At 38.6% G+C, this 288,358-nt stretch overlaps 1 protein-coding gene and 1 pseudogene across 1 annotated transcript; one reads left to right on the top strand and one right to left on the bottom strand.

Annotated features, from left to right (window-relative positions):
* The first annotated feature begins 149,728 nt into the window (after positions 1–149,728).
* On the top strand, positions 149,729–149,882 carry LOC124968878 (uncharacterized; annotated as a pseudogene).
* Positions 149,883–169,874: 19,992 nt separating this feature from the next.
* On the bottom strand, positions 169,875–278,979 carry Tbx15 (T-box transcription factor 15). Its single transcript, XM_047560269.1, has 8 exons — positions 278,632–278,979; positions 219,809–220,022; positions 215,254–215,355; positions 213,268–213,439; positions 212,036–212,203; positions 200,792–200,856; positions 184,501–184,598; positions 169,875–172,365 (listed from the first exon to the last, which is right to left on the bottom strand). Exons 1-8 carry the CDS (start codon positions 278,834–278,836, stop codon positions 171,581–171,583), a joined length of 1,809 nt encoding a protein of 602 aa, XP_047416225.1. The 5' UTR covers positions 278,837–278,979; the 3' UTR covers positions 169,875–171,580.
* Between the last annotated feature and the right edge of the window lie 9,379 nt (positions 278,980–288,358).

The raw sequence follows: 288,358 nt of genomic DNA, 5'->3' as shown, positions 1-288,358 counted from the left end.
AAACTTGAAGCAATAAAAGCAAATAATCCAATTAGTAAATGGGCAAATGAACTAAACAGATATTTCTTAAAAGAAGAAATACAACTGTCAACAAATATATGAAAAGTGTTCTGCATTGTTGGTAATTAGGGAAATGCAAATCAAAACTATCTCACTCCATGACAACCATCAAGAATACAAACAGTAATAAATGCTGAAAAGGATGTGGAGGAAAAGGAACACTTTTACACTGCTGATGGATTTGGAAATTAGTATAACCATTATGATAATTAGTATGGAGTTTCCTCAAAAGATAAGAACTAGAACCACCATATGATGAAGAACTAAAGTTATCCTGTAGTGGTATATGCATACCCATGTTTATGGCAACAAAATTCATAAATTATGGAATCAACATAGGTATACCTCAATGGATGAATGGATAAAGAAAATGTGGTATATGTACACAATGGAGGTTTATTCACCTATAAAGAATGAAATTGTGTCATTTGGAGGAAAATGGATAGAACTTGAGAATAGAATGCCAAGTGAAATAAGCCAAACTCAGAAAATGATCATATGTTTTCTCTCATTTTGGAAGAGAGGAGAAAGGGAAAGAAAGGTGTGTGCACTGGGAAGAGTTTCATGAACACTGAAGATCAGTAGAGTAGAGGAAAGGGATGAGGTAGCAGGAGGAGAAGAGGGAAAGGGGGAAGTTCTGGGGAGTGATATTGGCCAAATTATATTGTTATATTGTATGCATATACACATATGTAACAATAAATCCATTATGTACAATGTAATGCACCAATAAAGAAATATGGAAAAAATAACATTGCTAGCGTCAAAGAGGTGATCAGCAAGGAAGCTGTGAAAAAGAGCTAATTAGCAGAATTTTGTCCTGTTTATCTCCAGCTCTGGAGTCTGGACAAAGGTCTTTAGATAGACTGGACAAAGGACCAAAATATCCCCTTTGGTAGGTCTTCCCATATAGTCCATATGTTGATGACACCAGACATTAAGATTTTCCAAAGAATTCACTTTTTAAATTTGCTCTAGTCTGTTTTACATGACAGTAAAAAGCATTCATACATTTTGAGAGATCATACGTAAATGAAGTATAATCTCTCATTTTTCTGATACATATCATAGGATCATATTGGTCATGCAGTCATATATGTACATGAGGTAATAATGTCTGTTTTACTCTATCATTCCTTCTCCCCTACCCCTTCCCCTCCCTTCACTCCCCTCTACCAAATATAAAGTAACCCTATTCTTCCCTATTCCCACCTCTTATTGTGAATTAGTTTTTGTATACCAGAGAAAACGTTCGGCCTTTGGTGTTTTGGGTTTGGCTTATTTCATTAGCATGTTATTCCCTAATTCAATTCATTTACCAGCAAATGCCTAATTTCATTGTTCTTTAAAGCTGAGTAATATTCCATCATATGTGTATATACCACATTTTCTTTACCCATTCATCCGTTGAAGAGCATCTACGTTGGTTCCATAGTTTAGCTATTGTGAATTGAGCTGTTATAAACATTGATGTGGCTGTGTCACTGTAATATGTTGATTTTAAGTCCTTTGGGTATAAACCAAGGAGTGGAATAGTTGTGTCAAATGGTGGTTCCATTCCAAGTTTTCTGAGGAATCTCCACACTGCTTTTCATAACAGTTACAGCAATTTGCATTCCCACCAGCAATGTATGAGTGTGCATTTTTCCCCCAAATCCTCCCCAACATTTATTGTTGTTTGTATTCTTTATAATTGCCATTCTGATTGGAGTGGGATGAAACCTTAGAGTGGTTTTGATTTGCATTTCTCTAATTGCTAGAGAAGTTGAACATTTTTTTCATATATTTATTGATCAATTGTATATCTTCTTCTGTGAAGTATCTGTTCCTCAGCCACTTATTAATTGGGTTATTTGGTTTTTTGGTGTTAAGATTTTCAGTTCTTTATATATCCTAGAGATTAATGCTTTATCTGATGTGCATGTGGTAAAGATTTTCTCCCAATCTGTAGTCTCTCTCTTCACATTGTTTCTTTTGCTGAAAAGCTTTTTAGTTTGAGCCCATCCCATTTATTGATTCTTGATTTAACTTCTTGCGCTTTAGGGGGTCTTGTTAAGGAAGTCAGATACTAGGCTGACATGGTGAAGGTTTGGTCCTATTTTTCCTCCTAGTAGTCACAGGGTCTGTGTTCTAGTGCCTAACTAAGTCCTTGATCCACAGTGAGTTGAGTTTCATGCAGGGTGAGAAATAAAGGTTTAATTCCATTTTGTTACATGTGGCTTTTCATTTTTCCCTGTACCATTTGTTGAATAAGCTATCTTTTCTCCAGTGAATTTTTTTGGCACCTTTGTCTAGTATGAGATACCTGTATTTATGTGGGTTTGTCTCTGTGTCTTCTATTATGTACCATTGGTCTACATGTCTGTTTTGATGCCAGTACCATGCTGTTTTTATGACTATAGCTCTGTTTCTAATTTTTAGAGACAGTACCTCCACATACTTACAATGTGGCACAAGGAACATCAAGGAGTACTATCATAGTAGCTATTCCACTCCAATATGAATGAAAGGATCCCGAGAGGCAAAGTGGAAAGAAAGCAGAGTCCTCATTCCTATGACTTTCTCTTGAGGTACAGATCATAGAAGACCTCTTGTGCGGAAATGTGAGAGGTAGGAAGACATACCCTTCCTTTGCATTTTGGAAAGTTACAATTATATTTCAGAGGAGAAATAATAACTGGCAATCTAGATGCTTGTCTAAGAATACTGAGTTATGTCTAAGCAGGGAGTTATAAAATATCTAATAAATCCTGGACTATTCACAATGAACTTTTAAAAAAAAACTTACTAACATGAAAAGATGGAGTGAACTCAACCAGATTTGTAAGTACCATAAAAAAAATATTTAAGATTGATTCACTCACATGTTTTCACAAATCATCAGAAAATACATTTCTAGTAAAATATTTATTTTAGAAAATGAGAAACTTGGGTAAAATAACAAATATTTCATCTTTATAAGATGTGAATATACTAGTTTAGATATTACACAGTAAAAAGCATCCTTGGGCATAAAAGGATAAAATGTGATTGGACACAAACCACTTTTCTACGAAATGCCAGGCTACTAATAATCATCAAGTAAATCATTACTTGTTTTCCAGTTAACCATATAAAAATAATCCTACTGATAAATAAGTTTTTCCTTAGGCAAGATTATTTATGAGTTATCACTGAAACATCTCTACCCTTCTTCATGACTTATACATTTATAAAGCTAAGTTAAAAAAGGAATGCAGTCTAGAGTATTCAAACATTTTATGCTGCATAAGGAAAACTGTGCCCAATAAAGGACACGATCTGGACTGTATGAGGACCAGATGTTAATGCCATATTTTAATCCTGTAAAATAAATGATCTTTTAAATATATATTTAAGGACTGGGCCTTTTTATGAGAATTCATGCAAAAGCTTGGTCAACAATGAGATGATTTTCCTCTAAATTCTATTCTATGCCTGCATTTATGGTTAATGAAATTGCTCCAATATTTTAGTCACATCCTGTTCACCTTAAGCATGGTCATTTCTCAGTGATCTAATCCCATCTCATTCATTTAAGAATTATTCATGTGATGTCAACTTCCAAACATACCTCTCCAACCCTATTTTCTCTCCTGAGCTCTAGAATCAAATATATAAGAACCTACTCAGTATCCCTATTTTGGGTGGCTAATAGTCATTTCAAATTCATTATCTCTTCTCAAACTTGTTCTACCTTTGGCCATTCTCAAATCTGTTGGCAAAAACAGGACTCACCCTCGTTTATTCTTTTTTTTTTTTTACATCCCACTTTCAATTAGGAAATCCTCCACTTTCTGAATACAACCAGGATCTGACCAGTTCTTATCACCATCATTGTTTCCACTTAGATCCAAGCTACCATGATCTCTTGAATGAATTATTGCAATAGCTTTTTATTTGGTTTTCCTTTGTGTTACAATGTATTATCTCCTCATTTCCCTCAGAAGAAAAGCCAACCTCCTTAAAATAAGCTAAAAGATTTTGGACTCTCTGGCTGTTTATCACTCCTCTGGGATACTCTCAAACTCTTCTTCCCTTAACTTGATCCAGTCTGAGGACATTGACTTCATTGCTATACTTCTAGTACATTTGGCCATGTTCTTAGCTAAAGACTTTTGGGTGGCTCTTTTCTTTGCTTGTAATATCCCCCACTTCATCCCAGATATCCTTTTTTAGCCAACTATCTCATTTGTTCAAAATGTCATCTTTTCAATGATCATCCTATTAAAAACCTTGCCACCTAATCTTCCCCTTCTAGCACTAGCAGTCCCCCTTACCTGTTCTATTTTTCATTTGTCCTTTTCTTTTTGGGTAGTACTAATCACCTGATAATACACCATATTGTTTAGTTTTGTTGCTTATTTTCTGTCCCTTTCTCTCCATAACACTGTAAATTCCAGAAGAGCAAGGATGTTTCTTTGGGTTCAGTAATATGTCCCAAGTATCACACAGTTCTTGGCACAAAGGAAGTACTAAATAAATACTTGCAGAATTGGCCACAAGGCTTAACACTGATTGTAAATGTATCATTGCTTGATTGAGAAGAAGGCCAATTTACTTTTTTCCAGTAACTAAATTACTGTCATTTTCATGTTTTCTACCTGACCAAGGTCTCAGTTCCTTCTTATTGTAGCTGTTTGTTCATTTTAATAAACATCATCAAAATAAACAAAAGGAGATGAGCAAAAAGGAAGCCTGTCTCCCTATTTCCAGGAGTCTCCATGAGGCATTTTGTGGAAGTCTCTTTCATTTAATTAATGCACCATATGGGAACTTTGTGTATCACTTTCACCAATGTGGCTGTTCCTGAAGGTAAGATTCTATTTTATTCATTGTTTTTATCTCCCATACCTGACACATTCTGTAATAGTAGTCATATTCAATAAAAGCTTGCTAAGTAAAGGATGAATAAATTATTAAATTCAGGCATAATTACAGGGAGGAAAATCAAAACATTAAGCTAGAATAAGTCCTTTTATGTTCACAACAAACTGCAAAATTGTTTAAGTCTTGGTTTCTTCATCTGTAAAGGAAAGATAATTTCTACCTTGGAGGATTAAAGGAGATAATATGTGCAATGTACTTGGTAGAGTACTTAGAATTTAACAAGCATTCAATAAATGGGATATAGATATTATTTATACTGTATATAAACTTATAAACATATGTACTGTATGTGCATGCATGTGTGTGTATAGGGGTGGGTGTGGCAGTTTCTCACTCAAGAGTCAATACTTTGATGGGTCCATGATTGCTACTGGGCATGTTCACTGTGAGTTCAATTTTCTTCTGTCTTCCTTTCTAATGTGTTGAATTCGATACACTGTCATTCCTTTGGTTTCCTCTACCTCACTGATGAACAGAAGGAGGTAGGAGCACACGTTTTGATTCTATTAGAATGTAAGATCCATGAGAGTAAGACTTTGTTACTTTTAAAAATATGCCTAGAACAAAGTTCCATAAATATGTCAAAAGTTGAATGAATGTGCTTCCAGGCTTAAGTTAGGTAGAGGTCCTACTGAAGAATGGGTTAAGGTCACACGTCTTCCCAGCTTTAGCACAGCTCCTGCAAGAGGAATGCCCAGTATTGGCCACATCAAGACATGACAGTTATCTTGATTTTTATTTGTTCTAACTCATGTGATGTATTTTCCTTGCAAACTTTTAGAGAGAAGGAATGATAAATACAGAAGCATTTGGCAACCTTGACTTTTAGTTTATACCAGGAGCTGCATCCTTACAATAAACTACAAAACATAGTTGATACATATAAAGAAGACCTGAATAAATGGAGATATACCATGTTTTGGGATGAAAAAAATCACCATTGTCTAAAGGTGTTACTTCTCTCTCAAATAAATCTATGAAGTCAATACATTCTAATAAAGATCTCAATGCAATTTTATTTGTAGAGATATAAAGGTAAGCCTTAATGAATGTGATAAACTAGATAAACTAAAAGTTACTGAAACAAATTTGTAAAGATATGTATAAAAAAATCAAAGTTCATTACATTAGCAGGAACTTGTGATCTCAGGCATTAAAATGTACTTTAAATTATAAAAGTTAAAACTGTGACAGTATTGAGATTATAAAGTATAGAAAAAGATAAAAATACATAGAAAGTAATGATAAAAATGGTATTTATTGGGAAAATTTTGTTCCAAATTCATTTGCAGAAAAACAAATGACTATATTCTTTGTGCTGTAGACAAAAATAAATCCAGATTGAATAATATAAATATAAAACAAAATTATGAAAATATTAGAAATTAAGAATATACTTTACTAAACTGGAAGTGAAGATGTCTTCCTAGCACTATACCACATAATTCCATCTCTCATCCAGAAGATTAAACTGCCTCCCAGCAGGTGAACCCATGTCCATTTTTGCTTTCTTTCAATTTGCTTTCACTGAAATGATTATCTGAAATATAAATATGATGTCCCCCAACCTCCCACCTCAATTACAGTATTTTTATCATCTCTGCATTACTCTGGAGATAAAGACCATAGAGGTATGTAGAAGGTTGAAGAAAGGTGAAGAAATGGAGCATTAAATTCAATTCACCGGTTTCATCTTCATGGTTTTGCTGAATCTGGGCCCTGCAGTTCAATTGTATTTATCCTTTTTAATCACATTAGCACAGCATGAGACTCCAAACACAGGGATTCAAACACCAATATGATAAAAATAAATAAATAAAAGTCTTCAAGGTAGTATATGATGACTCTTCAACATTCTGAAAGAAAAAAAAAATAAAATAAAAACTTAGATGGCAGAGAGACAGCTGTGAGATCCTGGGTTGCAAGGTCTAATTTCCAACTTACTATATGATCAATGAAAAATTCTCTTTGCAATAACCAAATCTAATCATTTCCATCGCCTGTGTGCTATTTTTCTATTGCATCATCTGTGTGGGAACATAGTGACCCACAGGAAAGTTCCCAACACATTCTGACTTTCCCAGGTGATGAAGCTAAAGTGTAAGAAAAATAAATAATGAGAGCTTTAAATAATACTCTTCTTAACAATTTCTTGATTTCTGGCAGAATCTAAAGAGAAGCATTCAAAAAATTATTCCGATAACTAATGCTCTACTGCTACCTCCACTCTACCTAAGAGCCTCTATAATGGTCTCTGAATACATACTTTGATTTTTATATTTTAAAATATAATTTTCTAAATAGTTTTTTAAGAGGCTCAATACTTGTCAAATGTGCAAGACTTTGAGTTTGATCCCCAGTACCACAAAATAATAGTAATAATAATAATAATAATCAGGAAATAAACATATACTGCCATCTGGCACAGCAACACTATGGGATACTGAAACTAAGGAAAGGTAAATGCCATGCCCCAAGATCCTGCAGTTAGAGGCAGAGCTGAGATACAAATCTGGATAGCTCGATTCAGAACCAGAGCTCTACCTCTGTACTTTGGCTTAGATAATTGTGTATACTTAAATAAACTTAATAACAACATTGGTGTGAGACTCAATTTTTTTCTAACCAGTATAAGAAATGAAATTGTACTTGTAACTATTTAACATGTGGTGACTTTGAAACACTTTCTTAAATGATTATGTAACATATCTATCATTGGTATTTAACAATTCCCTTTTAAGAATTTTCTAAAAAATAAAAACTGACTTCAGGATAATGCACATGTACTTTTCTTGTATTTGGTTCATTTCCATTGCCATCTTTTAAATCTAGGACTTCATTATTCATACTAAGACTATTCTAATAGTCTACTTTTAAATTCTCACTGTTGCTCATTACCCTCAGCTTACTCTCCTACAAACATGCTGTAATTGACATCCCTCTGCTTAAAATTCCACATAGTGGCTTTTACTAGCACAGCTTTTTGATTCATCCTATCAATAGTCTTCAATTTCCCTATCAGTTCAATACCTTACTGAGGTAGGAAACTTAGCAGCCTCTCTGCTTCTCAGTCTAGGAGGTCTTAAGTTTCAGTCACCCATTCTGATCAACAGTCCTGTCACAACCCTAGACTCTTCTCTGAACTTAAGGCCCCATTGATGATCCCAAGTTTTTGTGTCACCATAAATGCCATCCATCACCCTGCTTCCTCCCTTACTCTGTATTCCTATCCCCTTTGTCAGGCAGTAGGATTGGGTTTTGCCTTTGTCCTATCTGTTTCTCCCTCTAATTCACCAACATTTCTAGAGTTGGAATTTTCTCTTTCATTAAGTTCAAGTCAGAGACTATATTTGGGAAAAAAATCTTTTCCAACTGCTCTTCTGACAGGGAATTAATATTGAGAATATATAAATAACTCAAAAAACTTAACATAAAAAAATCCCAATTAATAAATGGGCAAAGGAACTAAACAGACATTTATCAAAGAAGAACCAAATGGTCAAGAAATAAATTTTTAAATGTTTCAACATCTCTAGGAATTAGGGAAGTACAAATATCAAAACCACACTAAGATTTCATCTCTTCCAGTCAGAGTGGCAATTATCAAGAAACAAATAATAATCAATTCTGGTAAGGATGTGGGAAAAGGTACACTCTTACATGGTTGGTAGGACTGCAAATTAGTACAACAATTCTCAAAAGCAGTATGGGTAATCCTCAAAAAACTAGGAATGGAAACACCATATGGCCCAGTTAGTCCACTCCTTAGTGTTATCCAAAAGAAATAAAATCAATATACTGACACATCAATGTTTACAGCAGTACAATTCACTATAGCACAATCTACAGTAACCACAAAGTTATGGTACAAGCCCAAATGCCCATTAGTAGATGAATAGATGAAGAAAATGTGGTATGTATACACAATGGAGTTTTACTCAGCTATAAAAAATAGTGAAATTATGGCATTTGCCTGTAAACTGATAGAAATGGAGAACATAATGCTAAGTGAAATAGGTCAGATTCAGAAAATGAAGGGTTGAATGCTTTCTCTCATATGGGGAAACTAGGGAAAATAAGGAAAATGGGGGGGTGAATATCAAAGATATAAAGTAGATCAGTGGAGAAGAAGGAGATCAAGGAGGAACTGAAAAGGGGTAGAAATTGAGAATGAATTTGACAAAATTATGCTATGTGCTTATAAAAATATGTCACAGTGAATTCCATCTTCATATATATATATGAAGCAACAATCAAAAATAAATAAAGAAATGAGTGAAAGGAAGACCAGTAGAAGGAGAATATGGGGAGGGAAAAAGAAGCGGAGGGGAAAAAGGAGGGGAGGAAAAGAGGGGGCACCCAGGACTAAAATTAAATTTCATGTATTTATGATTTTGTCAAAATGCTCCCATAATATAATTTATGATGCTATTATATAAAAGTAATGCCAGTTTGACCTAACACAATCTTACACTGGAAAAATTATAAATAATTCAAAGTTTAGTTTAGTTAACCTCAGATCATGATTCATGCCAATTTAACTAAGTTTGCACTTAAAATCTTGTTTTAATATGGACAGAGTGAATTTAGTATTCAAATTAGCTACCTTTTGAAATTATATATATCCAATGAAATACCATCAATGATATAATTGTTTGTTTATTTGTGTGCCCCTACTTGATTGAAGCCCTTGAAGGCAGAGACCATGCTTAACTCTCCAGGAAGCCACAGCATCTAGTACATGTAAGGATTCATTTAATAATGTAAGGAACAAATGAATAAGTGGATTAATTGAAACATTACTGTGTGCCATGTGACCATAAAATTTCAACCCAAATAATCAGTAATTTCATAAACTATCTTAATAATAAACTAGTACCACATACCATCCCTTTCTTAATCAGAATTCAAAGAATTGTCTCTCAGTTAATGGTATGCTTCATACCCTAATTTTAGGAGAAAGATATTTTCAGGACAGTTTCCTGTACCTGCTGTATCAGCAACCACAGTGTGTGAAGTTAAAAAACAGTGAACCTAAGATACCAAAAGAATCTTAGCAATGCTTAATAATTATTAGTGTTTTCAATATATAAATTTCTAAGTATACATCAATTTGTTTGAGCTACAATCATGAAAGATAATAGTTACTAAAGTTATCACTTACAAATGAAGAAAGCTAAATATCATATGAAGTTATAATATATTTAGAATCAAATGGTTATGAACTGTTTATAGAATTTCTTTGAACATTATTTTATTACAATTTTGGAAAAAGAAAACACATTGATACTTTAGAAACATTTACCATATCAAGTTACAAATTAAGAGAAATTCTGCTAACCAGAAAATCATATTCCTCAAAAAACAGCATACTTTTTTAAAACCCTATACATGAATCCCCATTCTGTTTGTATAATTTTCCACGACGTAAGTTTTAGTGGCAGCCACAGTGCTTCCCACTATAGAGACTGAAAAAGCCAAATAGTTGATGTTCCAGACTCTGCTTTGGGATGCAGACACTTAAATAGTACTGAATGACCAGATCCCTCACCTTGGACTTTGGATATGGGTACTGGTGCCACAGAGAAGCAAGGACAGTCATGATTCCACCTGTCAACCCAGGTGAGTGAAGGCTCTGCAGAGATAATCGACATTTGAGTTGCGAACCCTAGCCTTTGGTGTTCCCCAGAGGCCTGTGAAGACCCTACAAGCAGTTCTATTCCATGGCTTTTGCTTTCTGACTTCCCTCCTTCTTGCTCATTTGCCAGGTCCAGTTATCTGGCTTCTAGGGATTCTATAGAAACCAAATCATTTTCAACAAATAATCTTTTCTATTTAAATTAGCTGGAGTATATTTATATGCTTGCAGTTATGAACTCCAACTGACATGTATGATGTGCCTCCCTAATAACTATGTAGTACAGGCCTGGTTTTGTCTGTCAGGAAACATTGTTTTTTGTTTGTTTTCCCCCACACTAAGTTGAGCTACCGTCAACTTAGAAAAGGACACACACACAAAAAAAGTTCACTCACTGTCAAAGATGGGAAAACTTAGGAAGCAATGCATAGATTAACTAATTTATTTATTGCTATCATGATTACAGTATTTTGCAAATAACTTTATATTTTGCCTATAGCCTAAAAATTACATTTGCTGCTTCCTCTCACATTTTTTTCATTTCTCACCCAATGTACACGATATTCAACATAGATCATAGGTTCCCAAATGAGGATGACCATCAAAGTTCCTAAATAACTTTTGCAAGAATGTAAAGTTCCTTTTCCATCTGTACATCTTTTAAATTAAAATGTCCAGAGGTGGGAACACACACACACACACACACACACACACACACACACACACGTGCACACCAATGATTCTAACTTATTCTAAATAATTCTTTTATTCATTATTTCTACTTGAAATTTTTACTCACAAGGTTTTTGAGAGATCATTAACTGAGAATATAGGAATGATTATGACAAAGTTCATATGTTCAAAATGTCAGTCTTCAACATAAGGAGCCTCTTTAGAATGTAAGCAGATTTAACTGAAAATGTTTTCAAAGTCTCAAAAAAAAAAAAAAAAAAACTCTAAGCATAAATCCCTTAAATACAAATATACTGTTTAAAAACTTTACATCTGGATGTGATTAAAAATAAATTGGTTTGTAATACTTTTTACTTTCTGAGTTTTCAATTGGATGTTATTTTTGATGTCATATTTTGGAAACAATAATAATCACTTCTTAAGATGTATTCTCCCATAGTTTCCTTTTTATAAATATTATAAATTCAAAAATTATTCTGATAATGATTCTTAACTCCTCTTACATATTCCAAAGCAGTTGTTTTCTCTTTTTATATGTGTACATCTATAGATATGCATTTTCAAAAAATATCACAAATTAGTACTCAATTACATATTTTATATTGAAATCACAGGTTGACTTATAACTCCTTAATAGATCCAAGTCTCTCATTCATTCTCTCTCTCTTGTGTGTGTGTGTGTGTGAGTGATGTTGGGGATTGAACCCAGCTACATGCCAGGCAAGCACTCTACCTCTCAGCTACATCTCAGCCCTTCATATTTATTTTTATGTGTTCTCTTTTTTATTTATTCTTTTAGATATACATGATAGTAGAGTGTATTTTAACATTTTACATACATGACTGATGTACAACTTATTCTAATTAGGATCCCATTCTTTTGTTTGTACATGATGTGGAATTTCACTGGTGGTATATTCATATATGAATATAGGAAAGTTGTTTTATTTTTTTGCTTATGCATATTAATTATACCCAACACTGGGTTTCATTGTGGAATATCTGTACATGCCCATAATTTGCTTAATTATACTCTTGAAAATTCCCCCTTATCCTCTTCTTCTCCCTCCCCCAATCCCTTCCTCTACAGTAATGATCTCTTTTTCGTTTTCACGACCCCCCCCCCCCCGCTTTTGCCCCTCTGTCTTCTACAGATGAGAGCATACAAATGATAATTGTCTTTCTAGTCTGGCTTACTTCAGTTAACATGATGCTCTTCACTTTCATCCACTTTCTTGAAAAATGACATAATTTTATTCTTCTTTATGGCTGAATAATACCCCAGTAGGTATATATACCACATTTTCTTTATCAATTCATCTGTTGGTGGAAATGTAGGCTGAATCCACACTTGCCTATCATGAAGCATGCCATGATAAACATAGTTATGCATGTATCTCTAAGGTATACTGACTTGAATTCTTTCTAATAAATAGTATGGATTTATATCATATGGTAGTTTTATTTTTAGTTTTTTGAGGAATCTCCATACTGATTTCCGTAGTGGCTGGCTGTACTAATTTGCATTTCCATCAACAGCATATAAAAATTCCAGTTTCTCCACATCTTCACCAGTGTTTATTGTTATTTGTATTCTTAATGATTGTCATTCTAACTGGGTTGAGATGGAATCTCAATGTAGCTTTGATTTTTCAAGTCCCCGATTGTTAACACTGTTGAACATTTTTCTTCTTTAGAAAAATGTTTCATTTGCCCATTTATTGAATGGGTTGTTTCATGATATTATATTTTTTTACACATTCTGGATATTAATCCTCTGTTGAAAGAGTAGCTGGCAAAATTTTTCTCCCACTTTGTAGGCTGTCTCTTCAAGTTTTGTTGTACGAGCTTTTTGACTTGATGTCAATCTATAGTTGACATAGTTGAGGTTGCTGGGATTCTCTCATTCAGGAGAGGTGCTTCCCCTCCCAGGAGAGTCACTGGTGCTGGTGTGGTCTACTTCTTTTATTAATCATCTTATTATTCTAAAAAGCATATCTCTGGGTTCTGCCTGGTCCCTGCCTCTCTGCAGTTGCACTTTCCCACCTCTGCCTACCTCATCATAAAGTCCTCTCCAGGTGATTTGATTCAATCTCGGGCCGTTCTATGTAAGCACTGAATACTTCTAGATTGCCATTTTACTTTTCTCTTTCTACCTGAATTTTTTTTTAGTAGGAAAAGACCTTAGATTTTATTAAATTACATAATGTAAAAAATACATTTAATACCTAGCAAATGTTCAGCAACTGGTGGCTGTATAATATTTTATCTCCCTTGAACTATAGAATATTCTGCCATACATATTTGTTGTGCTTTTGATACTCATTTCTATGTGCTCTCAGTCTCTGACACAAAACTTAGTATTATTGAATTCTCTTCATGAATTCAGGAACCATGTAACTCTGACTGTATCCCCAGCACAATCACTGACACACTGTAAGAGCTCAGTGAATAAACTAATACAAAGACATGTGAAGAACAGGGAACTTTTCTTCATCTCTGGATCTTCATTTTGCACTGAAACCCATAGTAGGAGTGTGATGGACATGTTATATAAATGCTGTAAATGTGTGAAAACATCCATATTTCAAAGTCTGGCTTTAGTACATGTCTTCATATTTTCCATGTATTGCCATAAACACAAGCCATTCCTTGTCTACCTGAATTTTTGTTTCTTTTAGAAGAATAACTCTCCCATGGTCTCAATACAGATCATATTTAAGGAGAAAGTATTGAGTTTAATTTTACTTACCAACACTACCATTTTCTTCCTGGTTTCTTCAGAAAACTTTCTAAAGTATTAATGTATTGAATTGTGTAGTCTTCTTAAAACTTACCTGTTCCCTCTGACTTTATATCAAGGTTCTTCATCTTCAGAGTAGTGAAAAAACATTCTCTGTAGACCTTTTGAATAGTGTGGAAATTTGAGGAAGTAAAAACTTTTTTTCAGACAAAGTGATTGAACTCTATTATATTATCATCACAAAGAATGGAAATGAAAGCAGAGGGATGATGTCATCAGCACTGTGTGAGGTCAGGAAATTAATCACTACTTTCAATTCAAATAATCATCAAGCAGTGTCCAAGACTTCAACACCTTCTACTTGCTAAATTTAAACATCTGATACATGCTCAGTGATTTTTTTTTCAGATGCTCACTTGATGAATTTTCACGTTCCTTTTTATATTACATCCCAGAATTCTGGTCAGGCTGAAGTCTTTCACCCAAGAAAGGCAACTTGAATCATCAGGGGAGTAAACTCCATGAATGAAATCAAGACTGAGAGATGCCACTGCATTCCACACTATGATGCAAACCAATGTGCATACCTCTCTCCTTACTTTTACACTTTCTTCAGGTTTTATACTGTCTTCATCATCTCAGGGAAACAAATTTTTCTTATAGTAGTTGGAACCTGATGATCTGGTGTTTGTTTTTTGTGACTTCCTCTGAGTGTGAAGTGCTTTGCTTCCTCTCAACCATGTGCCAAGTGCTGTAAAAGATAATGTGATAAATATTTTCATCTTCCTGGTGCTAGTTGTACCTTGGGATATTATATCATATAATAACACTTATTTTTAATGGGATAATAATGGATTGCTTTAAGGTAAATAAAATGTCACCAGAGGATGGATGGAGGGAACTTCTAATATGAATTTCCAATATGAACAGAATATTCAACACATGCTATTCTGCTCAAACCTTTTTTAGTGCAATAGTTAAAATCAAGAGCCCTAATTTCAAATAGACTGGTTGCAGCATACATGAGGAGAAGCAAAGCAGAACCCAGCAAACAACATCTGTGAAGAGCTCAGAAAGAAAACAGAAAGGTCAAATTGAAATGAGGTAAGCCAGGAGAATGTGGTATCCCAGTATCCACTGAGGAGAAGATTTCAAGAAAGGAATGACCATCAGAGTCATGAGCTATGGAGAGGTTCAGTAGAATGACAACTGAAAAATGCCCACAGAAGCCACAACCAAGAGGCGATAGTGACTTCAGATCAAATACTATAAGGAAAGTTTGAAGTCACTGTGTAACTCAAGGAGGGAGTCCACGGGTTTCCCTTAACCAGGAAACTTGGATGAGGAGAACGGCTAGACATTAGTGAAAGAGGGGGGTGAAAGTTGAAGAGATATTTGGAGGAAGAGGTGAAATAAGCCCCAACTTATTTACAGGCTGAATGGAAGAAAATCATAGACAAGTTCCCAGAAAGGGTCTGGGAGGATCACAGAACAGCAAGCAGGAGGTCAGTCATTTCACAAACACTCAGCGAAGATGTTATCTCCTGCTGCATAGAGATGATAGGGAACACCAGGTTAGAAGCCCACCTCGGAGACCCCACACAAACATGATAAATGTGTGTTTTTCTATACCCTCTTCCTCTTTCCCTTCCTTCTGCATAGACGATGTGTCTCACCTGGAGAACTTGGTCAATATCTGTAAATAGGTAAATAAAAATGTGATACACATTTGTGACATACATAATTATATATTCTTAATATATTGTTTTCAAGACATGTATTGATAGTAAATGTATTTAATAAGAATATATTTTATTACTACACTAATAAAGCAATTATAATGTGACACATTTAAAATGCATCATTTTCATTGAAATGCAATTTTAACATTGATTAATATAACCATTGGAAAGATGATTTAGGATATCTAAATCAGACACAGACAATTGATCTGTATTGACTGCATAACACATCTATTTGGGTAATTATTCAAATAATCTAAACTATCTTTTCATGTAATGTAAAATCTTTATCTTTTTATTAATTTTTTTATTTTTACAGACTACATTTTGATTTATTGTACACAAATGGGGTACAACTTTTCATTTCTATAGTTGTACACAATGTAGATTCACATCATTCATGTAATCATACATATACATAGGGTAATACTGTCTGTTTTATTCTACTATCTTTCCATTCCCCACCCCATTTTCCACTACACCATCCAAAGTTCCTTCATTCTTCTCTTCCCCCGCCACCCACCTTGTTATATATTGTCATTCACTTAGCAGAGAAAACATTTGGCCTCTGGTTTTTTGGGTTTGGCCTATTTTACTTAGCATGATATTTTCCAACTTCATCTATTTACCAGCAAATGCCATAATTTTATTCTTCTTTATGGCCATGTAATATTCTATTGTGTATATATACCACAGTTTCTTTATCCATTGATCCGTTGAACGGCATCTCAGTTGGTTCCACAATCTAGCTATTGTGAATTGAGCTGCTATGAATATTGATGTGGCTGCTTCACTGTAGTATGCTGATTTTAAGTCCTTTGGGTATAAACCGAGGAGTGGGATAGCTGGGTCATGTAGTGGGTCCATTCCAAGCTTTCTGAGGAATCTCCACACTGCTTTCCAGAGTGGCTGCACCAATTTGCAACTCCACCATCAATGTATGTGTACCATTTTTCCCCACATCCACACCAACTCTTATTACTGCTTGTGTTCTTGATAATAGTCATTCTAATTGATGGTTTTAATTTGCATTTCTCTAATTACTAGGGATGATGAGCACTTGTTTTATATATTTGTTAATCACCTGTATATCTTCTTCTGTGAAGTGTTTTCCCACATAAGTACAGTTTTCTCATACTAGACAAAGGTGCCAAAAACTTACAATGGAAAAAAGATAGCCTCTTCAACAAATGGTGCTGGGAAAACTGGAAATCCATATGCAACAGAATGAAATTAAACCCCTATCTCTCACCCTGCACAAAACTCAACTCAAAATGGATCAAGGTCCTAGGAATTAGACCTGAGACCCTGCACCAAATAGAAGAAAAAGTAGGCCTAAATCTCCATCATGTTAACTCAGAACCAGACTTCCTTAACAAGACCCCTATAGCACAAGAAATAAAAGCAAGAATCAACAAATGGGACGAATTCAAACTGAAAAGCTTTTTCTCAGCAAAGGAAACAATTAATAATGAGAAAAGAGAACCTACAGAGTGGGAGAAAATCTTTTCCACAAACATCTCAGTCAGAGCACTAACCTCCAAAGTTTATAAAGAACTACAAAACTTTACAACAAAAATAAAAAGAACCCAATCAATAAAATCTCTTTATATTACATTCATATAGAGACAATGTTTAGCTTTATATACATAAAAGATGATACAGCCAAAATTCAGGTCAGAACCATGTTAACAATGGGGAAAAATAGTATCATCCATAATTTTAAATATACTCTTATTTATTCCCTAAATGTTTGATAGTCCAGCATTAGCCTCAAGCTAATGCCTATTTGGGACTGAAAATAAGACATAAACCATCCTAAACTTTTAGGGATAAAATTTGCCATTATCCATGCTAAAATCATGAGAGTAACTAAAACATAGCTTCAATATAACAATCCACAACCACTCCTTCATTCTGAAAATGTTGTTTAGTACCTTTTATATGAAAGATACTGTGCTAGGAAGTAGAGACATAAAAATAAAATACTGATTCTGCTTTTCAGGAACTTACAAAATCAGGAGGAATACATGTTCATAATTAGTTATTATATAAATATAAAAAGTGTGATATAAAAACTAAGTATGTACTACAGCATTTTATCCTTTGATCAAAAATTCTTTTACTTTTTCTTCTATAAGATGCAGGGTCTCTGATCTGATTCCAAGGTCCTTGATCCATTTTGAGTTGAGTTTTGTGCAGGGTGAGAGATAGGGGTTTAGTTTCATTCTGCTGCATATGAATTTCCAGTTTTCCCAGCACCATTTGTTGAAGAGGCTATCTTTTCACCATTGCATGTTTTTGGCACCTTTGTCTAGTATAAGAAAACTGTATTTATTTGGGTTTGTTTCTGTATCCTCTATTCTGAACCATTGATCCACCTGTAGGTCCAAATCTTCAACATGTCAGCTTAGGATCAGACTTCCTTAACAGGACTCCCATAGCACAAGAAATAAAAGCATGAATCAATAACTGGGATAGATTCAAACTAAAAAGCCTTCTCTCAGCAAAGAAAACTAACAGCAATGTGAAGAGACAGCCTACAGAGTGGAATAAAATCTTGTCACTCATACTTCAGATACAGCACTAATTTCCAGAATATATAAAGAACTCAAAACATTCTATACCAATAATATAAATAACCCAATCAACAAATGGGCTAAGGAAATGAACAGACTCTTCACAGAAGAAGATCTACAAACAATCAACAGATATATGAAAAAACGTTCAACATCTCTAGTAATAAGAGAAATGCAAATCAAAACTAACCTAGGATTCCATCTTACCCCAATTAGAATGGTGATTATCAAGAATACTAGCAACAATAGGTATTGGCGAGGATGTGGGGAAAAAGGTACACTCATACATTGCTGGTGGGACTGCAAATTAGTGCAGCCACTCTGGAAAGCAGTATGGAGATTCCTTAGAAAACTTGGAATGGAACCACCATATGACCTAGCTATTCCACTCCTTGGCCTATACCCAAAGGACTTAAAATCAACATACTACAGTGATGCGGCCACATCAATGTTCATAGCTGTTCAATTCACAATAGCCAGATTGTGGAACCAACCTAGATGCCCTTCAATTGATGAATATATGAAGAAACTGTGGTGTATGTATACAATGGAATATTACTCATCATAAAGAATAATAAAATTATGGCATTTGCAGGCAAAAGGATGAAATTGGAGAATATCATGCTAAGTGAGATAAGCCAATCTCAAAAAACCAAAGTAGGAATGATCTTGCTGTTAAGCGGATGATGATACTTAATGGAGGGTGGGAGGAAGGCAAGAATGGAGGAAGGAGGGACTGTAGAGCAGGAAAGAGGGGTGGGGGGGGAATTAACAGAATGAATCAAACACCATTACCCTATGTAAATGTATGATTACACAAATGGTATGTCTCTACTTCACTACAATCAGAGAAACAAGTTGTACCCCATTTGTTTATAATAATAATAATTTCTGGAAACCCATCTAAGGTGAATAATTTGAAAACAGAAGAGGAAGAACCTTCACACAAAATTATAATTAATAATAGCAAATAAAGTATTGAAAGCATTTACTAAAAATAACCATATACATATTAGTCAGAATATGCTAAGCCATGCCATAACAACAAATATATCAGTGGCTTAACAACCAATGGCACAATTCAAGTGAGTTGTCAGCTTTTCTCCAAGCAGTGACTCAGGAATCCAGACCCTTTCTATCAGGAATTAATAGCTCTGGTTTTTAGTACATGTGGCACTTTTAAATTTTTTAATAGTTATTTGAGTCAGGGTCTTGCTATGTTACCCAGTCTGGTCTTGTGCTTGGCTCAAACTTGCAGTCCTCCTGCCTCACTGGGATTGCAAGTGTGTGCCACCATGCTGGGCTTGGTTTTTGTGGCTTTTAAGGGAAAAGAAAAGAAGGCCAAAGGATCTTGCAGAGCACTGCTAAGGAAGAGTCCTTAAAAGAGACTTACATCACTTTGCTCACATTCCATTGACTGTAACTCAGTCTCATAGGCCCAACCTAACTGTATGGGGGCTGTAAATTATATTACGTATCAGGAAGACCAAACAGCATAGTGAACACACAGCCTATCTCTGTAACAGAGTGAATAAACTGGGCAATATATGTATGCTTTTATCAAGAGTTCATAAAAATACAAAAAAGGTTTTCATTATAATGTTTAATAAAGATTTAGTGTACAGACTTATGATTGGAAAAAAATGTGTATATAAAAAGACTGGCAGGAAATATACCAAAATATTAACAGTTATATGAGATGAAAGAACAATTTTTAAATTTCTCTATTTAAATTTTCATACTTTCTATAAAAATGTGTTATTTTATGATGGAAAAATACATGGCTTTTTAAATTTAAGAGAATATTACAGCAATTACTACACTATTAGGAATGACTATAAATCAGATGTTATGGAGAGGTTGCAAAGGGGGAAGAGGAAAGGAGATGCACAGTAATATACAATTAGGTTGCTTTTGGAGATGGAAGCCACAGACAGTGAGCATTAGCCTAAGAACCACATGTGAACATCAAGATTTATTTATTTAAGGGGGCTGGGACCCTGGAAGGACTAAAGTCTTGCATTTATGCCAGAGCAGAAGGGGACTGCATGAGGTCAGGATGGATGGAGCTAAAGGTTTTTAATCTACAATGTGAAGGAAGATGTTGGGATCATTTCCTCTATGAAAGCAGTATGGAGCAAAGGAATGAAAGGTGTCCTTCTGGAAAAATATCCAAGTCACACCACCCCTCCAGAGCCATAGCAGACATTCTCGAGTACATTCGTATATTTGATTTCAGGTTTACTGCAATGTGAGTTATTTTTATCCTCTGTACTGACTACATAAAGCCTGTGTAATTAAAGTCCTCCACAAAGAACTGTGGAGTCCTATGTACTTGCACTCTAAAATCAACATAAACCTCCAATGATACTGTAGGATCACTTTGGGTTCATGAATGTGAAAAATTCTTGCATTGAAACTGAAATACACTGCAGTTCACTGTGAATTTTCCCCTCATTTTTCTACTTTCTTGTTCAGGAATTACAGTATACTATTTGTTTTCTTAGTCTTATTCTTTCAATACCAATGTAGCTCTTTTTTCTGCTCTGAAAGTTATTTAGAAAAGTTTCCTATTTCAGATGTCTTCAATCATCCCCCAGAATCCCTCAAAGAGTCTTCAAATGTTGCCTACAGAAACCTCATTCTTTCATTTATTCAACATTACTGAGGGTCTGACTGTTAAGCAAGGACAAAGTTCAGTGACATCAAGATAAATAAGACCCAGTTACTCAAGAGTTTATAGGCTAATGAAGGTGATAGACAAAATTAAAAAGCAACTAAAAAGTAGAAAACAAAACAAAAACAAAAATCAAAGAAAAACCTCCTCAGCATGGTATGGTAAGAGTATGTGAAGGTATGGGATGCTTTGGGAACCTAGAAGTAAGAAATCTAATTAGAAGTACATAGGGTAATGATGTCTGTCTCATTCCACCATCTTTCATACCCTCACGCCCTCCTCCCTCTCATTTCCCTCTATGTAATCTAAAGTTCCTCTGTTACAAAAAGTTGTACCCCATTTGTGTACAATGAATCAAAATGCAGTCTATAAATATAAATAAATTAATTTAAAAAAAAAAGAAGTACAAGAGTTAAAGTCAGCACCTACACAGGCACAGTGGTACATGACTATAACCCCAGAAGCTCAGAAAACTGAGGCTAGAGGACCGAGAGTTCAAAGCCAGCCTCGGCAACTTAGCAAGGCCCTACGTGACTCAGTGAGACTGTTTTAAAATAAAGTTAAAAAAAAAAAAAAGGTTGGGAATGTGGCTCAGTGGTTAAGCACCCTGGGTTTAATCCCCAGTACCAAAAAAAAAAAGCAACCCCCTAAAAACTGGAACAAGGCAGGGATGCCCTCTTTCACCACTTCTTTTCAATATCATCCTTGAAACTCTAGCCAGAGCAATTAGACAGACCAAAGAAATTAAAGGGATACAAATAGGAAAAGAAGAACTTAAACTATCCCTATTTGCTGATGATATGATTATATACTTAGAGGAACCAGGAAATTCCACCAGAAAACTTTTAGATCTCATAAGTGAATTCAGTAAAGTAGCGAGATATAAGATCAATGCACATAAATCTAAGGCATTTTTATATATAAGTGATGAATCTTCATAAAGAGAATTTAGGAAAACTACCCCATTCACAATAGCATCGAAAAAAATAAAATACTTGGGAATCAATCTCACAAAGGAGGTGAAAGACCTCTACAATGAGAACTACAGAACACTAAAGAAAGAAATGAAAGAAAACCTTAGAAGATGGAAAGATCTCCCATGTTCTTGGATAGGCAGAATTAATATTGTCAAAATGGCCATACTACCAAAAGTGCTATACAAATTCAATGCAATTCCAATTAAAATCCCAATGATGTACCTTACAGAAATAGAGCAAGCAATTATGAAATTCATCTGGAAGAATAAAAAACCCAGAATAGCTAAAGCAATCCTTGGCAGAAAGAGTGAAGCAGGGGGTATCGCAATACCAGATCTTCAACTCTACTACAAAGCAATAGTAACAAAAACGGCATGGTATTTGTACCAAAATAGAAAGGTGGATCAATGGTACAGAATAGAGGACACGGACACAAACCCAAATAAATACAATTTTCTCATACTAGACAAAGGTTCTAAAAACATGCAATGGAGAAAAGATAGCCTCTTCAACAAATGGTGCTGGGAGAATTGGAAATCCATATGCAACAGAATGAAACTAAACCCATATCTCTCACCATGCACGAAACTAAACTCAAAATGGATTAAGGACCTCGGAATCAGACCAGAGGCCTTGCATCTTATAGAAGAAAAAGTAGGTCCAGAGCTTCAACATGTTGGCTTAGGACCAGACTTCCTCAACAGGACTCCCATAGCACAAGAAATAAAAGCAAGAATCAACAACTGGGATAGATTCAAACTAAAAAGCTTTCTCTCAGCAAAGGAAACTATCAGCAATGCGAAGAAAGAGCCTACAGAGTGGGAGAAAATCTTTGCCAATCATACTTCAGATAGAGCACTAATCTCCAGAATCTATAAAGAACACAAAAAAATTCTACACCAAGAATGTAAATAATCCAATCAACAAATGGCCTAAGGAAATGAATAGACACTTCACAGAAGAAGATCTACAAGCAATCAACAAACATATGGAAAAATGTTCAACATCTCTAGTAATAAGAGAAATGCAAATGAAAACCACCCTAAGATTCCATCTCACCCCAATTAGAATGGCGATTATCAACAATACAAGCAACAACAGGTGTTGGCGAGGATGTGGGGAGAAAGGTACACTCATACATTGCTGGTGGGACTGCAAATTAGTGCAGCCACTCTGGAAAGCAGTGTGGAGACTCCTTAGAAAACTCAGAATGGAACCACCATTTGACCCAGCTATCCCATTCCTTGGCCTATACCCAAAGGACTTAAAATCAGCATATTACAGAGATACAGCCACATCAATGTTCACAGCTGCTCAGTTTTCAATAGCCAGATTGTGGAACCAACCTAGATGTCCTTCAATTGATGAATGGATAAAGAAACTGTGGTATATATATACAATGGAATATTACTCAGCCATAAAGAATGATAAAATTATGGCATTTGCAGGCAAATGGATGAAATTGGAGAATATCATGCTAAATGAGATAAGCCAATCTCAAAAAACCAAAGGAAGAATGATATCACTAATAAGTGGATGATGACACATAATGGGGGGTGGGAGGGGTTAGTGTTAGGGTTAGAGTTAGGGTTAGGGAGGGGGGCACGAATGGAGGAAGGAAGGACTGTATAGAGGGAAAAGAGGGGTGGGAGGGGTGGGGGGGAAGGGAAAAAATAACAGTATGAATCAAACAGCATTACCCTATGTAAATTTATGATTACACAAATGGTATGCCTTTACGCCATGTACAGAGAAACAACATGTATCCCATTTGTTTACAATAAAAGAAAAAAAAATCTTTTAAGTAAAAAAAAAAAAAAAGAAAGCACCTTTGAAGTGACAACTTGATAGATACTGGAAGTCTAAAAAGGACATATCCAGATGTGTGAGAGATGGGGGAAAAAAAAGAAAAATAAACATGTTGTTGAGAGCAAGGAACTAACAGTGCAATGTGAAAGATGATAGTTTATTTCTAACAATGCAAATAGTACCACCTGACTGAAATTCAAAATAAGAGGAAGTGACAGGCCATGAGACTAGAAAGGTACAAACCAGGTCATGACAGATTCTTTATGCCAGGCTGGGTGCTAGACTTTTAACCTGAAGGTCATGGGAGGAGACTGAAGAATCTAAAGGAAGGGGCTCATCATGAAGATGAAGCAAGGAGACACCAGTGAAAATAAGGACACCATGATGAAGACCTAGAGATACCGTTGCCCAGATGTTGACATTAAAGTCTAAGGTGGTAAAGGGGAATGCCAGGGTCAGGGAGAGCAGATGCAGAAAGAAAAAAATGTTTCTTAGAAGCTGGTGTTCAGGGAAGCAGCACAAGTCTCCTGCCAGGTTCTAACATCATGATAAATCCTTTTTTATCTAGAAAATATGGGAAACCATTCTTATTCTATTTTCACTCCATATATACCTCTAGTAAAAATAAATAAATAAAATAAAATAAACACATACGAACACAAAATGCCAGAAAATTAAGCAATCATTAAACATTATCCTTTATATTTGTGCAACACAGGAACAGGCTATTAAACTACACTTTACTCTTCAAAAAGACAATTTTTAATTTGAAATAGACCATGACTGCATTCCTCTACATTAGAGTTTCCAGTCTGGAAGGAATCTCCTCCCAGCACTGTTGGAAGTACCCAACCATTGCTGAGCCTCAGAAGATAAGAGTGGAGACTTGAGCTCTCATCCCGTCTATTAAATTTCAACCAGGCCATGTCATATCTTATTACCATCTTTCCCAGAGCCTGACACAGTGCATAATACCTAGTATGTTTAAAACAATTTCCTGTTGAATGAATGATTCCTTACAGCTCCCTTTCACTATGGTTTGAATGTGGCCCATTCCCTCCAAAACTCATGTTGAAATTTAATTGTTAATGTAATGGTATTGAGAGGTGATTGTAACTTAAAGATGAAATTAGGTCATTACAAGGGATTAATGTGATTAATTACCATGAGAGCAGTCTGTTATAATGTAAGGCTATGGTTTGCCTCTTTTACCTGTGACTGCTTGCCCTCTCACTTTTTCACCATCCTAGGAAACAACACAAGACCCTCACCAGAAGCCAAGCAGTACTGGTGTCATGCTGAGACTTCCCAGCTTCTGGAACCATGAGGTATCATAACCTTTCTTCTTTATAATACCCAGTCTCAGGTATTCTGTCATAGAAATAGAAAAAAGACTAGGCAACATTCTAGATCCAATTTTTACTTTGAAACAAATTTATTGAATATCACCTCTGATGACTTTTTTCCCCAAAGAAAATTGCCTGAATCTTTGCATCTTTATTCAAATTATGGGTCAGCTTGTGTAACAGTCCCATAGGAGCTTGTGGTGTGCCATCTAGTGACCACTGTGGTCACTGGGATTTTTTATTATTATTATTTCAAGTATATGCATTAAAGTTCTATTAGTATTTGAGAGAAAAGGCATTTTCTCCAAATAATGATGTGTGTGTTAATATACCTGAAGATTCCACTCAAAACAGAAAAATAAAAAAGTCGGTTGACATTGTTTCTTGGCTATAAAGTGTAGAAAATTACTAATCACTGTACTGATCTTTGCTAGCGCACACAAGAGTTACTCATGACATGCCTGTGCTGTGCAAGGTACTACAAAAAATTAAAAATCACTGATGCGCTGGCTTCTCTGAAGGCATGGTGCATGCACACACACACTCCCTTAAGACATCACTAAAATCAAGGTGGCTCATAGCAAGTGATACATATTTTATATATATTACTATAAACAGTGATGAAGAGCTGAAGTGTGAAGGCTTGAAAGGGTGGGAAAGGAAAAGAATGGAAAAAAGTTTCCTAAAAAGTAAACGGTAGTAGCAATATTAGTAAAGAGATAAAGAGCCTTGGTAATATGCTAAGAAATTCAAACTTTACATTGTATTCTGCAAATTATGAAGAACACTGAAGGATTCTAGAGAGCAACTTGATTTAAATGGCTTATAAGGAGGCCAGTGTCATTACATGATAAGCACAAGCCACCTCTTATAAAAGAGAAAATAGGGCATGATTAGAATGATTTAATCCTAGCTAAACACAACAGCTTGTTCAGTGCAATTGCAATATAACACTTATTATATAAGTGATCAGGAATTAATCCTGGTAATATCATCTTTTTAAATTTTTCAAAAATATTCTTACAGACCTATTGCCCTTGCTGGATAAGTAGGATAGGGAATGGACTTGGATTTCTATAGTTTGTATGCCTGGGATGTGAACTCTCAGATCCAGAGGAGAGTTGAAGATGTTCACTGGATTTCAATCCTGAAGCAGAGGCTGAAAGGTCTTGCCTGATGATTAAAGAGTTCATGCGGGGCAACCCTCTAGTAGCAACACAACATGGTTGCTAGGTAAACACAAGCAGAGGGATCCCACATCAGTGTTTTGCAGCAGTGATGGGTGGCAAAGTATTTTTGATTTTCCTGTCACTGAATAGGACACATCAAAGGACTTTGCAAGATGGAGAAAAAGGATTAGATTCAAATGACAAATAATTGCCTAACACCAGCTATGTTTCTGCTGGAAGGATTATTATGAGACTGCAAATAAATAACCAGAATGCCTGCAACTTTAATGTTTACAATGTATTAAGAAAAGTAGGAGACAGTAGAAAGAACCAGACACAACTTTCCTATGTTCATATACACAACCAGTGTAACTCCAGATCATGTGCAGCCACAAGAATGGGAAATTATTCTCCATATATGCATAATATGTCAAAATATATTCTACTGTCATCTATAACTAAAAAGAACAAATGAGAAATGTTAAAAAGAAAAAAAAAAAGAAAAGTAGGAAGAAAGTGGCAACCTGTAGGTTGGTATTCAGAACTGAAGGATTCGCCATCCCATAACATGCTGCCAATGTTTTCTTTTAGCTTCTCCAATAACACCGGAAAACACATGTAAGATTTCTACCTAAAATTTATTTTATATCTTCCTAAATAAGGGAATATTTGATGTCTTGTTTTTAATTTGTGTCTGCCTAAACGCAATTGAATCCACACAAAGGAAACCCAAAAGATTTGTGTGTTCTGAATTCATACATGAAAATTTTGTCTTGTATTTTGTCTGGGCTCATAAAAACATTGTTTTAGAATCATATTTGAAGTCTAAGGTTAAATGAGGATTTAGGTTTCATGTTTTATAATCCATTTAGCTTTTCTATCTCTTTCAAAATGAAGAGGAGAAGGAGGGGGAAGGGGAGGGAGAGGAGGAGAATATTCTCGGTTGTAACAGAAAAAAATAAGAAAGAAGTCAAAGGAGTAAAGACAGCAAATGAGATATTTCAGTCTTCTGAAAGAGTCAAAACAATTGTTTATTTGGATCGGATATCAGGATCAAGATGCTTCTCTGTTTTCAGTTCCTCTAATGTGCCCTCTTCTTTAAACCTCTGAGCCTTTGCCCCTGTGGTGCCCCTTGCCTTGAGATTTCCACTCGAGCCTCTCCAGCTCTCTGGCTATTTCTAATTCCTACACACCTTTCAGAGCTCAGCTCAAGCATTATATCCTCAGGACTGCCACCCCATGTACCACCTAGATCTTTCCTCGTCATGTTAAAAATCCCTGCTGTACATGATTTAACCATCCCATGAGACTTCTTGATTATAATAAACAAATGATTTTATTAATCGTTTTTAATTTTTTTGATCTTCATGAAGGTATGAACTCTGACAGGTGGGCCTAGACTTTCTTCTCAGCTGTAACTTCAGGGAAGGAATGGTACTGACATTTGGTAATGCTCCTGAGGGAGTATGGCTCGAGGCCCTGTCCAGAAGACAACTCTGCCCACTAAAGGAGTGAGCCTGCAGACCCTGTGCTGCTGCCCACCCTAGCAGCTCTAGCTGCTGGGACTTTGCTTCTATTGTCCCAGAAAGCCGAGCTACTATGAGGATATGTCAAGGTGGATGGGACCTGGGAGGGCAGAAAATACTTGCAGTTCTACACACACACACACACACACACATTTTCATCTACATTTGTGGAACCTTGGTGGACAACCCTTACACTGCCCCAGACTGCACAGATCACTACTGTTGAGGTTTTACAGCAGAAATTTTGAAGTCTGTGGATGCTTCAAGAATGTGCTCTGAGGGCCTCTCAGTCTCTGGTATCTTTTATTTCGTAGGCTAAGAAGGAGCCCAAAATAAACAAGGCTGGCTGAACTAATGAGGATATGGACAGGTGTATTTGAAATATGTTTGAATGAGAAGACTGAAGATATGCATCATGATTTTAAGAACATGAACATTCTAAAATGTATGAGAAGCTGAGGAGAATGGCAGATAGTTAAGTGCAAACACTAATTACATTATATCAGAGTGCTGAGAGAAACACTGGTTATAATTAACTGTTTTTTAATTCATTTTTATTGTAAATAAATGGGATACATCTTGTTTCACTGTTTGTACATGAAGTAGAGGCATACCATTTGTGTAATCATACATTTACATAGGGTAATACTTTTTGATTCATTCTGTTATTTTTTTTCTCACCCCCACCCCTCCCACCCCTCTTATCCCTCTATACAGTCCCTCCTTCCTCCGTTCTTGCCCCCCTTCCACCCCCCATTATGTGTCATTATCCGCTTATCAGTGAGATCATTTGTCCTTTGTTTTTTGAGATTGACTTATCTCACTTAGCATGAAATTTTCCAATTTCATCCATTTGCCTGCAAATGCCATAATTTTATTATTCTTTATGACTGAGTAATATTCCATTGTGTATATATATATATATATATATATATACACACACATAATGTATATATTGTGTATATATATATATATATACACAGTGTATATATATATATACAGTTTCTTTATCCATTCATCCATTCAAGAGGATCTAGGTTGGCTCCACAATCTGGCTATTGTGAATTGAGCAGCTATGAATATTGTTGTGGCTGTATCTCTGTAGTATGCTGATTTTAAGTCCTTTGAGTATAGGCCAAGGAGTGGAATAGCTGGGTCAAATGGTTCCATTCCAAGTTTTCTAAGGAAACTCCACACTGCTTTCCAGAGCGGCTGCACTAATTTGCAATCCCACCAGCAATGTGTGAGTGTACCTTTTTCCCCACATCCTCGCCAACACCTATTATTGCTAGTATTCTTGATAATCGCCATTCTAATTGGGGTGAGACGGAATCCTGGGGTAGTTTTGATTTGCATTTCACTTATTACTAGAGATGTTGAACATTTTTTTCATATATCTGTTGATTACTTGTACATCTTCTTCTGTGAAGTGTCTGTTCATTTCCTTAGCCCATTTGTTAATTGGGTTATTTGTATTCTTGGTGTAGAGTTTTTTGAGTTCTTTATATATTCTGGAAATTACTGCTCATTACTGCAGTATGAGTGGCAAAGATTTTCTCCCACTCTGTAGGTTTTTTCTTCGCATTGCTGATAGTTTCCTTTGCTGAGAGAAGGCTTTTTAGTTTGGATCTATCCCAGTTATTGATTCTTGCTTTTATTTCTTGTGTTATGTGAGTCCTGTTAAGGAAGTCTGATCCTAAGACGACACAATGAAGATTTGGACCTACTTTTTCTTCTACAAGATAAAGGGTCTCTGGTTGGATTCCAAGGTGCTTGATCCATTTTGAGTGTAGGATCCATGTACTGCTGAGAAGAAAGTGTATTCTTTCTTTGTTGGATGGTATATTCTATAAATGTCCGTAACGTCTAAATTATTGATTGTGTCATTGAGATCTATGATTTCTTTGTTCAATTTTTGTTTGGAGGATCTGTCCAGTGGTGAGAGAGGTATGTTAAAATCACCTAGTATTATTGTGTTGTGGTCTATTTGATTTCTGGAATTGAGAAGGATTTGTTTGACGTATATGGATGAGCCACTCTTTGGGGCATAGATATTTATGGTTGTTCTGTCTTGCTGATTTATGCTTCCCTTAAGCAGTATGAAATGTCTTTCTTTATCCCTTCTGACTAACTTTGGCTTGAATTCCACATTATGATATGAGGATGGATATTCCAGTTTTTTTGCTGGGTCCATGTGCATGGTATATTTTTTCCCATCCTTTCACCTTTCGTCCGTGGGTATCTCTTTCTATGAGATGAGTCTCTTGAAGGCACCAAATTGATGGATTTTTCTTTTTAATCCAATCTGCCAGTCTATGTCTTTTGATTGATGAGTTCAGGCCATTAACATTCAGGGTTATTATTGAGATATGATTTGTATTCCTGGTCATTTGACTCATTTTTGTTTTTTTGACATGACTTGGTTTTTCCTTTATTTGACTGTTCCTTTAGGGTAGTTTCTCCCTTTGCCGATTTACATCATTGTTTTTCATCTGTTCCTCATGGAATATTTTGCTGAGAATATTCTGTAATGCCAACTTTCTTTTTGTAAATTCTTTTAGCTTTTGTTTATCATGGAAGGATCTTATTTTGTCATCAAATCTGAAAGTAAGTTTTGCTGGGTATAAGATTCTTGGTTGGCATCTGTTTTCTTTCAGGGCTTGAAAAATTTTGTTCCAGGCCCTTCTAGCTTTTAGGCTCTGGATTGAAAAATCTGTTGATATCTGTATTGGTTTCCCCCTGAATGTACTTTGATTTTTTTTCTCTAGCAGTCTTTAAAATTTTGTCTTTATATTTTATGTCAGTTATTTTCATTATAATGTGCCTTTGTGTGGGTCTGTTGTAATTTTTTGTATTTGGAGTCCTATAAGCCTCTTGTACTTGATTTTCCATTTCATTCTTCAGACGTGGGAAATTTTCTGATATTATTTCATTGAATAGGTTGTTCATTCCTTTGGTTTGTATCTCTGTGCCTTCCTCAATCCCAATAATTCTTAAATTTGGCCTTTTCATGATATCCCATAATTCTTGTTGATTCTGTACATGATTTCTTACCATCTTCCCTATTTGGTCAATTTTGTTTTCAAGATTAAATATTTTGTCTTCAGTATCTGAGGTTCGGTCTTCCATGTGTTCTATCCTATTGGTTATGCTTTCTATGGAGCTTTTAATTTGGTTTATTGTTTTCTTCATTTCAAGGATTTCTGTTTGTTTGTTTTTTTTCAATATCTCTAACTCTTTATTGAAATGATCTTTTGCTTCCTGTATTTGTTCTTTTAACTGTTCATTGGTGTGATCATTCAAAGCCTGCATTTGCTCTTTCATTTCCTGGTTTGTTTCCCTGATCATTTTAATTATGTACATTCTGAACTCCCTTTCTGATATTTCTTCTGCCATGCTGTCATTGGATTTTATTGCTATACCATCTAGGATTGTTTGGGACATTTTCTTTTATTCTTTTCTCATATTGCTCAGGTATCTATCCCTCCAGTAGTGAAACTCTGGGATATTGCAGGTTTCCTCTATTGACTAATATTGTCTCTGTAGATTTCCAATAACTCACCTCTTAGCCTTCAGTAGCCTCAAGTCTTGGAGGAACCTGATAATGCGGTGCTCCACTAGGAAACTGCCCCTCCAGGGGTGGTGGCCTTCAGGTGGGGTATATTCCCTCTCAGTGGGCAGAGGCACCTCCACTTGTTGACTGATGGTCAGTCAAAGGGGGGACTAGACTGCAGAATGGTGCACGTCTGGTCTGGGCCTGTGTCTCTGGTTCTACTGCCCTGGTGGGAAAGACTCGCCCAGCGGGGCAGACTCACCCAGTGGGGAAGTTTTGCTGGACAGCTCTCCTCTGAGAAGTTCCTTTTGGTCCAGAACTACCACCTGCACTGGGAAGCCCTCCTCTGTGATGTTCCCAGGGGTCCTGACCTACGGCCTGGGCTGGGGAGCCTGACCCTGTGAGGGACTCCCTCTCTGAGCAACCCTCCTCTGCTACATTCCCTGGGGACTAGAGCTACAACCTGGGCCTGGGACCCTCACTCACTCTGCATGGAAGCCTCTCGCTATGCAACTATCCTCTGCAATGCTCCTGGTTGACTGGGTTCTCGGCTCTAGCAGGGGAGTCTCACTGGCCACTCTACTCCACGAAGTTCCCTGTGTTTTGGGACTACTGCCCCATCCTGGGAGCCTGCCCAGTGGTAGAAACTCACCTGGTGGCTCTGAGTTGGTCCCGAGTGTCTCAATACCTCCTCTTCTTGACTCCTAGGTCTTGTCAAAGGTCTTCTAGCCTCCTGTAGGTGTCTCAGGAAGGGAGCTGCCCTTCCAATGATGATGGCCACACCCTCGGGAATAATTCAAAATGCCTGCCCCAGCCTATAAAGAAGCCTCTGGCTAGCTCCGCAATGCAGGTGGTCTGGCTCGTCTGCTGGCTTGCTTGGCATGGTGGCCAGGCAGGGTCACTCAGTGATGGCATCTGTCTTCTCCTGGTGGTTGGGCGGGTTGGCTGCCCGCCTGGTACCTCCACAATGCAGGCCGCCTGACTCACCCGCCAGCTCACTGCACTACTGCGACCCACCAGTGATGGCGCCATCCTCAGTCTATAATTAACTTTTGATATCTTTAATGACACAGATGTTGTTTCATTAATTACTATGGAAACATAGAAGCAAATCCAATAAAGGTGAACACAGAAGATTTAAGGTGTGTTCACAGAGCATTCCAAGACTAGCGAATAAAACACTGGTTTCTTAAGTCTCATTATAACCTTGCACTCTTTTGTATATAATGAGTATAATAATTTGGGGGGTCAGCCAGTAAGAACTCTATACAAGAGTTTTTTAAGCAACTGAAGTCTCACAGGGAGCACTGAATTTGGTTATGGAGGCAATTTTTTGCTTGTCATGAAATAGGTCATCCCCCTAGAATGAAGGATTATAAGCAACAAAGACAGTATATGTGATCCAGAGAAGCATATCATAAGTAGATTAAACTCATCTAATAATTGTGATGACTATTTTAATTGGGTAGGTAATATTTCCAAATAATACAATAATATAGCCATGGCCAATCCTATACAATGACCTTGGGGTAACAAATTATTAGAAAAAGAGATGTGTAACTGTGACGGCTAAAGAATGTGAAAAGGATGCTTGTCAACAGAGCTTTCATGAAGCCCGATGGAAAGTTTACTTTGTGACTGTGCTACAAGGTATGCAGTTTTCTCCCTGCTAGATACATTTGAATAAAGGGTTAAAATGAATGTGACCTGGAAGGGTTTTATACAATGGTCTCATAAAAGGCCCTATGATGTACAGGTAAAAGATGGGATCCATGCATTATGATTTCCACTGAATGTTATTTGAAATTCTCACCTCTGCACTGCAGAAACATTTTGGGTTATAATGAAAACTATAGAATACTATTATTAATCTTAAAAGAAAGTAATAGATGAGCTTGAGTAAGCATATAACTGGAGTCATTGTGATACTGTCAGCTGATCAATTCCCCTTAGCCAATAACCCTCTGCAAAATTTACAGTTTTCCATAAAAATTGTAGAGCTAGAAGTATACAAACAATACCTTGATAAGGAGTGACACCATTAGGTGGTGGAATAGGAAGTCCTTGTCCTCATTCCTCTATAGAAACACCATTATGAGAAATCTAGATGAAAACTTGAAGCATCCCAGAAGCTGAGAAAATTTGCACCAATAAATTCACCTTTCCCAGTTCAGCTTCTCCTCTAAGACAGCTTAACTAAGAACCCTTGACAAAAGGAAATTGCCTTATCCCAAGGCTTCACTCCATGGATGCTGAAGAGAGCCCTGTTGGCCTTTTGGTGCACTCCTTAAGAGACTGATTTCTATATTATCTCATATTAGGATTAAAGGAAAAGGGACTGGTACCCTTCCATGACTGACACTACTCTGCAAGATCAACATAAGGCAACAAACTAAAGTTTTGCTTCCAAGAGGGAAAAAGAGAAGTAAAGTGGGCCTTACTCTTAGCACTGCAGAGCATTCCTCATGGAGTCAATCTCTATCTCACCTCATACAGAACACTGACATTCTTGCATTTTGGACATCTGTAACAGCTAGGAACAAGAAAAGGGGGCAGGTTTCCTTCTCCAGCTCACATTGCTCTATGAAATATGGAAAAGGCAAAATTTTTCAAGTGAGTGCAGACTCCAATGCATGAAGAATCAAGAAAGCATAACACAATCAAAGAAGAAAAATACCTAGTAACCAACCCAACAGAAATGAAGATTTATGGATTTCTTGGAAAAGAATTTAAAGTAGTCATATTAAAGCATCACAGCAAGTTTCTTTTTGTTCCCTGCAGACTTGGAAAAAGGGATAAGAAATAGAGAATGTGGAGTTATCGGCACAAAGTGTCCACTCAATACTTAATAATTCATATCATAGCTATTATTATTCAGTCACTAAAATTTCTGTTTGTGCTTTCAGCTGCTCATATACCTGCTTGATTTTTTAATGAGGCTTACACTATGATAAAACTGTTAATGGTCAAGTGTGATAGCAAAAGAGACTAAAATTTCACTGTGTTATAAACATTTAACCTGTCCTGCAGTCTCTCATTGGAAAACTTGGAATTTGAATTTGATTTTAGAATTTTATATCAATATGTATCGCTATATTTGGTGTATACTTCAAATTTCACTGTAACATTTCATGTAAAATTGAACCTTGACAGATTCTTGCTAGAATTTGCAAGTTGCAACAAAAGCAACATTTAGCACACTTACCAAAATGCACATAAACTAAAACAGTCATTACCAGGCATCTTTTAAGAACAGAGACCACAGAACCTCTGGATTTCTAAATCACACTTAGGCTTTGGTATACTGGAAAAGAAAAGTATATGTGTCTTAATTTATAAAAATAATTATGGTTTTGGTATTTTGCAGTTCAGACTTTGGTAACATTCCAATATTACTCATGTGGGAAAAATAAAGTTTACCTCACTGCTTAAGCAGTGGCACTAAAATACAAACTCATACCAACACTAGAAATATGTAAAGATCTTTTCCTAAATGAACAAATATGTAAATATACTTCTTTTGGTTGCATCCTAGTCAAATCTGATGGAAGGTGTCAGGTCCATTTCCTCAAAAATCTAGCAGTTATAGTTGGAGTAAAGGAATTTAAAAGATGATATATCTAAGAAAAATAGAACATGAAGAGGAGGCAGTATTGATATACTTTTAATTTTTTTAAATGGTAGAAGTTTCATTTCCAACAACATGGGGAATAAGATACATTGAGGAAGTACATGGGAAGGGCATCAAATTAATAAAGCTTCTGCAGAGCTAAAGAAGTGAGGAAACAACTGACAGAATAGCAGAAAAATCTTTGTTAGTTACTCCTCTCACATTAGTCTAATTAGTCTAGACTAATATTAAGAATACTGCCGGGGTCAGTAGTACATGCCTGTTATCACAGCAGCTCAGGAAGCTGAGACAGAAGGATCCATAGTTCAAAGCCAGCCTCAACAATGACGAGGTGGTAAGCAACTCTGTGAGCCTTGTCTCTAAATAAAATTAAAAATAGGACTGGGGACGTGGCTCAGTGTTCAAGTACCCCTGAGTTCAATCCCCAGTACCAAAAACTAATAATAATAAAATTTTTTTAAAAGAATACATAAAAAGCTCAAAAAACATAACAATAAAAAACCCAATAAATATACATGTGAATGAATTGAAAAGACATTTCTCAAAAGAAGCACAAACAGCTAAAAAATTTCTATCAAAGAAATTGAAACCAAAATTACACAGATTTCATCTCACTCTGGTCAGAATGGCAATCATCTAAAATACACATACTGAATGCTGATGAGAGTATGGAGGAAAAATAACTCATACACTGTTGGTAGAAATTTAAATTAGTGCAGCCATTATCAAAGTCTGTACAGAGGTTTCTCGAAAGTCTCCAAAAAAGAACAACCATATGATCCATGTATATCACTCATTATTTATCCAAAAGAATTAAAGTCAGCACATTTTAGATATACATGAATATTCAGGTTTATTACAGCACAATTCACAATAACCAAGTTATAGAATCAGCCTAGGTATCAACAGAATAATGGAAAAAGTGTGATACACACACACACACACACACACACACAAACTACTCAGTCATAAAGAAGGAAAATGGATGGAATTGGAGACCAAAATTTTGACTAACTGATACAGAGAGAAAAGTACTATATGTTTTCTCTCATATGTGGAAGCTAGATGGAAAAACAGAAAAAAAAAAATCCATGGAGTTATAAGGGAGACAAGTAGGGTTAGACCTAAGGGATGGAGAAGAGAACAGTGTGGGGAAAGTATGGGGAGTGAAATTAATCAAAGTGTGTTTTTAAGTACGCACAAATATGCCACAATGAAACCCACCACTCTGTATAAAAAATATGTATCAATAAAAAAAGAAATACTATATGCCTCCTAACATCTACAAAGGTAGAATAAAACATGCCAAATGTTATAGCTGAACTCACAAGAAAGTATAACCAGGGACCCCCAAACAAAGAGGAAACTAAAAATTATCAGTTTGGATTATAGCAGCCATACATGAACAGCAATAAGGCTTTGAGCCAAAACAGGGAAAAGAGAACTAAATAGCACACATAAATTTTGAGGTCTTAAAAGATACTACCTCTGTGAAAGGATAGACTCAAAGAAAAATCTACCCAACAGTAAAGAAGGCAAAAATAAGAATGTATGCATCAGCCTAGGTGCTGTTCCCGTTATGACCAACTTACTCTCAGGCAGATTTGTATTTTAACTTACTTTACCTCGACTGAAGAAAAATATAAAATGGAATGGTTGGAAAAATCCAAATGTAAAAACCATCACTATGAACGTAAATGTACTAAGCAAATCTAAAGAAAATTTTGGTTGGAATATAAAAACAAAATCTACAAGAAAAAATCATAGGGAAGTGAAAAAGAATGAAAATTTAAAAACGGATAATATATAGCACAGAATGTTAAGTAAAATAAAGCTGAAGTAGTCACATTAACATTAGATTAAAATGTATCTTGAAGAATTTTGACTTTGACTGATCCAAGATGGTGGACTAGAGGGTGACTGCATCTCCCGTTGCTCCAGAACTCAGGATTCAAGAAGGGGAGGTATTGAGAGACTCGGACCAACATAAAGCCTTAGGGTGACTCTCTCCCATCGGGTGAAGCTTGGCCTGGGCGGCAGGCACAGATAGGGGCGGCTTCTCGGAGCAGGGCAGCGAGAGTCTTCCCCAAGCAGCCCTGCTCTCTCCAGCATCAGGCGCGATCCACAGCCAGCTTCTAGGAGCAGGCCCGCCCAGTGAGAGCTTTTCCCCACAGAGCCAACGCCAAGCCCCAGACCCAGCAGCAGGCCCCAGCCCGCAGGTGGCTTCTGGGACCAGGGCTGGGCAGCCAGAGACTTCCTCAAGCAGCCCTACTCCCTCCCATGGAAGGCCAGGTCCACAGTCAGGTTCTCAGAGCATGCCCACCCAGTGAGAGCTTTTCTGCACAGAGCCTACCCCAAGCCCTGAACCCAGCAGCAGGCCCCGGCCAGCAGGCGGCTTCGGGGACCAAGGCAGGACAGGGAGAGGCTTTCCCCAAGCAGCCTGGCTCCCTCAGGTGGGGACAGGCCCTGTCTATAGCCAGCTTCTAGGAGCATGAACGCCAGTGAGAGAATTTCCACGCAGAACCAGCCCCCAGCCCTGGACCCAGTAGCGGACTAGGGGCAGCTTTCTTCGGAAGCATTCCATTATCAAGTTCCTCCAACACTTCAGGCTACTGCAGGCTGGGAGGTGATATACTGGAAATCTACAGGGACACTATAAGCCAATAGAGGAAATCTGCAATATCTCAGAGTCCCACTGATATCTGACCAAAATGAGAAAACAAGGGAAGAAAATGTCCCAAACAAACCTAGATACTATATCAATAAAACCCAATGACAACACAGCAGAAGAAATGTCAGAAAGGGAGTTCAGAATGTACATAATTTAAACAATCAGCGAAGCAAACAAGGAGATGAAAGAGCAAATGCAGGCATTGAAGGAGGAGATGAAAGAGCAAATGCAGGCATTAAATGATCGCACCAATCAACAGTTAAAAGAGCAAATACGATAAGCAAGAGATCATTTCAATAAAGAATTAGAGAAATTGAAAAAAAAAAACAAATCCTTGAAATGAACGAAACAATAACCAAATTAAAAGCTCCGTAGAAAACATAACCAATAGGATAGAACACATGGAAGACAGAACCTCAGACATTGAAGACAAAATATTTAATCTTGAAAACAAAATTGACCAAACAGAAAAGATGGTAAGAAATCATGAACAGAATCTACAAGAATTATGGGATATCATGAAAAGGCCAAATTTAAGAATTATTGGGATGGACGAAGGCTTAGAGAAACAAACCAAAGGAATGAACAATCTATTCAATGAAATAATAACAGAAAATTTCCCACATCTCAAGAATGAAATGGAAAATCAAGTACAAGAGGCTTATAAGACTCCAAATATACAAAATTACAACAGACCCACACCAAGGCACATTATTATGAAAATACCTAACATACAAAATAAAGACGGAATTATAAAGGCTGCGAGAGAAAAGAATTAAAGTACATTCAGGGGGAAACCAATACAGATATCAGCAGATTTTTCAACCCAGACCCTAAAAGCTAGAAGGGCCTGAAGCAACATTTACCAACCCTGAAAGAAAATGGATGCCAACCAAGAATCTTATACTATGCAAAACTTACTTTCAGATTTGACAACGAAATAAAATCCTTCCATGACAAACAAAAGCTAAAAGAATTTACAAAAAGAAAGCCGGCGCTACAGAACATTCTCAGCAAAATATTCCATGAGGAAGAGATGAAAAACAATGATGCAAATCAGCAACGGGAGGAACTAGCCTAAAGGAATAGCCAAATAAAGGAGAAACCAAATCATGTCAAAAAACAAAAATGAGGCAAATGTCTGGGAATACAAATCATATCACAATAATAACCCTGAATGTTAATGGCCTGAACTCATCAATCAAAAGACAGACTGGCAGATTGGATTAAAAAGAAAGATCCAACAATTTGGTGCCTGCAGGAGACTCATCTCATAGAAAGAGATACCCATAGACTAAAGGTGAAAGGATGGGAAAAAACATACCATGCACATGGACACAGCAAAAAAGCTGGAGTATCCATCCTCATTTCAGATAATGTGGACTTCAAGTCAAAACTAGTCAGAAGGGATAAAGAAGGATATTTCATAATGCTTAAGGGAAGCATAAATCAGCAACGCATAACAATCATAAATATCTATGCCCCGAACATTGGCTCATCCATGTATGTCAAACAAATCCTTCTCAATTCCAGAAATCAAATAGACCACAATACAATAATACTAGGTGATTTTAACACACCTCTGTCACCACTAGATAGATCTTCCAAACAAAAATTGAATAAAGAAACCATAGATCTCAATAACACAATCAACAATTTAGACTTAACAGACATATATAGAATATACCATCCAACAAAGAACGAATACACTTTCTTCTCAGCAGCACATGGATCCTTCTCTAAAATAGACCATATTTTATGCCACAAAGCGAATGTTAGCAAATAGAAGAAGATAGAGATACTACCTTGTATTCTATCAGATCATAATGGATTGAAATTAGAAATAAATGACAGAATAAAAAACAGAAACTTCTCCAATACCTGGAGATTAAATAATATGCTATTATATGATGAATGGATAACAGAAGACATCAAGAGGGAAATTTAAAAATTCTTAGAAGTAAACAAGAACAAAGACACATCATATCAAAATCTCTGGGACACTATGAAAGCAGTACTTAGAGGAAGATTTATTTCATGGAGCACATTCAACAAAAGAAGTAAAAATCAACACATAAACAACTTAACACTACAGCTCAAATCCCTAGAAAAAGAAGAGCAGACCAAAACCAAAAGTAGTAGAAGACAGGAAATAGTTAAAATCAGAGCTGAATCAATGAAATTGAAACAAAAGAAACAATCAAAAAAATTAACAAAATAAAGAGTTGGTTATTTGAAAAAATAAAGAAAATTGATAAACCCTTAGCCACACTAACTTAGAGAAAGAGAAAGAAAACTCAAATTACTAAAATTCAGAATGAACAAGGAAATATCACTACAGACAGGAGTGAAATACAAAACATAATTAGAAGCTTTTTTGAAAATCTATACTCCAACAAAACAGAAAACCTCGAAGACATCAACAAGTTTCTAGAGACATATGAATTATCTAAACTGAACCAGGAGGACAAAACTTAAATAAATCAATTTCAAGCAATGAAATAGAAGAGGTCATCAAAAGCCTACCAACAAAGAAAAGTCTGGGATCAGATGGGTTCTCAGCAGAGTTCTACAAAACCTTTAAAGAAGAGTTCATTCCAATATTCCTCAAAGTATTCCATGAAATAGAAGAGGAAGGAACCCTCCCAAACTCATTCTATGAAGCCAATATCACCCTGATACCTAAACCACACAGAGACACATCCAGGAAAGAAATTCTCAGACCAATATCCTTAATGAACATTCATGCAAGAATTCTCAACAAAATTTTAGCAAATCGCATACAAAAATATATTAAAAAGATAGTGTACCATGATCTGGTGGGTTTTATCCCAGGGATGCAAGGTTGGTTCAACATCAGGAAATCAATAAATGTCATTCACCATATCAACAGACTTAAAGTTAAGAATCACATGATTATTTCAATAGATGCAGAAAAAGCATTCAACAAAATACACCATCCCTTCATGCTCAAAGCACTAGAAAAAATACGAATAGTGGGAACATTCCTTAACATTGGCCATCTATGCTAAGCCCATGGCCAATATCATTCTAAATGGTGAAAAACTGAAAGCATTCTCCCTAAAAACTGGAACAAGGCAGGAATGCCCTCTTTTCACCACTTCTATTCTACATTGTCCTTAAACTCTAGCCAGAACAATTAGACAAACCAAGGAAATTAAAGGGATACGAATAGGAAAAGAAGAACTCAAACTATCCCTGTTCGGCAATGACATGGTTATATATTTAGAGGAACCCAGAAATTCCACCAGAAAACTTTTAGAACTCATAAGTGAATTCAGTAAAGTAGCAGGTTAAAAGATCAATGCTCATAAATCCAATGCATTTTTATACATAAGTGATGAATCTTCAGAAAGAGAAGTTAGGTAAACTATCCCAATCACAATAGCATCGAAAAAAATAAAATACTTGGGAATCAATCTCACAAAAGAGGTGAAAGACCTCTACAATGAGAACTACAGAACACTAAAGAAAGAAATTAAAGAAAACCTTAGAAGATGGAAAGATCCCCCATGTTCTTGGATAGGCAGAATTAATATTGTCAAAATGACCATACTACCAAAAGTGCTATACAGACTCAATGCAATTCCAATTAAAATCTCAATGACATACCTTACAGAAATAGAGCAAGCAATTATGAAATTCATCTGGAAGAATAAGAAACCCAGAATAGCTAAAGCAATCCTTAGCAGAAAGAGTAAAGCAGGGGGCATCGCAATACCAGATCTTCAACTCTACTACAAAGCAATAGTAACAAAAACGGCATGGTATTGGCACCAAAATAGACAGGTAGATCAATACAGAATAGAAGACACGGACACAAACTCAAATAAATACAATTTTCTCATATTAGACAAAGGGGCCAAAAATATGCAATAGAGAAAAGATAGCCACTTCAACAAATGGTGCTGGGAAAACCGGAAATCCATATGCAACAGAATGAAATGAAACCTCTATCTCTCAGCCTGCACAAAACTCAACTCAAAATGGATCAAGGACCTTGGAAATAAGACCAGAGACCCTGCATCTTATAGAAGAAAAAGTAGGTCCAAATCTTCATCATGTCAGCTTAGGTTCAGACTTCCTTAACAGGACTCCCATAGCACAAGAAATTAAAGCAAGAATCAATAACTGGGAAAAATCAAACTACAAAGCTTTCTCTCAACAAAGGAAACTATCAGCAGTGTGAAGAGAGAGCCTACAGAGTGGGAGAAAATCTTTGCCACTCATACTTTAGATAGAGCACTAATTTCCAGAATATATAAAGAACTCAAAAAACTCTACACCAAGAATGCAAATAATCCAATTGACAAATGGGCTAAGGAAATGAATAGACACTTCACAGAAGAAGATCTACAAGCAATCAACAAACATATGGAAAAATGTTCAACATCTCTAGTAATAAGAGAAATGCAAATCAAAACTACCCTAAGATTCCATCTCACCCCAAGTAGAATGGTGATTATCAAGAACACAAGCAACAATAGGTGCTGGCGAGGATGTCGTTAAAAAGGTACACTCCTGCATTGCTGGTAGGGTTGCAAATTAGTGCAGCTACTCTGGAAAGCAGTATGGAGATTCCTCAGAAAGCTTGGAATGGAACCACTATTTGACCCAGCTATCCCACTCCTTGGCCTATACCCAAAGGACTTAAAATCAGCATACTACAGAAATACAGCCACATCAATGTTCATAACTGCTCAATTCACAATAGTCAGATTGTGGAACCAACCTAGGTGTCCTTCAATTGATGAATGGATAAAGAAACTGTGGTATATATACACAATGGAATATTACTCTGCCATAAAGAAAGATAAAATTATGGCATTTGCAGGCAAATGGATGAAATTGTAGAATATCATTCTAAGTGAGATAAGCCAATCTCAAAAACCAAGGGACAAATGATCTTGCTGATAAGTGGATGATGACACATAATGGGGGGTGGGAGGGGTTAGTGTTAGGGTTTGGGTTAGTGTTAGGGTTAGGGTTAGGGAAGGGGGCAAGAATGGAGGAAGCAAGAAGTGTATAGAGGGAAAAGAGGGGTGGGAAGGATGGGTGGAAGGGAAAAAAATAACAGAATGAATCAAACAACATTACCCTATGTAAATTTATGATTACACAAATGGTAGGCCTTTACTCCATGTACAAACAGAGAAACAACATGTGTCCCATTTGTTTATAATAAAAAATTAATTAATTAATTAATTTTAAAAAATGTATCTTTAGTCAAGGTATATTATCAGAGGTAAAGAGATCATGCCTAGTACCAAGGATCTAGAAGAATCTCAAATTTATATTCAATTTATAACACAACCTCAAAATAAATTTTGAAAATTTACAATTACAATGAGAAAAAGCACAAATCCAGACTCATGATGAGTTACTTAAATATACCTCTATCAGAAATGATAGATCAAACAGATAAGACATGATTCGGGATGCAGAATATTTGAAGAACATAATTAGCAATGTCAAATAAATGCACAAACTTAAAACACCAAACTTAGCAGATCAAAGAAGCCATATGGAAATTATAAAATACTCAGCAATGGATGGCAATGAAACTTTTACAAATGGAAATTCATGAGAGGCAGCTAAAATAGGAAATATAAGGCTAACTACTTACATAGGAGAAAAATGAAAATTAATTGGTTGAATATTGACTTAGGAATTTAAAACTGTGATAAATAAAACCAAAGTAAATAGACTCAGCAGATACAATGAAGGTAGGGCAGACACTTGGACAATAAAAATAAGTATCACAAATAGCAACTACAAAACTCTCTAGTCTGAAAAAGCCAATATGCAAAACTCTGGTAAAATCAATCATGGAAGAAATCAAACATGGAAGAAGTTACAACAAGGGGAAGAGGACATAATTGAAATATAACAGAGATGTAATACAAAATAAGAGATTGGTATGAAAATCTTTATTTCACTAAATTTGAAAACTTGCATGAAAATTTGCTGGAAAAATAAGTATTTGCAAATATACACCAATAAGAAATAAACTAAAACTTTTTGATATTTAAATAAATTATATCAGTAATATAGTAGATTGCGTTATTTGTTCAAAGTGCTTGCATCTTTTTACCAAACTCCATAGGAGGAGTGAATTCCCCAGCCCACTGATTTCCGTCCCCATGATTAACACACAACTTGCTTTGGCCAATGTTATGTGAGTGGAAGTGATATACACTATGTCAAAGAAGCAATTTTGACCTTTATTTGCTTCATGTTTCATTTCTTCACCTTCAACTTAAATAATTTAAGTATTTCCAGTCTTCAGAAAGTAGTAAAATTCTGATTTTTCTACCCAAATATACATAGTAAGATCCTCTTAGTCAAAGTGTCTCAAATCTAAAACTTCCTTTTTCAGAATCCTCTAGTTTCCCTATCTCACCAGAAACTATTGTCATAACCACTAAAATCATCACTGGCTGAGTATTTCCATGGTGAAAAATACCTAGGTATCAAAGAAAGCCACTGATTCTGAGACAAATGCTTAAATACTTCTCTTCACTGATGTTACCAGCTCAAATCCACTATTACTATGCTTCTCCTCTTACAACAGTTAATTCCCCAGCAATTCACAATGTAGCTTTCTTCTCATCAGTTGGGCAGCTGTGTGCCACACCCTGCCATTAATTTTTATGAGTCGTGGATGTTGGTTTTCCATTTGCTCTTACACATGGTTTTCTAATGCTGACACTGGTTTTCTCATGCTGGTTAGTTTATTTTCCCATTTGTTCGAAGCAGGTCAAAAAATCATTCAAGGGGAAAACGATAGAAAGCTGTAATTTCAGTTTTAGTCATATACAAGTAAAAGAGAAAAGTTAGAAATCAAAGGCACTGGCTCTGTTTTTTTTTTTTTTTTTTCCTTGAAATTTACTTCCCAAATCAAAACCAGAATTCAAGTCACTAGGATTCTGCTCATCTCTAATGAAGAAGGAAAAGTTCCACGATGAAGCCGGAACAATGCCAGAAAACATCTTATGGTTTTGAGTAGAAAGAAACTTATGGTGGCAAACATCAGCTGGTGCCAAGCATCTGCTATTGCTGTAAAAAGCCAAGGGAGAGCTGCTTCCAGAGCTGCAGCAAGCCAGAGACCCTGGCAGCCTGGACTCCGTGAAGAATACCCTTAGAGGGTCTCTGGAAATGTCCTTATGGCAGTTGCTACAACTAACACACATAAACTGATTGAGCAGCTTCTAGTATAATTACCTCTTTGGTTAATATTTTGTCAAATCAGAGATGGAAAAATTGTATTTTAATAACCTTGTGAATATACATTCTTAGTCTTGAAATGGAAAGAAAAGTAGAAATTCCCCCAAAGATTCCACATACTTTAAACAAAGCTAATTTCTGAAACAGCCTCTGCTTCAAGAAAGTTATGAAACCTGTACCTTTCCATTACTTCTGTAAAGATTTATTTCATAGCTTTATTCCTTAAATGCTAGCCTTTCCATTGCCATGAACCGATCGGAAATATGCAGCATGCAGACACTGGTAGTTCTGTTCAGCCTAGAAAAGAACTAAAACCAAGATCTAAAATGGAAATTGTCTCATGCTCACAGACTAAAGGGAAGAATTGAGACACACACGGTCGAGAAAACAAACAAACAAAATACTAAACCATGTTTGACCCCTAAACTCCAAAGTTCAGAGGAAGCACAGGACTTAATAACCTCCTAGACCCTTCAGTTCATAAATTAGCAACATGATACTGCAGTGGGGATCCACTGTGCTCACTGGACCAACATCCATTTTCTCTTCTGGGACAGACACCACTTTCCCTCATCCTAAGGGGAACTGCAGACTTTGAATCATGGTGCCCCTCACCCTCATCCTGCCTTCAACGTGGAATGGATACATGAAGCCAACTAAGCTGATCAAGTGCTTTTCCTCTGGAATTTAAGTTGAGTCAAGTCTCTAGGGCAGTGTCCCAGAGGGATAGTTTATCAGATCCTGACTCAAAGATCACTGGAACTACTTACTTCTTCAGGCTGGTTGTTCAGCTTTCCCTTTGATTTCCTGAGCCGTCACATGGCTTTCCAAGAAATGGCCCCTCCTCACCCTCGACTTCGTCACTTCTTCTCAAATTAGCCAGTTGTTTTTGGTTCTTGCAACCAAGGAAACTGATACAGAGACCTTGTCAAAGGTGGGGGAGAAAACCTCACTTGTTCACCTCTGACCGTGCTGTATGTAGTACAAGGCTGGTTTTATAAGCAGGCAGAGCAGGTGTCCAGCTATGAAATGTAAATGACACCCTTACACAGCCAAAAAAATATGCTTTTTAACTAAAGGCTCTACCCAAAAGGTCTTCAGTTTAGAGTTAAGGGTGGTCCTCTAAAAATGAGCCTGTGATTTATTTATTCATTATTCTATGTTAAACTGATTACTTAATCCAATATCTAATGCAGATAGGCTTTGCTAGACAGAAACATGAGGAGACAGGGAGAGAGATGGTCAGAATTGGATGATGGGCACTGAAGTAGAAGTCTGGGACAACTAGAAGCTGTCATGAGGACAAATAAAAAGGAGCACCACTCTGTGTCCCTGTGGCCTGGTGAGTACCTCCACCTCACCTTAGGATCCTATCAGATCTTGCTGAGATGCTTGCAGCCCCACTGATGGGGCCTTCTGTTTCCACCAGTCCTCCTTCTCATATGTCCCTTCCTACAGGGGCACATGATCTGTTCTGAATACAAATTTGGTCATTGTTCACCTACTTTATTAATGCTTTGCCACCTCAACTACAGGATAACTACAATTCTTTGGCATAACTTAGAATGCCTTTCATTATCCTACTTTTAAACCTGTTTCTTGATGCTGCCCCATTTCCCCTCACATTCCAGTTGTACATAACCACTCATTTTTTTCCCAGAAGACCCACCTTTATGCCTTTGTAAACATTTCCCCTCCATCCAGAGTATTCTTTCTTGACATCTCATAGGACTCACAATATTTCCATTAAAAACTTAGTATCACCATTGCCAGCAGAGACCCAGGATCCCTTAGTTAAAACCAGGTGTCTTTTTTCTTTTCCTTTATAACATCCTAAAGTTTGCACCTTAACTAAAGCATACACAATATGCTTTAATTGCCCACATAGAGCTCTAGACTTAGTGTCCTCAGGGCTAGAACTGTGTCATTTATCTCTGTATTCCCGGGGCCCAGAATATAGTGAGCCCTCAGTAAATGTTGTTAGTAAGTGAAACACAATATTCAAAATTGAATTTAATTTCTCTTAGGAAAAAAAATGAAGCATATTTTCATCATTCCTCTTTATAAATATATTATTATTCATTTCATTAGCCATGCTGAAAATTCAATCATATTTGATTCTTCTCTATCTATCTTACCTTTAAGCATTCAGCATGCCTAGTGGGCCAAATACCAAACCAAAGAATTATGCATGTTGCCGAATGCAGTAGTACACACCTCTAAGTCCAGGGACTTGGGAGGCTGAGGCAGGAGGATCACAAGTTCCAGGCCTGCCTCAGCAATGTAGCAAGACCCTGTCTCAAAATAAAAAATAAAAACAGCTAGAAGTGTAGCACAGGAGTAGAGTGATCCTGGATTCAATCTCTAGTACCAGAAAAAAAGAAAAAAAGAATTATTTATATCCCATCAAAAGACACCATTCACCTCTTCACCGTTTCTACATAAATTCACCAGCAACCGTGAGCAACCATGAGTCTCTGCCCTTGTCACTGGAGTTTTCTGATTTGAACTTTGGTTTATTAAAAATAGAAGTCAGTTATTATGGTGTCCATTTGTTAAGAGAACCATGAGACCCTGGGTTTAATGATAAAAGCTTTAAGTGGCTTCACATACCTCAAAGATGGGAACATCCGCTGCAATAAAATTATCACCTCAGCCAAGGAAGAAGGGGGAAGGCCTAAATTAGAGCTGGTGGGGATTACCATGGGGGAGGCAGGAGCAGCTGGGGGACACTCTACCTCAAGCACACAGTACTGGAGTTTAAGATTAGCATGTCAGAGACCTTCCTTAAAACCACAAGCTCCTTTCACTCTTTTCAACAGCTGAGGCTTCCAGCTGGGAGACAGAATACTTGCCTCTCTCAGACTATTTCCCTGCTTGGTGATTGATATGTTCTCCACTTCTGTTGGGATGTAGGGGAAAATGAGTGCTCATACATCACTAGAAAAAATGTCAATTGCTACAGTCTCTTTGGACAGCACTATGTCAATTTCTTTTAAAATTAGAAATACACATACCCTTTGACCCAGCAATCCTACTCTGAGGAATCTATCCCACAGAAATAAAGGCATGAGTATGTGGGGAAATAACAGGGCTGATATTCAGTGAGCACACTCCTGACCATGTACCAGCCAGCATCGCTCTGATTGGTTTGTACCTGTGCCACGCTGGTTGTTAAATATTTTTAATGCCACCTCTGGATATATAAATAAGATTTTACATAAGTGAGATTTTTTTTTATTATGACCACTTTTTTCCTTACAAACTGTGTACGCACACACGCCTCACTTCTTTCCACCCTTCTGCATCGCCTTCCCTCTAAGTAATCAATACTCTATAGTTTTTGTGCTCATATAATTTATACATAACTATCTACATTGGTGAACATAAGCTCATTGCTAATAAAAATAGATCATACTAAAAATATTCCTCTAAACCTTGCTTTTCTCTGTATGTCTAGAAATCCATCCAGTAAAACCAGGAAACTCAAACTCCTTTTTTTAATCCACCTTAACGGTCTAAATCTAGCAAAAGATGTTCAACCATTCTGAGACCGAGAAGCATTTACTACTCTGTGCTATGGTTTGCATGTGGTTGCATATGGTTTGCTTGGTCCTCAGTGTGGTGACATTGTGGGAAGAAGGTTTTACAAAGTGATCAGGTCACTGAGATGCTCCTTTCAGAAGAGATTGATGTAGTTTTCACCAGACCCTAGTTAGTCCTGTGAGTTTGGGTTATTAAAAAAGGAGTGAGACTTGCCCCTGAACACCTCTGCCTTCCTGTCTTGCCATGTGAACAATCTCTTCTGTTTGCATCTGGGCCATTGCAGTGCCGCCCACCATGAAGTCCTTACCCTAGGGTGAACAGATGGGACCTTTCTATCTGTGATTTTCAACTTCCAAAATTATGAGCTCAAGAAACCTCTTTTCTTTATAAAATACCCAGCCTGACTTTTTTTATAACAACATAAGATACCCTGTTTGTTTTTCCCTTCACAAAAAGTGCTTCAATGAACATTCTTGTTCTGGCAAACTGATGGGAAATATTCCTACTATTGTTCATATTTTCTTAGCCCTTTGAACTTTCATTTCTCTGAATTACCTTGATCACTTTTTATTGGTGTTTTATCTTTCTAATATCAATAAGTAGTGTTTACTTACATATCGTTTCTCTTTCATATGCACTGCAGATAACTTGTTCTTGGTATATTATTTACCTTTTGATCTTGCTTTTATTATTTCTTAACATGTAAACATTCTTACTTTTTATTTAATTAAAAAAAAAATCTTTCCTTTTATCCTTCTTTGACCTCCAGGGTTTCTATCTTGGTTTAAAATGTCTTCCTCCTGAGCAATCAAGAGTGTGGGAGTGAGTAGGAACTAAGTTACTTTTCAACTTCTTTGTAGTTGCAAATGGAATGAACTAGCCCACCATGCAACAAGATGGGCTTCTGAAGAAAAACACTGAAGATCAATATTAAGGAGAGACTCTGAAATTTTGGTTACTGGAACAGAGAAAGGGTTAATGAGTTACAAAGTGGCACAGGCTTACCTGAGACAGACAAGGAGACAGACCTACAACAGCAAAGACATTACAAAGAGAGGCAAACTGACAAGATTTTGTAAACAGCAGCAGAAGAGAATATTAGACTGAACTTAGCTGACAGAAGCTACACAGTGGGATGGTAAGGGAGAAGTGTTTCACTTTTCTCAATTTTTAAGTGGACTACCTAGGCAAGAAGACTTTTTGTGGAGGTTGTGCCTTAGCTGGCTGTGCTAGGAAAGTACCTTCTCACTCCTGGAGACTGCAGCAAATTTTGGCATGGGAGAATGACTTTGAATTATACAGTGAGAGTGAGGCAAGCCTGTGGCTTCCAAGAGCTGCTGCCCACCAGGGAAGGAGCGGAGGTGCAGTGAAGTGTAGCCAAGATGAGGTGCACTCTTTTGCCCCAGTTCACAGGGTTTTGCCACAGCAGAGCATGGAGATCCCTGGCACATACCTGCCCACCGAGTGCAAGTCACACCACTGGCATCGCCCTGAGCCAGCAGGAGGCTGTTCAGTAACAGAAACCACAGGGAGGGTTTCAGAGCTACCTGAATGGTGGGAGAAGGGCATGCTGAGAACTGTGTTAAGAGACCTAGCTAAGATTTTTTGATTTTTTTTTCCTAACAGCATATAGAGCTATCACCTGAATCAGGGTCAGTTTTGGTCTCCAGGTTGCACACACCCTAAGACATTCAAATTTGTGCCACCAGAAAAATCTCTGGCATCTGGGCTTGAGATGGAGCTACTAAACTGACAAGGGTACAGTCCTAGAGGTGGAAACAATTAAAGGTGCTGTGCTTGGTCCCATCATGGAGCCTGTTGATTAGGTTGCCTCCACACCCAGTGACCTTCAGGAGTCACTGGAGGTTTGAGCTTTTGTGACATCCCCAGTGCCTCATGTGTTCCTAATACAGAAGTTCCTGGAGCAAGTCACTTCACCTTACACACCCATGCAATGAAAAAGTTGGTCTTTCCAATCGTAGATTCTGATTTTGCTTGTATGGTTTTCTGTGATGATTTGTTTTAATTCCCCTCATTGTAACTGCATGCATTTATACACATTTGTGCTTTTTTGATTTTTTGTTTTAATTCACTAATCATATTAACTTTCTTTTTCCCTCTTCATTTCTCTACTCTCCTATTTTGTCTTTGGTTTTCTTCTCATTTTTTCTTCCTTGTCCCTCTTCTTCTTCCCACCCTTTTCTTTATGGGATTGGTAGGTTGTTTTCATTTTGTTACACTTTGTTCTGCTTTAGGTATTTCTTATTTGCCTTGTCTTTCCATTTCTATATAGTTTTAAATGAATTTTAGGTTTTTCTTGGGGGGAGATGATACTGGGAATTGAGCCCCAGGTCTCCGGTGGTGAGCTGCATTTCTAACCCTTTCTATTTTTATTTTTACTTTTGAAGTGGGGGTCTCACCAAGAGGCACAGGCTGGTTTTGGATTTGCTGTCATTCTGCTTCAGCCTCCCAAGCAGCTGGGATTGCAGGAATACAACACAGAGCCCAGCTAGTTTTACATTCTCTATTGCCTAATTTCTTCAGCATTTTCTGTACTATCACTCCCTTTTCTTCTTGTTGGTGAGCTGAGTTTAAGAAAACATTTTCAATCAATTTGTCGTATATTATATGGTTTTCTCTTAAGCAGTTGCTCTTACTGGTTGTTATTCTCTCTTCCTATAGCAGTGCTGGGAACTGAACCTATATCACTTTAGACACTTTGTGTGAGTAATTTGATGCTGAGATCAACTCCCAGCATGAGGAACACCATAAAGAGAAATAAGCACACTAAAAAGACTCTGAAACAATAGTGGAAGAGGCAGCCACCCAAACAGAAATAAAATCATAACAAAAATATAGGAAACAAGAAAAAATAAGGTAATAAGGTACCTCCGAAAGTACATAAATCTGCAGTAAATGAATCCATGGATACTGAAGTAGATGAAATGCTGGACAAAGAATTCAAAAAGTGTATTATTAAAATGATCAAAGACTCGGCGGGCTCTCTTCACGGGGCGATCCAAGATGGCGGCCTAGAGGGAGACTACACCCCCAGTCACTCCAGAACCCAGGAGTTAAGAAGGGGAGGCATTGAGAGACTCGGACTGAAGTGGAGCCACGGGTGAGTCTGCCCACTGGGTAAAGCTCAGCCCGGGTGGCAGGCCCAGATAGAGGTGGCTTATCGGAGCCGGGCAGGGCAGCTAGAGTCATCCACAGGCAGCCCTGCGCACTCCGGCGGCGGGCCCCGCCCACACAGCCAGCTTCTCCAGGTTCTCGGAACGGAACTGGCCCGCTAGTGAGAGCCTTTCTGACCAGAGCAGGCTCCGAGTCCCGGAGCCGCTGCAGCGCAGTGTACTCCGGCAACGAACCAGCGGAGAGCCTCAATCTGCAAGCAGCCTCAGGGATCAGGGCAGGGCAGCCGGAGACCTCTTCAGGCGGCTCTGCCCACTCCAGCTGCGGGCTCTCTTCACGGGGCAATCCAAGATGGCGGCCTAGAGGGAGACTGCATCCCCAGTCACTCCAGAACCCAGGAGTTAAGAGGGGGAGGCATTGAGAGACTCGGACTAAAATAGAGCCACGGGTGAGTCTGCCCACTGGGTAAAGCTCAGCCCGGGTGGCAGGCCCAGATAGAGGTGGCTTATTGGAGCCGGGCAGGGCAGCTAGAGTCTTCCCAAGGTAGCCTTCCACACTCCGGCAGTGGGCTCTTCCCACACGGCCAGCTGCACGGTGCAGGCCCACAGTGAGAACATTTCCGCACAGAGCCAGTTCCAAAACGTGGAACCAGTAGGGGGCTAGGGGCAGTTTTCTTCGGATGAGCTGCTTTATCAGATTCCTCCAAGACATCAGGCTACTGAAGGCTGGGAGGTGATACACTGGAAATCTACTGGGACACTATAAGCCAATAGTGGAAAACTGCAATATCTCAGGGTCCCACTGACAACTGACCAATATGAGAAAACAGGGGAAGAAAATGTCCCAAACAAACCTAGATACTACATCAATAAAACCCAATGACAGCACAGCAGAAGAAATGTCAGAAAGGGAGTTCAGAATGTACGTAATTAAAACGATCAGGGAAGCTAAGGAGGAGATGAAAGAGCAAATGCAGGCATTGAAGGAGGAGATGAAAGAGCAAATGCAGGCATTAAATGATCGCACCAATCAACAGTTAAAAGACCAAATACGGGAAGCAAGAGATCATTTCAAAAAAGAGTTAGAGATACTGAAAAAAAACCAAACTGAAATACTTGAAATGAAGGAAACAATAAACCAAGTTAAAAACTCCATAGAAAGCATAACCAATAGGATAGAACACATGGAAGACAGAACCTCAGACATTGAAGACAAATTATTTAATCTTGAAAGCAAAGTTGGCCAAACAGAAAAGATGGTAAGAAATCATGAGCAGAATCTACAAGAAATATGGGATATCATGAAAAGGCCAAATTTAAGAATTATTGGGATTGAGGAAGGCTTAGAGAAACAAACCAAAGGAATGAACAATCTATTCAATGAAATAATAACAGAAAATTTCCCAAATCTGAAGAATGAAATGGAAAACCAAGTATGAGAGGCTTATAGAACTCCAAACATACAAAATTACAACAGACCCACACCAAGGCACATTATTATGAAAATACCTAACATACAAAATAAAGACAGAATTTTAAAGGCCGCGAGAGAAAAGAATCGAATTACATTCAGGGGGAAACCAATAAGAATATCAGCAGATTTTTCAATCCAGACCCTAAAAGCTAGAAGGGCCTGGAGCAACATATACCAAGCCCTGAAAGAAAACGGATGCCAACCAAGAATCTTATACCCAGCAAAACTTACCTTCAAATTTGACGATGAAATAAGATCCTTCCATGATAAACAAAAGCTAAAAGAATTTACAAAAAGAAAGCCAGCATTACAGAACATTCTCAGCAAAATATTCCATGAGGAAGAGATGAAAAACAACGATGCAAATCAGCAACAGGAGGCGCTAGCCTAAAGGAATAGCCAAATAAAGGAGGAACCAAATCATGTCAAAAACAAATATGAGTCAATTGACTGGGAATACAAATCATATCACAATAATAACCCTGAATGTTAATGGCCTGAATTCATCAATCAAAAGACACACACTGGCAGATTGGATTAAAAAGAAAAATCCAACAATATGCTGCCTGCAAGAGACTCATCTCATAGAAAGAGACACCCACAGATTAAAGGTGAAAGGATGGGGAAAAACATACCATGCACACGGACACAGCAAAAAAGCTGGAGTATCCATCCTCATCTCAGATAATGTGGACTTCAAACCAAAACTAGTCAGAAGGGATAAAGAAGGACATTACATGCTGCTTAAGGGAAGCATAAATCAGCAAGACATAACAATCATAAATATCTATGCCCCGAACATTGGCTCATCCACGTACGTCAAACAAATCCTTCTCAATTCCAGAAATCAAATAGACCACAACACAATAATACTAGGCGATTTTAACACACCTCTCTCACCACTGGATAGATCGTCCAAACAAAAATTGAATAAAGAAACTATAGATCTCAACAACACAATCAGCAATTTAGACTTAACGGACATATATAGAATATACCATCCAACAAAGAACGAATACACTTTCTTCTCAGCAGCACATGGATCCTTCTCTAAAATAGACCATATTTTATGCCACAAAGCTACTGTTAGCAAATACAAGAAGATAGAGATACTACTTGTACTCTATCAGATCATAATGGATTGAAATTAGAAATAAATGACAGAATAAAAAACAGAAACTTCTCCAATACCTGGAGACTAAATAATACACTATTATATGATGAATGGATAACAGAAGACATCAGGAGGGAAATAAAAAAATTCTTAGAAGTAAACGAGAACAAAGACACATCATATCAAAATCTCTGGGACACTATGAAAGCAGTACTTAGAGGAAGATTTATTTCATGGGGTGCATTCAAAAAAAGAAGTAAAAATCAACAAATAAACGACTTAACACTACAGCTCAAAGCACTAGAAAAAGAAGAGCAGACCAATACCAAAAGTAGTAGAAGACAGGAAATAGTTAAAATCAGAGCCGAAATCAACGAAATCGAAACAAAAGAAACAATCGGAAAAATTAACAAAATAAATAGTTGGTTCTTTGAAAAAATAAATAAAATTGATAAACCCTTAGCCACACTAACAAAGAGAAAGAGGGAGAAAACTCAAATTACTAAAATTCGGAATGAACAAGGAAACATCACAACAGACACGAGTGAAATACAAAACATAATTAGAAGCTATTTCGAAAATCTATACTCCAACAAAACAGAAAACCTCGAAGACATCAACAAATTTCTAGAGACATATGAACTACCTAAACTGAACGAGGAGGACATACACAACTTAAATAAACCAATTTCAAGCAATGAAATAGAAGAGGTCATCAAAAGCCTACCAACAAAGAAAAGTCCAGGACCAGATGGGTTCTCAGCCGAGTTCTACAAAACCTTTAAAGAAGAGCTCATTCCAATATTCCTCAAACTATTCCATGAAATAGAAGAGGAGGGAACCCCACCAAACTCGTTCTATGAAGCCAATATCACCCTGATACCTAAACCAGACAGAGACACATGGAGGAAAGAAAATTTCAGACCAATATCCTCAATGAACATCGATGCAAAAATTCTCAACAAAATTTTAGCAAATCGCATACAAATATATATTAAAAAGATAGTGCACCACGATCAAGTGGGTTTTATCCCAGGGATGCAAGGTTGGTTCAACATTCGGAAATCAATAAATGTCATTCACCATATCAACAGACTTAAAGTTAAGAATCACATGATTATTTCAATAGATGCAGAAAAAGCATTTGATAAAATACAGCATCCCTTCATGCTCAAAACACTAGAAAAAATTGGGGTAGTGGGAATATTCCTAAACATTATAAAGGCCATCTACGCTAAGCCCATGGCTAATATCATTCTAAATGGTGAAAAACTGAAAGCGTTTCCCCTAAAAACTGGAACAAGGCAGGGATGCCCTCTTTCACCGCTTCTATTCAACATCGTCCTTGAGACTCTAGCCAGAGCAATCAGACAAACCAAAGAAATTAAAGGGATACGAATAGGAAAAGAAGAACTCAAACTATCCCTGTTCACTGATGACATGATTATATATTTAGAGGAACCTGGAAATTCCACCAGAAAACTTTTAGAACTCATAAGTGAATTCAGTAAAGTAGCAGGTTACAAGATCAATGCTCATAAATCCAATGCATTTTTATACATAAGTGATGAATCTTCAGAAAGAGAAATTAGGAAAACTACCCCATTCACAATAGCATCGAAAAAAATAAAATACTTGGGAATCAATCTCACAAAAGAGGTGAAAGACCTCTACAATGAGAACTACAGAACACTAAAGAAAGAAATTCAAGAAAACCTTAGAAGATGGAAAGATCTCCCATGTTCCTGGATAGGCAGAATTAATATCGTCAAAATGGCTATACTACCTAAAGTGCTATACAGATTCAATGCAATTCCAATTAAAATCCCAATGATGTACCTTGCAGAAATAGAGCAAGCAATTATGAAATTCATCTGGAAGAATAAAAAACCTAGAATAGCTAAAGCAATCCTCAGTAGCAAGAGCGAAGCAGGGGGTATTGCAATACCAGATCTTCAACTCTACTACAAAGCAATAGTAACAAAAACGGCATGGTATTGGTACCAAAATAGACAGGTAGATCAATGGTACAGAATAGAGGACATGGACACAATACATACAATTTTCTCATACTAGACAAAGGTTCCAACAATATGCAATGGAGAAAAGATAGCCTCTTCAACAAATGGTGCTGGGAAAACTGGAAAACTATATGCAATAGAATGAAATTAAACCCCTATCTCTCACCCTACACGAAACTCAACTCAAAATGGATCAAGGACCTCGGAATCAGATCAGAGACCCTGCATCTTATAGAAGAAAAGGTAGGTCCAAATCTTCAACTTGTTGGCTTAGGATCAGACTTCCTTAACAGGACTCCCATAGCACAAGAAATAAAAGCAAGAATCAACAACTGGGATAGATTCAAACTAAAAAGCTTTCTCTCAGCAAAGGAAACTATCAGAAATGTGAAGAGAGAGCCTACAGAGTGGGAGAATATCTTTGCCAACCATACCTCAGATAGAGCGCTAATTTCCAGAATCTATAAAGAACTCAAAAAACTCTACACGAAGAATACAAATAATCCAATCAACAAATGGGCTAAGGAAATGAACAGACACTTCACAGAAGAAGATGTACAAGTAATCACCAGATATATGAAAAAATGTTCAACATCCCTAGTAATAAGGGAAATGCAAATCAAAACTACCCTAAGATTTCATCTCACCCCAATTAGAATGGCGATTATCAAGAATACAAGCAACAATAGGTGTTGGCGAGGATGTGGTGAAAAAGGAACACTCATACATTGCTGGTGGGGTTGCAAATTAGTGCAGCCACTCTGGAAAGCAGTGTGGAGATTCCTCAGAAAGCTTGGAATGGAAACACCATTTGACCCAGCTATCCCACTCCTTGGCCTATACCCAAAGGACTTAAAATCAGCATACTACAGAGATACAGCCACATCAATGTTCATTGCTGCTCAATTCACCATAGCCAGATTGTGGAACCAACCTAGATGCCCTTCAGTTGATGAATGGATAAAGAAACTGTGGCATATTTATACAATGGAATATTACTCCGCAATGAAGAATGATAAAATGATGGCATTTGTAGGCAAATGGTCGAAATTGGAGAATATCATGCTAAGTGAGATAAGCCAATCTCAAAAACTAAAGGTCGAATGATCTCGCTGATAAGCGGATGAGGACATATAATGGGGGGTGGGAGGGGCTAGCATTAGGTTTAGGGTTAGGTTTAGAGTTAGGCTAAGGACAGCGGTAAGAATGAAGGAAAGAAGGACTGTGTAGAGGGAAAAGAGGGGTGGGAGGGGTGGGGGGAGGGGAAAAATAAAATAAACATCATTACCCTATGTAAATATAAAAAAAAAAAAAAAAGAGATTCAATAAGGAGATTGGTTGGGATACATGTGATGCTCTGAATGACTAAAGGTTACTTGTTGTAGATGAATTCTAGGGAATCCCTATGAAGAAGTGATAAATGTGGTGAAGCAGGAGATAGAAGATGTACTCTTCTGTCTTTGTCTGAGTGAGTGAATATGTGGTCATGGAGCAGCCACTCCAGTACCACATGGGCTCCCCAGAAGCAAATGACCTGAGAATGGTACAAGTGACCTATTATGATAGTGTTCCTTAGAAAAGGTCAGCAAGGAGTAAGGGGAGCAGTAGAAGCTAAGTGAGGTACAGTTTCAGGAGAAGACCCCATCTCAGCTGGGTCCCCAAAAGTTCAGGGAGTTAACAATTAATCTAAGAGTTTGCTTTGTGACCAAACCCCTGAATTTTGTACTCTTACCTTAGGCAGGTCTTTGATGTACTAGGATAGGTGGGGGCAAGGTGGCAGGGGATTCTTTTCTGATCTTGTGCATTTGGGGTTTCAAATGCCCGTAGTGTCTGAAAGTCCATTTCATTCCAAAGGTTTGGGAAATTTTCTGCTATTTTGCTGAATAGGTTTTCAGACATTCGCCTGTATCTTGGCTTCTTCCTCAATACCTATGAAATTTGAGTTAGGTCTCCTAATGTCCCAGAGTTCTTGTATATTCAGATCATGGTCTTCTTTTCTTTCCTTCTATCTGAATTTTCAAGTTTGTACACCTTGTCTCCAAGTCCTAAAATTGTCTTCTACTTGAGCTAATATATTGGAAAGACTTTAAACTGAGTTTTTATTTGGTTTATTGCACCTTTCATTTCCAAGATTTGTGTTTGGTTCTTTTTCAGATTTGCCATATCTTTATTGAAAGGTTCTTTTATATTTGTATTGTCTCTATTAGTTCTTTATTTCTTTTGAGTCCTTGATCATTTTTTTTTTATTTTTTTTTATTTTTTTATTTTTTTTAAGTTTACATAGGGTAATGATGTTTATTTTATTTTTCCCCTCCCCCCCACCCCTCCCACCCCTCTTTTCCCTCTACACAGTCCTTCTTTCCTTCATTCTTACCGCTCTCCTTAGCCTAACTCTAAACCTAACCCTAAACCTAATGCTAGCCCCTCCCACCCCCCATTATATGTCCTCATCCGCTTATCAGCGAGATCATTCGACCTTTAGTTTTTTGAGATTGGCTTATCTCACTTAGCATGATATTCTCCAATTTCGACCATTTGCCTACAAATGCCATCATTTTATCATTCTTCATTGCGGAGTAATATTCCATTGTATAAATATGCCACAGTTTCTTTATCCATTCATCAACTGAAGGGCATCTAGGTTGGTTCCACAATCTGGCTATGGTGAATTGAGCAGCAATGAACATTGATGTGGCTGTATCTCTGTAGTATGCTGATTTTAAGTCCTTTGGGTATAGGCCAAGGAGTGGGATAGCTGGGTCAAATGGTGTTTCCATTCCAAGCTTTCTGAGGAATCTCCACACTGCTTTCCAGAGTGGCTGCACTAATTTGCAACCCCACCAGCAATGTATGAGTGTTCCTTTTTCACCACATCCTCGCCAACACCTATTGTTGCTTGTATTCTTGATAATCGCCATTCTAATTGGGGTGAGATGAAATCTTAGGGTAGTTTTGATTTGCATTTCCCTTATTACTAGGGATGTTGAACATTTTTTCATATATCTGGTGATTACTTGTACATCTTCTTCTGTGAAGTGTCTGTTCATTTCCTTAGCCCATTTGTTGATTGGATTATTTGTATTCTTCGTGTAGAGTTTTTTGAGTTCTTTATAGATTCTGGAAATTAGCGCTCTATCTGAGGTATGGTTGGCAAAGATATTCTCCCACTCTGTAGGCTCTCTCTTCACATTTCTGATAGTTTCCTTTGCTGAGAGAAAGCTTTTTAGTTTGAATCTATCCCAGTTGTTGATTCTTGCTTTTATTTCTTGTGCTATGGGAGTCCTGTTAAGGAAGTCTGATCCTAAGCCAACAAGTTGAAGATTTGGACCTACTTTTTCTTCTATAAGATGCAGGGTCTCTGGTCTGATTCTGAGGTCCTTGATCCATTTTGAGTTGAGTTTTGTGTAGGGTGAGAGATAGGGGTTTAATTTCATTCTATTGCATATGGTTTTCCAGTTTTCCCAGCACCATTTGTTGAAGAGGCTATCTTTTCTCCATTGCATATTGTTGGAACCTTTGTCTAGTATGAGAAAATTGTATTTATTTGGGTTTGTGTCCATGTCCTCTATTCTGTACCATTGATCTACCTGTCTATTTTGGTACCAATACCATGCCGTTTTTGTTACTATTGCTTTGTAGTAGAGTTGAAGATCTGGTATTGCAATACCCCCTGCTTCGCTCTTGCTACTGAGGATTGCTTTAGCTATTCTAGGTTTTTTATTCTTCCAGATGAATTTCATAATTGCTTGCTCTATTTCTGCAAGGTACATCATTGGGATTTTAATTGGAATTGCATTGAATCTGTATAGCACTTTAGGTAGTATAGCCATTTTGACGATATTAATTCTGCCTATCCAGGAACATGGGAGATCTTTCCATCTTCTAAGGTTTTCTTGAATTTCTTTCTTTAGTGTTCTGTAGTTCTCATTGTAGAGGTCTTTCACCTCTTTTGTGAGATTGATTCCCAAGTATTTTATTTTTTTCGATGCTATTGTGAATGGGGTAGTTTTCCTAATTTCTCTTTCTGAAGATTCATCACTTATGTATAAAAATGCATTGGATTTATGAGCATTGATCTTGTAACCTGCTACTTTACTGAATTCACTTATGAGTTCTAAAAGTTTTCTGGTGGAATTTCCAGGTTCCTCTAAATATATAATCATGTCATCAGTGAACAGGGATAGTTTGAGTTCTTCTTTTCCTATTCGTATCCCTTTAATTTCTTTGGTTTGTCTGATTGCTCTGGCTAGAGTCTCAAGGACGATGTTGAATAGAAGCGGTGAAAGAGGGCATCCCTGCCTTGTTCCAGTTTTTAGGGGAAACGCTTTACCCTTAGCCACACTAACAAAGAGAAAGAGGGAGAAAACTCAAATTACTAAAATTCGGAATGAACAAGGAAACATCACAACAGACACGAGTGAAATACAAAACATAATTAGAAGCTATTTCGAAAATCTATACTCCAACAAAACAGAAAACCTCGAAGACATCAACAAATTTCTAGAGACATATGAACTACCTAAACTGAACGAGGAAGACATACACAACTTAAATAAACCAATTTCAAGCAATGAAATAGAAGAGGTCATCAAAAGCCTACCAACAAAGAAAAGTCCAGGACCAGATGGGTTCTCAGCCGAGTTCTACAAAACCTTTGAAGGAGAGCTCATTCCAATACTTCTCAAACTATTCCATGAAATAGAAGAGGAGGGAACCCTACCAAACTCGTTCTATGAAGCCAATATCACCCTGATACCTAAACCAGACAGAGACACATCGAGGAAGGAAAATTTCAGACCAATATCCTTAATGAACATCGATGCAAAAATTCTCAACAAAATTTTAGCAAATCGCATACAAATATATATTAAAAAGATAGTGCACCACGATCAAGTGGGTTTTATCCCAGGGATGCAAGGTTGGTTCAACATTCGGAAATCAATAAATGTCATTCACCATATCAACAGACTTAAAGTTAAGAATCACATGATTATTTCAATAGATGCAGAAAAAGCATTTGATAAAATACAGCATCCCTTCATGCTCAAAACACTAGAAAAAATTGGGGTAGTGGGAACATTCCTAAACATTATAAAGGCAATCTACGCTAAGCCCATGGCTAATATCATTCTAAATGGTGAATCTCTTATAGAGTTGCTTTTACTAATGTTAGTTGCTCTTCTGCTACTGGCCTTTCCCAGGGACACAAGAAAGAAACTTATAATACTTACTATTGTGCTTATGGTTGCTAGGGAACCCAAAACAATGTCCACCACCTTATCCAGTATCCCTTTTGTGAAAACACACTGGAGAAATTTTTCTTAGATCTTAGTGCCAAGAACCTCTTTGCTTCTCTTAAGAAACTCAGCTGTCTATTATATGGTCAGAAAGAATCTTGTAGTTCACATGTTCTCCTTTTGTTCCGAACATTTGGAACCACAAAGACATTTTGCAGGCTACACCCACTCACTATATACCTTCAGGCATACCTATTACTGACTTCCTCTGCCTTCACTTAGCATTATATACAATATGTCTCTGTTTTTAAAATATTCATTTTTTCCATCTTATGATATATGGCTTCTCAGTTCTCTCAAAACCAAGGTGAAATAAAGTATTAAGGAGACTAAGAAGGTAACAATCTACTCTGAAGCAACAGCACCAAGTGCAACTTAAGGAAAACTGTTGAGCAAACACTAATTTAAAGGTGTTGTATACAGTCTCTTCCTCATATGTAGTAAGTTTTTTTTTTTTTTACAAAGTTCCCACTGATTATTAAATAATTTACACTAATAACTAGATTTTTCCAAAAAAGCTCCATAGTGCTACTATACGTGCTATGACTCAACAAAATGATTTGTGTTTAAATCATTGCAATATAATTTTCACATGGTTTATTTTTAAGATTATTTCCTCAATCATGAAAGTGCTATGCTTTCAACTTCAATTGCATTTACTGAAATTGCTACTAACTAGGCAAAAATTCCTAGTAAATATTCCCAACATTTCTGCAATACTGGCTATAATAAGAAAAAGGGACTTTCATCATAAACCACTAATAAATTTGCATTTTCTTTAGAGAAGCATAACTAATTATAATTCAATTGACAGGTGCCTCTATTCAAAGGTTAAAAAACATTTATGACCACTAGAGATATTTCTTTGGTTACTATTATAATACCTCATCCAAAGAGATACAGCCAATAATAGTAATAAAATAATGCCTACTTATTTCTCACTTAAATATATTGACTCATCCAAGCAGTTTGCATTTATTAACTCAGTTTTACAATGACCTTATGCTATAGGTGTTATCTTGATTTAACTGAGGTCCAAATAGACTAAAGAACTTGCCCCATATTTTCCTTTATTACATGGTAAGACAGGAAGAGAAGTCGAGTCACAGACAATTTCATTTGTTTTGAGCAGTGATCATAAAAGAAAACATGAAAATTGCCATGATGTAATTCATGGTTTCTGATTCACTAATCCCAATTTGGAATCTCTGTTCTCTCTTTATACACTTACAAGGTCAGAAGTGCCTCCATATGTCTTCTCTGTGTTTTCCTGAGGGACCTCACAAGACGACAACAATGGCCAAAGGGAGGATTCAGAGTTTCTAAGTCTCTTGGCAGTGTTTGTTGAATAAATTATATTTGCAAAATGTTTACAGAAATTAGGAACAGAAGATGATAGCCAGTGACCACCAACACTAAACTCAATAATGGAAGATCATTCGAATAACAATTTCAACAAAACACTATCTATTTCAGGGTCATTATCTATGACCCTAAGTTAGGAAATAATCACAATTCTTGTCTTCTCAGAGTTTACAGAATAAAATACATGAGCATCACACAAAAGTGAAACAAACAATAGATGCAGAAAGAAAATAATATGTATTTTATTTCTCTTAGGCCTGCACTTTGTTTTCAATGGAATGAGGGAGTGATTTTCTTACTAGATGTTCAGATGTAAACCAGGGTGGTTGTTGGCATACTGTCATTCTTAATGTTTTGCTACATATTTTGAAAATACCCTCACCCCTGAACAGTGTCTAAAAATGGTTGCTTGTTATTGAGGGGGTGACACTTTTAGGAGTCATAAAAGCTTCTTGTGCATGGTTTATAGGATATCCTCTGGAAGTGAGAAAAGAAAAATAGTTCAGACAGTGGACAAAGTTAAAGGATTAAAGCATTAAAAGGAGTATTAGGATGGTGAATGGGGTATTGAACAGATTTGCTTAAATTAACTGAGAAAAATGCAGAATAGATTACAAAAGAAAATTGGGTGCATTCAAATATTAAACTTTGGAAGACAGCATGAAATATTACATTTTGATTCCTGGTATAACTTCAAGTCAATGAAGAGACCTAAATACTGGGCTTAGGACAGTGTTCTATAAACAATAGGCATGCAATAAATATCTGTTGCTATAACATGTTACAGCATAATTAATGTAACAATGACAATGATTTTAAAGAGATACAGGGTGATGTTGTGCTCTGGTGTCAGAGTAGCACTGATAATAATGTGTTGCTTTTTAATATGTTTGGAGTCCATTAGGGAAATTCACAAAGCATTTGTTTAAGAAAAAAAAATCACATACATGAGTTTTTAAAAATGCAAAGGATTGCTAGATCAGTTTTGTTAAGAACAGAAGTTGGACAATGAGAGAGAGCTCTATGGGTGACAAGGGTGCACTTAAAACGCTCTTGCCTGAGCATCAGATCTCTTAAGATAGTCCCTCCTGCTTTCCTTTTTCAAGTAACTCCTGCTGAACCCTCTGACTTTCATCACCTGCTATGAAGCCTAATTCCCTCCTCTTCACACAAAGAAGCAATAGCACCCAAACTCCTCTCAGTGTCTCTGCTTATCTTCCAACTCATCTGGGTTTTACCAGTATAATGTGATTGATGGTTTCCCTGTTGTTAAAGCTCTAATGCTCTCAGAAGAAGAGCACAGTATAAATTTGGTAAAAGGTCTTTTATACACAGCATTGTTTAAAATGAAGGCAATAGATTCATAGGGAAGATAAAAATCAAGGCATTATGTTTTTACCTGGCTGCTACTGCATATAATAAAACCTTAGATTTTAAATAATGAATAACAAAAAATAACTTTGCATCACAGATATGTATTTTCAGAAATTTTTATAACTTCAGCATGTGTAGATATTTGGGAAGATGGCAGGAAAGTAGATGGTATAACGAATACCAAAAAGAAATTGCCATTTTACTCTGGAGTTATAGACTACCAAGAAAAATTGAGGGTTGTTCACATTTTAACTAGACTCCCGATTCAAAGATTTAATGTATTAAGAGGCTCATGTGGGAGCCAGGAAGAGGACTAGTTAAAGAAGAGGAGAGAAATCCAGGCTGAGGAGAAAGTCATTGACTCGCAGCACATTCAGGGGATATGGAGAGCTGTGAAACATCAAAAGAAATGACCAGGAAATGATGGGATAATTACAAACACATTTATCTGAAATTACTGGTGGGATTTGGAATTGTGGGTTTTATCAGGTGGTCATTTGTGCTGGAACAAATATCAATAAACTAGCCTATTCCAAAACCAGGATTTATTCTCCTATGATATCTTCTCCTATTTATTATTATTCTATGGTATTTTGCTAAAGTATCATAGGAGAACAATTATTAAGACAGTTACAACTTCCTCAAATAAATGGAATATTTACAGAATGAGTCATTCCATTTTAAAGGCAATAACTGGTAAAGTGAAAATTAACCATAAAACCCTTCTAATTCTCATGTGTATTTGGAAATGATTTCCTGACATTTTCCAAACTCATGATGAACATAATGAAGGTTTTCTTTTGTTTTGTTTTACTGTCAGGAAATGTTGTGGTATCACAGAACCTTGATTGTCACTATCCAAGAATACAGGTGGCAGGTGGAGAGAACAGGCTGACTGTGTCTGTTCTCACTCATTCCCCAAAGGTTCAGCATTGCCCAAGTTCAGAGCACACACTATTCAGACTGAAGTCTTATTGCCTGGCACCATTCATGCTGCAAATAGGGTCCCTGCTTAATAACAACAGTATCAGAAATATTGCTATTATTATTTTAAACAAATACCTGATGTTTGTTTCTTTTTTTCTGTTATTTCTTTTTTAATTTCTTCTAATTAGTTACATATGACAGTAGAATGCATTTTGACACATTATACATAAATGGATATTTCTCTTGTCATTTACTTTTTCTCTCCAGAAGCAGAGAGCTAGAGAGATAAAAGGAAATGAAAGTGATGAAGCACATGGGTTTAAAGCAGTGGTTCCCAGCTAGGCAATGCCTGGAAATATTTTGAGATGTGAAAACTAAAAGAGTGCTATTACCATCTACTGAGTAGAAGCCCAGGATTCTGCTAAACATCTTACAATGCATAAGACAACCAACTACAACTATCCATCCCAAAATGTTAACAGTGCTGAGGTAAAGAAAACTTGTTTTAAGGTTTTACTCTTCTTTCTGATAGATTGTTTACATAACTTGGCAATCAAATAGTATGTTCATTTCACATAAGAACTCTATTTATTTGATTTATATTATGGTTTGAAGAACTATTTTAAAAAGAAAGGAATTATCTTGTGAAATGGAGAAAAGATAAGAGTGGAAGGGTAGGAAAAAATTATTTCTGTGCCAATAATTCACTACCTGTTATATTACAAGAACTGTGCCTAGCACCTTGCTTACTTTGAGCACATTCAGTAATCCTTATAAATCTATGAGATAAATATTCCTTCTCCAGTCTTCATGAGCAGATTATCTCAATAGTTAACACACATGAAGCAGCACTGTAGAGAAATTGAATTCAAGAGATGAGGGTAAAATATTTATTAAGGTTGCAAACAAATTTGTGAATAAGTCTACACAGTTAAAGTTAAAAAGTACCTAAGGCATGAGCTCTCACTTGTAGCCTTTAGTCATGGAGTTGCCTCTTTATTTTGCTGTGTAAGAGAGAGTTCCTTTAATTGCCCAATCCCAAAAAACAGTTGGCTTCCCCAAGTGCAGTATTCCTTTAAGCCAGTTGCACACACATTCTGAATCCTGTGTTGATTTCTGACCTGTGGTCTGAGCTTGTGGTCTCGAGAAGTTGTTAGAAGAGAATGAAAAACACATTCGTTAATACACATGACATTAGCCTTGACCACCCTGCAAGGGGACAAATACTGTCAGTTCCAGGCATCTGCAAACCCACAAATACCAGGATGCCAGGATGTTTTTTCTGGTACTAGCAATGGTTGGAGGATTGTTATCTCACAATCATTTACTGGCTATTTTTGCAAAGCAAACCTAAATGTGTATTGCCTGCCTCTTGTTCATTTATTATTCCACAAATTTATAGTTGTCATAAAAGGAAGTTTCTCCATTAGTGGGAGTCCAGGTGCAACATTGCAGCAATGTGTGGCCCAGAGAAGGAGAAAACCCAAAGTACAACTAATAATGTTACTTTCATAAAATTACTATTATTCAAATAATTTTAAAAGATACATAAAAATCCATGAGGAAAAAAACAACCTAGTTGTGTTCATGTATGCTACTCTCAGTTGCTTATCATTAACTTTATTCTCAATTGCTTATCATCTCTGGTCCTCACCTTCTCTCAGGAAAACAGTTTCTTCTGTTCTTGACATTGCTCATCTCCAGTTTGTTTTGTTTGTTTGCTTTTTATATTTCTGGGCTTCAGAATGAAAACGGAGTGAAGTTATGAAAATTCTACATTTTCAGTTTCCATCAAAACATGTAATGTCTTGCTTCCTTTGCTTCCTTGTTAGGACTTTTTCTTCTTGTGTCCTAGGCTTTCCTCACCTCTTTCTGTACCTTGAGATTTCCTTTCACAGTCAGAAGAGCACACAGCTCCCTCTTCCCCTCCCCACCCTCCCCACTCCTTTCCTTTCTCCCTCCCTCCCCTTCCCCTCTCCCTCCCCTCTCCCTCCCTTCTCTTTGGTAATGGGAATTGAACCAAGGGGTGCTTTACTACTGAGCTACATCAGCCCTTTTCCTATTGGGACAGGGTCTCACTAAATAGTTGAGACTGGTTTTGAACCCTGCCTCAGCCTCCCAAGTGGCAGGGATTACAGGCATGAGCCACTGGGCACAGCTCCTCCATTCTTATTCTTCACAGCTCCAGCTGAGCAACACAAGAGACATCATGGGATGTCTGTAGACCTGCACACGCATTTCTGCCGGACTTTGTCCTACAGGCTCATTGCTGTCCAGGAAGCTCCCACTCTCATCCTCATAGATGACCCTTGACCTCAGTCTTCATGTAGCTAGCCTACATTTTCTATCTAAACTTATAACCAATTTTTGAGCAGAGCATATTAGTCTTAAAAAAAATCTATCTAAAATCCCATCAATACTTCAGCATGACCTTCATCAGTAACTCTTCTGATTTAGGAAATGCATATGAAATTTAATGAAAATCTAAAGAAGCAATCACCTGCACATCAATAAATATATCCCAAATGTGAAAAATAATAAAAAAGAATTCTCAGTTCTTGAAGTCTAAACTGCAAACTTTTTTCCTTTTCAGCAACCTGCTAAATGAAAGTGTGAAAGGGAAATTAGGTAATTTAAGCAGTTGCAAGTTTCTTTTAAATTGAATCCGTGGGAGGAAAAAAGTAAATGAGTAGTGAATAGGGTTAATTCTACCTCAGAACAAAATAGGTGACTGCCAACAGAAGTGTGATTTGAAGGATTCCAGAAATACATACTTACCTAAAAAACAAATCTCCCTCTCTAATCTGCTAGAATACTTTTAATGCCATCATTAGAGGCTTGGGGTTTTTTAAAAGGCAAATATTGTCATGGGTGAGATGACTATTAGTTTGTAAGTGGTCCATTTGATGGTTTTTTATCATTTATATATAAATGAGAGTAGGGAACAAGTTGTAACCCAGAAGAATTGCATTGGAGAAATGAGATGTTTGGTATGTGTAAGTGCAGCTAGAAGATCCAAGTACAACTTAAAAAAAAATTATGCTGGCTGGTTCTGGGAAGCATAATCTGGGAGAATATGAAGGGTCTAGAGAAATAGGAAAAGATGTGAAGGAAGAGGTATCAAGAAAGAGAAATAAGTAAAAAACAGGGAGATAAAAAAAACCTAATTCACAATTTTCCATAGTCTGGAAAAGTATTATTCTACACAGCTTTCCCCCTCTGTCTAACATTGAGCCTCAGAGTGCTTCTAAAAAAAGAACACTTTTCTTTCAATTCCTCTTAATACTCTGCTTAAACCCAGCTTAGCACAGTGCCTTACACGTAGTAAGCACTCAATAAATATTTGATTGATTGATACTCACTCTCCTGTCAGCTTCTATGTCCTGCAACTAACACCACACCTCAAGGGGCTCTGAAAACGTAAGTAGGAAAATGCTCATGTTAAATGTGATGGAGACAGATATAGTCCCAGAGTTAATGCACAGAGCCACACAACAACTAGGTGAATCTAGTGGGGCTGCATGCCACAACTGGCATTTATATTGTTTATTAAAATGGATGAGAAGCAAATGCCATCTTATCTCTCCTGAGAACAAATATCAAGAAAGAATTAATATCAAGAGTCACCTTGCCAGCTCTGTCACAGATGTAAGACACCAACTAATAGACAATTATAGTGTTCATAAGTGTCTAAGTGAATAGCAATGAGCAGCAAAGGTTTGGCTCTTGCAATTATCCACCCAATCTATGACCCAGTCTCAATGAAATGAACCAGGAATCTTTAAATCCTAGATGGTCACAAATAGAAGGCTCTGAAAGGAATGTTGCAGTCCTTTCACATGCTATATAGCATTATACTGCTTGGGAAGTTCCATACATTTTTCTCTAATGGTACAAATGAAACTGTAAGCTGCTGTTAGTGAATAAAACCAGATTGCTCTGGGCACAGAGCCACACCAATCCAGGCCTAATGTGTCAACCAGAACTGAGCATGGTAGGTAGCCTCTGCAGAGCAAGAAAGTTATATTAAAGACATGAGAAGCCTGCAGCCACATTCTATGTGGGCAAATCACTCTGCCTACTAAGTTGAAAAAGACTGCCCGGGGTGCAGGGCAAAAGCACGGAGAGCAGTTAGAGACAGCACTGCAGTAAGTCAGGCAAAACACAAGGATGGCTTAAACTAAAATGCAGCAATGGAAATGGTCAGAATTCTGTACAGAGCCCAAAGGTAGAAAGAGTCTGCCAATGAATTTAAAGTGAGGTGTAGAGGAAACAAGGACAAAAAACAACATTTTTGTTCTGGCCCAATAGTTGAACAAAGATTCTGTTTGTTGTGTGGAAATGTAAGGTTCAAAAATAGAAATAAAACAGCTGAACTTGTCACATTTGAAAGTTGTTTTACACATCCAAATGGACATGTCAGGTAAACAAATAGATTCATAGCTCTGGATTTCTGAGGCGAGGTTTAGATTCGTGATATAAATCTTGGAGCCATTACCATGTGGAGAGTATTTAAAATCATATGAGATGAGATAACTTAGGAAGCGAATGTAGGTAGGAAAGATACAAGATCCAAGTACTGACCTTAGGACACATCAGATGCAAATCTCAGTCATGTTAATGAAGTTTGCTGGAGGATAGTTGTGAGAGACATTATGAGACCATGACCCATAAAGGACCATGTCACCATTATGGGACGTGACTATTTGCACAGATGGAAAGTCAGATAAAGAGCTCTTCTAACTCTAAACAAGCATTTTTTAATTTAATGTCTACACAGTGAAAATTTAATAAAAATAATTTGACTAACTTTAGTCAGTCTACAATTTCCACCACTGCCAAAATTGTTTTAAAATCCTTTTCCTTTAAAAAGAGACTTTAGAAATTGACTTAATTTTGCTTGATGTAAACCTCAATTCTAAGCCAAAACCCAAAAGTTGATCTGTTCTTTATTTGGTTAATTTGACTAGTTCAAGCCAGGAAAACTTTCAACCAGGCACTTGATTTTTGCCTTCAAGATTGATCATATGAACCAGGTACTATTTTTCTATGTACACGAATTTCTTGAACTCATATATCCATTTTATAGATTTTAGAAATTGGGGTAGATAGAATGGATTGGATACCCAGAAAAATATTAATTTCCTTGAGATAATAATATTTGGATGAATGGATGTTTAGGTGCATGTATGACTATGTGGAGAAAGGAAGAAATAAATATACCCTGCACAAATTATCCCTAATGATTTGTAGGTACTAAGAGTAATAAAAGAATATCTAAGACCTTATCTTGATGAAGAGAAGGGAAATTACTGGTCCACATAGCTACATGTAGATCATTCACATCAATTCTCATGTTAGCAACTACCATCACATTCATGTTTGGTAAATACTAAGAAATCATCTCTTTTACTATGCCAATACCTTATTTTAAAAACTCCATTTAGAGTTACATAGGTAAAATGGAGGAATAAGAAGTCTTGGGCTCTCCTTTGGAGGTAGACATTCTGGCTCAATAGCAATTATATAACACCCTCTGTGAGAAATCTAGAAACAGCTGAGAGGCTCCTGAACCTGCATGAGTGGGGAAAAAAAGTTACAAGGAAGCTGGAAAACTGAAGACCCTTCTCATTGTAATACCCATTTCCTGGCACAAAAATACATGATTAGGAAGGAAAATTCCAGATCCCAGCTTCTCACTAAAGAGGGAAAGAATTGGAACACATATTCAACTTTGCTTTTTTTCCAGGTGCTGCCAAGGGACCTACTTCTGTCTTGCCTATCATGAATCACTGACATGAACTGGCATATTGTAGATACATAAGGACCACTGAGAACAAAGATGACTTAAACTAGGACACAAGCACTTGCCACAGTCTCTCCTCCTAGCAAATGAAGAGTTGAGTGACCACAACAATCAAGCTCCCGTTTTCTCCCCGAAAAGGGAGAGTGTTAGACTACATATTTGTTGCTCCAATTTTATCAAAGGGATTAATCTGTGATCCCTGTTATGTGCTAATAGGATCCAGCATACTTTAGACATCATGGGGTCATTAAGAACAAATATGGCAATTTAGAGCAGCACAGAGTTTAGAGGGGCAAAGATACTCTGGTCAGATCAATTTGTGAAGGTCTTCTCCTGAATTAGGCTGATATATGAAGACTGCAAGTGACACGTTTCCCTAATGTATGCATACCAACATGAAGAGTCAAGGAAAATGAAGAAACCATATAACATAAGTAAAGGAACAAGATAATGCTTCACAAACCAATCTTAATGAAATGAAGACACATGAATTACTGAGAGAAAATACAAAATAACCCTCTCAGAAATACTCAGCGAGCTCAGGAAAACATTCCTAAGCAAAGTATGAACTTCAACAAAGAAGAAAAAACTTTTAAGGGAGAAAAACAGAAATCTTAGGGCTGAAGAATACACTAATAGAATAGATAAACCTCAAAGGATTCAACAATAGACTAGAGCAAGTAGAAGAATCAGAAAATGTGAAGACAGATCATTTAAAATCATCTAGGCAGGGGAACAAAAAGGACAAAGAAGAGTAAAAAAAAGTGAGCAAAGCTTAAGATACTTATGCCATACCATAATGCAGGCCAATATATGCATTTTGAAGTTCAGGAAGGAGAAGAAAGAGAAATGAAGAAAAAGTTTATTCAAATATGTTATGCCTCAAAACTATCTAAATTGGAAAAGAAAATGGACAGTCAGGCACAGGAAGTTTAAACAACTCCAAATAGGATAAACCTAATAATTAACACCGAGACACATCTAACCAAATTTTCAAAAGCTATAAACAAAAAGAATTTTTAAAGCAAGAGAAATGTAATTTTTCATGTACAAAGGAACCTCTATTATACTATGAGCAAATTTTTTAGCAGGAACTTTTCAGGACAGAAAAAAAGAATAATATATTCAAAGTACTCAAAAAATATTGTGAACCTAAAATATAAAACCTGGAAAAAGTATTTTTCAAAAATGAAAGACAGATGAAGTCTTTTCCATACAAACAAAATCTGAGGGAAAGATTTCTATGAAGATGGTGGAGTAGGAGGCACCAGGAATTTGCACTGGAAGAACACGTCTGATATAACTATTTTAAACACCACAGTCTATTTAAGGCTCAGAACTGCCATGGAAAGGCTTGGATAGTTAATTGTAGTTTATTTCAGTAAATTTCAGCTCTCGTTGCAATAATAGAACCCACTCTTCACTACCAACTCCACAACAGCTTACACGTGTTCCCAGAACAGCTTACAAACAGCTTGCAGAAAACAGGGAACAAGGAAGACATTGTCCTCCAGTCATTGGAGATCTGTCACCTGATTTCAGAATGCTATTTCTGATTGCTTTCTGAGAAAGAGGTACTAACAAATAGGTGAGCAGTCATTGTTTCCTATAACTTCCATTGCTTCAAGTCCCTCTCTCTCCAGCTGAAGTAACATCCAGTGAGTCTAAAGGAATGGCACCTTTTATCGCTCCCTTTAGTCTCTGTTTTCTCTTTTGGGAGAAAAACATTAAAGAGCAGAACAGTCAATCTCATACACAGAAAATTATGAAATGACTATGAATATTCAGGGAAAGGCTCAAAAAGACCTAAGCAGACTTTGAATTTGTACCTTTAACTGAATCTTGGCACAGGGACAACTTAAAACAGCAACTGTAGTAATAATAACAATAAAACAGGAAACCTTGGAAGAGGGGGAGGATCTGTTTTCCAGAGTTACCACATACATAATTCAATTCAAATGTCTTCTTTTCAACAAAAAAAAGAAAACAAAAAGAAAAAGCAAACAAAGAAACATGAAAGTATGGCCTATTCGAAGTAAAAACATAATTCAGCAGAAACTTCCCCTGAAAAAGAAGTGATGGCAGATAAACAAGATGAAGACTTTGAAACCATAATCTTTCAGATGATTAAAGAACTAAAGGAAGATGAAGAAAGGGTCAAGAAAATGTTATAATATGTAAATATCAATAAAAACTAAAAGGAAACCTCTCCAAAAAAAAAAAAAAAAACAAATTCTACAGATGAAAAATGCAATAAGTTAATCGAAAATTTTACTAGAAAGATTCTAAGGAAGATTTGAACAGGCAATAGAACTAGTGAAATTGAAGATTAAAAAATAGAAATTTGTGAGTCTAAAGAACAGAAAGAGTTTCTTTATCCATTAATCTGTTGAAGGGCATCTAAGTTGGTTCCACAATCTAGCTTCTATAAACATTGATGTGGCTGTGTTACTGTAGTTTGCTGATTTTAGGTCCTTTGGGTATAAACCGAGGAGTGGGATAACTGGTTCAAAAGGTGGGTCCATTCCAAGTTTTCTTAGGATTCTCCATACTGCTTTCCAGAGTGGCTGCACCAATTTGCAACTCCACCAGCAATGTATGAGTGTACCTTTTTCCCCACATCCATGCCAACATCTATTATTGTTTGTGTTCTTGATAAAAGCCATTCTAGTTGGAGTAAGATGAAATCTTAGAGTTGTTTTAATTTGCATTTCTCTAACTACTAGAGATGTTGAACACTTTCTCATATATTTATTAATTGCCTGTGTGTCTTCTTCTGTAAAGTGTCTGTCCAGGTCCTTGGCCCATTTATTGATTGGGTTCTTTGTGAGACAGACATCACTGCCCTATGTACATGTATGATTACACAAATGGTATGAATCTGCATTGTGTACAACCATAGAAACAAAATTATGTACCCCATTTGTGTACAATGAATCAAACTGCAGTCTGTAAAAATATCAAAAGCTAAATAAAAATAATAAAAAAAAAGAATAGAAAGAGAAAACATTCAAGAGAAGTGAATAGAACCTAAAGAAGATGTGTGACACCATTCAGCAGGTCAACATTCACATTGTGGAAGTCTTGAAGTGGGAGAGAGAAAAAGAAAGGGAGAATATTTGAAGAAATAACAACCAAAAGCTTTCCAAATTTGATGAAAGACTTGACTATAAACATCCAAGAATCTCGACAAAATCCAAGTAAGATGAACTCAAAGTGACTCACTCCAAAACACAATATAATCAAACTTTTGAAAGACAGAGACAAAGAAAGTATCCTGAACCAGCAAGAGAGAATCAACTTGTCACATACAAAGAATACTCGATGAAATCATAAACAGATTTTGCATCATGAAGTTTGTAGGACAGAAGACAGTGGGCCAATATAGTCAAAATTCTAAAAGAAAAAAACTGTCAGTCAAGAATCCTATATCCAGCAAAGTTGTCCTTAAAAAGTAAGAAAGAAATTTAGACATTCCTAAACAAAGCTGAAATAGTTCATAAGCACTAGATCTACCTTGCAAGAAATGTTTAAGGGAATAATACAGGTAAAATAAGAGGAACTCAAGGTTGCATAAAGAAATAGATATCTCATTGTAAAAGCTAGTATAACAATACATGTAACTCCACATTTGACTAATACATGTTTAAAATTAAAATTTATATTTTAGGCACATAATGTATAAAGATGTAATTTTATGATATCAAAAACCAAGAAGGATAAGGACAGAGCTATAAAAGAATATAATTATTGTATGTTGTTGATATTAAGCTGCTATAAATTCAGTGTTAGAACTCTAAGATGTTAAATGTAACCCTATGATAACTATAAAAAATTGTTGTAGAATATGTGCAAAAATATTAGAAAAGAATTTAGACATTTTATTACCAAAGACTCAACTAAACACACATACAAAGGTAATAACTCAGGAAATGAGAGCACAAAAAACTTATAAGGCAAAGAATAAAGCAGATAGCAAAGTGGCATAATTAAGTCCTTTATCAGTAACCACTAAATGTAGATAAAACTTCCCAATCAAAACACAGATAAAGATGCTAATCAGGGCTGTAAGGTTTAAGATACACAAGGTTAATAAGCTCTAGAGATGCATTGTACAAAGGGCGTCTGCAAGTAAATACTATTTTGTACACTGAAAATTCATTGAGGTTAAATCTCATGTCAGATGTCCTTGTTCCAGTGAAATAAAAATAAATTTTTGTATGTGTTTATACACATGTCACACATACATACCATAACTTTTTCCTACTTACTTGAACACAAAATTCACAAAGTTTAAATTCTTTGAACTAGTGCTCTAGGCCTTCAACAGTCTGCAGATACTGTTCTTCACCATGGTAACATCCTTCACAAATTTCTCATTCTTCTCTGGGAGGCTGCTCCTATGAAGTCATTGTTCACTCCTTGTCTTAGTTTCACCCCTTCCTTTCCTGGGTCTTTGCCTTACTTATACCAGTCTACACTGTACTGAAATGACCTTCCTTCTCAGCTCTGATCAATACCCACTTAGGTGACTTCAAGGACAAAAAAAGTCTTTCTTTCTCCGTACTCTCTTCTGAGAGTGAAGAAGAGAAGTCTTCTCTCACCTGACATCTGTGTGCAGTAACTACAGTCTTTTCAAGGTACTAGTCACTCTGTCTTGTCCTACACATATCTCCCTATTAGACACAATCTCCTTGAAAACAAAATCCATTTCCCATTTGTTTTCTTTTTTTATTTATTCTAATTAGTTATACATGACAGTAGAATGCATTTTGACACATAATACATAAATAAAGTATAAGTTCTCATTCTTCTGATCAATTCCCATTCTTATTTGCAGCATCTTAAGTGGTAAACATAGTGCTTAAACATAGTAGGTACTGAAGATTTTTTTAAATAAATAAAGCCATCCTAGAGAACTCGACATAAGGAATACATTCAGCAAAATAATTGCTCATAGAAAATAATTAATGTTTGGCCTTGGTGAGCACAGATAGGCATAAAGTCATGTTTGTGAGCAATAATGTTTTTCCTCAGAAACTAACTCTTGATGATATTCAGTTGAAAAAAAAAATAAAACAAAAAATAATCATCTGTGTAGTTTCTATATTTAGCAGTTATAGCAGCAGGAGATAAAACATTTTAGAATCTACATTTGCTTTCCTATGGACACAACCTGTGTATCGCAAACAAAAAAAGTTCAAGGTCACAGCCACCTCTTCCTCTGGGCACCTCCCACCACCACTTCATACCTCTTGAGGGCTGCCTCAAACATGGAAGGTAGGCCTCAGTAAACAATCAGTCTTCAAGTAAAGAACAATTAACCATTGTGCATTCCAGCACTCAGCCATCACACAAAGATGTCAACCATTGTGGCCATTAGCTCCTCCCCTATGCATCCTGCACTCCCTCTACCTTTTCACTGCCCTGCCCTAGCACCTTTTCCTGCCAAGGAGATTTGCAGAAGGATTTCCTTACTTCTATTGTATTTGTGATTTTCCATCTTCTCATTTGGAACAAAGGCTTGCTATGGTCTTTTTTAAATTTTGTGTTGGACCAAGGTGGCCATTGCTTGAAGTGGAACAAAGTGAAATCCAGTCTGGAAAAGGATAATACTGCTTTCCAAGTTCTCATCACTGCATATTCTGCCCGCCTTGGCTCCAGAAAATTCTGCAGTTATTTCCTTTTGGCAAGCATCATTTTAGTGCACTTAATAAATCTGGACTTATAAGGGTGGGGAGTAGCCTTCCCAACATTTTTTTAATGTTATGGACATTGCTGTTTCCCTTAGGGAGAGCTAAATAAAACACCTCCTGCTCTTTGTCATTTCTGTCTCTGCTGTCAGTTTCTGGGTTTTGACATGCTTGGTGCTGCTTTAGGGCAGGCAGAGTAAGTGCTCACCCACTTGATAGGATTCAAGAGTCCAGGGGAGTCCAGAAGGTCAAAGTTCTCTCCCATCCCAGAGGACAATCCAATCCACCTTTTAAATGTTTTGTGTGCTTAAATTTCCCCTATTCTTATTAACCTCATAGACTACTTAACTCAGATGTCACTTTTTCCAGGGAAGCCTCTCATGATTTCCTCCACTTCAGTCTCCTACTCCCTATGTAATAAATCACCACCTCATCATGTTTCAGTGACTGAAATTGATCTTAATCTATTATACAATTAGTTTTATATGTTTCTGTCTCCCTTATGAGACAGTGAACATCTCAGAGGTTGCAGTCATATCTTATTAATCTTTTGTTTCGCCAGCTTCTGACACACAGCAGAGCATCAATTAATGTTCCATGAATGAATATAGTGCCTGAGATTCTGCATCATTCCTCTGGATTCCTTTACTACATAGCATCTAAAATGGAAATACTCTTGGGTAGAATATCATGGAGTAACACTAACTCAGTAATTATTATTGGTAAACTTTTAAAGTATTTCTCTTGTCAGAGACCCAGATCAGGACGAAAATTTTGGAGGCTGGGAAGTATGCCACAAGATGATTTAAAAAGGAGAGAAATGATCCCACCACAGGAGACAACAAAAAAAAATCTACTTGATGATTTTCAATTTTAGGCCAAATCTCTCTCTCAGCTCAACTCTAATCTACTGCAAAGCATTATGTTCTCAAAAGTTTTGCCAATTCAGGATGTAGGAGTTGATTGTCACAATTAATCTAAAGATGCATTTGTATCTGCAGTATAATAGAGTACATAAAACCTTGCCTAGAGCCAATACGCCTTTAGGCTGGAACTCAATAATGATGCGCCTATAAAAATGTTCCAGCTATTACTAAAACCCTGGCAAACTGAGGGCCTATGTTCACAGCCAGCCCTCTGGGGTTCTCTAGTGACTCAGTGTGCCCCTACTGCACCCCACCTCATTAAGCCTCTGGGTTCTCCAGACAGACATTAATTACTCAGAATTAAGTGCCTGTGTGTAAATGCTTATTTTGGATAATTCAGAAGGTTATTTAGAGAAGTGCCATTAACTCCCTCATAATTTTGACTTATGTTCAAAACACTTTACTCAGGAATGCCAGTCACTCCAGTTGGATGACAATTTATTAAAAACATGTCACACATGACTGAACTGGTTTGCTTTCCAATATTTTCCCCAGATCCTCACTCTGAAGAATCCTTAGATTCCAACAAAATTATCTCCACAAAGATGAATTCACTTACCCCTGAGTAAATCTCAATAAATATTCAGGTCGCTCTCCAACTGGCTGTTGTGTTACTGGCATAACCTTTCTAAGCAACCCTTGAGGCCTCACTTAAGAAGCAAGACAAGAGAGAACTCTGCTCCTACAGGCCTCATTGCCACAGCTACTGGGACCAGAGACACTTAAGTTTTTGAAGATGATCTTTTTGAATATCAAATTTCTCAATTTTTTTTTTTTTTTTTTTTTTTTTGCCTAAAAGAGCAGTGGTATTGACCTACATCAAATTTAATTTTTTCTATTAAGTGCTTCTCTCCACCCCCACCCCTTACCAGTATATCAGCTTTAAGATTAATGTCTGAATGCAACTATAAATTGCACCTATCATAATAAGGACATGCAAAGATACTTTGATGAGATGGTAGCTTCCAAGCCTGTGAAGTTTACTACTGTAAACATGATTTATATACACATGTAATCTACACCCAGAAAGCCCTTGCCTTTCTCCTTTGCCTTTTCTCTTTGGCAGGGTTTTACCTTTTTGTACCTCAGTTTCCTCTTCTTTAAAATGGAGATAATCATAGCACCTATGTCATTAGATTGTTTGGGGTATATATAAGTGAAAGAGGATACTTAATGCAGCGTCTGGTTCATATGGGCACTCTGTACCAGGTAGAAATCACTATTATCTAGATCTGTGGATAGAACCCATATCCAGATTGAAGTACTAATAAGTTCCCTGAACTATGAATGAAAAGGGCATATGATGAGAAATATCAGAATGCCAAAGATAAAGAAGAGACTGTAGCAGAGAAGGGAAAGTCAAATTACACACACACACACACACACACACACACACACACACACAAAAAGAACCTGGAAATCAGAATGATATCACACATCTAAATAATGACCACTAATGCCAGAAAATGATGAAATAATACTTTGAAAATTCTGGAAGTGATTCTCAACTGAGAACTCAGTGTAGAAACAATCCAGCCATCTAGTGGATGGAAGAATGATTTATTACCACCAATATGCACAGGAAGCAAAGATAGCACATCTATAAAATGAAAGCAAGACACCATGAAAGGGGGAACTGAGTGAATAAAACGAAGTTAAAAGAATTTCCAAAAAAAATTTAAGAAAGTTAATGTAACTATTTAAATAAAAGGGTTGGAATGTAAGGTCAAGAAACTACCTCACAAAATAGAGGAAATAATAAGTCAGAATAAGAAAGAAAAGTAATCAATTCAGAAACTACATTTAACAAATAGTAACTCCAAAAAAAGAGAAAGCAGATAAGCAGAAATAAAACTATTAAATTTCCCAGAACCAAAAGACAAAAGTATCCAGAGTAAAATCTCCAGTTTGTGCTTTATTAGGTTTGAAAATTCAGTACTGAGTGAAATCAGGAAGAAATCAAACATGGCAAGAGAAAAAAGAAGAGATGGCAATAATAAATCCGTGACTGCAGATGAACTACCCATCAGTGACTACTGAAAATAAAGGAAAAAATAATAATAGAATACTGCCAGAAACATTCAGATGCACAAGAAATTTATCCATCTGGTGTGTGAAAAGAATAACATTTTTATCTGCAGTTCCAAAATTTTATCTTCTATATATCTTTTTAAGTATAGAGACTAAGAATGTTATCCAATTAATTAATATATATTCCAGTAAAACCAAACAGCAATGAAATTTGGAATCCAGAAAATAAAAGTTCTACTATAATTTTGTAATCACAACAAGCCCTATTATGACAGGGGAAAAAAACTCCAGAAAGACAGCAGGTCTTGACTAAGAGCCAAGAGGAGTCAAAAGGACAAATGACTCTGGGAGACTGGTATCTAAAGGGAAATGCAACTGACAGCTTATGTGATGAACTTCTGGAAGCAAAATTAAAAGGCAGTTGGGAGATCCATTGGAACATCTGAGAAAGAAAATAGTGATAGACATGGAAAACCAAGCAAATAGCAAAGCAATCACACATCAGATCCTGACTTCTTAATATCATTTATGCCCCAATAAAAAGGAACCAAAACCCTTGGAGAAGTGGTTGATGCTAGGACCGAGAAGGAAGAATTCAAGATGGGATTAGAGCACCTTATAGTACCAGAAAGTAAGAAAGTGCTCACAAAACATAACGATGAAGCTGTGTCAAAGGGACACAGTTATCAACCTGGAGGAACTCTCAGTAGCTAAAGCTGTAACAATTTGAGCAACAAAATAAATAACTTAGTATCAGATTATAACCCAAAATATAAAATAACCATCCATAATTGTATGCTGATAGAAATATATGACTGAATAATTTATGCAGATGGCTTTCTTCCTTCCACCTCTTAAGTGTGAGCTGAATTTTGTGATTTGCTTGCCAAAAAAAAAAAGAAAAAAGAAAAAAGAAAAGAAACTGTGAGAAATTGGTGGGGAGAGTGACTTTACACTAAAAATGACTGCTAAACACTTCTTTGAGCAAGTGACTAAGGTAAATATCACAAGTGATTACTCATGTCAATAGCTTGTATCTACTGATATGGTGTATTATAAAGACACTTCACCTCTTTGGTGGTTTTCCTAAAGACCTATAAATTAATTAATAAAATATATATATACAAACATACATACACACACACACACACACACACACACACACACACAGACACAAACCACCAAGCCACATCCTCAACTCTTTTTTATATTTTATTTAGAGACAGGGTCTTTCTCATTTGCTTAGGGCCTGGATAAATTGCCTAGGTTGGCTTTGAACTTGCAATCCTCCTGCCTCAGCCTCCCAAGCTGCTGGGAATACAGGAATGCACCACTGTAACCGTCCCCAATGTAATCTTGAAGAAAATATCAAACAACCCAAAAATTGAAAGAAATTTTATAAAATACTTGACCAGTGCTCCTCAAAACCATCAAGATTATGAAAAGCAAAAAATGACAGAGAAACTGCCATGACCAAAAGAGACTAAGAAGACACAACTACTAAATACAATGGGGCACACTTGGCAAGATTCTGGAACAAAAAACACAATGGAAGACCTAGTGAAATCCCAATAAATTCCAGAGTTGGTTTAATAATATATACCAATGTTGATTCTTTTAGTTTTAAAAACGTATCAAGACAACATTAAATACTATTGGTAGAAACTGGATAAAAAATATATTTTTAAAACCCTCTTTGCTATCTTTGCAACTTTTCTGTAACACTAAAATTATTCTAAAATGACAAGTTTACATTTTTTAAAAATGTAATCATTAACTCCAGGAAATTAAACATTTATATAAAATAGTCAAACATTTGTATAAAAATATAACCCAATACACTACTGGGTTCTATAGTAATGATTACAATCATTCCAAATATTAATTTAAACTAAATATTGTGACATAACTATAATGTAAGATTGTGAGAAAAGAAAACAGGAGGGGCATGTGAAAGAAATTTCAATCCCCATTTACCATAAGGAAGTCAATAGATAATGTCTAATATTAGTAAACAAATGAATAGCAGCATAAATATATTCTTTTCAAATATGGAAGAAAACATCAGCAAAATTTGTTAAGAGAATAAATGCTTAATTGCTTTGCAATTTAGGACTAAAAATGAGAAAAGGAACTGCTATTATTTGGATTTAGCATTTTATGTGATCTTCAAAAAAAAAAAAAAACCACAAAACTCTATTTCACGCATTTAGTAGGTTTTTTCCTCCATAGACACACAGAAAGGAGAATCAAGAAAGCAAATTCTTTTCAAATTTATTCACTGTTGTTTTAGTCAGCTTTTTAATTACTATGACCTAAGGATCTGACAAGAACAATGTAGAGGAGGAAAAATGTATTTTGGCTCATGGTTTCAGAGGTTCAGTCCATGGCAAGCTTGCTCCATAGTTTTGGGCCCAAGGTGAGGCAGAACATGATCGTAGAAGGATATGGCAGAGGAAAGCAGTTCAAAACAGGTAAATGAGAAGTAAAGAGAAGTTTCCATTTACCAGGAAAACATGTAAACCCCCAAAGAATGCCCCCCAGTGACCCACCTCCTCCAGCCACACTCTACCTTCCAACAGTTACTACCCAGTTGATCCACATCGGTAGATTAATCTGATTAGGTTACAACTAATATCTAATTATTTCATCTCTGAATACTCTTGCATCATATTGCACATGAGTTCTGGAGGACACATCATACCTCAACCATAAGTGTCCAGGTAGAAAGTGCCTCAACATACAACATACATAGCCCTCCTATACCAAACAGTAACCCCCTTTTATACCTAGTATTGTCCTCACACTGCAGGTCCACAAAAAACATTTTTAAAAATGAATTACATGCTTGAGTTGTGAGAAGGATCTTCTGTTGTAGGATGGGCACTGAAATATGTGTCATCTTATTCAGAGTCACAGAACACTACAAGGTGGGTATTATTATTTCTGCCTTATATATATATATTACACCAAGGTATAGTGATTAAATACTTTGCTTGCAGTCACAGAGTTAGTAAATGGTAAACTATCTAAATACAGCTCTTTCTAGCTCCAAAGCTCAAGTTACTTCAACATTTTAACCACCCAACTTCCTTTAAGTTCAAGAGAGAACAAGTAATGGATCAGAACAGCGAGAGACTGGTCTTGAGAGAATTCTTGGGAAAATGAAACATGAAATAACCAGAAGGAAACAGTAGGATACTGGTAAGCCATCCAAAAAGAAATGTGTGTAAGACCAGAGGTGGGAAAAATCAAGCCATAAGAATTCATATGGTAACTAACAGGTTGAAGAATAAAGTCAAATGGGAGATGGTTGGATAATTTACAAGTTTCTTAGTATCAATTCATGAGGAAATCATTCATGCTTTAACCATCATTGTTTTAGCATCAAGGTTAAAAATAAGACTACAAAGTAAGACTACCTAATGTACATCTTGGCACTATGATAGGAAAAATACTGAGCCTGTAGATGCCTTGGTTTCTTCATCTACTATATGTCAAAAATAGTTTCATATCTGTCACAGTAATTCTGGGTTAAATGAGATAATACATTTATGAATACATAAAATTTAGTGATACACATATGCCAACGTTTATAGCAGCACATTCACAATAGTTAACGAATGGATAAAGAAAATGTATATGTACATAGTGAAGTTTTACTCAGTCATAAAGAAGAATGAAATTATGTCATTTGCTGGTAAATGAATGAAACTGGAGACATCATGCTAAGTGAAGTAAGCCAAACTAAAAGTCAAAGGCCAAATGTTTTCTCAAGGAATTTAAAAAAGGGTAGAATCTCAGGAAAATAGAAGGGAGAACAGTGAAATAGAGGAAGAGGATGAGGGAAAGGAAAGAGGGATGAGAGAGGAAATTAAACTGGCCAAACAGAATGAAACTGGCCAAATTGTGCTACATATTATGAATATATCACAATGAATTTCACTGTATGTATAACTGTAATGAGCCAATTTACAAAAACCATAAACAAATGGAAGTCCAGCAGAGAAGAGGAAGGGGATCAGAGGGAGAGAGGAGGAGAGGAAAAGAAGTACTGGGGATTAAAATGGAGCAACTTATGCAATACACATCTATTAATATGTCAAAATGAACACCACTATCATGTACAACTATAATGTGCTAATAAAAACATTAAAATGCACAAATTGTACCTGCCATATAAAATGCACAGTACTTTGACCATTATCAGTTATAAATAATTCATAATGATCTTGGATTGCACCACCTCTAAGGGTTTCCACACCCAGTTCACTCCATTTGAACTCTTCCTCCACCCAAACTCACTTTACAGAAATACTACATATCCATAAAGGCCAGCTTAAAAAAAAAAAAATCACTGTCCCCTTGAGGGCTCCATTTATCTCAGCCATACATTCCGTCAACAAACATTTATTGAGCACTTCCCATGTGCTTGCTACCACACTGAGTGCAAGAGATACACAAATGAATAAGTTAATATCTGTTAAGAAACTCAGTCTACTAGAGCAAGACAAAAGAGAATTAAGTTAGAGCAATTCGAAGTTAATAGGTAATAAAATATAAATAGTTACACAGTGAAATAAGTCACAGAGGAAATTTTCAGTGCTGCCTGTTAGGTTCATGAATGGTTCCCAGGAAGAGTAGATACTGAGCTAAGTGTTGAATAAGCACTTACCAGGCAAGCAAGGTAGAATGGCCCTGAAGACAGCTTGAGTGAAAAATCAGGACATTTAACCATATGATTGCCTCATGGATCATTAGTATACATGTTTGGTATGGAGGATGAGGACTGCAAAGGGCAGAGCTGGTCTTGCGTGTCATACTGAGAATTCAAGACCTTATTTGTGGGCCATAGCAACCATTTAAAAGCTTTAAAAAAGGAGGTGATGTGACTCATTTTGATTTTAAAACATATGCTATTTACCAGCAAATGCCATAATTTTATTCTTTTTTATGGCTGAGTAACCAAAAGCTCAAAGTCAAAGGCCAAATGTTTTCTGGCTGAATGTTTTCTCTGATAAGTGCATGACAATATATAATGAGGAGGGGTGGCGGGGGGGGGTGGAGAGAATGAACGAACTTTGGATGGTGTAGAGGAAAATGGGGTGGGAGGAGGTGGGGGACAGAAAGATAGTAGAATGAAACAGACAGTATTACCCTGTGTGAATATATGATTACATGAATGGTGTGAATCTACATTGTGTACAACCATTGAAAAGTTGTACCCCATTTGTGTACAATGAATCAAAATGCAGTCTGTAAAAATAAAAGATTTTAATAAAAAAAATCCTAGTATCTGGCAGAATAAAATATGAATTGGAGGGGTTGTTATGCTGTAGATAAGAGGTGTATTCTCAGAAGCACATGTGTGAGATAATGTAAGAATGTTCAGGAGAAAAAAAATCAGATTATGAGAGGCATAACCTAATCAGTGGATTATCCACTGATGGACTAACTGGGTGGTAACTGCAGGCAGGAAGGTTATGACTGGAGGAAGTAGGTCACTGGAGGTGTGCCTTTGGGATTTATATTTTGTCCCTGGTGAGTGGAGATCTCCCTACGTCCTGGTTGCCAGGTCCTGAGCAACTCTCCTTCGCCACACCCTTCGGCCATGATGTTCCACCTCACCCTAGGCCCAGAGTTATGGAGTTAGCCAACCACAGACTGAACCTCTGAAACTACAAGTCAAAATAAACTTTTCCTCTTCTACATTTTTGGCCAGGTCTTTTGATCACAGAGATGAAAAAGCTGACTAAAACAAGGGGTGTTATAATGAAGAGAGGGAGAGCCATTAGGATTCCATTCCAGTGTTCCAGTTAGACATAAGAAAAACCAGACTAAGGAAGGGTGGTGGGCATGGAATTTAGTGAACAGACAGAAATGCTGAAAGGGGCAAGAACTGAAAGGACTTCAGGTTAGAGTTGGGAATTTAAAGGATACCAAAAGGAAGAAGTGGAATATGACCCCCAAAACCACTCTCTACTCAGAGCTCTATCTTCAAAGTGAAGAGTGGAGCATTCACTAAACCACAAAAAACAAAACAGAAAAACAAAAAAGCTACAGGTACATATTGCTGATAAATTTTCATACTTAAGAAAAATGATTTCAGTGATTTCCTCAGCCCAGGTCTTCTGCTTAAATGTGATTTTTCTGAGCCCAGTTACACAGAGAAGAAATAAGAGACTTGAGTTTTCAAAAGTTCAATCAAGTTCTCGCTTTCCAAATATTCTGTTAAAATATGTACAATTGATGGAGGGGACCATGCCCCATCCCATTTTAGATCCTTCATGACACTTCATGAATTTAATGACCTCCAAAAAAACATAGAACTGAAAATTCTGAATCATAAAAAATATATTTAATTATTTTCATTGGTCAAATGCATTAAGTAGTTTCTCTATTGTCATATAGTTATTGGGTATCACAACAGCCAATATCAATGACAGACAAAACCTAATTTGTCTCATATTGTGTGTCAAACTTTCACCCACCGCAAAATGTAGCATCAGCACACAACAATCCTCTAAGGTAGATTTAATGGCATTTAAGGTTCACAGTAAGAGCTCACTCAAGGACTGGGGTGAAGTTCAGTGGTAGAGTGCTTGCTCAGAATGCACAAGGCCCTGGATTCAATCCCTAGCACTGAAACAAACAACAACAAAAAACTTACCCAATATTCAATAACAAGTAATTAACGGTAGATACTGAATTCTGGCCCATTCAATCCAGTTCCAAAGTCCATACTCTGTTGGTGGCTATATTAGGGTTCTCCAGAAGAACAGAACCATATATATATATATGTATATATATATACATATATATATATATACACACACACACACACACACACACAATGTACACACACACACACACACACACACACATATAATTCTCATATGTGTGTGTTAAAAAAAAAATATATATATATATATCCAACAGAAAAAAATATATAGGATATATCTCCAGGATATATGCATATTCTATATATGTTCATATGATTATAAAAAGAGGACATATTAGATTGACTTACATGATAATCCCACAATGGCTGTCTGCAAGCTAGAGAGCTGGAGGAACCAGTAGCTGCTCAGTCCAAGAAGCTAGAGCTTTGGAAGAAGGAGACCCATTGATGCAATCCCAGGTGGTCACCAAAGGTCTGGACACTTCCTCATATAGTTGCTGGTCAGAGTCAGCTTCAGAAGAGTGAAGGAGGAGGAACTGGATGTCCTCAGGCAATCACAGCAGAAATCAAAGCACCTGCTCAAGAAGTATCACGCTTACATCTGCATCAGCTTCCTCATTCTCCCACATTTTTGTTTCATCCAGGCCCCAATCTATGGACTGTACTGCCCACATTTAGGCTGGGTCCTCCCCTCAGTTTGCTGTTCCACCTGTCAATCATTCTTAGAAATACCCTCATTGACACACCCCAAAGTCTCTTAATCTTGGGCATCTCTCTCTCTCTTTTTTTTTTTTTTTTTTTTTTTGATATTTTTAGAAGTTGATAGACCTTTATTTTATTTGTTTATTTATATGTGGTCTGAGAATTGAACCCAGTGCTTCACACATGTTAGGCAAGTGCTCTACCACTAAGCACAACCCCAGCCCCTTGAGCATCTCTTAATCCAACAAGTTGAAAATTCAGATTAACCATCACAGTGGTCTATGCTGCTTCTGAAGCACCAGAACCGGTGAGAAGGAAGAAGGGCAGGGGAATGTCCCTGCTGAATAAAATGGCATGTAAAACACGTGGCAGATCAGGAAAAAAAAATATGTTTTAGTCACAGCACATTTGAGCAGGAGGAGAGTAATCATTGACTTGAGTGTTAAGAGATGCAGCTGAAAACCTGCATCCTATGCTGGATATGTGCTGCACTGATATTTGAAGCACATAAAAGTGATGAAGTATTAGTGTCCAGAATAGTCAAAGAACTTTAAAAAGAATTTAAAAGGAAAGGATGATCAACTCATTAAAAAATGGATAAAAGAATGTGAACCGTAATTTCACAAAATGAAAATCATAAATATCTCTTAAATATAAAAAGAGACACCAAACTTCATTAAGCCTCAAGAGAAAAAGAAAATTAAAACATAGTGGAATGTAATTTTGCACCAACTAGATATGCAAAAAATGTGAAAATTTGGAAGCACTAAGGATGCAAGGATGCAAAGCAGAAGGAATTCTCATTTGTTGGGAGTGGGCATTTGAATTGGTGGAAGTATTCTGAGAAAGGCAACATTTCCTTGTTAATCTAAACATGTTTATACTTTGTGACTAGAAATTTGACTCTTAACATAGGTACACACTCTAAAGATAATTTTTGAATGTGTGTACTGAGATACATGTACAAATGTTCAAAGAAACACTTCAAAACAGCACAAAACATCAAATGTTGATTTTTTATTAATAACATAGACAAATTGTGTGGTAGAAATAAAATATAAGTGGTAGAAATAAGCTACGTGGATGCAGCATTACATGGATGAATTTCAAAAGCGAAAGTCTTAGAGCAGAAGTTATAAAAAATATACACAATGATACAGTTCACATAAATTTGGAAATAGACAAAACTAAAATTGAAAAGTCTGTACCTTAGGGATCCATGTTGGTGAGAAATTATTTAAAAGACAAGAAAATATTAAAACTAAATACAAAGTAGTGACTATTTCTAGAGTGTGCTAGGGCAGGATATAGAGAACTTTTAAGTAATTGATTATGGTCTAGTTTTTAAATTGAATGGTGAATTCAAGATATTTGCTTTCATTATTTTCTATATGGTTCATATGTTTTTATAGATTCATAGTATAACATATTCATACTAAAATTTTAAGCAATGAGAAGCCTAAAACTTAAAATGTAAGAAATACACATTTCACAAAGAGTTCCATAAGCCCTCTCCTGGTAGGTGGTCCAACATAAGTGGCTTGAGGAAGCAGACTACCCTTCAGGTGCCAGTAGGAAGGGGAGAAAACCTTAAGGCAATTGTCCATGGCGACAGGATGCTGGTGAAGAGGGCTGTGTCCCAGCACTGAAAATCTCTCCACACCTATCTATTACAATGCCAAACCTGAGACAGCAAGAACCAAACGTTCAGATGAGCAAAGGGACTGTCCCAGAGAATACAGGAGGAAAGGTCAAAACATGTGTACTCTTGTCCTCTGCTAGTCTTGTCTTCCTACCTTGCTTATAAACAATTCAAAGACAAAGTCTATCCTTTACTTTCTTCATCTCTTTGTAACCTCTTTTTCCAAACCACAGGGTTTTTGAGTGAGGACAGACCATGCATGTGTAATAATGATATAGGTTTCTTGATAAATATGTGAAAAAGTCACACCTGAAAGAGGATGGTCCACTCCAAATAACTAGCTTGGGATATAGCTAGGTGACTTCCGGGTCAGCTGCTTTGATAAACCCAAATTGCCTTGTGATTTAAGATTTTTTATAAACCTCTTTACAATTAAAATTTGCCACCCACACAAGCAAATGTAGTAACAGGATTCTCATCTTGATCAGCCTTGGATTCACCACACTTGCTCAAAATAACAGAGCTTCCCAGAGAAGACTTTTATTCCATTAAGGATAGTTGAAGATTGTGTATCATTTTAATTTTCTTTCTCCCTCACACACTTCTTTTTACCCCTTTGAGACAGGGTCTCCCCATATTGTCCAGACTGGTCTCGAATTCCTGGGCTCAAGTGATACTCCTGTTTCAGCCTCCCAAGTAGCTGGAACTACAGGCAGAAACTCTAGCACTGACTCAGTTTAGATGCATTCACTAAAGACTACAAACAGCTGTAAGAAAATAAAAGGGAGCCCTAGACTGGGCTTCAGAAGTTCTGAGCTCAGACCTGCGACTTTCTCAACTGTGCTACCTTAAATGGGTCTGTTTCTCTAGGTCTTACTTTCTTCTTCCATTGCTCAAAAGATCAAGTAAGAATTGTATGAAAATACTGTGTAAACTGTTGAGTACTGTGTAAATGTAAGAAGCTTAGCTCTATGCCTAAAAAGCAAAAATCGAGTTTCTTTCCTAAAAGATCAGGATTTGAGATTAGAGGTCTTTATATCCTCTTTCCAGACCAACTTGCCAACTCCAAACAAGTAATATCCAAAATTGGGTATTGAGACCCTGATTCTTAATATCAAGATAGAGGATTAAAAAAATAATGCATGTCAACACTTGGACCTTGGAAATAGTATATGCAAAGTAAATGTATATTACTATCTCAGGCAATGAATTCCTTCATAGGGTTTATCAACACAAGCTAGGCATCCTCTTTTCCTTAAGGTTATGAGTGTTTACTTGTGAAATTACTGCAAATTGTATTCTTTAAAATGAAAAATGAGGTTATGAACACAGATGTACAACAATGCCCACAAATCACTCATTCAACAAATAGCTTCCATTTTTGAGACTCCATATCAGGCACCATCACTGCACTAGGCCTTTTTACAAGCATTACCTAATTTAGTGCTCATAAAAAGACTACCACATATTTATTACTGTTTTAGTCAGCTTTGTTGCTGCTGTGACTAAAAGATCTTACCTGTACAATTTTAGGGAAGAAAAGTTCATTTGAGGGCTCAGTTTCAGAGGTCTTAGTCCATAGAAGGTTAGCACCTTTCCTCAGGGTTCAAGGTGAGGCAGAACATGATGATGGAAGAGTGGGATGGAGGAAACCAACTCACAGGATGATCAGGAAGCAGAAAGCCCACTCCACTCACCGGATACAAATATATACCCCAAAGCCACAACCCCAGGGCCAACCTCCTCCAGTCACGCCCCACCTGCCTCCAGTTACCACTCAATTAATCCCATCAGGATTAATTCACTGATTATTTTAAGACTCTCACAACCTGATCATTATCCCCTCTGAACCCTCTCCTACTGTCTCACACTTGAACTTTTGGGGAACACTTCACATCCAAACCATAACAATCACCGATTTTTACAGGAAGAAAACAAGTTCTAGTGAAGATAAGAAATTTGCCCACAATCACAAAGAGATCACAGGTAAGGCTAAAGTTTCAACTGACGTACTACTGCTTCTATCTATCTGACTGCTACTCCCATGATAGTTCTTTTTCTTTTTTATTTTCCTTCTTTTACTTTTTTCATTGTTTGAAATTTTAATATAACAATAATCTAAAACAAATGCAAATATTTTATAGTTTATTCTGGTTATTATGAGCCCAAGTTAGCATGTCCTGGATATTTTGTGCTGTTGAAGATATGAGAACTGGGTATAGTTTCACACAATTGTAATACCAGGGATCTGCGAGACTGAAGCAGGAGTATCACAAGTTTGAGGTCAGTCTCATCAACTTAGTGAGACAATGTCTCAAAGTACAAAATAAAAGGGGTGGAGGTGTAACTCAGTGGTAAAGCATTGAGTAAATAAATAAAATGAAGATCAAATATGCATAAATGCAGGCTGTACTTGTCTAATTGTGCTGTTATCCATTTGGGAGTTTTCTTCTGCTGTGTAGACATTCATGAAACAGATGTGCAATGGTGACAGGAGATTGCCTTTCCTATCCATACAATTTGTTTATATGTGGCCCAATTTTACCTCAGTTAAGTCACTACTGATTCCATATTTGGAGGAACAGAAATTTGACCATTTACAGTCATTTAAGTAGTGATCAACTGGTAACAACACCAATTATGAACAAGGGATTGTATTAAATATTAAATATAAAGTACTAAGTGAATGTAATCCTTTTTTTTCTTTTTTTGGGGGGGGGCAAAGTTGTAGAATAGGACTGTATTTTTCACGATTTTCATTGTTATCCAGGTGTTCACCTGATTTGAGTTTCTTTTAATCAGGAAAATACATAAGGAAGATAAATACTTTGAGGTATGTTGAATCTTGTAATGATGCTAATGTGGTGAACTCTGCTATAGATGTCTGTCAAAATCTTTGCTCTGATAATAGTACTCATGCTTTAAGAGAAAAAATACAGGGGCAGGGGTAGGAAGAATAGTAGAGTGAAATAGACACTATTACCTCATGTACATATATGACTGCATGACCAATGTGATCCTAAAATATGTATAATCAGAAAAATAAGAAATCATATTTCATTTATGTATGATCTATCAAAATGTATAAATGCAATCTACAGTCATGTACAACAGATTAGAACAAATTAAAAAATTTTTAAATATCACAATTGTTGCATAACTGAAATAGCTGCAAGCAGAAATGGAACCAATTGTGAAGATACTTGAAAATTCAAAAACTACAAAATAAACACTGTTAACTAGGGGTGATTGAATGCTCTTTGACACCTGGCTGACAAACACAGTTTTAAGCAGGAATATTCAGACGAATCTCAGCTATAAAATCCCAGTATAAATGCTGCAATTAGGAGCAAGCAGATATCTGTGCATTTTAGAATGTTTGTTGCAGCAATGGATAGAAATGCTTTGAATTTACTTTGAAAGAAATGAGCCCCTGAAATCCTAGTGCAGAAATAGAATTTCAACTATGGAAGGCCTTACATGATAGCAAGAGACCATACAGAAAAATTCTGTCATTCAGCCACTTTTGTCTCTTTGAAAGTGAATGCAACTCATTCACTGGCCTATGTTCTGTCCAACCATCCTGAAGGCAGTTGATAACATTATTAATCTCTTCTTATTCCAGCCAAAGGATTTTAAAAGCAATTCAGATAATGTGTGAACATATTCTCTGCCATTTGACTATAACAGTCATAAGAAGGATAATGGTAAATGCCAGTAGGTGCTAAAAGAACTAGTCAAAGTTATTCATGGAGAGTCTTTGACACAGTAAAGCCCTTCAGTATTTTGATTTATCAAATGAGTTTGATTGGTCCAGAGATATAGGAGTGGGTGCTTGTGAATGACTTCTTAGTGGTTGGTCTTGAGGATTTCCTTAAAAATACTTCTCTCCTTATATTTCAGACCTTTGATTCCATCCCCTGGTGAATAAGCATTAATATGTTGGTGGAAAAACAGAACACAACCCCAGAAGAATTTATTAGGAATGCATGATTGATTCTAAAAGAGGCTCTTTGCTTTGGGACAGTCTCACCCTATCCCCATGTAATAAAAAAGAGCAAAGTCCTCTGTTAAGAAACTAGATATTGGCCATAAATTTGCAGAAAAACCTTAATCAGAATTGTATTTCAGATTCTCTCAACTGGGCACCATGGGATTCTGGTTTCTACTAAAGAATTATAAAAGAAAAATTTAGAAATTCAACATCATAAAGCTATTATTAAAAATAATTTAAATATTGTACAGAAATTTGGGGGAAGAGTAATAAATCAGAACTGGATCCTATCCTCAAATCATCGAATAGGGAAGCAGCAGCTGTGTGGTGGGGGTGGGTGGGGGTGGAGAAGGCTCCTCATGACAGTGTAGGTAGCAAATGAGGCAGAGCTGCAGGCCCAAGCCCCACTAAGCAATTGCAGGAGGAATTAAAGCTGGAGCATCGAGAGTGTTTAACTCACATAGGACCACTCAGTAATTACTCATGTAAGGAGTACACACGTTTGGAAACTACCCTGCTGCTTTGCCAAACTAAAGCTAAATGTTTACCATGAGCTAGAGTAAGGAAGATGTTTACTCATGGACTGGGAACCCTGTGAACCTAGTACCTCAGAAGAAGAGGATAAGGGCTGGATGAGTGGACTGAGGTGCCAGTACCAGTGGCCAGACTCATAACTCAAAAGTTAAAGACAGTGTGAGGAGGATCTGCCCCCTCCCAACCAGCACAAGCATATCTCTACAAGAGATTATACTACTGCTGAATGTGGGAACAAGTTTAGGCATAAAGTCAGAGAAAAATGTAGTAAAATGGCTGTTGTCACTTCAGGACACTCATGCTGAAGACAACTCCTATCAGAGTGAGAAGAGTAAAATCTTCTCAGTCACCACACACCATACCCTAAGGCAACATTTACTACATTCAACTGTTAATGAGAACCATGCCATCTCTTTCTTGTCCTGGTTACTAGAGACTTGTAAAAATGTTTGTCAGGGGAGTTACTCATGGAACCTCCCTCCTGAGAGATGGCAATCCATGAAAGAACTACAAGACCTAAGAGAGTTAGAGATAAAGGAGATAAAGCAGGGTAGGACCCTGGTCCTGATAATGAAATATTCACAGTAGAAATGAAGAACACTATGCTCTGAATGGCTCTGGAACAATATTATGAAGCTCTAATATCTCAACCCCAGGCTCTTTGTGGGACTTATTTCTTGAGTTGCAAGGACAATAGTTGATATAGGGAAAATAAAAAAAAAAAGATTAGGAATTTAGGGATACAAAGTATGGATCAGAAAGTGGAAGAAAGAGGAACATAAAGAGTCCAATAAGGAAAGCCAAAAGCAATTTGTTTTCATGTGGGAAGGCTAACAATGAACTTTTAATAATCTTCCTCAAAGAGATTCATAGAGCCACTGCATATGTCATGGAATGGTGGTAGCAGCTTTGGCCTGGTGGACAAATCTAACGTGGTATTGTTGTTTCATTATATTGATGATGTGATGCTAACTGCTGAGTCTTCCCCCACCTAGAAGAGGCAGCTCAAAAGATGGTGGTGCATCCCCAAGGGAGGGAATGAGCTGTCAATTCCTCCAAATTGCAAGTACCTGGGCTGTCTCCAAAATACTCCAGGTTTATATAGTTGGGTACTACTGTTATAAAGTCTATGTTTTCCCCACACTTAAACAGTCATAGACCTTCTTGGGTGTATTGAGATGCTGGTGTCCCTCCATTCAATACTTAACAACACGTTAAAACCAATATATGATTAGTAAAAGGAAACCTATAGGACTGGGAACTTGAGCACCTCAAGCGTTTTCTCAAGCAAACATATTTGGAGGGTAATTATAAGTCTTGGCACATTAGTCCAAGAACAGCTCTATGAATTTGATGCTTTTAGCTGTCATGATGGGTTTGAGTCCCACAGCAGCAGTGGGTGATAGGTGAGTACCTTTATTAATTCAACCACAAGCATGGAAAGGAACAAAGAAATGGAAAAACATTTGTAAACAACTGCCATCTTTGAAACCGACTGTGCATCATGTGATAGCACACAGTCATGCTCCTCTACCAGCATCAGGAAGCTGATGACCTAACTGAAGTGAGATGGCTGAAAGATGTGCCAGCTGAAGATGTGGCTACCTGGCTATATAGAAAGATAGGTCACAAGAGAGAAAAATAGCTCTGGCCCATAGTAAAAGAGTGGGGACCCCACCAAGATATTCAGACACTGTATGTGTAAGTGCCTCTTATTCTGCCTGTTCCATAAAGCAGCCATGGCCAGAGCCTCTTGTGATGGGGTGGATAGCTCAAGGGAAGTGACCTGCAATACATTGGCTCTTTCACTTTCCCTTATAACCCAGCGGAAGTAGGATTGATTGCATGAGTGAATGGCCAATTAAAACAGCAACTAAACATGGAAGTTGGATCCTTGGCAATGTGGAGCAAGCAACTACGGTGGCCATCAGGACCATCAATGAATATGATTGTAGCACATGCCCCAGTGCCTACTCATTGTCAACAAGGAACCTGATGACACCATCTGGATTCAAGGTATGATACTTAAGCAAGACACCTGTATTCCACAAATAAATTGAAGAATAATTTGCTGTTGCTGCTACCACAGAACCTGTCACAGGGAACCCATACATTCTATGGCTGTGGGAATGTCATGTAGGGCCTTGGTGGTAGGGGTTCCTAGGTCCATTGGCAAAGGGATTAGAAAAAGACTTAGAAATAGAAAGTTACTAACCCAAGACTTTTAATTTCTAAAGGAGAATGTGTTATTTCATTATGATCTACAACAACCCCACCATTGGCATACTTTGCCAAAACTTCAAAGACCACCGAGACTATAAATATAGTATTTTAAACCTGGAGATGGATCACAGATTGATTCTATTCTTATTCTAAATGATCAAGTTGATTACTTATTACCGAATAATCAAGATTTACCTTTTAAAATATCTTACATTTAATTACTAGACCTGATCTATTTGCTGAGTGGGCCAATACCACTACAGAGGTGCAGAATAAAATGGACCAGTGGTTATACAGTGAGCTGCAGCTGTCCTTCTCCACTGGTCTTCTGTGGCATCTTCAAGCAGCCACTTTGGTACAATGGAATGGATGTAGCTGGACAACTGACCTATGGACTTGAGTATAAATTCACCTTCTCTTAAAGAAACCAAATATCATGCCTTCTACTTAGCATGGGAACAAATGACTATTGCTAAACTTTTGCTGAAGTGTACAGTGTTTGACAGCTTGGGGTGGATAAGTGCAGCACAGACAAAAATGAGGAAGTTCCTCTCTGTATAGAAACAATGGCAGTAACACCTCTCTATCCTCTGTAAGGTTTGGGACCCTGTCAATCAATGTACACTTAATCACTGTACTCAATGTAACTAAATACTTAGGATAAAAAAGTCAAACAACATGTATGGTCAGGGGCATATGGTACTCATGGGTAGCCATACCTACCTTTTAACTGGATTGGCTAATGCCCTTGGAAAAGAATTTATGTACTACTCTGTGTACTTCCCACTTTGAATACAACCCATACTCATTTGGACCTGATAAAAGTTAGACATAGAGTGACCCATGCTGCCTGGTGGCTTTACCCACTTGCCATACTTTTTCCTCAAGCATCAAACATTGACACTGAGTTCTATGTTGAGGTTATAGCTAAACACACTACTCAGAGTCAGAATGTAAAAACTACTCACATATGGAAGGTAGAATAAAATGGTGCTGGATGTGTTAACTGTAGCACAAGGAGGTACCCCTGCCTAACTAAAAACAGAGCATTGTATATGTATCCCTGATAATTATCATACTGTGTCTTTGGCTCTACATAAGTTGCAGACCCATGTTACTACTATAGGTAAACTCGGTATTGGTGCTATTTCTGCTTGGTTTACAATCTCTTCCTGCTACCCAGAGTTATGTTGTTTTGTCTGTCTGCTCTTATAGCTGGGCTTATCACATTGTGTTGCTCTTTTTATTCTGTCGTGGGATTTGGTTGCAATGTATGTCCTGATGTATCACCCAAGGGACGTTACTGAATATGGGCTTGATTAGACTGTGAAGGCATTCTGGGTTGGGGCAGTGTACCATCCCTAAAGAAAAGGAAAACAATTGGCAAGGATGTCGGGGAAAAGGCACATTCATACATTGCTGCTGGGACTGCAAATTAGTGCAACCACTACGGAAGGCGGTATGAAGATTCCTCAGAAAACTTGTAATGGATCCACCATTTGACCCAGTTATCCCACTCCTTGGTATATACTCAAAGGACTTAAAATCAGCATACTGCAGTGATGTAGCCAAATCAATGTTTATACCAGCTAGATTCACAATAGCTAAGCTATGGAACCGACCTAGGTGATCTTCAACAAATAAATGGATAAAGAAAATGTGATTTATATATACATATATATATATATATATATATATATGCAATGAAATAGTACTCAGCCATAAAAGAGAATGATTTTATGACTTTTGCTGTTAAAATGGATGGATCTGGAGACTGTCATCCTAAGTGAAATAAGATAACCCCCCAAAACCAAAGGCCAAATGTTCTCTCTGATAAGCAGATGCTAACACATAATAGGAGAGGGGAGGGACAAATAGATGTTTGGTGGATTAGACAAAGGGGAATGAAGGGAAGGGAGTGGGAATGGGAATAGAAAAGACAGTAGAATGAACCAGACACAACTTTCCTATGTTCATGTATGAATATACGACCAGTATAACTCCACATCATGAACAACTACAAGAATGGGAAGTTATACTCCATGTATGTATAATATGCTGAAATACACTCTACTGTCATGTATGTATACAAAGAACAAACAAGTAAAATGAAATAAAAACACTTTGTAATTAAAAAGAATGAAAAGGGAGACAGAAAAATCCTATTCCTAAATGTCCCCCTGGCAAAATATCCAGTTAAGGGAACATTGAGAGCAAACCTGGACTGGAAAGTTGAGACATATGTTACCTTGGAGGGCACTAGCTTTCTCTTATATGCACTGGAAGTTAGAGAGAGTTAGTTTTATCTGTAAAAAAGCCACTTTCTTGCATACACACCAGGACAGTTGCTACTGGGGATGCTGGTCATATAAGCAAACTAATTCCGCTGATTAGTTTGCTTCTCTGACCTAACATATAAAACCCTTCTGTGAATGGGGACAGGCACAGAACCCAGGACACTGTGAAAAGGATATTTGTCCCTTGTCCAGTCATCTACCACTGGACAAAACGCTGTGAGGGTCAGAGGTGCTCCTTAGCGAAGCACCTTGAGAGACAAAGGTGCCATTTGGCAACCAATTGCCATTGAACTCTCCTTGGAGGTTTGGTAAGTCCTGATCTCTTGTAAGCTTTCCCCAATAAATCACATATCTCCCATGCTATCTCTAAGCGTATCTTTGACTTTCCTACAACTTACACTACTGCCCTGGCACAATTGGGCTGTGGATATGAAAGAAATTAAAACACAAAAATAAGTGACTATAATGATAAATGGCAAAGTAACATTAAAATGACATGTTTAGATTCTATAGGAGTTCAGAGGATAAAAAAATTCCTGGAAGTTCCTTTGGGGATAGGGATGGATTTGGGAGCAGGAGGACACAGATATTTACAATATAGCAATAAATAATTATAAATATATATATACATGAAGCAACCAGGGGTACTCAAACCACCAAGCCACATCTCCAACCTTTTTTATTTTTTATTTTGAAACAAGGTCTTGCCAAGTTGCTAAGGCTGGCTTTGAACTTATGATCCCCCTATTCTCCTGCCTCAGCCTCCTGAGTCACTGGGATTACAGGCATGTGCCACCTTGACCCGGTAATAAAATATATTTTTAAATGCCTAATTAAATTAAATTAACTTTATTAAGCTAACTTTATTAAGCATCTACTAAGGCCTTGTATGTTCCAGACCCTTTGAGTCCCAAATACCTAGTACAACTGAGCCTGACCTATCTTCAGTTTATAGAAGATTGTTATGCCTTAGGAAGGCACCAGCCTTCCTTAAGAAGTTGATGCAAAGCCCATTGAGTTCAGTCCCCAAGGTTCTTCTTCCCACTTTGATTGAACAAAGTATCTACTGATGAGGAGGCAGAAGGACCTGTGGGTTTATACAGGGGAAAGAGAAAACAGGCTTAGGCAAGAATCTCATTAAGAGGCTTTTGCCTAATACATCGTGAGTAGGGATTGCTTATGTGATCACAAAGATCCCCATTGCCCTGGTGGGTGGATGGTACACACTCCCTGGAGAACAACACAGTCAGGTGAGCCTGCTTCTTGCTGATTTAAACTGGGCCTCCAGAGACACACATCCAACATTGCTGTAAGACTGTTCCCTCTCCTGAAAATTGACTTGTCTTATTTCACATTCCAAAATGACTGTATAAGTAAAGTTCAGTCAGTCAGGAAATACTTACTTAATATATGCTACGCTGTGCTAACATATACAGGTGTACAAATAAGTCAGTATTTATGTGATTTTTAATGGGAACTTTTAAGAAACACTTTTAGAAACACTTTCACCACAGGAAATACTCCAATATCAATACTATGAAGCTGAATTATTCATTCATTCATTCAATGGTATTTTAACAAGTCCTTACCATATAGTAAGTACTGACCTGGCCACTGGGCATAGAGCTGGGAGCAAATGTAGTTGTGATTTCTGATAGTGTAGTTCATATTATGGGAGAAGCAAACTTCTTTGTATCTTATGAATTGTATCACACAAGAAGTTATCAATTCTGCCTGTTTTTCAGGAAGGTTCTGCACATAAAATTGGAGGATTAAATTTGTTTAAAAACCTATTTTGATTGTTAGGTTGCTTCTATGAACTAAGTAGTGTTTATTGATTTGCTGATCAAAACTTCACAATAAATCCTATGAGCGCAAACTTATCAAGTGCTTTATTTGTCATTCCTTCTATAGACAGTCCTAGGTGAGTAACAATGGAATATGTAGGTTGAGAAAGTTTGGGACAAGGAAGCATGGTTGTATAAAATAGTTTGAGAGAGCAGAGTTCCATCTAACTTTGTTCCCTTTCTCCTGAATCAACTAGATGATTTCCTTAACTCTAAGACCCAGATTTCTCAGATGATAAGATTAAAGGGGGGCTGCTCTTTATATTGGTACTGTTTTGTAGGGAAAGGGGCAATCACTTGCCAGCAGCAATTTTTCATCATTTCCTCCATGTGTGCAGTTTTGAGGCCTGCAGAAAGCTGTGCATGACCCAGGCCTTTCTGTAAGTTAGCTAATGATTGCACAATCCACTGGAGAAAATTGATTGTGTCAAAGCTTATGAAGAGTTGTGGGCTGATCAATGTCTCACTGAAGTCAAGTTTCACACAAAACTGCCCAAAGCTGGAATTAAATGTCAGGTACAATTTGGCGCTGATACCCTAGCAGTGCCTTTGGAGGAGCCTCATTCCTGATTCTGCATGTCAGATTGACTCCCATAAGGCAGGCTCCCCTGGCTAAGGGATCAGTGCCTGGCAGGCTGCCACACCACAAGTTTCTCTGTAAGACCCACTAAAGTGGGAACTTGGTGCTTAGGGCTGTTCTGAGGCCATGGATCTTGTCAAGGCTGGAAGGGAAATGTCTTGGGAAAGAAAAAAGAAAGGTGTTTGGTGTCAGGTCTGATTTGAATAAGGCTGTGGCATTGCATGGGGAGTCCTAAATGGTAACTTTCCAGAAGGAGTCCTACCGGAAACACAAGAGAACTAACATGGAGCTGGAGGAAGGCTGCTTTGTGCCACATTGCGACCAGACTCAATGTGAGACTTTTGTGATTTCATTCTGCCTGACTTCTTTCATCAAGCCCCTGTAATGTTCTTCATATGTCTTCCAATCAGGTCAAAGAGCTTCTTGCTGTATAGAAGACTTGTCTTCCCAGAGTCCTTTTTTGTTTTTCCTCTTTGCTCCTTTCTGAATGTATCAAATCCTACCATCCTATAAGAGTCAGATCAAAGGCCCCTTTATTCATGACTCTTCCATTTACTTAAGCAACAAACCAAACATAAAAAAAAAATCACACACCATGATTAGGTTGGTTGCATTCCAAGGATGCAAGGATGGTTCAACATAAGCAAATTGATAAAATTATACCACATATATAGAATAAAGGATAAAAATCACATGATCATTTCAGTGTACAGAAAAAGCCATTGACAAAATTCAATACTCCTTCATGATTAAAACCCTGAACGAACTAGAAACAGAAGGAACTTAATGTGAAAATAATAAAGACCATATATGATAAACCCAAAGTCAAGATCATATGGAATGTGGAAAAACTGAACATTTCCACCAAAACAAGAACAAGATAAGATGTCTACTCTTACCATTTCTGTTCAAGATAGCTCTGATCTGACATTTTAGCCAAACTAATTAGACAAGAGAAAGAAATAAAAGGAATAGAGATAAGAGGAGTCAAATTATCTCTACTGAAAGATGATATACTCCTCTACTTAGAACACTCTAAAGGTTTTACCAAATGATTTCTAGAACTTATAAACAAATTCAGCAAAGTAGTAGAATGTAAAAGCAATATATGAAAACCAAATAGTTTTTCTATACACCAATAATGAACCCACAGAAATGATTCCATTCACAATAACCTAAAAAAACAAAACAAAACTTGGAAGCAAATCTAACCAACGAGTTGAAAAACCTCTATAACAAAAACTATAGATCACTAAAGAAAGAGATTGAAGAGGACATTTGAAGATGGAAAGACCTCTCATGTCCTTGGATAGGCAAAATGGCCATATTACCAAAGGTAATCTACAGATTCAATGCAATCTTATCAAAATTCCAACAATATTCTTCACAGAATTAGATAAAATAATTCAAAAAGTCATATGAAAGAACTAAAGATCCATAATGGCCAAAGCAATCCTGAGTGAAGAAAGCAAAGCTGGAGGCATCACAAAACCAAATGTCAAATATACTAGAAAGTCACAGAAATAAAAAATAGCATGGTGCCGACATAAAAACAGACACTCAGACAAATGGAAGAGAAAAGAAGACACAGGGGACAGACACACACATCTACAGTTACCTGTTGTTTATAGTGCCGAAAACATACCCTGGAAAAAAGATAGCCTCTTTTATAAATGGTGCTGGCAAAACTGGATGTCCATATGTAGATGAATGAAACTACATCCCTGTCTCTCACCCTGTACAAAAGTAACTCGAAATGGATCAAAGACCTAGGTATAAGATCAGAAACTGCAACTGCTAGAGGAAAACATAGGGGAAATGCTTCAACCTACGGGCACAGGAAATGGCTTCCTAAATAGAACTGCTGTTATTTAAGGAAACAATTTAAACATTCATCACTCAAATTAAAAACCTTCTGCATAGCAAAGGAAGTAAGAGAGTGAAGAAAGTACCTGTAGAATGGGAGAAAAATAAATCATTGCCAGCTGCTCTTCTGAAAGAGGCTTAATATCCAGAATATATGAAGATCACAAAAAACTCAATACAAAAAATTCAATAAATGGACAAATGAACTAAACAGACATTTCTTAAAACAAGATATATGAAAGAAAAAATGTTCAACATGCTTAGCAGCCATGGAAATGCAAATCGAAGCTACATTGAGATTTGATCTCATTCTAATCAGAATGGCAGTCATCAAGAATATGAATAAAAATAAATGCTGGTGAGGATGTAGAACAAAAAGAACTCTTACATACTGTTGGTTGGAATTTAAATTGGTACAGCCACTGTGGAAATAAATATGGAGAGTTCTTAAAAAAGTAAAACTAGAACTACCATATGATCCAACTGTACCACTCCTTGGTATTTACCCTTAAGAATTAAAGTCAGCATACTTTAGTGATACATGCATACTTATGTTTGTTACAGCACAATTCATAATAGCCAAGTTGTGGAATCCACCTGGGTAGTCCCCAGGTGATGAATGGATAAAGAAAATGGGGCCATATACACACTGGAGTTTTATTCGACCATAAAGAAAAACACAATTATGTCATTTGCAGGTTGATAGATAAAACTGGAGAGCATCATGCTAAGCAAAAAAAAGCAAACCCAGAAGGACAAGTATCTTTTATTTTCTCTCATATGTAGAAGTTAGAGAAAAAATGGGGGGAGTTGAGGTTTCATGAATGTAAGAGACAATTAATGTAGAGGAAGGGAATCTAAGGGAGAAGAGAGAGGAGGATAAAGAGAGGTAATGGGGAAGTAATTTGATGAATTAGCCCTATGATGAGACCCAATAAAAATGCTGTTTTATCAATCTTGAAACAAATTTTTTTTGCAATAATATAGAGAAAAGGGGACTCTTGTACACTGTTGGTGGAAATGTACATTGATACAGCCACTATGGAGAACTATACGAAGGTCCCTCAAAAGATTAAAAGCATATCTACCTTATTGTTTTGCAATCTCACTTCTGGGTACACATCCAAAGTAATCAAAATCACGACCTCAGTGATTTTTGCACTCCTATATTTATCACAGAATTATTCACAATAGTTATGGAAGATACGTACATGTCCATCAACAGAGGAATGATAAAGAAATTGTGGTATAACTATGCAACGGAATATATTTATCTCACCAAGTGTGAACATATTAAGGAAATTGTACTTTGTAATAAAAAGTCACTTTGATGGTCAAAAAAGAAAAAAGGAAACTAGTATTTTTTACTATTAATGTCAGGAGTTTAAGAGTAAGAATTTAGAGACATAAAATTTAAGAAGTAATATTAATCATTATTTTTAATATAATTTTATTAGTTTTGTAACATAACCTATCTCTTTAAATCTGGTTCTTGAACCATACATATATATATATACCTCTCATGTCTGTTTTTCCTATAATTTTAGGAGTAATGTTGATTAAGATGCAGTGGCATAGAATGAATAAATTTATTTAAAGTCAACTTGAAATATTAATAATCTTAATATAATTGTTAGATGTAGATGGCAAAAATTATGAAGATGGCATTAAAATTACTGGAAATGGAGAAATACAAAAGAAAAAGATAAACCTCTAATGTTTGTTTTGCCATGCTCCTGAATTCATGATCTGTCCCATGATTGTACCACTTCTAAGTTTTTAGATGAGAGAAGAAAAACTCATCACTAGAGCAAGGGCTTAAGAATTATTTGCATGAGCACATATCCCAGGACAGTGTTTTCTCAAAAGTTATGAAAGTGTGGACTTAATAAGTGACCCTAAGAACTTCATGGAAAATGGTACTAAAATAAGAGATTCAATTAAAACAACAATGATTAAGTGTTTATTCTGAGCAATGCTCTGTACTTACATTATTTCTAATCCTATAACAACTCTGAAAGGTAGAAATTTTTACCTAATAAATCTACCTAATATATTTTGCCTGCTTGAGCAAATTTTGTAAAATTTAATTTGTCTTACTTTTTCTTTTAACATGGGTATACCTCAACTGATTGCCAGGTGACCTGAGGATGGGCAACTGGGGTTTCTGCCCATTTTTTACTTTTATGAAGAAAATAAAAAAAAAGCTATTTTTGCTTATGTTATGGATATTTGAGTTTTAGATTTCTGTTTTTATTTATATCGCTGTACAATGTAAATGTATTTTTTAGTTCTAAAAGAATATGTCACACCATTATCTAAAGTAGCTTTTCATTTGTACATTACTACCAGCAATGTATGAGAATACCAACTCTTCACATCTTCATTGACTTAATTTGTCAAATTTTGAATTAGTCATTCAAATTGTTGTGTACTGGTATGTCTTTGTTATTTCAATTTGTAGTTGTCTGATGATAAAAAATATTGAATGTATTTTCATGTACTTATTTATAATTTGTATATTTTTAAAATGTGTTCAAAAATGTGTCCATTTTTAATTCAGTTGTTTCTAATAAATTTTAAAGATAACATTGAAGAAACGGGAATAAGCAAACTGAGCTCCTACCATATTGTTACTAAAATAAACTTTTAGTTTCTTTTTGTGGAATAGATTTCTACCTTAAATCAAATATTTGTAAAGGAAAATGCAAATATTAATAGTACCTGTTCTGCTTATCTCACACATATGGGTAAAAATAAATTCAGACATTTGATGGGTATGTACTTTAAAAAATGTTAAGAATAATGAAAATGTATATTTTGTGTTTTTTTAAATATGAATCATTTTAAAAACAATCTTTACTTATTATTAAAGATAGAATGAAATGAGATACTATAAGGTGCAATGGAAGGGAGGAGACAGGTTGAGTAGCCTACCTCCCCACAAGTATCTGCACACTAGCACCTGACAGTGCCCAGTTTGTAGCAAATGAGCAATAGGTTTCTGTTGACTAGCACAGTAAAGCAATAACATAACACAGTGAACATCCATGTGTTACCATTTAGGTCTAGAATGCCCCCCAAAGTCTCATGAGTTGAAGGTTTAGTCCTCAATGACCAACGTTTGGAGGTGGGCTTTGGGGGAGTTATTGAATCATGAGAACTCTAAACTCATCAGTGAACTAATTCATTCAATGAATTAATAATTTGAGAGGTGATGGAAACCATTGGCAGGTATGGCATGGTCAGAGGAAGCAGGTTACTGGAAGTGTGCCCTTGGGGACTATATCTTGTCCCTGGGCCCTTCTTTCTTGTCTTCTGCTTCCCAACTGCCATGAGCCAAGCAGTTTTTCTTCACCACACCCTTCTACCATGATGCTACTACCTTGAAGTCAGCTGACCACAGAATGAAACCTCTGAAATCATGAGCCAAAATAAATTTTTCATCTTCTAAATTGTTTGTAACAGGTATTTTACTCACAGTAATGAAAATTTGACTAACATATCAAGGAAGATGTCTCTTTCAGCAAGTATAGGCTTAAGTTGTGTGATTCTCAGCAGTTTTGGAGTGTGAAAAGACCAATTAGACTTGAGAATGGGATTAGACCAAGCATTAATCCTTCTCATTTCTTGTTAGTGTGAATTTGACTCCAAAATGTGTAAGCAGGTATGACATCATTCCATCTCCAAATTTTCTACTTTTTCTCTTTCATTCTCTCTCTTCTGCTTTATTCTTTGACTCCAGTTTTCTCCTTCATATCTCACTACTGGCCTATCTTTCATTCTTCTGCTGTACCAAGTAGCGCAAGGACTGGAGCAGATGTGGTCAATCTTTGATGTGTGTTTTATGTTAGCAAATGTGAGCAGATCTGAAAGTGGAGTCAATCATTGGGGAGATTGATGGGTCTACAAAGGCCTATTAAAGACTGTGGAGTTCAGAAACAAATATTACAAGTAGCAATTTCTTTCCCACCAACGATGCTTTAAACTCTGGACTCTATCTACTGGTATTAGCTTCTTTTAGATATGGATATGTTTTATAAGATTTTGTGCTGAAAAATTTGAAAAAAGAGTGAATCATTGTATTTTACGAAAGTAAGAAATGAGTCATAGAAGAGGGAGTGACTTGATGAGGTCATACAGTGAATAAAAGAGTGAAGAAGTGAATGACCATGATGGCCTACAACTCCACTGTCCAATATAATAGCCAACAGTCATATGCTGCCATTTATAGTGGAATTGTGTAGCTAGTCTGAATAGATATGGGTCATGGTCTAAAATACACATTAAGTTTCAAAGATTATTAAAAAGAACATAAAATAACTATTTTTTGTTTTGATTACATGCTGAAATAATATTTTTATCATATCAGATTAAATAAAATATATTATTAATAATAACTTATTCATTTATTCTTTTTAATGGGGTTACTGGAAAAGCACATTTTTTAATCAAAATATAATTCTATTATTCAATGCTAAACTGAAACAAAGTCCTTTTGTCTCTTTGACAATACTTTTCCATGCCACAATATTACTTTCATTGGATTTTTTAGTTTGTTCATTTGTTTATTTGTTTGATTTTTTTTAAGGGACAAAAATTACTTATTTGGAAGATTTTTTTAAATATTTTTAAAACTGCAAGTGTTTTAAGAATGCAAATATGAGAGATTTTAATAGATGATATATTGACTGAATCTACAACAAAATCATAGTGATGGAACATTTCCAGTGCTGGTTTTTGAACTATTATCTTCATGCACATGTTTCTTTAAATTAGAAATCACTTTCTCATTCAAAGTTAAAACTTAAATTAGAGGGACAGAATTTTGTTATCCTAATAACTTTTGCCATGTTTTCATTAGTGCACTATAGTTATACATAATATTGAGGTTCATTTTGGCATAATTATACAAGCATGGGATATTATTTTTTCCAATTCAGTCCCCCGCATTGCCAATTTCCCACATCTACTCCCTCTTCCTGTTTCCTTTCTTCTACTCTACTGGTCTTCCTTCTATTTAGTTACAGGATTTTTTAAATTGTGTGTGTGTCTATTTGTGTGTGTTTGCTTTTTTGGTGTTAAGTTTTCTGAGTTCTTTATATATTCTGGATATTAATCCCCTGTCTGAGGAGCAGCTGGCAAATATTTTCTTCCCATTCTATAGGCTCTCTCTTCACCTTGTTTTTGTTGCTGTGCTGAAGTTCCTCCATTTGAAGCCATCCCACTTGTTGATTCTTGGTTTTATTTTTTATGTTTTAGGAGCCTTGTTAAGGAAGTCAGTGCTTGTGTCAGTTAAATGGTGGATCTACGTTTTCTTCTAGCAGTTGCAGTTTCTGGTATAATTTATAGGTCCACTTTTAGTTGACTTCTGAGCAGGTGAGAAATAAGTGTCTAGTTTCATTCTTCTATATATGATAACCAGTTTTACCAGCATCATTAATTTAAAAAACTATCTTTTCATTCATTAATTTAAAAAGATATATTTTCTCTAGCATACTTTTTTGGCACTTTTATTGAGTTTCATATAAATGTATCTATGTGGATTTGTCTCTATATCTTCTATCCTATTCCATTGGTCTACATCTCTGCTCTGGTGTCAATATCATGCTATTTTTGTTACTATAGCTCTGTAGTATAATTTGAGAACTGGTGTTGTGATGCCTCCAGCATAATTCTTCTTACTCAGGATTGCTTTTGCTATTTTGGGTTTCTTCTTCTTCCAAATGAATTTTAGGACTGTCTTTCTAGTTCTGTGAAGAATGTCATTGGTATTTTTATGAGAATTGTCTTGAATCTATATAACACTTTTGAAACTGTGGCCATTTGGATAATATTAATTCTGTCAATGCAGGAACATGTTGGGTCTTTCTGTCTTCTAAGGTCTTCTTTTCTTCAATGTTCTATAGTTTTAATTGTGGAGATGTTTCACCTCCTTTGTTAGATTAATTACCCATTTTTGAGCATATTATGAATGGAATTTTTTCTTTGTTTCTTAGCATAATTTCTACTAGGATAAAGGAAGGACACAGGTTTGTGAATAATGATCTTGTATTCTGCTACTTTCCTGAATTTATTTATCAGTTCAAAAGTCTTGTGTTGTAATTTTTTGGTTCTTTTAGATATAGGATCATGCCACCATTAAGCAGAGATAATTTGGTTTCTTCCTTTTCTATTTTTTTATCCCTTTAATTTCCTTCTCTTATATGATTGCTCTGGCTAGAGTTTTAAGGACTATGTTGAATAGAAGTGGTGAGAGTGAATATCCTTATCTCATTCCTGATTTTAGAGAAAATGCTTTCTGTTTTTCTCCACTCAGTATGATTTTGACCTTGAATTTAGCATACGTAGTCTTTACAATGTTGAGGTAAGTTCCTTCTGTCCCTAGTTTCTCTATAATGTTTTAAGCATGAATGGTTACTTGACTTTGTCAAATACTTTCTGTTTATCTATTGAGATAATCATGGGGTTCTTGTCCTTAACTTTATTTCTGTGATGACTTACACTTATTGGTTCACATATGTTTAACTAACCTTGCATCCCTGAGATGAAATTCACTTGATCATGGTGTACTATTTTCTTAATGTGTTTTTTTCAATGCAGTTTGTACAGATTTTATTAAGGATTTTTGCATCTATGTTCATTAGTGTTCTGGTTTAGATGGGAAATGTCCCCCAGAAGCTCATATGTAAGACAACACAAGAAAGTTTAGAGGTAAAAAGGTTGGGTTATGAGTATCTAATCCATTCATTAATCCATCTGAATGGGCTAATTAAGTAGTAACAGTAGTCAGGTAGGGTAGAACTGGAGAAGGTATGTCACTTGGAGTGTTCATTTGGGGTATATATTTTGTTCCTAGTGAGCAGAGCTCTCTGCTTCCTTGTTACCATGTTCTGAGCTGCTTTCCTCCAATGTGCCCTTTTACCTTGATGTTCTGTCTCATCTTGAACCCAGGGAATGGAACTTGCCATCTATGGCCAGAGACCTCTGAAACCATGAGCCCCAAATAAACTTTTTCTCCTCTAGTTGTTCTTGTCAGGTCTTTTAGTCACAGTGATGAAAAAGTTGAATAAACAATCAGGGATATTGGTCCAAAGTTTTCTTTCCTTTATGTATCTTTGATTTGGATATCAGTGATATTGGTCTCCTAGAATGAATTTGACTGTGTTCTCACCCTTTCTATTTCAATGAATATTTTGAAAAGTTTTGGCATTATTTATTCTTTAAATGTTTGGGAGAAATCTGCTGAAAATCCATCTGGTTACTGGAGTTTTGCTTGTTGAAAGACTTTTAATTGCTGCTTCAATTTAAATGTTTGATATTGGTCTGCCTAATGGTTCAATTTTTGAAAGGTCATAAGTATCTAGAAATTTGTCACTATTTTCAAATTTTTCAAGTATATTGGAGTATAAATTTTCAAAATAGCTTTGGATGATCCTCTGGATTTCAAAAGTATCTGTGGCGATATTCCTTTTTTTCTCATCTCTAATTTTGTTGATTTGTGTCTTCTTTCTCTTTCCTTTATTTAGTTTGACTAGGAATTTATCAATCTTATTTATATTTTAGAATAACCAACTCATTGTTACTTTGAGCTTTTGTATTGTTCTTTTCTTATTCTCAATTTCATTAATTTTGGCTCTGATCTTAATTGTATCCTGTCTTCAACTGATTTTGAAATTAGTCTGTTCTTTTTCTAGAGACTTGAAGTATAGTGTTATTTATTTGGTATCTTTGTATTTTTTTTTTTTACATAGGAACTCAGTACTTATAAACTTTCCTCTTAGAAATGATTTCATATTGTCCCAGAGATTTTGATATGCAGTATGTCTATTCTCATTTGTTTCTAAGAATTGTTTTATTTCTCCCCTAATTTCTTCTGTGATTCATTCCTCACTCAAAAGTGTATTATTTAATCTTCAGTTGTTAAAATATTTTCTGATTTTTTATTTTGCCATTGACTTCTGACTTCATTCAATTAAGAGTTGAAAGGATGCAAGAAATTATCTCTATTTTTTATATTTGCTCTGTGCCCCCACATATGATCTGTTTTAAAAAAAGTTGCATAAGCTGGTAAGAGGAAAGTGAATTCAGTTGTCAATGGATGAAATATTCTATAGATGGCTGTTAGGTTCATTTGGTTAATAGTATTTTTTAGTTCTGAAGAGTCTTTACTTAGTTTATGTCTGGATAGCCTATCTAATAGTTAGAGAAATATGTTGAAATCACCCAATATTTTTTATTTTGGTTTATTTGATCCTTTATCTTGAGTAGAGTTTGTTTTAGTACATAGGTGCACTACTGTTTAGGGCATAAATATTTACATTCATTAAAGCTTGCTGTTGGATAATTTCCTTAAACAGTATGAAGTGAACTTCTTTGAAAGGATATATATATATATAATGAATGTAAATATATATATATTATATATATAATGAATATAAATATATATATTATATATATAATGAATGTAAATATATATATATATATATATATATATATATATATATATATATCCTTCATTTTCAGTCTGTGGATGTCTTTGCCTATAAAGTGAACCTCTTATAAAAGACATGTTTTTGTCTTGTTTTTAATACAATCTGCCAATTTGTCTTTTGATTGGAGAGTTTAGACCATTTACATTCAAAGTTGTTATAAAAAGGTGATTTTATTTCCTGCCATTTTGATGTATTTTTAATGTTTAATTCACACTTGATTCTTCTTTGACTATTTTTCTAGATCTATTCATATTTATGCTGGTTTTTATTTTTATTTTTTATTTCTTCTCCATGAAATTCTTCAGAGTGTGTTTTATAGTTCAGTCTTAGTGGTTATGAGTTCTTTTAGTTTCTACCTATCCTGTAAGGTTTTATTTTATCTTTAATTCTGAAGGCTAGTTTTGCTGGATATAGCCATCTTGGTTGGCATCAATTATCTTCAGGGGTTTGGTATATATTATTATAAGCCCTCCTAGATTTTAGGGTCTGGACTGAGAACTTGGTTGAAATATAAATTGACTTACCTCTAAATGTGACCTGCCATTTTTCTCTTGTGGCTTTTAAAATTCTATCCTTTTTTTTATATTAAGCATTTTCATTACAATGTGTCTTGGAGAGGACTTTTTTTTTATCTTGCATATTTGGTATTCTATATACCTCTTGTATTTGAATTTTCATTCCATTCCTAAGATTTGGAAATTTTTCTGATATTATTTTTTGAAAGGTCATACATGCCTTTAGTTTGTATTTCAGAATCTTCATCTGCATCACTGATTCTTAGATTTATCTCTTAACGTTATACCACATTTCTTGAAAAGAATATGATGCTTTCCACTGAGTTTTTAATTTGAGTTATTGGGTCTTTCATTTCTGGGATTTCTATTTGGTTCTCTTTCAAAATCTCTCTTTATTAAAATGATCTTTTACTTCCTGTATTTTCTCTCTAAGTTCATTCCTTACATCTTCTTTTAGCTCACTGAATATTGTAACCATAAACTTTCTAAATTCTTTTTCTGACATTTCCTCCATTGTGGTGTCAATGGCATAAGTTGTTGAAGGATTTATGGGTTGTTTTCATTGATTTTTTTACCTTGCTTTTTGGTACTGTTTGTATGTCTACCCATCTTCTGGGATGATTATCACTTCTACTTTTATGCTAGGGGGGCTATTTAGTGAGTTTATTTCTCTTAAGAGCCTGAAGTTGGGTGAATATCCAGGTATTGATCCTTTCACTCATCAGGGGGCCTTTGCTTTCCAGTATCAGCACCACTTTGGAAGAAGTTAGTAACCATTTTTACAGACATTAATCATAGATGAGTCCTATCTTCCCTCTTTAGTTAGGGGAGGAGCCAAGTAGGAAGATCAACTGCAATGGTCCAGATTTTCCAAACTGGTTTTGTTGCCAGCCTGCCACCAGGCTCTGGGTATGCCACGTCTTGTTGATCTTTTTTCTTGAACATCAGTCAAAATTCAGTCAGGACCTCTTCACTCTTTGTCAACTTTCAATCAAATATTTGTTTTTCTCAATCATATTTGTTATTTGCGTGTACAATATGCCACAGTGAAATCCACTATTCTGTAAAGTGAAATTAACCAAACTATAATGCATGCATATATGAATATATGATAATGAATTCTACTTTATGTATAACTATAATGCCAATTTTTAAAAAATAAATTTTTAAAAATGAAATATAAGTAAAAGAGTTAATCCTTCTGTCTTACTCCAAATGTGAGAATGCTCTTCTGTGAACAGACAATTATTCACGGATGCCTCTTTTCCTAGCTAAGAATACAGGTAGCCCTGGAGCATAAATTCCATCTTTTAGTCTTCCACACACATTAAGGATACTGCTAAGCCAGGAGTCTAAACCTGTTCTTGTGCAGGTTATGACTAAGGCAACTACTGAGGTAGTCAGGAAGACAAAGCATCCTGACTGGGGAGTTTGTTGTTGTTGAAAGGAAAAAAACACTCCTAGTCCAACTACACAGTGTTCCAGTCACAGCTTTATGTTTGTCTATCATTTGCTTTTTATCAACTTCTTATCTGATAGGAATTAAAATAATAAAGAGTTCATGGAGTTGAGGACCAGTGCCTTTTACTTCAATAGAAACTCAGATAGCTAAAGGAAAAAGTTCCCCTAGAAAGAAGGGTAAGAGAAAAAGCAAGAGTTTATTAGTCAGTTTTCCATTATCATAATAAAATACCTGCAGTGAGATACTGATGAAGAAAAGAGGTTTATTTAGCTCATAGTTTCAAATGAGCTAATAATATTGAGCAGACCTAATAAGGATGGCATGGTGTAGGATGGGAGTATGGGTGAGAGGAAGAAATCACATCTTGAAATAAAATGCCAGAGAGATAGGGTGTGGTCAGGCTGCGACATTTATAATAACTTTCTCTCTGGAGAACTCATTCCGTGAGACCATTTCCCCCAAAGGGCAGCACTCCTAATGACCTAAGGACCTTCCAGCACATCTAACTTCCTAAAAGGTCCACCACTTCCCAATACCACCACCCTGGGTACCAAGCTTCCAACATATGTAGCTTTGGGTGGGAACAACAACAACATTCAAACCATAGCAGACATTGCAGTCTTTTCCTACTGTTGACTTCCCTTCTGTTCCTTTGCTTCTTACTCTCTTTTATTATGCCTTATCCTCCCATCTTATGATGTCCTGAATGTTTGTCATTGTACAGTGGGTGGTAGAATAGAACAGAGTCTTTCAATCAGGTGTAATTTGATAGTCTACTGAATGCCAAAGATTCAAAGCTTCAGGAAGTGTTATGGGGGAAGAAATTAATCCCACAGTGCCAGTCCTGCAATATCACTGCCCTGTGACACATTCCAAAGTGTCCTCTCTAACCTAGCATTCAGAGAAAGTGAAAAGGCCATCTCCTGAGGGAGATGATTTCTGTACAAATATCCTTGGAATTCAAGTCTGATCAGACATATTCAATCAGTGGTTAGCCTTTTTATTTATGCTAATTTCTATATCCTTGAACCTTGTTTTGATTCCTTAACAGTTTATCTGTTCAGTTGCTGAGAAATAGCAATGACATTAGTACACTCTACCCCTGAGCTTCTGCATTCTAGATGTCTTGAATGTTACTATAACCTACTGTGGAGTGCCCCTACTGCTTTTGCAATAACTTCAGATGGGGTTTTTTTCTTGAGACATATGTTCTGAAGTTTCCAAAGGAAGTCAGAGCATGATACCTGAATAGACAGTTTCTTCTCCTTGAAGATTTGTTCAGTAAAAACACACACTTTATTCAATTAGCCACTACGTTCACTCTTGACACAAGAAATTAAGAACAGAAGTGATTCTGAAGAAAGAAAGAGAACCAGTTCCATATCAACTTTTACTGCTAATCAGAAAGAGTCTACACTCAAAAGACAAATACAAATTCTGCCCCTGAAACATCAGAACAGATCCCTACCAAAGTGTTGCCAAATCCAGTTCTTAGAAACTACTGCTGTCACGTGAGTTTTTCACTCTCAACATGCCACTTGGGTTCATTAGCACAATATTTGGCCCAGATTCCAAAGCTTTCAGAACATTCCCCTGAACATTCTGTCACATTTCCTCCCAAGCATGTCTATTCAGGTGCATTAATGTTCACTCTAACTCAATTACATTGTCCCTCCTTTACTCTGAATGAAAACAGGAAGGAAGTAGGAGAAGGTATAAGAAGAGAGAGTAGGTTTGCAGCAGAAACTGTTTATGTATGATAACTTGCTCAAAGGAAGGAAGAAGGCATTGGTAAGGAACCCCAGAAAGATACTTTGCTGAATTATCTGGGAAGATCAGAAGTAAGGTTTTATTTTACAGAAGGTATAAAGCAGAGGGATTAAATCCATCTTTCAGGACTGTCTTAGCTTTTTCACTGCTATGACCAAAAGACCTGCAAGAACTATTAAAGGAAGAAAGTTTACTTTGATCTCACAGTCTCAGAGGTCTCAGTCCACAAATAGCCAATTCCATTGCTTTGTGTCTAAAGTGAAGTAGAACATCATGGCAGAAGTGTGTGGCAGAGTAAAGTTAACTCAGAACAAGAAAATTGATAAGCACAGAGAGAACTCCTCTCACCAAGGACAAACTATATACCTCAAAATCATACCCCCAGTGACCTAACTTTTCTGGCCACAACCTACCAACCTTTAATTACCACCCAGTTAATCTCTATCAGCAGATTAATGCATTGATTAGGTTAAGGTTCTCATAACCCAATTTTTTCACCTTTCAACTTTCTTGCATTATCTCACACATGAACTTTTGGGGGCTAACTCATATCTAAACAATAACAAGAACACTACTGGTAATTCGACTCTCTTGTCCTCTGTGTTAGTTTCCTATTACTGAATAATAATTTACCCCAAAACCAGAGGCTTAAAATAGCAAACTTGCATTATGTCATAGTTATTGTGAATCAGAATTGCATGCATATGTGAAAACATACTCTACTGTCATGTAGATCTAAAAAGAACAAATAATTTTAAAAAAAGAAAAGAAAAATCATAATGGAAGAAAATCTATCCTGAAATTTGGCGGGGTTGGGGGAAGAAATCTACACATAACTTAGATGGGAATATCTGTCTGGATCAAGTTCTCCCATAAGATTTCAGTCAAGCTATAGGTCAGGGCTATGGTCCTATCTGAATGATTAAATGAGGAAGGTCTATCTACTTCCAAATTTATTCATGTGGTTACTAGCAGGACATAATCTCTCAAGTCAAGGATTTTGCTATGTCTGCTGTCTGCTAATGCAATGAAAACTCCTATGCATATTAGGAAACCAGCAAATATCAAGTCTGTCCAACAATCCTCAGGAAGACCTGGCCTCATGATTTGGGCATTCCATTGTTGTTAAAACAGAAAAATAATTGCTAGTCTCAACCTGATTTTTATATGATCTTTATAGTGAGGCTTTTCCACAGTACTTCCTCATAATATGGCAGCTGGCTTTCCCAAGGGTGAGCAATCCAGAAAAGAGCAAAATAGTATTCCCAAAATGGAAGCCACATTCTTTTTATAAACTGATCTTAGAAGGTTATAAAAGAATCATGTAACTTAAAAGTCATATCCCAACACTGCTGCCATATTCTATTCAGTAGAAGTGGGTCAACCAGTCCATGCTGCATTCCACAAGGGAGTTTTATGCAAGAGCACCAATTCTAGGGATCATTCAGATCACCTTGGAGGCTGCCCATTACATTCCAGATCATTGATTCATTCCAATGTAACAGTTTGTATTTTGTGTAAATTTACAAAATGTGTTTCTTAAAGTTTTATAGATCAATTAGAGGTAAAGTATTTAAAAAAATACCACCACATGATGGATGAGTTAGCCAAAAACAATTTGACTGAAAGCAATTTTGTGGAAATAAAATGATCCAACATCAATTTGGTGAAAATATATCCTAGTCACTGGAGAAATAGACATATAAAAGCAAAATAAAAGTAGAAACTCCCCAAATCCTGAAAGGCAGATGAAAATTACTGAAGACTCATAAAGGGTTTTAAAAAAACTTTCTGTCATATACCAAAATAAACAATGTCATGAAACTAGAGACAGGTTATTAGTATTCCAGCAAATTATCATATTGGTTAGTTTGCTTCATAAGAAATTGCATTTGGCTACATTGCCTCAGCTGACTCATCTTATCCCATTTTAAAAAATAAATAAATAACTCACTTTGGAGAAATCTTGTTGCCTGCATTTCATATCAAGATTTTCAGAGTTAGGTGACTAGTGTTAGTAGGCTAAGAGATGGTGCTTAAAAATAAATTGCCCCAGAATTTAGTGCTTTATAACAATAATAATAACTTATTATCATTTCTCTTTCTTTCCATGGGTCAAGAATTGGGGGATGATTCAGCCAGAAGTTCTTGCTTAGAGTCTCTCATGAAGTTGCAATTAGATATCAGATTGGGTCACAATCAAGTCAAGACCTGTCCAGAAATGGAGCCACTTCCTAAGAGGCTACATCACATGGTTTTCAAGTTAGTTCTGGATGTTTCCAGGGAACTTCGGTTTATCTCCAAATGAACTGCTATGTGGAACTGTTGAGTGTATGTTATGCTATAAAAGCTAATTTACCCCAGAGTAAGAGATTCAGGACAGGAAACAGAAGCTACAATATGCTTTTAATTAGCCTCAGAAGTCAGATCTGTCACTCTTCCATATCCTACTGGTCACACAGACCCATCCCTGATTCAAAATGCGAGGACACTACGCAAAGGTGTGAATCCTAGGCAGTATGAATCATTGAAGGTTATCTTGGAAGCTAGCTATCATGGCCCACACCCAGTTTTCGATAGCTCTTTCTCACTTTCTGTCTCATTTCAGAAATTATTATTGGTCTTTCCTTGGTTTCCACAAAACTAAGTAAAAGCTAGTTCAGGTTTTTAGGATATATCCAAGATGAGTAATTGAAGTACAATGTATGGAAAGAGCCAACCTTATACATGAAAGTTGTCTGGTGGAATCACAGAGACATCAGACTCTCACTCAGTAAAATACCAGTCTCAGCATTTCAAAATTAGAACTTAAATTTCTCTAGAAAACAGAGAAAATCCTGTTATATCTTTAGAGAAAAATCTTAAAGTGCAAATGATCCTGGGAGAGGTAATATACAGATCTAAATTTGTAGTAAGGTGTGAATGATTTGTGACAGATCTTATTTTGAGAAGAAGCTTTCATAAGGGTTGGACAACAGAAAGAAGGTGGAAAGGGCCCTACAAGAAACACAGAAGAGGCTGTGGGGATGTCGAAGTAATATCACTGACATCACCATTTTCCAGGACCCACTCTTATCCCACATTAGTTCAAAGAGAAAATTACAGAAAGATATACTAGCCAAATAATAGTAATAGATCCTAAAATAGAGTGCAGTTAGGAACCAGTAATTGAAAGAAATGTCATTTTTTTAAACTAGCATCCAAAGTCTATACTTTTAGACTATGACTTATTTGTGCCTTTTGATTAATGCTCTCTCTGCACATGCTGCTCTGCATGTTAGACTTTTAACAGCTCTGACTTAAAAAAAAAAAGAGAAGAGCATAGATAGAGGAGATGGCATGGACTTCTGTGAGGACACAGTCATAAAACCATACTTGGATCAGAGATAAATTACTTCTGCCATGTTTCTGCTAGTCCTTTACACCATCTGGAATTGTCCCAAATGGGCAGCAAAAAGTATACTAATGTTGGCTTGTATTCTCACAAATGACTAAGAGTTGGCTATTTGAAGATTGTTTTTAGACCAAATCCCATGACATTGAGCTTGAAGAAGCACAGAGAGGTGTTCAAATGTCTACCTGGTCCTGCAATTTGGTTGCAAATGTTGCTCAAGATCACTCCCAAATAACTGAAAATCATTCCAAGGAAACAGTCACTATTCAAGCTACTTATGACTTAACATGTAAAACTCACATACTATAATTTTGAAAAATGTGGATATTATAATACCTAATTCTTTGCCATGTCTCCCTTTGTTTCTGCCAGAACCAACTATACTACCCATTCTCTATTTCTACTAGAAAAAAAAAATCCGCAACTTCCATCTTTTTTTCCTTTCATTAGCTATGGCCACAAGGTACCATTTTTGTCATTACTAGTGACTGCCCATGGACCATCTTTCCCACATTCTACATCATGCAACCAATTGTTGCATATTTTGATTTCAGAGGAAAATCCATTGATTCACAGACACATACACACACATACACACACTCACTCACTCAAAGAGACTTAGAAAAGTTATTAATTGGAAAACAAACAAATGAGTGTTTCTTTTTCAGTAAAACCTTTCATAAAGGAAACACTACTTATGAAATATATTTTTTGTTGTTGGTATCAGGTATTGAACCAAGGGATGCTTAACCACTGAGCCACATTCTCAGCCATTTTTTTTTTTTTATTTTGAGACAGTTCTTGCTAAGTTGCTTAGAGCCTCACTGAGTTGCTGAGGCTAGCTTTGAATTTGTGATCCTCCTTGCCTCAGCCTCCTAAGCCACTGGGATGACAGGTGTGCACCACCACACCTGGCTACTTGTGAAATATTTATCTCTAGCAAGACTATAGAATGCAGAAGTTAATGTGGAAAAAAAATTTAAAGATCCTTTTTTCCTTTTTTCTATTTAGAGTTTATAGGAATGTGTCTGTGTTGTTCAGAGTTGCACCCTGGCAAGCAATCAAGTGCCTAAATATAGTAGATACTCAATAAATATTTATGGGATGAATAAATGTGATAAATGAAAAATTAGTCAATAGGTCACTGAACTGTACTACAGTACTTCCCCTTTTTCTATGACCTGCTGCCCCACAAATTCTATGAATTTTTCTAAAGCCTAGATTCAGCTTTATGCCTAAGATTCATCTGAATTCCCAGCATTCTCCTTATGGTTGGTCCAAGTTTCCAAATACCTGGACACCTCACCTTTCCCTTTCAACTTCCCTCCCTCTAGTCCCTACTGACATCCAAAGATAAAACAATTTTCTATTTCCAAGTGCAAAATAAAATTAAAACATGTTCAAGAGAAATGACCACCTTGGGAAGAAAACAATTACTTGCCTTGAAGTGCCCCCACTCAAACTCTGATCTCAATCATTCCCACATTCATGCATTAGTCCATTCATCTTTCAACAAATAATTGAGTGACTTTTGAGTGTTATTATTCATATTGATGCAAAGATATGTCCAAAATAAGGAATTTCTAGAACTTAAAACTCAATAATTACAAAGTGGCAAAAAATGAATTTAGTCCTAGGACTAAAGTGCCAAGTTACTCCTGGAGATTAATCCCATTTCAGTGATGATGATTACTGGGAAAGCAACATTATTTAGTCCCTTCTATGTGCCAGGTACTGTGGTGGACATTTCCATATGTCATAAACAATCATCACTATGGAGCTTGAATGATATCCTTGGATACTGTTTTATTACATAGGGTCTGTATGTGCGCAAGAGAGTTCCCCACACTTCCAGAGTCCCCTGGCTATTATGAAGCCAGCAATGAGTCATAGGTAACACAAACAACTGTAAATATCAAGTTGCAGAACTTGCTGGTGTTTACAGAATTGTGATTCCACCAGAGTTAACTTTGGTTTCAGATATTGTTCATTGTTAGATTAGACTTGCATTATTCCCAGGTTTTATAAGAAATCTGACTTCAAGTTAGTCACAAAGGGGATGACAGTGTAACTAGGAATGAACATTAATGAAAACAAAAATAAACCTACTAGGATAAGTTTTTGGTTTTATTAAACTTGGATCAAAGCATATATACATTTGTTTGGGGTTTTTTCCTTTACTTTTCTTTCTTTATTTTTTCTCTCATTTTAACCTTTTTCTTCCCCACCACCCTGTCCTCAGCCCCATCTTCCCATCTCTGAATTTGAATGACTGTTTTCATGTTCCCTTGCATCTGGGTACATTGAAGGTAGCTCACCTTCCAAAATGCTTCTAGGTTTGAAGACCTCCTTCTGAGTGTCAGGAAAAGTGAGATAGTTTGCCAGGTGTGAGAGTCCTCTGAGTGCCAAAGCAGTGTGCCAAATCGCTCAGGAAGGGATCTAAGATTTTCCAGTGTCCAGATGAGCCAATGAAATACACTTTAAATGCCTGAATTATAAACTATGTTTTGTGAAAAGATTCTCTGTTATAACTGAAATCTGGCAGGAGGGGGAGAAACCTGAGGGGACTTTCTCCTCCCTGATTTGAAACCCCTGGGGAAATGGAGTCTCATTTTTAAGCAGGTCTGGTTGCCAATAAATTCAGTGTGATTGGACTTCACATTTCAGATTCCAGGAAATTTTCTTTAAAAATAAAAAACTCTTGAGATTTGACCTTTTATGGTCATAAAATTCCACACCATTGAGCACATTTACTAGCACCTGAAATGATGAGTGAACATTTTGATTCAGGTTAACATCAGAAGCATCTGATAAAAGAGGACTCTTAGGAGAATCTCTAAGGTTTGGTAATTAGCATAAACTCTCATTGAGACATTATTTCTGTTGTTCTTTCTGATCAATTATGATTATTATAGCAAAATCCACTATGGGTAAAATGGTGAAAATGGAAGTATTCTCCACATATTCCTGTTGGATAGTTGAAAAGAATGGAAAACTGGGCATAAAATCTGAATGTTAAATGTAGGAGACAAAAATGGTGCTGGGTGTCATGGTGTGCACCTGTAATCCCAGCTGCTCAGGAGGCTGAGGCAGGAGGATCACAAGTTCAAAGTTAGCCTCAGCAACTTAGTGAGGCCCTTTCTCTAAATAAAACATAAAAAGGACTGGGGGTGTGACTCAGTGGTTGAACGACCCTGGGTTCAATTCCCAGTACCAAAAAAAAAAAAAAAAAAAAAAAAAAAATGGAATGGTTTCACTTTAAATTGGTCCTCCTTTGATACTATTTTGTACTGTTTTATAAACCTTTACAGTATTATCACCCTCCTTTTCCAAAGTACAAAAAGTCAAAAAGGAGAAGAGGATAAAAGGGTGGTATGTCAGAAAATTTTATAATTATATGGATGTTCATTTTCAATAAATAAAGTCATAATTTCCCCAATATTTCAGAGTTTTTAAATAGACAAGTCTTAGTTTTGATCCAAGCCCTGATCTAGATACACACAAAAATTAGGCAGATCTATTATTTGGAACTGAAAGTAAATTCTCCAGATAATTCATAATGAATTGCTATCATCAATAATATATTCTAACTCCTAAACCTCTCTTCCACTAAGGAAAATGCTGTTAGATGGTCATGATGATGAGTCACACAAACCCAGTTATTTTTTGTTCATTGTGTCTGGGCAGATCACAAACACTGAGGCCTCCCTCCTTTCCTTCCTTTCTTCAGCTGCAAATAGAATCCTAAAAGAAAATTTATCCAAATATCAATCACAACTGTGGATAATGGGATAAAGCCTTAAATATTTTTAGAATTTTCAAATTTTTTTGACTGATACATCACTTTTCAACTAATGGGGAAATGGTAACAAAATACAGAAAGAGAATAGACCCCCCCCCAAAAAAAAAGAAAAGAAGAAAACACCATGAAGTCTAAGGAAGGTTCTAGGCCCCAATTCTCATCTAACTGTATTTTCACCAGATAGGTGGATGAGGCTTAATCCCTAGAGTTCGTCTACAAGACTTTGCCATCACTCCTGATGAAGGACCTGGAATCCTCTACTACTCTTTACCAATCAGTTCTCTTCTGCATGCTGAGTACATGAAATTGCTTCTGAATTGCTCTTGGCATCCACATACTTCCTCAGTGAAAATATATGCAAGTAGCTACCGCCCCCTCCTACCAATAGATGAAATAGTTCCCTGAATATAACACCTTAACCATTTAGGTTCACTCAACTCCTAGCTTTGAAGTCTTGGCATATTCTAACCTGTCAACACTACATTCTAGCTCTGCTTCTTGAAACCATGGAGGGAATGGGATATGGAATTATTCTTTATGCCCTGTCTTCAAGTTCTGGGAAGCCTCTTAGGTTAACCAGCTTTTATAATCTACCTTGAATGTGGGCACATGTAGTAAAAGGTAAAATGATTCCAATAACATGAGTTTATATTTAAGCATAGTGAACATTTTTAAGCACTTTGAGATCTTCCAGGTTAGAAATATGCAGTTAATAGTCCTCAGTTAATAGCCTTTAGTTAAAGGAGACTTTGTTTGTTTTGAAGTTTGAACATTCTTCCTGATGGCCATGCCTACTAGCTAAATGAGAAGGAAAGAAGGAAAGAAGCAGATTGAGCAGAGCATGAGGTTGCAAGATGTGTTTAGTGGCTTAAAGTTTTTGACTGTTTAGTCAACTGACAGTACTGTTTCCTAGACATATCTATTCTGAAAGAGAGTAGGAACTTACTTTTCTGATGTCTGCTGAAATCCCTTAGGACTGGATAAGGACTTGATGCAAGTAAAAGTGCAGCATTGGTAAAGAGCCAATTAGTAGGTAATATGTACAGAGAGTCACTTGAAAGTAAACTTTCCTTCCCCTTGTGAATATTCACATTGGGCATCACAGGATGGATAAGAACAGGTAAGACAGCCTCTCCACATTGTCTTCTAGCTCATGTTTGATGCACTTGATATTTTTTTAAAAATCTCAGAATACTTACACATCTCAGAAATTGCTATTGACATTAATCAGTGAAACTATGACAATTAAAACTAACTTTTAACTTTAGATGCCATTAAAGGAGCTGTTTCAGTCAGCTTTTTTGTCACTGTGATCAAAAGACCTGAGAATGCCTTAGAGGAAGAAAGGTGTATTTTAGCTCATGGCTTCAGAGGTTCAGTCTATGGTTGGTTGACTTCATAACTCTGGGCCTGAGATAAGGCAGAACATCATGGTAGAAGAACTTGGTGGAGGAAAGTTTCTCAGTTAATGGCAGCCAAGAAGCAGAGAGAGCTTGAGTGCAAGGATCCAGGTAACAAAATACCCAGGGAACACCCCTACTGACCTACTTCCACCAGTCATACCCTACCTGCAAATAGTTACCATCCATTAATCCATTTAAATTGTTAACCCATCAAATATTAAATGCACTGATTAGGTTACAGGACTCATAATCTAATCATTTTACTTCTTAACATTCTCACACATGAGCTTTTAGGGGAAACCTAACCAGGGGCATTTCGTTCTGCCTCAAGTATTCAGGTCATTATCCTGTAAACAGCGGGATTAAAGATCTGCTGGCAATACTCTATTGCACAAAAATACCCAGTAAAATTTTGAGTCTTATCTTTGCTGTGACTCAAATAAGATGCTTAGTTTTCTTAAATATCAGAAATAAATCTCTACTCAGAGGTTAGTAGCATCAAATGTTGTATTACAAAAACCACAGTTGCTCCCTAACACCAATTTTTGGCTACTTGGAGGTCTCTCAAGACAATACAATAGATATCATAGAACTAAGAGTGGAACATAGAGTGAAGAACCTAAAAAACAGACTTACAATAGTTATCTCCTTGTTTATGACCTCACCAGATTGTCTCTACATGAGCATCAAGGTATAAATATTTCTGCACTAAATATGAGTATTATTTCTATGATTACTGACTCAGACAAAAGATTGCCCTTTGGTCCCAAGTTGTACATCTTGTTTGTATAGATCTGTCCAAACTCTATTGAGAGAGTGACACAACTCAATACATACAAGGGTGGAAAAATCGCTGTTTCATAATTTTTCAAGATTGGAATGAGTATCAAACTCTTATTTTTTACAAAGGAGTTTAAGATCATATCCTGTAACTGGCAACAGAGGTTTTTAAAAACCTCTTTTCAGAATGGTTCCAACTTCAAGTGTTTATTGGATCATAAAAATGTGTCAACAGGAAGAAACACATTTTACTCACAATGGAAGTTCAGGAAAGAAGACCTCTTTAGATATTGTGAAATTTCCAAAGGACAAGGCATCTATTTCTGCAAAGATTATCTGAACCTTTGAATTTATGCACAGAATTTGTTTCAGGTGTTTTGTTTTGTTTTTCAATTGACAGCCATATCTCTGTGCAAGGCTCTGGGTTCAAAAATCTTGCATACAGCAGAGATCATCAAGAGCAAGAATAACACATAAAAGGAGATCACTAGGTTATGTGAAATCAAAGCCTAAAATTGGAGAACCTATAATTGTGCATCCTACACTATCATTTCTGGTCAAAGGAATCAAAGACAGTTCTATGAGCATGAATGGATAGTTAATATCAAAACCACACTTTGATGACAACTACATTATTTTTAGTTAATCTGTGTACTTTTGTAGGTATACACCTAATCATTAAAATTCATTTCTAAGTGATACCAACATCTAATTACTGAATCCAATTGAAGAGAAGTTGGACTCTTGAACTCTCTCCAAAACATCAGACAATCATGGACCTGGCCCTATCAGTTCTCCCTTTACTGCCACTCACATTGTCCTTCTCCTCCTTCTCTCACCATCCAATGTCTAAGTTTTCCAGCACCACTCAGTCTCTCCCCTGTCTTGAATACCACCAAAAACAAATCTTCCTTAAATTCTTCCTTTCAAGTTGGCATTCCTGTACTCAAAACCCTACACATCTCTGGTTAGTATTTGCCTCAAGTTCAGCCTTTTCTCCAGCCTTTCCAGACCTCTGATGGTCAGGCTCACCTGATTTTTCCAACTGTATATCCCTCTATCTCCCCAGCACACTTCCTTCACTGGGAACAAATCACACCCAGGAAGCATGTCCTGTTCCTCCTCAGACCTGGTAGCTTCACTGGTGTTGTCTTCTTTCTCAGTTGCCTCTCATAATTCAGTTTCTCAACTGCATTGCAATATTATTAATTTAATTCATTCCAATATATACAGATTCAACTTGATAAAGAAGATATCCCAAGTGAGAGAGAGACACTGTTCAGAATCAAGGAAGAGAAATGTGGAGCAGCTTCAACAAGTATCATGACAGTGATACAGTAAAAAGCCTGAAAAAAAATTTTAAAGAAGGGGCAATCATAGTGACCACTGAAGTATAAACTGAAAAATGCACATTCTTTTGTATATGGATAACAAGTTTTCCCAGCATCATTTGTTAAAAAGGCTGCCTTTTCTCCAAAGTATGTTTTTGGCATCTTTGCCAAGGATCAGATGACTGTAGATGTATGGGTTTGTCTCTGTGTCTCCTATTCTGTACTATTGGTCTATGTGTCTGCTTTTATGCCAACATTATGCAGTTTTTATTATGATAGCTCTAGAGTATAACTTGAAGTGAGGTATTGTGATGCCTCCAGCATTGCTTTTTTGACTTAGAATTACACAGGGTATTTTTAAATTCTATTCCTTTTTCTGGTTGACTTCCATTCACTCTTCTATCTTCATCTCTATCGAAATTATCCTCACTCCCACCTAAGAAACCTAAGTTTATAACTAGTTCATATTCACCTATGTTTTGTCTTGCATTATATAATCTTATGAGGTATATATAGATATATGCATGCACATACTCAAGAAATCATGTTTTTATATGGTACTGGGGATAGAACCCAGAACCTTGTGCATGCTAAGCAAGCACTCTACCACTAAGCTACATCCCAAACCTCAAATTTTATAAACAAAAATGATATTATGCTATCTATATTTTTCCCTATATCCTTTTTCATTCTCACAGAATAATTCTTTATGGTAAATCTTCAATTAAAATGGCATTGCTTTTATTCATTGTTTTAATTGTGTGAATATACAACTTATTTAATCATACTCATAAGCATGGCCATTTATTTCCATATTTCTTTCCACTAATATTATTGCAATAAAATCCTTTATTTTGAAAATATAGATGCCCAGCTCTAAAACTGCTAGGTAGAAGAGTTTATTTATTTATATTTTAATCTCTAACAAAAGGTCATAATGCTTCTGCCAGAAAATAATCTTTTTTCATATATACCTCTTCAGAAATTCTTAAAACTTTTTTTAAATTTTGCCTTTTGAATGGTCTAAATATAATATCTCATCATGATTTGTATTTCTCCAATTACTAATAAATTTTAGTATCTTTTCATAGGCTTAGTCCAGTTGGATTTACTCCTAGTTATTAGAATTTTTAAAGGTGAAAAGCTAAAACATAACAAAAATTATAAAAAATAATGTAAAAGACACCAAGGTGTCCTGCTGTAGATTTAATACATTAGGAGTTTTTCTGAGGCATTTGAGGGGTAGGGGCTGGGATTATAGCTCAGGGAAAAAGCTCTTGCTTAGTGTGCAGGAGACCCTGGGTTCAAGCACTGCAAAAAAAAAAAATGTCTCAAATGTTTTGAGATTTTTTTAAATACATAAAACATTGCAAGTATGGTTGATAGTCCCCTCCCCTGCCAATCTCACTATATTCCCTTCACTTTCCTTCCTTCTAGAGAATAACCAATAACCTGGAATTGGTATGTGTTCTTCCCTTCAGCAATTCTTTACTTTTAACAAACATATTTGTTTCAATTTGTGGTTTTAACCACTTTACTGGTCTGAAATTATACCTTCTATCACTATACTTTTAACATTTGCCTTCTATTTTTAACTTGTATATTTAATATGTCAAAGTCTAAAATTAACTAATTTTTGTCCCCCAAGAAGATACAGGACCTTCAAGTACCTCAACTTTAATGTCTCCCTCCTTTACTTTCTGTCATTTTTATAATTAGTGCTTGCTTAGATTTTTTTAAAATCTGCATATTTCCCAGATCCTTTACATTTTATTCCCTTGCATCTTTACCTTCTTCCTAGGTTCCTTCTTTCTGAAAAACAGTCTTCGAAAGCTCTTTCAGTGGGATTTATTAGTAGCCAACACACACTCTTGAATAAAACTTCAGAATTTCAACTTCACCACAATCCTTCTTTAGTCTCTGGTAAGAATATATATGTCTTAGTCTTGTTCAGTCTCATTGTGCTTCCTCAAATAAGTCTCCATATCTGGAGCTTTTATTCTAAAAAATTCTTTGCTACTATATACCTTCGAATATACCTTTTCACTAGTCTCTCCATTTTTTTCTTTTTGTAACTTCTATGATCTATATATTATCCTTTTAATTCTAACTTCCATGTTTCCTAATCTTTATTCATATTTTCTAGCCCTTTATATATTCCTTTCTTATTTTTATTTTTACAGACTGCATTTTGATCCATTGTACATGAATGGGGTCGAGACCTTTATATATTCTTATACCACATACTTGTGTCTTGTCCCTACTCTTCCATGTAGTAGTCTTACACAAGAATTTGCAACTCAGATCTCCTCTTTCATTGGTCTTCAGTAATGTCTCCTATTGCCTTAAAAGTATTCACACTTTACCTGTAATCCCAGCAGCTGGGGAAGCTAAGGAAGGAGATTCAAAGGCTCTCAGATTTAAAGCCAGTTTCAGCAAGTTACTGAGGCTATAAGAAACCCAATGAGACCCTGTCTCAAAATAAAGAATAAAAAGAACTGTAGATGTGACTCAGTGATTAAAGACCCTTGGGTTCAATCTCTAGTATAAAAAAAAAAAAAAAAAAAAAAGGTGTTCAACCTTAGCTTCTAGTTTCGGGGGCCTACATGATATCCAAGTACTGATTCCTTTGCACTTCTAGTAAGTCATGCATATCAGTATACAAAAGATGGAGAAACTTGGATAGGATGAACCAGGATGGTGACAATCACCAAAATCATGTCAAGGGAAGGATTTATTTGTCTAAAAATATCTCTACCTTATTCTCACCCTTGTTAATAACACTTATACTGCATAAAAGTTCTAGATTTCCATTTCTTCTCAGAATTTTGCAGAGTTTGATACAAAGAGGGGATTCAATGTGAATGCTATTGTTTGTCTTCAAATATATAAAAGTTTTCTTTGTAGAAGGATAATAAAAATTTCAGTGTCACCTTGAAAAACATAACTAGGGCTATTATGTTTCTGCCACAATAGCTTCTGTTTCATATAGAGAAGAATCTTACAACATTCAGGACTGCTAAGAATAGTGTAGACACTCTCAAGAGGCACTAAGATCCCCATATTTGAAGAAGTTTTCAAGTATAAAGAGGTAGATAAACATTTGGCAGAGATGTTGCATAGGGGATTTATATATCATTTGTTGAAATTATTGAGTTTTTATATTTCCAGAACTGAGAATCTCTAATTACTTTGAATAGCCTAGATAAAAATTCATAGAACTGGCTATATACCAACAGTTGTTCAATGTTATTGACACTGTGAAGAAGATTTCTATTCAGATCCTAAAGTCTTAATACCTCATAACAACTTTTACTTCTAGTTGACATTACTTGAGGGTTGAAGTTTGTGGTTCTGACAGGCTATGTGAAAAGAACTCACTTTAGATGTCTCCGTGTGTCTTCCCATTCTGTTGTCCAGGTCACTGAATCAGTCACTAACTAGAGCATGCTGTTCCCAAAGTAGAGGACAGAAGCTCAATGGAGATGGCAAGAACAGAGCCAAAGCACGGAAGCATAATTGAACCTTTACTTGGATATGGTTTATGTTATCTGCTAATATTCCAATGACCAAAGTATGTTATATAGCCAATCCCAAAGTTAATGGGACAGGAAAATAAATGCCTCCTTCAGAAAAGCTTAAAAAGTGTGGGAAAGAGTTAGTGACTGGGTAGAACCAACTCAGTGACTTTTGACAGCCAGGTTTTTAATTTTAGAAATTTAGTCAGCAGACTATTAAACCATCAATATCTTGAAATGGAAATATCCACATCATGGAGTTGGAAAATACTACAAATTAAACTTCCCTCTCCTCTCCTAGTACCCCAAAGATAGTTGTTAAACATTTACCAGCACACCACTAGAGGGAACCCAGAGATGTCAACAAACAAAACTGGCTACCACTGTTGCCATGGCAACCAGAGCCTCAAGGAACCCAGCAATAGCAATGGATAAACAGCATTTAAAAGTATATCTTTTCTGTATACCCAAAAGGGCATAGTGCTGATTGTCTTAGAGAAAAGAATCAGTATCTGTCAGATCCTCTCGAATCACCTTTTTGGCATCAGCAAGTTGAAACAAAACCAAAGACATAAAAGTTCATTCATCCTCCCCTATCTTTCAGGAGCTCAATTTAGGGTCTTGTTTCCTTAACAACATACTTGACACGGAAACCACTTGCAGTTCCTACTTCTCTCAGCGACTTTGTATCTAGTAAAACATTTCCATGCCTTTCTGCGCTCTTGGCACCCCACATGAGCTCTTGGGATGATTTCCAGACTAGGCCCCCAATTCAATATGCAGTCCCTTCCTTAAACTAAGCTCTAATTGACTCCAACATTTTCTTTTCCTGCAGTGTAGGCTAGATAGTGGTAAGTGCTGTCAAATAAGGAACCCCATGTGCAAAGGCTGGGCTTACCCTATCCCCACACTGTCATCTACCCACCTCCCACATTGGCCAATTGACCTACACTGTCAAGATTTCCTAAGCTAGTGCCTGAAGTCAAGGGTACTTGTGGATTCTCCCTGGAGACTCTCCCATCCTAAGGATGATGAAAAGATTAAGGAGGAACTGATTTGAAAAGATACCAATAGGCTTCAACGGAATTGCCTAGAAAGCACCAGAGCTGTACTTCTACACAAAATCCGTGGCCATTTGCCCTCTTTGTCCTTCCTCTATTTCTCCCAATTTCCCTCTCTTGGCCCCCACCCCACCTCCCCACCTCCGCCACCTCAGAGGGCTGGTTCCAATTGCAAGGCGATTCCTCCAACAGTCCTGGCAACTGGAGTGAAAGGTGCCGACAAAGAGGCCCTCTCCACAGCTCCCTTTTCACAAGAAGCATGTATCCAATTAAAGGATTTTAATTAAAATACTTTCTGTAGCATCCTGTTTCTACTCACTGTTATAAATTAAACTTGACATTCTCTGATTTAACAGGTGGGTGAGATTATTCTGAAAGCTGCCAGATGAGAGGAAATGGATGCTAGACTGAAGGAATCTGTGTGCCTGAAAACATGAATGTGTGTGTGTGTGTGTGTGTGTGTGTGTGTGTGTGCATGTGTGTGTGTGCATATATGTGTGTGCATATGTGTGTGTGTGCACATCACAGGCACACATGCACACATATGCATTCAGATACTCATGCAAGTTCATAATTATGTGTGCATGTGTTTTTCTTTAAATTGGTTTCAATTTGTTTAGTGCCACTTAAGTCTTAAGTGGGAAAGTCATGATAGAGCAAGGAGATTATGAAAAAAAAAAAACACAATCTAAAAAAATCAGACGCAATACCCTTAAAATCTCAGCCAGCAGTGCCCATTTGTACATTTATTGTTAGTGACATCCCATTTCTAAGCATCAGTTGAAAAAGATCTGTAAGTTCTGTTTGTTGTTTCCTATAAATGATATTTTAATCCACATTACGTACACAAGGGAATAAGAAGGAAGGAAGTTTCAGTGCTGGTGTTAACAATTACAGGTTTCACCTCCTCAGAACTTCAGACAGTCATTCATCAAATGAGGCTCAGTAGTAGAGCACTGCCTAGCACATGTGAGGCCCTGGGTTCAATTCTCAGCACCACATAAAAATAAATGAATAAAATAAAGGTCCGTCAACAACTAAAAATAAAATAAAAATTTTAAAAATCATCAAATTAAATGTTCCAAGAAGTTCTTACAGACTATGCATTATATCTTTGGGTGTCCACTGACCACCTCAAGGGCTCCCTTTGTTCTAGAAAGAGTAGTTTACTCACAAACCCAAAACCTGCAGGGTATTGTCTAACTTCCATGTAGTTCTCATGCTGTCCCTCATGAGTGGACCTCTCCTCTCTAAAACTGCCTCTTCCTTCCAGATTCTGCTCCTGTTACTCTTCTCCCAAGACTCTCCCTGATCACTCCAACATAAACTTGCTAACTTAAAAGTTGCCATATTTATTCATTTATATGAAAGAACCACCCAGTACTGGAAGTGCAAAAGGTACACCAGTGAACAATAAGAAAATAAACAAATGTAAAATATATTCAATGATGGAAACATGCTAGGAGGAAAAATAAAGTGAGTTGATATGGATAGTGTGTTGTTTACATTTTTACCTAATTCTGTTGTCATTATTTAAGGTTTTACATGCTTACATTCCAGTTCTCCAACTGGACTGTTATTTCCTTGAGGATAGGAATTTTGTCTAATACCTTGAGGTAACAGTCAAAATATGTAACAGCTAGTGTACAGATGCACCAACCAGGGAGAATGGACCTTAACCCTCCTCATATGTCCCATCTGGATGTTAGCTTTGCTAAACTTTATTGTACCCTCCAGGTTACAATATTATTCAATATATTTTGATCCAAATGCTTATTTTATAATATTTTCTTTCTCATATTATCTAAATGATATTCTAATGGTCTGAAAGAGAGAATGTTCTTCAATCAGGGCGTGGTGGCGCTCACCTGTTACCCAGCCACTCAGGAGACTGAGGCAGGAGGATTGCAAGTTTGAGGCCTGCCTGGGCAACTTAACAAGACCTTGTCTCAAAATAAAAAATTAAAAGGGCCGGGATGTATTTCAGTAGTACCAAGTCCCTAGGTACAAACTGTAGTCTGTAAAAAATTAAAAAATAAGTAAATAATTATAAAAAAAGAAAAAAGAAAATGCTTTGGGGGCTACCAGGTTGAAAAAATAGCCACCTGAGAAATAGTCCTTAAGGGAAATTTTGCCAATAAAATAAATGTTAGAAGAAAATAAATAAAAATGTATAGGTTAAGGACTCCTCAGTCAGGGTTTCCATTAAGCAACCTGGGTAAATTTTCTTTCAATCTTAACAATCCATTGGCTCTCTCAGAGTCACCCAGGAAAGATTTTCCAGGAAAAACAAACCATTCAGAAACATTTCTCCTGGAAAACTCCTAAAATGATAACTTCACTGTTTAAGTTCCTAAAGGGAAAAAAAATGCATTATTGTATAGAAGAAAGATCATGGATATTGGATATAAACAGATCTGCATTAAAATCCTGCCTTCGGTAAACAGTTTTTCTGAAGGACTTAGGCCAGTTAATTAACTTCTCTGAAGTGCAGTGTTCTTAATTGTAAATGGGAAAGAACCATACCAACCTTGCAGTGTTACTAGAGTTGTCATGGAAGATGAAATGAAAGGAAGTCACATGTCCCTACCTGATACAAAACCAATGCTTTGTGAATGATAGCTAGTAGAATCGTGGTCATTATCAGTTGATATCTATAAGGATCCAATCACACTCATGGGCAGATTGAAAAGAATACAGATAGACTCACCTTCACATTCTGTGGTACCTATGCAAGCATTACTCCCCAAAATGCTTAGAGCTCCACTTTTGCTCAGTTTCCACTGCTTTACATTTAGGAAAGAGTAGTACCTACATCTCAAATATACTAAGCTTCCTCATAAAAAGGCAAGCATCTTAAGCACATGAATCTCAACAATTCTCTCCAACATTTTCACTTCCTTCCACTCTATTTCTACATCATTCCTGGGATGAAACTCCACTCACACAATGATATGCAATGTGGAACTGGAGAACTGGAGAAGTGTCATCAAAATGATTGAAGCAAGTGAGGGTGGGGCCAGAGAAGGGATGGAAGAGTTGCTGAGACCCAGGCTAGACAGAAGGGGGATGTTCTAGAAGTCCAGTGAATCATAAGTCCATCTAATAGACATGTTCTTTCTTTAGGAGACAACTGCTTCAAGCTGAAAAGAGGCAAGCCTAAAGGGAATAAATAAATGTGTCAATTTCCATAATTGGTTTAAGAATATGGAACTCATTACCCCCAAGAAGTGGTGCAAACTGAAACTATAAGTGGCTGCAAAAATATAAGTGAGAAAAATACATGGAAGACTGGTCAATCATGGGGTTCATTAAGGGAACTTAGAATCTGAAGGGTAGCAGCAAGAAGCAACAAGCATTCACTGAAGCTCCTCTGGGCCAGGACTTGTGTTAAGTGCAGATGGAGCCTCAAAAAAGTAGTCCTGGGTCTGATGGCTATTACAAAACAGGAGAGATGAGATGTGCCCACAAGAGGCAGCAGGGCAACTTAGAATCTGATCTGCTATGGAGATCTTAGTACTGAACTGCTATGGAGAATAAAAGGAGAGAAAGATATAGCTAAAGGCTTCAAAGAAGATGTAGTGTTTGAGATGCACACAGAAGGGGTAGAATTTGCACAGTCAAAATTGCCATTGAGATGAGATGTGAGCCTTAGAAGAGAACTGGATTTGGCAAGCAATATAACAGAGCCCCAGACCTTGTTGATACCTAAGTCCAACAATACCCGCATCAGCCCTACTATGTGGGGGCAGGCAAGGGGAAGCAATAGAAAAGTTAAGGTAAAGATAAGAAAAGGTAAATGACAATAAGGTTATGTGTCAATCAAATAATAAGGGAGTTTGAAAAGGAAGACATCCAAAATTTCCCCAAACTCCAGAAGTACCTTGATATATTTTATTTCTTACTGCTGTTTGAAAGGAGTTAACACCTGCCCACACAATATGCCCCCATTTCGGAAAAGTTTAGCATACGGCCCACCAATAGAAATAACCACACTATGTAACACAAACTAGAAAAGAATCACCACATTATAAGCACATGGGGGTAGATGGGAACAGAGGGCTAAAGGAGGACTGAACATTAAACAGACAAATACATACATAAAATCCAATCTGCAATGAGAATCCATCTTGCTATAAGAAAAGGTGATGGGTGATATAAGGTTTTCCACTCTCTTCATGGGCAAGGCATAAATTGAACTTAAATGCCACGTTTAGCTTCTCGAATGATTTCCCAGGTGTGTCCCATCAGATTCTCAGAACTTTACCATTTAAAAAACATTTTAAAGCACATAAAAGAATATAGAAAATATACAGAAAAATAGCTTAGAAAATTACTTTCGTAAATCTGGAAACCAAGCTTTAAAGCATTGATGGTCACGTACTGTCTAAAAGACCTCTCTTTATGTCCTTGAGGTGAAATCTATATATGGGTCAAATCGTTTTCCCCCGAAGTACTAAATGAAATGAACTTTCCCAAGAACTCTCCCAAGATGGAATGTGTTTTTTTATTCTGGAAGAATCCTGCTTATGAGAGTCCACGCCTGCCTTGTTGGTAAAAGATGAATATGTTTGGCAATTATGTATGATACCCTGTCAAATCTTTTGGCATTGACCAAGAAAGACATAAAATCTGCCTATGTTTGCTCAGGAAGGGACTGAGTTATTACCCATCAAATTCTTGCTATGAAAACACTGGCAGCAAGAAATAAAAATCTAGGTCCAGAGTATCAGGACTAAGGAAACCTAGGGTAATAAGAATGTACTCATCTGCAGTGGAGCTATCAGCAGTTAAAAATGCATGAGGAAGTTTGGGAAAGGCCTGAAGTGAAAACAGAAAACACACCAAGAAATTGCATTTGATTCCACAGTGGAAGGAGGAAAGAGAGCAGTGTTTTTAGATATTAGGTGTCCCCCAAAGGTTCATGTGGGAAACAACACAGAATTTAGAAGTGAAATGATTTAGCCTAATCAGTGTATTAATTTGCCAATAGGAACTAACTGGGTGGAAACTGTAGACATGTAGAGTACGGCTGGAGGAGGTGATATCATTGGGATATATATTTTGTACCTGGCAAGTGGAGTCTTTTTCTTTCTGCTTCCAGGTGACCATGTCCTAAGCCACTTCCCTCCACCCACCCTTCTGCCACGTTGTGCTGCCTCACCTCAGACATAGAGCAATGGAGTTGACCATCTATGAACTGAGACCTCTGAAACTTAGTAAACTTTTCCTCCTTTAATTGTTCTTGTCAGGTTTTGTTCACATCAGCAAAAAGCTGACTAAAACAACTGGTTTCAGGATAATCTCTCCACTTCTTGCCTTCTCTTTGCACAGCGTGCCCACCAACACAGCAGTTTGTGCAAGCAGAGTATTAACAACAGGTATCTTTAGGTTAAGCCATTCTTTCTCTCAGGTACCTACCAATAGCATCTCAGGACACAGAAGGAATTAGATCTTTCTTTGGGCTGATCCTCTTGCTACAGTGCAGGTAGAGTGACTTAAGTATCTCAGCTTTGAGACTGAACCAGTTTTAGCACTGAAAACCCCATGTCCCAGGAAACCTCCCAGTCCCAGGGAAACTACAAAGGTTTATCACCATAAAAGTAAAGGGCATTTCAAGTTCCAAATGATCACTGAGGGGACACAGCAGGACTGAGTGGCCTTGAAGTGGTAACTAGAATAGCACAATAAACCAACTGCCTCTGACACACATTTAAAGGGGCCCAGTCTTGACCTAAAAAAATAAAATAAAATAAATAAAAATGATTTTAACTCATTTTATAGGGACTGGGACTAAAAAACATTAAAGTAATAAATTGGAGCAATTTTCAAAGATTTTCCTTTAATTTGGATCAATTAGACTTCTCCTGACAAGAAAATCTAAAATTAAAACTATATCCTTCAATTTAGTTTGTTTCAGATTGAAAACAACAAGACTTTGTGGTGAAATCTTGTGGCTGTCAAAAGTGTCTTAGGAAATCTTAACTTTCTATCTCCTGGGTAAGAGAAAGTTAAAATTTAATTCCTCAATTGTAAATTGTACTTTGAATAAATGGAGAAATGTGGAAGAGTGATCTTTTAACTAAATGTGGGAAGCAGAAGTCCCAGCTCTTACATTGAGCCTTCAGCTTAAAATCAAGGAGAAGGGCTTACAAATGGGGAAGAATAGAACAAGCACCATTAAGAAGGGAATTTATTCTCAAAAGGATAAAAAGTAATAAAAGTAACTTATATCTCCCATTCCCTAATGTTGTTCCATAAATTAGTTACATCAGAATTATTTGGAAGATTCACAGATGCTGATTTAGAAGGTCTGAGTGGACCAGGGAACCTATTTTAATGAGCTCTTTAGGTGACTCTGATAAGAAGCTAGCTTCGGAAACATTGATGTATACAATTAAAGTGGTTTAAGTTGGCAAGTTCATACAGATTATTCTCCAAACCTCTCATTAAGAGGCAAAAGGACTTGATAGTCAAGAGATTGGATTCTCTTAGGATATGACAGATCCTAAAAATCTAGAATATAATCCTGACCCTGTCACTTGCTACATGACTTTTGGAAAGTAAATAAACCTCTCTTCCTCACTTTCCCCATCTAAAATGGAGTTAATGATAACAACTTTCCAGAGGTGTTGTAAGGTTTAAATAGGCAAATATATGTTACACTCACACATGTGGGTAGTTATTAATATTCAAAGAACTAACTGGCAAGAGTTCAGAATCACCATCAACAATTCTGTATGTTTAAGACTATGGGAAAGGAGGAAGAAAACTAAAAATAACTGTCTTAACTAATCCACAAAAATAGCAAAATAAAGCTTTCCAGAAGCTTCATAAATTTCTATCAAAATTCTAAAGATGTGTGCACTCGATTGTTATGAGTACCCAGGAAAAATAAAATCACTAGAAGCCAGTACATAATGCCTAATGTATAAACTCCATGAACACTTGTGCTGTCAATAATAACTGCGGGAGGCTGTTCATAATATATTTATGGACATAATGAATTAGAGCTCAGGGGAGCAGTACCTCAAATGAACATGTGAAGACCAGAACTCTAATTCTCCCCATACCACCTCCCCTAACTCTACCCCAGTCCTCCCCATCTCAAAATAGAACCATGGTCAGTGCAGACACCCGGAATCACAATAATCCCTAATCCCAACACATGAACAGTTTATGTCTCATAAGTTCTACCTTCAAAATGCATTTTGAATCTATCCACTCACCTCTATCCTCACTGCAACGCCAGTACATCTCATGACCCTCTCTAATCTAGACTCTCAAGATAACCTCCTATCTGGTCTCCCTATTTCCCTTCTCCAGTCAGCAGCCTTCTGTGCCTTTTGTGCCTTCCGTGATGGTTAATTTTAAGTTTAAATTCAATCAGGCCACTGAGTACTCAGATCTTAGGTTAAACATTATTTCTTGATGTGCCTCTGAGGGTGTTTCTAGATAAGATTAACATTTAAATGGCTACACTGAGGGTCTTAGTTTGTGTAGCTATAACCAAATATTTCAGACTGGGTACTTTATAAACACCAGTTGCTCACTGTTCTAGAATCAGGGCTGAGAAGTCCAAAATCAAGGTACTAGCAGATCCAAGTGTCTAGTGAAGGCCCATTCATCATAGATGGCATTTTTTCCATGTCTTCACAGGGCAGAAGGGACTAAGAAGCACCATTGGGCCTCTTTTTTAAAGGGTGCTGTGTCAGACTTCTTTTACTATAACAAATACCTGGGATAATCAACTTTTAAAGAGAAAATTTTTATTTTGGCTCATGTTTAGGAGGTTCTGGTCCATGCTTGATTAACCGCAATAAAGCAGCACATGATGGAGGAAGCATGTGGTAGAGCAAAACTGCTCACCTCTTGGTGAATCAGGGAGTATTAGGACAAGGAAGAGGCTGGAGGCTCATAATTCCCTGCAGGACAATGCCCCCAATGTCCTAAAACTCTCTTACTGGCCTCTCACCTTAAAGTTTTCACTACCTCTCAGTAGTGTCACATGGGGGATCAAGCCTTTATCACAGGGATCTTTGGGGAGCACCTAAAATCCAAACTATAAACCAGGTAACCAGGTAAAGTGGTGTTTGCCTGTGGGACCAGCTGCTCAGGAGGCTGAAGCAACAGGGTCAACTTTAGCCCAAGAGTTCAAGACCAGCCTAGGCAACACAGTGAAATCCTCATCTCAAAAATAAAAAAGAAAGCAAGAAAGAAAAAGAAAATAAAAAAGAAAAAGAAAAAAGAAGATATGAGGAGAAAAAAAAAGAAAAGAATTTTTTTTTCTTTTTTTATTTATTTATTTTTATTGTAAACAAATGGGATACATCAGGTTTCTCTGTACATGAAGTAGAGGTATACCATTTGTGTAATCACACATTTACATAGAATAATAGTTTTTGATTCATTCTGTTATTTTTTTCCTTCCCCCACCCCTCCCACCCCTCTTTTCCCTTTATACTGTCCCTCCTTCCTCCATTCTTGCCCCCCTCCCACTCCCCATTATGTGTCATCATCCACTTATCAGTGAGATCATTCATCCTTTGGTTTTTTGAGATTGACTTATCTCACTTAGCATGATCTTCTCTAATTTCATCCATTTGCCTGCAAATGTCATAATTTTATTATTCTTTATGGCTGAGTAATATTCTGTTTTGTATATATATATATATATATATATATATATATATATATATATATCACAGTTTCTTTATCTATTCATCAATTGAAGTGCATCTAGGTTGGTTCCACAATCTGGCTATTGTGAATTGAGCAGCTATGAATATTGATGTGGCTGCATCACTGTAGTATGCTGATTTTAAGTCCTTTGGATATAGGCCAAGAAGTGGGATAGCTGGGTCAAATGGTGGTTCCATTCCAAGTTTTCTAAGGAATCTCTATTTTTTAAATATCCAAACTGTAACAGGCAATAGTTCCATTCATAAGCAAAGAGTCCTCATGATTTAATCACCCACCTAAAGTCCCATCTCTCTATATTATCCCATTAGGGGTTATATTTCAACATATAAATTGTACAGGGTGGCACTAACATTTAGACCAAAGTACTGAGTAAAGCCAATTGCCCTTCCCAGTGAGTCAGCCTCATTCAATCTATCAATGTCCTGAAGAATAGAATAAAAGATTCAGTAAGAAAGTCCCCCCCCTCCTTTCCCTGCATGACCATCTTCAAGCTGGGACATCAGCTTTCTTCTGCCTTCAGACATAGACTCAGGCTGGAACTTACATGGATGGGTCTCTTGCTTCTCAGGAATTCAGAACTTGTCCTGGAACTGTGCCACTGGTCTTCTAGGTCTGGACTTCTCAGTTGCAGTAATTATAGGAGCCAATGCCTGATTCTCTCTCCCTACCTTCTCATCTCTTTCTCTATCTCTGTATTTATTTACACACATACACACACACACACACACACACACACACACACACACACATACACAGAGACACAGACACACACACATCCTGCTGGTTCTGATCCTCTGAAGAACCCTGACCTATACGCCTACCTATTTCACCTAGAATACTAATTCTAAATTCCTTATTATGTCCTACAAGCTGTGCCTCATCTACCCCCATCCCACTCTTGTGCCCACTTATTCCTCCAGCTGAGTTTCCTGCCACTCCTCTTCCTCAAACATACCAGTCACACTAGCCTTCTTTCAGTTCCTCAGGAGGTAAAACTTATTCTAGAGCCTCTGAGATGACTGTTTCCTCAATCTGGAAAAAACAAGTCACATGAGAACTAAGTCATTCCAAGGTCTCAGTTTAACGTCTCCACAGAGAAACCTTCTCTGACCATCCCTGCTACTTCTCAAACATGAGGCTCTATTGTTCTAAATAGCTGTGCCTTACTTATTAGTTTTGTGTAATCACAACTTGTGATTGCTTTTATTCAGCTATTTCTTTGATTTTCTCCCCTAAAAGACTTCAAATAATGTGAAAGCAGAGACCATGTCTATTGTATTCAGAACTACATCCCCAGCACTGTATTTTGCTTATAGGAGATGATTAAATACTTGATGAATAAATACATTAGTGACAAAGGTAAATTCATAACCAAGTAGGCAACCATATCCAAAGACTTTACTAATGTGAATTTTTTTTATTTTATAGCAATTCAATGTATATTTTTTTCAGGAAGTGATGATATCAAATAAATCATTTAGATTTCAGCAAGCATTAAGGGGCAGCTGCCGAGAAGATACCCCTGAAATCTTGGTATAGTAAGTAGACCTTTGCTTCTCCAAAGGCCAACCTATGATCAAGATTTAATGTGAGTCTTCATTTTGATCCTACACAGTGCTCAACCACACCCACAAATGGTGTTAACTAAATTGGCCACCAGTGAAATGTACTGAAATGAATAAAAAAAACATGAAGCAGGACAACATTTAATACAACCAAAACTTAATGATCTGTGGCATCAGAGTACAGAGTGTTGGGAGCTGGTGAAGTCAAATCAGTAACTCGGCTGAATGGTCCCTGTGTGCCAGGGATCCATTTACCTCGTCTCTAGGTTACTCTTCCCAACAAAACCTACACAAGAGTTGTTGGCCAGGAGCCAGATGGGCTGATGAGACTTCCACACCCACTCACTTCTTCCCAAGCCCAGGTCCCTGGCTGAGGTGCTAATGAGCAGTAAAAAGGCCAGAAGGTGATGAGGAGGAGGGGAAAAGGGGGCCTGGATTATCCATGACCTGTATAATCAGCCCCTGAAGATTTGACTTAACTAGATTTACAGAATCCCCTTTCCACCCAAGAGTGTGTGAGAAATTCAGAGGAGATGCTGAAGTACCAGGAGCTGAAACATGGCCTTGTTAAGAGTCTGCCAACGTCGATGGAACTTCCATAAAACAGTGCTTTGTGGGGGACTGAGGATGGGCACTGAGTGTGTGTCCATGGGCCTTTCTGGCTGTGAAACTTTTCATAGCTCATTCGGTCACAAAATCTAGTATGATACATTTTGGCAAAGGTTTCTGGAAACTATTTCCTTTCACCACTCCCACCGCTTTATTCTGTGGTCTTCCTCTTCAGAGGAGTAGTTTGGCAAAGAACACACAAAGTGGTAAAAATCAGGTCTCCAAAGGTGACAAAAGTTCTGATTTGTTGAACTTCCTTGTTTCTACCTACCAAAGTAACGTCCCTGGAGGCAAAATTAGGAAGAGATGTGCAGAGTCAATAGTCATGGGCTGACTTCAGCATGTGACTGACACATATGGTCTGCCCATTACTGGATGATATGAGCTCACACAAGTTAATTAACATATCTGAGTCTCATATTCCTCAACTTTTAAACAACAAAAATACAGATAAAATACTAGTTAAAAACACCACTTTAAATAAAAACAGAGCCCAAAGTTTGATAGGTGCTTATCAAATGGTAGAAGATGATGGTATTGCTAATGATGATTTACTTCATTTAAAATAATGATAACTATTACAAGGAATTAATGAGTATGCACACTCTCCTATATCAAAACAATTCACCTAACAAACTTAAGTGTTTAGGCATAAGGACTATGACTCCAAACACATCTTTCATGAGAATAAATTGAAAAGCCAATGAACACTAAGTTTTTACTAGAGATGCAGACTGAATTTTTACAGCAAACATTTATTTATGTTTTCAATGTATAAATATTTTTAACTGTATAGAGAGAAAATTCTAGAAACAACACTTTCAGAGTAATATAACCAATCATTGAACTTTAAAATTGCCTCAGAATTAAAAATTATCTACAACACATTTGCTGTGAACCTCTAATATAGACCCATATAAACTTTCTGAGAAAATCTTATTGAAGACTATGAACTTAGATAGTGAGATACAACAAAGGTACCACTTGATAGGATGAATCACCAGAGTCAATTTTTACAGATAAGTTAAACGAATGCACTATACTGGAAAGTGAAAATATATACTTATGTGTGTCTATACATATATTTGAGAAAAGGTCACAAAACAAATTGAAAACAAAAATTTAGGTTCAAAACCATTCATGGTGAGAACACTATGAAAAGTTCTGAATAAAATACATTAACCTTCATAAAATAACCGTTGATGAAGATCAGGCTTATATAACAATAACTCACAAAATTGTGAAAATCGTTACAACATTTGTGTAGTATTGCAAAAGGAAGAAGTCAAGATGGTGAACTGCTATGGCAGGGCAATGTGCTTAGAAACTGTTTGTATTGCGTAACTTAATTGGCCCAGGAAGATACGAACAGGCATTTCACAGTGAAAAAGTGAGATCAACTATTTATTTGCATGTGAATCATTGAAGGCTGGCCTGGAACCAAAAGTCAGTGCTCTGTATGATAAAGCACTCTGTGCAATCTTTGGAACATCCTGTGATGAGTCTGCACACCACGCTCAACCAGCTCCTTCTTAAAGTCTTGAGCTGCAGCAGTTCCTTTGGCCCAGTGTTGGATGTGATGTCACCACCAAAGTGTACTGAACATTTTTTGGTTCACTTGCATGCTAGGCACAGTGGCATCATTGTGCAAGCTTCAGGTATCTTTGCAGTGTCCAACATCTTGGCTAGAAACCTGGAAAGGAAGTTACAGCAGTCACTCTTTGAAATTGTCTCAGTAGAGTGTTTCAGGGGTTTGATGACCTGGGAGTCTACAAGGAACAGTGAAAACCAAGAGAAACTGATCTACATGGTCAAAAGTATCTGCATGCATATTCTGGGGGTTTTACAAAAAGCCAAATATGTAAATCTAAATTGGTTTAAAAGATAAACTAATATACAATTATTCTTGTCACATGTGGAATCTTTCTCTATGAAAATATTCATAATAAAATTATTTTGTAGTACTCATTTGCTGCTGTTAAATATGTTTGGTTCACAAAACCAGGTCATTCACCTTTTATTGAACATAACTAAGCATAAAATGCATTGTAGCTATATTTAAGTGAATTTAAATGAATGGAATATGAATTTGGTTAAAGTTCTATTTGGATGATACTTTGATCTAGGGGTTCAACAACTTTCATAAATCAGTTCTGCTTCAAACCGATTCATTAGGAGTATTTTTATTTCTTTGGTGTACATACATGTGTGCTGGGGTGTTTTATTTGCATTATTATTACAGAATAGGCTTCAATTCAAGCTTCAGAAAAAGATTTATAAGTGGTTTCTGTTGGAGTTCAGTAATTTGGCAAGGGATTCCTGATTTAGTTTAATTCAAGCTCCATGTATTGGTGTGTTCCGTGAACACACATGTGTCGGTACCCAGGACGTGCATGTGCACAGACACATGGAGCTTGGGTTTTGTCCAAATTCATTTCACCCGGTCACCAAGCAATCAGCTCCTGATGGCTGAAAGGGAACACTCGGTGCACAGTGAAGTCTTGGCTTCATAGAAAGAAGCACAGGTCCCCATGACTGAGTGGGAAGACCCCCAGGGGCAGCTGCCTGGGACCAAGGCCTCCTGGATGGCTGCCCTCTGGATGGGCACTTCCTCACACATCACTCAAGCAATTCATGACTGCTGTTCCACCTGCCCCGCCTCTTCCTGGGTTCCCATTTCTACCTGGAAGAGAAAAGGCAAACTAACAACCTCCATCAAATTAATTCATTTGACAGATATTTGAGCACCTATTATGAGCCAGGCTCCATTCTATGAGCCAAGTTTTTCAACACCAAATAATATAGACTTATTTCCTGTTTTGACACAGCTTTCATCACATTTTGAGATAGGTAATTCTTGAGTTATAAAAATTTCCAGCTGTGGGACAAGATTAATCAAATATATTTAAACTTTTGAGTAAGGTTCATTGATATTTGGGGTACACAGTTTAAAATCTTGTCCTTCTCTAGTTGGAAGTCCATAAATGGTCACTTTGCCTGGTGTTCACTATTAAATGAAATTATTTCCAACAGATCAACCCTAAAATGCATGTTAAATGGGAGGTGTTTAGGTCTATACTACTTTTACATCAAGTATGATTTCTCTTCAGGGTGACTGTGTGTGGCCAGGCAAGGTGGTGTACACCTCTAATCCAAGAAGCTCTGAAGACTAAGGCAGGAGATTGCAAGTTCAAGACCATCCTCAGAAAATTAGCAAGGCCCTAAGCAACTTAGTGAGACCCTATCTCAAAATAAAAATAAAAAGGGCCAGGATTGTGGCTCAGTGGTTGAAAGCCCTGGGGTTCAATACCCAGTATCAAAAAGAGAGGGGTGGGAAGATATTTTATGTGGACTATTACTCAGCTGTAAAGAAGAATGAAATTTTATCATTTGCTAGTAAATGGATTGAACCAGAGACTATACTGCTAAGTTGAAATAAGCCAGATCCAGAAAATCAAAGGTCAAATATTTTCTCTGATATGTGGAAGCAACAACTGAATGGGGGTGGAGGATCCATCAAAATTTTTTAAAAAGTCAGGGGTGTCAGAGAAGGGGATTAAGGGGGAAAAAGGAGGGATGGGATAAGGGAAAAAATATATGTATATATATCACAGTGATTCTCATCACCATGTACATCCACAAGACTAATAAAAAAAAATGTAAGTAAACAGTAGAAGAATCAGTAGAAGCAAGGTAACAGGAAGAGGGAGAAGGGGAGGGTAAGAGTGAGTACTGAAGACTGAATTGGATCAAGTGATATTCCCATGCACTTATAATTAAGTCAAAATGAATCCTAATGTTATGTATAACTAATATGAATTAATAAAAGTGAAAAAAATTTAAAAAGTGATTATGTTAGAAGATTGTATAAATAGGTAATATAGTGAGATTGGGGAGAACTGATTTTTACTTTTATCATAAATCTATTTTCCACATTCATTTATTCAGAAAATATTTATTAAATTATAACTCTGAGCCAGGTCCTTTCTCAAATAAATAGATAAGTATCATGTCTCTGTCTTTATTACAAATATTTTATATTCATTACCTGAAAAGCTTCAGAGAATCATCCCGTAAACTTGACCAAGTAATTCTTATTATTACTAATCCCATTGTCCTAAGTACCCAGGGCCAAGGGTTCAAAATGCCTTTCTCATACTGTGTAGCTGAGGAGCAGCAGAGTTACTAGGCAGGCGTTAAGAATACAGTGACAGTCAGGCATAGTGGTGCATGCCTGTAATACCAGTGGCTCAGGAGGCTGAGGCAGGAGGAGCACAGGTTCAAAGTCAGCGTCAGCAATTTACTGAGATCCTACCTCTAAATAAAAACATAAATAATGACTGGGGATGTGACTCAGTGGCTAAAGCCCCTGGTTTCAATTCCTAGTACCAACAACAACAACAACAAAAAAGACATGTAGAGACAGAGTACCACTACTTGGGATCAAGTGCAGCCTCTCCTGTGTGACAATATATCTGTGCCTTGGATTCCTCATAGGTAAATAGGAAAAAAAGTAGTTCCTACCTCATCAAATTGTTGTGAGAATTAAATGAAATGATGCAAGTTAGACACTTAGAATTAGTGTCTGGCAGCTGGCAAGTTCTTAATAAACCTTTGCCATTTTATCAGATTCTATCTTCTGGTGCCACGGCCTCGATCAGGTGCCTCTGTCCATAATTCCTATCTGAGTCCACTTTGCTCAGGTTTTTTTTTTTTTTTTCCTCCTTCAGATCTGCAGTGTTTATATTTCAAGCTCACAAACTCCACTAGAAATTCTGACAAGACTAATCACAACGATGATGATAAAAGTCTTAAGACCAGTGGCCATAAACCAGGACAACGTAATAAACATAATAGTTTTTCACTTTTCATAGGAAAAGTAATCATGTGCTCCAAGTCCATCCATCCTACCTCATGGAAATTAAACCACCTGAGATTCTGGCAAGCATAATATTCTTTTCACTATTCTACTAATTTCTTTTCCTTTATATAGTAGAAGTAAAATTTGTCTCTGCAAAATGATATGGACAAGGATCATTAAGCTAATTTACTTAAAAAGAAATTGTGCAATTTTTGTTTTCACACACTGACCTCTTAGCCAACAGTTAGTCTGCACACATTTCCTGAGCATTTATCTTATGCTGAGACCTGCATTAAATACTGGAGATTCAAAGATAAGAAAGAAGTGGTTCCTGGCATAATGGTCAAAGAGAAATTAGAGAGGTAACTGCCCTCTGAATTGGTATCTACTTGTTCCTGTGAATTAGCTTGTTTCAAGAAATCTGATTTGGAGGGAACATATGAAATTTGCATGCTGAGCTCACTTCCCTTGGTGCTTTAAGCAAGTGAAAGGTGTCAAGTCACTGAACAATCTCATAAATGCTATTACAAAGACAGAAAAAATTGTGACCATTCCAACTATAAAGTCACAGAACTGGGGAAAATTCTGCAACTTCCAAGTCCAGACTGGAGAGACAGTTTGTCAGGTGGGGAACTCCTTGAGGTTGACTGGATGTCATATAGTAGTTCTCACGAGCCCTACATTCTTGTTTTCTTGGCAGAATAGCAGCTTCCTGCTTCAAAGTAAATAGGTTCAAAAGGTTTATGGAAATGGTTCTGAAGGCTGGTTGACTATACAAAAGTTCTTACAAAACGTTTGATAAGTGTGAAAGAATCAGAAACAGATGGATAAGTTTCCTACAAAATATCCAGGATTTAGCAATTAACCAAATAAAAGTTCTTTAAAAAAAAAAAAAAAAAAAAAACGGACAAAGGGAATCCAGGTTTGGCAATTGTCCAAGTCAGAACCCTTGAAGGAGAGTTCAGGGTATAACCCAGCTCTGTCAAATCCCCTATTTTCTATAACTGCAGAATATTAAATGAGGTAGGTTTGTGTAGTACTGCATTCTTCTTCAAAACACAAACCAAGAAACATACATTCCGACTACTCTTAGTTGTGTGGTCTGTTTTCTGTGTGTGTTCCCTATACAGCACCCCTATATCTGGGTCACACTCTCTTCTCTGCCAAGGAGCCTCCTTACTACTGAATTAAATACTTCATGACTTTCAAGACTCACTTTCAATTCAACCCCTTTGAAGACATTTTCTTTGATCCTCTTTCAACCAGGTCCCCCACCCAGCCAGGCAACTGCACTTTCTATTGGGCGGCTCCAGACAGGTGCCTCTGAAGGAAAATCCTAGTTGTCCACAAACCAAAGAACAGGCAAAGACCCATGATCACCTCTGATATCCACATCTGGACTCCATTACCACCCTTCCACACAAGTCCAGAGGACATTGTTAACACTGTGATCTATGAGAATGGTGTCCTCTCTAGAAAAGGATTATGTCCATGATTTCTCCTGACATCCCATTCCACTCATTTGTAGCCCTGCCAACCAACATGTAGCTATGTGTGTTGACGGCCATGCTATCCAGGACAGGGCAAGAGGAGGCAGACTACATACTATAGTTCCAAGTGGAGAGAAAAGTAGAACCCTGTGATTTTCATGGGAGAAAACAAAATGCAGAATGATCTACACATTGGTCTAGATTTAATAGCAGCCAGTAAGTATATTCTGTGGAATACTTGAGGTATTATACAAGAATAAGATTCTCTGGTTAAATCAATGTGTGATTTCTTCAATGCTTCTTAGAAGGCTAAGGTCATAGCTCAGTTGTAGAGTGCTTGTCTTGTACGAGTATGCACAAGGCCTTGGTACAGAAAAAAAAAAAAAAAAAAACAACTTCTTAGAGCATGCAATAATGCTATTTGGTATCACAAATTCCAAAGTGGGAATAGAGAGAAAATAACTGAATAACATTGTCCCTAGCCTCATTTTACCAAGGAAACTGTTTTCCTAAAACATGGTGGCTTCCTGAGGAACAGGTAAAACAAGAAAATGACACAGTTTCCTGACTCTTCAAAAAAATGGTACAGTGTCCACTTCAATCTGACTGCCTCACTTTAAGCCCATAATAGTTGTTCTGCACCTATTGTCCTTAACATAAGTTCTCTGGACAGGTTCCAAGAGGTTTGTGAATGCCTTGAAATTGCATGCAAAATTGAATTCATGCATGTTTTCTTAGGAAAGTGGCCCACAGATCTGGGAGGAATTCAAGACTTCAAAGAAAGTCAAATTCTCTATCGAGCCTCTCCTCAATACCTTGCTACATTAGGGGGAAAGAGAGAGGAAGGTCTTTTTTGTTCACATAAATGGGGACACAGAAACAAACTCAAAAATGAGACTGTGTGTATTATCATCCCCTAGTCTATATCAAGGTGAGTAGTGCTCTTTATTGGGCCCATGGTCTTTCTTTAGGCAAGGTGTGGAATTGCCACCTCTAATGGTCTGGCTTGGCATTTAGCCTCATGATAAAAATTCTGGTTTTCAAGGCCATCACCCTCCTCCATCCCACTGACAGGATGGCTGGCAAGGGTAGAGATGGCAAATGCATCGGAGGGGTCCCAGATGCCTTCAGGCATCACAGAAATGGGTCTCGTTGTACAGGAAAAGGATCCAAGATAAAACGGGTGAGTTCAAAAGATCAAGATGCATTTTCATTGATCTTGGACTTGTAAGAGCTACACCATCAATCACAGTCGTTCAAAAATTCCTATTAATGGCCTAGAGTGCCGGGACTCCCATATGGTTTGTCTTTGTAACATTTGGTCTTGGGCATCTCTTTGGAATCGGCATGAGAATCTGTCAGTGTCAGATCCAGACCCAGGCCTGCTGTCCTACTCCCAACAGCAATAGAAGGAAGAGTGAGAGGAACGTGTGCTTAAATCATGCTTCAGAGAGATTCAGGGTCAGCTAAGCTCAGTGGACTGACAATTCCTTGCTCCTGGAAGAAAGCTAAAGTGAGATTCAGCTAGACCCAAGAAAAAGTACTAGGATTAATATTGGAATCCTCTTGAGGGAGCAGGAAGTCTGGAAAGGAATTCTCCATTCCATCCATCCCAGATTTGTTCATGGGATGCTCTCTGGGAGAGAAGTCATGGGTATTTGGTGGGGTATGTGTTTAGGACAAATCAATAGGGATAGAGAGAGCAGACGTAGAGGAAAAAGCCTTCCTTCTTGCTCCCTCTCCTGACCTCACTGAAGCAATGCAGTGCACAACAGCATGGCATAGAAAAAAAGTCCATGGGTATGTTCTCCAACATGGAAGTCACTAGTAACCTGGTGACTGAGAACTTTCAATAACTGGTGTGGATTGGAAATATGCTATACATGTAAGCTACACATCAGATTCAAAGATGGAGTATGAAAAAATATTGTAAAATAATGTATTATTAATTTTACATAGAAAACATGCTTAAAATGTATTTTTACATCAGGTAAAATATATTACTCAATTAATTTATCCTTGTTAAATGCAGCTATTAAATTATCCGAAATCATATATACAAATCACATTTTGTTTCTATTGGAAAGTGCTATTCCAGAGTATGACTGTATCAGTTTCCCTGAGCTGCTGTAAGAAAGAACAACAAATCAGGTGGTTTAAAAAGAAATTTATTTATTTGTACAGTTTCAGAAGCCAGAAGTCTGAAGCTAAGGAGTCAGAAAGGTTGGTTTCCTCTGACCAGTTCTGAGGAACAATTTGTCCCATGCAGCAATCCTAGTGTTGGTGATTGTCAGCAAGTCCTTGCAGTTTCTTAACTTGCAAAGGCATCACTCCCATCTCTGCCTCTATTGGCATATGGCGGTCTTCTCAATGTGTCCCTGTCTGTGTCTCTTCTCTTCTTGAAAGAATACCAATCATGTTAAATTTAGGGCCCACCCTGCTCTAGTATGACATCTTAACTAATTATATCTGCAAAGACCCTATTTGCAAACAAAGTTACATCCTGAGTCCCAGGAAAGATATGAATCTGAGTGGACATTATTCTGTCCAGTGCAGTGGCTAATCCAGTCCTTTCAAGGAACCAGCAAGCTTCCTTCCACAAAGACACATTTTCTCAGCATGATGACGCCTGTCCACTTGTCTCTCCCAGACTCCCCATATATACCTCAAACCTCTAAAGCACTGCTGTATAGTGGGGAGCTTGCTGAGGTAAAACACACTCTGTACTGAAAATTAGGACACTTGGGTTCTAGCTTGGGATCTGTCTTCAACCACCATCGTGGCCATTGGAAGAAATGCTAAACCACTCTGCACCTCACAGTGGTGTGCAATGGGAATGCAAACTCATGAACTTCCAAATGCAAAGAAATTGCTGTGAGGATCACATGGGATAATTATGAAAATACTTCTCAAAGTACTACTGAGCTATTGCTTCTTGATCTTTTGGCTGAGATCAAGTGTAGTATTTGCTCTTATCAGTTTAAAGTATTAATAATTTATATACTTCCTTCTTGATCACTATCCTGAATTGTAAGTCCTGGTTACAGGTTATAGGTTACTGCCAACCTGGGCCTTTCTCTCTAGCTTTTCCTTTCTTTTCTTTTGAACTGAGGATTGAACCCAGAGGTGCTTTACCAATGAGCCACATTCCCAGCCCTGTTTACTTTTTATTTTGAGACAAGGTTTCACTAAGTTGCTTAGGGCCTAACTAAATTACTGTGGCTAGCCTCAAACTTGCTATCCTCCTGCCTCAGCCTCCCAAACCACTAGGATTATGGGCTTGTGTCACCATGCCTGGATCTCTCTAGTTTTGAGAGAAACAGAAGAATCACTCTGAATACTAGAGGATCAGGAATCTCTCAGTTTCTAACACAAATGGAGAGAGTTTTCTGAAAAATCCTTCCAGCTAAGTTCTGTGTCCCCAAAACTATTCCTTTCAACCTACTGTGATGAAAGGATTATTTATAAATTGAGAAAAACAAATCTTAATTGTGTTAGTCACTCCCTGCTTAAAAGCTTCTACCAAATACATATAGGGGCATGTGTGTGTGTGTGTGTGTGTGTGTGTGTGTGTGTGTGTTTAAATAATGAATTAGCGAATGACACACAGCTTGACATTTTTAACCCAGGAAAGAGAGAGTGGGAGGGTCTTCTGCTAGTCTTCTTCTGATTGAGAGCCCAGGATTGGGAGTAAGGGAAAATGAGCAGAAGACCTTAGTTGGGAGATTTGAAAAATTGGGTGCTGCTGTTGTTTGGATAACTTTAAATGTGTCCCTCCAAAATTCATGTGTTGGAAGCTTGGTCTTCATGTAGCAATGATAGCATGGAACTTTTAAGATGTGGGGCCTAGTGAGGCGTGTACTCAGAAGGGAATGCAAGACCTCAGCCTCTCTGCCCTTCTATTTTACAATCTTATCTATCCTCCCACGGGTTTTTTTTCAGTTCTGACGTCTACCATGAACCCTTGCCAGAATTGGAACTGTGTTATTTGGATTTTCAACCTCCAAATCTGTTAGCTAAATAAACCTCTTTTTTTTTAATAAAGCTAACTTGACTCAGATATTTAGCTACAGTAACAAAAAGCAGACTTATACATAGGAAATGAACACTATGCTACATGGATTACATGCAGCCATCCAGATGAAGCCCAGGGCATCTAAGCCAACTATAAAACAGGTCCAATTGGCTGGGCAGAGAGCAACAACTTCAGCAAAACCAAATTCCAATAGTCCATCAGACAAAGGAGGCTTAGACCCTGAAATAGAAACACTTGCCATTTCTCATTAGACCCAAGAAAGTTATTTATTTTGTTTTTCCCAGACTGTTTTATTTGGCAAATCCTGAGTGAAATGGCATCCTCTTTCCCCAGAGTGCTTGAAGTTATTTGTTTGTTTTTGCAATTGGCCATTTTACAAGTAGGGGTCATGGGCACTCACACTGAGACCTGATGCCACTAGCGAGCACATTACTCTGCTGAAATATAGGGCTTGGGTAAGGTCAGTAGAGTGGCAGAAAGTTCTGCCTGAGGATGGCAATACATTTCTCATCCATGTTGCTGGTAGCTACTGTTTGCAGTTCCGCCAATGAGCCTTTCAAAGTCCTTCTCCCTCACGGTACACTGACATTCTGAAGTCAAGGGTGAATTTGCTACTGGTGTCTCCTACATCCCCAGCAACAGTCTCTATAAATGTCACTTTCCTCCTAAAATTCCTAGTGCTCCAATAGTCTCCCATTCTGACTGTTCTGGTAGAATGGAAGCTACTGGGCTATGTCTTCTAAGTAGGGTGACCAACTGTTCCCAGTTTATCTGGGCCAGTTCTATTTTATGCTTGTTATGCTGGTGTAATGGTGCCCCCCTCTTTCAAAATTGTACTTGGATGACAAATTATAAGGATGCCCAATTTCCAGTTTTCTAAAAAGAGATCTTTGCAATGGTAGTACCAGAAGATATGAAGAGTAATGTTTCCTTAGGTAATAAGTTTGAAAAATATCACACATTTTCTCTTAGAAAAATCTGTTTATGTTAGAAAATTAAGGGCTCTGGGAAGACCCTGAATAAAGATATCTGCATAATTTTGTTCAATTTACAATATTTATTAAGCCACATCCTCTGCCTTTTAATAATTATTATTAATGGTTTCTCAAAAAACATTTTGGAAAAATGCTTTCCTGGAGCATTAAAGACCTGATGTGTTGCTTCTCTCAGACACCAAATTTCAAAAAGATGCCTTGGAGAGATGCCCTGATCATCTTAAGGATGGAGAGCACCACCTGCAAATTATCCATGTTGGTCACAACCATATTTTTTTACTAAAAATCAGATAATGTGACCCAATACTTTATCTGATGTGGTCTACAAAAGAGATGAGGTATTTTAAATCTGGATAGAAATGAACAAATACAAGTCTTCTATATACTGTTCTGCCTCCATTCTCCATAGTGAATGGCAACCTCAGGACAGATTTCTAGCTTCTTACCAGAAGCCTGAAGAATGGAGCAAGCTATTGACATTTCTTGAGTAGCATCTTAAAGAGGTAGGAGTTCCTCCCTTGAACAAAGTAGACAAGGGTCTTTCAGGCTGATTAAACATCTCCACAAAAGTTAATAAGTATAAAACATTATGGTATTAGTTAGCATTAAAAACAAATGAGGAAGTGGTGAGAGATGAGGTTGGTGCTAGATTGCCTAAAGGCACAAGAGTAGACAAATGAGCCCCCCTCCCCCACCGCATCCAATAACTCTAAGATTCATGACCATCTTCCTTCAGGTTGTCACCAGCTTTTATGCCATGGAATGATAGAGTAGTTCTTATTAACCATGTCAAAAGCTCAAAGTAGAAGGTCAAACCCAAGCAGGAATGAGGACAATGCTGATGGATTTCCCTGCCTAATCTAAGAGGATCCGTATGCTCACTAGAAACTAGGATAATGTGCAAACATGCTTCTCACTGCCGTACAAAGAGGCTCATGTGGGTTTTTCCAGACAAATGGATATTCGATCCAACCCAAGATGCCCCCACTGGAGGAACCATACTGGCTCGAAGTGCCATGACACTCAGGTACCCTTAGTGATGCTATTGGATCTGAAGCTTGCACAGAACTGTGGTGCCACCCATCTGGTCAAGTGAAGTGGGTGTGTGTTTCTGCTGGGCCAAGATTGGTGTTTCCCCATATTCAAAGACAGCATTACTGCCTGGAAGAGAGCAAGCTGCCCCCAAAACTGAGCCCAGAACTAATTTAACAGACATTGCCTTACATTTCTCAGGGGGGAAAGTAGCGGGGCCTATGCTTTTCCATGGGCTAAAGCTTGGAGCAGAGGCCCCCAGATGTCACCAGAACCCCTGGAGCTGGTAAGGAATTGCTACAGGCATATCCTGCCCTTTGCCCCTTGTATTCTCATAAACATTATTGGTTCCGTTTGGCTCAGAAATCCTTGTTTTTGTTTGACATGTATGATGACTATTACAGAAAGTCAGATAATTTCTGTGGCATTGAGAGTCTCAGCGAACTAGGGATTTCTTTTTTTATTGTTGTTTTCCGAACAATTAATTTTTTAAACTTACACTTCTAGAAAAGTATCTTCAAATTCAATTTAATCACCCCTTTGTCAACCATTCTGCTGTAACCAGGGCTGGCTGCATGGGTCTCACACCCAGAAGACAATTGGTTCAATGCCATCTTAAAATTCTCAATAAATTTGAACAAGGAGTCAACAGTTTTGTTTTGTTCTGGTCTCATATTAGTATGTAGTGATCCTGATTGTGACCAACAAAAATAACTATCTTTGACTTTGGAGTATCAAGTCTTTTACATTTTCAAAGGGTTTTCACATTTCTCGTTTCATCTGATCCTCAATAAAGTAGACAGAAAAGCAGGGAAGTACTAGAAAAGTAGAGAAGGCAAAATCTTGAAGATAGATAAGAACTGATTCCCAAAGCAGTTTTTGCAGTTATCTAAACTTGGGTCAGTTATTTAATTTCTTTGATCCTCAGTTTTCTCCTTTGTAAAATAGCACAACAACCTGCCACATTAAAGTTGACAAGATAATTATGTGACATAATGCTTGTGACTTGCCCAGCACATCCAGATACCGAATTAATCTCAATTTCCCTCTTCTTTTCTAGCTCCTCTGCATCCCTAATCTCCCAACTTGCAAGATATAGAAGTTAAAACAGAGATTTAGGTGATCTTCCTATTGTGCTATTCTGGGTTCTGTGAAAAGCAGAAGTCAAGCCGGGGTTAAGGGTACAAAGTTTTATTAGAGGAAATGCCTGTGCAAAAGTGAGGGCAGTCAGCAAACCAGGAAGTGAGAGAAAGTTGGGTCAATACGTGCTAGACCACTGTGCCATCTAGGGAAGATGTGGCGAGGCCAGAGGGGAGCCGGTTGAGTCTGCTAGAGTCAGTCCGCGGGGGAGTCCCACATCTCCAGTCCAACATCGGTTCCCCTTAGCAGCCCGGCCGAGCTCAGGCATTGGCTGAAGCTGCTCGCTGTAGGCGTGGTCTCGGCACTAAGGAGCCCCATGTAGGCTCCTGATCAGTTATTCTGCCAGAATTCAGAGGAACATAGGCACATTTTCATGACCACCACATCAAACTTCACACTGTGTTGGTGACAAAACCAGAGCCACTCTTGACTCGCAAGGAATTCAGTGAACCCAGCATCCTCCTGTAGTGTGGTGAAATTGCTTTTCCTTGTTATCATAATTTTTCAATCATGTCAACTGTATAAACTGTAATGTTACACTGACATTTCTATATAAGGCACATACCGTGCTTTGATTGTATTTATCCTCCTCAGGATGCTCTACTGTCTCCCTACCTCTCTTCTTTGCTCTGTCTCCATCTCCTTCCCTAACAATCTGTCTTCTGTTAGGAAGTTGTTCTAGAGCTATTGCCTTCTCAAAAGCAGAAGAGTTGGAATTGGCAGTTCTGCCTGCCCTGGACACAGAGGGTGCGCACACCAAGAAAGACATGTCCTGCCTGTCCCCGCAGAGTGCTTCCCTCCCTGCTCAACTCCACTCTGCTAGAATTTTGGAGACCAGGAGAAGAGATTCATTCGTTCAAAGGGACATAACCCTTTCCACAACCTCCTTTCAGTAGGACATTAAAGGTGGTTCAAGGGAAATTCTTCAAAGTTAAGTATCTTTTTGACTGTCATGTCCATGAAATAATTTTTAAAGAAAACAAGGGAAAAAGAAAGAGGGAAGAAAGCAACTTCTTGCTGTCAAAGACTTTCAATCCCGTTGCAGTGCTGATGCATTTGACATTTCTTGGGAAGCATGTAAAGATAAGGAAGGAGGCCTAATTGTTGGCAACTGAGATTCAGAAAGTTTTGAACACTTGCCCAAGTTTTCATTAGAGACAGAGCTGGAGCACTAGCCCATACCTTCTGCCCTACCCAATAGAACTGTGTCCACACACCACCAATAAAGCCCTTCAACTGAATCACAGAAAAAGTTAGTCACTTCAGCAAAGTGTTACTCTGGCAGCTTGATGCCCTTCCCCAGCCCCATGCACTTCCTCCCAAGTCTTCTTGGGGCTCTAGAGGGCAGGATTCATAATCACTGCCAATGCGAATGGGAGCAAGAAGGAAAGATCACAAAAAAGCATAACCAAACCTAATTCATCAAGAGTAAGCGAATGGTAGGCAGAGGAGAAAGAAGGAGCAAGAAATATAGTCCAGTTAGGAGTAAATCTAAATAAAGGAATATTTTAAAAGTAAATTCAATTTCACTTTGTCGTTTGCACCTAGGTAAGGTTTTCATGGAAACTCCTCAAAGATTTGCCTTGAGGAACAAAAATGATTTGTATTATATGTTTCTCATTAACTCAAATGTCCCTGATTCAGAGATTGGAATACTTGAAACAAGGTCTGAAATCCAGTTTGCTTTTCTAATACATGTTAAGAAAGATGGACTAAACCAATTCAGAGGCGAAAAGCAAGGATATGGGGGAGTTTGATGTTAACCCACTTGAAGGAAAAACAAAAACCATTATCTCATTTAGAAGCAATCATTTAGTTGCCAAAAAATGCATATACAATGACTCAAATTCATTAAAAATGTATCTAAATGGAGGTAAGCTAATCTGGTGGAAAAATGATAGAATAAACCAAATTTCTTCTTTCAATATTATTTTATTCATTCTTAATACCTAATTCAGAACAGCTTTCTTATATCATACTTCCTCTTTACCACCACCCCCACAATTTCACACATACACACCCTGCCCAGTTAATCTAAATTAAAGAAATTTTACTGTGTTTGCTTGATAAATTTGGAGAAGCCTGTTTCCATCCATGATGCCAAGTGAGAAAGTGAAGGCCCATGGCAAAAATTTTTTAAAAGGCACAATGGTTTTTTATCCCACAAAAATCACAAAATCCAGGCTTTTACCCAGTTATGCCAGTACTCTATTCTTCCAAACCTTGAACACAGAATATCTTTCCACTTATTTGTATCCTTTCTTATTTCTCTCATTAATGTTTTGTAGTTTTCTTCGTAGGCATCTTTTACATTATTGGTTAAATTTATTTCTAGGTATTTTAAATTTTTGTAGCTACTGTACATGGGACTGTTCTCTTGATTGCTTTTTTAGGTAGCTCACTCTTTGCATACAGAAACGCTACTGATTTTTGTGGTTGTTTTTGTGTCGTGCAACTTAATGAATTTGCTTACTAATTCCAAGAGTTTTTGGTGGAGACTTGAGGTTTTCTGTATTTAAGGTCATGTCATCTGAAAACAAGCACAGTTTGACTTTCTTCTTTCCAATGTGGATGTCCTTTATTTCTTTGTCTTGCCTAATTTCTGTGGTTAGGATTTCCAGTGCTATGTTGAATAAAAGTGAAGAAAGAGGCATCCTTGCTTGTTTCAGATCTTAGAGGAAAAGTTTTCCCCATTCCATATGATATTAGCAGTGGGTTTGTCATACATGGACTTGATTATATTGCCTCTCAAAAATTTAGAGCAGTCTGCTCATTAACAATATTTGAATTCTATAAGCTTGAATTGTATTGTCATTAAATCCAGAGCTCACCATCTTATCCACAAAATGTTTTGAAATTTTTGTCAAGTGTCACATTTACAGTGTGATTAGCTAAGCCATAGCATTTTCCTAACCAATTAATTTAGTAATTCTGACTGAAAAAAAAAAGGAGAGAGTTGCTTGGAAAAACGTTTGGTTACCAATCCTCAGATAAGTCTTATTAATTGTTGCTGTCTTTTCTAAACTTTCTCAAAACATCTGTTTATTAATATATTCCAGGATGTTCCCTGGACTTGACATCAAGTCCACATTGTTTAAATACCCTTTCTCCCAACTCCTCTTTCAAAATAATGTGACATTTTTCCTTTTCCAGTTTTTCTAGAACCTCTCAGTACCATGATTTCTTAACCAGGACCAACAATGGTTTCTTCATCTCATCTATAAATTTCTCCAGGGTAAGATTCATCTGGATCTAAAGACTTGAACTTAATGAAATTCGAAACCCCATTTCCCAAGTCACAAAAAAGCACTGGAGCTACCAAATACTGTAACCATGACTACAAATAATCTTGGCAATAGGTCAGGAAACTTTATCTTATTTATGGACACCTCCAGACTGGGAAACTTGCATGTCCACTCAGCTATGTGCTAAGGGTCTGCTATGTGCCAGGCATTTAACACAGATAACTCATTTAATTCTAATCAAAATCCTACGAAAATTGAGATGCAGAGAAGAAAATTGGCCAAGATTACATAGCTAGGATCAAACTGAGTCAGCAGTGAACCAGGTCTTTCCAACTCCAAAACTTAGATTCTCCCCACGGAGTCATATCTACCTTCTTACTAGAACTCTCAACTCATCTTGCCTATCTCAGGCTTCAATTCCTTTTTCATTATGTCTGTTCTACACTGTTGGTATTAAGATACTTCCTCTAGATGAAGAAAATAAGAACATGTGAGAAACTGAAATTTTGGCTCCCCCCTCTGTGTCTGTCAGACTTTATAAGCATTTGCAAAGTAATTGTGCATGTTCTTACAAAAGGAGCTTTTTCATTTTCTCACAAGCTTCAACTTACCCTGTGTTTTCATTTTGACCTCAACCTCTCTGCTTATAATGAACTTAAAATGCCCTTGGTCAGATTGGTGAATCTTGGTTCCTTTGGGTCCTCAGAATATGCAATCTGGCAGAGGGTGGTGGTGCGAGCCTGTAGTCCCAGTGGCTAGGGAGGCTGAGACAGGAGAATCTGGAGTTTAAAGCCAGCCTCAGCAAAAGTGAGGTGCTAAGCAACTCAGTCTCTATATAAAATACAAAATAGAGTTGGGGATGTGGCTCAGTGGTTGAGTGCCCCTGAGTTCAATCCTCGGTACCTCCCCCAAAATGCAATCTGTTCTTTATCTGAAGATTATTTTCCATCTATCAGTGCTGTCCCTTGAATCTCATTCCCCTACACATCTGGATTCTCCCCATGTTCTTCTTTCTGCAGACTGATCTTGAACTACAGGATTCATATCATTGCTTTGCCTACCCTCCTGCAGGCTCATTCAGTTCCATAGTAGACTTACAAGAAGAAGACATTGTTCTCAACTAAGTATGCTTTGAGATTAGCTGATGAACACTGCAAGTATCCCTTTCTTTGGAGGCATGTTCATCTTTGGATGGAACTGAAGAACTGAGATATAATGATTCCAAGTATAACTTCTAGAGAGAGACTGCCTGGGTCCAAATACTGACTTTACCAACAGCTTTGGTAGATTGGAGTAATTTACTTAACCTTTCTGGGCCTTTTATTTTTTATTTATTTTTCTGTAGGATAAGGATTAAATATTGTGCTAGGACAAATGTTGTCTGTTACTTTTCATCAAATAACTATTAATGTTGGCAATTATGTCCCCTGAAAAGGAAAGAAGGCACCCCATGTGTGCTTACTTCTTCTGCTCAGCCATAAGCAGCAACAGAATTTCTGAGTTGTAAATATCATCATTTCCAAACTAGAAGTTACAAACACAAATGCTAGTGTAGCAAACCAGATGAAGACTGTCAAACTGGAGAGCTCATGACCCTTCCGAAGAGGGCAGCCCCACGTGGCTCCCTGTGGCCTCAGATTTACCAAATCTTCTTTTGCTTTTAGATACAGATATTCAGGCTTTTATGTAAAATCTCCCAATTTTAAATTTTTGACATTATTTTTAAATATTTAATAAGTTACGTTTTTACGAACAATGTATTACCAGGCAACAATCTCTTGCCTGAAGACTAAAGTCTGAAGCCCCACTCTCCTAGTGACAGAATGGCCTTGTAACCACAGCATGCTGTAACCATGGCTACAAATAATCTTAGCAATAGGTCAGGAAACTTTATCTTATTTATAGAGCACCTCCAGGTTGGGAAACCTGCGTGTCCACTCAGCTATGTGCTAGAGTCACCCTTTTTTTTACCTCAGATATTAGTTTACCATAAGACTGCTCTTATCAGATCCCCCAGAATCTGCAGGTCAAATTCCTGGCCCATCCCAAGATTCCAGCCACTCACCGGTGATCTTATTTATGGTGTCAATTACTAATGGTCCTGAGATTAAGAACCTGATGAAACAGATGTCAAGAAAGTTGTTGCTAAAATTGTCTATGTATGGTTAGAGGTGGGGAGAACCCCACCCCTGTCCTGTGCATCGGTGGAAGAGAACAGGAGGATGGTGGAAGAGAAGGGGAGGGCAGTGGAAGCAGCATTCAATGTGTTCGTGTTCAAGTCTGTGAAGCTCACAAGATTATCCATTTGGGGAAACTGGGGTTGGTGGCAGCTGTTGAGTAAGCTTTACTCATTTTAGGATTATGAGAGGACTGAAGAAACCTTGATAAGTCGCTAGGAGCCAAATCTATCTTTGGAATCCAACATAAGTTTCCAGCAGATTTGATCCATAAAGATCTAGGGCTAGGCTGGGTTAAGATTTAATGTCTACAAGTCATCAAAATATATATTTAAAATTTTGTTTCATCATTGTTTCTATTGGGAAGTAAATTTTAAAAATTAACTAAAAAATAGGCTAGACTGAGTGGCACACCCCTGTAATCACAGCAACTCAGGGGGCTGAGGTAGAAGGATCTCAAGTTTGAGACCAGTCTCAGAGAGTTAGTCAAAAAAAAAAAAAAAAAAAAAGGAAAGGACTGGAGATATAGCCCAAAGGTAAGCACCCATGGGTTTAATCCCTAGTAACAAAAATAAATAAATACAACTTAAATGCTTATCTTAGGAGAACTAGAAAAAAATATGCTATATATGTTGTATCTGTACTGTAAAATAGTAGACATCTAGCTGTGGAATAAATAAAATTAATTTTAGAAAGGCTATCCCTAGAATAATATGGATGACATTATTACTTTTTGGTTAAAATAAGATAAGAAAGGAAGGAAAGAAATAAAAACCTATGTGAACATATGTGTCAGTGTGAAAATTATATATATATAAGATACATGCCAAACAATTGACAAAAGTATGTCAGGGGAAATTCTTTATTTTTATTGAACATATGTTTGAGTTTTACTTTGTTACAACAAGGAGGAAGTAATTTTGTAAATTTAAAAAGTGAATATGAAAACAAAATACCTAGCCCTTCTCAGATCAACTCATTAATTTAGCACTTGCTGTGACTCCAATACTTTTATCAAGAAAATAAAAGAAAAACTCCTGTCCTTAAGTATCATAATGCTCTAGGGGAGCCTATATGTATGTACAGTTTCCAACTACTTTTCAAACCCAAGTAATCAGCTCCTTCTTTCTCCTTAAGTGAAAGAAGCCACAGTTATTCTTATTTTACAGAAAAAGAGACTTGACAATTCAGGGGGACCAAAGCTAACTAGTTTGAGAACTACATTCTCACTCCAAATCCAAGAGCTGCACTACCAATTGCTCAAAAGTAAATACCTTTGGAATTTTATATTTTTCAGAGTTTCATAGCTCTGAAGAGGAAAGATCTTTCAATAAGAATAAATTGATGGACTGGGGATATAGCTCAGTTGGTAAAGTACTTGCCTCGCAAGTGCAGGGCCATGGGTTCAATCCCCAGCAGGAACAAATAAAAAAAATTTAAAAAAAATGAAAACTCATTGAGAAGTGTTTGGGAATTGATGAGATACTTAAGTGTTCACTTTAACTATTACTAGTCTTCCGTTTTACTCATTTCTTTAAAAAGAATCTACTCCAAAGAATCACCCAAAAATCATGGGAGATGGTAAAGCCCTTAGAAATCACCTTCTGAGATACCTCTATGTTAAAGACAGAACATGGAGCTTCAGAAAGTTCTGAAAACATCTATAATTGCTTATTAGTGAGAGAGTTGGGACTTGAACTTAATACTCTTCCACCCACCCTTGCTATGATCTGTTCATGAATGACCCAACAAAGCACAAGCTAGCATCCCTACCTTTTTCCTAGGTGCCAGAGAGATGTTCCCACCAATTGCAATCTGGCTTGATCAAGTTTCTCCCTGGTTTACATATTCCCCTATCAGCTTTAAGAGAGCAGGTCATCATGCTATTCTAATCATACCTTTTTTGAATCAGTTTTTGCTGACATGTTTTTTTCAAGAAGACACTTGGGCAAACACAAGCATAACCATCATTTATCAAGTTCATATTTATATCACCCTCACTGGGATTAGAGCTTTGATTTCATCTTGATATTATCTTTAACAATATGGGAGGTTAATTATGGTTTGTATTTTACAGCTAATAAGTGATGGAAGCAAAGGCTCAAATCCAATCCTTTAAGAAAGAGTTCTAGGACTCTTTCCCTGCATGCTGCCTTCCATAGTATAGCAGGAAAAGCATTGGATTAGACCCAAAGACTATAGCTTCTTTAGAAGCAAAGTGTGCTAATAAAATCTCTGCTTCCAGGGGGAAGTCAATGGAAATCAAATAAGAGAGCATTTAATTCTGTCATCTCCTGACCTATAAAACAGAGGAGACCAGACTCCTGGAGAGTCACTGCTTCCAGGTCTTAGAGGAGTCTTTGCTCATTTCGCATTGTTATAGATTTCTGAATTTTGACCTCAAGCCAACTTCCTGATCTCTAATCACAGCACCATTCAGTTCTTTGCTTTGACAGTCTATGAAGTCTTTGCTCCCTTAAACAGACAACAGATTTCAGCGTTAAAACTTCTACAAAACTCATCCTTTGATTTCTTGTGGTGGGTATCTATGAGAGCTGAAGCCAAAAAGTAGTTGCTTATTTAGGTCTAAGAGTTACTCTACCATCTTCCTAACTGCTTCTTAATGTCACCTAGTTCCCATCAGGGTCTGCTGCTTAATGCAGTGAGAGAAAAATGATAGTTTGTGTTTGCAATAGCAGGTCCCATTGGAATTAGTGTTTCCTGTAGTACAACTTTTTGCAAAGCAGCATTTTCCAGGAGATAATGAGCTGAAATGAATGTATCCCCTACTACTGGTTCTTCTTTAATTATTTCTCCAAACTGAAAGGATTATGTCATTGAAAGTATAAAATGCACCTAAAAAAATATTCTTTGGTAAAGCCCAATAGAATCAAGGTGTGACATCCCCAAGAACAGCCAAGTCACAAAAGAGCTAGTCATGCCAGAGGCCAAGTTAAATAACTCATAATATTGGATCCATGGGTCCTGCTAGCACCCTCGAGTGTAGGTTTATGAAATGCCTGAACAAGCAAGACAGCCCCTGTTGACTCTTGCTTGACTTGGCCCCTGCATAGGTAACTCTTCTGTGATTTGGCTGTCCCCATGCATCTCACACCTTTCCACCAGTCCACAAGTGACCTTTTCACTCTGTGCTTGGCTTTTCTGAGGTGGGTTAAGTGTCTGCACACATTCCCGTCATTGGGTTCCCAGAGTGGAGATGACGTGGTCATACATGGTACAGCTCTCCAGATAGGCAAGAGAGATTGAAGTTCTGCTCAGACTACTTCAATCTTCTCTGGGAAAATTATGAATATAAGAATATGGCCAGATGATGAATACCCTACATGTCACCATGATATTCTTCTTATAGTCCCTTCAACTGCACAGCACTTTTTATCAAACCAAACTTGCACATATCTGATAGTTCCTAGATCCTTATACTACTAATCTGAGGTCATGTGTTTTTATTTCCTAATATTGTGGAGCTATTTCATCTGATAGGAAATTTCCAAAATTCCACAGCCATACTACATCATGTGGCAGTGGCCTTCTGCATTTCCTTGGAGTATTACTTCAGGTCACCCTGATTATAATCACTGGCTTCAGTTTATTCTATGTCTTTGCTATGCAATCATCATCTCCTGGAACTCTGACCTGAACTGTAGGTTGACCCAGTCACTCCCATAGCATCCATGTTTACATCTCTTATAGCATTTCCTCATTCCAACAGTTCTTTCTATTTCTGATCTGTCTCAGCATTAGATTGTATGGACTAAATTGTACAGACTAGCTCTCATTTATTTATATATTACCAATACTCAGCACTATCTCTGTACAAAATTGGTGTTGAGCACAAGTTGATGAGCCACTGTGAAAGATTTAATTGAATGAGTTAGGGTGAAAATTATTTCCAGGCTTGTGAATTAATTCTGTTCCAGAAACTCTTTCAGTTGCCAGTATTACTTTGTCATGAATTATTAAGTATGGCTTGGGATGACAGACAGGACATATGTCCAGCTAGAGTCGTTACTAAAGAAAAACCGATTAGTTTAACTCTAAAAGGTTAACTTTTTTTCACCATGTCTGGTTGGGGGAGGATGATTTCCCCATGTTTTCACTTTGTAGGAGGCAAGGAATTTGGAAGTCACTTGGACTGGTCCTCTGGAGCACCTTCCCTAAACCCTCCCAAAAGGTTGTGCTGAGTTTCATGAACCTTATAAAACCACTCTCTGGTTTGATGAATGGACTACATCATCCTCTGTCTCAACTTTCCTGTCACATCCCATGTATTCAAGGATGCTCCCATCTTAGACTCCTGTCTTAGAGTTGCTCCAGCTCTGGATCCTCTGACCTCCCCCATGGTTATTTTGCTGGGGCCTCAGTTCTGAACAGGGAAGGAAGCCCTTCCCTGACCATGTTTCAGGAAAATGAGGCCTTGCTAGGGTGGGTCATGGGGAGCTTTCATGAGAAGATGTATGTAAGTCCATGTTGCAAAGAGACAAAAACCAGCATTTAAGGAAAGTTTCCATTGATGAAGCATGAAAGCCTTCACAGACCAGTAGACTACAGAAATGGGAAATGGAACAGTTTAACCAACCTGTTTCTGGATATCATTCAGGATGGAGGTATAGCTAATTTTTCCCTGAAAATAAAACTAAGTGGTGAGGGGATCTGAGATATGGGTTTCTCATACAGGGAGTAACTTGGTGAACTTCCTCTCCAAGGAACATCATGAGTGTCCTCTTAGGTCAGAGGCTGGAGCACTGACACAGCACTTGACAAAGCCTAATTTCAGAAAACCAGTTTAGAAGCCATGTCATAATGTGGCTCCCAAACAGATAGGAACATTGGGAACTTCAAATGACACTACGTGACCAACTTTCTATGCTCCTGCCTTGGGGTAGGAAGACCCGCAAAAACTATAGGCTAAGTAGAGGACATGATCCTGACACTAGAGACAACTTCCATTGCATGTTGTACTTGGGCTCTTTCTGGATGAAACCAAATGAGAAGTGATTCTATTATACTATATGCTTTTTAAGACAGAGAACATGACTTACCTATGGCATTCTCAGCATTTTGCCTAAGTAAATAAATATTTTATATTAATTAACAGTGCAAGCTCTAAATCAGACTGTATGAGTATGACATTTAGCAAGGTTCTTAGACTCTCTGCATTTTTTCTTTCACATATAATGAGGTCTCATAAAAATAATAATATCAAGTTCATAAATTGATTGTTGGGGATTAAATAAGACCATGTATATAAAGCACTTCACTGTCACATACTAAGCACATGATAAGTATTTCTTATTTTATAGCTTTTATGACTTGAGGAAAGCTCATTCTGCAATTCATGAATCCTAAAGATGTTTTAGGAGAATGTGAAGGAACTCCTACTGAAAGACATATCTTAGAGATGAACTAAACTCCAGTGTGGTGAACTTGGTTGCTCCAGATTGTTTTACAAAACAGATGAGAAGCTGGGACTAGAAGTTAAACTTACCCTTGCCTGCTGGTTTTATAGGAAAAGAGGATTGAATTGGCAGGCTATATTGCTCAGAGGCTGGCAGAAACTCCCTATTGCCTAAAAAACAACGTTTCCCTTTTCCCCAGACCCTCAGTTAGATTCTATTTCCCACTTTCCTTGCAGTTTGGTGTGGTCAGTAGAGTCCTAACCAATAGAGTGGGGGAGAAGTCATATAATCAATTCCAGGCCAGTCTTATAAATATACATCAAGTTCAACTTTTCATTCTTCTTCATCTACTACCTGAATGGAAATGTGCTAAGCTATGTGTTGAAGATGGTGAAACCATGAAATGGAAAGAGCCTGGTTTCCTGAATCACTATAGAGAAGAGCCCGTAACCCCATGTTGAATTATGAGATGAGGGGAAAATGAACATTAATATGCTAAGATTTTGGAGGTTTATCTGTTAAATCCATAGAGACAGTTTAGGAGAACCTCTACCTGCCTGTGAGTGGGGGAAGGATATGAGTACGGCAAGATGGGGAGAACTCCAAGGGTCTTTCTCATGGAGTCCAAACACTTCCCCTACCATGAGAACTGCTGGAGACTGATGTGGCAATCCTTTGGCAGCCCCCTTTGTCCACTTTGGCTTCACTGGGTGAAAAATACCAAAAAATGACTCAAAACCCCTTTGGTTTTCTGTGCCCCTGCAGGGTTTGCAATAAAGTTTAATAAAAGCAGAAAGTGTGAGTAGGAAGCATCTGAAGTGGGAAACGCCGTTAGGCTGGCCCATAAAAGATGAGTGCTATGGGCAGTAAAATGAGCTAAGAAGGAAAACATGATGAATGTTTTCTCGGCTTTAAGCACCAAGGTCCCCTTTCACCATCCCACGTGGCACTGTGTGCCTGGCTGGAGAAAGCAAGGGGCTCTGTGCAGAGCCCAACCCAAACTATCCCTGGGGCCTGGCTGGGGAGTAGGGTGGAGGTGTTGGGGGAAGTAGCTTGACTTCTCCACCACTTCCAGGCCTCCACTGTTCCTTTCTAGGTTGATGTTCCCACTGAGACATGGGAGGAAATCCTGAGTTTCCCAAATTACAGGGCCAGGACACCTCACATAGGCAGAGGAAATCCAGAGTTATGGTGCCAGAAGCAGCAGGGAGAACATCGTGAGATTTGACCCAGGACAGTGAGCGTTTTCTTCGTCAGTCTGCAGCCACAACTCAATGACCCACACAGAGACGTGTCTGTACCACACTGCCCCCCACCTCACACGAGACCACCCTCCTTTCTCCTCAGTTTATGCAGGTTCCACAAATTCTTCAGCATTTCATTCATGTCTAACCTTTTCCATGAACCCATATCTCTTTATTTTAGTTTCTATACATCTCATTTTTTGAAAAATATGTTACCTTCAAGCTGTGATTTTGTACACATTATGAACTTCTATGAGCTTCAGTTTTCCCATCTATAAATAGGGATTGAAATACAAATTTCATAGGGTGATTGCAAGGATTATAGGATACTGCCTTGTACAATGTGTAACATGTAATAAACACTCCATAAAAATTAGTTTCCTTCTGAAATTCTGCAGCATATATGTCTTTACCACCAATTTAATGCTATTATTGTTCACTGTTTCTTATGAACATAATCTACACTCCTCTAGCAGGTTGAAATCTCTTTCAAGGTAGAAATTCCATATATTCCAATATTACATAGAACAGTTTGGAGAAAGTTGTAGAATACCAAATGATGTTTAATTTTTTATTTATTAGTTTTTATTATTAATCTGATTATTATTAATTGGATATTTGATCTTTAGTTTTAGTCTTTTGACAAAGTCAAATAGAAGGAATGCCTCTCAACCTCTGCTAAGAAAGTCATGAAAATATGACTTTATTGAAACCATACAGAAGACAGATTCAGAAATGAGGAGTCTCCAAATGGCCCAATCCCAGAAGACTTTGGCAAATATGTATTGATGCTACAAAGCCATTGTAAGGAAAAAAATGCTTGGCCTTGACTGAGGCAAAATGAGCAGAGCCCCTCTTCCAGTGAGGATATAGCACCCTGGGCATATGTTCAAGTGCACAAATTCTAAGGTAATGTCTGTATGTGTCCTAGTACAAATGTCACCAAGTAGAGTAGCCCTCTAGTAAACCCTATCTATCTGGGCCTTCATCCACATTCCTCGGTCACTAGTATTTTTAATTTCCTCAAAATAAGTATTACAATCTGAAATTACTCATTTATTTGCCAGTGTATTCAATATCAGTCTCCCACCAGGACATGAGTCCCTTGAAGGCACGACCGTATCAGACTGATCACTGCTGTATTCTCAGTGCCTAGAGTAGCACTTGATGCAAAGTAGACATCAAATATTTAATCAAACCATATTAATGAATGAAGTTGGTCATGGATGTGGAGATCAAATCTTTCATTATTTATTAATGATCATAAGCAAAAATGCTTTTCTGAAATGTATCTTTGTGCCTGGGTTTCCTTGGGAAGACAATTCTCCCATAACTTACTGAATGCAATCAGTACAGTCGAGTTTCTCTGAGATTGTCAAAGTACTAAGCAATGAATCAAACATTTGGCATCAACCAAACAATCCTCTTGAATTTCAGCCCTCAACACTTCCACTAATGAGAAAATATTTCATAGAGGAAGATGTTAATCTGTAGTCTGCAAGAAGTTTCTGGATGTCTCCAGCTTGATTAAATTGCTCATTTTTATTGAAATGCTATCTTTTTTCTTCAAAAATTATTTAACTGCCATTTAAAGTTGTTATTTCATTATTAAACCCACCAATTCCTTACATCTACAAAAACTCTCAGCATCTTTTAAAACTTAATTCAAATTCTACCTTCTTAAGAAAAAAATAATCTCAGTCTCACCTTCTTACTCTGAGGATCTTCTCTGAATGTCCAGAGGCTTTCATAACATTTGCCAGGGAGGAACACGATTGTCTGAAAACTGAGCCCTTTCAAGAAAGAAATAGGGCATGTATTGCTTTTTACCCTCCATTATGTATGATGCCTTTTAACTACTAAGTTAAATTTACATTAATTTATAATAGAATACTATATGAAGAATAGTACATCTTAGTTAATTTAGATTCCTTTAAATTGGAGAGTATAATATTTCAACCAAGCAATTATTTTATGCTGACCTTGAAAAATGGTTGGATTATTGAGAGTAAATTTGTACTGAGACTCTATAAGACACCATAAACTGTCCTGGGCACTGGGGATGCACAGAGGAATGAGAAAGCCTTCCCCAGGAGACACAAGCACAGGTGGAGCATCTCAACCTGTAGAGGCACAGTTCTTTTAATGAACAGCCCCTTGTATTTAATCAGTGTGCCTATTACCAAGAATTTTCACTATTTCACTAAAAAGAATTGGAAAAGCCTATTCTTGACAATTCATTATTCAGTTTGTTAAAAAAAAAAATTACTTCCTCAGATGCAGAAGGAAGCATACATTGTAACTCATACGGAATTGACTTGGATTATTCCAATAAATACTAATTACAGAAGTATTCTGTATTAAGTATTCTAAATGGTTGTTTAAGTTATTATTTCTACTATTAAATGACAATATGGAGATTTCTATGCCAAGTGTGCTGCTTGCCATGTCATGATTATTTATTATCTAAAACCTCAAAGGGCATTAAGTCAAATAACAATGTTGGGTATGTCAATAAATCAGAAAGAAATAATATAGTTGGGTTAGGTCTACCTTTATGTCAAAGAACACTACAAGGCTTCCTATTAAGAGTATCTTTTTAAGTTTTGAAATGGTCATACCCAGACAGCTTGAAATACTTGAAGGTAACCAGTTGGTCATTGTCTCAGCTATGTTGGCAATGACCTAATGGTTGATGGTATTACCTGGCATTGTTGAAGTTATTTACAAAAATCAAACAATGGTTAATCAAGGATTTTGCTCCCCCAAATCCAGCTTCATTTCCAGTGAGAGTGTGGTAGTTTGGAATCTGAGTCCCTCAATTTCTGGTAAAAATGAATCAGTGAGCAACCAGTATATCTGTCTACCAGGAAACAGTTTGAAGTAGGGCAAGAGCAGATTTCATGTCCTCATTCTGTTGCTTCCTAGATACCTAAGTATGGGCAGGTCATACTCTTTACAATCCTACTTCCCCATATACAAACAATGCTTCCTGTCTTGTTCACCCTTCTTGGTTATTGTGAGGTTCAAAGGAGATATGTGAAAGTACTTATAAATGGCATAGCCCAAACACTTTATTAGTTTTTTTTTATAAATTATCCCTTGGTGCATGAAACCTCAAAACCACTTCTCCCATGCCAAAGTGATTCATTCAATTTACAACTAAAACATATCAAGAAAACTCCAGTCTCAGAGGCATTCTTGCCTCAACCCCTTAGGTTATGTATCTTTTTCTGATCATCCACATCCTTCACAGGACTGTTGGAACCCTGGCTGAATGACTTTGTGCTAATTGCACAGAACTGAAGGTCAGACTTCCAACTCTGTCACTTGGTATTGGAGGTCATCAACCAGTATTTATCAGCTTGCTTCCAGATATACAAAATAATGATTAAATAATACCCATCTCATGAAATTATTGGAGGATGAGGTGATTATGTAAAAGACATTGTACAGTGTCTGGCACAGATCAACAGTGAGGATTATTATTATACGCACACAAGTTTCTACAGCTGATATGAAAGAAAACATTCCATTAAATTGCCAGACCTGGCTTCAAGTCTTAGTTTCCTCTCTGACAAATTGTATGGTCCTGGATAATGTGTTTAATCTCTCTGCAGTTCAGTTACTGATTACAAAATGAGGATGATAATATTTACTTTCTGAAATCTGTGTAAAGATCACATAGGGTAGTATATATGAAAGTGCCATGTTCATTGTCAAGTGGAACACAAATACACAAGGCTGTTATTTCATTTTTCTGTATGAAGAAACACGCAAAAACAATTGCAAAGATTTTATTTAGCGGCATTCTGTGCTTGGCACTTAGAAACAGTTCCGTGCATAAGGGCAAATTTTTATACACCTTTTCTTCATACATATTTTACACACCCTTTTATTGCCCCCTTTTTTAATATTCATAATATTGGATTCCCCACTAGGCATATAAATACATTTATCTACAACACCTCAAAACCAAAAATCTTAATAATATCTGTATTATTTTACTTGGCATCATTTGCATTTCCACACCATTTAAAAATTTAAGCTTGTACCAAGCTTCACTTGTTTTCGTATCATTAAAGGATCTGAAGGGAAAGGAAAGGTGAAAGAAAAACTCCAAACTTCAAAATGCAATGAACTATTTGATAAAAATGGAGATCTACGGGCAGGTGGGAACATGTAGAAGACCCATCTGCAATTCCCTGGAACGTGACAGGGTTTCTCTGCCATGGGGGCTAATGGGCAGGCTGTTCAGCTCAGGGCTCTGGATGTGGCACGTGGAGGCCAGGCCTCTATTTGCTGCCTCTACTTTTGGTATTACCTGGGGAATTATAAAATTCTTCCTTCTTCACATTTCTTCTCTTTCCCTACCCTGCCAGGCTGCATGCTGTGGGCTCAGCACTTCCCATGTGGTGCTCCTCTCTTCTGGATCACAGTGGTCAGAACGTGGGATCAAGATGCATTCCTTGCCTGGGCCCATCTCACTGGTGCCCTGACCATGCACAGTGTCCCAGAGAGATTTATTCCTCAATAACGCAATGATGCCTTCTACAGCCGGTAGGTGGGGAAACAAACTCTAGCACATTTCCTTGGTGAAACTCTTCTCATTGCTCACACTTTCTCTCTCTGTCTTGCTCTCCACTCTTTCCTGCTCTCCTCTCTCTCTCTCTCTCTCTCTCTCTCTCTCTCTCTCTCAGCTGCTCTCACTCCCTTTTTACAGGCACCACTGGGAACATCAAAGATGGCATACTTCATGGAGAGATCCCAAGTTTAAAAGCAATCTTTTTAAGGAAGCCAAGTCCAGTTGTAGTACAGATGTCTTTCCATCCTCATAGCCAGAGAGGGGCTCCAGGATACACCATTCTTTCCAGAAGCAGGTTAAGCTGCAGGGGAGAAAGGCTGATGGCTATTTCTGGCCCAGTCCATCTAGTGTTGTACATAGACAAATTCTTGGTGAAAGCACCCCTCTGGGCCTCCATCCACAGAGTTCGCCCAGTTCAGAGTCAGTGTGCAGGATGTTTGTGTATGTATGAGTTTGTATATGTGCATATATGTATGCACATAAGTATTTATAGGTAGGTCTGTGTGTGTGTGTGTGTGTGTGTGTGTGTGTGTGTAACTTTTCATGGCTGCTACATGCTAGCATCTCTCTTAACATTATTATAAAATGATTATTCAGTCTCTTCAAAGGCCACTCTGGCATAGATGGACGCTTTATAAAACTAAGGTTTGGGAAGGCAGGAGTATGGCCACTGAGCTGTGGATGATTCACGGCAAGTATTCTTCAGTGGCTCAAAAGTGTCTCTTGCTGTTCCTGGGTATGTGTTTTCCTCCTCCAGAAAAACAAACAAAACAAAAACAAAAACAAAAACAAAAAACACAAACACAGTTCCTGTTTTCCAAAGGCATTGGGCTCCCAAAGAGGAAGATCTGCCCACGGAGACTCTGAGGTCTTGGCTGGCATAAGCTCCGCAGTGTTTGGACAGCCCTTTAAACCATGTGTACAGACATCTGGGAGGAGGAGCCTGGGACTGCCCCATATTGCCGGCCATCACAAGTGTTGGTTGCCTGCTGATTATTAGGCGAAGGGCTAATCATGTGCATGCTGTGTTCCATTCCTGTGGGCAGGTACTGCCTCTCTCCAAAAGCCCCATTGGAGGGAGAAGAGCAGAGTAAAGTGCTTTGAGAGGCGCTCAGTTTTTCTGGGCTTGCAGCTAGCCTAGGGGAGGTGGGGAAATTGTATCCATATAGGTTGTAGGGGTTGTGGAGAGAAAAGGCATTGTAGGAACTCTGCTGCATGTGGCTACCCCCAAACATGTGTGGTGATGAGGAGCTGGAGGCCGCATTGCCTGCCTGCATAACATACTGAAACTGGGAAGTGGGGAAGGATCCCAGCTGGCCTCCATAGGCTTCCATCTTGCTGTTGCTGGGCAACGAGGGAGGAGTTGGTATTCCTGAGATGAGGGATGGAGTCCTCTGAGGCATGAAGGTTTCAGATGGCTGAGTGGCTGAAGCAGTGCCACTCTGGAGCCTGTTGTAGCCACTGTCACTCAGCCCTGGGTAGCTCTGCAAGGCAGCCATGTTGCTTCGGGCACAAGGTGGATAATCAGAGAGGTTTAGATTACACAACTGACTCTCTCGACAGCCCACGTTGAAAGTGTTGGGGGCCAAATGAAAAGTTGGAGGAGAACAGGATGGAGATAAAAGATGAGAAGAAGCCGACGGGGATGGTGTCCCAGTGCTGGATGTGGTTGGGGAAGTGCCTGTGCTGCCTCCTGAAAAATAAAACATGAATACATTGAGTATTTTTAGATGGGTTTATCTAGACCAAATGCAAGTCATATGAGGGTGCCTTCAAATGTCCAGGATGGGTTCATTTCTATAGAACCACATCTTTATTTGAACTCAAAGGCCACGCTAAGTGATTCTACCATGTACACACACCCAAATGCACACACTCTGCAGGAGAGGGGACAAAGAGGATGATACAAAAGAACACTAAACTCTTTTTTTCTGTAAAAGCCTTAGTCTTATTTTTTAAAATTATAATAAGCTTTCCAATATTCATTTTTCCATTTCTCACCATTAGATATACTTTCTAATAAGACCTCTAGTGATCTGCATTAAAATCCACCAACTTGACTTTTCCCATTCTCCATGGGAATGCATGAAATGCATATTTTAACAACTGATTATTTCCTACTTTTCCATCTTTAGTCTCTCAGCTCAAGATATAGCATACTAATGCAGGACTCTAATCTTAATGGAAACCAGGTACTGGAATAGGGTGCTCTATCAGGACTAAGGCCTGGGAGGACAGAACAGAGGGGCCCAGGTGGTGGGACCTGAGGCATGAGATTGAAGTTCTGTCTTATGAAAGACATATGAGCACAATTATATGTGCTAAATTAGAACAAAACAGGCTAATCCACAACAAAACCATTATGATCCAGAGGTTCTGCATTCTTCCTTCCTAGGAGCCTGTCCAGTTTCAGAGACTGCAAAAAACACTGTTATCAGAATCCTTGGGATCTTGAAATTTATTGGGAGAAGAGGACAAACAGGCCTTAAGTTGATGAGAAAGTCAGGAGATTATGGGCTGTACTCACAACTCTGCCACACTAACCACCCATGACCCTGGACACCTCACTTACCCTCTATAGATTTCAGTTTCTTCATGTAGGGATCAGGAATTAACTTAGATCAGTGACTCTCAAGCTGAGAGAACCTGCCAACTCAAAAATGATAATGCTCCAGAATTCCAACGCAGAACTAAAGGAAGGTTTGGAGGTATGGGACCATCATATCAGTATTATTACAAAACCTCCTCAAATTATTCTAATGTTCAGGCATAGTTAATAACTAATGATACAAACTAAATTCCTCATTTCATAGTACCCAGAGTAGTGATTCTGAAGCTTGCATATGCATGAGAATGAGCTACAGGGCTCATTAAAACACAGATTACTGACACTCTTCCCAGAGTTTCTAATTCTGTAGGTCTCAGACAGGTCTGAGAATTTGCATTTCTAATGACTTCTCAGGTCCAGAGTTCACACTTCATCTTAAAGGACCTCCAGATTCCTTCCACTTCTAAAAATTCCTGAATTTGAGAGAATTGATCTTAGGAAAAGTGGATGTGAGATCTGGATGAATGGTTGAAGCACCAGCAGACTAAGGGCCAGTTCATTCCAACCTATTTCAAATGTGTTCAGATTAAGAAAGCCAAAAATGAACTTTACAAGACTTCTCTTTTCCAGCGCCAGGAAGTTGCAGTACAACATCCACTTCCTGTCTTTCCCAGTGTAATTTAAAAATGGTGGTGAGTGCTGGAGCTGTTGATCCCTTCATTGAATTCCAGAGTGAGCATCTGCCTTTGCCTGTGGAATCTCCCTCCGTGTAATTCCCTCCCTCATGCCTTTTAGTTCTTCCCTACAATAGCTTCTCAGCTACTATGATCTTCAAGGGGTATGGTAGCCTTAGGTTACCCACAACTTGTTGGTACTAAGCACCATACAAAGGTAAAGGGCATTTTAGGTAGAAAGGAGCAGAAATAAGGTTTTTATCAGCAAGGAAATTGCAATAAAAATAGCAGGATTCCAGAGATACTGAGATATAGAGAAACCACTCACACTGTCTTAAGGAAGGAGGAAGAGATCCCAGATGTGTGAATAAAGAAGGAAATGCTTCAAAGAGGAAATTGAAGTTAGTTTTTAGGAAAAAACACTCTACCTTTATCTACAGTTATATAGATAGTATTACGTGTAGATGTACAAATTTGGTTCTTGTTAATAACTTTTTCCAGAATCAGCATTTTACAAAGAATTTTCTCAATAAACTTTCCAGATACAATCAGGTTTAGAGTCCATCCAATCAATTGCTGATTTTAAAGTCATTTCAGGAAAGTTTTATTTCTTGTTTCTAGTTCTCAAGTTCCTTTTAGAGAAGTAAAATGGTTTTCACCCCACAATCACAGAAAAGACCAACATTTTAAATACTACCAGTAACTGGTCATGGTGGGAAAAGCTCAAGCCTGACCCCAGATCATCGACCTCCACCCTGTTCATGACCATAAGCAACACATTCTACCTCTTAATTATCAGTTATGAAATGAAGGACTTTAAACTCACTTTCTGTCCCTCTCAGCACTGTAGCTGTGGCTGAGGTTTAAAGTAATATAAAGCCTGAGTAGTCAACTGTGAGTATTTTATAAGGAATCATTTTGATATGATGAAGAAATTCTGGAAAGGGAAAATTCTAGGAGGAGGAGGAAGAACATCTCCTGCTTCCTGTTTTTGAGCAAATAGCCTTACAGAAAGCTCAGAAATTCATGTTCTTCTCTTTGAGGCATCCTATACATCCTTCTCCTTTCCTACCCTAAATGCCATAAACTTCACTGAAATAAGTGCTGTGGCACGAATGGAGAAACTTGACTCCAGCTGTAAAGAGATTTGTGTTTTACGAGATATGAATCTGGTGTCTTTTCTTTGAAAGCCTGTCCTGCTCTCCCTGATCTGGTGTTTATGTGGCCCCTGAGGAGACCACCTGTTCAGCACACTGTCCTGTCCTGCAATAGGTATGCTCCATCAGGCACTGGCCCTAGCCCTGAAGCAGGAAGTGCAGGAGGGAACACGTGACTTTCTACAACTCTAAATGGTTTTCTCAGATGGTTCAAGATGGAAGGAATGGTACTGATTTAAGGCCTCAATTGGTTTCACTACAAAAAAATAAGAAGGGAACTATTAACAAGTTACAGGGATTTCTGCTGAGCAGATGAGAGGCACATGTTAAAAAGTTTGTAGTCAGCTTGCTTTGGCTTTTAAATGACATTCACTGGAAATGAGATTTGGTGGCCTGCTGAGCTTTAGGGGGTGGGAGCCTCCATACAAACCAGTGTTTAAAGGGGTGGGTGTGGGGGGAAGCAAGAGAAGTTCACATTGCTTCCATCCACTTTGAAAAAATGTTCTTATGCACACAAGTCCTCAGTACACTTAATAGCTATTTTTCACAGTTGAGAGAGAGAGAGAGGGACTGTGGTATCCATTTTGCAAAAAAGAAAACCGAGATACTGAGAAGTCTTTATTCTCTTATGATCTAACAACCTGCCAACTGTTAAACAAGTTGGGAGTGCCAGCCAAGTGCTAAATAAGCTCAAAGAGGCAGACCACCTCCTTTGCATTTCAACACTTGACTGAGTGAAGATCTCTCAGCACAGCAAAGCTAGGCCAAGCGGTGCCAATACAAAAGGGGCCAGAGCTGCTTCTCAAAGAAAAGCTTGCCTCCCTTTCCTGTTTAGCACAGTCTTCCTGTCACCTTCATCTCCTCTGTTTCTGCCAGGTTCTGGATTTTCTAAGAGTCTTGACATGCATTTCTTAGTGGACAAACATGGTGTGTAAAGTCAGACAAACCTGGTTCCAATCCCAGCTATCTCACTGACTTTGGGACCTTAGCAAGTTGACCTTCAGCTTCACATTCTATAATCATATAAATGGAATTACTATTGCCTATCTTCTAAGGATGTTTTTAGTGAAAAAAATGAGATAGTATATATTACAAAGTGCTCACAACAGTATCTGACATGTCGGCATTAAACATTCTTTTATGGGAGAAGGAGTAAAAAAAGGAGAAAGAAATCTTAAGGCATTTGACCCCGGTGGGAATGACTCTCAGGTGTTGGCCTCCATCCTTACGGCAGCGCATCTTGGCCTCACAGAGCTACATACCCTTCACTTACAGGCTACAGGAGTCCTAGTCCCAGTACTGTGAATGACAGAGCACTGAGATAAGTGACAACTGAGCCCTATTCCCAAAGGCTGTAACGGCTCTAGCTGCTCCATGAATCATCTGTCTCTTCTCAACCCAGGATGAAAACGGGCTGTTTCATGGCCTCATCTCTTCACAGATCAAACAAAGCAAAATTCAAAAAACACAAATTAATATGTCTTTTTCCCACTGTCCTCTAAGGTCTCAATCCACTTCTGAGAGGTGAGTAAAATATAATGCCATAAAGAGCTTAATGCTCTCAGTTGTTCCAGGACCAATCTCCACTCCCAAATTGTCTCTTCATCTGATTTAATCCATGAACCAAAGTGAGGAGGTACATTAAAATTCATATCTGACATCAACTTGCTCCACAATTCAAGGCTAACAGGAAAACATCCAAAAAGAATACATGTTTAGCAGTGATCCCATACGAGGACAACAACCTAGAATATATTTATGTACCACAAATACAAGTTAAATGTGACCGTGAAAATCCTGAATACCAAACCTGCTGACTTTTGCATCTTTAAATTGATTACTTCCAGATTGTAATATGGGGACTTTCACAAGCAGTTTCCTTTTGGGTTTATTTTGTTGTGCTTCCCCACCGCCCCCAAACATTGAAAAACAGTAAGATAAAACTCCATCTGGGCTAGTAAAGAATAAATTTCCATGTCATTACTTGGTTCCAAGAGCCAGAATCTTCTCTCCTATAACTTCTCTCCTTCCCCTAATTATCTATTCTTGTCATTAATTCTGTCCCCCAAACACTTACATTAGCTATGACAGCATAAGAAATCCTAATAATAGTTGATTAGATAGATGAAAAAGTGACTCAATTCCAAGATCATTTTACATATTCCCCATAACATAAGCTCACATACCTGGACACCTAAGACCCTAACTAACTGTCCCAAACTTGTTATCCTGTGAATTTTACTTAAGACTTTTTGGACATTTTCTTTACTACTTTTTAACAAAATTGTTTTCTTCTTAGTGTATTGCTTTATTGTTCCTTTTTTTCCCCTAAATTATTTTCTCTTTAAATTTTAGCCCAAGTTGATGAACTATTGCCAAACACATTGACACTATTCTCTAAATTAATATAGTACCCACCAGAGTTGAGTTCACTCCCTCATTCAATGACTCTTTGAGTACTAAATATGAATGATATCATGCCTGGACCCAGAATTTTCTTCCCCAGTACCTGGGATTGAGCCCAGGGCTGCTTAACCACCAAGTCATATCTCTAGCTCTTTTTATTTTTATTTTGAAATAGCGTCTGCTAAGTTGCTTAGGGTCTCACTAAGTTGCTGAGGCTGGTTTTGAATTTGCAATCCTCCTGTCTCAACCTCCTGAATCACTGGGATTACAGGAGTACAAGACAATTACAGGAGTACAAGACTGTGTCCAACTTGGATCCAAGAATTTAATCATATTGGAATAAATGGTGAGAAAAATGTGAATGAAAGACACTAGCAAAAGAATGACATAGATAACTAAGAACACACCCTAAGAGGATTCAGCTTACCACGGATGGCAGAGAAATTTCCCAAGGAAGTGAGGTTTAAGCTGAGTTCTCAAAGATAGATAGCATAAGGCAAGGGGATGAGAGGGAGCCTCCCAGGCAAAGGGAACAAGGTGTGGCAGGAAAGAGTACAGCATGCTTGAAAAGTAGAAGCAGGATCAGTGATGCTGGGACAAGTGACAAAGGGAAAGAGGCATAGGCTGAAGCTAGATCAGTACTAACAGCAGCAACAAATATGATGAAAGCAATCACTCACTGATGCTTATTAACTCGTGAGTGATATTATGAGCGCTCTATTATCTTATTTAGAGTACTAACTTATCTAATTCTCATTGTCCCCATCTCTGTTAGAGGTGAAACAGAAAAGTCAGAACATGAGAGGTCTAGTGGGCTTTGTCAAGGAATGTCTTCCATTAGGGAATGTAAATTGTGGCCATTGAAAGATCTAAGCAATTGAAGTAGGGATGTGGAGAATGGCTTAGAGGAAAAAATAGAGGCTTGGAGGACCTCATGGCCATCCAGGTAAGAGATGAAAGCAGCTCAGAGTGAGGCGGTGGCATGGGGTTTAGAGATATGGGAACTAGGGGGTGGGACAGGGAAAGAAACACAGGATGATCAGTGGATGGCTGGAGGATGCCAGGTCTATGAGGTGGATGGCAGACTTAGTTCTGGATACATTAAGCATAAGGGACATTAAAGAAAAAATACAATATTACCAATTACAGGTTGGGCAGTCCTTAACTGAAATGCTTCAGACTAGAAGTGTTTTGGACTTCAGATATTTTCAGATTTTGGAAAGTTTTCACCAACATAATGAGATATATTGAGATGGGACCTAAGCCTAAACATGAAATTCATTTTTATTGCATACACAATTATACATATAGCCTAAAGATAACTTTACATAATAATTTTAAGAATTCTGCACATAAAGCAAAGTTTCACAATATGGAATTTTTCACTTGTTGGGGTCATGTTAGCAACTCAAGAAGTTTTAGATTTTGGAGCATCTCTGATTCTGGATTTGGGGATTAGGAATGCTCAAAATGTTGTTTCAGTGGATTGAATTGAGATGCTCTCCATCTCCCATCAGGAACACCTAATTCTTATAGTGTAAAGCATGCTGCAAATTCAAAATGTTCTTCTACAACCCTCAAAAAAGAAAGGCTTTATGAAGCCATCTAGACCAAATCAGTGCTGTGCTGGCTATGCCCCTGTACTCAACTGTTGCAAACTCACTAGGTTTACAAGTTTGCTGAGCTGAAGGAAAAAATTGGTCTCCATTCTGGTAAGAAGATAGAAGATGGCCCTAAATTCTTGAAATCTGGTGATGCTGCCATTTTTGATATGGTTCCAGGCAAGTCCATGTGTACCAAGAACTTCTCTTACTCTCCTCCTCTGGGTCGCTTTGTTGTTCATGATATGAGACAGTTGCTGTGAGCATCATCAAAGCAGTAGATAAGACCATTGGAGCTGGCAACGTCACCAGGTCTGCCCAGAAAGCTCAGAAGGCTAAATGAATATTACCCCTAACATCTATCATCCCAGTCTTAATCAGCAGTGGAAGAACGGGCTTAGAACTATTGGTCTCAATTGGCCATTTAAATTTAATAGTAGAAGACTGGCTAATGATAGCAATGCATCATAAACCTTCAGAAGGAAAGAAGACCATTTGTGGACCATTGTATGTAGGTGGCAGTTTTAAGTTACTAGTTTTTAAAATTAGTACTTTGGAAACAACAAAAAATCTGTCACAGAATTTTGAGACCCATTAAAGCAAAGTTTAATGTGGGCAGGGGAAGTAGTGCTTCAAAAACTTGCGTATGAATATGCAGTTGTAAGCTATATAGATAAGTCTTATTCATTGAAGGGGTTAATTTGAATTGTCAATTTGATTGGATTAAGAGATGCCTGTGATCAAGAGGCTTCTGGGTGTGTCAATGAGGGCCTGTCTAGGAATGACTGGAATGTGGGGATAGTGAACTGAAGTGGAGACCCTCCCTAAGCATAGGCAGCAGCATCCAATAGGATGGTGGCATAGATGGAATAACAGAAGAACAAGGAAGCAGATGCAAGCTCCACTCTTCTTGAAAGGGTTCTTGATTGCTACTTCCATCATCTGAGGATATCAGTCTCTTGCTTCTTCACTCTTCCAGAGTAGACTCTGCCAGTGATTCTCCAGGTAGTTTCCAAAAGCCTTTGGTCTTGAACTAGCATAGCACTGTTGATCCCTCATGTTCTTGGACCACTCAGCTGCTGGTTCTTCCAGATCTCAGCCTACAGATGACCATTATGGACTACCCAGCTTCTGGTTGTGTAAACAAATCTAATAAATCCCCTTTTTATAATCACACTTCCTGTTGATTCTGTTCCTCTGGAGAACCTTGACTAATACATTCTTCATCTCAGAGATAAGCAAGGTTAGTATATGGACTATATTTGAATCATTACAGTGACTTTATAGTTCAAAGGCTGATTTCCATTGAATTTTATTTCCTTGATATTTTACTATTATGACTTGCTCACTGCTTGACTCCTCTCACTGACCAACTCTGACAAATACAAGTCAAACTGATGAAAAATTTCATCACCAGTGGAGACCCCATAATTCTAAAGCTTTAAAATTGCCTAACAAATACTTTAACACTGAATGGTGTTGAAATCTCAGCAGAAGGGAAGGTTTCTGAAATGGAGGCCTCCTCATCTCCACAAAGGGAAATAAATTGCCAGTTTCTGGGTCACTAGAATCTCCTTATAGCAAATAGTTATCAGATCACTTGGAGTCACTTCTCGTAAAAGCTCTCTCAGTTTTGACCATGCAAATGACTCTGTCATGTATAAGAGTAACTTGAGGCACACACTTTATTCAAGAATGTCCATGGGAACAACAGGATCCATTATACGCGATTATAAAGGACATGGGCTCTTATTTCTTCTCCTTTCTGGGTCTGTATTGCCTTAGTCACCTTCCGTAAGCTTCGCTTGCATGGTTAATTCATTTCTTACCTGCTCCTATCAGCATTGAGCAGAAGTCATTCCTGAAAGAGAATTTCTGTCTCCAGACTCTCTGAACATATCAATATCCTTGCTGGTTCTATATGAAGACACCCAAAGATAAGATCATACCACTAACTTCCTTTAGAAACTGAAATTCAGATCTTTTTAGAGTTAATGCTCTAAATTATTCAAAAATAAACCAATAAGAAGCATAAACTAAACTCATTGTGGAAAATTAAATTTCTAATGAGTAAGAGTGAAGAATGGTATTGTAGTCTGGATGAAAGAAAGCTGCCCTGTCAAACAAACAAACCACATTGGTGGCATTGGCTTTTCTGACACCACTTAACTGAGGATGGTGCTAGAGCTATATGCCTCCGTTTCTTTTTTGTGTCAAAGGCAGAAGACAATGAATCCTCTGAATTCTTTTCCATTAAGAGAAATCAAAAATTCAGAACATTCTATTCAACATGTCTTTTGAATAGAAGAATTTGAGTTTCTGCAAAACTATAGTGCATTTACCTGTTTCCTTGAAATGTTACCAGTGGATGAGTCTTAATGAAAGAAAAATAAAAATGACAGCCAGGGCAGAGAGAATAACACATCTTGAACCTCCTCTAAGTAGAAAGATTGATGTAGTCTCTGCCAGTAGGAGTACAAAACTATTCTAGGTCTACTGTTTGACATGATAGACATTTGTGTGTTTGAAGCAATGTGGTTACATAGACACCTGGGTGTGTCAGTCACTATTGGGATATTAGGCATGGTGCCTGCATTGTCAACTGTCTTGTAACTAAAAGGGAATTATATAGAACAGTGTACCACTGAAGATGCCACCAACAACTTCACTTTCTATTCCTTCCAAGACAACAAGCAGTTTAGCATAGATGTCTGTGTCTCTTTTATTTGTTTTTTTTATTCATTTTTATTGTAAACAAATGGGATACATGTTGTTTCTGTTTGTACATGGAGTAACAGCATACCATTTGCGTAATCATACATTTACATAGGGTAATGATGTTTGATTCATTCTGTTATTTTTTCCTTCCCTCCCAACCCTCCCTCCCCTCCCTCCCCTCTTTTCCCTCTATACAGTTCTTCCTTCCTCCCTCCATTCTTGCCCCCCCACCCTCATTCATTTTTTAAAGTGATACTGTCCACAGTTACTGGGACTCTTAGTTCTTAAGGGAAGAGAGAATGTTTTACAGTCTCTGTTAACAAAAGGAAACCAAGCCACATGTTTTTTAATAATGAGAATCTGGATCAAGTTCACTGTATAGTTCAGAAATACATTCTAGTTAAACCATTTAATAGAAAATTTCATCTACTATTTAATAGAAACAGTTCAGTAAATTGGCTTTTCCTTTAGCCTCATCCCACTACCACATGTATCCAATAATTCAAGCTTGTTACCTCCAGTAAAAAAGGAGTTACTGAGATAGTTGTGAAATTATACCTTGATAGTTCAATTTCTCCTAAACCAATTGCTATAAAAGTGTCAATAGTAAGCCTTCATACTGATAAATGTTCAGTGGAAATACCATGACACCAGCTTTTCTGGGCCTGCCCCACAGCCTCACAGGCTGTTGCAATGCAGGTGGTAACCCCCAGTGAGCACTCCATATCCACACCACATACAAACAAGACAGAAGCTGACAGTGACACTGCCCACCGGAGCCACGGGGCCACCAAGTGATCTTATTTACATTTGTGAGGTACTTCCTGGGTGCCAGGCCCTGTGGCACATCTTGGGGACAAAGCAGTGAACACAACTGTCACCATCAATGCCTGCTCTTGGAAATTGATGATATCTTTGTCAACCTTGTCTACCTTCCTCATGATCCAAACTCCTGCTTAGCTAGAGCTTGGAAAATCAAAGGTAAAGTGAAGGCAAATAAGTAATTAACCACCTCAGAAATAGAATTGGATAGGGGTCTTTGGACAACCCACTTCCATTTATAAAGCATCTTTATATAAATTGCCTCATACACATACACACAAAAATTATCCTTCACTTGTGGGCGAGTCCACTGGCACTTAGAGTGGAAGAAAATTGCCCAAGTTAGATAGAGAAGACCATCCAACGTGAAGGCCCAGGCCTCCCTTAAAACCTATGCCTCTTAGGGGCCATGAAGGCTCAAAGCAGTAGTAACTCTTAATAATTGATGCTGCTTCTAGTCACAGTCTTTTGGGAAGAAGGTAACTTCATATGAAGGGTTTCTGCTCCTCCCCATCTATAAAAAAGAGATGGAAATTCTGGATTGGTAACCTCACCAGATCCCTATGAAGACAGACAGCCTAATCATTCTTTGAATAAGCTATTATCAGAAAGACCATATTCTCCATTCCTGATACATCTTCCTGTTAGGTATGCATGTACAATGATATAAGGGATATGAAGATGGTGATGCTTATGACTATGACAATGGTTAATTAGCATGTATTGAGTGCTTAGTATGATTTTAAATTCATTATCTCATTTAATTATCAATAAAAATTCCAGCATATTCATCTGTATAACGCATAAGAGAGAATGAGGTATCAGAAAGATTGATTAACCTGACACAGAGCTAGGGAGGAATAGAGCTAAGAGACTAAAATGTCTTAACTACTGAGTTCATGATTAAAATCACTAAACTCATCATAAAACATGACAGATTTCAGCGATGTTGGTGACAAACCTGGTTCAGTGTGCAAAGTTCTAGGAGCTCTGCTGAGAAGGGAATGCATTACAATGTATTATCAAGTCTTAGAATGGCCTCCCTAATGGAAGAACTCCAAATTCAAAAATCGGGCTGTATTAATGGTAGCCACAGAATGGGCTGGGTCTGTATATGTTGATCCACTAGTGTCAAGTTTGGTTAGGGGGAGGCTGGAAAAGGAGATTCATACACCATCTCACATTCTGGGAAGCTTTCATTGAGGGACCCAGATGGGTAGGAATAGGAATAGGACTGGACCAAGAAGAGGAGTTGAAAACCACCTAAGAACCTTCTGTATACATAGCCAAGGTTTCCCAGCCTGAGCTACACAAGAGGGGAGATTAGAAATTGGATGAAAAACACAAAGCAGCCTGGCATAGTCCACTTACCCCACCAACTTGAGAGGAGTATTGATTCAAATAAGCAACACAGGATAGCACAATAGTTGCAGGGTTCAGATGGGCTTGCAGTAGGCCCTCTCTCACTGTGAGTTCTGATGTGATATATTCCTATTATCTGGTGTGAAAGCTTTTCTCAGCTGCAACACTTAGAAATAAGAAAGCTGTTGAAGCTTCCACGAGGTACAAATGTCATTATGAGGATGATCTCTTCAAATACCAAGGACAGCGTGAACACTTAGTAACACTCCACAATGATTTCATCACCATCATAATCATGAAAACACAGCCATGCTTTTAGGAAGGGAGAAAAGAATTTTGAATGTCAGATGAAATGCTGCCTCTAGAACCAGCTTGTTTTCACAAGTGGTCATGCTTGGGTTATTTCTGGAGCTCCTGAGAATTATTCCAGGAGAATTGGTGTGACCCATGCCTTGACCTGGGGCCAGATAGGCTACACTCAGTTCAGGTGCCCCCTCTCCAGTCCTGCCACCATTCAGATGCCCTGCCCCACGGCTTTACCTTGCTGCTTTTGCATGGTGGTGAAATCCTCAAAGGTGAGTGTGCGCACAGGAGGTCTCCAGAAAGCATAGGTCTCCATGATGGCTTCAAGTCCAGTTCTGGAGAGGGAAAAGTCAGAAAATAAAGCTGTGAGTAATCCCAAGAAATGCACTGACTTTTTAAAGATCCAGAGGTGGTTTGTTTGGCAAGTGGCACTGAGACATCACCATCAGGGCAAATCAGTCTGGAAAGGCAGGAGATATAGATGATGCTAGACTGTAGGACGAAGAACAAATTAACCTAATTATTCGGATTATTTGCAGGCAAATGTATAACCATGATAAAATTCTACTCTGACCTCTCTTCAAAGGAAGTTTGTTGTACAAGAAAATAGCATATTAAACAATAAATGTCAAGGCCACTGATATGGTGAATACAGCTAAGCAGAAAGTAGCACTGACTGCTTCTCTAGCTCAGGATGATGCCATCATCAGCTCCACACCCAGCTTTGTAAAGGGTCAATCCCAGCTATTTCACTCCTTGATTTATATCCAAAGGACTTAACATCAGCATACTGCAGTGATTCAGCCACATCAAGTTTATAGCAGCTCAATCCACAATAGCTAAACTATGGAACCAACCTAGCTGCCCTTTACAGATGAATGGATGAAGAAAATGTGTTTTATATATATATATATATATATATATATATATATATATATATATACATATATATATATACACACACACAATGGACTATATTCAGCCATAAAGAAGAATAAAATTATGGCATTTGCAGGTAAATGGATGGAGTTGGATAATATCATGCTAAGTGAAACAAGCCAATCCCGAAAAACCAAAGACTGAAAGTTTTCTTTGATAAGCAGATGCCGATTCCTAGTGGTGGAGGTCAGGTGGGTGGTAGGGAAGAATGAAGGAACTTTGGATTGTGCAGAAGGGAGTGAAAGGAGGGGTGGGATGGTGGGGATAGGAAGGAAAGTAGAATAAAACAGACATTATTACCCTATATACACGTACGATTACACTACTGGTGTGACTCAGCACCTTGTACAACCAGAGGCATGAGTAGTCATGTTCCATTTGTGTCAAGGATCAATGAAACTGTCAAACTCATGTGGCTTTAAAGAATTCTTAAATCAACAGAGATGAGTGGGACAAGAGAAATAAAAGGAGAGTAAGCAATCAAATACACTCAAGTTTCTATTGCAACAAAAGATACCTAACTGAAGGCAAAGAACAGGCATGGTCCCCAAAGTTATACCTTAGGCCAAAAGACCAATACATGTCTATCAATATTTACTCTGCATTTTTATAACCTAATAATTCAGCTGGGTTTTTTGTTTGTTTGTTTGTTTGTGGTACCAGGGATTGAACCCAGGAGAGTTTAACCACTGAGCCACATCTACAGTTCTTTTTTTTTTTTTATTTTGAGATAGGGTCTTGCTAAATTGCTTAGGGCCTTGCTAAGTTGCTGATGCTGGCTTTGAACCTGCTATCCTCCTGCCTCAGCCTCCAGAGCTGCTGGGATTACATTCAGCTGGTCTTTGAGAGTCACAAACTGCCAGACTTTAGGAAATAACCAATATTTCATGGTTAAACTCCTTGATGGTTTTGGTTCACTGGTACTGGATAGTCTATCAATTGGACTATGTGCTCACTGTCTGCTTTACCCTTCAATTAATTGTGTCTCTGTTATCTATATGAGATGCTGATATACATCATTCTCAGATAATTATCCAGGGTAACTTAAACATATTCTTGCTGATACTCCATATCCCCCAAACAGAGGTATTGGTTAAGTCTTTGTTTAAAGTTTTGAACATGGCATCTGATTCTGACTTTTCTTTGCAACTATTTCATTTCTATCTAGGCAGAGAAAGTGGAAGTGGGGAGACAATGGGGAGGAGAAGGAAAGTGCAGAAGAGCAGATGGCCAAGTCCTCTCATTGCAGCAATAAGTCACTGGAAGGCAGCACCATGCCCCTTCCTGGAGCAGACAGGCTTCCATTCCCTAAATAATACACTCACAGGTTCTCTTCAGTCTTACATGCCATGAATAAAGTGAGACATTTTATTTTAAGTGAGACCTTATAAATGACCATCGTATCCCTTAAGGTTCTTCTCACATGCACTACTAACACACTGATTGGCTCTTTGTGTTGGAAAATGTCCTCTCCAAATAGGCCTTACTTGCACAGCTAACTTTCTAAAGTCTTCCCTGGAATCTTGGAGGCTTTAAATATACCAATGTTGGCAAACCAAACTCTGTATTTTAAGAAGAACTTCAGAGGAGAGAGTGTCGCATGGTGTTTATTAGCTGTTAATCTGTTAGAAGTAGGAATAGAAGACATCTCCACATAGTCACTCTAAGTTAATGCTGAATACAGTACATGAAACTATTTGTGGGGAGAAAGAGCCCAGGCAATTAGGGAGTTTAGAATAATAAGAGGATAGTCAGATAAAGCCATGCTGAGCCCTGGAGAACAGAAGAAATAGAGAGGCCAGGCTTAGATCTTACTGCTTTGTTGTGGAATGTTGGCAACCCACCAGAACATCTTAGGATTCCCTTTCAAGGCCCAGGAGGCTCACTCAAATGGCAGAAGTTTTATTCCATTCTTCTCAAGACCATGTACCAGTGATGAGAACAAAATACTAGCTCAAGGACAAAGAACAATCCCTTCTCATTTCATAATAAAGTGCTAGAAGATTGTGAAATTGCAATAATATACTGCCAATAATATATTCATTGAAAAATCAGAAAAGAACTTTGGTTTCATTTCCATAATAGGCCAAAAGGCTGTGGCAACTTTATACTATAACCAACTTTATACTATAAAACAGTGCCCAAGTTCCATGTATCCAAATCTAAAATCCAGCTGAAAACAGAGCTACAGAATCAGATTTAAAATTTCAAAAGGATCTTGGGTATCATCTACTTTCTTCTATGACATCATCTGGTTATCCAGATTCTGTTGGCATATTTCCTTAAATAAATATTCAGTATTTTATTAGACCTATAAGAAAGATCTTTCTGACATTTTGGTTAGAATCACCCTCTAGGTTCATATCAATGGGTGAATGATGGGAGTGCCAGACATTTCCCACATGAAGTCTGCCTACCACATCCTCACCCATCAGATCTTCTTTAGCTTAAGAATGCAATATATAACATGCTGCATAGGAACACATCCATGGTCTGTCAAAGGATCTGTCAAACAAGGATTATTTTGATGGTAGAGTTCAGTAGATAGGGGTTCTGATTCCCCCCAAATAATGGCTAAGATCACAACATTATAAGTGACTCATCATGACATAAATTTTAACTAGCATTCATTTTTTTTTCTAAACCTAAAAGTTAGGAAACAACTTGGTACAAAACAAAGTTTCTGAAGATGATAGAAATCCTCTAGAGTTGGAGATTTGGGCATTGTTACTATAGTTGATTGTGATTGTGCCTTTATTGACCTAGGTCTCAGAGAGGTCTCCATTTTCCATTGGTTTCTTCTGATCCAGTGATGGAGTATTTGACCTTCAAAAGAGTCTGGGTCTCATACCAGAGACCAGTCATTTCTTCCCTTCATCTTCTCTTACAAAAGACCTTGCCAACTATTCATTGAATCTTCAGTCCTTTGGATGTCTATTCCAAATTTTTCCTGTGGTACACATTATTTACTTGTTTATTCTCCATAATTTTACATTAGTTTTGAAAAATTTTTAGTTTTAGTTTTTTTTTTTTTTTTAAGTAAATTCATTGCCTGACAGAAGAAAAAAAACTGCCTTAGGCAACCATGCTTCATTAACATGTTCCACAGGATGGGTCGCTGCACATCGACATATATCATCTCTGAGATTTCCAGTCAGAGATGGTCAAATTGGCAAGTATCCTGCCGTTTCTCTCACTGAGCAAATTATTCCAGTGACAACAGAAGCCATGACCAAACACCCTTTCTTCAGTGCTCTGGCTGTCACTACCTCTTTCATTTCCAAGCTTCTTCTCTTTAGATCTTTCAGTGTGTTTGGGGGCCCAACCAAGAGAATGTGCTGAAAAGGAGAGGGGAAATGAAGAAGGCATAGCAAGTCAAAGAGCTCTTTCACAAATTGTTGATACCTCAAGATCAACTAATCTTGCTAAAGAAATATCTTTCCAACCTCATTTTAAAAAAATGACAGGAAGGATCATCCCTTCAAAGTTCAGCAGATGTTTGATGATTGAAACAATAATTATAAAAACATTTATGATCTTATTAAGTAGCATGCAGATGCACAGTTTCTGCTTTTCACTTGTCTTGAGGTAGGAATTGCTTTGTATTGTTTCTTTCATTTATTTTTTCTTTAGTCCTGACCCTCTTGCTCAACTTTTCTGTGCTCCATACTACTTGCTACTACTACACACACACACACACACCAAGTGACTTAGGGTTTGAATAGGTAGTAATGACAGTCCATGAAGAGTTTTCACTACCTCAAGAAGTATGACAAAAATCCATAATAATACTAAGCAGACTGGAATAGGGAACAAGGGGTTGATATGACCTTTGGTCATCTCTCAAGAGAAGACCATCAAAGGCGAAGGGTAGCTTAATATGACAGGGGTTTTGAGATCATAAAGAAGTAATTTGATCAGGGAGGAAAATATGTGCTAAGTTCAGGATATGTAAAGGGTCTTCACTCTTTAGGGGTACTCTATTCAATAAAAAGAGAGCAATGTGTAGATGACTAATTTCTGAGCTATGTGATACACTGGGGATATATAGAAGATGTCACAGTGTTTTGAGCAAGTAGTACTTAATACACCTGGAAAACTTAAGGAAGATTCCACAAAGGGCCAGTTATTTAACCTTAATAATAAAAGATACTCAGCAGCATTCCATTCAGACAAGAGGCAGAAAGGGCTTTCTCTACTAAGAAACAGTATGTGCAATGACGTAAAGGGCATGGAAGAGAAGCCATGTTCTGGAAACTGAAAATAAGTCAGGGTGTGAAATGGGAAAGACACCACGGGCATTTACTCCATGTTAGGTGTTTAGATTTCATCTCATGGGTGGTGTAGTGCCTCCTTTCCTTTCTCATCCTGTTCTAGTATTTGAAAATACTCAGAACCAGAATATACTATTGCTTCTGGTCTTATTTCAATATCTCAACATTCTTGGACTGTCCTTGCTCCATCAAGGTGAGGTCAAACCTTCTACACTTCCTTCTCCTTCACTAGATTTGGAATCAGCTCCAACATCAATAATATCTTGATTATTCAATATATTTCTTGTCCAGGGACAAGTAGAATTCTGCAAGTTGACTAAAAATCAAACATCCATTCCAATCTTGGCTTCAGTTGATACAATAAGTATATTTACACAACGAAGTAGTTTTCATTGATGTGCCTCTTCCAACAGCTTGGAAGAAAAAGTAACAATGGAAAGATGCTTGGAGTTGAATTAAGATTGTTCATCATGGGGTGAATCCCACTTTGGAATTCCTGCCCACCCCAATCCACACACACACACACACACACACACACACACACACCAAGTGACTTAGGGTTTGAATAGGTAGTAATGACAGTCCATGAAGAGTTTTCACTACCTCAAGAAGTATGACAAAAATCCATAATAATACTAAGCAGACTGGAATAGTCCAACTTTAATTTGGTAATACCAAATCCACATGAGGGGCAGATTAGCATCACAGTTAAGAGCACTGATTCTGGAGCTAAACTGCCTGGATTCAAATTGCAACCCTGCTTGTTATTAGTGCAACCTTGGCCAAGTTATGTAACTTCTTCATGCCTAAGGCTCCCTATCCATAAAAAGGAAATGATAATAATGTTTTTTCTTATTGTTACTTAATAAGCGCAGATTGATTAAAGACAAACTATATCTAAACAAGGAAGAAAACATAATGAATGATTGAGGACCACTGGCCTAACTCCAGCAAAATAAATGCAAATCATTCTGCTCAGGTGGTGGCCTGTAATAGCAGAATACATTCTTACCTCACTGGAATTCATGGCTATGTCAGCCCTCTAGCTCTGGATTAAATGTGGGGGAAACTACGTTACCTAATTCCTTTTCTCATCTCTTCTCAAAGAACCAAAAGCATATCCTTCAAGCCCCTGTAGGCCTCATTATCTTGCAGATATTTCAGACTTCAATATGTTAGCCATTAAAAAGACGTCACTCTACTGAATGACACCATCCCTGGGCAAGAGCCATAGATAATAAAACAATTGCCAACTTTCCCTGGCAAAGCCACACAGCCAAGAGGACAATAGTGGAAAAGGTTCCCAACAAGGGAGGGAGAACAAATAATAAGGCAGAGAAAAATGTTAAGTACTTGCTAAAAGGCCACAAGCCAGGGGACATGATGAACGACTAGCCTGGATGAATAGGAGGAGATCAGTTGGCTGATGCTGCCAAAATCCAGTACAGGGCCAGCTACCTTGAACTATAGATGCAGTGGCACTTGAGAAGGAGTCCAACACTGATGACTTCCATAGATTTGCTAAACAGCAGAAGCCACCCATGCCAGGGACAACAAAAGAGTATGTAAAATCTACAGGGGCTAGTAAGATTGCCAGGAAAGAGCAAGATGAGATTGGCTGGAAAAACAGAGCCAGTGGCTCCAGAGAGGACAAATGAAAACAGAAATTGAACATGAGGGACACACTTGGGATGTTGTGTGTGTTGAAAAAGGGCAAGTGGACAGCTTATTGGCTCTAAGTTTGCTATGTGAGCCTTCAAGAGCAACAGGGAGCCAGAGATGGATAAGGGCATGGATTCTGCTGACTGGCAAGCTGTGCCTGAAGAGGAGTGTGAAATCCTTCTCTGGATGCTGTACCTGGCTGGATTGCAAATTCTGATAGCTAGTCCTCACTGTATTGAGTTTTACCAAGGGGAAATTTACCAGTGGGAAATACTACACTAATACCATCAATTTGGTGGTAAAAATGGACAATGTGTACTATATGCTTTTATTTGTATAATTGTGATTTGAATGGCTAGAAATAAATGACATTGAATTATATGAAATTGCTGGTATTTTGCTATTTTTGACCTATAAGTATTGCTGTTTCCTATGTTTTAACTCAATAGATAAAGGTGTAGGCAAGAGCTAAGTTACTTGTTTACAACAGACAACTGTCCTACCAGATGTTAGCTAGGATCCACCCTGCATCCTTTGCCTCCTCCTCTCAAAGAAAAGTGGTTTCATATCTAAGCAAAAATGAACAGACCCTAGGATTAATTTCTAGCTAACTTTTCTTTGATGCTTATTTTCCTTCCGTTAACATTACATGCTTTAATTCCTCATCTCACACTCCTCTTCATATTGGATGTTGTAAGAAGGAGCTGGGCCTAAGACAAGGAGTTCCTGTCTTATGTTAAGAAAAGTTGTTCTTCATTCCATAAACCATGCTTAAGCTGCTTAAGTGGAGATCCCAAAAAAATTCCTTATTCCCAAATATTTTCCCTATCACCATTAGAGAATAACTCCTTCCCTCAGGTTAAGTATTAACTTCACCAAACATCCTCTTTCAACAAACAGATACATCTACTCCACCATGCAACGAATGTTCACCATTCCCTGAAATGTTGTGTATTGCGAGAGGCATCAAGAAGAACTACCTCTGGCCATGTTCCCAGCAAACAACAGTGTTGGCTGAAAACATTCTGAGAATGAGCTCAGACTCAGATTTCCTCTTGGACCTCATCTTGCAGGCCCTATTGTTTCTTCAGTGGGGGGCAACACATTAAAACTACTTATCCATATAAAGCCACCTCCCACCCTACAGGGCTTGCCCCGTCTCCTTTCTGACAGTTCCTGAGTTGTGAAACTCAATTGCTCAGTCCTCTAGTAGTGGACTCCAGAGAGAACACACCCCCACAAAAGCTGCGATAATTTCCTGGGCTATTGATGGACCATTCTATGAATCCCATCATACTATCCTATGTACAGATATAAATAAACCACAGTGAATCTCATTATATGTATATCCACAGACACTAATTTTTAAAAAAAACTAAAAATAGAAGAAAGATCAGTAGAGTAGAGGAAAGGGAAAAGGAGGAAGAGAGGGAAAGGGGAAGTACTGAGGACTGAATCACAGCAAATTATATTCCATGCTTGTACAATTATGTCAGAATGATCCCTAAAATATGTATAATTAAAATGAATTAATTAAAAAAAAGATGGGCTGTTCTACCTGTGACCTATCATGGAAATAACAGTAGTGACTTCTCAGACATCCAAACATCTAGATGGAACAGCTCTCCTTGCAGCTGAAATGGAGGCTGGGAGTTCAAATACAACCCAAGGTTAAAGGCAGAACCAAGGACACTAGCAGGAGAGAACCCAACCATTGCACTTTTAAGATAAAAGTCCCCTGCTCCCCAGACAGATCATAATTTTAATCCTCTCCTTTCTGTGTGTATGTGTTTGCTTTGGAGAAAGTCCCTGGGAATTAAATAAAATTTCCCAAACTGACTTGGGTTTTCTGTAAAATCTTGACATCCACCCCTTAAAGGGACAAGGCTCTCACATCAGACATGTCTAGATGACCTACAGTGTCCTCTTTCCTTCTGCTCCTTTGGCTCCCCCTTTAACAGGCAGGGTCTCTGCAGATGTTGCTCCCTCTAGCTAAGCAACACAGGCTCCCCAGGTTTGCAGGTAAATGTCCCTCCCAAGGCTATTTTTCAGCACTGTGACTGCAAAAATGCTTGCTTCTTTTCAGCTTCCAGACCCCTGTCCTCCCTTCGGTACTCTCAGCATGGGGGTGGACACTCACCATAGGCATAATTTTACTTTTCAGTTCCCTGCTGGGCAAACTTTCTCAACAAAACCTCATTCTGCTTCAGCCCAGCCCCTGGGAACTCCTTCTTTCTCTGAGGCTCACAGACACTGGAAATTGGTGGGTGTCCTGCTTCAGGGAGCCAGGAAGTTCAGACATGTCCCTACTATCTGGAGTCAGATCAGATGATCTCCAGGGTGTCATGCAACAATTAGACCAGGTCAGTGTCTTACAGAAGTCATGGGTCTCAGATTTAAATAAAAATCACTGTTAGTCTTTCAGACTAAGCCTATTTATAGATTCACTTTATCTTCTCTTCTCATTTGATGGCCAAAACTAGCTCCAGGTTGCTGTTCTCCTTGATTTGCTCTTGTTTGGGACAAGACTTTCTCAAGCTAGTGTCCCCAGTTTTAAATTTCTCTGCCACTCGTCAACACTGCTTTGTAACTAATGAACAATTACTATTTCCTTCTATACACAAGGCACTATGGGAAAGAAAATTGAGTATAAACCTGAAAAGGTACAGTCTCAGGCTTCCAAGAGCTTATATTCCAGCAGGGGACAAAGCCCAGGAATACAGACCATAAGAAAAAAAAAAAAAAAATCTGAAGCTGAAGGAATCTATTTTCTGCCCAGCAGGAAGGCGTTACTGTCTCCTGCTGGTAGGAGAGGTCTCCAGGAGGTAGTTTTATATATTGCACCCTGAGGCCTGAATGAAAGTGAATGTATGTTGACCCCCTACTCAAAATCAGATTTAGAACAAAAATTTTTTGAGAAATCTAGAAGTGGAACTGCTTAGAAATAAACACAATTTCCCTCCCATTGTGGAAAAAATTCCTGGATGAAAAATCTGTCAGTGTCTCTACTCCAAAAGGAAAAATCAGCTATTATTATTATTATTCCCACAACATGAACACACATTTTCTCTCTCTCTCTCTCTCTCTCTATCTCTCTTTCTCTCTCTCTCTCTCTCTCTCTCTCTCTTTTTCTCACACACACACACACACATACACACACGAGTCACACATACACATCTTCTTATACACATACACATATCCTTAACACACAGAGGCTCTAGATGAAGATGTCTCTTCAGGGGTATAATTACATGGCATGGAAGGAGCAGCTCTCTAAGTACAGTCTCAAGGGTGGAGGCCTTCTCACACTGCAGCATGTGCCTGACGCTTCCTAAGGAAGCAGAGAGAACAAGGAAAGGTTTTGATGATGGTGGCACCACTGTGTACTCTCTGGAGCTCCGACTGGGATTCTGGACAGTCCAGTGAATATTCCCTCTTCTCCAAGTTCAGAATCATTTCTGAGAAAGACATAGGCGCCTAACGCAATGTACACCAAAATACCAATATTACTGCTGATGTAATTGCCTGGGGACCATGCAGACAATGAGTAGGTAGAGCTCCCCTGAAAGATGCTGACTCCTCCAGCTGCAGGTCTCCCCTGCTAGTCTCCCCACCCAACAGGACAGCTTGGGATGTGCGCTGTTGGCAGACAAGCAGGTCCTGCAGAGTCCTGCTCCCAAACGATCAGATTGCTCACTGGTTCCCATGAGAGAAAGGAGAAAGGGACTAGAAACTAGGACTTTTCTCCCTAGAGATGGCTTTATATTAAGATATGCAGAATGGCACCTAGCATCCTTAGCCACAGCTCCCTCAACACCGTCCTCTGTTCTGCAGAGGCCATGGTTGTCAGCAGGACCAGACTCTGAAGGCATTGAGTGTGAGAGGCTCCAGGCCCAGGAGACCCCCATGAGGCATCTGAAGAAAGTGCAGTGGGTGGCTGCATCCCGCCATCTTTCCCCTCACGCCTTCCTTCCCAAGCCTCTGGGTCGCACTGGGATGGATTGAGATCGACAAACCTGAACGTGTTTTGGTTTGAGGTTTGGCAAACTCTGTAACTCCAAAGTATTCCACAAATGTTTTGTGTTCTGCAAAACCAGAAAACATTGGCCAAGCACTTTCCCCCCTAATTTTTAAGCCCATGTGTTTTTAAAGGAAATGTAATCCGTATGTTTTGGGTACATTTATATGCAACTCATCAAGCCATGCCCCTCGCTCGGTATGAGTCACTTGATGTCTAAAATGCACGGGGAAGATCTTAGATTTATAAAAGCTGTTAGCACAAGAAAGGCAACAGATGAGGCACTGGCTGGAAGGTGGTAAACTGGGTCCTGATGCTGGCACCAAACCAACAGTTCCCAGGAGACTTGCAAACAATTCTCTATATCCTCACCCATCAATCTTTCCCATCTGCAAAATGGCATTAGGAATTCTTGCCATCAGATCCTGTAAATAGTCAGTGAGAATTAAACACTGGTGATTATCAGGTAATTTTAAACTTTTTCAAGAGGAGAAAACAAAAGCCCTGTACTTGCTCTAACACGTTCATTTTAATTTAGCTTCCCAGAGTGATGGAAGAGGAAAACAGCTTCTACGCTGCACCCTTCATCCTAGCCCACAGTGAGCCATGTGACTGCAGTGTCACTCTATCACAGCCTCACCTGCTGCAGAAGGGCATTCCTGTGCTGCACCAGGGAATCCTTGTTTACAGGGCTCACAAGTAGGTGGTGAAGTCATGGGATGAAGGTTACAGAGACGGGCTGGGAATACACAGATTGCTTTATTGGAAAGAGAGGTGGTTCTGAGTGACATGAGTAGTATTTTTAAGTGAATCAAGAGTCTGTGGAGGAAGGATTATGTGCTCAGTATCTGTTGAAAATAAAATGTCAAGTGTAAATAGAGTACAAAATGCAACTACTTCAAAATCAGGTAAATTTGGTTTTAATTCCTGCTCCTCCAGCTTTACTGTGTGACAGTAGGAAAGCTGCTTAACCTCTCTGTGTTTCGGTTTTCTCATATGCAAGACACAGATTGTTTTGAAGATTAAAGAGAACATAAATGAGGGGTCCAGAAGACAGTAAGTTTTAATTCACAATTAACTGATGTGATTATTATAGTATTTAAAGTAGCTTGCAGGGTTTTCTTTTGCTTTTTTCATTTTTTTAAATTGACAGATTTTTATGTGGTACACATTGCCATCATTTAATACATGCATGCAATTAATCTGCTCAGGGCAATTATCATTTCCATTTCCTTAAACACACACCATTTCCATTTCTTTCTTTTCTTTTCTTTTCTTTTCTTTTTTTTTTTTTTTTTTTTTTTTTGGCAGTGCTAGGGATCAAATCACACAGCATCTCAAACATAAACATGCAAGACAGGTGCTCTACCACTGAACTGCACTCCCAGGTCATATATGTTTCATTTCTTTGAATTGGGAAGCTTAAACTCCTCTCTTCTAGTATTTTTTAAAACATATAATAAATTTTTGGGAACTATAGTCATGCTACAGTGCTACAGAACATTTGAACTTACTGTTCTTATGTACTGCATTTTAGTACTCATTACCCAACCTCCCTCTATCCCTGCTCCCCTCCACCCGTCCTAACTTCTGGTGACCAGTGTTCTACTCTTTGCTTCTATAAAATCAACTTTCAGCCCACACGAGAGAGAACGTGCAGTACTTGTTTTCTGTGCCTGGCTTATTTCACTTAACATAATGACCAGTTCCATCCACAAATGACAGGATTTCATTGTTTTTAACATAGTGTTCAGATTTTGATGAGACATAATGAAGAATTTCTACACTATCAGAAAAAGATAAATACATAAAAGCTCTGAACTAGGCTCATGAGAACCCATGATTCTGCTTTCCTGGAGTCCTCATGCAGTAGGACAGCCCACCAGGCAAGAAAGACAAACAACTGTCTGCCCAGGCAATAAAACATTCCCCAGCTGCCAGGATGAATGATGTGTTAAGGTCCCTTCTAGCCCAGTGAGGAGACAGGAGGACTTCAGCACTTCAGTTAAGATGCCATCAGTACTTTCTGGTCAGTGGGAAATCCGTCAACATACAACAGTCTTGTTCTCCAGGTGGAAGTGTGGCCCTGATCCCTGGTGCCCAGGTCTAATGCTGGTCCACACAGCCTATTTCTGCATTCCTTTGTACCTCCCATTTCCATGTTGTTCAGACAGGTTCTTGAACAGGAACCTATGCTCTGTAGACACAGGGCCTCCCAGATGTGTACAAACACACCTTGCATACACCTGTCTCTGCATTTACTATTTCCTCTACCTGGAGTCAGGTACATACTGGATACTTCCCTGGCATCAGTCATACACCCTGTCAGAGAGACTATTGCTGGCTGCCCTCTAGAAGCAGCTCCCATGCCCATTCTACCTCTTAACTGATTACTCTTTCTTCTTGACACTGGTCAATAACTGACATATATATTTCTTGATACCCATGCAATATGGACCAAAAAATCATCAAAGTACATTCAGATGGCAATTTCCAAGGGTAGGGTGCACATTAATAGGAAAATATTAGTTTAGGAATCAAACAATCTTAGAAAAAGTGACCAAATACACTGAAAAGCAAGGACTCTAGTAGAAGAAAACAGCAAGGAAAAACAAAGAACAATTTTCTAAGTGCCAAGAAGAAAAGACATATTAAATCCTACTGGAGATACAGAAGGAAAGAAGTATAATATCTGATAGGTTTGGCCCCTGGAGACTGATGGCTATGTACAGAGCAGAAATTTTTAACTTTGGAGATGGACCTTCCTGAAAATCTGAAGGAATCTATAGAATCTCCCCCAGATGTGTATCTGCTCATCCACACACAGTTTTACATGCCATATTTTAGAGTTCACATAACCCTTGAAATCCATTCATGGAGTCCTAGCTAAAGATTGTAAATGCCCTGGTCACATGAGACGCACCTATCATGAATGTCCTACCCCAAGAATCACCATCCAGGCAGGTCTAGAGGCTTCTATGAAAGGCCAGCTTCCATTTTTTACCTCCTCATCACTATCTAAGTCTTCAGTGAGCCCAGAGTGCACAGTCTTGGAAAGAAGACCACAGAAAACAGCTCTTGATGACCTGGACATGGAATCTAAGCTAATGGGGAGGAAGAGGAAGGAATGGAAAGAATAGGTATTCATTCTTCAATGGCTTACCTTTGAAAATAAAGGCTTTGTATTATTTTAAACAAAAGATCATGAAACAGGGAAGCATCTGGCTAGAAGCCCACAGCCCTAGTTCTAGTGTGTCTACCACTAATGAATTGCTTGACCTAGAACACATTACTTAATGTTGTTATCAGAAAACTGGAGGTTTAAGTGGATTTCACTCTATTCAAAGAATGTGACCTTAAGAATTTTGAGGTAAATAAAATCTTACAGAAATCTAAATGTGTTTTGAATATACAAGAGTTTGGTAAAGAAGTGCTTGCATAAATCATTTTGTAAAGGAAATGATCACCATGACTGATTTTTAACATAAATCTGAGCTATAATATAGTCGTGCATTGCTGAGTGACAGGAGCACATTCTGAGGAATGCACCCTTAGGCAATTTAGTACTTGTGTGAACATTATAGTGTCCTTACACAAACTGGGATGGTGTAGCCTATCACACACCTACCTTATGTGGTATAGTCTGTCATATGTGCAGTCTGTCCCTGACTGAAAACGTCATTATGTGGTGCATGACTATATAATGAACTACATATTTCATAAAGTGTTCTAAATATAAGTTTCTGGTTTATCCAAAAACTCTGGCAGAGAGAATACCAAAGATAACTTCTGGCAATCTGTCATCCAGATGTGAAGTAATGCCGGCAAATTATGAAAGACATCTGACCATTAAACAGTTGTTACAAAGCCTACACACTTTAAGAGACATACATGTCACATTTGCTGATATGGTGTTGTCTATACCAGATGGAATTTTCTAATTGAATAACCTTAGATAGGTGTGGCCTCCCTAACCATTTCAGTTCTCTCCTCATTTTCCATGGATAACTAATTTTAACTTCATAGGAAAGGTGAGATAGGAAGGATTTAGAGAGAACAAAGAAGAATCATCAGTCAGAAAAAAAAAAAAAAAAAAAACACAGTCTCTAAGTCCAGTTACAACAGGAGCACACAGTCCTGAGAACGTCAACAATTCCTAGGAGTTCCACCAGAGAACAACCTTGTCACACTGACAGGGCAAAGGCCATGTTCTAGAAACTCTCCTCCCTGCCCCCACTTCAGCCAAAAGTATCACTTGGCATTTTATTACACATTCTAGATGCAGTTAATTGACAGTTCTGATAAAATGCCAGGGGCATAGTGGGACTAGGAGAAAACCAGGGAATTCAGTGTTCTTGCACTTGAAGAACAGCTTGTTCCTTTACAAACAGTAAGATTTTACCACCTCGTCCCCCAATGTATATTATTTTGGGGATAAGTCTCTTTTGTTGTGCTAGATTTTCACATTCTCTTCCTCGACTGTCTTAACTGTTTTAAGAATAAACATTTCAACGAGCACGGTGGTGCTTGCCTATAATCCCAGTGGCTTGGGAGGCTGAGGCAGGAGGATCTCCAGTTCAAAGCCAGCCTCAGCAACAGTGAGGCACTAAGCAATTCAGTGAGACCCTGTCTCTAAATAATGTACAAAATAGGTCTGGGGATGTGGCTCAGTAGTCGAGTGCCTCTGAGTTCAATCCCTGATACCACAAAAAAAAAAAAAAAAGAAAGAAAGAAAAAACACTTGTTGAAAATTATTGGCTGACATCCCATTCTATATTTCTAGAACAGAATTACTTAAAGATTGAATTTATGCTTATTATAGATTAAAATGAATAAGTAAACACTCATATATTTAAATATTTTTTATAAAGGAAAATGCTTATAGTCTTTAAGTTTTACAGTCAAGTAGAATGGTATCAGTTTTAAATGAATTTTTAAGATGTTCTTAGCTTCCATTTTTGAAACTTCCCAAGAATACTAGGAATTCAACATGTGTTTATTAAAAACAAAAACAAAAAACTACGGTAGTATTTCCTAAACAAAACACTGCCCTGTTGTGAAAAGGTGCCATTATTACAATTTAAATTGTTGCTTCCAAAGAAACGCTCCATTCTAAAGCAGGAAATAGTTATCTATTTTGGGACTATTTCTTAGGAGTAAAATGATTAATATATTTTTATAAATGTTAGCTCACAAAGGTAGTAATTTTCTGGAAGTTTTTATTTGTTTGCAACTCCTCACTTCCTGATAATGCAAAATGTAGGAGCCATTACTGCAGGTGCTACAGCCACCTATAGATACTTAGCAGGGAAAAAAATGGGAACTTTTGGTAATCGATTACCACATACTCTGTTTTAAGAAGCCAAATTACCAAGTATGACTGGGGAGAGGATAGCATGAGGGACTGGATCTGGCAATTGGGATGATGAGAACAGGGAATTTGGAGGTGCGCCTTCTTGGGGCAACTTTTCCATCCTTGGACCAGCTGTCCACTTCTCTTTGCAGGGGTCAACACAGTGGCAGAGTGCACAGGCATTTTCAAACCATCAGGAGCCAGTAGTCCCCCGTGGGGTGTGGGGAAAGTTGTACCCTACAGAAAAGGAATGTCACTGAGTCTCTTCCCAGTTTTTCTTACCTGTTTCTCCCAGAATCTCTGAATCCTTTAGCAAAAGGGTTTCTGTCGATTTTTAATCTGGTGATCTGAAAACAAACAGACGTGAATTGTTTTGAAATTAACTGATTTCTTTTTGCGCTACTCCCAGAAAATTAACAAAAAAATCATTCTATTAATAACAGCTGTTGCTTTTATTTAGTTTCTTTTTAGTTTGAGATTTAAATTGAAGCTTGATATAGGACTCGGGCCTGGCCTGCAGATGTGTGACTAGTTTCTTTCAAATCCAAGGTTTACCCTGTATGTGACGGTAAAACCTCTTCTACTCACCTTCTTTGTGCCAAAATGGTGATAAATCACTTGCCTAGATAGACCTCAAAATGAAAAATTGGGCAATGGTCAGGTCTATGATACATGACACACAGGAGGCACTTCAAAATACATGTTGAATGAATGTCATGCAAGTGAGTAAATAATGAATGAATCAGACCACCAGATGATCTACCTCAGCCTGGAAGAATCAAAGATTGACTTCATTTCCCATTTCACTTAAGTTGTGTTTTTCTCGCCACCGGGAATTGTTCATATAATGATCTAAAATGTTCACGTAAAAGACAAAAAAAATAAAAAGTGGCTACACATTTACTAGATTTCTTTGTTTTTGCATTTTTGGCGGTGCTGGGGATTGAAGCCAGGGCCTTGTGCTTGCAAGGCAAGCACTCTACCAACTGAGCTATATCCCTAGCCCTAGACTTTTACTATAAAGGAAAAATCTAGAAATGTTAGACTGAATGGGGGTGGGGGCAGGGTGCAGCTCATCTCAGTGAGTTTCCAAGACTCACAAGCAAATCAGAAGAAACCCAGAAGCTGCTTCCTGGGTTATGCGAACCCAGCACACCCACTTGTGTCACCTAGGTTGGACGGGTCCTGGGGGCCACCTAGTTTAAACCCCACTCAGTGCATTAGTCCACCTCTTCTTAGTTCCTGCAAACCCTGCCATGGTTGTATATATCACCCTCCTGCCTCTGGACTAGAACAAGCCTGACCAACATATTCCATATGCATCCTAGTGTTTCCCTTTCAGCCTCAGTCATGGGAGGCATTTTGATACCTTTGTGTCTGAACCAGATGTTAATGTCTTACTATATTCAAGCCATACGGGTGGGAGCTAGGAAGCTCGGGAAAGACAAAAAAAAGGCCCTCTTTATTTTCTAGAAATAAGAAAATCTTATTATCTAAGACCATCTTCACATTTCTGAAAACTGCAGAAGTTATCACTAAGACCACAAAAGTTGTCTCCTGTGCTGTGAGTACCTCTTCCAGCTCACTTTGTCAGAGTGGAATTTCCCAAATCCACAACCTTTAAAAGTCTTTCAAATGCAATGTGAGATTCTGAGGAACAGACTCTGACTTGAAAGAACCATGCTGGCTTCAAGGTTATTTTTCTCCCTAAGCGTTCCTTGCCTCTAGAATGGCACACTAATAATGTAGCACTAATAATGTAGCCAAAGCAATTTTACATCTATTTTATAGACCAGAGCAGGAGCCTGAAGGTTTGGCTTTCTAAAGTCCAGTGTCTGCCATTTGAATACTGTATTGAGTTTAAAGAGTGTCACTGCTTTTCTGTGTTTGACTTAAAATCAGTTCTTTCTTCCTTCCATAATCCACAGCAATAAACCACACACCATATTTTCTTTTCAAGTTGGGGTTATAATATTTTATTTTCTCTTTCAAGTTGGCTTATCCTGTCCAACTCATTTATGATAGGGGTTTCTGATATATGATTGTGCTGCCACATTTTGGGGGCCTCCACAGACCCCGTAAATAAAACGACGTTCTATTTCATAGGCCAGCGAGAAATGGTTGAAAACCTAATTCCCACAGCTCACTGGAGCCCAGGCCAAGGGGTCTGCATGGAAATTTAATAGACAAATACCATCAAATGTTGGGGAACATAACACTTCTGTACTTGTTTCAAAGCTTTTAATGTGAGATTTAGAGAGTTTTATAAGGAGCGTGGTTGTGTTGCTCATTATTTATCAAGGGTCTTTTGTGTGCTAAAGGTGACAGGAAACAGGTGACAGAATGGTGTACAGTCAGTATATGGATGTGTGTCATCCCTTTCTCCATGTACAAGAAAAGAGCAGATAGGCATGCAAATCATGACGATACAAAACAGAAGGTCATCATGTTCACAATGAAGCGAAGTACGCTGATAGCTCAGAGGAAGTCGCAATCACTTCAAGTTGTAGGACTCTGAAGTCCTTCTACTAGACACCTTTGAGAGACAGCAGATGAGCCAAGTCCTGAAAAATGTGCAGGGTTTTAATGAAAAATGCAAGAAGAAGAGAAAGAGACAGGGGAAACATTTTATAAGAAAGGCTGCATACCAGTCAGAACATCAATGTGGGAAAGAAGTACACATATTCAAGAAACACAGAAGAGTGGTTTGACCAGAGCTTCAGCTATGGGAAAAGAAGTAGTGAGAGAGAAGCTTCCAGAAGCTGGTAAAGGCATGAAAAGCCTTTACTACTTTAACACTCAGGCATTCAGACTACTCGACAGGCAGAAGAGACTGATTTTAGCTATATAAACCAAATTATCATCCCAGTTAATGCTTGTGCTAAAGACTTTGGCCACGTGTACAAAGGGAAACAGGGGAAGTATTCTGGAGAACTAAATTGATGTATTCTTAACCTCAATAATCCTTAGTTTAGTTCCATGGTTCCCAGATCAAGAGGCAGCCCTGTTGACTCAGTTCTGGTAAGTGTCTTCCATAGTACAGAAAGATGCAAAGGACAGCTCAGTCATAGCCTGGCTGTCCTGTGGAAGGCAAGGATATGATAAAAGGTGAATTCTCATCAGGTAGAAAAGAAAGTTAAAAATCCTTTCCCTCTTAACTGGGTGCAGTGGCACACATCGGTATTCCTAGCTATTGGTGAGGTTGAGGCTGGATGATGACAAGTTCAAAGCCAGTCTGGGCAACTTAGCAAGATCCTGTCTCAAAATTTAAAAAAATAATAATAAAAAGGGCTAGGGATACACTCAGTAGTAGAATGCTAACTTAGTGTGTATGAGGCTCTGGGTTCAATTCCCAGGACCAAAAAAAAAAAAAAAAAAGAAAAGTCCCTTCCCATACCATAATGGAGTAAGAGAAAAAAGGAGACAAAGGGAAAAGCAAGCTGTTAGACTTCGAGTGTCTTAGCTCCCAACTCAGACTCAGGAAATCAGAAAAGTGACCTCCACATATACTTGGGGATGGCTGGCCCTGACACAGATGTGCTACAGCCTCATTAGCAGCCTAACCAGGACCTGAGTGAGACCTGAGCTAGGAAGGGAGAGCCAGGAGGCCCTCACCAAGGCGAGAAAACAAAGTTCAATTTCAGCGATCTCTTAGCAGTAGAGCTTATCAGCATCAATGACCCAAAGACAGCCCAGACCAGATGCCCCACAGCATAGGCCAGTGAACCCAGTGAATAGCACCGGGACCAAAGCAACCATGATAATGACACAAAAATCTGTTATCTCCAGCCTAGACAGGCACCATACAAGTAGAGGTCACAGAGTACAGCAGGGAAGGGGCAAAATAACAAAAACTAAACACACCCAAAAGGAATCAAGTTACATGAAGGATATTAACCCAAAGAAGAAGTGGCCCCTACCTTAATAAATGGTTCAGGGATTTTTTATAAGATTCAGATAGAAAACTATACATGTGTATACATAAATATCCACAAAGATGTATTATTTTATATAGCTATATATGTTCTATATGTTTTTCTACACATATACACACAGAGAGAGCACACATTTGAGTAGTTAACTTTCAACCCTATTCTATTATTACACTTAACAATTAGATCCAAATATGACTGTCTTATCTGAACTTTTCTGGCCTTAGACCAGGTCAATATCATCTCTTGACTGAACTACTCTGAATGACCTTAGCACTGATCTTTCTTTACCTCTTGTTGCTATCCAATCTCTTCTCTACACAGCAGACAAAGTGATCTCTGTTAATGCATACCTGGATAGAGAATTGCAGAATTCAGTGCAAGCTCCTTACCCAGGCTGTGGGACAGCACACCCTGGCTCCAGCCCACTCTCCAGCCCCACCCCACTCCTCTGCCCTGGTCCAAAGGCTCCAGCCGAAGTAAGCTGCTCTCAGCATGGAATGTGCTGAGCTCTTTCCCTGCATGGGCCTTCACTCTTGCTCTACCCCTACACTCTACTTCTCACATAACTGATTTTGCATTCTGAGTCTCAATCTAAATGTTATGTCCCAAGAGACAACTCCCCTGTTAATCCCCTGATAATCCTTCTCCAAAACAGTATACCTGTTAGTCTTTCTAACTTTTTAGTGCACCTTCTTCTTTTTTTTTTTTTTTTTTTTTGTACCGGGGATTGAATCCAGGGTACCTAGCCATTGAGCTACATCCCTAGCCCTTTTTATTTTTTATTTTGAGACTTTGAGACGGGATCTCACTAAGTTGCTTAGGGTCTTGCTAAATTGCTGAGGCTAGTCTCGAACTTGCAATCCTCCTATCTCAGCCTCCTGGGTGACTGGGATTACAGGCATGCACCACCACACCGTTTAGGTGCACCTTCTCTAATTTTAACTTTGCTCTTGGTAATCATACACTTCCTTTTTATTTACATATTTACTGACTATCTCTCCCTTGGATCAAAAGTAGGAATAATATCTATTTTATATTCCATTTTATTAAGTAGAACCTAGTATGGCACACTACAGTCCCTCAACAGATATTTGTTCAATAAATACAGAGTGAATGAATGACTATATGGGAACCAGGGATCACTAGTCCTGAAGCCATGACAAGATTTACAGAGTCTAGACCTAACAACTCTGTTTTATTTACTTTCATTGCAGGCATTACAGACAAAAATCTTAAATGTGCTTCCAGTCAGAACAAGGTCTATTAACTTCCTGTGCAGCTAAAGCTATTCTACAGCAGTCATGCTCAAACTTGGTACAGTGATAATAGAGAGGCTGTGAAGCAGTTCTTTTTTTTTTTTTTTTCACTGATTTTCTTTCCATAACCTTTAATACTGATTTGTTTCTTCTGAGTTATTGAAGACTGGTGCAAAGTGGGAGTGGGTGCTGACTTGCTACCACTAATTTTAATCACCGTCACTGACCTTTTTCCATAGCAACATAGAAGCAGTTAATAAATGAGGTTTATCTCACAGTGCACTGTGCAAACTTAAACAGCACAGTCTTCAAAGAAAGTGAACCTCGAATAACCTGGGTATGATTTTACAGAACCCAGGCTGAAAGGACCTTTCCTTATTAGCACTGTCTGAGTTTTCGGTATTTTTTTCCCATAGTGCTTGAAAGGTTTTCCATCAGGGAAAAAAATACAAAACAAAAACCCTTAGCTTATATGAAAAAAAAAAATCTCCATTGATTTAATGGGAAAGGTAAAGCAAAACTAGCTGTGGAATACAGGATATAATGAATGACTCAGAAATCCTATCGGATCTGCTTCCACAAACCTGGCTGTGGTTTCAGACTTCCGATCTGGTTCATGTAGCCAATTCTCATCAAAAGTAAGACTGCAACCTGGGGAGAACAGGGCTATGTCTTTTGGAAATCTAGTTTCCTGTTTGGGAATAAGAAAAATGAAGGTTGAGCAGCCTTTTCCCTTAGAGAAGACAAAGACTGCAATGGAAATTTCCTGCTGAATCCATGAGGATATACGGTGTCAGTGTCTTCCAAGAAAGAGCACAGGGTATTAAGTCACCTCTATTCTCACACTACCAACCTACTCTTTATGATGAGATTCTGAGCATGCTATATCTTCACCCTTCCACAGACCTGTCAGTTGGCACCAGGAGAACAAATAATAGTAGTAACAACCTCATTGTGCTAGCAACCCTGGGATCTACAAGTCAGGCAGCAAGGGTGGGGAGATGGAATGGAAAAGGGGATGGAAAAGCATAAAATATCCATGAAAATAAAAATGCTTTATTCACACTTCATATCCAAAGAAGCAGAAGCACAGGTGTATAAAGAAATCAGCAGTGGAGGTGTGTTAGCTGATCATTTATTCAGGTATACAGCCATTTGCAAAGCATATATTAGTGCCATGTGCTCTGGGGCAGTCATGGAGATGCCAGAATCCTTTATCTTATTCATGGTTTCTGGGCTTTAGAACTTCATAGGCCAATTATAATCCCTCCCCAACAGTTGAGGGTTCAACATTTATGCCTCAATTTTTTCTGTTCTACCACGTAAAGAAATTAACATCTTTCTACTGTCCTCTCTGTTATTTCATAAAACAGATGAGATTCTATATCAAAAAATAGAAAACAGGATAATGTATAGTCCTATTAAACTGAATAGTTATAGCTATAAAAAGTTTCTATATTGACTTTATTTTTCTCATTTTTCAAGGTACAATAAAAAAATTCTGCAGAGATGGACACTGATTCAGACCAAAGCATCAATTTGTGAATGAGAATCTAAAGGTAGAGTGATTGATTTATCAAAGACAGTACTGTTCATCATCTACTGAATTGGGTTTAGAAACTCAATTCTCTAAACTCCCCAATTGTCATTTTCTACCATATCACATTGGTTTTTTTGAAGAAGGCATAACATTTGTCTGCAAAAAAGCTCAAAATTGAGAGGAAGACTAAACACAAACATACTCAGGTTCTCATACTAATGTTCTAATGGGATAAGGGGCCATGAAAGAAGTACAGTGCCCCAGCAGTTCTAAGGAGGCAGAGCTCACAGGCAGCTGAAAAAAGTAAAGTTTGCAGGGGATGATGTTTTCAACAAACTTCAAGAGCAGAAGGAATCCAGATAGATAAAGATGAAGGGGAAGGACATTCCTGGAACAGAAAACTATGCAGAAGCAAAGCAGCTACAAGGTTCAACAGTAAAAATCAAACTAGATTGCTGTACTCCTGTAGATATGTGATGGAAGAAATGGAAATAAGCCTAGAAATTACATTTATGGAAAGACTTGAGATCCTAGACTTCTCTGTCCAGGCCCTTGAGGGGTCATGGACAATTTCTGATAGATGAATGATGCAATCAGTGCTGTGCTTTAGCGAGATCCATCTAGCAATGATGTATGGGGTGGTTCTTGAGACATTCTGCTTGCAGTGCAGGATTGGAAGTGATGTTAGGAGCCAAAGGTATGGGGAGTACAGGGCCAGATAAAGGCAGAATCAATGAGATTAGAAAGAAAAAAAAATATTCTGTCAGTAAAAGCAGAGTCTTAGAGGCAGACTGCAAATGGAGAGTCAGGTGTTCCACCTGAGAGACAAACAGGAAGTCATCAGGAACAGCAACTTTAGTGACAGGGAGAATTGGGAAAGGTCAAAAATGAATAGAAGCCAGGTGCAGTGGCCCACACCTATAATTCCAGATGCTTGGTAGGATGCAGGAGGATCTTGAGTTCAAAGACAGCCTCAGCAACAGTGAGGTGCTAAGCAACTACCCTGTCTCTAAATAAAATACAAAAAAAGAGCTGGAGATGTGGCTCAGTGGTTGGAGTTCAATCTCCAGTACCCACTCATGCAAAAAAATAGAAGAGTTTGGAACAATATTTCAGAAGCAATACACAATGTTCCTACCCCTTCAAATGTGGAGTTGCTAAAACTGTATTGGTCCAGAATATTGTGGAATTTCTTAAAATGTTTACAGACATGAATGTTTATATACATGAATGTTTACAGAATTCTAATAATTTCCAGTATTTGAAAAACAGGTATTGATTGCCTCAGTTTGATGGTGATAAGTTGCTTCTGATTCTCGTTAAAAATTATGCAGAAAAAAAGAGGAATAAATTGGAATTCTAGAGTTTTCAGGGACTTTGGAAATCATAGGCCAACATTTTATTCTAGAAGAAATGCAGCCTAGAGAGATATAGTTATATAACTTTCTCAGAATGACACAGAGAGCTAGTGAAAATTTCGGGACCAAAGCCCAGGTCTCTAATTGCTGTCCAGTCCATTCATTACTGTCTCTGGTACAGGATACAGCTTTTCCTTAGGAAGGCTGATAACATTTTATTTCATTTCCATTCCCTCTATTGTCCTTCCTTTGCTGTGGTTCTCAAACAAGTTCCTGCAGACACTGAGGACCTACCACTGGTTTTTGTTCTCTTCACTCTCAATAGATCTCCTATCCCTTTCCTTATAAATAAGCAAAGTAAATAATTCTGGTTAAAACATTAATCATGCTTATTTTATAACGTCAAAGGGGATAAAAACACAATAGGTGAATACAGCTCACAAAAGAGAACAATTTCTGTTCCCCAGACTTTCAAGACAAGTCTGAAATTTATTATTAGGTAATGGCTCCAACCTATAGGATATAGGCCTCAATTTTCCTGGGGGAAAAACCTGCGGTTATTTTTTTATTAGAAGGCAATGTATTATATTAAATCATATCTACACAGCCAAAGGGAATGTTAAACAATCATGCTTGTTGATTTATCCAGGGACTGGGGGCTTGTTAAACAGGCAAAAGCTGTTATCTTGATCTCAAAATGAGCAGAGTTGAGTATGACTCATCTATTTTGAATGTCAGCACATCATGAATTCATCAACATGACATGAGGACAGAGAGACCAAACCAGTTAACCTATTGATTATAATCCCTTCAAAAGGCAATGCAGCTCCTCCAATTCCCAACAATCCATTTTCTATCTTAATGGGCAATTTATTCTTTATACTTGCCTCTATCGGCCACTCTCCCTTGTTCCTATGTAGACCTAGTTGCCAAAAAATGTAGGCTGACTACCACTAATTGGATGCCAGGTCTGTGTGGGTGAATTTATGCACCATCTAGTCCTCATACTCCGTGAGGCAGGCACATTTTCAGACCAGGAAACACAAGTGAAAGGAGTTGAGAAACTTTCTTAGGGTCACACAATTCGTCAGTGGAAAGGTCAGAAATTAAACCAGGTATATCTGCTGCCAACTTTCATGATCTTAAACAGGGCATTCTGCCCCCAACTCAGCCCAGATGTAGGCAAAATATTTATCTGAGTGGAATGTACCGAGATGCCAAAAGCCTGCAACAAGAGAAAGTGCAGGAAGGGAAAAGGATTTCAAGCACCCATGTTTGGTCCTCTTTCATTGTCAAAGGAAGTTGCAATTTCTGACTTTTGGCAATAGTGGCTCCCCTGACCTCTAGAGCTGACCTCATTGAAGTAATACAATGTCTACTCTTCAGTGTTTTAGTTTGTTCTACAAACTAAGTCCTAAAGTCAGAATATTTATTGCTGTATCACTACCTTTATGAGAAACTAGTGATTAAAAATAGTAGCTGGAGTTACCCTGGAAAATCCAATCCATTATTCAAAGTTAGACTCTTAGTGCCCCTCTTCTGAGCCAGGGTTAATCCTAAGGTTCCCAATGTTCCAAAAGCCATGTCTATATTGCTGCTATGTCTTGTATCAGAGCTTGAAAAATCTTAATAATTAAAGTTTTCTGTATGGCCTCTCCATGGCCTCTGAAATTCTATCTAAAGTGTTTGAGAGTGTGTTTAATAATTTATAAATCATAAACAAAACAAACTAAAACTCTTCTACTTTAGATCTACAAGGAACATCTGAAGTTGAAAACACCTTACAGTTTCTGAGAAAGTATGACATTCATATAGTATTTAACATTTACTGAACTAAGGAGTTATCATATATCAAATTCCTCTGAGGGTAAAGAAATCTAAGAAATATTGTCCACATAAACCAAATAAGACAGAAATTTCCTTTCTATCTGAGTCAAAGACCACATAACTCACCTTCACCTGCCTAGCACATAGTATTTAGTAAATCACTAGTAAATAAATGTTTTCCTCACTTGCTTTGAGCTCAAAACAGAGTATTCAGTACAAATGGTATTGATTATAAGTCAGTGTTGCTTCAAGCAGACACCAAATAAAAATATGCTGATTCAAAAGCAAGATAAACAAAAATCTCTGTGTTTCAGAAAAGGATTCACTGCAGGATCCTTTTAATTAGACAATATGCCAAAAGATTAAATGTGATTTATGAAAGTGGGTTTCACATGCAACTTTTAAAGAACATCATAAAGTGAGACCACTTTTAAATCCATCCAGCCACACTCTTCAAAAGAACAACAATGTTTATAACGCCCTTGGTAATTCCAGACGTGGCTTCCCCTGCTCCTTCCCCATCCATACATCTCCTTCATTAGCTTGGCTAGTTCCTAAGTGTGTGTCAATTTCAGAAAGAGTGTCACAATTCCAAGAAAAGTTCCTTATTCTCCAAACCAAGAAATACCCCTCCACATATTTGTCATTAAATTATTCCATGGTATTATCATTATGTATTTATGTGTCTTTCACTCAACTAAAAATTCTTCTTAAGGAAAAGAATCATTTCAATCAGCTCCATTCACCAGCTTTATTTCTTCATTAAGAATGAAATATAGTAATACCTCAATAAATATTCACAGGATGAATGAGTATATTGAAGACATAAAAACTTAACAGATCTTCAGATATGGCTGGTGACATGGAGGTAAATTTAATCTGAAAGTGTAAATGGAAGTAGTGAGTCTTAAATAGTTTGATGGACTCAATGGCTGATGTAGCCTGGAGGAGGGATACACAGAAAACTTCAGATAAGAGGAAAGGCATGAATTCAACCTTACTATTGCAAAGGAATTCTAAATGATGAGGATCACTTGACAGGATGTGGTAGAGGTCATGGGCACAGGTACAAGTACAGAGAGACATAAGGATAACTCAAGAAGTTTCGTCCTCTTAATCAAGAACAGTATCTCTGATCTAAATGTAGACATGTCTGCTACCTCCAGATATTGCTATATTGTCACCACCAGGGCCCTTTGTGCATTGCAAGTCCAGTGTTTCTCATTCTGTCTTTTTAGTGCCATGGAAAAGAGCTAAGCATTTCTTACCAAAAGCAAGAAGAGATTCCTATAAGCTCATGGAGGAGTAGCTTTCTATGTCTTGGCAAAGAAACAAGCTGACAAGAGATGGATCTTTATATTTTTAAGAAGAGGGGGCAGGGGGTTCAGTCAAGGTCCATCTCTGTTTCCCCCATTCCCCATAGATTGTCAGCTGGAAGTGAACTCCTAGTGAAAAAGAGAGGAGCCCTGTGCTAGGAGTCCCCATAAACTTGTACTGTAATTCTTTGTATATAGGGAAAAAATACTGTAAAGTTTAACTTTACTCATAAAAAAAAAAGAAGCTCCTTTAAAATCAAATACAGCAAGAGACACTCAAGGGAAGCCTCCTACCTGCTGGTTCTGATAGGCTGTGACTGTGGTGAACACTGTCTCAGGGAAGTTGAATGTTTTCACCCCATCCCCCACAGGGACAGGCTTGGTGGGCGAAAGGTCACTGCTGAAGTCCTTGCGAATGACATGGACTCGAGGCTGGTATTTGTGCATGGAGTGCAGAATGATCTGAAATGAGAAAAGGACACATTATGCTAGGTTTGGCTTCATGGTCCCTATACCTTCAAGTTCTCATGCAAAATAAACCCAAGATAGAAGCATTATAGAAAGGATACAAATGGGAGTAGGATGTACAGAAACTGGAAATCAATGTACGCACCTACCACAGAAAGGACTAAGTTATCAGAGAGCATTGTGTAGCAACGTACAGCAGAGCATCCCTACCATGGATGGTAGATGTAATATGTTTGCTTCGATTGGAAAAATGCTAAAATGACTGTTCTAGTACCAAAGCACAACAGTTCACTAAAATGGCTCAGAACCTCTGCCGTGTGACAGATTATTCTCCCCAGTTTCACATTTTCAGCCTGGGTTCATAAATAGCATAAATTCTATATGCTACTATTTGCACTCATTACTGAATTTATGGACATTCTTTTATGTCATACGAGTGTGAATGGTGTGTGTTTTTACTCCTTCAGAGCACCATCATTTCCTTGAAAATAGGAGCCATGGTTTTTCTTCAATATTTCCATAGCACCCGGTATGGATTCTTGCAATGAGTGAAAATTCAGTATGTGATTCATTGCCAGAGATAAATTAATAACATCAGTCACTCCATTTATATCTGCAAAACCTTAAGACTTGGTGCTCTCTTATAAATTCACAAATTTCTTAACAAATCAGCCAAAAGTGTCATTCACTTGTTTCCCTTAGTTTATGGTCTCATGAGTTACTCTACTGAATGGTGTGATTTTTTTTTTTTTTTTTTTGCCATTGTTTAATTTGTCTTGTGTTTCTGTCTTGCTTCCCTGACTGAACCGTTAAGTCCCTGGAGCAAAAGGACTTTGTCTGATAAACACAAGCTGATGCATAGCAGATGTTTGCTAAATGTTAAATTTGTAATAAATGAAACATAACTGGATAAAAAAAAGTTTATGTTTACTTGCTTAAATTGTTTTAAAGTAGCATAGAGATTCTTATTTTATCTATTTGATAAAGCCTGGAGCTAATCAGTTCTAGAGCAGAAAGGGGAAAAGGGAGGCAGAGGAAGATACAGTTCTTTAACTCACATGTCCTTGATCATCCAATTCATTGTTAGTCAGCTTGAGTTTGTCGAAACTGACCACCTGTCTCATCCAGGTGTCTCCAGAAGCTAGAGAATCGGGGTGTATATAAACCCTTGGAGGCACAGGGGAATCAGCATTGCCAGCCACCATCCACTTGGAGCTGTGATACACATATCTGAGATAGAGAGGGAGAGAGGAGAATTCAGAGACAGATGCAGAGAGGGATAGACCCCGGAAACAAGTACATACAGGGAATGAAGACAAAGAGATGACAAGAAAGGAGAAGTAATAGGAATGATATAAAGAATATAAATGAGAAAAAGAGAAAGGCAGATAACCAGGGGAAATGGAACCGACATGGAAATGGACAATGGGACAGAGTGGAGGAGGGTTGGGAAGTGTTGTGGTTAATGATCAAAGCTACAACTCTGGAGGGGAAAACATTCTCACAGCCCTTTTCCTTTCTTCTTCCTCTCCTTGCCACGCACCCCTGTGTGCTCACAGGCATCCCGAGTTTGTGTGTCTAGCTAAGGAAGAGGTATTTTACTGCAACCTTTCACCTTTCAAATGCAAACCATATAATCCCTTGGCCACTTGTTCGGGATTTTGTTCCTTATTAAAAACATCTTCCATATTGTTCTATAAAAGACAGCCATGTGTACAGACCCTCTAAGTCTCTCCCTCCTTAACCATTTCCTTGCTAAGAGCCTGAATTCTGAATGTTTCTAGGAGACTGGAGGGCCTCTGTGCAACCATTCTTACAAATGCACCACACATTCCAGTGAGTATTCTATCATGAGCCTCATTTTGAGATTCATCATCTTCCACATTATTTTCCCATAAACATCACTGTGCACGAGATGTTGTTGGCCATAAAGGAGATCAGTTTTCTAGACCCCTTTGGCTTCCCAGTAGTACTGAAGAGCCACCTCCATGGATCTGGCACTTCTTTGCTTCACAGTTCTAAAGGACCTTCTGGGATGTGGACCTTGGCATATAGAGGCACTCTGTCCAGATTATAACCTCCAAGATCCATTAAAACAGACCAGAAGCATCCTCTCTTTTACATTCTGCAATCCAGACCTTATGTCTTTTGACCATTCTCTCCCCCTATCCTGGCCTTCAAACTCATAAGTTTGAGGCTAAGTTTTCCAACTTCAGATATTTAAAAATAAGTCATTATTTACTGATTTGACTAGGATTTTTCTGGGGATTGAACTCAAGGGTGCTTTACCACAGAAGTACATCCCCAGTCCTTTATGTATTTTTTTTATTTTGAAACAGGATCTCACTAAATTTTTGAGGCTGGCCTGTAACTTGTGACCCTCCTGCTTCAGTCTCCTGAGTAGCTGGTATTACAGGCATGCACCACCATGCCCAGCATTCTAAAATCTTAAAGAAGCTTGCCAGCATTCTTTCTAATAAGAACTGCATATAAGTCATCCAAGAGTCATGGAGATGATGATGCATTTTAGTGGCATTGAGAGAACACTATTTAGCAAATCCATACCCATATTAAGGACAATAATTCTCACTAACTAGATGTTCTTCTTGAGGTCTTACCCAATTCTCCATATATTAGATGTATGATTGAATATACTGCTCTGGCCCATATCTCCTTCCATTCTCCAAAATAATTCAACACAACTCATTTAGCATTTCACAAATCAAATTATTTGAGATGTTAATCAACTTCGATGTTAACTAAATTCATTCTGGCTTAAGACAGATTTAATTTTTTGCTACTCTGAGAGACACTATAAATTTCTGTTCTGTCCAGAGACACAGAAAGTATTCATGACCAAACTATTACTGAGCCCTGTTTCTTATTTCCTACCTATAGTTCCAGTTCCTGCCTGGTACTCTGCCATGGGCCATTGGCATATACCTCTATCTTTGTTTCCTGCATTTTTAAAATATTTCACCTAATGAGTTTAGAGAACTGTCTTGGGATGCTGGCAATGTCCACAATTCCCCCATCATTCCTACCTGTATCTTTTATTGTCCACAGGTACAATGTCCATTGCTATGTAGTACTGCTGGTGTGGATCCAGGCCAGTGATTTTCACTCTCATGGCAGGAAACATTCTCCTGTGAAGAGGAACAAGGCAATTAGCTCTGCAGAGGGGGAGGAGTAAATGTCTAACATCCTCTAATTCTTAATAATTCTTGGCTAATTTATCTTTCACTCTGGAAATGATACTATAAAAAATGGTGGAGATGTATACTGCTGAAACAGCATCTTAACTTAAATTGATTGACTTATTTGATGATTCATTCATTTACTCAAGGCAGTCTACCATACCCTGCTTTATACTTTTAATTAATCTTTAATGTAGTGTGTGTGTTTTGTGAGAGGGTATATATGTGTGTATCCACACAACATTTCCTATTAGCTGTAATCTTCAAAAGATATACACAATAATTTATATACTTCTTATTATCCAGAGGACTTTTGACAGTTTATTGCAGGTGATTATAAAACATTTTTGACAGACTAAGTTTATTTTTAAATTATCATTCTAAAATTAATCTCAAAAAATAAGAAAAAGTGAAGGTGCTATCAATCCCTCAGAAAAAGTCCACCAAAGTTCCTTTCAGGGCATAAAACTGTAGAAACATTTCTGCAAGTTCTCAGGCTGTCAACGTGTGTGTCAGAGGAAGGACCCTGTGGAATAAGGAGCAAATACCAAATGAATTCTAGTGGCCTCTGGGCACTACCTTGTTTCTACCACAATGGCTTGTTAAACTTGTGAAAGCCAGTGAGGTCAGGATATGGCACTTTACAACCTCTCTCATAATTGAGGAGGGGAGGAGAATGAGCAGACCAAAAGAGGTATTAAGTTTCAACAAGTATAGAATAAAGTTCACCATTCTTTATCCATAAGAAAGAAGAAAAACACCAAGCTCTTTTGCATCAAGTCAGACATAAAAAAGTGCTCAGTTCAAAAATTTGGATTACCCTGAATGTGCTCTAGGGTACTTGTACACAAAATGCCACATTAAGCTTAACCATCTGGGGCTAGTTAGTTGAGCTGGGCAGAGCACAGTGCTAATGAGGTCAAGGTCACAAGCTTGATCCACATATGGCCTAATTGGCTTTGCTCCATTTCACGGCCATAGACCATACCCTGACCTCAGACAGCCATCTTCCAAATGGTCGATCACAGGACAGGCTCTCTGGACAAGTCACATATTTATTACTTATCCAGGAAAAACACAACTCAAAAGCAAATGTCCTCTGTCAGTAAGTTAATGATATCAGTATTTGAGGGATACAAAAGAGATATACTTTCAATAGGGATGATGGCTAATTCTTAAATAGTTGCAAAATATAACATATAACCATTCCTTCTTTTCCACTTTTACTTTTCAGAAGCATCTATTGGTATTTCATTTTAGATTTTTCTTCCCCTACACTCATGAGTTTAATTAGAAAGTCTTATATTTTAGATTTGTGGTGGGCTAATGAAATGTGATAGCTGGCTACTCTTAATGACTAAATCTAACATTCACTGTAGACTAGACAGTTTGATCCAAATTTGAGAAATTTTGCTTAATACATTTAAATACAGTTCAGTGTTCACCCTGCATGTGTGAATGATTGGACAGCATCTTGCCAGGGATGGAGACAAAGTTCTCTCACCTACTACCTGAGGTGAGAAAATGAGATTCCTCCCAGTCACCCACAGAGGTCATAGTATATTGAAAGAAAATGACCTTGCTTTTGTCTTGATGACTTCAAAAAAGGGGTTTAATGTCTTTAAGTTTAAGTTTAATACCTGCTTTATCTGGAACAGTTCTCCACCTCTCCACCTTGAGGTGGAGAAGCTACCCATCTCTTCCCAGTACCCAAGTTTTTAAATGAATGAGCTGTGTGACTTTGAATAAGTCTCTAGCCCCATCACCTATAAAACAAAGCAAAGGGATGAGATCATCTCTAAGGTGCCTCACTGTTTAAAATTCCATGACTAAAGTTGAATTCCCTTAACAACATTACAAGCATTGCTTTTCCTTTTGGTATTTAGCACAAAATATCAAGTGGAGTCAGAATAATCTGGAGAATATTAATCTTTCATATTTCACAAATGAATTGTGTTTGGTTTTAATTTTATGGCTAAATATAGGTCAGTCACTTTGTCTTCTCAACCCAATAATCTCTACAACCTCCTCTGTCCATGGTGCTGACTACAGGAATTGCATTGGTATATTCAACAATGGAGGGTTCTATAGACTGCAGTAGCTCTAAATCAACAGGATTCATTTGGGTATGAGAAATAGGTGGTGATGAAGATCTGAGTGGTAAAAAGGACAAAGAATCATATATAACTAAAATAACTAAAGAAATGGAAGTTGTAATTAAAATTAAAAAGGATACTACATAGGAAGGAAAATGAAGTGAGAAGAAAGAAATCGACCAGGGGGATGAGGAAGGATGAAGAAAATCCACAGAAGAGAAAGCCTTTTTTGTATGTTTCTGAGTTATCCCAGAATAATCTGAAATGAGAGTTATGTGCAGCACTAGCTGAGGCAATCCAGTACAGAAACAAAGAATGCAGCTTCTGAAACTAAACAAATTACAGGCACAGTGGTGCACACCTGTAATCCCAGCTACTGGGGAGGCTAAGGCAGGAGGTTCATGAGTTCGAGGTTAGCCTGGGAAACTTAGGGAAACCCTGTTTCAAACAAACAAACAAAAAAAAAAAAAAAAACAAATTGACTTGGGATGTAGTTCAGTGGTAAAGTGCCCTCAGGATCAATTCCCAATACTCCACCAGATAAAAATATGAAATAAAAAAAAGATATCAATATGAGTTAAGAACAAACTGTGTCTATGCTAGGGAATATGTGGGTATATTTAGGATTGCAGTAAATTTGTAAAAACAAAAGTACAGAAGAAAACATGAAACCAATTACAAAAGAGTTGTCAAATAGGTGCTCAAATGAACTGAATCAACTGAAGTGCAGGGATGAGGGAGTGAGCTCAGGACAAGAGTGACTAGAAAATGCAGACCCCTCAGCAAATGAAAAATCAAACTAACAACTAGGAAACCTTATAGACCAAAAAGGAAAAAAAGTTACAATAATTTACCTCACCTTTCTCTAAACTAACCTTCCTGCCAAAAATCAAAACACTTAAACTTTTAACTAAAAAGTTCTTCCTTGGATCACTTTGTGTTCTCCCAAGCCTTAACACCACAAATTATGAAAAGGGAGAACACTAAAACCCTGGCAACAAGAAAGAGAGCATTGAGAGTAATTCTTCAAAGTTGCTCCACCTAAGAAACCCTTTGGTGGTTTTGTTCATTACTAGAACTTAAACAAGTGATACCTAACAGTGCTCCAGAAGAGAGAAAAAATGAACAAGGTTTCAGGTTCATTCTAACCTTGGGTTTTAGTGATGTTTATTGTTTTGGGAGGTTTCCCTAAATGCAAGTGAATAAACTAGGCCCAAAGTAGTCCTCCATTTTACATGACCATGCTCATGAAAATAGCTTCCAGCTGTGAGATTGGTCTTTTTTTTGTTCCAAGGACATGTGAATCCATGTAGACTGGCTCCAAAAATATAAAAGTAGCATAATTTGTTTTGCTTTATTTCAAATTACTATTTCCATACCCTCAAAAACTTATTCTAATTTTAATTTTATCTAAATCATTTTGATTCTAAATCCAAGGGACAAAAGCCAGAACCATTTCTTAATAATTCAGAGCAGTAAGTCGGTAACACCATTGTTTTGGAGCCACACCAATTTATGTAACTTCTGAAGTTCTCTCTTACTCTCCCTGTGCCTTAGTCAAGTGAATTAACCTCTTCCAGTCTTTGCATCCTTGTACATGTATGGAATGATTATGTCCTACCACATGGGATTTCTGTGGTGTTTAAAGGACATAATATATGTTGAGTATCCAGCACAAAACAGATACCTAACAGTGGAGCACTGAAAGATGTCAATAAATGAGTAGTTCAACTAAAAGTATCTATTTCAAGAGAAACTTTGTTTTAGACTGTATCATTCTAGGTAAACAGTTTTGCAAGAGATTTCACAGATCACCATTTAAGTTTTATAATCTTAAGCCAACAACAAAGTGCAATGGATCAACTAGCTGGGCTCAGACAATACACCAAACAAATTCTCACAATCCTCACAAAAGCATCTGATTGTTTTAACTCTCTTTAAGATGTTAAGGTGTTGTTTGGGGAGCAAACTTCTTGCAAATTTTGGATGTGAGAGTAAACACTGGATTTGGCAATCCGTCCTTTGGCCATTAAGGTACCATGGGCCTCCAGAATTTGCTGATATACATTGCAGGTGGAAAATGTTTGGGGAGTAGAAGTAATTTTGATTTGGGTACTTGGAGGAGAATAGCAAATCACAGTAAACAAAACAGGACCACAATACCAATTGTCCCAAAGTAGGAAAGTGGTTGCAAGTTGCTCTTTCTTCACTGACACTACCACAAATATGTGGAGGGGAAACGTAAGGGTTCCTGTGACTGTGGAGTCTGCAGATTGAGCTCTCCTTCCAAAGAAACTCGTCCTTACCTCCCTGCTTTGGTGATGATCATTTCAGTCCCAATGTCATGGAACCTCTTCCAAAGGTCAGCGCATTGCAGCTCCACCTGGATCTCTTCCATGGAGGACATGGCGGCAGGCACAGGGCCTGCAGCACCCGAGGCCAGGTCAGCGTGAGCACTGAAGGAGCAGGAGGTTCGCTCAGTGAGTACCTCTGAGTCTGAACCAGTGCTCTGCTCAGAATCTGCAAAATAAACAATCAAGCCTTAGGTGAGAAACTGCTGAGCTGCCCCCACCCCTGGTCCTGAAAGATGGGGGCTGGGGGACGCTGTGGAGAGGGGTGAACAAAAGGAGACTTGAAGCTGGGAGCTCCAGAGCACAACACTCAGGCTATTTTATTATTTTTTTTATGGTTTGTTTTTGTGATTTATGACCTTCTTTCAGGTTTCACGTTTCCAACATGACATCTGGCATTTTAGTAAGTTTTAGCAACAGCTGAAAAAATTGGTCCACAACAGGCAATATAAGGAGTACTAATGTCACCATGTTGAAGGGAATGAGGCCAAACTGGGGTGATGAAATAAATGCCAAATTAAAGGAAAACAACAATCACAGGCTGAATCTCCAGACCTAGATTAGACGATTTCACTTGAGGTAGCAAAGATTCAAGGCTACGAACGGTATGCGCTTTCATCCCCCACCACTCAGCATCCCTGCCCATCAGTCAGTTGCTATGAAACAGCAATTTTTCCTCCACTCATATATGCCCTGGTCATCAAAAGTAATGAAAAGTTGTTTGGGATCTTTAGAAGCACTTTGTCACATATTTGAGTAAATGGTTTTTCCTAGGAGTCCAATCAGGCCATTTTTGATGGGAAAAAAATCTCTGTTGTGAGGCAAGGATATAAGCATATGGAAAAAGTTACTCGAGAAGGCAGTTGAAACAAAAGGAATAAATGAGTTCAGGAGACACCTTGATTGGTTTCTGAAGTATGGGTGAGGGGAGGGTTGATCCAAACAGGAAGGTGGGATTCAGAGAAACCAAATAAAAAGCTGGCATGCTGGGCCAGATGGTCCTGTCCTGTGTCTTCTGAACTCATGAAGAGAAGTGGGGTGGAGGGACAGGGAGGCAGAAGGATGGAGAAGGCTGAAGTCAGATTTACTAGAGAAGACTCCTCAGGAATTTTTAAATTTTTCTTTTAGGAACCTGATGCCAAGAATTCTAAGTCCTAAGATTTTCCAAATTGAAATTAGCTAATTCAATCGTGTGTGTGTGTGTGTGTGTGTGTGTGTGTGTGTGTGTGTCACTGGGGATTAAAACCAGGGTCTTGTGCACGCAAGGCAAGCTGAGCTACATCCCCAGCAGGTAATTCAATCTTATTAGGTCAAATGATACTGAAAACCAAGCCTAAGAACCTGTTTCTATAATACACCCTCAATATTGATCATTCTCCCTATAAGTAAACATTTATGAGTGAAGTTTGGATTAAAAAAAAAAGCATAAAACTCTGACAAATGACTTTTTTTTTAACTTTTTAAAATTGATCTAGTAACAGTACAAATTCTGGGATAGTGTTGATAGTATGATATATGCATACAATGTATAATGATCAAATCAGGTCCTTTAGCATTTCTATCTTCTTAAACATTTATCACTTTTGCTAGGTTATTTCGTTTTCTTTTTAAAATTACATTTATTTTTGACTGTTCCACAAAAACACAAAAACTGTACATTTCAATGGGGTATTATGGTGGGTCAATGCCTGCATAGGTTGTGTAATGTTTAAATCAGGTTAGCCCTATTTGTCTTCTCAAATACTTAACATTTCTTTATGGTGAAAACTCAAAATTCTTATTTATGGAATAAGAAATGTGCAGTACATTAATCCTACTGTGTAATAGTGCACCAAAACTTCTTGCTCCTATCTAAATGTAACTTAGTACCCATAGATCCACCCTCCCCAACCCTTCCTTCTCCTACTCTCTCCAGGCTCTGGTAACCACATTCTACTCTCAACTCTTATAGGATTGACTTTTTTTAGATGTGACCTCTGAGTGAGGGCATATGGCACTTGTCTTTCTGTGTCTGGTTTATTTCACATAACATAATGATCTCCAGTTTCATGCATGTTGACACAAATGACAGAATTTCATTCTTTTCATGACTGAATAGTATTCCATTGCATATATGTACCACATTTTCTTTATCTACTCATCAGTTGATGAATGTCAGTTGTTCCCATGTCTTGGCTATTAGAAATAGAACTGCAATGAACATGAGAGTGTTCTTTGACACGCTAATTTCATTTCCTTTAGATACATATAGCCAGTAGTTGAATTGCCAGATCATGTGACAGTTCAGTTTTAAGTTTACTTTTCGCCGTTTCCCACAGGGGTGGTACTAATTTACACTCCCACTGACCGTGCTGAAGCATTCCCTTCCCTCCACATTCTCACCAGCACTGCCTACTGTCTTTTGATAAAAGATATTTGTGCTGGAGTGAGGTGATATGGGATTGTGATTTCCATTTTCATTTCCCTGATGATTAGTGATATTGAACATTTTTTCATATACTTGTTGGCCACTCATATGCCTTCTTTTGAGCAATGCTTATGCAAGCATTGACAAATGACTTTGCAAGGCTGTCAAGGGTCAGAGCTTCTCACATGTCAGTCCCTAACTAGTAAGTTGGAAGAAAGAGGGTGCAAAACGCCCGAACATCTTGCCGCCACACTCACTTAACTGGAATGAGTGTCTACACCTGTGAGCAACACGTCCCACAGGCCCTTTATTTTTCTTTCTTTCTAACCCTGGCTTTTTTCTCTGTCAAACCTAGGCAACATCCTTGGCAAAAGTTTCTTACAGCTTTGCCAATGTTCACAGGAAACAAAGTGCCCACAGAGAACAAAGTGTCACTTCCATCCAACCTCCCAAATTCCTTATCCATCACTTCTGTACACCTTCAGATAGCTGCAGAATTGAACCATACTCCTAGAAAAAAAAAAGGTTTCTCACTAAAAACTTTGGCTTATCCATAATCACTGGTCCAGTCATTACCCTCTCCAAAGAAAGAATCTATGAAGTTTCATAACTAAGTTCTACATGTCTAAGCATATAATTTTATGCCTCAGGACCAAACAGGAGCTATTTTTGGTCTCCTTCAAGCACATGAAAGTACAGCTACTTATCTAAGATAAGAGCTGCTGCTGAGTGACAAATCTCCAGTTCAGCCTGACTCTGTATCATCATATACCCATCAAAACACAGTAATTCAGATTCCCTAAGTGGATTTCCAAATCCCATTTTGTTTCTGTAATATCCCAAGAGCTTCTCACTTACCATAAATATTATGAATTTTTATAAACCTTCTCAAAACAAGTTTTTTAAAAAAATAACCTTGACCTACTTTTGGGAACAAAAAGTTACAAAATCTCCTCACCGTAGAGTTCTACCATGATGAAAAAGTTGGTAGTAGACTCCCTAAGTAGAGCCCAGCAGAAGTTTTAGAGATGATTTCTTTAAGGTATGTTTAGGAAGGGGGAAGGGAGGAAAAGAAATCGCTGTGCCAAATCATAAATATTTAATGGTAGTTGAATTGAAGCTGTGATTGAAATAGGGACTGTGGCTGGAGAATTAGGAAATAAGAGACTCAACTCATTACGTCATCTGGAATAAAAGGGGACTCAAAATTTAACATTAAAGGATTAACAATAACCTTAAATAAGTCACTTAACCACAAAGGTCCTATTTCCTCTTTGTGCAATGAGAAGAACTGAACTGAAAACTTTTAGAATCTTTTCTCTCTCTGATGATTTGAAGAACATAGGAAATGCAAGTGATAACCCAGGAAACCTCAATTAGAACCACCAAATTTAAACCTGTTTGGGCAAGACAGGTTAAATAAGGAAAAAGACTAGGGAAACAGATTCACATTATCATAGGGATTAAAGAATTGAGTGGTTATGCCTAAGGGTTTACAGTTTCAATCAAACCAATCAATAAGCACCTATGAGCATATGGCTCTAGATGAGGTACCACACAGATAATTAGAAACAGAATTCCAGACCTTGAGAACTTTCCTAGTTAGTGTTGATTAATTATGTGTTTATTGAGTGCTTACTATGTGCCCAGTACTGTGCTGGATTCTGAGAAATACCAAGTCCTCAAAGGGACTCCCTTTCAAGGCACTTACAGTAGAAGTACAGGAGTCTGGGTGCATTCATTAATAATCAGAGAACAATACAAATGACTATCATACAGTTTCCCACAACATTACATATTATCTCAACTGTCCGGTAGAAATCCAGAAAAAGAGAGAAATTTGAGGGAATTAGAACAGTACTAGGGAATCCATGGGTACAAGTACAAAACTGAAAAAAAAAATCTATGAAAGCAAAGGAAGTATGGTGAGAATTTTCAGAGGCAGCTCTTTGTGCCCCCGGAAATACTCTGAATTCCTAGATTCTCACTCTCACAAAGTAGAACCGAGTGGCTTTTGTTACAGATTGTAGGCACCAGTCACTTTTGCAATAACTTGAATGTACCATGCAGTTTTCCATTCCCAGTTGTCTCTTAGATATCATAATTTGGAAATACAATTAATATTATTTTATGTATAGGTCTTTTAAAATTTCTATAGGAGTTAAGGTTACCTGTGAGAAATTCTGCCCTCCAATACCCTTAAAACAATAACCTCAGGGTCAAGACCAATAGCCTAGTAAACATCAAGTTTAATCCTTTGGAACATTTATATGCTGTTGGTGGGATGCAAATTAATACAACCACTATTGAGATCAGCATAGAAGTTCCTTCAAAGACAAAGATGGAACCACCAAATGAGCCAGCTATACCACTCCTCAGTATTTATCCAAAAGAATAAAGTTAACGGGCTATAGTAATACACAAATTCTTATGTTTATAGCAGCAGAATTTACAATAGTCAAATTATGAAACCAACCGAGGGGTTTGTCAACTGATGAATAGATAAAATAAAATGTGGCGCATATACACAATGGAATTTTACTCATTCATGAAGAAAAATGAAATGATGTCATCTGCAGGAAAATGGATGGAACTACCGAACATCATGCTAGGGAGATAAGCCAGATTCAGAAAGTCAAGGGTCATATGTTTTCTCTCATATATGGAAGTTAAATAGAAAAAAAGAGAAGAAAGAGATCACATGAAAACAGAAGAAAGACCACTAAAGTTGATGAAGGGATTCAGGGGAGGGAGAAGAGAATGAAAAAGGAGGTATAGTGAATGAAACAGATCAAATTATGCTAGGTACATGTACAAATATATCAGAGTCCCACTATTATGTAAAATTATAATGCACCAATAAAAAATTAATAATAAAAAAGTTTAATCCTTTGTATGAATACATTTCTAAATCATAGTTATTAGGCTAAGCAGATCAATAACTTTAGTTATTAAATTAAAATGTATAATCCAGTTACCTAAGTGATGAATATAATAAACACATAGTTGGTTATCATAATAAAATCACAACATTCTTTCAAAAACAATCTCTCAAAGACTTAAAGGGGCTGGGGGGTGTAGCTCAGTGGTAGCATGGTTGCCTGGCACATGTGAGGCACTGGGTTCGATCCTCAGCATCATATAAAAATAAAAATATTGGGGCTGGGGTTGTGACTTAGTGGTAGAATAAATGAATAAAATAAAGATCTATCAACATCTAAATATATTTTTAAAGATTTATTAAATTTTTTTTTAAAAAACACCTTTGTACTATCAAGTTCTTTTATTTTTGGCAATTTGTGGCATCCCATCTTCAGAAAAAAAAGAAGCATTAGGGACTCACTTGAATAACCCAGAAAGATTTCTTGACTATCAGATGCCTTTTATGAACATCATTTCAACATGGGAAGTTTCAATAAAACAGGAACACAAACAATAAGGTGATATTTCACAAAGAAGTTAAAGGAGAAACTCAGGAAACCTACACTGAGCCAGTCACATCCTGTGATTTGTAAGGTCAAACCAACAGATCTAGTTCTAGTCTCTCAAAAATTCTGAAATCACTTCATAGTACCACTCACTTTCTATCTCATTGACAAAATAGATACTGTAAGATGAAGTTCATGAATAGTTGAGTTCATTCATGAATAATAGCAATGATAAAGTAGTTTCTGAATTTATATTTTATATATGTAATACATCCTTCTAATTGATGAGGTAGAAAACATATATGTTTATGTCTATTTTGTGGATGAAGAATATGAAATCAAGAGAAATCAAAAGCTAACAGTGTAGAACATGGGCCTTCTGCTTCCTAATTAAATGATCAGATGTCCCTGAGCTCAAACTAGGCTTGACCCTGGCCAAAGCAGCTGGCAATTCTGCTAACACTTCTCAACTATTTTAACCATCCCCACAACTGAAATGGTTTAAACATGTTTGATCTTGGCTGAGTCACATAACTATTCTGGTTCCCAATTTCATTAATCTTTATAGCACAGCACATGCACATTTAATTAGAGGTGCTGTAAAGTCCCTTTCAACTCTAATGTTTAATGGATGGATTAGTAGTGCAGTTTAGAGACCACCAAGTCTAACAAAGCAAACCAGCACAATAAATTGATTTGGTCATCATATATATAACCGAGGTGTACGCCTAAACTATATACACTTGATTTTAATGAAGAGTTATTATCTAGAGATTTTTAACATATTTTACAGTCAGCTAACTGATGTGCATCTACACTTAACAGATAATTTTGAAGAATCATTTGAGACTGCAGTGAACAAAGCACATTTAGTCCCATGGCTCTGCTACCAGGAGTGGGAACTTTGCAAGTCTCTTTGGTTCATTTGTTCTCCATTTCCTTATCTTTAATATTAGAAACTGACGGTCTAAGATATGATCCAGCTTTAAAAATTATATTTATATCTATGATAAAACATAATCTAATGATTCTATTGATAACCATGTCATTGGCTTTGAATAGTGAGATGAATATGAGCTCATAAGAACTATCCCCTAATAGTAGTTGTTAACATCTACTGAGGTCCTAAAATGTGTCAGGCACTCTGCTAAGACTTTATATATATAAAACATCATTTATGCTAAAGTTTAGATTACATCAGTTCTACTGTCTAAGGACTTCAAACACATGGGACTACATTTAATCACATTTTTATTTCACCAAACATTCTGCTGTTTATAGGCCAGGTTATGTATTAATGGATCAAGACAGTTAAACCAGGTTCTTGCCCTTAAGGAGATTGCATGGTAGGAAGGACCTACTTAGAGAAGACTAATGATGCTAGCTGCTCCAACAAAGGTGGGAACAAACTTTTAAGGAACTTTGAAGAGGAGCAAGTCAATTATGAGAGAACAGAGAAGACGTCATGAGGTGACATTTGAATATGAACTTGAAATATAAGTTCAATATCAATGAGCAAGGAATGATGGGGAAATAATTTCAGGTAGTGAGCATAAATAGCATCATAAGGGTTTGGCATGTTTAGAGACTGATAAGTAAATTGATATGGCCAAAGTTTAGAATACATAAAGAAAGAAAAAAGTAATAGAGATGAAGGTGTAAAGTCAGGTTCAACTCAACTAAACAGCTATTTATTGAACATTTACTATTTGCTACTCATTCTTCTAGGCTCTTGGGACATCAGGGAACAAACAATTCCCAGTCATATTGAGTTTGAAAAATCCTGGATGTCAGAAAATTTAATTCTCCACAAACTCAATTTTTCTTTTATATGATAGTGATGATGGTACTGTCACCCAGACTCTGAATTCCATAAACCAAGCCTGATGTTTTGCTATATATTCTCTGTGAATGATGTATCATTGCCTGGTTTCAGTATGGCAGATGGGTGGTAGAAGACAACTGCAGATGTAAAATTTTCTGAGGTTAGATGCACAATGCCACTTCTATAGAACTGGACACCAATGCTCATATATTCTTCCAAGGCAGAATATAATTTAAACAATTACAGGAGAAAGACTCAACTGAGATGTTAATCCAAACACTTCATCTGATTTTTCTCTCCTTCCAAGTGCTGATGCATGACCATATTGAGTGGTATTTTCTATTTAATATTGGTATAACAGTCATTCCTTGGTCTAGTCCCTAAATTTCAAAGTTTCTAACCCCAAGATTCCATGGCCATCTCAGGTCTTCCATTATCATCAAGACAGACCTCAGAATCTTAAACCCAAGCAGCACTTTCAGTATCAAGTATAGGTGAGAACTCCTATTTCCAGAGGACCTCTGCAGTGCAAATTATCAGATAGCTTAGTGAAAGCTGGTGATGAAACTTTTCATAGAGTAATTCTAAATATGGCAGAAGCAGAGCATTTGGCACTGCCCTAAGTACGGACTGAGCCCAAATTTGATACTCAGTTCAGAGCTTCAAGGGAATGAACTATAACCCAAGTTGGATTAAACTAAAATCACGATGATAGCAAACACTCAAATAAGCCTGTGAGATGACTTCAGTAATGCAATGGAGTCTTTGAGCCCTCCATGCCCTCCAAGTTCTATTTGGGAGAAAGGGGGGTGGTAACCTGAAGCGTGCAGTTCCCATGCCAATAAGCCAATTAAGGAGACTAAGAGCTCATATCTCTTTAGCCGCTAAAGCATTCTCTGCCTAACAACCAGCACCTCTCCCAGTGATGCATAGGACCACAGTGAGGATTTGAATTCATCTCTGAGATCTAAACCTTTAAAAAAAAAAAAAAAAAAAAAAAAAAAACTTTGGAAAGAAGTGAACCAGTAATTATTTTTTATCTATTTCTGGTTGAGCAGCCAAAGATTCACTGACACTAAAGGTTCCACCTCTCACATTCCAGCAGTCTTTGAAGGTGGAGGGAAGGGGGAAAAAAAGGAAAAAATAAAATAGGTACTGTATTAGAACCTTAATTTATGGTCTTATATAAATTTCCCAGAAACCCAACAAAGTAAGCATTATTACAAATGAGGAGACGGAGGCATGGAATGATTAAAAGATTTTTCACATTATGGGACAGGAGGTGTCAGAGTGGGATGCATGTTAGTTCACACTGGAGTTGATGCTCTTCCCACTTGTACTATTCCTGCTTGCAGAGCTAGAACTGAAAAGCTTCCAGACTGCTCAGTCAGGAGACAACTCTGTGGAAACTAAAACATTGTCAGTTCTTTGGGAAGAGGAACAAATCCAAACCAAGGTCAGGTGGGAATTTTCCTTTCTCAGAACTAGGGCTGTTATGTCCAGAATAATTTAATTCTCTTCACTAACTTAACATTATTTAATATGTGAATATAAGTGTAAAAGGCCTCTTTTGTTATATTTTACCTTCTATCCCTAGTCCCACCTGGGTCAAGTGTCCCAATGTAACAGATACTGAAGATCACTGTCAATGTCAAATTGCCCTTTTTCTATAACCTAGATCAATAAACAAAATAAGATTAGAAGGTACAATACTTGGAAAATATTTGGGCTTTGAGAAATGTTTAATGACAGCAATGAAAGACAGGACAAGGCTGTTGAGTTAGTTGTGCAAAATTTTGTTTGTTTAGGCTTAACCCAGGTCAAAGTTCAAGGCCCAAAAGTTTTTAACAGTCCTAAATGAATGTCTACACTTGAAGAAAATTCAGCTGATAATAATGTATGTGAAAGAACTTTACAAACAGAAAAGTGTCAAATTAACATAGAAGATTCTATGCCGAAGTCAGGAAAACCAAGAAAATATAAGACAAATATGAGCTCTGGCTTATCTAAAACAGACTTAATTTCAAATATTTTTTATTTTCCCATAAAATTAAAAATTTTGAGACCAATTTTTCAGTTTAGAAAATATTGCTGATTAATGCATGACAACACATAAATGAAATAATCAAAACTGGCCATCAGTCACCTGGTAATATCCAACCTAAATACCTATTGCACCAGAGGCCCTCCAAAAGTTGATTCTGATCAACTGGGTGGTCTTCAAAATTTACTAGTCGATTTTAGGCTAGCAACTGTCAACACAACCCCTCCCACCACCTTGAGGTTCTTGGCATTTTTCCTGGGCAAACTGACACGTTAGCTCATCCCCATGTGAGTGTTTATTTTGCTCTTTGCAACCTCAACTTCCAACCTCCCACCACCACCCCCAACATTAACCACTGCCATAGCACCATTGTACAACTGCCATCATGGTCTTTTCATTTTTGTGAAGTGAAAACTAGGCTTTCCTCCAAAGGCCCTAGAAGCTCTTACCCTATACCTTGTTAGAATGTTCCTATTAAACAACAGTGAATAAATTCATGCTGATGTGCTAAAGGGGAAGAACTAAACAGCCAATTGCTAAGCAACAAGAATAATTTAACTATGACTCCTGGAGACAGTGTCCTTGGAGGTGGTAACTTCAAGCATGTGAGTAGGATAGACATGTAAGCACAGCCAAGAATATACAATGCCCTTCAAATGATCTCCAGGAATCTCCAGCTACACAAATTTTAAAATCTACCCTCCCTGCCATGCAAACAGAGAATGAGTCTGTTTGGTGAATATGAGAGGTGTATAGCTAACACTTATAATAACCTCTTCAGTAGCCTGCTGAGTTCTTTCATTCAATAAATCATTTATTTGTTCAACAAGTAATTATCGAGGATCTAGCCTGGGCTTAGCAATGCACAGGTGCTGCAAGGGGCATCAAATTGAATAAGTTAAGACCTATGCCCATAGGTGCTTACAAAATCTACTGAAAATAGAAAATTCAAAACCCAGCATGACGCCTAGCATACCAGGGCTTGGTATCCAAAAGATGAAGTTCTAGAGCTCATCTCTTCTCTTTCCAACTGCCTAATCTTGAGCAAGTCATTCACCCTCTTTAAACCTTAGTTTTGTCATTTGTAAAATAAGAATATCTACTTTGTGAAACTTTTATGAATAGAAATAAGACGCGTGTCTATGTGTGTTTACGTAAGCACTTTGTCAAGAGAAAAAGATTTGGATATATGGATACTACTTTTCATATACTATTATCTCAGAGAAATAGCAACAAAATGCCATTGTATTTACAGGTGAGAAGAACCTCTTCCATTCCAGAGGTATTTTCTGGGTATAAGGAAGAGATGTCTGTGAAATGCAAAGGCAGAGATAGAAAAGGAGGAGAAGGATCTTCCAGGAAAATGGAATGCTGTGGTAGAAGCATGTGTTCAGAGAATGGAAGATCACATCTGCATTGTCCAACTTGTATCCTTAGCACCTAGAACAGTGTCTGGCACCTATTTCACATTCAATAAAATATTATTTTGTTGAATGAATAAAATGTGTATTTAACAAAGCAAGAGAAGGCACACGGGTGGAGAAGAGCTGAGAGGGTAGTCTGGTGCCACATGAACAATCCCAAATGCTGTTCTTCTGATCTTCCTCCAGAAGACAAATAAGACCCTAGTAACAAGGTGCCTTAATTGTGTACCATGTTACCAGTTAAATCCCTATTAAATCCCAGGGTTGCCTCCTGACTTCATAACATGAACTGTTGGAATCCTACCAGTTTTCCTTCCATGACTGTAAGTTGTGTTACACTGATAGGCAAGGTCTGACCTGAAACCTTTTGGGAGCTTCAAACGTGCGTAGCAAGTTGACACTTCAGTGATTAGCAGTCATGATCAAGCACCTAGAAAACACACTAACTCACCTCCACACTCACCTGAGAAGCAAAGGTGCTTCCAGTCATGAGGATAAAATGGATAGAAGATCAAACCCTTCCACAGATGCTAGAGCTAGCGATGCTGAGGGAAAAGCTGAGAGGAAGAGATGCCCTCCTACAGATATGTAGTGACAGCTGCAAACCTCCTTCAGATACACAGTGACTCCTGCAAATATCTGCTGCATCCCCAGGGCCCCCACATTTTGAGTAACCCTGCTATCTGTAGTGAAGTGGGGTTTCCTGAGAAGCTATGGGGTATGGGAAAGAGCACGGGCCATCTTCAGAATCAAAGAGACTCAGATGTATGACCCAGCAAGCAACATGCATTTTGGAGCCACTTTCTTCATATAAAATCAGAATGATTGGGTTGGGGGATATAGCTCAGTTGGTAGAGTGCTTGCCTTACAAGCACAAAAAAAAAAAAAAAAAAAACCGGAATGATCAAGTAATACTGATGATTCTCAATAAAGTCCCTGACACAGCAGAGGAATACATTTAATTTTTTCCATCATTTGGAAAGGGAGGTGATTGTAAGGGTTATATTTTTTATCTAATCAATTTTCTATTCATCTCTGAAAAGGAGAAAGTGTGCATCTTTTTAAATGAAGAAAAACATATCCCAATACAAAAAAATATAAAATGGGAAATGGGAAAAGATCACAAAGCAAAAAGAATAAAAATAATTCAGGGCCTGATGAAAAAAAAAAAAAAACAGTGAAATTGAATGACATTAAAAATAATAATAAAGGTCATCCATATAAAAAAAAATTGAATGGCGTTAGTAGAAATGGTAAAAAGGAAGAAGGAGAGAAAGCCAAAAAAAACCACAAACAAAAACAAAAAAGCACACACACACACAATGAAAATACCCACAGAAGAAAGCCAGTTTTGTGTGACACTTTTTAAGTGATTATCTCCTGGTTTGCACGGCTTGAGAAGGAAAATAACCCGGCCTAGAAAGAAGAAAGAACAGGGCAGACGGCTGAGAAAAGACTTATGTTGGATCTTCAGTAAAGAAAGTGGCTCGGGGAGCAAACTCCAGCCTTGAATAGAGAAGCCCGGAGAGCATCTAAGGCTGAAGAAGCAACCCAAGGACACTGCTCCAAGGAGGCTGAGAGACCAAAAGGAACAGGAAAGCTGCAGGGAGCCCTGACTTCAGCTCAGCAATGTTGTCAAGAACACTCACTCTGGCTCCAGAGAGGGAAGTACACACTAGGGAGGCAGAAAAGTTCCAGAGCCTAGGTGATGTTCCTAGGAACCAGAAGGGGAACCCTAAGAGTTGGGTGGTATAACACTATTTTACCAGTGAGATTTTTGAGACTTAGACAAAGTATATGCTGAGTACCATCCACCCAGAAGTATTTGAGAGAAATTAAGGACCCAGGTCTTTCTTACTTCAAAACTAGAAACTCGTCCACCATCACACATCACCTTCTGAAATCCTAAAGTCAAATGCTTTCACAGGAGAAAGGAGCCTACTCTGAGGGCACAGGTTAAGCCCTACAAGTGAAAGAAATACCCCGGATTAATGAATGATATTAATAGCATTGTCTTTTAGTTTACAACTCACCAAGCCAGCTTAAGACACTTGCAAAATGTAGAATTCTATCCTCACATCCTATGTCCCCAGGTCCTCCAGAAAAGGCCCACCTCTTGAATGTTTCTTGACCTTTTTTTCTCTTTTTCTTTTTTCTTTCTAAAACCTTTCCCAAAAGGGAATGAGTCATCAAAGAATCCTAACCCCAGGGTAGATTTTTGGTGATGGCCAAGGAGAGGGTGGGGTAAGGCAGGAAGTGCCTCTGTAGGTAGAAGGTTGAGGCATCTTAGAGTCAGCATGTTATTCCTAAATTCATCCCTAACGCCCTTCACTTGACTCCACCTGCTCCCAAGTCAACACCTTGGCTAGAGCATGCCTCTGTTTTCCCCCAGGCCTACCTACCTTGAAGGGTCAGAATGACCCTTGGAGAGACAGTGTCCTCCAAGTGTGTCAGCAATTCAGAAGCTGACAGCTTCTAAAATAGCTGATGTGTCTGTTGCCCTCTGAAGGAGTGGTGGTGTCACCGAGGCAGCAGGGGTTCCTTGCCAAAGATGTTCCTACCCTCCTCCCCATAAGGCTCTGCACTGCCTCTCCCCATCCCAGCCTAGGAAAACTTTGAGCCCAGGGGCCATGGCATTTAAGCACTGTCAGAGTTCCACGTCGATTCCCGTAGTGGTGCCAGTTCAGCATCTGGCAGGATGACCCAGCCTGAACTGTATTTAGAAGCTTCGGACATGGCCCCATGTTCCAGTCCATCTCAGAGTGACAGGAGATTTCCTGAGCACCTGGGCTTGTGATTCAAGCTCTCCTCCTCCCAGGGAATAGGAGTCAAAGTGACTTTCTTCTGAGGATCTATTTTCTTCTCAGGAGGGTAGCCTTCTGTTGCAGACCTGTTCTCAGAATCACTCTCCATCAATGGAAATATAATGCTGTTTTTAAATCCACCGTTGTTATACAGCTGACAATACATGGCAAGGAAACAGAGTAATGGAAAAATTATTCAGAAAAAATGTGTTTAGTGTTGTGTTCATGGACTATTCTTGCAAAGATAAATTTCCCTAGAAATACATTCTGGGAGTGCTCAGAATATACTAAATATTATCAGTGAATAAAGTGATCCCGTACATGACTTGACTATGAGATGGTGATAATAATTTACTTCATCTTCTTGGTAGCCTATAGGGCAGTATTAAAAGCAGTCTAGGAGAGTCTCAAAAAAAAATTGTAAGTTATTTCTGATTAGTGGTTAAAAAAAAGAAAACCTAAGTCACATCCATTTACACTTTAATATAATCTCCACCTAGACTGGCATGCTGATAATTTATAACACTAATCAGGTGGGCTGTCAGTTTCAAGGGTTACTCACACAGGTTCTCAATCCTGATAGGTCACAGCAGAAAGAAAGATTGACCCCTAACTCTCTGTCCCAGTGTCCCTGACCACAGTCCCGTAGAGACACCCTGTCATTTAAAAGGCATCAGTGTTTGGCCTCTTCCCATTTCTGGGCAAGGACCCAACACTCAGAGAATGTGGTTTTAGGATCATGGCATCTAATCCATTCAAGGATTATTTTCCCCCCTACTGCTCAGATGGGTGTGTTAATCATCACCTCCCTTTGTTCTGTAATAAATTCAGCCCTGGCTAATTCCAAGACTCTATGCATCACTGAAGTTTAAAGATGGCGTTTTGACAGGTCAGATATTCAGAATCAATGGACCACCAACCAGTCAAAAATTTTAAGTAGTTTTAGGAACATGTGGAAGTAATTTTTTCCAAGAATTCACAAGTCTGAAGGATGAGATCTTATTGATGGCATATGAGCTGTTGTATACATTAAAGTATTACTTTATATACTATATTCTACATATAATCAAAATTGATCTAACAGTAAAGCAGGTTTTCCTTATTATACTGAGTATTACACAAGTGTTATCAGAAACAAACTATAATGAAGTACACACTATATAGCATCTTTTTTAAAAAGCAATAAAAGACTAAGGTACAATTTTAAGTGAATGTGAAATGGGTACATATTTAAAATACAAATGTTATAGGTGAGATTATTTCATTGAAACTAGAATACTTTGACACTGACTATCCACCTGCATTTAACTACAATCACCTGAAACAGATGCAGTGAATTTTTGAAAGGAAAAATCATTCCGTAAAGTATTTCTAATTATTTAAGTTAAGAGGTATTAACCTAATATCAATGGATAGTTTTGGGGTCTCTGTCACCTGAAACAGTCAGGGACACTGGGACAGAGAGTTAGGGGTCAATCTTTCTTTCTGCTGTGACCTATCCCAACTGACAGCCCACCTTAATTTGTAAGAGTGTGCATTTTTCTGGGAAGAGGATGCATAGGAGTTATGGGATTCTAGAAGAGGTCTAAAACTCCAAGGAGCACACTATGTAGCCAGTTTTCTTCAGTGGAGGACAAAGGTCCATTTTCCCAAACTCTCTTCCATAATGTAGTGTTTCCTCACAGCCAAATATTTGTAATGGGAGAAATATCCAAAAGCATACAACAAAGAATATGACAGTGCATCTTAATAAAAATGCTTTTTTTTCCCCTCTCTAGTGAAAATGAAGTAGTTGTGTTTTTCTGTGCAACACTGACAGTTAAATAATCACCTGAGATTATCTCCCTTTCTCTGCATGTTTCCTTATTTCCAATTTATCTTTATGGTAGCCATACATACATATACATAGAAATGGGGTAAATTGCAACCATATCAGATCAGATCTTTTGGGGGAAATCAGTGGATTATAAATTATATATTATTATAAGTAATAACAATGGGATTCCTCTTTCAGCCTGGCTACTTTTACTCTCTCTCACTCTCCATCCCACTTTGTCTCTGAAAAACACCAGTGGCACAGAAACCCTCAGTTCACTGGCCATTTCTTCCCATGTGGGCCAAAAACCACAGCAAGTTTTCTGTCGTGGGACACACAGTCCAGTCTTCTCCCTATGGTGTGCTGTCTGTCGGTGGTCCTTATCCCACAGAAGAAATCCCTCAACCTGTGTCCTCTGAGGCACAGCCTACATCTGGCACTAGGGCAGAGAAGCAGCTCCCCAGGGAAAGCTGGGTGCCACGAGTCAGTGAGGCTGCCCACACCAAGCCTTTCCTAAAGGCCATGGCAACCTGGCCTGCCAAAAGAAAGAACATTTTGGTGAGCTCAGTTTGTTTGCTGTGAGAACCTCCCTGTCCGGCAGCTAAACGTCTATTTTTATCACCCCTGTGACACTGAAGACACGCTGCTATCATTAATGTGAATGACAAATAGAGTCAACTCTGCCTATTTGTCATTCTATGGGGAAAAGACCCAATTCAGAATCTGAAAGCAAGAGCATAAACTCTGGTTCTAACTCTCTGTAGCACCATTTAACCTTGAAGAAGTCATTTAACCCAGAAGAGTCTCTGTTGACCCATTTGTGAAAAGTGGATAAGGAATCCTACTGCCTACCCAACACCATGAGTCACCAGCAGAGTAAAATAATGCAGATGAAAGCACTTTGCAACTATAATGAGCCTTAGAAATGTAAGTTATCAGCATTACAAGTAACCCATTTTTAACCCACAGCACTTTCTCTGTATGCTCCAAAGACTGTGCTAAATCCATGCTGTGTCCATTAAAGATGAGGAAACTCAGAGAAACAAAGTGGTGAAGTGAGAAGCCCTGTTGACTGGGAACCTGATTCTCTCCACTCATTCACACCTCCCTCAGGGTGGGTACTTCATTTCCTCTTGTGGGGAAACTATTGTTTGGTCTTTAAAAGGAAATGATAATTGCTTGCTCCTGGGAGGCAAAGACACAATGACCTCCCCATTTTTTTTTTCCCATGACCTATGATTCTGCATGATTTAATTAAGCCAGGCCAAGGGTTATCTTGTGATGGAGTGTGGACTAGAAGGTAGGTCTGCTGACCAACAGACTTCCTCTTATCATTGTTCCTTTGGCCTCTGAACCACAGCACCTGGCCATCTCCTCAGTGGTGACCCATTGAGAAACCACAGGATAATCAGAGTCTCTCTGGTTCTAAGTGCATTTTACTATGTTCTGACTCTTTTAATCAACGTATATAGAAACTATTCACTGATTGAGAAAAATAGCCCATTAACCTTTGAGAGCAAACAGATATCTTCTTTAAGTGGTCAGACTGCAATTCATTTCAAGATACTAGTTGTATGATGTGCCCATTTATATGGAGATCACTAGGCTGCAGGAAAACTTGGTTATAATTAACCAAATTGCTTTACTCACTAAAAGTGACAGGAGGCTGTGCTCAATGCAGTGGCAGAATGCTCCACAGACAAGCCCATGGGATTCCAGACCCAAGCAGAGCTGGCATTCTGCTCTCCTAGTGTGAAAGGAACAGCAATCCCACTGAACATCAGGTTCATTTTCCATAAAGTCACTCAGATTTTTCCAGGTCCAATAATTCCCATCAGTTTCCTCCTTTGGGTCTTAGCACTTCTTCTTTGCCCCATAGTCACTGTTATGTCAGAACTTGATGATCACAACTTGCTATCAACTCCACAAGGAACTGCTTAGTGAGGGAAGTTACCACTGGTTCTCGTTTCTTAAAAGGATTGTCTAAAAAAATGCTGCTTGTTGTCTCAGAGGAATTGCTTTCCCTTCTCCCCAGACAGACCCCACTGTGGTTTGGGTTGGGATTACATATCTGGATTCAGTTCTCTCAAAACTATTTTTTCCTAGAGATAGATGTTCTTCTAGCTCAATCCTTAGAAGAAGAAAGTATGTGACATGTTTCTTGTCATGCTCTTAAACTAAGTGTGAAAGACTTCATTCTTATCATTATTTGTAATTTAGTTATGAGCCAATGCACCCCATAGAATATATCCTCTTAGGCAGGGAGGGCAAATGTGTTTCAACATATGTCATTTCCGATCATTTGATGGTAGAAGTTGAAAGCACAAAACTGAGAAGCATGAGTCCCAATTCAAGTTTAGAGGGAAAGTACCAGATTGATTAGTGATGTCTTCCATGAACAGAGGAGGAGAAATAGTAGCATATGTGTTACCAATTCAGTATCATGTTCTTTCTAAGGTTTCTACCAAAATGCTGCTATACATGAATTTTATCATGGTATTCCTCTTACCAGATTTCAGGGAGTAAAGACATAATATTATGGTAGTGTCCATATTTTATATTATTCTTTCCAAGTGGTCCAGGATTTCCAGGGGCATCAGAGAAGCCACTAATCTCTCTCCTCCAGCAATAAGGTCATCATGTTAGCAAATTTCTGCTCTGACACAGTTGTGGTTTTAATGGAGAACTAATGTCTTCATCAGTATCTGTGCTATTTCACACTTCATTTCCTCCCCAACTCTTGGATGAAAACCATCCAGTCCTGGTGATTTACTTTGTGGGAGTTTCTTGCAAGTGAGTTTCCTTCTCTAGAGATGCCATGCAAGCATTTTCAGGGATCCAGCTGGGGAGCACCCAGCCTTGAAACATCAGTGTGTGATCAAGTCACTCAAGAAAGCCAAAGGACTTGGCAGAGACCTGACTGTGAGGCCCTTAGCCGAGGCCCTCGAGTCTGAGACTAACAGAAGCAGCTGCTGTTTTCTGTCTCTCTGTCAGCCTGGGGTCAGTGGTTCAAGGTGGTCTAGACTGCCAGGACCCTGATAACTAGAGGAGATGGGAAGAAAACACAGATGCTCTGAACTTGTGATCCACAATTCAGTCTTCAGATCTCACAATGAGTTTCACAAAGTCTCAAAACAAGGCAAGAACGGTCTTAAACTTCTTTTATGTGACCATCACCCAGTGCAGATTTTTCAAGACACTCCTAATTCCCATTCCTCAAGATATAACTGGATTTAAAATACTATATTTGGTCTGGGTCTATAGCTCAGTGGTAGAACACCTGGCTAGTGTGAGCAAGGCCCTGGGTTATATCCCCAGCATCATCACAAAATAAATAAATATGTCATCTAATTACTGACTTGAAAAACCAGCCCCCGTATGAGAATAATAAATACTTTCCTTTTAACTTGATAAAATTCTGACCAGGTGGTATATCTCAGAGGAGTGAATATGAAGGATGAATGAAGAAATGTTACAACTTCAACACAATTTTATAGGACCGCTCTTAGGAGACAGAGGGTCCCTTTCATGGTAACAGTCCAACAGCCTTGGGATCCAATCATTCACAGCTTATAAGGAAAGATTTCTCTACTGATTTGAGGCTTCATCAGAGAATGACTAGGTCTGACTTCACTGGGAGGGGACAAAGAAAGGATTGAGGGGAAGGACCCAAGCTGAAGCCAGCTAGTGCAGGGCCAGCACTGGTATAAAGATGACCTCTTCTTTATGCATCTTTGTGGCAGTAGTCCACATGATGTGGCCTCATTTTTGGCCTTTGATAGAGTTTAAATGAGGACAGGAGATATGTTGGACTATTAAAGTATATGCCAATATCAGCAGAAGAAAATATGTAAGCACCTTCTCACAGAGCAAACTTCAAATGCAGGGCCAGGCAGCTGCCTTCCCAGAGAAGCCTGTGCGAGTGACCCAGGCCTACACTGCAGGACTGCTAACATGGTTGTGTTGCTGCTATTTTGTTTTTAAATGATGACCTGATATTCATACCTTATAAAGATGGGCCTCTCCTCATCATTCTGCAACAGGAAAATGTTCCTCAGAATGGCAGAGTTCAAAGTCTATCATCAAGAAAAATAAGTTTTGGTTCTGCCATACTTGCTGGTGTAACAGCACAATATGCTTCAAATTCCTCATCAGAGAAGCAGTTGGTTTGTTCTAAATATCAGTGTATGCTCTTGGTTCCCTGCCAAATGAGGCAAGGAGGATAGGGAATTCCAGCATACCCCTGTGGCACTCTGAAAAGGCACTGGCATCTACTGTCCCCCAAAACACAGCACATGTGAGTCACTCTCAGACTGCAAAAATTTAAACTTGAAGAGCAAATAGAATTACTACACAATTCAGAAACCGAGTGGTAATATGCAATAAGAACAGAACACTCTAGAAAGCAAATAATTAGAAGTTATAAACTATGACTATGTTTATAATGTCATAAAACACCAAGTTTGGACAAATTTCCTCAACAGGAAAGAAAACATTCTCCTTATTCAAAGACTTGAAATGTTCCAATTCCAACTGTCAAGATAAGAAAATAATAGGGAAGAAGTTATCTCTCTATAGTAGGAGATTCCTAAACCAATTGTGTGGATTTTCACATACACCCAACAGCTAACATGCAATTCCCCTGAGAAGGGAACAGGGACTGTCATCACTGAGGAATCAGAGTAACCTGTGCCCCATCCTTCTACCATCTGCACAAAGGCCACTGGGGAGATCTGAGTAACAATAATAACAGGCATTGGCTCTGGGCCCAGGGCAGGATCTGAGGAATCCCAGGCCCTGGTCCTCCCACTCTGGCTGGCAGGGTCTCCTCACAGTTCTTGAGCTCTCCTTGGCAGTCATTAAAGTTCACCTGCTACAAACACAGGTGCTATTTTCTGCTTTGCCTCGTGGACTGGGTTGCAACATTCCATTATTCCTGATTCGAGGTGGCAAAACCTAAAGGTCATTGTTAACCTGGGTTGAAATTGCTTCCTGCTTCTATCCCTGACAACCTGCATTGGTATCCTCCAAAAGTCACCTACTTGAGGTCAACACCCTCTGTCCCCATAGGAGCCTCGCTGCTTCTCCATACCTCCAGCTCTGAGAAGGTATGTCTCTGACCAGTGCCTTCCCCACTGCAAATGTGAGAGGGCCCTGTCCCCATCAGGGTCAGAAACCTAAATATGGTCTCTGTGTCTTCAGCTCTCAGAAATGTAAACCTGCAGTGGAAGATGAAACAAGTGTACTGCAGGAGTGAAATTTTTAAAAAACTGATTTTCTGCTAACTATAGGAGGCTCAGCAAATAGAACAATGGCTCCTCTTTGGCTTAGAAATCTAATGAGGACTTCATTTTGTGGTCAAAAACCTGCACCAGGACCCACAAAAGACAGAAATCAAATAGTTCTTTAACTCGAAATTCTGCTGTTTCAGAAAATCAGATGCAAGAAACCACCAAGGAAAGATTGTCATCTGCCAAACAACTTTAGCACTTGAAAAAAAATGGTGCATTCCATATTTAGATCCTCCCTCGGCTCAGGCCTCTTACAGCAGTGTACAAATAGGGAAAGTAGTCGCAAAAGAAGGCAGGAGGAAAGGGAGACATTTCCTTCTTTTTTCTTTTTAATATATAGACTCAGTACTGACATTTTTCCACATTGCCAAGAATTAGTTTCTGGGGAAAACCTATCGCTAACTAAGGGTATTCTCTTTGAGATTTGACTATAAGACTAAATTCATTAAGGCCACTGATATGTTTTAAGACTAGTGAGCTTTTGATTGTCCTATGAACCTTACCCTCATAAATGACTCACTGGAATTTAACTTACTCTCAATGTGCCCCTTTGTTTTAACTCTGTAACACCTGATTTAGTCAGCCAACCAAATATAAAATACAAGATGTAGTATAAATATAAAACAGAATATAAAAATAAGGAGATATAAAATAGTGTCTGGGCAAATTCCAACTCTGCACAGCCCCAGAAGAAACATGGGGTCTCTGCCCTTTCACTAATTCCCAACCTCCCATCCCCCACACTTAGGGATTCAGGACCCTCAAAGCTTCACTCCAACTAGAAAGAAAGGTAAAGATGACTTACTCAAAATTCTACTTTTAAAATGAAGTCTCATTATTTCATAGCTCATACAATAAGATTTTAAGTGAGAAAGAAAGGTGAAAAAGGTCATGTGCTTATGGGTGAAGTTACACTATGGGATTTATCTGAAACCTATGTCTTCATGACTCCCAACTAACACTTTATACACAGGATCATTTAAAGTTTTTAGTTTTTTCTTTTTCTTCTTCTGTTTTAAATCAATTGGCCTTGACTCAAGAAAGTGAACAATTCTCTATTACATGAATTTTCCTGATGAATACTGATGACTATTTACTTGCTCCCTAGACATTATTTCAGCAGATACTTAGTTCTAAATATTCTAAAATTAACAGAACCAAGGGATTGTCTGTATTTGGAGTGGGAGTAGACCCAATAGAATACTGTAAGCTGTCAATAGTGACCTTTGTTCACCCTTCTAAGTTCTCATAACCAGAAAGACCAAATGAGGCCAAGGTTCTATCTCTCAAAAATTTTCACTATTCAGGCAGTTACTGGAAGGAACACTAATCCTCACATGGATACCTGGAAGAGCATCCCTCCAATCAGCTACTTTCCAGTGGGCTGTCAAAGCCCCAACCTACGATCAAATCAAACTGTTACAGCAAGACTAAATATCACAATTGACAAAGTCAGATGAACCTTTGGGAACCAAGGAAAGCTAAGGAGTTCCCTGGCTTGGCTTGCCAAAGCAAGGATCAAAGGGAGCTTGGAGTGGGTGCAATATCACAGTCCTGGAACGGAGGTCAGGTATTTGGCCTTTTCCCGGCTTCCAATGATATTGAATACAACAGATAAATTAAGATCAAGGCACAAGGCAGTTCTAAAAGCACCAGCCTGTCCCCAGGAGATCCCAGGGGCAGAGCTATCATGTATGAGCCAGATCTTGTCCTCACTTGGAAGAATGCCTGTTAACATGGGGGCGGATTATATATGACAGCACTTACTCAAGCCTTACAGCGTGGTCACAGAAGGGGGCAAACTCATCCAGTATTCACTTGGCCCAGGAAGAGATTCTACTGCAGGCTCAGAACAAAGTCGATGAAATTCACTATGCTCCAGCTCCTGATTAAGCATATGTGTGTGGAGAGGTGACTACCCAAAATAGCAAGAGAGCTCAAGTGCTTACAGGAAAATCTAACCCTTTAACTTAAGGCAAGCATGGCCTACCAGCAAATCTCAAAAACAGGAAATATTTCTGGGATTAAAAACTCAAGCTGATATTCATTTCAGTTTGGGGGATTTCCTAATCCAACTCTTGGTTTCTTTAATTAATGCAGATGGGCACCTCAGCACAGTTCACTACATGACTTCATAGGTCCTTATTCAGCCCTCAAATTGCACCAGAACCTACACCACCATAAAGAGGGCAGAGTCCCAGCACCTCCTTAGCTGAAAAAATTACGATATGTAGTTTCAGGTCTTATCAGGTCCAGGAGTGGCGTCCAAGAAAGGAGCATAGAGAACTTAGGCCAACTTTCCAGAGTCCATCCTCACCGGCAGAGAAGAGGTCATTTTAGGGTGGTCTGGAATGGCTTGCTTGCCCTGATTGCCTATAGTTCACTATTCAAGATCAACTAAGCCGTGGTTTTATTTCTATTTAAAAGGGACTTTTTTAAAACTTAGAAATCCCGTTTTTTTAAAGAGCTATCTGTCTTTTAAATAGGGAATATGATTTTTTTAAAGTTGTTTAGGAAAAGCAAAGTCTGGAATTGCTATAGTGATTTTGATTCTGTAAGGGAAAGTGTAGACCTACCCCAGGGCCATGAGGTTAACCTAACACAGCAAAAACTTCATATTTACATGAGTCAACAAATCTCACTCTATCTCCCATCTCTCACATCCCAAAGCAGTTGGGGCTGTTCCAGAAAAATCAATGAATAATTACTAAGCACATACAATAGGGAATGCCAGTATAATTCAGGGCCCTGCCCCCAAGGCATTTACGATATGGTGTGTAGACAGTGTGGAAATATAAAACTGTTGGACCAGAAAAACATCCTGGCATGCTTTTCTGCTACATGATACTCTTTCTGCTAGGTTCTGGAAACACAGCTGTCCGACCAGAGTTAAGAGCTCTCTGCTTTAGGGTCATAAGGGAGTGAAAAAAGTCAGAGAATGGCTTAGGGTCATGCTCTTCTGATTTAATCCATGACCCTGTTCTAAGCTCCAAGAATTGTTTGTCTATAGCAATTTAGTGAACCCAAGGCTTAGTTACACCAGCGCACTCTTCTCTAAGCATGTTCCATAAAGATTTATAGTACAGGTAGAAAAGGTCATCTACAAAACAGTTCATCCTTCCAAAAAGGCAATGGGCACAGAATTCATCATAGGTCTACGAAGACCTCACGTCCTAATGGTTATGGCTGTGCATCTTGCCTGCCTTCTCCATGCATAACCTCCTCCTCAGAACTGGTATGGACTTGCTTTTGGCACCCACATAATGTGGTTTAGAGTTATATATTCTCAGATCGAATTTGTCATGGCATCTTATAGACTCTTCTCATCTTTCCTACCAGAATGCAAACCTCCTAGGAGAAGGGATCCATTCTTATGCTTTCTATAGTCAACAAAGGCTGAGCCCATTACCAACAGAAGCATATTCAGTAATGGGGGATTCATTGTAATTCTTAACAAGCTTACCCAAATAAACCAACTACTTAAATTAAAACAAGAGTTGAACACAGTTGTGCGAATCACACCCAGGCTTGCTATACAAAACCAAAACAAAACAACAGATTCCAAGAAAGTTCCCTAATGATGCTGCCTCTTCAGGGTGGATCCTGATGGCCTCTTATAGAGAATATGCAGCATTGTACAGTGAACATGATCGATGAACCCAGACTAGTGACTGCCCAAATCCCATTCTTGGCTAGAATAACTTCCCATAAAAAGAAAACAGTTAATGAGTTAAAATGTGATAATATTATTTTTGGACAATTAAAGGTGAGCCTGGAATATCTTGTTGCCCAGAAGGTGAGGAAGTGCTCAAAGAATGTTAGTGTCACAAATGAGTACATGTGGGTCATTTGAAAGGATTCTTACTGGCCAAGTCAGGGTCAATTTGAGTATCAAAATAAATAAGACAGATTACAATATTTTAAGTAAAATGTAAACACATTTAGTCCACCCTAAATAAATAAATACAAAGGAATAACTGTTCCTTACAGTGGAAGGTCAACTAATAAATATAGACAGAATAATGGAGACAAAAAACATCAGTGGACACTAAAGTATGATTAGGAACGAGATGTTTACATAGTATCAAGATATTTCCCAAAACTATCCTCCTTACTTATCAATTTCAAAGTGTAACAAGCTGCCATTTCAGTGGAGAGTACTGGTAGACACTGCTTAAATAAGTAACCAAAGTTGAGATAACCAAAACTGGGGTAAACCAACATTGCAAGTCTTTGATATGGGGCACAGAGAACACACCACTGCTGGGATATTTCTACCCAAAATGTATGACCTGAATCTAAACATGAGAAAACATCAGAAAAACTTAAATGAAGGAATAGTCTACAAAATAACTGGTCTGTGCCCTTCAAAGTATAACCAGGTCGCCAGATGAGGTGGCACACATCTGTAATCCCAGCTACTCAGGAAGCTGAGGTAGGAGCATCACAAATTGGAGACCAGCCCTGCAACTTAGTGAGATCCTCTTCAACTTAACAAGATGCTATCTCATAATTAAAAATAAAAAGGAAAGAGGATGTAACTCTGGGGTAAAACACCCTGGGTTCAATCCCAAGTACCAAATAAATAATAAGGTCAATAAAGACAAAGAAAGGCTGCAGAACTATTCCAGATTAAAGGAGGTTAAAGAAACTTAACAGTTTAACACAATGATTGCTGTGGCTTGAATGCCCCTGAAAATGTATACGTTGAAACCTAACTGCCAACGTGATGTTATTAAGAAGTAGGGTTACCAGAAGCTGATTAGGTCATGAGGCCAGATCCCTTATGAAAAGGATCAGAGCCTTTACAAAAGAGGTCCAAGAGACCTGCCTTGCCCCTTCCACTGTGAGGACCCCAACAGAAGGCCCCTTATATGAACCAAGAAATAACATTCACTAGATAGTGAATCTTCTGGTACCTGGATCTTGGACTTTTCTAGTTTTTGGAACTGTGGGAAATAAATTCCTGTTTATAATCTAGTTTATGGTAATCCAGTTTATGGTATTTAAGTTGTAGCAGTCTAAAGGAATTAAATTAATAATAATCCAATTAATATTGATTAGATCTTAGATCAGGAAAAAAATATTAGTAATGAATATTAGGATAAATGATAAAATTTAAGTACAGAGTATGAATGCGATAAATAGTACCAATTTACTAACAAATGGTTTAGACCAAAATGTGTGTGTGTGTGTGCATACACACATTCTCGGAGAAAGTAAATAAAATAAATTATAACTGGGCAAAGGGCACAGGAGTTCCTTTTACAATTCCTATAACTTTTCTGTAAATTTGAAATTATATCAAAATTAAAATTGAATATGTTGCCAGGCACACCTGTAACTCCAGTTACTCATAACCCACTAACTCAGAAGGCTGAGACAAAAGGATTGTAAGTTTAAGTCCTGAGCGATTTAGCAAGGATGTTAGCAACTTAGTGAGATCCTAACTCAAAACAAAAAGGGCTGGAGATGTAGCTCAGTGCTAAAACATCCTGGGTTCAATCCCCAGATCAAAAAAAAAAAAAAAAAAAAAAAAAAAAAATTTGAAAATGTTTAATCATTTTGGAAAAAACATCAAAAATATTTTGAAAATATAACCACATCATCAGAAAACTTAAAAACTCTCCAAGTCTTTAGAATTAGATTAAATATGCTAATACTCCAAAATAACAGAATTCATAACAATTTGCTTAACAAAACTGAAAATTTAGGTTTTCTGTATAAATGCATTCTACTGTCATGTACAACTAATTAGAACAAATAAAATTAAAAATTAAAAATAGAAAAAAATGGAAATAGGTTTCAAGGCAAAAAAAAAAAAAAAAAAACACACACACAAATTAGGTTCTCTGGTTCCTACATACCTCTATTCATATAAGAAATATGAAGAACTTACACTTGGTTATTGACCATTATATTTGACTAATTATTGACTAATTATTGTAAACTAATATAGAACAATGAAGTTAATTATGTGGAAAATGCAACCATGCACTTGAAAATAAGCAAGGAAGAAAAAAGAAATGAAAAACACAGGGAGTTTCAGACCAATCCAATGAGGGATCAGACCTTGGCCCTTTAAATCAGAGTGATGGCTTAACTCACTGTCCCCACCCCAAATCTAGGAGTTGGGAATTTCCTAGGGCAGAGCCAAGACTGGGGGGAAATGACTAAGACACTGGCTTGGTGTATAAAATTCAGAATCAAGATAAGTAACAATTTAATGCAATAATTTTAAAGTCTGATATAAAATTTTGTGAAAAAAAATTATCAAAACATTAAATAAAGACAGTGGTATGAACTGAATGTTTTTGTCTCCCCAAAATTCTATGTCAAATCCCTAATCCCTCAATGTGACAGTTTTGGGGGACAGGACTTTGGGGAGGTAATTAGGTTAGATGAAGTCATGAGGATGGGCTCCGGTACAGTGGAAGTAGTGCCTTTATAAGAAAAGACACCATAGAGTTTATTTCTCTTTCTACCCTGTGAGAACACAACAAGAGGGTGCTGTCTTCAAATCAGAAAGGGAGCACTCACCAGAAACCAACCCTGCTAGACCTTGGTCTGGGACTTTAAGCCTCCAAAATTGTGAGAAAGTGAGTTTCTATTGTGGAAGCTACCTAGGCTATTGTATTTTGTTATAGCCTGAGAAAACTAACACAGACAGGATCAGTATCACTTATTTTTTCTTTTGCATCAAGCTCAAATACCTGACCAAAATTTTGACATTTGTTTATCATGGATTTTTACATTAGCTTAATTTTTTTAATACTGCCTTAAAATATTATTTTTCTTAATTAGTAAAGTGAGTTTTGCCTTCACCCTGTTTCTGACCCTGCAGGAAACACAAGGGCTTCAATAGCACACACCTAATATCCTTACATATCCCCAGCAGTCCCACATCCCACAGAGAGGTAGCCAAATCTCCATGGTCTCTGGTCCTGCATTTTACCAATGTCTTGTCCTATGAGGCCATACTGAGGTGTTCACCAAGTCCCTTCCAACTCCATTTGGCCCATTGTACCTATCTGCTTTCCAATTGCCTAGTTCTGAAGAAAGAAAATGTTAAACAGCTGTCTCGTGCTAGGAGAATCAAAGATAGAGGCTGGAATAGTAATCAAGAGGGCATATTGGTAAGGAATGGGTAAAATGTCATGATTAGTGTACGAGTATTTTAAATATTACTTACTAGGAGGTCTCTACCTTGGAGAGAAACCTGACCAGTCATTAAATAGTATAGCATCTTCTAATAGATGATAAATTAGATAAGATTAGATGATAGATAGATAGATAGATAGATAGATAGATAGATAGATAGATAGATAGAAAGTTAAATTCATGTTCTGGTCACTTTCTTTGGGGGAGAAGGTAGAAATAAGGAAGAAAAGGGATTGTGGAAGAGAGCGGAGAAGGTCAACAATTAAATACCTCTTCTGCATCAGGATCTGTGTTAGATGCTTCCCACATTACCTCACCAAATCCTCCCAACTCTGAATGCTAGGCTGCAGAGGATGCACTCAGCTCCTCTGCCAGAAAGCTTTCAGGCAAATAAGAGTTTGTATTTATAGACATCTGTGAGCGAGACCGTCAGCATTCCTTTGGAAGACAGAAGGCTGTGTTCTGCCAGGTGTTCAGAGTTTCTGCATCTGAACATGAAATGTACGAGGTGTCTCAGGCTGGTGTGTGAGAGATGATGGTCCTTGATATTTCCAGTACCTGACCTCTGTCAGCACTGCAGGGGCTCCAGTCTCTGTAGGTGGAAAAAACACAACATCCCTGCCAAGTTGAGCTGAGCCCTCCCTGGAGTTACTGCCACACAGCACCTGTTTCATTACTATTGAGTTTACCCATCTCCTAAAATCACCTTAACATTCTGAGCACTAGCAATATAGAGAGCTTTATTTTCCAGAACAATGTCAGTCCTATTCCAGTCCCCTAATTCATCATTATTAGGATGGGAATGAACTCAGTTCAGTGAACAATGAGCATACATAGGGAATGAATAAGGAAGGGATGAAATCTGCCTGCAAAACCAGAATAAGAAAAAATATCTGCAATAAACTCAACACATCCAAAAACACCCTGATTAAAATTGGAGTTAGGAGCCAATTCCTCCTCCTCATACAGACACCTGGAATATATTGCCTTGGAGTGGAATAAGGGAGCATGTTTCCTGTGGCTTCCCTGAGAGAAGAAGCCCTTGACCGAGACCAGGTTCTCTGAATCTGGTGACCAGCTTCTCTGAATCTCTCCTGCACTCCAAGAAACCTGGAGATTAGCAAGACAACTGCAGCCCTGTAGTGAGGCTGAAGAGTCTGTGGAGAAAAACAAACCTTGGGGTGAGAAACAAAGAAAAGAAAGAGGGAAGGCCTGAACAAGGGAGAACAGTGTCTGGCAGAGACTGGGGCTGAGTGAGGCAGGATAGGGGACCCCCCCAGCTATTTCTGCCTCTGCTTTTGGCGGCCTCTCCATCTCCCTGTGTTTATGAGCCTGACGTGACTTTCCATCAATGTACACGCGCTAGGCTTGCACTGGAAAACCTGCCACCTTCCGCTCAGTTCAGGTTTCATCTGATTCACACCATGAAGTTCTGGTTTCAAGAACTCAGTGCATTTTTGCAACTGAATGGAAACAAATGCATGAAGATCAGACCTAGAGAACACCTGCAAACTCTCCATTGCATGGCATTTCATCTTTGCCACCAGTATTCCATCTAACCTCAGAAGGGACTACGGACTTAGGAGGCCAGACCCAATGACTGAGCTTCTCTAGGCTTTGGTGTTCACAGATACCAGCTTCCCAAGACCCCAGAAGAGGGAGCCAATACCAAGTAGTGCCAAAGTTTGCACAACATGGTAGGGTGACCAGAAGGCCACGCTGGAGAGGAGGGGAAGGGCTGCGGGCAAGGCGTGCCAGGGCAGAAAGCACAAGGTTGTCATTTATAGGAGATGACACAGCCTCCCAAGCAGGCTATTGAGTGAGCCGGCAGTTTCCCTCAGGATCGGGGCTTCATGTTCTGAAGTTGAGAGGGTGTGAGGAAATAGGGACAAGTGGTCACTCTGACTCAATCATCCTGAATGTTTGTTGCTTGTTGCTTTGAAGGGAGGAGCAAGGGTAGTAACTGAGGTCTGGTCAACACAGTCATAGCTGGAAGTGCAATTTAATCATCCTGGATGTGGTCCAATCTGTCCTCTTGGTGTGAGAGAGGAGCAATTTGTTACTTCTGCTGTCATCAACACTGGGCAGCCATAGCTGGAGATCTGCAGGCAGTGGGAGCAGGAAAGGCTGGTGAGAAGAGGGGGGTGGCAGCCCTCCTGGGCTGACAAGACAACAGGGCTCCCAGGGATTGGAGGCTCTTTTTCATCTAAATACCACTGCAGAGAAACCTGAGAGGAATCAGGAAACTAAAAATGGCTCTTTAGTTCCCCTTTCCTAGACCCAGCTCTGCACTCACAGATTCTGTCCATATCCTGCTGGGGTACCCATCAACCTACAATACCTTTATTTGATGATGAATCTGTCTTCCTGAGAGCAGGGATTGCATTTTCCAGCCTTGTGCCACTCAGAACCTAGTACTGTGTAGCCTTACTGCACTCATTTGTTGAATGAGTGAATGAAATTTAGCTGTGATGAAAGTGTGATTCATTCCCTCCACCGAAACTGAGGGAAGGCTGTGCTGCAGATCAGCCTTGGGCTTGCACAGCACTAGTTGGGACCGGGTAGCCCTCTTCCTCCTGGTAAAGGATCATTATTCAAAGTGCATGGTGGAGAGGGAGGGATCAGAAGAATGCCCCAGTTGCTATTTAAAATTCAGATTCCTAGGCCCTCCCTCTGACTCTCTGAAGCAGCACTTGACTACAGAGACTTAACAAAGACCCCAAGTTTCATCTTCTTAGATCCCCTTATTCTACACATAAAAATTTTGAGGCCTAGGGAAGACAAGTGGTTTGTTCTAAGTCTCCTATCTAGTTCTGGCAGAGATAAGAATAGACCTCGTTGCTTTGTCACATAAGATGAGTCACCTCTGTGAACATCTCTGGAGTATCCTTTGGTGATCTCTGAGGGGGAAATGCAAGGATGGCTACAGCTTGATCCCTGACCTCCAGGTTTGTTTAGTCCAGGAGCTAAGACTCTCTCCTAAAGTAGGACAGAAGATGCTGGACACCTGAGGAATTTTCAGGAAGCAGTTTACTGACTGCAGGGTTCAGAGGTGGCTCTCCCCTAAGAAGTCTTCCTCTGAACAAAGATTGTGGTAATTCTTTGAACTTTATACCCAGTAGGAGGAGAGGTTAGGTGGTTGTACATGACAAATGCTTTCTGTTCCATCCTCTAGACCAGGCACAGATTTCACGAGTTTTTTACCAAGAAAACAGAGGTGCACAAGGAGGTTGCAGACGCTGTCACACCTTTTGTGTGCAAACATGGCATTTGCAAGAAAGAGGAAACTACCAACCACAATAACCTCTGCAGACATCCTACAGATCTGACAAGAGAAAAAGCTTAATTATGGCAAGGACCTTTTTGGTGGGGGTACCTGGTCTGCTTCACTCCTGCTCTCACAACAGATTGTGATACCTGTGCTGAAGCAGAGGACAGCAGCTATGGCCCTTCTAAAATCTAAGTTGTGATGTTCAGGCAACCACATTTTCAGATATGGTCTACTTCCGTTTTTTCAGCGCTGTAAAGAATAAGTTGTGTTTAACACTTATATCATGAGGAAATGCCAATTTTCAAAAAGTTCCAATACAGTAAACCCAAGTCTTACTAAATAATTTTTTTTAGGTACTAGGGATTGAACCCAGGGGCTCTGCACTGAACTATATACTTCCAGACCTTTTTCTAAATGTTTTTATTTTGATACAGGGTCTTGCTAAATTTCCCAGATTGGCCTTAAACTTGAGATCCTCCTGCCCCAGCTTCCTGAGTCACTGAGATTACAGGTGTGTGCCACAGCATCAAAACTTTCCTTCTTTGATGCCAGAGTTCTAAAGAAGGGACATTATTTTTTTTTTCAGAACTCTAAAGAAGATTGTATAGAGTTCAATTATTGCTGACCAGTACTGGCCAAAAACTTTAGCTGTGTAAGTTTATAATTCTTCTCCAATTTCCGATGAGCAGAAGTTGACCATAGCTTTTTAAGGTAAAGAGTAGAAACAGCCTTGAATTTCCACCATTCCCAAATGGGGACACACACCCTCAATACACAATGACAGTTCAGATGATGAGAAGGGCAACTCTCATCACTCCCTACAAATGTGAACCAGGCTGCCATTCTAGTTTCTGTGGCTAGAACAACACCCAATCCTTCCCAGTGTATTCAAATTACAATGATGCTTTGACCCAAGGCCTCAAAATCTTCTAGACAGATAAGAGAACTAATAAAGCTCCATGAAATTTAGTTGGATATGTCACTACCTCCCATCATCTATGAAATACTGGTGCATCACACTGAGGGGCTCCCACGAAGGGCCCAACCAAGTCTAAACTAAAGTTTTCACAGCCCCATAACAGACAACCTCTGGGCTTTAAGGTATTTCTTTCTATCCTTCTATAGATTCCTCAGTTCATTTTGCTTGTTGGTGGCACAGTATCTATTCCTACACCTCAGTAGGAATCTGTAAGTTTGATGCCAGTGTGGATCTTTGGAGAGAGATGAAGCAGAAGTACTGACTATTGTGTCAATTACATGTATAAATTTATAAGTGGTTATTACATGATTGTGAAGGGAGATCTCATAAGCACAACTAGTTCATATCAATCCCTTCTGCTCCATAAAGACAAAAGCTTAGGGGAAGAAAAAATAATAATAACATAATGAATCAAAAACTATTACCCTAGGTAAATGTATGATTGCACAAATGGTATGCCTCCACTTCATGTACAAACAGAGAAACAAGATGTATCCCATTTGTTTACAATAAAAATAAATTTTAAAAAAAGACAAAAGCTTTCCAGTTGAGCATGGGAGTACGCACACTCCTGTAATCCCAGTGACTAGGACGGCTGAGGCAGGAGGATCTCAAGTTCAAGGCTAGTCTGAGCAATTTAGCAAGACCCTATCCCAAATAAAAAATAAAAAGGGCCAGGGATGCACTGTTGTGGTAAAGTGCCTCTGGGTTCAGTCCCCAGAATAAAACAAAACAAAACAAACAAACAAACCTAAAGTGTTCCAGAAAAAATGATGATACTTTAAAGGGACTACTTCTCAAGAAGATAAGCTGTTTGGAAAGTAGACATAAGAATCAAGTTCTTTTAAAAGTTTAAGTATTCATGTTTGACATTAAATTGTTGAATCTCTAAAAGTCTTTTGAAAATTTATGTTGTAGAGTCTAAATATTTGTTGGACCAAAAAAAAAAAAAAAAAAAAAGGACAGAGAATACATATCTAAGTCATAAAATAATCCATGAGGGGACTTCTCATCCTTGAAGAAAAACCCAGCCATAATATTAACTTACAGAGATTAAGAAAATATAAATTGTATTTCCATGAGGTAAAAAAAATATAGCTGAAAGGTGAAAGATTTAGGTTATTATTTTATCTAAGTTCTTATAAATCATGCACTTAAAGGACTGTTTCATAGAACAAATCCTCTCCTTTGTATTCTCTCTCCAAACACCTTATTTCAGGTCTGCATTACCTCTGACTTGGACCACCACAGGGATCCTCCTAAGAGATGTGAGAGAGATTCCTCATCTCATTATTAGTTCTTCTGTCTTCTTGAGCACTAAACGATGCTGCCTAAGCCTTCTCTACTTAGGACCATGGTTAGTTTTGGGCAAATGACAGTTAAATATTAACTTTCACCTAGCCTCAGTGCAACCCTCTTCCCTTGCCATGGCAGTTCTGGAAGCCATGTGTTGAGATGATAGAGCTACAAAATGGAAGCAGCCTGGGTCCCTGAGTCACCAGTTACAAGAGTCATGTTGGGCAATGTCCAGACTGCTTTCAGTCCATAGCATCCTAATGAATGAACTCTACTTGTACCCTTGTACAGTCTCCTCCATGCTGATTCTGTTTGGTCATGAGACTTGATTTAGCCAATACACTTCTGTAAACATGACTCAAGGCTTGATACATGTTTGCACAGTAAAGCTTATCCTCTTATGCTCTCAGGGTCCAGTTGTCATGCAACAACAAAGTCCAAGCTAGCAACACAGAGAAGTCACAGGGAGAACAGAGGATACCATCCAACAGTCAAAACTGAGACTACAGACATGTTCACATTACACCATCTCAACCAGCCCTTGAGCCATCCCAGCTGAAGCTCCAGACATCATGCAGCACAGATAAGCCATTCTCTGTGCCCTGAACACCTGACCCACAGAAACAGGAACAAATAAAATGGTTGTTATGAGCCACTGTTTTAAGTCCCTGAGTGCAGAAATTGGTCAATGAAAGAGTAAGGAAGAAACAAGCTTGTAAATATTTAGCTATCAAGACTTCCGGGTTTGTTCATCACTATCAAGAAGCCTAACCTATCTTAACCAAGCTCTGATCCACCCATTTCTTACCTTCCCCCATTCCGTGCTTTAGCATCTTACTACTGTCACAGGAATCATACCAAGAAGCAGCCCCAATCACATAATATTTACTAAAATTAATAGATTGCTGTGTGTGGCTTTACATAATTTTTTAGAATCAATCTCTATAGATAAGAAACTTGTGGTCAAGAGAAGTCAAGCAACCAAATTTTCAGAGTTAATAAGGAACAGAGTCACAACCGAAGCTCAGTCTAAGCTCTTACCACTCTTCTCAAAAATTTGAAGCAATTCCAAAGACCTACTCAATTATCTCTTGTGCCTAGGTTTAAAAGTCCACAGAGCAGGGACTATTCCTTATTCATCTACATACTGTAAGTATGCAGTAAATAGTAGTCAAATTTAATCAAATGGTTATTTGCCTCAGGATTTAAAAAACAATCTGATGCACTAGTGCATAGGCCAAAGCAGGCTGAAGCACTAGGTCGAACACATGAGGAGGCTCGTAACTGCTCATAGCCATTCTTTGGAGTAGGGTGGGAATAGCCAGTTGGAGTCATTGTCTGGGTCCCCTCCAGGCTTTTCCAGCAGTTCCAATTCTTTCCTACTACAGGAAGGGATAAACACCCTTCATATATTTCCTCTCACCCCCAACTGCAAGGAAAACAGTAACACTAATTAGTTGTAACGGGGTGTTCATTTCACACAGGTCTCAGCAGGCTGCCCTGCCATTCTTTGAAATGGTCTGGAAACAGCCTTGATTTTAAACATCTGAAGATAATTGAACCAAAGTTGCACCCAAAAACTCTGAGTGACATGCCCTTTATTCTCTCCCTCACTAATAAGAAATGTTTGCTGCCATTTCTTATTTAACCAACACCTTGACAGCCTCTGGCAATGAAGACTTGCACCCCAGGATCCTAAAAGAATAAGTTAAAGTAATGATTGTTAATAAATGGAGGAGCAGGGGAGTTTGAGAGACTAAACAATCCCTGTGCCTCTTTAAAGGGAAGAAGGAATTGCCTTACAGATCTATAAACTAAAGCTCAGTATCTGGGAGAAGAAAATGAGAAATTTGGGAGGAAAGCAGAAGATTTATGATAAAATCAACTTGGAAGCATTTTTCAAAGACAAGATATTAGTTAGCAAAGATGAAAATGTTTTCTAATATATAATTGGCAAGCAGATAGGAAAATAGATTGTCACACACCATGGATGGAAGTGTAAATTGAACATCCTTTTGGGAGGGTAATCTGGAATCCCCATCAAAATTTTAAATTCTATAATTTAACTCTACTTCTAGAATTTACTCTATAAATTCCATAACAACAAAAGTACATAAAATAAACATGGAACTTTATGTGAAGAAGCAAATGATTGAAAACAAACTAAAAGCTTATTAAAATAACATTGATAAAAATATGATTGACCAACAAAATGTAATGCATTGTGATCTTTAAAACATGGAGGGCTGGGGAGATAGCTCAGTTGGTAGAGTGTTTGCCTTGCAAGCATAAGGCCCTGGGTTCGAAAAAAAAAAAAAAAAAAAAAAAACATGGAGAGATCCTGTAAGTATGGCAATTTAATAATCTCCAATACAATAACTCAAAACTAAAATGATAAAGTCCAAAGTACTATATGTATCATGTCATGATTTGTGTTTTCATTTTAAAGATCTGTACATATGTGTACAAATTATCTGAATTTTTTAAAAAATTATAAGTAAAAGCAGTGGATAAGTAACAACTATCCCAGATTATTAGAGAATGGAGAACTACAAGCCAACATAATCTTCTAAGGCACAGAGGTGGGATTAGTATTTGAAAAGGAAAAAAAAAATAGAACTAGCCAAGCACAGTGACACACACCTGTAATCCAAACTACTCGAGAGGCTGAGGCAGGATGATGGCAAGTTCAAGGATAGTCTGAGCAATTTAGCAAGCTCTTGTCTCACAAGTAAGATAAAAAGGGTAGCTTAGTGGTAGAGTACTCATGCAGGAGGCCCCAGTATCAAAATGTAAAAAATAAAAACAGAAAAGAACAAAATTGATCTTGTGATTTGAGGCTTTGATTCAGATTTTCAGAGAAAACCTATGAATATGATTGCCAAGCAGACAGCAAACTAACAAGTGTAGAGGAAGCCAGAGGCTCATCCCCTGAAGGAGGTAGCCTAATGGTCACTGTTACCCAGCAGGGATTTAACAAAAGGTACAGAGCAGGTGGTCCTAGGCCTTCAGGGCATCAGTCAACTAAAGATACAGGTAACCATTCTGGGTTCAGAGGCTCTGGCTCCTTGAAATGAGTGAACAAAACTCTCCATGTCATTACCATATGGCTGCAGGTCCAATCCTGAAACTGACCCCTACAAAACTAGAAGAAAACCCTTCGCACGTTCAGAAGCTCTCAGAGCATAAAATGGTATTCTGACTGCTCCCAGTACATCCTTTAACCTCCCACCCCTATGACCCAGGGAAAGGAAAGAGGATGCACTGAGGCTGGGCATCCTAATGGAGAAGCAACAGACCTACCCGAGAGCTCTGCTCACACCTGACTTCAATTTTGGACAAGTCGTCTTCATTTGTTTTCCCGCATCTAAGATAAAATGGCTTCTTTTTTTTAAGGGTTTGAACATGATTATTAGTGTGATTATCCATCCTGGAACAAACAGTACTTTGAGAAAATAAACTGCTATACAAATGTGAAATATCAGTGGTATTACACAAGTGATCTTTTGGGGAGAAAGCCAACAATTTGTCCAAATTTTCCAGTCAGTTGGTTCAATCAAAACAGTCAATATGATAGCTCAACACAAAACAAAACCCCAAAATATTATTGATTCATTTCTGCCACACATATTTATGGATCGCTTATTGCAAGCCAAGGGGAATGTGAGAACCAGAGATACACAGGTAAAGAAGACAGACTCCTGATGTGTAGGAAAGACAAAGTCAGTGAAGGGGAGAGACAAACAAATAGACACACTCCAATGCCTTCAGTGCTGCATTCTACTAGAGGTACAAGCAAAGGGCCACAGAAGGAAAAAGGGCTGACCTATGATGCCTATGGTACTGACCTTCACATACAGACTCACCAAATATCAAGGTATACAGATTAGTAACTGTTGTTCAGCACAGGGCACACTTATTTGTTGATGGAATCTGCAAATTATTTAGTAATTTCGTGCAACTAGATATTAATCAACATGTTTGTTTAGCATTGTTTCAACTTAGTCAAGCATCTAATTGAATAATTCCAAAACTGAAGGACCAACATGACTCAATAATTTTTGGTTTTTTCAGATTTCACAGTGGCATGAGAATTATAAAAATGACCTGTAAGTAGCAGCATTATTAGACAATCATTCAATCAAAATGAATTAAAATAACGTGTTCAGCACCATCAAGCTCGGGTTTTAGGTACTTTGTGTGCCTGACCCACAGAGTTATATTCTGTCAAAACAACAGCTCATCCACCCCCTCAGAGAATCAAATCCATCTATTCACCGAAGATGAGGGAGAAGATAAAATAGTCCAAGCTTTACAAGAAAATTGTGAAAGCTATGCAGACAAAAGGAAAGTTTAGCCAAATGCTTCACTTTTAACTTGTGTGGTATTCAATTTGGTGTTTCATTCAGGTCTAAATATTCTAAAGTTGCAAATGTGGGGCAGAGTTCCCTGAGTTAACCTGCATACAATTAAATTTCATTCTAATTTAATTCGCTTCCAGAATAGCATTCAATTGTCAATGTTAAAACCCTGAAGGAGTCTCATTTTCCATGACCTCTAGAAAATTACAAGTTGTATTTGCCACAACCAGAAAAACATCCTGAGCCTCATTTGCCTAGGGAGCCTGTAATCAGATATTATTTACTGCCTCACATTATTTCAATAGCCACAAATCATTCTTATTAAAACAAAAAGTAAGTTTTTGACCTTGCTGCAGTAATGAATGTTCTTAGTTTTGACATTTGTTTGGGCACTGACAGAACAGTTGCCATAGCTTCAAAAATACAGATTCCAGAGCCCTCCCAATCATGCACTTTCCAGCCCCTTGTCCCCAAGGCACCCCTAAGAAAAAGATAGTTGCATAGAATACCTCTTTCCAAAACTAGTTGCTCAACAAAATCACCTGAGAACTTTTCTGAAAGAAATAATTCAATCCTCCCTCCCCATCCAGACCTCCTGAAAGGCTACTGCACAAATGAAGTCCCCAAAACTGTGCTACAACACACTCTTCAGGTATGTTTGGTGGTAAGTCTAATATAGACCCTTATCAGCTACATGATTTCCTTAAAAAAATTGCATAAGCAGATCAGAAGAGAAGAATTGGTGATCATGAAGGCTTGACAGTTTCTGAACAAATTAGGGAAATTCCAGTATGGGTGAAGATGGTTATCAAGAAATCAGTATTAATTATGTCATGTGAGTTGATGGTATTGTGATTCAGTAAGAAAATGGCTTTTTTTTTTTTTAAGTCTACTCAAGTATTGAAGTACTTAGTGGTGAAATTTTGATAACTGAGGTTCATTTTAAAATGCCTCAACAAATGTTGCAATGAATAGTCTGCAATGAATCCTGCCTTAATATGTAATTATAATACACTAATTAAAATAATAATAATAATGGAGGGGAGATCAGTACGGTAGACAAACAGATGGGGGAGGGGGAAGGGAGGGAGAGGAAAGGTACTGGGGAATGGGATTGATCTCAAGATGTTATGTGCACGTATGAATATGGCATAATGAATCCCACTATTATATATTACTAAAATGCATGAATTAAAAAAATAAAGAAAAGAAAAGAGAGATGGGGGACAAACATGTCAAAATGGCATTGAAGGTGGATGATGGGTTCTTAAGGGTTCATGGTACTTTCATGTTTAGAAATGTTCATAACAAAATGGGTTGTTTTAATTGTCAATAAGAACCAGAGTCCATTTCTGTCACGCAATACTATTTTCCATTACCACTGAGAGAGAGCTCGTGGGCATGCTGCACTCTCCTCCATTTACACAGAGGAAGCTAGAACTCAGAGGGCAAATGATTTACATATATTGCCACCTTCCTGCTCCTAGTAGGTATCTGAAATTTTTCCTCTTAAGAGCATTCCTATTTAACATTGTATTCCTTTTTTTTTTTTTTTTTTGTGGTGCTGGGGATCGAACCCAGGGTTGTGCTTGCAAGGCAAGCACTCTACCGACTGAGCTATATCCCCAGCCCCTTAACATTGTATTCTGAAAATGGAGTTACGAACTTTTCCCTGACCACAACTTAATGATCGTTTTAGAAGTTCACCTCTAAAAAGCATTTTGTATTTTACTTTAAGAAACTGCAGGAAGGGCTGGGGGTGTAGCTCAGCGGTAGAACACTTGCCTAGAATGTTCAAGGCCCTGAATCCAGCTGGGCCGGGTGGCATTCATCTGTAATCCCAGTGGCTTGGGAGGCTGAGGCAGAAGGATCATGAGTTCAAGACCAGGGTCAGAAACTTATGGAGACCCAAGCAATTTAGCAAGACCCTGTCTCTAAATAAAAAATAAAAAGGGGCTACGGATGTGGCTCAGTGGTTAAGTGCCCCTGAATTCAATCCCTAGTACCAAAGGGGCTGGGGGAGGGAAAAAAGGCCCTGGATTCAGTCTCCAGTACCAAAGAAAGAAAGAAAGTAGACGATTTTATTTTCAAGCAGAAATACACTGAAAATACACTAAATCTGTGATCATGGCAAAGCAGGAGATGAAATTCAAGCCATCATGTATTCAGAATTAGTCAATTTTCAAGCCTGAACTAAAATACACAATTCATTATAAGAAAATATAACTTTTAACAAATTTGGTGTATAAAAGTCTGGCTTCACCTAAACAGGCATCTGACCTCATTTTATCAATGAAAAAAAATATTTATCCTGAAGAGTATTTCATTCTAGATCACCTAAAAAAAATTCTTGTGCAATGAAAAATAATTTTGTCATCCAAAAATTCTATTTATACATCATGTAAAAATGTATATACTTCAATGTACATAATGGAATATTACTCAGCCAGAAAGAAGAATAAAATTGTGGCATTTGCAGTAAATTATGGAGTTGGAAAATATCATGCTAAGTGAAATAAGCCAATCCCAAAACTCCAAAGACTGAATGTTTTCTCTGATAAGTAGATGTTAATACATAATGGGGAGTTGGGAGCTGGTAAGGGAAGAGTGGAGGAACATTGGATTGTATATAGGGAAATGAGGGGAGGGGAGAGGGCAGGAGGTAGGAAAGATGGTGGAATGAGACAAACATCATTACCCCATGTACATGTGTGATTACAGGAATGGCATGACTCTACATCATGTACAACCAGAGAAATGAAAAGTTGTACCCCATTTGTGTACAATGAATCAAAATACATTCTTCTGTCATGTATAACTAAGTAGAACAAACAATAAAAAAGTATATATTTCAAAAATAGATACAGTAGTATGGATAGTCCCATGGATGAAAATAAAATACAGGTATATTTACAGATACTGTGCTAAGAAGTTTAGAAGAGTTGGTACTGATAATATCTTGTACTCATAGGTAGGCAGGCTGTTCTGGGTGAAGAAGAAAAGACCCTGAAGCTCTTAGCATGGAATCTAGTTTGAGAATCTTGTGATTCTGTTGTGGGTATTGGTGCCATTATTCCCAACTGAAGATATGCATGTGAGGTGAATGTTGGATTGTGGGCTGCCACTGTAAGTGCACAGAGCTTCCCTGTTTGCCCAGAGTACTTCAGATAAATATATCAGGTCTCAATACTCTATCTTGAGTACCAGACACTTTAAGCTCTCTTAAAAAGTACAAATGCAAGTGGGATTAGGAAGTCAGTTTTTAGGTTTTCCTAAGATAGATAGAATGGTTCTAATGTCCTGATCAATACATCATCTACTACAGACTATGGGAAAGATCTAGGTTAAAGAGAGGCCCTCAGCAAGTCATATAAGGCAACTCGCACAACATACAAAACCTCTCTCTCCTCCAAGTATCTGCACCAATTCCCCGAAAAAAAATGTACTCATTCCCTGAATGTTAAGCAGCTCAAAAGACAGACTTCTCTCAAAATCCTATGGTTCAGGTCATCCCATCTTCCCCCTTACTCAGTTGGGCCCACATCTTTGTAAAACAGAAAAAAGTGGGTCTCAATCTGTGTGGTTATTATAGGGGCCCCAAGTCAGGGACCTTCTAGGGTTATTCTGTGGTGGTTGAGCCTGACTTTTTGGACCAGGAGACACCTGAAAGGAAGCCTACAATTTAATGAAGAATCAGAATGCTGATGAATGAATAGGAACTTTCAAATCTTTATGGACAACCTATAGTACTTGCAATGTGCTCCAGTGTGTATAGTACCCTGCTTTGGAGATGGGCAAATGGGATCTTTCATGGCCTCTGACCAGATCTTGAGGAGTAATAATGTTCCCCACTTCTTGGGTTGAGTTCCTTATTCACATTTCCTTTCTAAAGTAGATCCAGATCAAGTGCCATCTTGTAGTTGTACATGCTCAAAAGATACCAAAAATTCAAGATGCATCTTGAAGACATAGCCTTACAATTTAGGTTCAAAGACACGCAACTAGAGAATGACTCAGTCATCCTACTTGTTTATGTGGAAACTGCAGAGAAACTCTTTTCCCATACTTGGAGCTTAAGGCATCAGCTCCCCAGATCTGTCAGGCTCCCTGTGGAAGTCTGGCTCTCAAAGGTTATCTCCACTCTGCAGTATTTAGAATCACAGCTTGAAAGCCACCAGCCCTGCAGAATCCACAGTGACACTGGATCAACCCCAACAATCCATCACCAATGTGCATACAGTAGCTAAGAGTCCCAAAGCAAGTTTGGAGAACCCCTTCTATAGCAAGTTTCAGCTACAGGCAGCAGTAAGGTAGGTCAGAAGATGTAACCTACAAAAGGGAATAGAAATCAGAGGCTATTTTCTTCCTTGACCATCTGAGTCAGACCCAGAGCAGTACTACAAAATTTGATGAGGACAAAAAACAAACCTGACACTCTGTATATCCCCACCCCTTACTCTCTATGACTGTGCTGTTTCTGAAATGTATTCTCACAGAGCTGCCTCATGTGCCTCAGTCACCCAGCCTGCTCATAGATAGCCTTGAGCTTCAGGGGAATTTTCTCCTTATTTTCTCCCGACACCTACCTTCCCCCAATCAAGGAGCTGAGCCCTGAACTGGAACCTCCTGTCAGTTTACTCACATAGTCCCTACTACTCATGGGAAGAAAAAAAAACAAAAGAATTTCTATCATTCTGCTTGAGTTTAACCCAACTCTGCTTTCTCAAGCAAACATATGCAATCTGTCTTTCATTTGGAGATTTTTTTGCACTTCTGTTTAACACTGGGGATTTTCAGATTTTTATTCTACTTCTTTCTCTTCTTTGCTGGGCAGAAAACAGTCTGCTGTGACCATAAGGTCTGGAAAAATAGGGAAAGATGGGACAGATACTCCCACAAACTAATCATGCTTCTAAATGTTGATGCTTCATCAGGTAACACTTCCAGAACAAACACCATGCACAGTATTCAGCAATTCCTCTCTACAAAAATTCCTTCTAATAGTACAGTTAGATAATCTTCCTTCCTTACTCAAATCTAGTGGTCTCATCCCAATTATAGATGGAGACTTCAGGATAAAGAGAAATTAACTGACGTGTCTAAGAACCAATTCTAAAATGTAGAAAAGATCAAGGGAAAGCACTGTGTGTATATGTATTTACATGTGTACAAAGATGGCCACAGAACAAAGAGAAAACACCAGAAACAATGTCTCCTCAGGTATAAGCATTGATTATTCAATAGGTTAAAGGTTAAGGCCAATCTAATAGGATAAAAAATATTTAACAGGTGTATATCTTGCCAAGGAAAAAGCAGATTGGCTGGTAGTGTGAAGCTTCCAGTTTTCTCTGAAGACAAAAGCAAGAGAAGAGCCTTGCTCAGAAAAGACCTCCCAATAAGAGTTTTCTAATGTTGGTAGCTCAAGAGGAACCTTGGCTTTTGTATGCTCTTGGCTACACATTTGAAAGTTGCAGATTACCTAGCCAGGACTCCCTTGTGATCATAAAATCACACAAGCACCCTGGTATCATGTTGACACAGAGAAGCCCCTCACAAAGGAGCTAACTATATAGACTACAAGTGAAGATAAATTGGCAGCATCCAAGAACTTTCCTCCATAATGCTAATACCCAAACATGTGACATCAGCATGGACACATCATTTTCTGAAGTCATCACATGTTTTAATCTGGATATCATGTCAATTAACATTTACATCAACCTATCCTTCTCCATCTTGGAATATTCCTGTCATATTGAGTGCTTAAGAGGGGTCTCGAAAATAGGATACACTTTCTTCAAAGAGCATTTTATGGGGGGCAGTAGGAGGAGTAGTGCTCCAAAAGCAGCAGGAGAGATGATGGCATAGAGGGGGTGAGCCTGTGAGGAAGGAAGGACCATGAAGAGAGCAGCAGTGCAGACAAGGTGAAAAGGGAAGTCGGGAACAATCCTGTGTCAGCACTCTCCAAATGTTTTCTCATAAAAACACTGCAGAGTTTCTGAGTTTTCTCAGCTTCCCAAAAGTATAATAGGAGCAAGGTAGGCAGATGACAATATGGGGAGCACTTTCTATGTACCAGGCACTGTTCCAAGCACTTGACATTTCTCTCACTTAATTCTCACAACAGTCCTGAAGCAGGTATTACTACCCTCATTTTATATGTGCACAACAGAGGCACAGAGTGGCTAAGTCACTTGCTCAAGGTCACACTGTCAGAACTAGGTGCTCAAGTCAAGTCCCCCTAGCCCCAAAGCCTGCATTTCTCCACAATGCATTGTTGCCTCCACTGTCCTGGATTTCCACAGCAGCCAGCTTCTTCTGCTTCTAGGATATGAAGAGCCATGTGCTTCCTAGAACATTTTGCACACATCTCCCCACAGAGGCCAATTAAATGCACTACAGGACTAGTACTCAGCTGACAAGATAATGGGGGGGGGGGAGTCCTCAAAATCCAGAAAAGATGCTGAGTGAAACCCCTCAAAAGTCTATACCTATACATATGCCCAAAACTCTCCATTGGAAAAAAGCAGATCTTTCCACTCAGTACTCACCACCGATGAGCCACACAGCTGTGGAGGCCTAACAATTTGGGCAAGAAAACAGACAGGCAAAGAAAAAGAAGAATGTAGTCAAGCCCCAAGGAAAAAATGTTAACATCCGGAACAAATTCACCCACGCAGGCTGGGGAGCTGTTACACCCAGCTCTCCATAATACCCCTCATCGTCTCCCAGCCCTTCCCTACACACACACACACACACAGACACATGCACACTCAACAAGGCTTGGCTATTTGCTCACCCCCTACAGCAGATTGGCCTGTGTCTGTTGGGAGTTCCTCCTGCAGTACCTACCACCCAGTCTGAATATCACAGAGATGCCTTAAATCTCTGTGATGTCACAGTCTAATCTGGGTAATGCACAGTTGCACCATATGGGATCTAATGTTCCCAGGGATTAATATTGGTCATGCAACTACTACTCTGAACTCTGGAGAAAAAAAATGAAATTGCCAAGGCCTGACTGGCTGCACATCTTGAAGAATCTACATTTCTAATTGGACAGATCTCATGGATGAGATCCAGTAAATCACTCAAGATTGCAGCGTTGATCTCATCCTCTGCCACACTCTATATTTCAAGAGTTTGGCTCCATATAAGTTCCTTGGGAAAGGAAATGGGCCTAGAGATTCATATGCTTCTGTTGCTGCAAGAGTGTATCAAATTCTGTCAATCACTTGCCTACACAGAGTGGGGCTGGCAGTAGGAAAAAGCAAAGCTTTAAAACAGAGATGGACTTTACATCTTTCTCTTATTAGATTCAAAAAGTCCCTTTTCTATCATTGGGCACAACAGACAGGAATTTAACAGACTGTGCAATTAACAGCCAAGAAATGCATTAATGGTAAAAGTCTACACATGGAAATCCATGGGGTAGGGAGTGTAGATTTTCTCCAAATCCCTGCTGGAGACATCAGACTTCCTAAGAGAGGAAGGTTGCTTGGAGTGGGAGGAAAAGTGATGGAAAGACAGTGAACAGGTGGACCAAAAAAAAAAACCTGAAAACCTCTGTTAAGTTCTCTGAAACTCACTACAGTCATCTTATCTGCTTACAGTGGTAGAAGAAAAATGGAGTACAGAGTTTAAGTGTTTGTTGGAATGAGATTTCTGCAAATAATTGATCCCATACCAAACAAGGCTTCTCAAAATAGAGCTGTTAAAAAATAAATGAATCAGAGCAGTCACTCAGAGGTTAAAGTTAAAGCCACGTCTTGAAGAGCGGGTATACTTGCCGTGGGTCCTCAAGGCGGTTTTCTAATCCTCAGGCATTAAAAAGAAGCCACTGTGGAAATCAGAATCTCTTCCTTTGTAAATTCAATCCATGGCAAAGGGATTTCAGCTGTGATTGCTGAGTTTGAAAAAATCAACAGTACTTAGAAATGCACGAATTGCCAGTCACTGCAACTGATATGTTTCTAAGCTGTTCCATTTTGAATCAATTACCAATGAGATTCCATCCATCCCGTTGTGAATGGAGGAGGGAATGGGTAAAACAGAACAGTTAAAGTTTCCCCTGAATTTCACTGCACAAGGGGATTTAGACTAGGGAGATTTTAGATCAAATTCAATATATAGTCACTGCCCTTCAGACACTGAGAATTCTGAACATTAAAGTCAAAGAAATGCAAGTCACATTGGGAAGGCTGCTGGTGTCCCATTCCAAAGATGGTGACATGAAAACTCAACCCTGTACTTCTGCCACATGGTGCCCTCTACTAGCAGGTATGGAGAAGTCACTTTAGGGATAGAAGAACTAATAATAACAAGGAGAAATGTGGAGACCTAAAACTGTAAATTTGCTCTCATTTATGACTGAACAACTTCTGTTGGGGACAGCCCAGGCAGAAAGCATTCATTTTCATCCACAATGCATTCTCCCTAGAGCACTAAAGAGTCATCTTCAGGGAAGGCAATCTATTCCAGTGGTTAATATTACCCTGAGTTGGGCACAGTGGCACACGCCAGTAATCCCAGTGACTAGGAAGGCTGAGGCAGGAGGACTGCAAGTCTAAGGCTAGTCTCAGCAATTTAGTGAGACTCTGTTGACTCTGTCTCAAAATATAAAAAGGGATGGGGATGTAGCTCAGTGCTGAAGCACCCCTGGTTCAATCCCCAGTACCCCAGTACACACACACACACACACACACACACACACATATATATATGGGGGGGGGGGGGAGAGAGAGAGAGAAAGAGAGGGAGGGGGAGAGGGAGGGAGGGAGAGAGAGAGAGAGAGAGAGAGAGAGAGAGAGAGAGAGAGAGAGAGAGAGAGAGATCCTAGAGCTACACAAAGCTGTTTTAATTCTGGCTGGGTCACTTAAAATGGACTAGAACTAGGTGACTGTGGGTAAGTTATTGACTCCATTGGACATCAATTTTCTCCTCTGTAAAATGAGGAAACAATTACTTCACTCCAAGCACTATTGAGTGGAAATAATGAGAATGTGAATAAAACCAGCAGCACAGGGCCTACTTTAGAGTGTGCCCTTGATCCACGAAAGCTTGGTTGGAGTTGTGGACACTCTGAGCTAAGATGATGTTTATAAGATTGGGACAGTATAGGAACATCTGTCATGAAGACAGACCTAGATTCCAACAAGAAAGAGTAGCTCCCTTCTGTGAAAAGTCAGAATCTGAAAGCTTGTGATGAGGCAGGGGCTGTTTGAAGGAGGCTGAGAGAGGGATTTCTTCTTTCTTCCTCTTCACTGAGGCAGCTACCTTATCCCTCTGCTGTCAGAAACAATACAAACCAAGTCTAGGGTGTAACAAGTTTAAAAATAATAATAAATAAATAAATAGATAATAAAATTCAGGTTTCTGTTTTCTAGAAGGAAGAAAACTGGGCAAATCAGGGCAGCCAGATGTGGGTTCTATCACAAGAATGGGGCTTCTGCTGTTTCTCCTTAAAAAGATTTCCCAGTCTCTTCTTTCCTCAGCTTCAGCTTAGTTATAGGTTTTCCCTTAATTTAGTCTCTTTACTTATTCTTTCTCTCTCCCCTCTCCCTCTCTCTCTAACTCAACCAATCAACATACACTAATCCTTTACTACAGACTCAGTTGATACAGCTGGTTCAGTTTGTCCAGAATCCTGGGGTTCCATCAGAATATGGCTTTAAAAACAAAGAATAAATCTTTCTATTTCCTATTAGGCAAAACCTGACCTTTTGAGAATTTCTGAGCTCCAGGTAGAAATGTCAGTAACTAATGAAAGAGGAACTTGCTTCTATTATTCCACTTCCCTGCATTCAGGGAGGCCCCTCTGTCCTCTTATCGAGGACTGAGTTTGAAAAAGTCAACAATATTTAGAAATGCAAGAATTGCCAGTCCCTGAAGTCTCCCCAACCTCATTTTCAATCCACCCCTTCCTCCTATCATGCTAGTCACAGGTCCCCACCCTTGGACACCATCCTTCCCTTAGATGTTCCTTCAGGTTCTGGTTTATTGATGCACCGGTTATGCTGCAACCTTGAATAGCAATGGCTCTCAATTCTATTTTACTTTATTAGTCACATGTACTCAAACTCAGTACTGTTTCTAAACATAACCTATAAACAGAATGAGGATCTCACTTCAAATCCCAAACACTCCACTTAAAGCAAAAGAATGGGAAAGGGGCAGTGTCTCCTTATAGATTACAATTTGCAAACATTTCTTATCCAAACTGGTCACTAAGGTGAGTAATCACCATTAATTCAGTTGATAGAAATAATAGGTACTGTGTTAAATTCTTTCTTCTTATATGCACACTATCTCAGTTGATCCTCATATCTACCCTTCGATGAACACATTTATTATTCCAATGTCACAGGTGCAGATACTGGAGTTAAAAGGAGATTAACTAAACTGCCCAAGTTTTATGCAGAAGTCATAAAACTAGTAAGTGTTAGAACCAGGGCTAAGACACAAGCAGACTGACCTCAAGAATCTGAGTTTGTAACCATTATACTGTGTAATTGATGCACTCATTGCACCAAATAGAAATGATAAGAGTATCTCAAAAGCATTTGAATATATATAATTAATACAATATTAACTAGAATGTGTATTTGTATATATGCATATATAATACATAAAATAAGCTTAGTATGATGACTGGTACATAGCACATGTTCAATGAATGCTGCTATTTGTTATTATTTTCATATAGTAATATTAGCATTATTATTATATATTTTATTACTAATTAAATGCTTCCTGTGTGCCAGTCACTTGTACTAGGTTCTAGAGCAACAAAAGCAATGACAACTAGATCCCTGCCCTGTAGCAGTTTACAGAGTAGTAGTGAGAGGGCAACCAGTTAGACCACTCACTTGATTACAGAGGTCTGCACAGGGGCTGTGCCAAATGGGATCATCAAATGAGGGTGGGGAACCATCACTGGGGTTTGACCTTAGCTGCAGAAGTCTATAAGGAAATGAAACCTCACAAGATAGAAACATGAGACACACTCCTAGGTGTGTGCTGGGCTCAGTCTTGCATCTGACCCTGCCCTCAAGTTCAGCTGCTATGAATAGAGGTCTTGAATGCTAAGCTGTCTTCTGATCTATCTTGTTGACAAGCGTTTTGCCTGTTACTAAGTCATCCTTTTAGCATTCTCACATCTCTGCCAGATCAAGATCTCGGCTTAACAGACTAGACATGGAAAATAGTTACTAGTGCTTTCCATCAGGCTCCAACAGTAATGGGGGGCAACCAATATGTCTTTCTGACCCTTTAAATCAACTCACTAATGACAAAGTTGTCTTTTTTAATCCTTATTTTTCAAACATAGTTTTTACAGTTATTTCTGGGAAGGACACAAAAAATGTTCAGAGCATGAATGACTTCCATTTTCTTTTAATTCATTAATGCTATAGAACGCTTTTAGCACCATTCACATGGGCGACAATAGGTTACAATGAACCCAAAGGTCTGCAAATAACTGATCCAGGACATGCTGAACATGTGATATTAATATGAATTTTTTTTTTAATTTTATGAAAGTGCTTTAATTTTAGCTCGAAAAAAAGTTGTTTTGTTTTTGTTTTTGTTTTGTTGGTTTTGTGTTGCTATTGTTGTTACTTCCCACAACTACAGTAAAACTTTCCTCATTCCAAAAAAGTAAGGAATGGGTCAATTAATGGCCAAGGTGCCTTAGGAGAAAATGTAAATACTCAAAAAAGTTAACTGAATCAAAATAAAAGTTAAGGGAATATTATAGAAAAGGGGCCTCAGTTTTCATTTAAGAGTAGCCCCCTTATCTCAAAAGCCAAGACTAGAGGCCCCATCAGTGGCTATAAACAACTTTAAAATATTTTTTCAAAATTAACATGTCTGTCTTTATATCCCTGGTTCCAATATTAATGGTAAAGTTAGAACTAGAGTCTAGGACTCTTTATTTAAACTAAGCCAGACTTCCTCCTACCATAATACACAGATATGACATAGAATACAAGGACCTGTGTTGAAAGTTTTGCAGTGTAGTAAAGACCCGTCGTTATCCACATAAGCAACTAAGGTTTCTGAAATGTTTTACTATTCAGTATTCCTCTGCAAATTTGTTTACACCTTTAATTTTCTAACTAAACCATTTTTCTAAATAGTAAATAGGTATAGCTCCTCCCTTGTTTTGTGGTCAATAAAAGAAGGGGTGGGGGGGTGGAAGCCAGATTATTAATTAAGCTTCTGACTTGAAGAAACTACTGGAACCCAGGCAAAGTATTTCTAAGTTCACAATCACTTATTGCCACAAATGATTGCCCCTCCCTGTGAAAATCTGTCATTTCTTTTTCTGGAGCAAGAACGGAAGCTCTGAACCACACAAGTCATCTAACCCCACGGTTTACAATTCTGGGCTTTGTAGCCCGGTGAGACTGAAGCTTTGGAGCAAGAAAGGTGCCTGGGGTAGGGCTTCCCTCTGCCCACTAAGCTGAGGTCCAAAAAGAAGGCTGTTCCCACCGGCTTCTTACAGAACTTAAGTCATTTCTCAGGGACTAGTAGTCACTTATTCTACTTTGCAGGGTTGGTGGTTTCTCTTTGAAGAAAATAATAACTTCATTGTTTTTAATCTCCAAGAACAGCGGACATTTACCCTCCCTCTGTCTCAGTGGGCGATTCGATTCCGGGTTTCGGACAGGGGGCACCTCTACCTTTAAGGACCCTCTTAGTCAACCGCGGATCCTCTGTCCCACCGGAATCGGAATCGGAGGAATGACTTACCTTTTTAACCGATTGGCTACGATATTTACTGACCCTAGAATTACCCATTTGGAAATGGTTAGGGATTAAAAGTTCTGCAGGCCAAGGGATTCTTGGTTTCTAATTGCTAATGTTTGAAGTCAGTTTGATTCCTCGGAAATTTGTTTAGCCTGATGAAAGCAAAACTCAAAGTCCCCTCAGGGCTCGAGGTGTAAGATCCTTGGGTTCCGTTTGGTTTTTTTTTTTTTGTTTTGTTTTGTTTTGTTTTGTTTTTGGGGGGTCTCTTTTGGGGGGATGTCTTTTGCCAAGGCTTTCCTGGTTACCCCAGAATGCCCACATTTCCCCAGGATGTAATTAGAGCTAAGAGGAGCACAGACCATCCCTCACGATTCCGTTCTGCCTGATTTCAAAGGCTTCGCCGCAATCCCCGGCGCGCAGGGCCCGGGACCGGCGGGCTGGGAGCCGCGCTCCGGGACGGAGAGCAGGACCTCGGGCCGGCGCACCCTGGTCGGGCAGCCGGGCCGCCCTACCGTAGTCCCCGCCCCTGACCCTGGGCGCCGGCGAGGCCCGGGCTAGGGGCCGAGCGCGGACAGACGCGGCCACCACCCAAATCTGACTTGTGAAGGTCACCCAAACTGCCCTGTTTTCCCAGGGATGGGTTAGTAGTAAGAGATGCAATCCCAGTTCCTGAAATATCATATGAAAACTTCTGAACTGGGGCGGAGGGGATGGACGTTTTCAATGTGTGCGGAGGAAGTTTGGAAGGAGAAAGTAAGGGTGGTAACTTTTCTGAGACCCTATATGAGGTTGTAACCGTTTTCCTGGTTGTGGGATAGTAGAAAAGGCAGCGGCGGTGGGATTAAGAAAATGACATTATTACCTAATGTACATGCATGATTGCATGACCCATGTGATCCTACAATATGTATAATCAGAAAAATGAGAGATTACACTCCATTTATGTATAATCTATCAAATGTACTGTCATGTACAACAAATTAGAACAAATAAAAAATTAATTTAAAAAAATTTTTAAATGAATTTACACCTTAGAGAAGTGGGTGTTAGAACTCCAGGGGTCAGGCTAGGTATCTAACAGGGACCTCTAATGATTGCTTTTGAAAGGGAACTCTATGCAGATAATTGTTGATTTGGATTTTGTTTTGCTTTTTAATCCTATAAAGAATACAGCAACTTTCTGGAAACAGCTTATTGGAGCCTCAGCAACTGTACTGTAGAAAACATAAAATAAATTGGGGCGGGGGAGCTTCTACATGTATTTCTTATGCTTTTAAACTACTTTCCCCAGATGGCAATGTTTCTCTGGTTATCGCCATAAACATGATTATTATCCAGAGTTCTCTTCGCTATTCCGTTTACTTTTTGCATGAGAGAACGTGAATTATTCTTCAAAATTAAAACCAGCATTCTGTCCATCCAAAATAAAGATGGCATTATTCGCAAAATTAAATGCCTAATTTAGTTAGAAAATTTTCCACTGTCCCTGTTCTTTTAAATCACCTCTGTACAGTCTCATTTTCTGGTGTTTTCTCTGAGACTTTAGTCAAAGTCATCTGTTAAATGAAAACAGTGTTGAAAGTTTTCAAACCTGTGATTCTCTAGAATTTTCGAGTAATACCCAAAGGTGACAAAACTTTTGGCCTCCCAAATTTTGTGTTCCCAATTTGTTAAATTGGCTACACACATACACACACACACACACACACACACACACACACAGCAGTTTCTCATTCCTGGAATGTTATCTATATCCCACTCAAAAGCATTCTGGTGATATTATGGTGTTCACATGCACAAATTTGTATATCAACACACACCTGTCTACACTTTTTATACAAAAAGGACAAAATTAGATACTGACTAGTTTTTTAAATGTAAAATAAAAAGTAGAGGTTGCAAGACTTGTTTTCACTTTTGGTATCAAAAGCTCATCCAGTTTGTAGTCACCAAAATATCCTTTCTCAAAGTGAAGCCATTAATGGCACAAAGTAAGTGTTGATTAGTCCTCACTAGTTGCTTAAATTCCCCACCTCTTCCCATTTCACAGTAGGTCCTCCCTACTAAGTCTCATTTTCCACTGGGACACTTAGAGTAGGGGCCTCACTTAAATTAACTAATGATTATCCTTCTCCAAAGAAGTGTAAACAGACCCTGATTTATAAATTTGCTAATTGCTGTCCCCAGTGCAGACCCCTGTGTATGGCAATCATGCACATATAAAACTCCAGGCTTACAAAAACTAGCAAAAGGAAAGCCAAAAATAAACCGCATGGATGAAAGAGAGAAGGAAAAGAGATTACACATTCCACCAGTTTTCTACTTATCCCTTTTGTGAAAAGCATCCCAAAAGGTCAAAACTTAAACTTCAGGTGGGAAAGCTACTTAAATATTCTCTGTATTCAGCCTTTTTAGAGCAGGAAAGCAATAATCAGCTATACTTTCAGAATAACCATCAATGGATTTCTGCATTTCTAGGAAGGAAAATGACATGCCGATCTGCTCTTTATCCCTGTGAAACTTGCACAGGTCAACCTTGCTCCTTCCTCCCTCCCTCCCTCCCTCTCTCCCTCTTTTCTTTCTTTCTTTCTTTCTTTCTCCTTCCTTCCTTCCTTCCTTTCTTCCTTTCTTTCTTTTTCTTTCTTTCTTTTCTTCCTTTCTTTTAATCTGAAGCCACCCTGAGAAAGAATTCACTCACAGATGTAAAAGGTAATTGTTTTTCTCTCCAGTATAAGAAATAAAGTTTCACCAGAGTCCATAATCAGGATATCAAAAGGTTTTTTTCATTGTATTAATATTATAAATTTTGCCAACAGAACAATTATGATGGATTTGGAATACTTTGCTCTTTTTAATAGTAAGGAACACCCTAGTAGAGACTTGGATGAATATAGCGTTTAGGTCTTCTGAGCCAAAGCATATTTGTCTTTTTTTCCTCCTGATTCAATATGAAGGATTAATGATGAGGGGACTTTCTTGCATTAGATTTATGTTCACACATGCAAAGGATATTATGGAGATACCATCAATACCCGATATTTTTGGCCCTCACTTCATGCCATTCTTCACTGGATCCTCTCATGCTGTATGCATTTAAAACATTTTAACTAACTTTAAATTTTATACCTTTTGAACTAATTAGTATAGGGAAGAGGATGTGTCAGGAAAACAGCAATGCATCAGTGGTAGTACAATTTCAGTCCAAAGCCCACTTTAAGAAACTTCCTTTCTCCCTGCATAAACGTTGCTCCGTGAACTTTTCTTTCTGGAAATTCCATGTATAAAAATCAGTAAACCCAAAGCGGCCAGCTGGGAACTCCCAAATAGTGTTCCTTAAGAAACAGCGTTGGGTCTGGGGTGGAAGATCCGACTTCAGAATAGCAGCCCCAGGAAGCTGTGTGCTGATCTGCTCAAGAAAGCCTTTGCCGCGCATTAGGTTTGTACTCTGGGAAGAGTGCGGAGCGGGGATCATGGGGGTCGGAGACACTAAGGGGGTGCCAGAAGCAGGTGAGGGGCTCCGCTGAACCCCGTAGTAGCAAACCGAGAGAACCGTCCCCCGCACGCCCCTTTGTTATCCCTGCACCTACCCGGCTAGCTTCTGAAGCACGGCGATGTCTGGGCTGGGAAAGAGCTCAGAAGGTGCAAATGACCGCACACGTCACCTTCTTCGTGATCACAGCCCAAACTGTGGGCATCCTCATTTTCCCCAGTCCCTGTCCTCTAGCGGTTTACTGTCGTCATTTCTTAGAGCTGGAGCAGACTTAGAATTTCTTCCTTTTTTTCTACTGGTTTCTATTATGGTGCCGCTCCAGGACCGGAGTTGCAATAGAATGTCTGCATAACCTGCTCTCCACCGCCGGGAGCCATGGCCGGGCGCTCTCCCAGTCCCTCTCTGCTCTAGCCATGGTCTGACCAGCATTCAAAAAAGGCACTTGACAGTCATGCCCCGGCGAATAATCATCCTCACCTACGGATGACAAATTCAGACTTTACCTCCTCCCTGGTTTCTCCTTCACACAAGGTCGCTTACCAAAGGGGTGCCCTCTGCGGAAGGCCAAAACGTTGGGTTATGTCCAACGGACACTTACTTGGCTCATTGGCGGGCTGATGCCTTGCAGCCTGGAAGCCTGAATGCGTGCAGAGGCACAGGCAGCACAGAGAACTAGGGTTCCTTGCCTGGGCCGCTACCCAAGACAGACGCTAAGCTTAGTATGCCACACACCTTGTCCCAGCAGCCTGAGCCACCGGTATGTCCTGGCTGATGCCTGCACTAGACATTTTCCCCACTGGCTTCGAACTCATCATCTTTATTATCCTTAAACATCGGTTTACAGTCGCTTCCTCCGTTTCACCCAGTTTCCCTGTTGGGAGTCGGGCAGGTAAAGAAGTAATGGCAGGATTAAAATCTCAGAATTTTACTCTGAACCAATAAATAAACTAGCAGATTAATTCATGTGACCAGTTGATCTCGGGAACTCAGAAGCAGCAAGTGCCTTGAGGCAAAGAAAGCGTCAGTTTGTATTTTGTTGTTGTTGTTTTGTTTTGTTTTTTCCTGTCTCATTTCTGTAGCGTGTGTGTGTGCGCGGGTAGGTACGAGAGAAAAGGCAGGAGCCTGCGCCGTGAGAACGTGGGTGGGGATCCCCTGCGTGTCACTGAGGGTGCCTGTCTATGCGTGTTCACCCGCGTGCACTGCCACCTCTTCAGGCCTACGTAGCGCCAGGGCTGCATGGCTCTGGCCTGCAAGCTCAGAAGGGGAAAATACTTCCGCAGAAGGTTTGAATTATTTCGCTCCGCAGGAGACCCGGCCTCGGCCGTAGTCGACTGAGGATTCCGGCGGGAAAGGCCCAAGCCAAAGTTGGGGAGGCTGGGTGGAGCTGGGGATGGGGTCCCAGCGCAGATGGCGCCGCCGCGCGCCCGAAATACACTTCCAAGGCCGCAGCCGCAGCAGCTGTTCTGTCCGATCCTGGCTCGAAAGTTTCCTGTTGCTTAGAGAGAGAGGCGGAGGCGAGCAGGCTCGAGCCAGATTCCTCCGAAACGGGTCTTGAGACCCTCTCTAACCAGTAGGGACTGAATCCTAGCGGTTTCTCCAAAAGACAGTGAGTGTGGGTGCGGGTATGACAGTAAGAGTACCTCATGAGCCCCCTCCCAAGTCTGGAGGACTCGGTATTTGGGGGCCACCAGGCTCGGTTGAAAATTTTGAAATACATACTGTGTCCTCTGACCGGTGAGTGCCTACAGCGCGCAGGCCGGGCTGGTCCCCCGCTGCTACAGGTTGGCGCCCCAGGCTGCGCGTGCTCAGGCGCCAACTAAAGCCAGCTCTGTCCAGACGCGGAAAGAAAAAGGGGCTGTGAAAAAGCAAAAGGCCACGTCTTTGAATTAAAGTTAAGTATTACAATCTGAGCCTCGGGTTGTCTGAGGATCCTGAGGATTTTCAGGTTCCGGAGGGGAAGACTGAAAACTGGCGGTACCAGTCAAGAGTATGGAGATGAGAATGATAAATACAGTCACACTAGGCGGTTGTCCATGTGCTGAGGGGGCAGGGATCCTTCCCTATCCCCGTGTCCGTTTAGGTTTTATTTTTGCTGTTTTTTCCGGCTTCTGCCTTGTGAAGGGCCTAAGGCCTGGCCCTGCGTGACAGATTGAACAGAATTGTGAGGCCCAGCCGGGCATGGACAGAATGGGTTGCATACACCACTCCTTCATACAAACATAGTTAAATGTGGCCCCCTTTGTCTGTTCCGGAGCTGTATTAGAGGAGAAAGCAAAGATCTGAAAAAGATTCCAATCCCTGTTCCAAATCCAGAGCCAGCAGCTCTGCCTCTGAGCAGTCGCATTTCAAGGACACCATGGTGCCCTTATTCTAAAAGATCTTTTCTCATCCTACTTCTATTTCATTCAGATCGCTGTAAGGAAGCCTTAGCCATTGCCAGTGCTCCCCCTGGGACCTCCTTCGCCTTCAACCAACCTAACCATGCTATAGCCAGACTCTGCAGAAAGCCCTCACAAGAACTCCTGGCTTCGTTTCTTCCTTCTCCAGGACCCTTGCCCCTAAATATATTTTGTTTCCTGTAATTCAAATGCTTGTCTTTTCTAAAAAAGGGATAAAGTAAGGGAACTGACCGACTCAACTGTTACATAAAGTTAGTTCTATGTTAGGTCTTCCACCCCACCCTACTCCACCCCCATTGGGCAGAAGCTATTGAACAAAAGTTTGAAAACCAATTCCCAATGTCCTCATCCCTCCATCATCTATCTTTGCCCAGATCTCACTTTCGTCCTTTCCAGCTGCGAACAACAGGGGAAAGAGAAACTATGAGCTCAGTCCCTTATTATGACCCTACACATTGACCCTTTTGAACATAAAACCATAGACAGACTCAGTGACCTGCAGACTTCCAAGAATGAAGTCTTCCCGCACAGGCCAGCTGCCATGTGCAGTTAAATAACGTTTGCTTTTTCCACGGTGGGGAAAATCAAAGAGAACCTCCCAAATCGCAAATTGTATAAGGCCTGCAAAAACTTCCACGAACTGTATAGAAGGCCCTAGTGAGATTCTGACAACAGATAAATTAGGTGAGGAAATTGGGTCTGGCCATCTAAAGGAAACACATTAGCCATGCTGTTCCTTCCTGAATCACTCACGCAGGAGTTCTCGCGGACCTGTACCCGCATCCAAATACAGAGTAAGACTTGAATGGACGGAATAAATCTCCTTTTAATTTTCTTTTCATCGACTAATAAAAATAATTCCCCAGCACTAAACCCAAATTCCGTAACGGGCCGCAAGAACACGCAAAATTCATAAAACCCAGTCTCTGCAGGTCACTCGCTAATCGCGTTATTATTAGCCTCGGAGCGTGGAAATTGAACTGTCACTGCCTAAAAAGAAAATGTAAGCGACAGCTGTCCCTCCTCGAGTTTGGCCAGCGTTGAGTCTGGGATCCCCAAGCTCCTGAGTCCACGGCCTCTCCTACCACTGTGCGGGCCGCCGCCCCACTACCGTGCTCTTGCCAGCGCGTGGACCTGGGTCTATTCCCCAACCCTGGTTGGTCAGCAGGAGCACCTCCAGCATGGTTATAGAAGTCTGGGCCGGAAAATTTCTGAAGCCGCTAAACCAAGCCGCGAGCGTTCTGTTTGCGAGCGCACAAGGTTCTTCTGACAACAGCTGTTCCCCCGGGCTGTTTTGCTGTTGTAATCTTGGCACTTAACACAAAACGTTAAGTTGTTTTTCCCTTTTCTAGGGTTCTGTTAAAATCAGACATTGACATCCGCCCTGCATTTTGCGTGTTCTGGGTGCATTGTAGGCACAGGATACGAATAGACACAAATTAATCGAATCTCTCCCCCCGCTCCTAATTACACAGAGATATGGGACGTGAAATGTGATCTAAGCTCAGGACAAGAGGGTCTAACGTCCATTCCTGTCTCCAACGGGGTAGAAATATAATTACCATCCACTATCTAAGTTAGTTGGAAGAGCAGTGGGTACTGAGACTGAAAGCTAAAGTGGGCATTTAGAGACTGAAGTATCTGTGCCGAGAACGACGCACTAGTCCTCCAGAGCGCTCAGAAGCAAGCCTTAGCTCCTCCTGGCTCCCGCTATTGCCTTAGACCCCGCACTTCCTAACCCAGGGACCTGCAGCCCTTAAGCTTTGGGACACCCCAAACTCTGCGTTCCTCTCTAGAAGGGGATAAGTAAATAGGTTTCCTTGCTTGAAGTTGGCGAAATGTAAGGCTCGGGTCAGTCCCCCAAATTAGTTCGGGCGAACTTAGGGAAGCTTAAAACAATGCGCCAAGGAAAAGAAACCCGTGTTGAGGCCAGGCAGGGCGTCAGCGGCGAGGCCTTAGTCCACACCCGCCGACTTTTTTCGGCTTCCCCTCTCTGCCCGCCTGGCGCAGTCCGTCCCGACGCACTCACCCGGGTGGGGCTCCAGGCCGTGTGCCGCCGAGTCCTCCGAGTCTCCGAGTGGGCCTGCGGGGCTCAGCGCCTCCATGGACAGGTCCAGCCCCTTCTCCTCCCAGTCTCGCAGTTTCCGCTTTTTATTTGAGCCGATCAAGGCTTCAACAGAGAAGGCATGTGCTCGCGAGCTCAAGGCTACTGCAGATCTTCTCCTTTCACTCATTTTAGCCGCCCGTACCCCGGCCTCTGCTCGCCCCCGCTACTGAGGGAGCAGCCCGCGCCCTCACGCTCCGAGCGCCCGCCGGGCCCGGTCCGAGAGAGGCGGCGGCAAGGCGGCCAGGCTGAAGCGGCGGCTCCGCACCCTCCCCCTGCGTCCTCCCCCGCCCTCCGCGGCCGGATCGGATCCGCGCCCCCAGCTGCCCCAGCCTCTAGGAACTAGCGCCCGGAGCGCCGCCCGCTAGCTGCATGAGCGCGGGAGTCCTGCTTCCCACCCACCCGGGCAGGCGCTCACAGGCTGTGCCGACTGGACTTCATTTTTTTTTTTTTTTTTTTTTTTTTTAATTCTCTCCCTCTCTTTCTCCTCCCTCTCCCTTTCTCTCCTCCCTCTCTCTCTTCCCCTCTCGGTCTTCCCGTCCTTCCTCTGATCCAAACTTCTGGGAAACTTTTTTTTTTCTCTAAATTCCTCCCTTCCCAAGGAACAGGGGGCAGGCAGTGCGCTCCTGTCCGAGGGGTGAGGGAGAGGGAGGGGGGAGGAAGAAAAAGACTGAGGGGAAAAAAAGCCAGCCCCCAACCAATAGCAAGAAGGGAACAGGAGAAACCCTGAGAGCGTGAGCCAATGAGAGAAAAGGAGAGACTGAGGCTCGGGCCAAGGCTGCGCGAGGGTAGTAGGCAGTATGCTTCTGGGGCGACTTTAACCCCTGGCTTCCCAGTAGGGTTCACATGGGTTACTTGAGGGGGGACTTAAAGTTGATGTCTGATCTGTGCCCTTACAAACTCCTGCAAATCCTAAATCCGTACATTTTCCCCTCAAATCTGCTGGATCTCATAGACACTCCAAGTCCAGAATCAAATTAGTTGCAGATCTGAAATTGTGTGACCCTGACAAAATGCTAACCTGCCCCAAAACGCTAGAAAATTCTTCTGATAAGCTCACGCCCGCCCCAGGTGCTTTCGGATCTACGAGTTCTGCCCAGTTTTCGCCACGCAGGTTCCTACGCTCCTATTTAATGTTTCCTAAGCGACTCTGGTTAAGGCAAAACGAAACAAACAAAAAAGTCCCGTTACTATCCAGGGTCTTGTAACTGAAAATCCAAAAACTGTTTCCTCTTTCCAGCTCTACCTGGTGGAGGAGGAGACACAAGCACCCTGAGAGCTGGAGACCGGCAGTGGAGCGTTCGGCTTACCGCGCTCTGGAGGGATCTCTCCGCTGGGCCCACACGCAACAAATACTCGCTTTCCTTGCAGCGCAGACGCTGAGCTGCGCTTCGCCTATTCCGGGCTCTTATTCCAGAGAACCCACAGAGCGGTGCCGGGCAAGGGCGACTAGGAACTTTGATGGTGGAGAAGAAACTTTTTCAAATTTTTCTTCAAATTGGGTCACCTCCAGAGCCTGGCTCGCCTTCGTCCCGCTGATCATTTCCTTCCTCCTTTATTTTTTAATCTCTTAGGATGATACTTTCTTCAGGAATATCTAAATAATTTAACATCCAACCCTCCTGGCCCTTACTAAACACTCCTTTTCCCACATTTCTACCGAAATTATGCCACTGGTCGCGGGTGTCAGTAGACCCCGAGCGCAATTTTGTGCAGGGCAAGCTCAGGGCCGAGAAATTGGTCCTGCCAAGCTGGGTAAACGTCTCCGATTTCGCTGGCGGCGGCCTGGACACAGCCTCCTCTTCCAGTCAGGACACAAGGTTCTATCCCCCGCTCAAAGAGGCCAGAAAGAGCCTAGTCCTTGGGGCGGGCGACGGATTAAGAGGCCAAGCAAATAAGTACCGCTGACAGCCAGGCCTCGAGCAAGTTCTGAATCCGTAAATTTAGGCCACATGGGAGATCCACGGCATGTTAGAGGACATGGAAAACCAACTCCTGCATTTCCTCCGACCTTGGGGAGAGAAGGGACAGCATATGGGACCTCTAAAATGCCATATTTACCACCTTACTGTCCGAGAGCTGAGGAAATCTAGTATTTGCCATTATTATAATAAGTGGTCTGGTGCTGGAAGCTGGAATATCATGAATATGCCTCTTTGGAGGAAAGCAAAAAAGCTACTTTGGAATCTCCCTCAAATTGGGCTCCAACCCTAATGAGAAGAAGCTGGCAGAACAACATATGCAAGATGATGATGGTGGCGGTGGTGGCGGGGGAGGAGGAGGAGGGAAAGCACTGAATGAGTGAGGTCCAGCCAGGTCTGGCCTCCCAGGCCTTCCCAAGAATCAGAGTTTCAATCTTGGAGGTCCCCAAGGAGAAAGAACCCAGGAAATCTGGAAGCCACTCACTGAAACCCTCTGTGATTCTGCTTGCAGACTCTGCCACCTGCAGACTCTGGGAACCTAGGTGGGGAGGTGCAGGGTCTCCAACCTCAGCTGCCACTGGCACTGTTTGCATTAGCTGTTCCCCAATGTGACTGTGCTTTCACTACTACCTGGCATCAGCAAAAATATTGGAAAGAAAGGCCAGGAATGTGTAATTCCCTTCTCCAGTGGCTCAGGCCTCCTCGCTCTGGACTCCTGATCCACTGTTGGCCTGGCAAATGCCCAGATTAGAGCCTGCCTGGACCAGCCAGGTGAGAAATGGCTAGAGCAACCCTTTAGACTTTTCCAGGTCTTTCTTCAATCCCACCTCCCATCTCTCTGTCTCTCTCTGGCAGCTTCTCCCCTTCCTTCTTTTTCACAGGGCTGAACTGGATTGAGAAAGAGATACACCACAGGTCACACACCCTTCCCTAAGCCCACAACAAGGACACACACACACACACACACACACACACACACATTTTGGCTACCCACCAACCAAAAGGCAAGTCTGGAGGCCTGAACCTATATATAGGTGTTCCTGGACATAATGTCCTGAAGACAAAGAAGGACAGTGCCTTCAATGATCCTCCTGAGTACCCTAACCTAGAACATAAGCACATAAGTTCTGGAAGAGTTCCTACACTCCCCTATTTAGGTTGAACTTAGGTTGCTCCCACCCCCACCGCATATACAAAAATATCCTGGAATTTCAGGTTAGGCCACAAAAACTGACCCAAGTGAAGACAAGCTGGCTTGAAACATTCATGTTAAAAAGGGGTTTCCTGTAGGTAAAGGAGAAGGGCAGTGAAATTCTGCCACTGTATAGGGGTTAATCTAAGCCCCCACCATACACACTCATTGTATAACTCTGGGCTGATGGGGAGTAAGGTCTGGAGGAAATTAGGCAAGATGGTTCAATATGTGTGGTTTAAGTATATGATAGCATGCAGTTGGGGGTGTGAGAAAGGTTGCAGGGATTAAATGAAAGAAGATAAAACTGTGGTCTCTGATTACTGATTACTCACAAGGTTTTCAAAATATCCTCTTGTTACCCCAGTTTCTGTCTCTTTAAACCTTTGGGGATGAGTGAGGTCCCTAGATGAAGCTAATACTCTAGACACTCCCCAGGTTTCCCAGCTACAAACACCAACCTTGTGCCCTGGATGGATCCTACAGGTGTTGAATCCACTTCAAATCCTTTTTAGACCTGAAACAAATTGAGAAGGACCCAACCCAGCCCCTACAGGATGCCAAAGAGGAAGAATAGGTGTTCAACACCTGGAAAGTCTGAGATCACTGGATATCACTGACCATCTGCAAAGACATGAGGAATGGAAGCCCAGGCCTAAAGCTGGCAGGAAAAAATACAGGAAAGAAAGGACAGCACAGGGAATGCTTGCCTAAAACTGACCATGACCATGCATTCTGATTTTTAAAAGGAAAAACAGCTCTGCAGCATCAGGACAAGAGTCACTGATACAACTTAAAATAGGAACCCCCACATCCTGCATACATCTGTCTTTCCCTCTCATCACCCCATACCAAACTACCACCTTAAATTCCACCACTGTTGATGCCTCAATACTAAGGTGAGCCACCAGCAGGCTTTGATTTTGGAGTTCTGAGTGAGTAATTGAAAAGGAAGTTAAAAATAGCTGACCAGCAGGACATGTTAGACTGCTCCTAAACACGTGGGTAGGACACCCTATGGGGGCAAGGGAATTGTAATGAATTCAATGAATTCGGCCATCATGGCAGGTATAAAACATTATGAGGCGACTATGGGGTGGGAAGAAACCATTGGGACTCCAAGTAGAGGTGGAGCATCAGGACCCAAACTGTGTGACCTTAGGCAAGTACATTAATGGGCCAGTGTCTCCGTTTCCCGGAACGAAAGGGTTCTAAATTGGTCCGGGACTGGTCAGACTTGAGACTTTATTACTGCTGTGATCGAATCTTCTCAGAATGTGAAGCCAACATCCCACTTTTCACTCCTTTCCCCAAACTGGCGCCCCCAAACAACAAAAGAGCATGAAACGGGGAAGTGGACAGGGACCCTCAGGCATAGTGGGAGGGAGCAGATTTCTGGAAACGCCTACCTAAGGCCAGTTCCGCCCAGACGGCGTGGGCCCACTCCGGTGGACCGCATCTCCAGTCGCCCGGGTTGGTTCAGGTCGCCGCGAGCTGCGGGACCGTCGTGCGTCGTTGACTCTTCAACCACCCCCCTCACACTTTTAAAAAATAAAAGTCCGTGGGGGCAAAAGGTCTTTAATGATGTTTTTTTGTTTTCGCGAAATAAAATCTTCTATTTTTATTTTAAACCAGCAGCGTGCCCACCTCTCGGTCCTTCCAGATGTTTGCAATAAAATCGCAGGTTTTGCCTTTGGGACTGGAAATAAAATTTAACGGCCTTCACCCTGTAATTATTCTCTTAGCTCGCCCTTCATAAATTTATCTGCTTTCTATCGGCGTTGGGGCAAGAGGCGAGCGAAAGGGGGGAAAGCCCCGATTTTATATTTGTGACTATAAAAAAGCGCCACCCGGTTTCCTCGCCTTCGGCCGCCGCGGTGTGGCCAGGAGAGCCGGGTCCGGCGGGCGGCAACATTGCACTATTGTTCGCCGACTTGGGTCTGCGCAGGAGCAGGGCCCCTCCACAAAGGGAGCCTTGTGTGGCAAGGACTGGAGCGGCCGCGCCCAAGAGGCGAGGAAATCCTGTTCCCCCAGGCCCAGCTCCTCTTTGCCTCCGCGTTTGGCTCAAGCGGCAGCTCAACCTTCGCCTTCAGTGTGCGCGGGGCCCTCCTGGTCCTGCCAGCCTTCGCAGGAAGCGAAACTTCGGAGCCTGAGCTGATCCCACCGAGTGCGAGAGAGCAACCTGCCTCTGGATGTCGTAGCGCTGTGAACCGCGGGCCTGGGGGAGCGAGACAAAAGGGCTTTCTGGGAGACTTTCAAATCCTCTCCTTCTCCTCGCTTGGGCTGGGCTGGAAGATAACTTTACACTCTCAGGAGCTCAAGGTTGCTTAGCAACTCCAGAGAACCCATCCAAAGCCCTCGGGTTTTGAGGTCACCCGTCTGAACCCCAGAATAAATGTGTGTATTCAGCACTACCCTATGCTTAAGTAGGAAACTTGTAAGTTCAAGGCTCATACGTGTATCATGAGTGACTTTACAAAACCATGTATAGATCTATCATGCAACACACATACACATATACACCTTGTACACTCACATGAGTCTTTCTAGAGTAAAACGTGAATGCAGAAACAGCACGTCCTTGGTTTCCAGCATCACACACAGGCATATGAGGAAACATCCTAGCTGCACATTCCATTGCCCCTGAAACCTAAAAAATTCTGGCAGTTCCACCTGCTTTATCTCTTGCCCCCAATCCTGTTATCTCAGACTCTTCCTGGTACCCTAAAACGTAATCCATAAGACTGTCCAGTAACCTCCTCTCCTTCCTCTCCATAGTTACCTTTGTGGTCAAGGTCTCTGAACTAAATAAGAAGGGGAAAATGAGGAGCACCCTGCCTCAAGGATTCACCCATTTGAAGAGCCACCCAGTGCCTAGGAGAGGTCAGAGGTTTTAACAAAGCCCCAGGAATCCCAACAGGGTTTTGGCAGATTGGCAAGGAGAAATGGTAAAACCAAATGGGAGCAGCAAGTCTCTGTCTTATTTTTTAATCCCGTGCAGTTCCTTCTCCTTTCAGATAGCAAGCCTGGAACCAGAAAGTCAAATCCAGGGGCCAGATACATTCTGGGCAGAGAATTCTTTCAGGTTCTTTCTGATCCCTGCTTTTCCAGGTTCATTTCCCAAATGTGATTCCATTCTCTCCTTCCTGCTATTTTTACAGGTGCTTAATTAAGCAAGTTTTTGTGTGTGTGTTTGTTTTTTGTCTTTCCTAAGAGGAAAAGTTATCTAAAGGTTATTAGGTGAAGAAATATCAGTCTCTCAGTGTAACTCAGCAGAAGCCTTGAGACATAAAGAACATGAGGGTGGGAATAGACTAAGGCTGATAGAAGTGAGGCACAAGAAAGGGTCACCTGGTACTAAAATCCAGTAGAGCACAATAGCCAGTAACTAAAGGCGACCAACATAAGGGTTTAAGGGCCTTGAAGTAATGATGACATTTTTTTCCTTTCTTTGTCCTCAGTGGAACAATGGGAGCCTACCCTAAAGGACGTCACCCACAAAGTCTGACTGGTGGATTTTTAAAGTGTCCCTCTCCCCACCAGTGGAGAATGAACTATTCAAGGGAACAGAAAACACCTCTCCGTGCAAGATAGCCATGCAGCTCCAATCAGAGAAATCCATCTTCCTATGTGCCAAATTCAGGGTAGTTATATGGCTGGACTTGTGCTTCCTTTGCTCTTGGAGTCAGGTAGGGATGGAAAAGCTGGTCAGTGTGTGTTAGGTCATGGGTAGTTTTTCTTCTTTTCAGCCCATAATTCATGTGTTTATCTCTTCTACTCAAAACCAAATCAAAGGGATAGGAAGGGATACAGAATTCTTAACATGGTATACACAGCATCCCTGGTGATGCAGAAACTGGCTGAGGTAAGGAGATTACCAGACCAGTAACCTGGTTGCCCTGAACAAATAAGTCTGAAAAATGATTCTTTTATAGCCTGACTGACATTTCAGAGCAGGTATACATGTGGGTATCTGGGGGGGGAGGGCATGGCCAGAGCCCCTGGGCAGGTTATTGAGGAAGAGATGGGGGTAATGCAGTCCCACCACTGAAAACGCTGAAACTGGCTCATTCAAGTACCCTAGAAAACCTGGAGTAGGAAAGTTGTCTGTCCCTAACCAGGAAAAAATATTCATTTAATTCACATTCTTTGCAAGGACTTCATGACAGCCTACAAATCCAGGTGAAGGAAAGTGGTCCCATAATCGAACAATCTGTGACTCTGCTTTCTTATTCTCATGGTGTCTTCCACACCAGGGGACAAGAAGGTTGGAGGACTTTGAGAGGCAAAGGCTGGTAGCACAAGGATGAGCTGAAGCTGCACCAGCACCAAATACCACTATCCTTGGCTGCTTTCAATACTGACCCAGCTCAGAAAACACTAGAAAGCAAGATTATCCAGGAGCCACACCTTTCAGGAAAAGCAGAGAAAGAAAAGATAAGAAGTATCTATTTCCACAGCTTTCCCCTCTTGCCACCAAGTCTCATTCTGTATCTCCTCTTTTTCTGATCTGCACCACTTCTGAAGAGCTAATATTTATTGAGCCTTTTACCCTGTGCCAGGCCTGCACTAAGTGCTTTACATACACTAACTCACTCCACCCTCTTCAAGTTCTATGAGCCAAGAACTAGTATTACCAGCCACATTTTACACACGGGAAAACCGTGAGGTACAAAGGAGTTATGTAACTTGGCAGGGATCTCACAGCTTTTAGGGCAGGTAATCTGGCTCCAGAGCCAGAATTCTTAACCCTTACACACACATGCCCAGCTTCTTTCTACATACATACTTACACAACTTGCACACCTAGGTTCTCTCTGGTGCAAGAGACCCAAAGTGTGTATGTGTGTGGGGGGACAATGATGGAATTGTCTTCTACAAGCTGAAAATTGCCTGGCTGGATGTAAAACACATATGAGAGATCTTCCCAGTTTGAGCATAACTTTCTTGAGAGCAAGGGGAGAAAGGATGGGGGCTTCCATCATGTTTTGATTTGGTGGTGGAAGTGCAGCCCTGTGCTCCCCTGAATGGATATATCTTTGCAAGAATCAGTGACTGCTTCCTGGAAGTGAACCCAGGACAATCACCTGAGACTGAACTTAATCACATAAGATCATGCTTCAAAGTTCTCTTGGGCTCTCTGGGCTCTGGGGTGCCCCCTGGCCTTCTCTAGAGGACCCAGTGCCCAGTGAATGAGGGCAGTTCCACTTTTAAAAAGTCCCCTTTCCATGGCTCTGATCCTTTCCTGGCTCAACCACAAAGCCACCTATTCCCTGAAGGCTTCCTGTCCCCATCATCCAGTAATCTCTGGGCTGACGATGCCCACCCCCCCCACACACACACATGGGCTGATAATGAGCAATTGATTAGAATGAGAAAGGGAAGTCTTTGGAGCCTCTAGCTCAGTTCAAATTACCTGTCCATCAAGGGAAATTTGCCAGAGTAGTGGTGGACCTTACCCAGATAGTGGGTCTTGAAATGTTTTCAAACTGAGTTCCCCTCCAGTCCCCAAGCCCCCGCTCCACACACACACATACTCACTCACTCACTCACAGGCCTGAACTTAAGGGAGAACTCCTTATATTTCAATCATCACCCCTACAGCTCATATTCACTTAAACTACACATAAGAAATGAGTCTGGAGGCTCCAAGCACTAATTGGTATAGATAATTTATTTCTGAGTAGCTGAAGCCTCGAAATCAGATTTGTTTAGAGAGAAGGGGCAAGAAGAGAAAACTCCCAGGTCCTTGGGGACAAGCATAAGGGAGTGGAACATCAGAGTTCCAAAGAAAACCCTCTTGGGTTTAGAAGAAAGAGATTTAGCTTAATTTGGTGGAAAAGAGAAGAAAAGGAGGTCTCTGTTCCCAAAGAGAGCTCCCATGAAGTCATAGACCAATTCTGGAACACCTGACTGGGCAGGAGACAGAGATCGGCCCTCAGGAGTTCCCATTTCTCAAAGAGTGCACCTCCAAAGCAATGCTGTGAAGTCCCACACAGCCTATGGGCTCTGAGGAGGCTTTATTTGGGGGACTGAGTTTGGTGGGGTTTGGTCCTCAGGGTGGCTGCAGCCTCTTTCCCTCAAGGAGAACACAAGCCTAACTCTTCCTCACCCCACCACCTCATCCCACTGCAAACACTACCCTTCGGAGCCCCAGCTCCAGGTGTGGTAAAATATTTGGGTGAGAGGTAACCAGTCCCTCTAACTTCCTGGGGGCCTGGTCCCAATAGGGTCACTCCCTGTGAAATCCAGGAAAGGGAAAAGGGTGAAACTCAAGAAGAGTTCCCCTCTTTCTTTCCCCTCTTCCCATATTTTGGGTTTCTCAGTGGAATGTTGGTAACTTCTCTCCTTGGACTAATTTTTTTCCTCTCCTTTTGATGACAAGTCCAGTTTCACTAAGGAACTTACTCTATTCAGATATAGAATAAAACTCCTGTCAAAGTAATATAATGTTGCCTCAGGAGTTAGCTCCTGCCTGCTCCTCCATCTCCCTAGTACCCTACAAGTAACCTTGGCAGGTGTTTTCCCCTCAAGGGAG

Source organism: Sciurus carolinensis, chromosome 1, assembly GCF_902686445.1.
Source record: "Sciurus carolinensis chromosome 1, mSciCar1.2, whole genome shotgun sequence".
Classification (NCBI taxonomy): Eukaryota; Metazoa; Chordata; class Mammalia; order Rodentia; family Sciuridae; genus Sciurus; species Sciurus carolinensis.
Note: the sequence above shows the minus strand (reverse complement) of the source record. Positions and strands in the feature narration are given on the sequence as shown.

Excerpts from the sequence above, each read along its gene's own strand:
- Tbx15 (XM_047560269.1), bottom strand. The coding sequence starts at position 278,836 with ATGAGTGAAAGGAGAAGATCTGCAGTAGCCTTGAGCTCGCGAGCACAT. Across the intron at positions 215,356-219,808 it reads ATCATCACCAAAGCAGGGAG|GAGAATGTTTCCTGCCATGA; the intron begins GTAAGGACGAGT and ends TCCTCTTCACAG. Across the intron at positions 184,599-200,791 it reads AGAGATTCTGGGAGAAACAG|AACTGGACTTGAAGCCATCA; the intron begins GTAAGAAAAACT and ends TTCCCTCTCCAG.